General features: G+C 39.9%; 5 protein-coding genes across 24 annotated transcripts; 2 read left to right on the forward strand and 3 right to left on the reverse strand.

Annotated features, from left to right (window-relative positions):
* Positions 1-1,142: 1,142 nt before the first annotated feature.
* HRC (histidine rich calcium binding protein) lies at positions 1,143-9,581 on the forward strand. Its single transcript, XM_058180589.1, has 6 exons — positions 1,143-2,453; positions 3,458-3,552; positions 5,607-5,675; positions 5,788-5,839; positions 6,319-6,355; positions 6,659-9,581. Exons 1-6 carry the CDS (start codon positions 1,343-1,345, stop codon positions 6,693-6,695), a joined length of 1,401 nt encoding a protein of 466 aa, XP_058036572.1. The 5' UTR covers positions 1,143-1,342; the 3' UTR covers positions 6,696-9,581.
* A 201-nt stretch (positions 9,582-9,782) lies between these two features.
* Positions 9,783-106,244, reverse strand: PPFIA3 (PTPRF interacting protein alpha 3). 18 transcript variants are annotated; one of them, XM_058180573.1, is made up of 34 exons: positions 106,106-106,244; positions 105,955-106,003; positions 102,948-103,004; positions 95,731-95,799; positions 94,450-94,549; positions 74,860-75,163; positions 63,642-63,743; positions 62,047-62,211; positions 51,835-51,909; positions 50,830-50,910; positions 47,095-47,313; positions 45,885-46,031; positions 45,497-45,631; positions 45,236-45,319; positions 44,163-44,294; positions 41,762-41,824; positions 41,469-41,548; positions 40,857-41,001; positions 36,722-36,927; positions 35,556-35,778; positions 33,783-33,946; positions 31,186-31,331; positions 30,631-30,724; positions 27,730-27,811; positions 26,637-26,837; positions 26,424-26,486; positions 25,286-25,312; positions 21,876-22,051; positions 20,784-20,881; positions 20,440-20,615; positions 19,574-19,642; positions 19,314-19,485; positions 17,684-17,758; positions 9,783-12,664 (listed from the first exon to the last, which is right to left on the reverse strand). In XM_058180573.1, the coding sequence occupies exons 6-33, from the start codon at positions 75,094-75,096 to the stop codon at positions 17,700-17,702; spliced, it is 3,621 nt and encodes a 1,206-aa protein (XP_058036556.1). In that variant the 5' UTR covers positions 75,097-75,163; positions 94,450-94,549; positions 95,731-95,799; positions 102,948-103,004; positions 105,955-106,003; positions 106,106-106,244; the 3' UTR covers positions 9,783-12,664; positions 17,684-17,699. The 18 variants fall into 18 exon arrangements, 17 of the variants coding, with proteins under 17 accessions (XP_058036556.1, XP_058036555.1, XP_058036558.1 ...); XM_058180572.1 differs by having other exon boundaries at positions 106,099-106,238; XM_058180575.1 differs by lacking the exon at positions 102,948-103,004.
* Positions 94,842-117,611, reverse strand: LIN7B (lin-7 homolog B, crumbs cell polarity complex component). The gene is made up of 6 exons (XM_058180606.1): positions 115,331-117,611; positions 114,751-114,869; positions 113,530-113,601; positions 111,361-111,570; positions 109,534-109,697; positions 94,842-107,227 (listed from the first exon to the last, which is right to left on the reverse strand). Exons 1-6 carry the CDS (start codon positions 115,365-115,367, stop codon positions 107,206-107,208), a joined length of 624 nt encoding a protein of 207 aa, XP_058036589.1. The 5' UTR covers positions 115,368-117,611; the 3' UTR covers positions 94,842-107,205.
* Positions 117,612-117,754: 143 nt separating this feature from the next.
* Positions 117,755-130,447, reverse strand: SNRNP70 (small nuclear ribonucleoprotein U1 subunit 70). 3 transcript variants are annotated; one of them, XM_058180590.1, is made up of 10 exons: positions 130,299-130,447; positions 129,219-129,375; positions 129,000-129,062; positions 128,762-128,816; positions 128,540-128,604; positions 127,948-128,010; positions 126,950-127,031; positions 120,819-120,920; positions 119,245-119,332; positions 117,755-118,629 (listed from the first exon to the last, which is right to left on the reverse strand). In XM_058180590.1, the coding sequence occupies exons 2-10, from the start codon at positions 129,363-129,365 to the stop codon at positions 117,984-117,986; spliced, it is 1,311 nt and encodes a 436-aa protein (XP_058036573.1). In that variant the 5' UTR covers positions 129,366-129,375; positions 130,299-130,447; the 3' UTR covers positions 117,755-117,983. The 3 variants fall into 3 exon arrangements, with proteins under 3 accessions (XP_058036573.1, XP_058036574.1, XP_058036575.1); XM_058180591.1 differs by having other exon boundaries at positions 130,275-130,427; XM_058180592.1 differs by having other exon boundaries at positions 130,265-130,409.
* An 8,970-nt stretch (positions 130,448-139,417) lies between these two features.
* KCNA7 (potassium voltage-gated channel subfamily A member 7) lies at positions 139,418-194,924 on the forward strand. Its single transcript, XM_058180588.1, has 2 exons — positions 139,418-140,451; positions 189,386-194,924. The coding sequence occupies exons 1-2, from the start codon at positions 139,876-139,878 to the stop codon at positions 190,274-190,276; spliced, it is 1,467 nt and encodes a 488-aa protein (XP_058036571.1). The 5' UTR covers positions 139,418-139,875; the 3' UTR covers positions 190,277-194,924.
* Positions 194,925-279,103: the final 84,179 nt, after the last annotated feature.

The following is a 279,103-nucleotide window of genomic DNA, read 5'->3' on the forward strand; positions in this document are numbered from 1 at the left end:
GTTGCTTTTTGAAAAAGCATCTTTGGGATAATGTGGGAGCAATGTTCCAAAGACATCTGAAGAGTAGCAGATTGTGGAAAAGAGCAGACCGTTCATCAGGTCCTGTTGCATGAATTTTGGTTTGTGTTGATATTTAGGTATAGCATCTACACCTGAGTAGTTTCCCCCCATGCCTAAGCCTAAAAGACATTACATTTAAATCTCTCCTAGAGTCTGGTGGTGTTCAAGAGTCTGATTGGCTCGACATAACCTGTTATGGATCCTTCTTCCAGTGTCATACAGAGAACAGAACACCAGGATCAGTAGGAGTGTGGTAGAGCAGCACAGGTATTTATAGATCTCAGCCGGCACTTTGGATTCAGTTTCAGCTCCCAGGACCCATCAGCACATTCCTGAGACTGCTGAGAATGTGTGTCCCTTCCAGGTCACTCTCTCCCTCTTTAAATACCCTGGACCATCTCTTTAACTTCTGACCACATAATTCCCTTCAACCTCACCCTCCAAATCTTTTTACGCCATACTCAAGTCTTTTCCTTATTCATGAACTTCACTATTTTGATACTCACAAATGGGCCTTTCAGTCTGTCCAGCATTGCATTTCATCCAACACCAGTGAGTCAAAGAAGGAAATGTTGACAATGTATTTATATTGTTTTATTTTAGTGCAAGCTTAACTAAAATTGTCATGTTCCAGCATTTCAATGAAAATAATTACACATATACACAATAGCAGTTACAACAAGCTACTTGTTATTTCTATTCTTTTATCATCTTCTCCAGTCCAATTTTTAGACTGTTTGGTTTAATGAAATCCCACTATGGGCTCTAAATCCACAAGGTCCTTTTCTCCTTTCAAGGACAGATTCCCTTCTTCTAATCCCAGACAATCAAAGAAACCAGGATTCTGCTAGATTACACACTTCTCAGACTGATACCCACCTAGGAGCTGTAGCTCATATTTCTCATTGCATTAAAACTGGCTTCTACTTTGTGGGACTAATGTGCAGTTGCTCTGAACAGCTAATAATAGCATGGCGGTATGGCAAAGAGTTTAGTTCCCTAATGTTGCTTCCCAACTCATTCCAGCCCAGTGTTGTCATATAAGGGCATGGCAGGAAGCCCATGGCTTGATTTTCTCATCTATCCCAGAGGCTGGGCCAGGCAACCATTGGCTGTGAGCTGAAGGGCTAATCTAGGCCAGCTGCAAACGTCACTCAAATAAGCCATAACTGGAAACAGTATTCTACCCCTGAATTCTCCTTGTGCACTGTCTGCTTTTCCTGATTGCCTGTCTTCGGGATCTCCACTAAGAATTCTGGGTGCAAGCAGCAGGGCTCTTACCATGGCTTCTTGGAAAGTCTGTATGCTTGGCCTTCTTCTGGTCCTCCTCTGTTCATTCCAGCTTCCTAGAACACAGGGTCAACAACACCATCACCACAGCGATGTAGAATACCATGGAAATGAACATCATCATCCCAAAGAGCATCACCATGATGCACACCATTTTCAACATACAGAAGATGATGGTGATGATGGTGGCCATGCTCACCATCATGCTGCTCAGGATAAGGATGCTGGACATTACCAAGGAAATCATCATTCTCAACATGAAGATGATGACAATGAAGAAGAACATCATCATTATCATAGTGCTGATCATCACATTGACCATCACCACCATGATGATAGTAATGATGATGATGATGATGATGACATCCATGACAAGCATCATCAAGATGAACATCGTGGAAATCATCACCAAGATGATGATGATGATGACCATTACCATGAAGACCACCATCGCCACAGTGACAAAGAGAGGCACCATCATGGAGACCATCAGCATCAAGAAGACGACGATGATGATGAAGATGATGATGAACACCATCATCAAAGGCATGATGATGATGATGGTGATAATGATGATAAAGATGATGATGACAGTCAATCACATTATGACCATCATGACCACCACCAACACCATAAAGATGATGGCAGTGATGACAATAATGATAATGAACACGAACACCACCATCATAGACATCATGGAGATCATGGCGATGATGATGATGATGATGATGATGACGATGATGACAATGATGTTCGTCATCATCAACAGCATCACCAAAAGCATGCTGACGATGACGATAAGCATCACCATCATGAAGAAGAAGAAGAAGAAGAAGAAGAAGAAGAAGAAGAAGAAGAAGAAGAAGAAGAAGAAGAAGAAGAAAACAATGATAGTAGTGAAGATGAGGATGATGAATATACAGCTCACAAATCGCATCAACGAAGTAGCCATCATCACCATCGAAAATATGATGATAAAGAAGAAGAGTCTGATGAAGGAGACTCTAAGGAGAAAGATGAGAATAGGCATGAACGACACAGACAAAAGCATCACAAACATGAGGCCCATGAAAAAGCCAAAAAGCACCATAGAGAGGAAGAAGGTGAGAAATGTGTGAATATTGTGGGGAGGTATATGATTGATGGGGGAAATCTTGTCCAACCTGCTCTCAAACCATCATAGAAAAAGAAATTTAATATCTACATCTGGAAAACCGCTGGTTGGGGGAAAATGTGTTGGGAAAAGCAGATATAATGAGGAGAGCCAGCAATACATGCTTCAGTTCCCATCATAGCCTCCTTTCTCAGAGAATCTGAAAATTTTGTTCTAATCAATCCAGTCTCCAAGACCTTATTCCAGCTTTTCCCCACTTGTCAGCCCAAGTATATAGGACTACAGCACCCATAACAGAATTATAGAATAACAAAGTTGGAAGAGACCTTGGAGGTCTTCTAGTCCAACCCACTGCTTAAGCAGGATGCCCTGTATCATTCCAGACAAATGGCTGTCTAGTGTCTTTTTAAAAGTCTACAGTGATGGAACACACCAATTTCAGAAGGCAACTGGTTAACTGTTCTCACTGTTAGGAAATTTCTCCTTAATTCCAAGTTGCTTCTCTCCTTGATTAAGTTTCCATCTATTGTTTCTTGTCTTGTCTTCTGGTGCTTTGGAAGAAAAATTGACCCCCCTCTTCTTTGTGGCAGTCCCTCAAATATTGGAACACTGCTATCACATTTATAATTGCTATAATTGTAGCAATTGTAGACATGCTTTAATTAAATTATAATTGAATTGAGTTATAGCATGGAATTATAGCACTGCTATAATTCAAAGGTCACACTATTTGTAAATAATAGAAATTAGATCTACTACAGTACTCTGGCAAGGTGAGGTAAATAACCTAATGCTTTTATTCTTGGCTTTCAGCCTCTTTTCAGATCAAATGAAGTTTATACTTCCTTTAGAAAACTCAAAAATCCAACCATCTCCTGTTCAGTCCCTACTCTGTGGATCCCATTTCCTACTCTGTTTATGCTCTCTAGAACTAGCCTACCAAAAAAATAAATAAATCAGAGAACAACCATAATGGTCTCTTTTAATTTAAAGATGAGGATGAGGATGAGGATGAAGAGGAAGAAGAAGAAGGTGAAGACAATGAGTATGAAGCAGGTTCTGTTTGCCACTACTGTGCCTTCTGCAAGGTAATGCAGGAAAATCTTTGCATGAGATTTTGATAGTTTATTATTCCCAGTTAGGAACCTACTACAGGTTGCTGACCTGTAGTGCCCCCACTAATATGGCCCATGGTGAGACCTGGTAAAAGTTCTCATTCAGCAAATTCTGAAGGATCGCTGGTTCTTTATTCTTATTCTAATCCCAAAGTGGTATGGCTTTTCATTCACATTAAACTAATTTGGGAACATTACATAACACACACTTTACAAGGATGCCTTTTGTGCCTCTGTCTTTCCACCAATGCATTGGGGACTGCACTGTGGCATGGATTCTTCACCCCCTTTTTTCTCTTTATTTCTGGTTAGGTCTTTGCTGAAAATCTATTTCATCTGCTTCTTATCAACAAAGAAGGTCTGCTCCTCATCTAAACATTCTGGTTCAGAGACAGTATTTTGGCAGGCAGAGATCAAGTCACACAGGAATGTGGCACGTGTAGCTTGTTCTTCCCTTGCCATATGCACACTGTTTCTGCTTATCTAGTACGCATATATGAAGTAGATGAGCTCAGAATCCTCTGTGAAAAAACAATAAAATAGTCTTATATGTCTGTGTATCTCTGTGTACACCTGCATATACATATTTTCTGATAATTCATCCGGCACAGATTTACTGTCCATATTTCCTAAGATTGTTAAACTGTTGCAACCCTAGCAAATTAGCTTGTTTCTTTTTCCACCCACTTAGCTTCAGATTTATTCTAGAAAGCTACTGAAAATCTTTGGTATATATTGATGCTATTTAAAAGGGTATTAAATAGCATCACCAGGAAAAGAACAGTAAAGAAACTTGAAAAATCCTTTAGTTCAAGATTGTTTTATTCAAATTATGTATTAATTTTTCACTTACATTATTTACTAACAGATTACATGTGAGTAGATGTGTGTATATGTTTATGGATATAAATATATTGATTAGGTAAAGAGATGGAAAGACATGGTAGATGATAGATACAGTAGAGAGATAGAGAGAAAAAGAGCAAGAGAGACAGGCAGAAACCTTGGGCTATATATCGGGCTGGATTTGATGAAGAAAAGATTATTCAGCATGCATATGGCTGAGCATGTCAGCACCTCTTTAAATCAGATGTGAGACCAAGAAAAAAATGCAGCTTCTTTAAGGCATTGCCAACGGGTGCAACTTGATCATTGCAGACCCTTAATATATACCTGCAATTTTGATAGATCTGTTGAATATGGCTTTTAAAGATATTTCTTTTTTTTAGTATACATATGTGCTGAAGCACTAGCATATCTAAATTTATTTTTTGTATGTGTGTATGTACACATGTACAAATATAAAATATTATAATAGTGCCCTGCTCCTCAACAAAGACTTATGTGATTGAAGTTCAAACAGTACATCAGTAACTGCCTATTCTGAGAAAAAACTTTTCTTTATTATAGTTACGTTATTGATTTCCTATGCTTTGGTTTTGTGTTATTTACTGTAAGCTGCTCAGAGTCTTGGCAAATGAAGCAGTACATAAGCTGAAATAATTAATACATCAATACTGCTGCCCTCCTATGCAGCATTATATGCAGGCTGCCACAAAGAAGAGCGGGTCAACCTATTTTCCAAAGCACCAGAAGGCAAGATAATAAGCAATGGATGGAAGTTGAAAAAAACAAAAAAAGCAACCTAGAACTAAGGAGAAATTTCCTGATACTAAGAGCAATCAACCAGTGGAACGGCTTGCCTTCAGAAATCGTGGGTGCTCCAGCATTGGAGACTTTTAAGAAGAGAATGGACAGCCATTTGTCTAAAATGGTATAGATCACCTGCTTGAGCACAGGGTTGGATTAGAAAACCTCCAAGGTCACTTCGAACTCTGTTATTCTGTTATTTTGAGCATTGCTCCACCCATTTTCTTTTCAATTCAACTTTCAGGATGAAGGGATGAAGATTATTTATAATCCTTGCTGGGTTTGGGGTGATTTTTGCAAACATTTCAATACTTCAATATTTCCCCCCAGCTAAGCATCCTACTACCTCTTTTCTTCCTCCCCTTTCTTTTTTTCAGTATTGTGAGGAGTGTGACAAGTGCCCTTGTAAAGATGGGGACAGCAGTGACTACTGTATGAGCTGCCAGGTTGGTATTTCAGTTTCTCTGCCTCCACCGTCTCTTCTCTTTCTTCTTCTGCAAGTCTGGCTTCATGAATATTCAGTAATCTTATCACACTTGTGTTCTTTTCCTCACACAGTATTGTCATTTCTGCTACATTTGTCCTGTGTGTGAGACAGCCTGTGCACCAGGTGAGCAGTAGGTTATTTTTTTCTGTTTATTTAGTGGACAGGATGTCAAATCCAGTCAGGGTATAAAGTAAACCTGAGCTCAAATCTTGACTGGTTCAATTGAGTTGCCATCTTTCAAGTCATTGAGAAGAAACAGGAGGGAGCCCTTCCTACCCCAGACATTTCCATAATTGAATGCACATACTGTATCACACTAAGCCATACATTTTATTTAGTTTAGCATCTTGCATGATTGTAGCCACTGCAGTTTCTAAATGATGGCTAATAGTTGACTGTTATGCAAACTCATTCAGTTGTGGTTTATTCAATGAACTACAGTAAGGTTTGGTGTGATGTATGAACCCAGCCTATGTATGCTTTTTGGAGACAAGAAGATGCAAATTAACTATCATTCTTCTTATCTTCCTGAACTTGTTCTAGAAACATGAACCTCTTATTCTATTGTTCTATAATAGAACCTCTTGTTCTATTTTATGCAGGAAGCATCGTAGATGAATTATCTGGAGCCTTATTTCAGTAAGTGAAAACTTCCTCCTTCCATAGTAGCACAAAGTCCTTTTTCTTTCTTCAGATCTGATTTTGCAGCCTCAGTTTTAGTTGATTTTAAACAACCTTTCCATTTAGAACTTTGGTCAACCTTGAATATGATAACTAATGTTCCAATAACTGAGTGTTGCTCTGATGATTTCTAGAATGAACAGGATGCAAATTTAAGAAATCATTGCTACATTATAATAAAATCCTGTAAAATTATAGTAATAACAATGCAGTGGGAAATTACCACCAACAAGAACAAAATAATCTTCTTTCCTTTTGCAGGACAATCACTACCATATTTGAGCAGCAGGAACACTGAAGCGCCCTCTGCTGGATAAGCCAAAATTAGGGGAGATGATGACACCTTGACTTTTAGAGCCAAACTGTAAACAAGGGCAAATATATGGCTGTTGTTTTCAGCAATGTTTTCCTCTTCCTTATCTTTGCAAAAAGCCTCCTAAGATTGGGGAGGAGGGGCAAAAAGGATTTTCTATCTTTCTTCAGAAGGCAGCAAAGCAGCTTAGAGTTGATATAAAGTTGGCAAAAAAAAGGAGAGATGTAACAAACAATTTACATCACTTCTTTGTTTGCTGCTAAAAATCTTCCTTTTGAAATTGCTTTTGATTAAAATACTGTAATAATAATAAAAAATTTCCTACTGGGATGAAGACTCATAGAACTATTGTCTTGCTGAGCAATTGGGTATTTATTTGGGTAGGGAGGTTATCCTTTGCAAGTCAGGGCATGTTAAGTGAGATCAAACTTTAAACAAGACATTTCACCTTGAGTTAAGGAATACGTATTGTCTATTGTATTTCCTTGGCTATTAAATGTTTGAGAACTTCATCGCACTTGCAGCTTACTTCTGAGCAATAGGTCAACTACTTGTGCTGTAGTTGTTTTCCCTCACTCATGAACTCCAAATTTGTTGGAGTGCAACTTCAATGTCAGCTACAAGAGGAATCAAACCTGCCACCTCTGAAAAGAACCAAATAGAGGAAATCAGTCTTAGTGAATGAGCCAGAATAGGAGATGATTCATGCTAGTGTGAGTTTGCATCAATATTTGTTTCTGAATTGTGATTAGGTTACAATTGTGATTAGGTTACAAATACAAGTCCAACACTTATGAAAGTTGGATCTATTTGAATTAAATCATGTTCAATTTTACAATCTTTACTTAGCCTGTCATTCTGCCCATTGGATCCTCAGTGTCTGATCTGTGATAATTCTTTTGGGATAGGAACACTGGAAGCAGCCTTCATCAAAAATTATAGGACTACCTAACCTGGCTTTCTACTTTTCACAACCATTTTAATATTTTATTTATTATTTACTGGTATTTTACAAGTTTGCTACTTAATAGCAATGATTCTAAGTAGCTTGCCTACAACCCCATCCTACTAATCTCTCCTTTCCCAACTCTTTCTGGTCTATCACTTTGGAAAACTACTATTTTCATGGCTTATTCATAGAATAACAAAAGGCAAAACTGACAACATAAAACTGTAATGGTGTCGTATGATTTCTGCCCTTTGCCGAAGAAACTCTGAATATTTGTAGATTTTATGAAGATACCAAAGAATCTGATATGGACAACTGTTTCCTCATACAGCAGCTTTCATAACCTGGAATTTTTTCCAATATATTGGCACTATGGCACCAGCTAGAGAATCTTTTCTGGAATGCCATCACAGCTAAACTGGTTATAGTACTTTCAGGAACTAGGTTTCTAGTGCTACCACTTTCAAGATATCAGATCCATTTCTTGCATAACTGTAAAAAGAAAAGACAGAAGTTGGAAAAGATGTTGCTATTTAAGCCACCATTAACATTCTGTGCTTCAGGCAAAGTCATGCAGAATAAAAATGCTGACCCAGAAGTAACCTTTTTTTTTTCTCGGCTCAGCCATAGGCTATATACCCTATTCTACAAAAAAAATATTGTTAAAGTATTTTATGTAATCTTCTTAACCAGGTGCTAAGAATTGATTTATTTTACAACCTCCATTATATTCTCATTTTTGCTTATATATTAGCTGGCATCCCTCACTTGACAAATAGTACAAATGATCTGTTGTATCATCTTTCCCCTTCTTGCATCATACTATTTTTCTGCATCTGAGGCCTAGCTATTGCACTGAATCTCAGGAAGTCAAAATTGGATACATTAAACCAAATAGGGAACTCCAGCTGAAGACTGGATCCCATAGACTGAGAGTGAGGATAAATTGCAAACAGAACTTGGCTGAGGATAATTCATGGTTTGTCTCACTTGTTCAGATGTAGATTTTTGAACAAGATCAAAACACAAGAAAAAAGAATTTGGTCAGGGGGTGTAGATAGAACCTATTGCTTCAAGAAGTAAACAGTGTGAACAGAATCTGAAAACAAATGTGCCAGATTGACTCCAAGCTCAAATCTGAACTTCCTTATGCCCTCAGATTAAGAGACTCACCTGCTTTGGTTCAAATAAAAGTAATCTTCTCTCTCCACTCCAATGATGGATGCTCTTCTCCAGACTTTTTAATTTATAGCCTTCACTTTGTCTAGTTTTCATGAACAATAAACTTTAAAACTTGCTTCTAAACTTGCTGCGTGTTTTCTCCATAGCCTTCAATTTGCTGAAGTGGCCTTAAGGGATTTGGTCATCCTAGGATATCAACATTTTAGGGAATTGGGAAAGGGGCATATATTTTTTCCTCATTAAATGGAAGAAACCTTTGGGATGCCATGGAGAATAGGGCAATGCCTTGTTTCTGTGCCTTTTGTTCTTGATTAGTTCTTCTTTGGATCCTCTATATTGCATAAGGAAAAGAAATCCTTTAAAATTCTGTTAAGAATGGCACCTTTTTAGTGAGTGTTGACCACTAAATGTGTTTTAAAATAAATTTGCTTCCAATGTGGGTTTCTGAAGTTAGTACACTAAGTTGACATTGGATGAGGACTTCTATAGTTAGGCAAATCCTGACAACCATTGGATGGCAGCAAAAGATACTGCACACTCTTCATTTTGGAGCCTATATCTATAATAGATCATTCTGCGGATGGTACCAAGTTATCAGAATACACAATGTGGGCCCTAATACAGATCTATGATCTGATGGGACCAGATGTGGAGGTGCTAATAGGAAATAGGAATAGGCCCATCCTTATTATATATTTATAGAAAGAAAGTTGTAGAGTTGTAGAGACCATGAGGGGAGTTGTTTATGAGGAGGAAGGGGCTTAAACATATTGGTGTCCAGTGATAATATAACCGTTTGTGTTTTCTTGGACATTTTTCCCCACCCCCCACCCCTCTAATATAAGAGGAAAGTAGCTGTCACTGAAGAGGTGAAGAAAGCAATGGGTTGAGTCTTGGACATCAAGAGAGGCTGGCAAAATCCAAAGCCTTTGGATGAAAGGCTTTTGACCTCTAGATTGTTTAAGAATTGCTTAGTCTAGAAAGACTCAATTCCACATTCTGGGTGCTTGTGAGCTTACTTACTCACTGTTCAATGGGTTTCAATTCTAATAGACTTTGGATTTAATGAACAAGGCCTTCTGAATGGGAGATGTGGCACTGAAGCACCAGCTGAGGCAGGGAAGGAAAAGTCCTAGGAAAATCAGGTGAGCAGACAGAATGCATTGAGGCATTGGTGGTGGAAGGTAGGAGAAGAGATGGAAAAATAAAACTATGGGAGTATTAAAAGTGGAAGGGACAATTGGGGATGGGAGCTCTTGAAATATACCATGTGGAGAGTTGCTGACAGGAAAGAGATGGGCAACACACTCTCTTTTATTGCTACAATATTCCTGTAAGTTTGTTTGGGTTGAAATGGCAAGTAGCCCAACTCACCAGTGAACTCCATTGCCAAGTGGGAACCTGATCCTTGGTGCTCCCAGTTCTTTTGTATCAATATTGAGACTACATCAGAGAAAGCACCATATTATCAGTAGAGTGGTGGCATGCCAGGTAGAAAGGGTAATGCTAGCAAGATAAAACAAGATTCTAAAGACCAGAGCAGGATGTGGTTCTGGTGCCCTCCCCTTCAAAGATCAAGAAATAAGGGACAAGAAGTATGTTACCAAATAAAAGTGGACGAAAGAAAAAGACCTAAGATTTATATTCTGGCACTACTATGTAATGCAGCCTGCATTTCTGGATCTGTGGTAGCTGCTCCACATTATTAGTTTCCTGCATCTACAATAAAATAAATATATGTATCTATAAGCCTTATTCTTCCCATTGCTATGTTAACTTTTAAATGCTGGTTGTATTGAAAGTAGTTTACAGTATTGCAGTGCCATAGGCAAGGCTCTGGGTGCAGGATCTGAAAACAAGCAGTGCTGGGCTGAGCAAGAGAGCATTGTAATCTCGCTCCAACCTCTCGTTCTGTTAGAAGAATGGTAGGCTCTTAAAAGCTAGAATACAGTAGAAGCAAAGAATGTCAGGAACTGCCTCACAGAACGCAGACAGAAATCCTTTTGTCAATTCTGTACCTTGCTCATAAAAAAAAAATCTGCAGATCCTAGAAAACGTTTTCAAACTTTTTTTCTTTTTTCTTTAAAAACATTTCTTAGCTCACTCCCCTCGTAACCCTCCCTCTCTGTCTTCCCTGGAAGCAAACGGGAACGAAGGGGACCAGAAGAAGATAGCTCCTCCAGTACCTCAGCTTCCTGCTTACCCCTCACAATCTCCCTGACAGATTTGATTTCCAAGATTGTATTTTTTTTTCCTCCCCTACCCATTTTTTTCATGCAAAACTACCCCTTTGCTTTGCCCCTCACACCCACACATTCTCCCTGGAAGGAACAACTGAAATAAAAATGTAAAATAAAGGTGAAAATATATAAACATCAAATAAAAATTATTGGCGTGCAGGGCAGAGGGGTAGCAGGACACATTATTAAATTAACAGAGAACCTGTAATGGCGGTCGAAAAAGAAATTCAATTTACACGAGATTCCACAGCACAGATATACACAGAAAATACAACTCTTATATTACAATAGTCTTGGAGGAAGGGAGATCTGTGTGCCATATCAATAGAGTCCAGAGTTCTATCTCCAGTGACCATCACAGGCTGAGGTCTACTCTTTCCAGTTTGAGCATCTCGGACTTGAATTCCCCACTCTCTGCTCTCATAAAAAAAAAAAAAAAACCAAGAAGAAAAAAGAAAAATAAATCTGATGCTCCATCACACCAGATGGACCACTATCTACTGGGACTGCTTCATGCCAGCACCAAGAGAGTTTGGGTGATAACTTCTAGTCCTCTTTCCTCCTCCTTCCTCCTCAGGCGTTCTCTCATCTGGAGGAACAGGGAGCTGCAAAAGCAAGGGGAAAAGAAGAGAAAGAGGGAACTCTTTTTATTTGTTGACTTCTGGCGAGAAGCAGCTGCTTCTGGACAGAAGAAACTTTATATTCAGGCATCCATAATTTGAAGTTTGGTGTATCAGGCCTAGGGGCAACTTGCTCTTTGGGGTGGGTGTGAGCAGAGGGAGGTACACTGGCTTTGTTCCTCCTGGCTTCAATGCTCTCCCCTTGTTGAGAAGAGGGATGAGAAAAGGCGGGGCGGGGGGGGGGGGAGGGAAGAACTGGCCTTTGAACAACCACCTCTTTTTTTGTCATCAGGAGGTGAAACGGGACCCCTTCATAGCAGCAATGCAAAGAAAAGGAAAGGAAAAGTGCTGGCGGAACATTTAGCACCTATGGCAGGGCAGGGAAGGGGAACTGGCCAAGATGGGCTGCTTGGTCCAATATGTGGCACATGGCAACAGGAAATAGAGGCATCCCCTCACTTTTCCTCCCTCTGCTCCACCAGAAAGATCTGGTGGCACAGCAGCGGGATAGGATGCGTGGGCAGCCACATTTTCTCATTCACATTCTTAGGTCCCTGCCCGGAACAAACAACAACAATAAATAGAGGCCGAGGTGGAAGGCCATTTCCCTCTGCCGCTATGGGAAAGGAACCCCTCCTTGGCTTCAGTCCCTTGAGTTCATCATTGACCATCGGCCACTGCTGCTACTAGGATGAGGGCAGTGGGGAGGAATATGGTTGGTTGGTTGGTTGGTTGGTTGGTTGTTTAGTTGATTGGTTGGTCTGTCCAGCATCTCCCACAAGCATCCATATTTTTCTTGGCAACAGTGGCAGCAGCGGCGATGGTGCTAGCAGCAGCAGCAGCAGCAGCAGCAGCTCTTCATACCCTCATGTGAGCACATGATGGAGAAGGAGAGGCAGCGGCGGCGGCAGCAGAGGGTCTTCCTGCCCAAGGCAGGGAGGTCAGACATAACTGGGACAGCAGCTTGCAAGAAAAAGAGAAAGAAGAGTAAGAAAAAATGCATTTCAGGCCACCTTTAACAGTTCTGAAAAGATGTTTCTTTTATTTTTAATCCTAATTTCCCCCATACATGTGACTCCATACCAGTGTTTCTCAACCTCAACTATTTTAAGCTGTGTGATCTTCAACTCCAAGAATTCCCTAGCCATAATGTTAGGGAACGAGTCTAAGGGTAAGCCAAAGAGAATCCTGGGACGTCCTGAGTTATGGTTGCATCAGCATTACTCAGTGCCAAACTTATATTAGTCTTCTTTCTATATTAGATTTTAGTTGGGAAAACAAAAGCAAAAAATAAAACTAAATCCTACCCCATCCTCTGATTCATTTTGCAGAAAACTTTCTTCTCCTTTTATTTTCCTATTTATACTAGGGCATAACATAGCTAGCTGAGTTGCATTGTTAAATTAATACATACGGGATGCTTAGCCTGGCTACTAAATTAATTCATTTTCTGGGCTTTCACTCGGAATCATCAACTAACCAACTGTGTTGGATTCATAGAATGGTGTAAGCCACAGAGAAACACACTAACCAATGTTAGCAAGCTGTGCAATTGTATCTATGAAGTATTTAATTGATTTGGGGGACCTACTGTGTGAACATAGATGGTGAGTTACATGCTCATATCCTGTATTTGAATGTTGCTTTCAAAAAAAGAAAACCACATTTGGACAATACCATTATGGGAACCAATCAAAATACTATGAAAAAGTTTGTAAGTTTTCAGTTCCTTAAGCAAAAAGTTACAAAAATATAGGATAGGGGAAAACCAAAAGGTCCAAAAAGCTAACCAATTTTTTTCCAGCCTTGAGGCCTACAGTTAGCAGCCATGCTTTGGATAGAAGCTGTATGCAACTGATAGCAAGAGGTATTACTGACGTTAAAGTACCCCTATCCTTAGGGATACAGTAAGTATAATGGTTGCTACCTGCAACTGTGAAAACAGAGGCAGTAAGTGCCTATTCTGCCTATTGCTATAGATGAAATTCACAGGCTCCTGGCCTAGCGGAAAACAGAAATAAAGGAACATTAGCAATATTTGTCAAGAAAGACAAAAAATATTTTGGGATTGTTTGCTCTATGATAAAAAAAAATTATTCATTTTTAATCTGCAGCTTTTATCATCTAGAATTGTATGCTTGTTTGTTATCATCATTATAAATGGTGTTGAGAGACAGATAAATTGATTTGTTTAAAGAAAAAAATCTACATTTATTGATGTAGATTTTTGATGGCTACTTATGGACTTTCCCCCCATAAAAATAAAAATCTGTGATTCATAATTGATGATTAGATAGAATATATTATAGAAAGAAGAGTAATATGATGTAATTTAGAGAGGTTAAAATATATTTATACTTATAAATGCTGTGAAGAATATCAGAAGAAATTTTGTTGTATTATTTTTCTTTCTTTTCTATTTTTCATTTTTTTTCTTTGTACTTTTTGCTTCTTTAATGTTTTTCTTTTTTCCTTATTTTACATTAGTTTGTTAGCTTTATCTTCTTGTTTAAAAGTTTTAATAAAGATTATATACAACAAATAGTGGTGAGAAGGCAATGCAATCTACTCTTCTCAATAGCAACAATGACTCTCAGTGCCAAGATTCAAAATCAACAATGGCAAATTGCTACCCAGCAGCTAAAGCTGAACCATCCCATAACTCATAACTGCCGTACAATATTGACTATACTACCATTCTCTTACTCATGACTGGCAGAGACTGGAAGGTGGCAATGAAAACCTGAAGACTGAGAAGCAAATAACTTACAAAATTATTAGAAAAGTAAATGAAAAAAAAAAGATTATTTCTATTTGTTGATTCCTCACTGAAAAGGTCTCTGTTACCCAACAGCAATAGTATTAGCATGGGGCAGTACCTAATTAACTTTGGTAGAGCTTTAAAAAACTAAGAAGTCAGACCTGATTAATAATTGGATGGCAGGACTTCCGGTTGACGTCACGGCGGGGCCGGCTGGAAAATAGCGGAGCTGTGCCGGGCTCCATGAAATGCAGCCGGCAACTGCTTGCCGGGAGACCCTACGGGGTCAAGCTGCCCTGGAGGGGTGGTGAAAAAAGGAGAGGTGCTTTGTTGATCACAAGGAAACCGCAATTTCCTCATTGATCCAAAGAAAGCTCTCCCGAATGGCAGCAGGGACGGCCATTTTGGTCTGTCACAAGCTGGGACAACCAGGACACTAAGATCTTGTGCTGGAGCGGTGCGTGGACAGAGCACTGAAACTGGGTAAGATAACTTCCAACTTTTACCCAAAAGATTTAACCCAAGTTAAAAATTATAAAAAATAATCTCCAAATAGTAAGAAAGTGGTGATTGGATTTATGGAGAAGGATTAAAGACTAAAAATCAAAGAGAAAGACTAAAGAGTAAATACTCAGATGCAAAGAAATATTTAAGGGATGTTTTAAACCATAGAAAGCCTGGAAAAAGTCAAATAATGTTGTGAAAAGTGATTATTGAGAGAAATTGCTTTTCTAAACTCTATCTTTAACCCCCCGGAATGGGTGACAGTCAGCTGTTTTGACTTTTATACTCTGTTGAATGCTGGAATTTGGAGCAGGGGAGCCATCTATTGGGGAAGAAGATTACTGCAACGTAGGAAATTTGAATGAAAGTGATGAAAGGAAGAAAATAAACAACACCTGGAAGACTATTTGACCTTGACTTTATCTTAGCAGGCAATTTGGAGGTTTGGAGATTTATATACTGAACTGCTTGAAGATTTTTAAAACAAACTTAACTATAAATACCAAAACCTTATTGAACTGTTCATTGAAAGGTGGATTTGAAAGATTTGAGGCAACCTGGTGGGCCAAGCTGGATTTGATTCACTAACATTATTTGATAAATCATCCTATGAGGATGATTGGGAAAATAGTAACACAAATATAGATATATAATAGAATTTATTATAACCACAAATATACTAAAGTTAGGAGGTGGAAGACTGTGATTAGGCATATTTAAATATATTATTTAAATGTATTATTATGATGAACAGTGTGCAAAAAATATAATGGAATCTTTAACTTTTAAGGATTACAAATTCAGGGGAATTAGAGATATAATCCCAGGACCGATTAAATTTTATTAATAATTGGTTTTATTTGTGTTTATAGAAACTGAGATATTGGAAATATGGTGGAACTTGAGTAATACTTGAAATATTAAAATATTGGTGACTTAACAGGGGTCAACAAACACATTGCATGGAGAAATGTAATTGATGTTTAAATATATTTTTGAGAAAGTGATAAAGTATCATAAAGAGAGAATAGTACTGTTTAAAGATAAAGAGGTGAATATGGAAGAACCCCCACAAGTTGGGGGAAAAATAAGTACAAAATGGGAAAATAGTATTATACATATTGATACACTATCTGGACGCCTGGGCTTCACTACAAAACTATGTGCTTAGGTTTGATAAATTATAGCCTGAAACTTAATATAGAATATGTAACTCCATAGCATCAGTGTGTTAATATACTGAAACTGGCAGTTGGAACAGTGGGGGAGTGGGAGCAAAATGTCCCAGCCCGCAGCATCCATCAGTATTCATCTGGCTAGCATCCTGTCAGTGTGTGAGAGAGTTGAGGGGTGTTTGGAAACTCACATAGTATTTGCTGTGTGAGCAAGGAGACAGGAAGGAGGCTGGGCTTGGCTTAGCTCAACTGTTCTGTAGTAAAGCTGCTTGCTGCTGTGAAAGTAAAAATGAAAGTGAAACTCCTCTCCTCTGCTTGTGTTTTGCATTTGGAACAGATTTCTTTTGAGGTGGGGAGGGGGAGTAGAATTCCTTAGCATCAGAGTGCGGAACAGTTTTCTTTTCAGGTGGGGAGGGGGAATAGAACTCCTTAGCATCAGAAGGCTGTTTGGAAAGTGAAACAGTATTTGCTGTGTGAGCAAGGAGGAGACAGGAAGGAGCCTGGCCGTGGCTTAGTTCAAGTGTTCTGTATTAAAGCTGGTTCCTGCTGTGAAAGTAAAACTAAAAGTGAAACTCCTCTGCTTGAGTTTTGCATTTGGAACAGATTTCTTTTCAAGTGGAGAAGGGGAGTAGAACTTCTTAGCATCAGAGTGTGTTTTTAATAATATAGGAAATGCTCTGATGGTCATTTTGAAAAATCCTTTCTTAGTGAGCACCTAGAAGCCAAGAGGAACATATGTGGCAAATTTCAAGTTTGTAGGCTTTATAGTTCTGGAGATTTCATGATTAATGCGTGAGTGGTTTTGGCTTTTTTATATATAGATAAAAGAATATATTACAATTATAATGAGCATATTAAGGTTAGAAGTTGGAAGATAAAAACTATATATATGTAATTGTATTATTACTGTTAGCACTGTGTAAAAAATCTATTGACCCAGTCATTACACTGTCCACAAAATATGTTGGTTATTAAAGGAAAACTGCAAATAAAATATTAATAATAATAATAACAACAACAACAACAATAATAAATGCATGGCAGGAAATCAGGAAATCCTAGAGATATAGATTAGATCAGATTAAAAATCCCAGAACACAGCAACAATAAACATGATCATATTGATGTCAAGAAAGCAACACAGATATCTTCATGTAGTCATCAAAAGTGGGCTAGATCCAATGGATTATTGCCTAACTTAAATGTGGATTGTTCCCAGTATAAACAAACAAGTTTTTCTTCATTTTGAGGGTGTGTTCTTTATTTGAAAAAAATGATTCATAACAGAATCCCAATAACAATGATACATATTAGGTTCTGTTTATTGTATTTTCTCACTGAGAAACATTCTACCGAAACCTTTTTGGCTAGATTCCTTCTAGGTTGTTTTATTTATATGTTGTTCAACTGTTTTGTTTTTAAATAAAACAGAAAGATCAGAATTCAAACTATGCTAATCCATCCTTTGGACATAGTCACACGATATGGATGTATTTTGCATTGTATGTAGGGTGTCCTATGTCCTATTAAGCAGTAGCCTACCTCCTCCATCTTGGCATTAACAGGAATACGTTCTCACTGACATACTGTCTGTCCGTTGGCTACCTAATGAGTTCCCTGAGGAGAAAAAAAAGGAGAGGAAGAATATTCATAAATATATCCACCACAGCTTTAAAAAATACTTCTTGACCAAAGGTGTCCTGAACTTTTAATGCCTTGGCCCATGTGTGGGCCAAAGGAACAGCCTACATGTTTTTTCTTCCTAACCCATAGATAACATGCACCCTCACACCTTGTGGTCCTCAGCCTGGACATTATTGTTGACAAGTGTCATCCTTTTCATTGTTCTGTATTAGGAAATACACAAATATTGAAATATAAGGACTAACGCTGCTTTTTAAACATTGGCTCCTTTCTGTAAATGTAAGAGAAAAAAGCAGCTCCACTCATTTGGTATCATTGTTCAAGCAACTGGGATTGGTAGACTCTCCAGGAAGATGAACTGCTTCTTTCAACAACTAAAAAGTTGTTCACTTTATCATAACTGTTTTATGCTACAAGAGTCTCACAATAGTTCTTGTCAAAGACAGTGGTCTTGACAGTATAATGCAGTACAGATAACAAATGCCTTTTTCACAAGGATATGCAACAAAATTGAAGAATCTGCAGACTTTTGTTACTGAATGAGAATTCCCAGCATCCGTCACCAATGGCTACACTAATGAAGGCTGTTGTGTGTGGTAGTACATAGAATCACAAATTTCCCATCCCCCAGATTAATTTGCTATGATAATGAGAAAGAAATATGTATAGCTGAACTTTTTTTCCTGATCACGAGAATTCTTTATGCATAGTAATTGAAGGATACATCAACTCCCACGATAGAGGAATGGATGGAAAATGTGATGGAGCTAGAAGAGGTGACAAAATTGAGTGTTTTAATAAGAGAAAAGAATATATTCAGTTTGTTTCTATCAGGAAACTGGTTCTGGACTTGGTGGTTGAGACAGAAAAAAATAAAATCTTCACTTTGGATTTTGCTGATTAAACTGTTGTTATAGAAAAGGCTTTCTTGTTAAGTTAAAAATTTGAGACTATTCTTTTCCTTTCCTTATCTTCTCATTCTTCATTTTCCTATTAATTTTATTTTCATTTGTATTTTATAATCTCAATTAAAAAGGAATAAGTTCCAGAAAAAGAGAACATTCTATTCTTTATTAACTTGGGGAAAGGGGGGGGGGAATAACATGCTTTCCTGACAGCAGGAAGCTTCTAATTTTATGTTTTATTCTTTTATTTTTTTTTATAAGCAGCTTCACCAGATGGCAGCACTTAACTGTCATTGTCTGGATTTGAAAGCTAAGCAGGGGCCAGGCCAGTTCAATATTTGGAGGGATGACTTCCAGAGAATTCCAGAACTGTAAACTAGATTGAAAAGTTGAAAAATTCCTGGGAGAAAAAGGAAACAAACTATTTCTATATAATTATTAGGAAAATCATATAAATGTGACCACTAAGCTTGACATTAAGGAGATTTTATTCTTGTATTGGATAAAGAATATTTTGATAAATAAATGGAAGTTAAAGAAATATGATTCCCACACCCAACCCCCCATTGTGTGCTCCGGTTCAGAACGCAGGCCTAGATAGCCTAAGAGTTGTGCCTATATACCCTCTGGCTGCATCTTACGAAGTTGCACCCCGGGTGAGGTAATGGAGGCCACGGAGGCTGTGCGGAAATTGGCCGGCAACATCTCAGCTGAGTCAGGGCTGACACCACGGAGGTCTTTCTCCCGGAACATCTTCCGCCAAGATGGGGAACGACTGAAGGTCTTGGCACTATCCTAGAGATAAAGGTGCAACAATATGGGCGAACAGCAAAGCGTGAGGATGTCTCTCAAGGTTAGAGACTCTGGTGAAAGGAGAACTCACCTCATCCAGTCGCCGGTCTGTTCCCATGGTGATGAGGTTCCCAAATTCTTTTTCTAAAATTTGCCGGGCCTAGGAGTTTTTTTAAAAAAGTAGATTATTTTAGTCTTCTTTTCAATTCCTTTGTTGTTTCGATTCCTTTGTTGTAAAGCACAGTGTTCCCTCCAGCCCTCCACCTTTTTCCTTTCTCCAAAAATATTAAGGAATGGAGAAAAAGGGCCTTGGAGTGCAATTGCTAGGACAGTGTGATGCGGTTTAGAACTATGCATTGGCAACATAGTGACCATGGTTCCCAGGCAATTCCAATTAAATAAAAATCAAAGCAATTGAATAATGAACAAAAATTGGAAATGTGTACATGATCTCGGGGTGAAATCCAGCAGTTTCTGATGGGATCTGGAGAACCAGTAGAAGAAATTTTGAGTAGTTTGGAGAACTGGCAAATGCCACCGCTGGCTGGCCCCAGAGTGGGGTGGAGATTTTGCAGTATCCTTCCCCTGGAATTGGGTGGGAATGGAGATTTTGCAGTATCCTTCCCCTGCCACACCCACCAAGCCACGCCCACAGAACTGGTAGTAAAAAAATTTGAATTTCACCATTGCATGCTCCCCCAACTGACCAATTCACAAACATCTCATAAGATGTCAATCAAGAATTCAGAAAGAAAAAATTAGGGGATTTTGAGTTTATGACTGAGATCATAGAGGCCTACTTCTCATACTAAAAGCATTAAAACCTAGAATATTATTGCTACACTGAAAAAGGTTCTAGATTCCCTTCTTCTCACGGAAGCATTAGGCACAGTCATGACTGCTTGATTCTCTTCCCACCCCCCTCCGCTATCCAGCTTCCCTATGCTTACTCCTGACCTGTGTGTTTTGGGTTGGGATCTGCAGCAGCAGGGCCAAGTCGTTGCAATCAAAGGTGTCGTCCAGGGCCAGAAGGGCTCCGTGCACCCCGCTTTCAACTAAGTTGTTGGCAAACTCTTTCAGCCCAATCATTTGCACCCAGCACATGACACGCTCGTTGGACCACACCATCACGTCTAGAAAAGGATGGGGAGGGGAAGGGAAAAGACAAGCTTAGCACCAAATTCATTCCTATGATCCACCCAGTAATTTCATTGCCATCCCTTATATACTTTCCCCAATTCAGATTTATAGATGCTGCTCAATGGCAACCTTTGCTCTTGTCTTTTCTCATCTATATCTACCTTTGTTTTGGTTCTGACTCTCCTCTCGTCTTCTTTCCAGTTCCTTTCGGTCATAGTTAAGACGTTTCAGGCACATGATTCCATAATGAAGGCTCACCCTTGGAAGATATATCATAAGTTACACCAGAGAAATGGCAAATAGCTCACTCTGGATCATTTACTAAGTTCACAAGGGCTGGTGGAGTTGCAGCAGTAGTAGTAATTAATGTTGGGTAGCTTGATCATGGAGTTGGATTTCCCATTCAATTTCCTAAAAAGAGGCATCGACTTGTTGGGGGAAGGGAGTCAAATGATGAAACGTGTGTTGCAACATTGCGACGCAAACTCTACCCCTTCTGTACATGCACTGTGATATTGCACACATGTATATAAGAGGTGGAGCTTGCATTGCAATGCCACTCTGCACATTTTGATGAGAACTCCACATTCAGCAGACACTTCTTTGAGCACCTGGTAGAAATCGAAATGCTCTCCCTCAGTTCCAGCATTGATTGGAAGTGTAGCAGACTTTGGGACAAAATTCAGGCCTCCACTGAACAGAAAGACCACAAAATAGAGCAAGTTGACATACCGTATTCTGAAGCAATCAATTATATATATATATATATATAATATTTCTATCTAAAGAATGTTCCTGGTAAGATCTTTATTTCTACTGTACATTTCTTAACTGCACCATTGAAAATGATGTTGCTAAAAAAAAACAGGATTGCAGCAGCTGCCCAACAGAATGATGATGATGGATCCAAGTTAAGTAACCGAGGGTGTCCTGGTAAATTTTCAGTTCCCATGTTGTTCGTACCAAGCTTTTCCTTGAAGATTTCAGTTCTAAGTGTTCCTTTATATGGCTAAGAAGAGCAGGTGATATTCAAGGCAACTTCTCCCAGCCTTAATCTTAATATCCACATAAAACTGCAATTCCAGAATCTTTTGTAAGTGGATGAACATTAATACATGTTATATTTGGTTGAAATTACAGACTTTGCACACACATATATGGATGCATGACTCACAAACACAGTGCTGTAAGTTATGTCAGTAACATGAATCTATTCCTTCACATGGAAGGCCCAAACTATTTGCTTTTCTCACCTATGGAAACTGTCCACCATCTTGAGCTGGCCCCGTAGTTCCTTCTTGTTGAGGTGATCCAACATCCGGGCATCAACTAGAGACTCCATGAAGTAACTGCGGTACTGAGGCAAGCCCAGGCTGGGCAGCCAATCATTTCCCACCCACTCATGGTTCATATCTCCATATGCCAGAATCTGAAAAAGCAGATAAGAGACACTCTGAAGGACGATGTTTGCATAATTACCTAATCACCAAATTAGCCTATTTTTTGGGGATTCACAAGGTATAAACCACCAAGGAACAGGCTAAAGTGTACAATAACCAAGTTTAGTGTGCTATTTAAATACATCTGACCTGGTAAAACATTCTGGGTTAACAAAACATCTGAGTGATAAAATGTGTGATCTCTTTCCTTCCATATACTGAAGATCTGTACTGTAGTTTTTTCTATTTTCTTGCTCTTGCAATAGTTGAGCATCTCCTATAAATCCATATCCTTTAATTTGCAATGTTTGCTTCAGATAATTTCAGTAACTAATCTGATATTAGCGAAATAGCTTTCTGCGAACTTGGGGCAAGTCAATGTCTCATAGGACTGTTATGAGAATAAAATGGAAAAGACTTTGGAGTTGGTGTATGTTTATGGCTCTCTTCCTTTACAGTGTGAACTTGCCTGTGTTTTCTGTCTTGCTGTAGACATTTTCACATTAAGGCAGCCTTTTCTAGATTCTTTCTCCCTGCCAATTCTTTCTCCCTGTTATGAGAATTAAGGAATATAACTGGGAAGACTGTTTTCTCTTATTAGAAGTTGTCCATCATAAAATCTTTTCTTGATGGCATTCCAAATGCAATATACCTTCCAAAAACAAGTTTTTTTCTTGTTGTTTTTGTATTCCAGATGCTGAGTTAAAATTATTCCATTTCATCAACATAACAATTTAGCTGTTGGCTGTTGCCTGATAAATGCTTCTTTTAAAATATACTTGGGGAATTGGAGGATTATTTTTAAATTCGGTACCCTTTACTGTGGATATAAGAAATCCTAAAATGTTGCTGCTGTCTGCAATCCAGATGGTATTGATGCAAATGGACTGTAGATCTGACTCAGCGGCAGGCTTCAGATACTGTGCTCTATCAAATGTTGCTCAGTTTTGTGCCATGTGAACCTAGTCATTGGGGCTTGGAAACTATCCTAGTTTATTACATTGAGAAAATTCAGGAATTGTTGTTTATCTAACAAATCACAGTTAAAATTATGTTTTATTATTTATTTATTTATTTATTTATTTATTTATTTATTTATTTATTTATTTATTTATTTTATTAAATTTTTATACCGCCCTTCTCCCGAAGGACTCAGGGCGATGTACAGCCAGAATAAAAACAAAATATATACAATTTAAAACAACATTTAAAAAGAGCAAATTTTAAAGGCTGATTATTAAAATTTAGATTTAAAAATTTAAAAATATTAAGAATACCCAATTTATTATGTAAAATCCCAACAGAGTCACAGAACAGTAGCATAAAAAATGTTGTGTGCTTTGCTAACAGGAATTTTAAATAAAAGCAGAAAAAAGCAGCTTATTTGAGAGAACAAGTTTCCAGTCAGGATCCAGTATTGAATAATTATCTAATCTGGGATATGATATGAAACTCTTTTTCATGAAGCTCTAACATTTATTCTTAGTCTGAAATCTTACTCTGGGAAGCAGTTGCCTCTAGATGGGGTCACAAGCTGCGAAGCAGTGGTGGGTTTCAAATTTTTTTTACTACCGGTTCTGTGGGTGTGGCTTGGTGGGCGTGACAGGGGAAGGATACTGTAAAATCCCCATTTCCTCCTGATAAGCTGGGACTCAGGAGGCAGAGAATAGATGGGGGCAGAGCCAGTCAGTTCTCCAAACTACTCAAAATTTCCGCTACTGGTTCTGCAGAACTGGTCAGAACCTGCTGAAACCCACCTCTACTGTGAAGGCTATAATAACAGAAGACCAGTGAATCCAACCCTTTACTCAGAAGAGGAATACAAACTAAAAGCATCAAAAAGAGCATCAATCAGCCTGCATATATCTATCCAGTGAAGAGAAATCATCACATCCCTAAATAATCGGTTTCTATGGTTGAACTGCTTTTCTTGCTAGGATCTTTTCCTTACATTCAGACAGATCCCCTCCTTCTAATTTAAAACCACTATTCTATATCTTTACACAACAGAGAATAGATCTTAGCCATCTTCTATGTAGCAGTCCTTTAGCTACTTGAAGGATGTTATTATATTTCTCTAATCTCTCTTAGCAAGATTTAATTTCCAGTTTTTTTATTGCTTATCTTCCCTTCCCTTCTCTGAATCAGTTATAGTTTCTTCAAAACCTTCTTAAATTATAGGTATTCAAAACTTAAGGTATAGCCAGTGAATAATATTTTTTTCCAACCAGCACATGAGAGGTTTCAAGACATCCTTTTTCTCTTCACTTATTTATAGAACAAGAAAACTTCTTCTAGTTAATTTATGCAGCTGTCCTCAGACAAAAGATTCTTCCTCACCTAATCACAGCTGGCCATGAGAAGATAGAGAAGCAGGGGATAGATAACCATAATAAGTGGAAAACAGGACAAAAAAAAGGGAGGGAATCAAAAAGATTCATATAATTGTTTTTCTCATCCAACATTGCCACAATCTCTGATTACTGTAATGAAATATCAGATGCGCCCGGGGGGAAATCCAGCAGGTTCTGACAGGTTTTGGACAACTGGTAGTGGAAATCTTAAGTAGTTTGGAGAACTGGTAGCGGAAATTTTGAGTAGTTCGGAGAACCAGCAAATACTACCTCTGGCTGGCCCCAGAGTGGGGTGGAAATGGAGATTTTGCAATATCCTTCCCACAGGAGTTGGAAGGGAATGGGAATTTTGCAATATCCTTCCTCCTGGAGTGGGGTGAGAATGGAGATTTTGCAATATCCTTCTCCTAGAGTGAGAAGGGAATGGGGATTTTGCAGTATCCTTCCCCTGCCATGCCCACAAAGCCACACCACGCCCATCAAGCCACGCCCACAGAACCGGTAGTAAAAAAAATGGATATCACCACTGGATGTGCCTGAGTAAATAATTCTATTTAAATATTTATATAGCATTTCTTCAAATAACCAACACAACAAATACACCTATTAGAGCTAAAAGAATTCTACTGAATTTAAGTTATGAATTTCAGCACTGATTTAAGACCAATTTGTAAGAAGCATGTTTTTGATACATTTATTTTCCCTTCACTTTTATTCGTTTAGCTACATATAACATTTTGATTATATTATCCATTCACTTAATGAAGTACAAGTGCTTTTAGCATAAGCCCTGCTCTCCATCATAAAAGGAAATAAATACATAGAAACACACGCAAATTAAGAGAGTCAGCATGTGAATCCCGCCCATACCTGCTCCCAGCTGATTTCCTTTGTCTCCTGTATAGTGATTAAATAGAAAGCAAGAAGGAAAGTAGAAAGGAATCATTAAGGCAATCTTGAGATGTACTTTTTTTCACAAACACACATTATAGTAGCTAAAAGCTAATGTAAATGTCTCCATTGTGGTAGGGAATTTAATTGGTCTTAAATATATCTACACATGCAATTAAAAGAGATGGGTGAGGGGTATGGATCCCATTACATTAACCAATGAACCCAACTATTGTCATGCAAAAAAAAATTAGAGTCTTAAGAAAAAAACTAGCATCACAGGGAAAGAATTGGGCTACACTGTTTTTTCCTACTCTCTTCCAATAAAAAGGTCTCCTACAATGTGAACCAGTATAATCATCTCCATTGATTCATTTTGCTGCATCTGGAGATCCAGTCTCCAAACAGAAGCATTTGCAGAGTCCCCAAGGAAATTAGGATTAAAGGAGCCAATCACATGAGCTCAAGAAAAGAGTGACTACTCTACTCTATTCTATAAATTATTTATGTTGCCATTCTTGTTTTCAGGTAATAGACCAAGCGCATCACTTCAAATGGTTTTACTCAATGATAGGTTGTTTGTTTTTAAATTTGGCAACCGTGCAGATCCCACAGTCCCACTGCAGTTTTTAAGGAATTCCCATGGGGACACAGAATGATAGATTAGCTCAGTGTTTCTCAACCTTAGCAACTTTAAAATATGTGAACTTCAATTCCCAGAATTCCCCAGCCAGCATGAAATTGAAGTTCACAGATCTTAAAGTTGCTGAGATTGAAAAACATTGGATTAGTTCAAGATAGGGCACTAGTCAGAAAAGGCTGGCCTACATTGAATTAATGTTTATTACTAGTCCTTCCAAATATAAAAGGAAACTTGAATGCTTTCACCATGCATTGTCCCTAAGCATGGATTTCTGCCAAATCAATAATAGGAAGGAAACTATAAACTTTGATAGGAAAACTACTGACAAGATGCACACAAAGATAGTGCCATCTAATCTTCTAATCATGCATACATATAGAATCACACAGAGGAATCTGCAATATAAGATCCTGGAAACAGCCACAACATGGAGCCCAAGGGGAAAGGGACAGGACTCATAGCAATAACACTTACTGGCTTTGTTGTGGCTGTGAGAGATTCCATCTCTTCATGTGTCATCCACACATTTCCAGTAGACTAGCAAGAATAGTAAAAGGGGGGAAAAAAGAGGAGAGGAAGGAAGCAGTTGTGAATCTTAACATGTAGAGAAAGCAGAAAGCTGTCAGATTCCCTGCTAGTCAAGAGAAGGCCCAACAAAGGGCAGTGTATAAAGAGCCCATCACTTACTGTACGTGAAGTAGCAGGAGCTGAGGGACTGGTCAAGGAAACCATCTCCTGAATGGCAAGACGCAACTTAAGCCGGTGCAAAGGATTACTGATGCCAATTTCTCGCTGGATTTCTGTGTCAGACAGGTTGGCCATAATGGCACCACTCTTGACGTTGGCACGGCAAGCAGCCACATACCAGGCTGGCATGCCCACCCACAGCTGCCAGAGTAAATGGGAAGAGAAGTTAAGTAAATAAGGAAATCAATCCCTAACCCATGGGTCTCATTTGGCCCTAGTGGAATTTCAGTGCAATTGTTGGTTCTTGGATGAGTAAATGTTGCCCTTTAATCCATTGTTAACAGGTGGGATTTAATGTTCACTGCCTCTGCTGGGGTGGGAAGAAGTTCACAGTTCCATGTTCCATGCAATTTTTAATCATGATGAGATAATGCATGTAATAAAAAAACAATCTTTTTCTCTGAAACTCATGGCTGCTTCAAAAAGTATTTGAAAAAAACTGCAGCAGAAAAAAACCCTCTACTCTATTAAAGCAGCCATTAACATTTTTAGGCTCATGTGGAAGCATGAAAAAATACAGACTGCTTTGATGGATAGAAAGAAGAGGAAGGCAGAATTGAATTTCAATCCAGTCCAATTCTATGCGAGCTTTTCTCCCTTGTTACTTTACAAACAATGGGAAGATTCTATGTTGACACAAGGTGCAGTTTTAGATTTTTTGCAATAAAAATTGCTGATTCACGCATGATGTTAAAACAAATTCTAAAGGAATTTTTTTTAATGGAAAGCACAACTGGTCCTATATGGCTTGTGCCAGGGGACACAGCTAAACCAATCTGAGATGCATCATTGAACATGTCATATAAACTAGCGGGTTCTAATGGCCTCCCTGCTATTAAACCACAGCTAAAAATCAAGATTTGACTTGGCTTTGAATTCTTGGCTTATTTTGAATAATGAGATCAGGGAACCTCATTTATATATTATGCTACACAAAAGGAGTTTCTGTAATTTGCTCATGGTACAGAGTTAGTGTGACTGTGATGCAAGTAACCATCTTCCCAGAACCTGACTTTTCAGCCATGCAGTTTACCTCCAGCCATGAGACAACAGTAGGTCCATCCCAGGCAGCAAAAGGCAACCCTTGTCGACAAGCTTCTTCCAACAGCTCATGCCTGGGCACAGGAAACACAGAAACAGAGAGAATTGGAGGAGGGGAGGAAGAAATAACTTCTGAAAATGCCAAGATTGTTTTTCCTTTTGATCCTCAAATTTCCTATGCTTTTTCTGACAAAAAGACATATAACTCGAGGATTCAGAGGACAGTAAATCCCAGGATGGAATGAAGAAACTAAAGGAATCAGACCTTCCTACAGAACAGTGATCTGGAGATCCCTAATGATCTCTTACACAACTTGGATGCAACTCAATGTAAGATGTGGAAACAACACACAAAACTAAATTTCAGCAAATCCAGCAGGAAAGCTTGGAGCCTATTAAGGAAACTGAGTGGAACTAGAGAACCTGCAACACAAATACCCAGTGTAATGCCTCAAGTCATATCTCTCTCCAAAGCAGCAAAGGTGAAAGGACACTCCACTCTCATCAAGAAAGCACTTTCAGCTTTTCTGCGGTTGGACCGAACACATTCTAAGTGACTCTTGTCCATTCTCTATAAAAGAAATTGAAACTGCCATTGATAGCCTGAAACATAGTAAACCACCAGGCTTTGATGGCATTTATCCAGAATTCCTAATAATATCAGGAGGCGCATATGGAATTGGATTGATAAATGCCTTTCAGATGTAGTTTTCAAGCCTGCCAGCTGAGTTAAAAAAAACCAAAATAATATCACACGAGAAACCACAAGAAAGAGTTGTAAGCTACCGCCCAATTGTTCTTTTGAGCTTCTGTTACAAACTCCTGGAAAAACTAAACAGGATAGTCCTAAAACAGATGAACATCTGCCCATGGAACAAGCTGGTTTCCAACAAAACCAGAGCTGTGTGGATCACAGCTGGTGCTAAGGTGCTAAGTCTAACAAGCTATATTGAAGCAGGACTTCATTGAGGCCTAAAAACCATACCACTTTGAAGAACTAATTGTGTGGCATATGTATAATATATGCCTGTATAATGGGTTATTATACTAAGTGTGCCATATTATGCCTTGGAAAAGTCTCTATAAACTAATTAATAACATCTGAGTGATAGGTTCTTTCAGATAATAATGGGGGGAAATGTAAGTAAGGTAAGATTAAGCAATAGTCTCCCACAAGGCTCTGTAATGGTACCTATACTGTTTAATTTATATATATCAAATATGCCGGTGACAAGGGGAACACAAATTTGGATATGCTGATTATTTGCCTATTGCAGTACAAGAAAAACACACGGAGCTGGTAGATAGCCTCCTGTCCAAAGATCTTAAGATTTTGGGAAAATTATTCACTGACTGGAGACTTACTCCTAGCACAGCAAAACAGTAACTATCTGCTTCCTCCTTAACAAATTAGCATATAAAGCCCGAAAATCTACTTAGACAGCAGCATATTCCCCTGTAACTGATATCCAAAGACTCTTGGAATAACATTGAACCAGATACTCTCCTTTAATATACATCTGGAGAAGGGGTGTCATCACGTGACATATTGGAACCTCTCCCCCCTTTGCTAAACCATGTGGGGGCAGGGCCAGCACATGACGCATCTGGCAAAAATCAATACTAGGAATAATATACTTCAGAAATTATGAAGAACTAAATGGGGAGCTTCAGCTGCCACTCTCAGGTCATTATTCCTACGGCTGGTCTACTCCACGGCAGAATACTGTGCCCCTTTATGGTTTAACAGCTGCCACACTAGTAAGTTGGACGCCAGACTCAAAGACACCATGAGGATTAGAAGTGCATGTATTAAAACCTTCTAACTTGCTGCCTTCCTGTTCTGAGCCATATAGCACTGCCGGCTTTACAAGGCAAGATGCACTTGTGAGAGAATACAGAAAAATTATTAACAACTCACTCCTACTGGTACGTGCTGATCTTCCTCATTTATCAGCAGGAAGACTCAAATCCAGGAAGCCCCACTGGCACTTCTACAACATTTACTCAACCACTTTAACACTGATTGTCCCAAAGATGCTTTTTTGAGAAGCAACTGGACTTTCTGGTTTTTCTTTGAAGATGTTTTGCTTCTCATCCAAGAAGCTTCTTCAGCTCTGAAGAAGCTTCTTGGGATGAGAAATGAAATGTCTTCAAAGAAAAACCAGAAAGTCCAGTTGCCTCTCAAAAGCATCTTTGGGACAACCATGGCCTGGATGACCAAGAATCTCCATAGACATTTAACACTGATTCCCAATAGAAAGCTAAATGGGTTCCTGAAAGTCTGAACACAGGAAGACATATAAATGACTCCACAAAAAAGCTGCCAAGCTTTGAAACTACCATGCCAGCAATGGACAATCCTGAATAGGATTTGCACTTCACACGGCATCTGCCAGGATCCGTTATATAAATGGAGCATAGTATCCTCCCCTCAGTGTGATTGCGGGGTCCCACGTCAAACTATATATCACATTGTGAACAAGCTATAAGCTGAGAGCATATACTGGTCCTATATCTGATTTTTTTCATATAAATAATGTTGCACTTTAATGGTTAAATGGCCTAGACATTGGTATTTGAATATAGATATTTTTAACATTTATATTTTATTGTGATTTATTAATCTGGATGAAATGTTAATATATATTGCAAGTCCATGTATGATATGCCATATGCTAAATAAATAGGTGCCTGCATGTCAACCAGTTTAACGTTCAACATTATAATTCTACATGTAGTTATTCCCATTTTGCAAAGGCAAGTGTGGGGCTGCTCAAAGGGCAGTCCTGCTTCCTCCGAGTGCCATCCAGTGACTGCACAAGCCAAGCTAGTTTTGCAGGTGAAAATCTATGGAATCTCTATCGGCCTTCCTCTTCATCCCCATTCTTACTTCTTTTTGTTCCTACGATCCTTATCCACAGGTCCTGAGAGTTTGGAAAGGCCCAGGGGGTCTGCAGGTGACATCTCATCAGATGGTGTCCCAGCTGTTAAGAAAGATGGGCAGTTAAACAGGGAGAGATAGAAACACACGATGGCCGCCATTGGCTGTCTGAACTTTCAAGAGAGAATACCTACACAGCTACTTCTCCATGTGGTGAAAATCACAGACTGGAGATAGCAGAGACTAATCTTTGGGCAGCAGCCATGTTGCTCATTCCAGCGCAACCAAAAGTTAAAGGGAGCGAGGTCGGGGATCTCAAGAAAGGCAAGAGGCTGTTTTTCCCCCCCTAATTGTTACAGAGTGTTTTTGACAAGAGACAGAAAAACCAAATTATGAGTAGTCTTTCTGAATTTGATGTGCTCCAGATGTGCTGGATTATAATTCCAAACAGAGGCCTTGGTCGCAAGGATATAGATATAGAATTACATTTACAGGGAAGGAGTGGGGTTTGTTTTAGTGGGAGAAAAAAAGATCAAACTGAGTCTGTGGGTGGGGAAAGCATACCAAGTGAGGGGGACTCACGGCCCAACTGCCCCAGCCTCCCTTTCTCTTTCTTGCCGAAGAGACGCCCAATGGAAGATTTGATGCTTTTCTTCTTGGTGGATTTGTGTAGGGAATCCTGACTGCTATTCGTGCCATCTGTCCCCAGACTGTGACAAAGGAAAGAATCAGAGTTAGAAATACTATATGGATGGTATATGAAAAAGGATAGCAATAAATTGTCTCAATATTAAAACTGTCTCCTGGCTTGGGTTGGTATAACATACTATTCTAAGACAAAATAGATAGGTTAGTGTGCTTGGAGACTCAACTAAGATCTAAGCATATAAGATGACACCATAACCATGTTTATTTATTTGGCCATAGTATGGTATATAAACTAAAGTCTGCACATAAGTGTATTGAGTGACCTCAGACCTCAAAAGTTCTGCTTTGTCATTGTACCCCACAATTTTTTACAGAAAACTGCACTTTATAGTCTCTTTTTCTCTAACAACTAATTCTTTCTTCAAAACGGATCTCTTCCTGAAGCTCTCAGCACAATTTCAGCCATACCACATTGTCAGAAGCAGCTGGCTGGTATCTAGTATTAGAATTTAGGGAGGTCTTTAGTAGGTCAGCCAAGGATTTCCAATACCAAACCTTTAGAAAAATAAAAACAATTTGTTTTGAAAGCCCCGAATTAGGCAGCTGAAACCAAGAAAAATAGATACATAGTAATTCATGTATGAATGTATGTTCAGTCATTCCTTCCTTCATTTAATGTATAGTTTTATAGGTTCAATTCAAAGGTTCTGCACAGAATTCAGTGACATATAAGTAGGCAGTGGAAAAACCAGAAATAGATTTTCATGTGGGATGTTGTCTGCCTGGCTACCTATTTTGTGGGAAGCCTGCTTGTTGTGCTTGCTTTATGAGAAGAGCTTTTCCTGGTTTAGGATAAGATGCCTGGAAGAACTAAGAATCAAACTGGCTAGAAATAGTGATCTACCAAGCCAACAAGCCCTATCCATAAGATGCCAGGAGGAACAAACCTGCCGGAAACAGCTGAGCTGCAGCAGCAATGACGATTGACTAGGTGCTGGTGGAGTAGGGGAACAACTGTTTGTCTGAGGTCCTGGGGTTTGAGACCCCTGAGGAAGCCCAGCTGATCAAGCCCAGCTGATGAGCCACCAAAAAATGCCAAGGAATATCAGAGCCATCAGAAGTAGCTCAGTAGTGGTGGTGGCAATCAGCTGGACGGCAGCCTAGCAGGGAAACAACTTGAGAGTCTGAGGCCCAAGATTAGCTGTGGAACAAACTGAGTTATCGATCTGTCCAATTCATTGGACAGATGAGCAGTGGCTATGGAGTTCAGTAAGCAAGGAGCAAAGCTGATGGTGAATAGCCTGCGAGAGAAACAGGTGAGGGTCAGCTCGAAGAGCAGTAAAGTGGCCAGTCTAATATACAGCTATGAGCAACTGGGGCCCAAGGAATAACTAGGCAGCCAGACATAGAAACCGCTTCACTGCTGCAAGCGCTTTGGAAAGCAGCTGAACAAATGACTTTGGGCCAGTATCAGACTACAGAAGTCCAGTTGGTGGATGGACCCATACGAGCCTCCATTAAGGACTGGTACCGAAGCTCTCCTACAGATCGGTCCAGAATGCAGATTCCATGCCCCTGGCGGGAAGTAGAGCGGTCCAGGAGGCCCCTCCAGTGTATTAATGGTGGGTCTTCCTCTCAAGGGAGAGGGACAAGAGTCGGTGTTGCTGCACGTGTGGTTAGTTGTATGCATTGTCACTCTTTTCCTGAGTGAGAGTCAGAAAAAGAGGGTAGTGAGTCTGGTGCCGCTCCCACTGGCCAGTGGGAATGTCCAGAGAGGAGGATACAGTTTGATGAGGGGGATTAATGGTTGGGTCTCCATTGGGCTGAGAGTGAGAACTGAAGCATTATGAAACCCATCACTGTCCCCAGGTTGACTCTGAGTGTTTGCATTTATATGTAGCCAGCCAGGCAGGGAAACTGGAAGACTAGAGATGGGGCGAACAGAAGAGCATATAGTCATGGGACTGGTTCGTGCCCTGAAAGTCCTTTCCCCACCTTTTAATTAATTTCTAACATTCCTTGCCTCTTTTAAATTTTATATACTGTTTCATACTTCTAATATTTTATCATACACTGACCTCTGTGAGGGAGATGGGCAGTTCTTAACTATGATAAATTTAAAATATAAATAAATGACTATAAGCTTGATTCTAACCTAACATTATCCCTGTTCATTGTAAGTCTGCTATTCCACAACACTATATTTTTATGTATTTATTTGTATTTTGCCTTTATTATTTTTAGAAACAACTCATGGTGGGGAACACATCCACTACACTTTTATTTTGGTTGAACTTTGCAATTCTAATAAAGCAACAGTTTTGAGCCTAGAAGTTGGAATTTGAAATTTTGTTTTAATATAATTAAGCCCAAATAGGTACAACTGAAAATTTCTGGCCTGTTTGTTCCTTTCTGCCACATCTTTAAAACATAAAATGCCAGCCCCTGCACTGAATGCTCTACCTAAGTTCTCCCATTCCTCACCAGGCGGCCCACTAGGGTTTTGCAATTACCTGGTTCTCAGGTCCCTGCCATCTTCCAGTGCTCCAGCCTGTAGAGCTAATGCTTGAGTCATACGTTCAAGACGCATTGTACGGGGGGTTGCGGGTGTTGGGGGTTCGCATAATGCTAAGGCCTTCTCCTCAGAGCTTCGCATCTCTTCCTTGGCAACATGATTCTGCCGGGAGGAGAAAATGGTACAAAAACAATCCATTTGTCACTGTTGCCAGATGGGGAGGAAGGTGCTGCTCTCTGGGAGCTTCTCAAGTTGCATAGGAGTGAAGGTCACAAACCCTTGGGGCTAAAATTGTGCAATATGGTGTCCCATTTTAAAAGCTCTTTGTAAATTGTGGCAATACTGCAGATGGTTTTGATTCCTTGTTTAACAACCTCAACAAGAATTTGAGAGTATTGCTCTAAAATTGGCTGCTGCTGAAGTTTATGAGAAAATCGGGATTTACAGCCAGAAAACCAGAAAATTAATTCTGCAATTAGATCATTTTATAGATTGAGCATGTGTTGAGGGGAACCTTATCCCTTCTTTCTACGTCCTCCACAAAACCCTTATTAATTTAAAAAGCATAACTTTAGCCAACCCTGGGCTACGTTCAATCTAAAAGTAATTTAGTTAACTAACTGTTCATAAATTAGATATCTCTTTTATATACCTCTCTTTGATGTCCTTCAGATTATTGTAATAACAGTAACAATGACAATAAGTTCTAAACACACATGCACCACAAGTAATTGAACAATTAAAAAAAATTTTTGTTTTAAACAAATGACATTTGCCCACAAGAGAAGAAGGCTGAACAAAGCAAGCCAAAGGCCTATCTAACTCCTACTGTTTCTAATAATGGCCACTTTAGATGTCAGGTAAACTTTTATTATTGCCTTCAAAACCAATATCTGTACCCTAAATAATGGCATGGGGAAAGATATCTGTATTCTTGAAGAACTGGGTCTGCACTGTATAATCCCAAATGGACAATTTGTCAATTGGAGACCACATGCAGATCTTGAAAACAAAATATGTGTATTCTGGGAATAGAGAGTATCCTGGCCAGTTTTCTAGTGGAGAGTGGATGAACAAGATAAAAGAAGCTACCAGAACTAAACCAGTATTTTCTTTTACTATTGATAGCAATAGCACTTAGATTTATATGCCGCTTCACAGAGCTTTTACAGCCCTCTCTAAGCGGTTTAAAGAATCAGCATATTGCCCCCAACAATTTGGGTCCTCATATTACCCACCTCAGAAGGATAGAAGGCTGAGTCAAGCTTGAGCCTGGTGAGATTTGAACTGCCAAATTGCAGGCAGCCAGCAGTCAGCAGAAGTAGCCTGCAGTACTGCACTCTAACCACTGTGCCACTGTGGCTTACCGTGATAAAGATATTGGCTCCATCAGAAGATAATCAACCAACTGCTGGGGAATAGATCACTACCTTCTTGCTCCTATATATATGCAGTAGGTTGGGAAGAGGAAGAGGGATATGAAGTCGGTAAAATATTTGATATGTGAGCGAAAGGAAGGATGTACTTCCCTTATAGCCCCCTCCTCCCTTTTTCTGCATAACAACAACCCTGTGAGACTGAGAAATAGTGACTTGGGATTCCACAGCTGAAGATGGAACCTGGGCTTTTACAGTCCTAGTTGAATCTCTTAACCACTGCAGTGCACTCTTTGGTGATTAACATCAATGTTTCTGCAATGAAACAACTGCATGTAGTTGTATGAATACAACTACATGCAGCCATTTCCTGCCCAGATCCATTTACAATGTACCATTTTTTCTCCATCACGAGCAGGACTGTGGGGTGCCAAGCGAGGTGTAGAATGGCCACTGCTGGGGGGAGAAGGGCTGGCAAGAGTTGAACTGGTGACAGAGGGAGGAATGGAAGTGCCTGAACGGTAGCGCCCCAAGGATCCATCCAGACTGGCACTGGTCACTCGGCTCTCAATCTCCTCTGCTCGCTGTTCGGTGGATTCTTTCTCCTCTTGGATCAGTCTTTATTGCCAGCAAAGAAAAAATATGATAAGTTGTGGATGATCAGCGTAATGTGTTTTACCTTCTCTTCTATAAATTATACATGCAGCATAATCTGCAAGCATGAAATTAAATGGAATTACTGTGCTTTGTTTAGTCCATAATCCACTGGTTATTTGCCCTTGTGATGTAGAGCAATATATAAAATAATTGTAAATAATAATTGTAAATAATACCCTGTTTCCCACAAAATAAGACATCTCCTGATATTGGGCTTTTGAGCGCACGGCAATAAAGCCAAGCGCTTATTTCAGGGTTCAAAAAAATATAAGACATGGTCTTATTTTCAGGGAAACAAGCATTTGTAATAACATAAGATATCTTAAAATTGCTAAAGTTGAGAAACATTTCCATATCCTATATATATAAGGGATATTACTTTTGATATTCCTCTAGCACAGGTCTGCCAAACTCCAGGCCTGTGGGCCAGATGCATCATGTGCTGGTCACGTCCACACCCAGTTTAGTGAAGGGGGAAAAACTCCTGATATGTCACGTGACGCCGCCATGACAACGTGAGTTTGACATCCCTGCTCTAGCACAATCAATACATGGCTAGATGGAAAGAGACCCTCCCTTTGGTTGCAATGTAGGGTGCTGGCTATCACATCACCTAAAGAAAATGGATCATTTAAAAGCAAAAAAAAATAAATGGTCTGTTCAGGGACTAAATCAGAAGTCTCTTGATATCTTTCTCCTATATAGATTTCCTACACTGGATTTTGGGACATGTGCTGAAAACACAGGGCATTGTATTTAGGGAAAGCCTTAAAACTGTGAATAGTTTCAAGAGAAAACGAAGGCACAAAAACATCTGGGTCAAGCAAGCAGGAGTGTAGAGAGTTATAATTCAGGAAAAAAGTTGCACATGCATGCTGCTCTATGTCTGGCCAGGACAACTCACTTGATCTCTTTGTTAATGGCTTCCAGCTGCTCTTGTAGCATGATGGCCAAGGTCTGTACATCAGCCTGTCCGCTGGGGGACAGCAGATCAGCTGAGCTAAAGAGAGGATCGCGTTCATCCTCATCTGAACCATCCAGCCCACCCTCAAAGGAGCCTCCAGCTGCCTGCTGAGCCCTCTCCCACTCCTGAATTGCGGGGGAAAAGGCCTGTCAAGAAAGAAAAGCAGATAGTAAGAGAAAGTCTAATCCCACCTTTCTTGGTTAATTAATAGAAAGCAGGAATCACAAAAGGATACCCACAAGACCCAGGATGCTCATTGAATCTTAAGATCACCAGGAAGTCTCCCATCCTACCCAAAATTAAAAACCATAGTTCATGATTACATGAAATTGTACAATTCCACTCTAAACTGCTTTTAGAACATGATCTTGAACCATAACTTGCTTTATGTTATTCCATCTTCTGTAGTACAGCAATACAGAGGAATGATTTTGACTTTACTTATGACACATTTTCATGGACTTGAAAAATGCTATCCCTGCATACCATCTTTTCTCATTCCCTTATTTCTCTATAAGGCTTCTCTGAATCTTTCTCAAAAATTGGTGACCAGAACTGCATGCGGTATTTGAGACTGGATTTGACTGTGGCAGATTGCAATAACAATATTAGTGCCTTTGATTTAAAATGTAAACTTTATTAATGCAGTCTAAAATTGTGTTTACCTTTTTTTGGCAGTAAAGTCACAGTGCTGACTCACATTCAACTTGTGATCACTTATAACTCTAAGAAGGTCTTCACTTGTACATGTCATTCCTATTTCTATCTCTTGTGCTTTTAGTTGCTTTCCCCCCAAAGGATAGAACTTACATTTGTCTCTCTCCTCTCCTTTGCTCTCCCCTCCCCTCCCCACTCCCTTTTATTTTATTTTTCAGCCCACCTTTCTAACATACAAAGACAATTTTGAATTCAGCTTCTATTTTCTAACCTATACCCAGGGGTGAAATGCTCCTGGATTGGACCAGATCATGCAATCCAGTAGCGATCGTGGCCGGTAGTTCGGGGATCCGGTAGCGATGAGAGAGCGAAGCTCCACCCACCCATCCAGGTGTCATTACTTCCTGGTTTTAACGCGTGCACTTCCAAACCGGTAAGGAAGGTAAGTAGATTTCATCCCTGCCTATACCATATTTTACACTCTTTTGTATCATCTGCCAATTACGATGCATGATTCTAGTACAAGACCTTATGAAATTTAGCAACATCACATGAGCTTAGACACCTCAGAAGGACAGATATCCGGTGCTTAAAAAGGTTGACAATACCTACTATACAGATATGAAAAATACTGATAAAGGCTACCCAGCTTCAGTATGCCCATAAGACAGTGGCCCACAACTTTTTGGGCACCAGGAACCAGTTCTATGGCGACAGGTTTTCCCACAGAACAGGGAGGACATAGTTTCGCATGCTGCCTATATCTGACAGATAGGGCTTTGCTTATTTGTGCAGCCCAGTTTCTGGCATGCCGCAGTCTGGTGCCAGTTCACGAACTGGGGGTTGAAGACCCCTGCCATAAGAGACATGATTACTCTCTTCCCAATTGCCAGTACTGTTTTGCTACCCATTTCTCTAAAGCGACATCAGAAGATACTTACCAGGTGTATGTCCAGTGGCAGATGGAATACAAAAAAAAAAAAAAGCAACAGAAACAAAATAACAATGAGTACATAATGGGAAATGGAAAGCAAAAGATTACAATTATTGCTATGCTCTGTGCACATTGTCCTATAAAAGCAACATCTACATAGAGAAGATTTGGTACTATCTTCTCTAGCTGTGCTACCCATTCAATGAAATCAATATCATTTCCTCTGGAATCTATGGCTACTTCTAAACAACAGAGCCTATCACTGAATCATGGAAAGAAAGCTCAGAATTCCGTAACATTCTTTCTTCATTTCCCTGTTTTAACAGCTTTAATTATTCCTTTTTCAGTTTAATACTTTTCCCTACATCATCAGTGCCCCATAAATCAGCTGTTATTGGCAATTAGGTATCCTCTACTTAGACAAGCAACATGAAACCCCAAATCAATATTCTACAGATATATGAAGGGCTTGATATTCTACAGGAAAATATAAAATGTTTGTATAATTATGGATTATAGGAGATTGGATACACATATATATTTCAATTTAATTACACTCCATATGAAAAAAAAATATTTAATTGCAGGGTATGATATACGATACAGCAATACAACTAATATCCCCAAACTGTAGACACAGTTTGATTGATTCCTAGCTGGAAAGAGCACCTGGGAACCCCCAAATACATTTTTACCTCCACAATGGAACAAAAGCTATATTCAGTGTTCCAAAAGTATAAGGAATTCTTATGTGTCTAAAATGTAGAAAAGACATGCAGATTCCTGAGATGCCTCCAATAAGAGCACTTTCTTATTCTTCATCCAGCATCTTCCCATATTCTATTGCAGTGAGTGTACTCGACCTAGACATTAGTTGTACAAATCTCTATGAAATCAATGACAAAATAATTACCTCTCAAGGCCTACTGATTTCATTGGGCAATAAATGCAACTGACAGAATAAATATAAGAGAGGAGGGTTGAAGCAGATTTAATTCCCAGCCTTGCTGAACCATTCCTTTCATCATTTCAATGCTTTTCAGATGTTACTGGGGGCCTATAGGGGTTTTATTGCAACACATCTAAAGGAGATATCTGTTATAGAGTCATGAACTGGCAGAAGGCAATGGGGAGCATTCGCTAAAAAAGTTGAATTGATAAAAATTCAGAATGAGTGTGGCAAAGAATTTTAGGGAAGAGAGTTGTTGAAATATTCTAGAAGGAACTGCAATAAAAGATTTTCTCTGAATTCAGATTCAGTTCTCTGTTCTCGGATTTTGCTGTAGTGTGAGCCATAATTCTCAGCTGTCCTTTTCCAGATTAACAGCAAGGTGATGATCTGGTAAATCTAGAACCTTACACACTGTAAGCCGCCCTGAGTCTTCGGAGAAGGGCGGGATATAAATGTAAATTTAAAAAAAAAACCTTAAATATTTCATTTGCAATTTATGTATTTTCAAGGATGGCATAGAAACATCCTTTGCAAAGCACCTTTAGGTTACAGGCCAAATAATATGTCTTTTCTCAGCTCCCACTTTGAATGGATAATGAAGATCAGAATAAACCATGGCCAAGTCTTATAGAAGACAATTACTTCATTTGCAATGGTGGCAAATATCTGTAGCTTGGGTGTAGGATAAGGGTGAAGGTTCATTCTCTGAGCTTGTGGGTTGGTTTCTGAATGTTTCGTTACAAGGCTAGATAGGCTCCCTTAAACTCTGCTGAAGATGTTACCTAGCCTGATAATGAAACGTTCAGAAGCCAACCCACAAATTACTTCATTTTATTAGGAACTTTGATATGGGATCTAATAAGCCTAGCTTCTACTAGCTTCAGTGTACAGAATAGCTAACATCCATACTTAGACAAAGCATGAGACAAAGTTCATTTGACAGTAGAAATAAGCTTTTTTAGTGAAAATGTTGACTTACAACAGTTCATTTAGTGACCATTCAAAGTTACAACAGCACGGGAAAAAGTGACTTATGACCGTTTTACACACAACCGTTGCATCAGCCACATGGTCACGTGATCAGAATTCAGACACTTGGCAACAGACTCATATTTATGATGGTTGCTGTGTCCTGGATCGTATGATCGCCTTTTGTAACCTTTTGACAAATGAAGTTAATAGGGAAGCCAGATTCACTTAACAACCATGTTACTAACTTAACAATTGCAGTGATTTACTTAACAACTATGGGAGAAAAGTCATAAAATGGGGCAAAATTCACTTAACTGACTCACTTAGCAACAGAAATTTGGGCTCAACTATGGTCGTAAGCTGAGGACTTCCTACATTAAGTTAACCAGATATGTTGGAATAACTACTCTCAAAATTTCCAGCAAATGCAGTGGCTGGAAATTTATGTAACAAACATATAACATCTCACTAATACCATTTCACAAATTCCCTGATGATCCCTTTAATTTTGGTTCAATTTTTTTCATAAACTTATCAATTTGTCAGCAGACAATCCATACCTTGGTAGCCTCATCCTTGACAGTCCAGCGCCCCTTCTTTGAACGTCTTGCCACACCAGCACTGCTGTAATGGTCCACGTGGGCCCCTACCGGCAGCGTGGGTGCTTGGAAGTAACGCAACTCCAGCACGCTACCTGGCAGAGACCTCCGTGGAACAGGGAAAAAGAACTGTGAGCAAGAATAATCAAGGAGGAAGAAGAAAAGATCTGTTCCATTCAAGTTCTAGAGTTCCCCTTTTAATCAAACCTTCAGCCCTTTTTCTATAAATGGTTCCACCAACAAAGACTATTCCCATCCTTCAAGAAGTCTGAAATGTTGTAATCATGGCACAGAAGGTCATCAAACTATGGGTATGAGAGGAAGTGTAAAGGAGTAAGCCAAACATATTGTAAAAGGCATATTTTAGATATAGAACACTTTTTCTAACTTTAGCTAATAATAATAATACTATAATAATTGGCTGGATTTGCAACACTAAAGGTTAGTTTAGAATGGGCTGAGAATTAACGGTTCAGCATGTTGTGGGAACCCAGCAATTATCTAGCAGGGTTTGAGAACTTGGATATTGAGAATGAGCACTGCTTGATTTCTGAAAGCATGAAGCCTCCTTACCGAGAATAAGTAGAGACTGGGCGTCCACGTAACTGGTCTATCTCCATTTGCATCCTCTCAATCTCAGCCAATAGTTGCTCCTGTAGGACATGGTCAAAGGAGGAGATCAGTTCTGGAAAGTAACCTAGCTGACCTTCCATCATATCTTTTAAATAACTTCGAATTTTCCTCATTGTTAACCCAACCCCATGCCCCTTAAATTCAACATGTTTCTCTCCAATTTTGCACTTAGAGATTCCCAACATACATACACACACACACAAAGTTCAATTCTCAGTTGCCATTTGCCTCACCTTGTTTGCCAGTAGCTCATCCTGTACTTTCTTCATGTTGGCAATTTCCTCACTTAGCGTATTCTTAAGGGGGATAAAATGAGAGAAAGAATTTAATCAGAGTAAACACATAGTAAATTTTTTACGTGCAACTCAACATACCTTCCTCTCTACAGATGCAATATATTTCTCTATTCGTCAAGAAGGAACCAACTTGTGTTAGTGCAGGCTATGAAATGAAGGACGATTTCAGATTTTTTCTACCGGTATTTGATCTTTTGCTTTATGACCTTTTCTGCCTCTTCTTCTGTCACAAACACCCACCCACAAATCAAAACTCACCTAAGATTAGAATTCTCAACTGACAATCAATGGTCTCTAAGCAGCCTCAGTTGCTGGTTCTCAAACAGACTCCTGGGGTCCCTTTCATTCAAGAACTTGGATGATCAGTTTCTTTAGCAGCTAGAAAAATGGCTATCATCTTTATGACTAAACAAAACAAAAACCATCCATAATGGCCGTTATGAGATTTTGTTTTTAACAACAGTTACGATGCTTTTACCATAATACCTAAGATCCAAAACATCCAGTACATTTTATTTTAGAAAAATAAAGATTGTGGTTACTATTTTGTGTTTCAGGGTATGATATATTCAGGATATGATAAGTTGAAAAAGCTCTTCGCAAACTGAAACCATCTTTATCTATTGGGCCTGATGGACTATGTGCATACTTCTTAAAAAAACTTTCCACTAATATAGCAGAACCCCTAAGCATAATCTTTGATAAAGCTTTCACGACTGGTTCCCTTCCCAACCTTTGGTCTCTAGCCACAGTCATCCCTATCTTCAGAAAAGGAGATCCCACCCTAGTTGAAAATTACAGACTAATCTCTCTATGCTGCGTCACTTGCAAAGTAATGGAATCTACCACCAACCAATCCATTACCTCCACCTAGAAACAAACAACCTACTCTCTAATAAACAATTTGGTTTCAGAAAAAAATTATTATGTAACTTACAACTTCTCCACTGCAAAAACATATGGACTACTAATCTTGATCAAGGCAAAGCAACTGATGCAATCTACATGGACTTCTGCAAAGCTTTTGACTCAGTAGTACATGATGAACTTCTCCTAAAACTAAAATCCTACGGCATTTCAGGACCTCGTCACAATTGGATAACTGTTTTCCTGTCAAACAGACAACAAGTGGTCAAAATTGGCAATGCTCTATCAAATCCTGTTCCTGTCAAAAGTGGCGTTCCTCAAGGCAGCGTTCTTGGACCAACGCTCTTCATACTATACATAAATGATCTCTGTGACCATATCTCAAGTTATTGTGTTCTCTTTGCTGACGATGTCAAACTATTTAACACCACCAACAATACTACTACCCTTCAAAAAGACCTTGACTTTGTATCCGATTGGTCTAAAACTTGGCAACTCCAAATCTCAACCAGCAAATGCTCAGTCTTACATATTGGAAAAAAGAACCCAAACACTAAGTACAAGCTTGATGGACATTACCTTACTGATGACCCCCACCCTGTAAAAGACCTTGGAGTTTTCATATCAAATGATCTAAGTGCCAAAGCCCATTGCAACTACATAGCAAAAAAGGCTCTAAGAGTTGTAAACCTAATTTTGCGTAGCTTCTTTTCCAAAAACTCTACACTGCTAACCAGAGCATACAAAACATTTGCCAGACCTATTCTTGAATACAGCTCACCTGTCTGAACCCATACCACATCTCTGACATTAATACAATTGAACAAGTCCAGAAATATTTTACAAGAAGAGTTCTCCACTCCTCTGAAAACAACAAAATACCTTATACCACCAGACTTGAAATCCTGGGATTAGAAAACTTAGATCTCCACCGACTCTGACACGACCTGTGTTTAACACACAGAATCATCTATTGCAATGTCCTTCCTGTTAAAGACTACTTCAGCTTCAATCGCAATAATACAATAGCAAACAATAGATTCAAACTTAATGTCAACCGCTTCAATCTTGATTGCAGAAAATATGACTTTTGTAACAGAGTTGTTAACGCTTGGAACACACTACCTGACTCTATGATCTCTTCTCAAACTCCCAAAAGCTTTAACCAAGAACTGTCTACTGTTGACTTCACCCCATTCCTAAGAGGACTATAAGGGGCGTGCATAAGTACACAAAAGTGCCTACCGTTCCTGTCCTATTGTTTCCTTTCATTATATATACGCTTATATGTTGTATAGTTGTTTCATGCTTATGCTTATGTATACTGTTGTGACAAAATAAAATAAAATAAAATAAAATATTCCTGACTTCTAGCAGTTCCTTCAGTTGGATTCTCACTCAGCTGATTTACAGATACAGGACAGCTGATTTGCACATCACAAATCTAATTCATGCCTACAAAAACATGTACCTTCTCCTCCAGTGCCCCCATTCTTTCTTTCAGATGCAACTGGAGACGTTCATTGGATTCAGATAGTAGCTTATCAACTGTTTCTGAGAGGCGCTTGTTATGTTCATCATTCATTTTCTCCCTTTGGCGTGCCTATTTTTCCAAGAGAGAGAACAAAAGTAAAATGATTGTCTGGAAGTCATTCCTCCATTCTATCTTTTGTCTATAATCAATGATTCCAAATTCATAACACCTGGGATCCCTTTTTTCCATATACATTTCAGTTATGCTCCCCGTGCACATGAAATAGAGGATTGGAAGCTGTCTTGCACCAAGAAAAACCATTTGTCCATCTAGCACAGGGGTAGTCAGCCCTTTTATACCTACCGCCCACTTTTGTATCTCTGTTAGTACTAAAATTTTCTAACCACCCACTGGTTCCATTGTAATGGTGATTTATAAAGTGAATCATCGCCTGCGCATGCCTCTTGTGCATTGTGGATTGGGTTTGGGGCGGCGCCAGCTACTAGCTCTGCTTGTCTATTACAGCTGGGTGGTGTGGGGGGAGATGCGCGAGCTATTCTGGGACGAGGCTCTTTTGTTTGCGGTTGCACTATAGCGCCATTTAGTTTCATTTATGTAATGTGAACTAAACTTATGTGCGGGTGATACAAATAGTATATTTTCAGAAATTTAAATTGTCACAGGGAATTTTATGAAAACCTAATGAAAATGTTTTTAAATAATGCTATGAAAACTTTTTAAAAATTCATTTAAAAAATTTTTTTTTAAAAGGAAAGTGCTTCAGTATTGGACAAAACCCCTACCGCCCACCATGAAAGCTGGAACGCCTACTAGTGGGCAGTAGGGACCAGACTGACTACCACTGATCTAGCATATTATTGTCAATACTGACTGGAAACAGTTCTCCAGGATTTGTAGAAATCTCCATTGTTTTCAGTCAGACATGGGATTAAATTGGAACATTTTTCATGCAAGGCATCTGCATCTGCACAGAATCATAGCTCATCAGCAACGGTCTGGTGCTTCTAGAACCCAACTAATTCCACCCAGTTTTTTACTCATGCCCTCACCCGCTGGAGCTCCTGATTCTTCTCTTCTAGTTGGGCTTCAAGTTGACGCAAACGCTCTTCAAAATTGCCATGCCTCTCCTCTGCCTAGATAAAGAAGTGAATGAGAGAATTAAGCCATATTTTGTTTCTCTTAGAACTCAAAACCCTCCCACTTCTCTAATTTCCACTTGTCCTCCAACACCAGCAATCAGTCTTTCATTGCCCATTCCCTCCTTACATTTCTTGATGGCATATTCAATTTCTTCCTGTTTTGCACAGTACCTTGTTAAGGGCAGCTACTCGCTGCGCCAACTGGGCCTCTATCTCCGGTAAAGTCTCAGCCTTCTGAAGAGTCTGCTGAAGTTTTTGCTTGGCATCTTCCAGCCAGTCTTGTAGCTGCCTATTTTTTTCTTCACTCTACACAGATAAATAAATACTTTTAAAGGGCTGTCAAGAAACAAAACCCTGCAAGGTGAATCATCATATAAGTAACTGAGTATTACCAACTAGCAGTATGCATGGAGAATCAGGGAGGAAAATGGGCAACTACCAACTTATCTGCAGGATATGCAGAATATGCACATTAAGGTTAACTAGACATTAACAGGGAGATACTGGAGCCAATAATAGTAATAAATAGAATGACCAAAAGGCAAAAGTAGGAACTCACTTGTCTGTAGAGGGATTCCTTACTGGCCAACTCATTTTCCAGTTTGTCATTAACATCATGAAGGGATGTTGCCTCCCGCTGAGCACTTAAGTAACGTTTTTCTAATGTGGTAATTCGTTCCTCCATGTCTTCTCGTTGAGCTAATGCCTGTTACCCATACCACACGAGAGAAGGAAAGGATAAGAGCCTTGGTGGCGCAATGGTTAAAATGCAGCATTGCAGGCTAATTCTGCTGACTGCTGATTGCCAGCATTTCAGCAGTTTGATTCTCATCAGCTCAAGGTTGACTCAGTCTTCCATTCTTCTGAGGTTGGTAAAATGAGGACCATATGGGGCCAATATGCTGATCCAAAACCTGTAACTCCATGCTATTAAAATTTGGTGAATTTTATAAAATGTTTTATGATATAAAAATTATCATAAAGTATTTTGTGATATAATCCAAAATGTCATAAAGCATTTCCTGTAGTCCACTGCTAATGTTTGACTGTGCTATATAGTTCAATATGGGCTATTTCAAGGTGAATATATTTCTGAATTTTAAATAATTTTTCCAGTGCATTAGAGATCTGCTATTGTTGAAGGCATTGAGGAGTCTCTGAAATAATGGCACAGTGGGTCATGGGTTCTATGAGTTTTTGGACATGAATTGGAGTTCATCTTCAGGGAACTTCTCTCCACTATGAGTCCAAAAGCTCAGAAGACAAAACTTCTGGTCCTGGTGACTGACCCAGATTGGATCCTGCAACATTATCCTAGGACACAGATATTCGCCTTCATTCATGGGGTGTCTTGTATTTTACGTATGGATGTCACTTAGCTTCATATATAGCCTTACATTATTGGCTACTATAACACCAATCCCTTCTGAAAAACTCCTGATTACTATATTGGCCTCCTCCATTTTCACAACCAGTTACTGCTGTAGGAATCCACCAGTTGAGTAAGATTTTTTTCTGAAAAACTGTCTCCGAATTATTCCCATCTTCTGAATTTCATAAACTGAGACATTTGAGTATTTATTTATTGCAGTCCTGTCTATCCTAGTGCCCTCTTGATAGGTTTAGATTGCAATTCCCAAAAGTCTTTGATCTTGTTAATTGGGAAGATGCACTTTCAGCATACCCAGAAGAGGTCAGATTAAACACTTGATCTAGATAAGAGATAACCTGCCATAAAGTACAATGGAATACCAATTATTGCCTTTTACCTCCTTGAGATCTCTTTGTAGCTTGGCATTAATTTCTTCAGACTTAATAAGATCTCGTTGGGCTGTGGCTAACTCTTCCTCCAGTTCTGCCATCTGCCGACAGAGCATGGTAAGTCTTTCTTTCAATTGGGATAGTTCTCCTCTCTGGCGCTCCAAAACCTCTTCTAGCTCAGATTCCCGACCCCCACGTCCCAAATCAAGAGCCCCAGATCCATTGGCCTAAAGAATGAAGTAAGTAAAAAGAGATTCATGTATTATAAATTAATCCTGCTTGATATGAACATTAGGTTTCCCTCCTTCCCCGACTCTTCATGTTCACTGCATAAGTGAGGCCTATAAATTACGTATAAGAATCATGCTCCGTATGCAAAAAAATAATAAATCCTAGCTTAAATGAGTGACATTTCTTGGGAGGCAGAGGAAATTTTTTAAAAAAATCTCATTTATATGATTAGATTGGTGTCGGCAGAAACAACACTGCCACATTATCTACACACAGTCTGACTCACATGTTAAACTCACATTTTATAATCTCCTTTTGACTTTCCCACATGAAGCACACTAAAAACTAAGATGCCTTAAAGCTAAGGGTAATCCTCAAGGTCTTTTTGCAATTCCTGGAGCCCTCATGATTCACTATTAGTGAAACATAATGTTAGGAGGAAGCAAAGCTGCATAAAGAACAAGAAGGAACTTAAATAGAAAAATGTCCAGAGCAATTAGGGACATTCAAAAAACAGAATACCTCACAATTGCTATATAAGAAGCTTTCATAACCCAATAAAAATAAAAAAATGTCTCCATACAATGAATATGTATGCTTGATCTAACCAACTTTTTTTTTTTCGGGCAAAATTTTTTATTTTCCATAATAATTCCCACAATTTGACCAGTGTACAATACAATCACTTATCCAACAATCGATCCTATACTCAAATTATGCTCAATCAGGCCTGCTCGACCGCCACTCCCTCCCTTAATCCTTTCTACCCTTCTCATCCTTCTTCTACTTTCCCCACCATCCTTCTCCTCGCTTTCCTACTTCCCCTCCTCTTTCCCACTTCTCACTACCATCCTTTCTAACCTCTATCTTCCTCCTTCTTCTCCTCCTATCCTTTCTTCTCCTCCTTCTTTCCTACCTACCTACCTGCCTACCTACTTTCTTCCTTCTTTACTCCTCTTTCCTTACCCTTTCCTTCGGGAGTGGTTACCGAGCAGTCCCGACTTTACACCATTCCAACTTGTTTAATTCTACCATTATTCCTGTACAATGGCAATCAATCAATTTATAATCTTCCCTTCCCCCATTTCCCCTCCTCCCCACCCGAGACTTCCCAGAACAGAATACAGGGTATTGTAACTAACAAACATAATCTAAAATATAACATAAAACATATTCCATTTCACACCATCACACTATCAATTCCCTTCTTTCTTAAACTCTAATATATAGCAATTCCTAACTTCACTCAAAAACTAATCGATATTTTTTAATCTGATACTTATTTTGAATATAATCGATCCACTTTCTCCATTCCAAAATATATTTTTGTGGCACGTCAATTACCCCAATACCTGATTGAAACTGTCTATCTAGACCCATTCCAGTCCGGCTTTCGCCCCGGATACAGTACGGAGACAGCTTTGGTCACGTTGGTGGATGATCTCTGGAGGGCCAGGGATAGGGGTTATTCCTCTGCCCTGGTCCTATTAGACCTCTCAGCAGCTTTTGATACCGTCAATCACGGTATCCTGCTGCACCGGTTGGAGAGTTTGGGAGTGGGAGGCACCGTTTATCGGTGGTTCTCCTCCTATCTCTCCGACCGGTTGCAGACGGTGTTGACAGGGGGGCAGAGATCGGCCCCGAGGCGCCTCACTTGTGGGGTGCCGCAGGGGTCGATTCTCTCGCCTTTCCTGTTCAACATCTATATGAAGCCATTGGGTGAGATCATCAGTGGTTTGGGGTGAGGTACCAACTGTACACTGATGACATGCAGCTGTACTTTTCCACCCCAGGCCACCCCAACGAAGCTGTCAATGTACTGTACCGGTGTCTGGAAGCCGTATGGGTCTGGATGGGGAGAAACAGGCTCAAGCTGAATCCCTCCAAGACGGAATGGCTGTGGATGCTGGCACCCCGGTACAGTCAGCTGCAATTGCGGCTGGCTGTTGGGGGCAAGTCATTGGCCCCGATGGAAAGGGTGCGCAACTTGGGTGTTCTCCTGGATGGACGGTTGTCTTTTGAAGAACATTTGACGACCGTATCCAGGAGAGCTTTTTATCAGGTTTCCCTGATTCGCCAGTTGCGCCCATTCCTTGACCGGGATGCCTTATGCATGGTCACTCATGCTCTGGTTATCTCTCGCTTGGATTACTGCAATGCTCTCTACATGGGGCTCCCCTTGAAGAGCACCCGGAGGCTCCAATTGGTTCAGAATGCAGCTGCGCGGGTGATAGAGGGAGCCTCTCGTGGCTCCCATGTGACACCACTCCTGCGCAGACTGCACTGGCTACCTGTGATCTTCCAGGTACACTTCAAGGTGTTGATTACTATCTTTAAAGCGCTCCATGGCTTACGGCTGGGTTACTTACGGGACCGCCTACTGCCACCGATTGCCTCTCACCGACCTGTGCGCTCCCACAGAGAGGGACTCCTTAGGGTGCCGTCCGCCAGACAATGTCAACTGGTGGCCCCCAGAAGTAGGGCCTTCTCTGTGGGGGCTCCCACACTATGGAATGAACTTCCCCCAGGACTTCGCCGACTTCTGGATCTTTGAACCTTCCTCCGCGAGCTGAAGACATATTTGTTCATCCGCGCAGGTCTGGCATAGGGTTATAGCTTTTATTGGTTTTAATTGATTGGGTTTTAATCTTTTAATGATTTTTAATATGGGCTAAATTGAATTAGTTTTTTAAATTGTATTTTTATTCTGTATTTATTTTCTTTGGTGTTTTATCTGGCTGTAAACCGCCCTGAGTCCTTCGGGAGAAGGGCGGTATAAAAATTTGATTAATAAATAAAAATAAATAAATAAATAAATTTTGCTTGTGTACAGTCTTTCAAGTAGGCAGAAATTTTTGCCATTTCTGCTAAATTTGATACTTTTAATATATGAGTTTTATAATTCCAAGATGTTATTTTTTTATGTAAAAACATAAAAATTTTCTTGTTCTTGATTTGGTGCATAAACTCCTATTAAAAGTATTTTTCTCCCCTCCAATAAAAGTTCAATAGCAATATATCTTCCTTAATTATCCGCCTCAATTAATGTTGCAGATAAATTACTCTTTATATAAACAACTAGTCCATTCTTCTTTTCTGTAGCAGATGCAACAAAATGTATTCCCAATTTTGAATTTATCAAATATTTCTGGTCTAATGTTCTAATATGTGTTTCTTGTAAACATACAATATCATTTTTAAATTGCTTCAAATAATGAAATATCTTTCTTCTCTTTTGTGGTGAGTTTAATCCATTAACATTCCAAGATAAAAGTCTAATTGCCATTATCAGCGATCGGAAACTTTTGAAGCACCAGCCGCAAATCATATCTTTCTTTCTAACCAACTTTTTAAAGTACCTCTCTATACTTTAACAGAATAACAGTTGGGAAGGAACCTTGGAGATCTTCTAGTCCAACCCTCTGCTCAGGCAGGAAGCCCTAAACCATTTCACCATTCTTTCTACTCTCCTTTTCTTCTTTCCCTCAAATTTGCCTTCCAGATCCACTTACACATAATTGGGCATCTCCTTCTTTGCTGGAATCATCTAGGCCAGATCGGCGTCGGGCAAGCTGCTCTCGAAGGGAAAGAGACTGCAGATTGGAAAGAAGTAATGACATTTTTAAAAGTGAGATCTGTAAAATGATATACAATTAATTTTAATGAATAAGAAATAGATGACAACCAGGACAGCCATTTCAGCAGCATGAAGATTCTTTTAGTATGGAGAATATATTGCCAACATTACATACCGATTACTACCCATATGTTCCAGCATAAAATGTTATGTCCACACTGATTCATTATCATGAATTTTCATCTATATTCTCTGACTGCATTCATCCATAGGACCCATGATATAACTATCAGGCTTTGTAATGCTACCATAACCCAATACCCTATGAAATCTTCCTGAAAGTTGCAGTATAACTAATTTAAAATAATTTCCAGAGATGGTCTACAAGAATATCAAGTTCAATATAGTAGTGGAAATCAAAAGCCCCTGAGAGATCAAGCAGAATCAGTGAAGTTGCATTCCTTCTGTCTTTTTTCTGTAAAGGAATACTATACATTTACCTATATATCTCAAAACTGAAGAACTGAACTGAAAAAGGCCAAGACAATTAGTGTCCTCCAAAAATATCTGCAGCTGCACAAATTCCAATCTCTCAAGCATCTTGCTCAAAAAGGCTATTTGTGACTAAACAGTTGTTACCTAAAATATGAATACTCAAAGAAGGTGGATTCTTCTGGAATGGGCAGATGATTGCCTCCAACAGTCCCACTCTATCACACAAAAATGCATTCACTCGTCCCTTCAGTACTTCCAAATAAGCCAAGATAAGCAATGATCAAGAGCTCACGTAGAAGGCTAAACAATGATACATCTTGTCCTTGTTCCCAAATCATTGATATTCAAAGACTCCCCAGATTACATTTGTATGACAAAGTATTTCTGGAGTACTGTTTAGGCGCCATTAATATCCCTGAAGATAGAAGCAAGACCTCTTTCTTACCTCTTGATTAGACATTTCCAGCTCCTCCTCTAATACTGCAACACGCTCTAATGCCACTCGCAGCCGTTCTCGAACCTGCCATGAATCAGAGATAGTTACAATTAATGAAGTAATACAGGAATAGCTGAACTTCCAGGTGAGAAAATGATGAACTAGATGTCTGAAACACTAGAGATACCACTGTGGTAACAACTTATGGACTGGCTCAATCCAACAGAACCTCTCCAAACAAGGAAAGGACAAGAAATTACCCTCTTGAGTTCCACATAGCTGCTTTCACAAGATCACAGAGAGCATTCATCCTGCAGGTCTGAGCACTGAGAAACAAGGAAAGCCATTAAACTCTGGTGCAGCTTTTTTAAGGATACTGGGTTTGTCTAGCCTCACTTTTAGATTTACAATGATTTCATAGTTAAAAGAGTTTGAAAAGCTATATGGTGAACATAACCTAACCTAAATATACTTCATCCCCAAAAAGAAGAAGAATCAATGAACAGTTTAAACAGTTTAGAATATAACAAATAAATAAAAAAGTTAAATAAAAATGTAATCTAAGGAAGTTTTAGCAATAGCACTTAGACTTGTATACCGCTTCACAGTGCTTTACAGTCCTCTCTAAGTGGTTTAGAGAGTCAGCATATTGCTCCCAACAATCTGGGTCCTCATTTTACCAATCTCGGAAGGATGGAAGGCTGAGTCAATCTTGAGCCTGGTGAGATTCGAACTGCCAAATTGCAAGCAGGCAGCCGGCAACAGAAGTAGTCTGCAGTACTGCACTCTAACCACTGCACCATCACAGCTCAGTTTAAATGAATTAAGGGACTACATAAAATTGGAATCCAGATAGTCCTCAACTTATGATTACAACTGAAGCCAAAATTTATGTTTCTATGTAAGACAGTTGTTAAGTGAATTTTACCTCATTTGATGACTTTTTTTGCCACAGTTGTTAATCACTGCGGTTGTTAAATTAGTAATATGATTGTTAAGTGAATCTTGGTTCCCAAATGACTTGTTTATCAGAAGTTCACAAAAGGTGATCACATGAGTCCAGGATACTGAAACCTTCATAACTATGAGTTAGTTACCAAGTGTACCAATTCTGATCATATGACCATGGGAATGCTGCAATAATCGTGTGAAAAATGTTCATTACTTTTTTCAGTGATATTGTAACTGAATGGTCACTAAATGAATGATTGTAAGTTGAGGACTATCTGTATTAGGACTTTTGCTAATTTTTTTAAAAAAACTGAGTTTACAAAAAATATTTGTGTGTGAACATGAGTTGTTTAATCTATTAGGAAAGAGATCATTGGCGGAAAGTTGAAAGTAGGATCAAAGAAGCATGAGGCTTTATGAATACAGAAATGGGCACTAGTGAGGACTAAAATTCCAAGCAGGAAAAAGAAAAAATGAAATTTATAAAATGACAATGACACTTGAGACATTTCAAGTGATCTTTGAAGAACTGCAAAAGAAACTAAATGACAGCAATATTTTCTGCATTTGTAAATGTGATTTTTGAAGAAGATTCTAAAGAAAAGTAAAGAAAGAGAACTAGATCGAAGAATTTATAGACAGATAGGATGAAGAGGTGAAACAAATTCTGTCTGATGTAGACATATTGGAAAATTTTTAAAAAAGGAATACAAAACAGAAGATAATCAGAGTGGAATTAAAAATTATAAAGAAAAATTTGAAAAATGACCTGTGCGAGGACATTGCTGGATATTAAAAAAGGTTTATAAAGCCTTGAAGAGGAAGAAAAGCTTGAATGGAGATTTAATCCCACAATAGCAACTTGATGAATTAAAGATTAACATTGTCAGAACAGAATATAAAGTTGACTTGATCAAAGCTAAAATGAGAATTATTTCTATAAAACTCTGGAAACCCCATCCTGGGTTTAGAAAATTTAGAACTCCGCCACCTTCGACAGGACCTGTGTTTAACTCATAGAATCATCTATTGCAATGTTCTTCCTGTTGAAAACTTCTTCAGCTTCAGTCACAACAATACAAGAGCAAACAATAGATTTACACTTAATGTTAACCGCTTCAATCTTGATTGCAGAAAATATGACTTCTGTAACAGAGTTGTTAATGCTTGGAACACATTACCTGACTCTGTGGTCTCTTCTCAAAATCCCAAAATCTTTAACCAAAAACTATCTACTGTTGACCTCACCCCATTCCTAAGAGATCTATAAGAGGCTTGCATAAGAGCACAAACGTGCCTACCGTTCCCGGTCCTATTGTTTCTCTTCATTATATACAATTAGTACAATTATTACATACTTATGCTCATATATATGCTTATATATTATATAGTTATTTCATGTTAATGCTTATATATACTGTTATGTCAAAAATAAATTTAAAAAAGGACTTCTGGTGGCTTCGCTTCGTTAATGGCGGTCTATTTCAGACCACCAGTTCTGTGTGATTCTGTAAAGCTCAGACAGCATTAATCTGCTGTCAAGCGGCTTGAAAATCTCTCCCTCAGGCAAAGAGGGAGAGGTGAGCATTCGGGCTGAAGTAGAGCCCCCAGGAAAGCCCTAGGAAGATTTCTGATGGTTTGATGGGAATGCTCCTTCTATAGCTCGAAAAAAGCTCCGGAATCCGGAACGCTTCTGCGAAATGGCGGAACAAAACGCAGCGCCCATCTCCGTGACTGAAATGGATTAGTGAAGGACTGCTAACACGGACAGAGCTGAAACAGGAGCATTGGCATTTGATTGTAAGAAGATTTTAACTCCCTGACAGAATATATTCGTAGTCAAGATTGGAGATGATGAAAGTAAATGGTATTTTGTGTATTGAAAGTAAATGGCGTTTTGTGTATTGGAAGTGAAAGCTAAGGAAATGCTTATTACAATAGCTGGCGTGGAACCTTTAAGAAGAATATAACAAGATATTTTTTTAAATGGAATTTAAAAAAATTCCGGTATGGCTCCGCTTCGTGGAGAGCAGCTATGATTTAGCTGCTAACTCCCTAGTCAGTAGAGCTGTCAGGACATCGTAAATCTGGGTCCGACAGCTTGGAATTCTCTCCTTCGGGCAAAGAAGGAAAGATGAGCATTCAGGTTTGAAGTAGAGAAACCCTAATAAGCTTCAAAGGCTTACGGGAAGTTCTCCTTCCATAGCCTGATAAGCTCCTGGCTGGGCGAGGCTTCTGCCTTTATGGCGGACAAACGAAGCGTCCAATTTCCACGGCTGGAGTTGATTTATGATGGACTGTAACGTGGACGGAGCAGAAACTGGAGTTTTAACACTTGTTTGTAAGAAGACTGCAAGCCCCTGAGGATATATTTGCTGCGAAGATAGGAGAGAAGAAAGCAAATGGCAGTTTTGTGGAATGTGTGTAAAAACGAAAGTTAAAGAAATGCTTACTAACAGCTAGTGTCGAAATAGAAGATATATAGGAATGATTAAATGGAAGAAACAAGAATCTTATGATTTATATTTTTTCTTCTTCTTTGGGATTATAATGATTTAGAAGAAAATTTTTTTGAATTTTTCTTTTTGAATTTTTTTTTCTTCTTCTTGATCCATTATCAAGCTATTTCTTATTTTTTTTTAAAATGGCTTTTAAGCAAATAGCGCCAAAAGTCATTAAAAACTTTGAAATTTCTTCAGCTCAGATTCAAAAATTAAAAGAAGAAATTAAAAAGGAATTAAGAAATTCTTTACAGGGGTTTTTGGAGAGTCATTTTTTAGGAATAGATCAAAAATTTGATGAAATAGAGAAAGAGATGTTGGATTTTAAGGAAGTGGTGGAAGAGCAGAAGAGGGAAATGAAAATGGTAAAGGATGCAATTGCGCAAATATTAAGCTCTTGTATTCAGATGGAGGATGATCTGGCAGAAATTAATAAAGCTAATTTAGAAATGCAAAAGAAAATAGAGGAAATTCAAAAAAATCAAAACAATTGGAATTTAGATAATAAGATGGAAGATATACAGGCAAAGGTAGATAGGGCAGATGAAGAAAGAGTAATATTACAATATAGATTAATGGAATATGCTATAAGGGTGAGGGGTTTGAAGCAAAATAGGAAGGAAAATTTAAAAGAGATTTTTATGCAAGCCTTTGCTCAGATAAAGGATGTGGAGCCGGAAGATTTTGAGATTAATATTGAAAGAATTAATCGTGTTAATTCCTGGTGGGCAAGACAAAATAGAGTACCGAGGGATGTGGTTATTTATTTTACATCTAAAAAGGTTAGATATGAAATTTTGCAAGCCTTTTATAAAAATAAATTTCAAATATTGGGGCAAGATATAAAAATGATGAAGGAAATTCCTCCTAAAATGTTAAGAAAGAGAAGAGAATTTGCTTTCTTAGTAGATGAGTGTAAGAAACATCAGATATATTTTAGATGGGAAGTTCCAATGGGTTTGTCAGTGAATTTTAGAGGTAGAAAGTACTTTCTTAATTCAGTTATGAAAGCGAGACATTTTTATATTAATGTTTTAAAGAGTGGGAATCCTTTGTTGTTAGATGCTAAGTTAATTGGTTTGGAAATGATGGAAAATAGAATGGGAGAGGGGAGGAATGTTTAAGATGTGAATATGATGATTATGGTTAATTTTTGGAATTGATTTGTTTAGGATATAAATTATAGGATTTTTGTTATTTGCTATTCGTATGGTATAAATCTATGGGATGATATTCAATTGTGAAGGATGGAAAGTGAAATTTATGAATTTAGATAATGTGGATGTAATGATTTTAATTACTGTTATATTGTGGATGAATACTATATTTGAGAGATTTTATTTGAAATGATATTTGATTGGTGGAGTAGTATTGGAAGATTGGATATTAAATCTTATGACAATTGAAGAAATATATAAGTGATGAAAATTTGAATTTGAGAAGCTGGATTGTAAACTAAGAAATGGACTTATGAAATTTGAAGGAATATACAAGTGGCTGAAAAAAAAATTGAACTTTAGAAGATGGACTAATTTTTAAAATGGACTGTAAGAAGAACGGACATTAAATGTTATGGCAATTGAAGAAATATATTAAGTGATAAAAATTTGAGTTTGAGAAGATGGACAGTAATTTGAGAAATGGACTTATGAAATTTGAAGGAATATACAAGTGGAAAAAAAATTGAATTTGAGAAGATGGATTAATTTTAAAATTGGACTGTAAGAAGAAATAATATGTGAAGTTGGTATTGCTTCTCTTCATTTCCTTTTTTATTATTATTCTTTCCTATCTTTTTATTTTTATTGTAAGGGGATCTAAAGTTCTAAATTTTTAAAGGTGGGAGGTTATGTATATTTTGTATACGTTAGTTTGTGATTGTTGGTCATAATACCCGGTATTTGCTCTGGGAAGTCTGGGGGAAGGGGAGGAGGGGAAGGGAAATGATACATGGATTGATTATTAATGTACAGTAATTTTTGAAGATATCAAATTAAAAAATTTTAAATGATATTGGGGATGCTCGACTGCCATTTCAGGAAGAAAAAGAGAGAGGAGTAGAAGGAGGGAAGAAAGTAGGTAGGAATGAGTAGAGAAGGAGGAGGGGAATAAGAAGGTTAGATAGGGTGGAAGAAGGGAGGAGTGGAGAAGGAGGAGAGGAAGTAGTAAAGTGAAGGAGATGAGGATGGATGGGAAAGTAGTAGAGGGTAGAGAGGGTGGTTGTGAAGAAAGGAAGTGGCAATCGAGCAGGCCTGAATCAGTAATAAATAAAAATTAATGATTAATGATGGATTGAATTTTTCTTTTTTTCTTCTTTTTCTTTTTTCTTCTTCTTCTTGATATTACTTTAAAAATGGCTTTCAAGCAAAGAGAATTAACCACTTCTAAAATACTGGAAATTTCTTCAGTTCAGATAAATTAAAAGAGTTCAGTTCAGGAAATTAAAAGAAGATATCAAAGAAGGTTTAAGGAATTTTTTACAGGAGCTTATGGAGGCTTATCTTTCAGAAATAGATCAAAAATTTAATGAAATGGAGAAAGAAATACTGGATTTTAAAGATATGGTGGAAGAGCAGAGGAGGGAGATGAAAAAATTAAAGGAATCAATTACCCCATTATTGCTATCTAGTATTCAGACAAGGAAAGACTGGAAGAACTTAACCAAATTAATTTAGATTTGCAAAGGAAAATAGATGAAGTTCAAATTAATTTGAATTTAGAAAATAAAATAGATGATATTCAGGTTAAGGTAGATAGGGTAGATGAAGAAAGGGTTATATTACAATATAAATTAATGGAATATGCTATAAGGGTGAGGGGATTAAAAGAATGTAGGGAGGAAAATTTGAAAGAGATTTTTACTCAGGCCTTTGCTCAGATAGATGGAGTGGAACCAGAAGATTTTGAAGTTAATATTGAAAAAAATTATCGTGTTAATTCTTGGTTGGCAAGGCAGAAGTGTTTACTGAGAGATGTGGTTATTTATTTTACAAATAAGAAAATTAGGTATGGAATTTTTCAAGCATTTTATAAAAATAAATTTCAAATATTAGGACAAGATATAATAATGATGAAGGAAATTCCTCCTAAAATGTTAAGAAAGAGAAAAGAATTTGCCTTTTTAGTGGATGAGCTTAAGAAACATCAGATATATTTTAGATGGGAGGTTCCAGCTGGCTTAACAGTGAATTATAAAGGAAGAAAGTATTTTCTCAATACAGTTTTTAAAGCACGAGATTTCTACACTAATGTATTAAAGATTGGGAATCCTTTATCGATAGATGTTAAGTTGATTGGTGAATAGATGGTGGAAAATGTGTAAGATAGAAGATAGGGGAGGGAGAATGTTTAATATATGATTATGGTTAATTTTTGTAAATGATTTATTTTGGATATAAATGTGTAATTTTAGGGGTACTATTTGATATATTTGAAGTATAAAGGAATAGGAAGATGGAATATTGTTTAATTTTGGAGGATAGATAGTAAATTTAGGAATTTGGATTAAATATTATATTTGAGAGATGGATGTAATGTTGTTATATGGTTAATTAGAATGTAATTGTTATAACTGATATATTTTGGATAAGTTATAGGTGTAATTTTAATAATGTTATTTGATATAAGCAAGGTAAAGTGAAGATTTTAATTATTACAATTGATATATTGTGGAGATAATATAGGATTAGCAATAATATTTGTAATATTATTTGATGTATGTAAATGATATCAAAGATATGAAAAGATGGATTATTGTTTACCTTTGGAGGTTGGAAAGTAAAATTTAAGAAATTAAGTTGGAAATATGAACTATTCTTGAGAGACTGCTTAAGGAAGAAAGACATTACAGAAGAATCCTTGGTGAATATTGGAAGATAGAACGTTGTTTTGGTATTGATTGATGAAGGTTGGATATTAAAAATTATGTACTTTATTGAAGAACAAACACCAACTCAATCGGAAATTTCTGAGAACTCTAGGAGTGGAATGGTCTGATATATAATGGATTGGAAGAAATGTATTTTCTTTGTTTCTGGAAGGGGAGTTGAGGTTTTAAGGAGTGACTATGGATTATGATTTGTGTTATATTTTAATTTTTGACTGTTAGTTTTATACCCTGTATTCTGTTCTGGGAAGTCCCGGGGGCTGGGGGGAGGGAGGGGAAGGGAGGGGGAGGGGGGATAAGGGTAGAAAATGGATTGATGGTTAATGTACAGAGACGATTGAAGATGTATAATTAATGTAAGATCGGAGCTGCCTGGCTACATTTCAGAATATGGGAGGGAAGGAAGTAAAAGAGAGAAGGAGGGAGGAAGGGAGAAGAAAGGAGTAGGGAGGAAGGAGGAGAGGATGTAGATAAGAGAAGGGGAGGATGGTTGTGGAAAGTAGAAGAAAAAACTACAAAAAAGTAGAAGAAAAAACACTACAAAAAACAGATTAGAAACACAAGTTAAAATAGGGAAGAAAATGGTAAGTGAACACCTGTCTACCCTAGACGAATTCAAATCACCAGGACCGGATGGATTACACCCCAAGGTTCTGAAGGAACTGGCAGACGTGATCTCAGAACCACTGAACTATATCTTTCAAAGATCCTGGAGCACAGGGGAGCTGCCAGAGGACTGGAAAAGAGCTGATGTAGTTCCCATCTTCAAAAAAGGAAAAAAAACAGATCCAGGAAACTACAGACCTATCAGTCTGACCTCAATACCGGGGAAGATTCTGGAAAAGATAATCAAGCAACGAATCACCAAACACCTAGAAGCAAACAAAGTAATAACCAAAAGCCAACATGGGTTTGTCAAAAACAGATCATGCCAGACTAATCTTATCGCATTCTTTGACAAAATGACAAAATTAGTAGACCAGAGGAATGCTGTCGATATAATTTACTTGGACTTCAGTAAAGCATTTGATAAAGTAGACCATAACCTACTACTAGATAAAGTAGAAAAATGTGGGTTAGACAGCACCACCACCAGATGGATTCGTAACTGGCTGACCAACGGCACTCAACGTGTAGTCCTCAACGGAACTACATCCACATGGACGGAAGTATGCAGTGGAGTACCCCAAGGCTCTGTTTTAGGCCCAGTACTCTTCAACATCTTCATCAATGACTTGGACGAGGGGATAGATGGGGAACTCATCAAATTTGCAGATGACACCAAGCTGGCAGGAATAGCCAACACTCCAGAAGATAGGCTCAAATTACAGAAAGATCTTGACAGACTTGAACATTGGGCGCTATCTAACAAAATGAAATTCAACAGTGAAAAAGTAAGGTTCTACATTTAGGCCAAAAACAAAATGCACCAGTACCGTATATGTGGTACGTTGCCGAATAGTACTACCTGTGAGAGGGATCTTGGAGTCCTAGTGGATAACCATTTAGATATCAGCCAGCAGTGTGCACGAGCTGTTTAAAAAGCCAACACAGTTCTGGGCTGCATAAACAGAGGATAGAATCAAGATCACGTGAAGTGTTAGTACCACTTTATAATGCCTTGGTAAGGCCACACTTGGAATATTGCATCCAGTTTTGGTCGCCACGATGTAAAAAGATGTTGAGACTCTAGAAAGAGTGCAGAGAAGAGCAACAAAGATGATTAGGGGACTGGAGGATAAAACATATGAAGAACGGTTGCAGGAACTGGGTATGTCTAGTTTAACAAAAAGAAGGACTAGGGGAGACATGATAGCTGTGTTCCAATATCTCAGGGGCTGCCACAAAGAAGAGGGAGTCGGGCTGTTCTCCAAAGCACCTGAGGGTAGAACAAGAAGCAATGGGTGGAAACTGATCAAAGAAAGAAGCAACTTAGAACTAAGGAGAAATTTCCTGACAGTTAGAACAATTAATAAGTGGAACGACTTGCCTTCAGAAGTTGTGAATGCTCCAACACTGGAAATTTTTAAGAAAATGTTGGATAACCATCTGATTGAGATGGTGTAGGGTTTCCTGCCTGGGCAGGGGGTTGGACTAGAAGGCCTCCAAGGTCCCTTCCAACTCTGATGTTATGTTATGTTATGTTAAGAAGGTAGAGAAGGGAAGAGAGTTAAAGGATGGGGGTGGTGACTGGGCAGGTCCGATTAATTGTATATGATGGTACACTAAATATGTTATTGGATATGAATGTTAAAATAAAACTTTTTTATAAAAAAAATAAATTTTAAAAAAACATTTGGATATAAACTATAATAATTTTTAGATTTGTGAATGGGTAAGGTAGGACTTGGGAAGAAGTGAATTATGTATGTAACCTCATAGGAGGTGGAGAAATATTAATTTGATTGTACTTGTTGCAAGGAAGACAGGAAATCACTTCTTTCCATATTTTTTCTATCTCTTTTCTTTCCTCTGCTGGTTTTTTTGTCTTTTTCTTTCACATTTTGAATTTACATTTCTTTCTACTCCTTTCTTTCTGATTTCAGTTGGTATTATCCTTCAGTACTGTAAAACTTTTTAATAAGCATTTTTTAAAAAAAGAAAGAAAGGAATAGTTATGCCTTTGTGTCCTATGCTTGATTGTCTCTGCCTTGTGCCTTGTGCCTCTGGTTGATTCTTCAGCCAATTCAGTTTTGCATCTTGAGAACAATTCAGAATAATTAATCCTGTATGTGCTGCTTCAAATTTTGAGGGCTTCTACATGAATTTTAGCCAGCAACACTCTAGCTGATGATGAAGGAAATGTTCAGGACAGTACAGGTAAAGCTCCCTGTCTCCAAAAGCCAGGCACTCCCAGTTCCCCCCTGTCAATATTTTTTTCACCTTCTCATCCAGAGCTTTGTGATGTTCAAAGAGTGACTTGAGAGCTTTCAGCACCTCCACCTCACTGGAGACTCCTGCTGGGGACTGAGCTTGACGTTTCACTACAGTCATACGAAGGGAACGCTCATGTCGTGATACCAGGCATTCTAGATGTTCCAGCAGCAGCTAAGGAGAAGCAGACAGATGAAGAAGATGAAAGACTGAGGAAGATACAACTCTGTCACAGTGGATTCAGAGTCAGAGTCAGAGTAGGGAACCCACAACAAGCAGTCAGCTCCAGAGCCAGCTCTCGAAGTGCTGACAGAGAGAAGCAGCCAGCTCCACTTCCACCAGTCAGATTGCTGTTTGAGAAGGCAAAGGAGGTGGGCCAACCTCAGCAGACAAACTGTCATTGCACTCTGATGATAAAGATACAGAATTACTGCCCCCACCCAAAAAAGACCTTGGCAGGCTGCAAAGAGGTATGCTGCAAAACTGCTTGCACAGAAAGAGTTTCAGCCCTACTCAGATTGCTTCTACTACTGTAAAAGCACAAGTTTTCCATTGACAACTACTACCCATTTAAGTCCCACTCTGTGCACCTTGACTCATGAACCTCCCAATCCTGACATTGAACCTGGCCAGCTGACAAATCTGCTACAAGCTCTGACCTCAGATTCCACTTGTTCTCCTGCGTGCCGCATTCATTTAGATCTCTTGAAAGTTTTTAATTTGGAACTCTTGGGGAGAATTTGTCTCTATAGTGCAAGCACATGTTTGCAAGCCTCATTTAGTAAAGAACAAAACTACCCCTTCATGTATTTGTGTCCTGGGATAGGACAGTCACTGGAAGGATAGCAAATGCCAAAATTATCAGAGTTGCAGGACTCTGCACAAAAGTTCATTTGTTTTGCAGTCTTCCCTCTTTTCAAATATCCATTTCCATAAGTAGATAAATTAAGGCCAAGATGGTGGCATTTTCAAACAGTAAGAACAGAAAGGCAGTTTTATTTTCAGATACTGATGGAAGCTCCACTGGGAGAAAAAGCAGCTTTTGGAAGCAGAAGGAGCTAAGTTCTACTCTGATGGGAGATTAGGAATGGGCAGCAAACAAGAAGACAATTTCTTAATGAAAATTAAAGAAACAGACAAATTTAATGAACAACTAATAAGTAAAATAAATAATAGACATTAATAATCACAAAATCTCCTTTTCCCTGTACAAACTTCTGCATCAAAATTATTTTTGTGTAGCATTTTACCAGTGCATATACACAGTTATATATAATGAAATAACATAATGAGAAAGGAAAATTGACTGTGTACAAGGATTTAGTCCAGTTATTTAGAGTGGTGTTTAGGATTGTATACTGTATGTTTGTATCAATAATATTCCAAAGTAATCTTATAAAAAACATGGAATATTTCAACAATCCATTTTGAGGAAAAGTGTTTTATATCAATAAATATATTAGTTATATGAAAGTAGTAGTAAGTAGTGAATTTAGGGAAAGCTATCATTTAATATTACCAATTAATATACTAAAATCTGGAAAATTCTAGAATTCAAAATAAAATTGGAAAAAACAGCATTTTGTATTCTTTCTAGATCTTACCCGTGTGTTGTTCCGTTCTGCCTTTAGTTCTGAGATCTCCTCCTCACGCTCTGACAGTTGTTCCCTACATAAATTCAACTCCTTAGTAAGTGCTGCAAATTCCTAGTAGAAAAAACAGAGTGATGGTAAAGAGAAGCATTGAAAGGGAGATAGAGACTCTCATCTCATGCATTGATTGTACATGTTATAGTATATTGATCTCCTTGAATAAATCTCTGGAACACTGAGAAAATATCCATTTTTATTTTTCTGGCCTGTTCTATAATACAATTTGCTGGCAGCTTTTGGAATTCTCTTGAGTCATACTCTGGAAGTGCACACAGCTCTGGAACTCGGTTTAAGCAATTTGTCCTTGATTATAAACTTACGGTTTAACTAGGACATGCAAATAGGACCAGTGAGTAAGTCAAAGTTTTGAAGTGAGTACAAAGTATAAAAAAGCAAAATGTTCCATAAAGATGTATAGGAATCTAATGATCACATTCACAGGTAGTACTCAATTTACAATCAGAACTGAGACCAGAATTTCAATTGCTAAGTAAGACATTGTTAATTGAATTGTGCCTGATTTTACTTTTTTTTGCTGGCCATGGTTGTTCAATGAATCACTGCAGTTATTAAACAAGTCATGTGGTTATTAAGTAAATCTGGCTTCTTTCATTGACTTTGCTTGTCAGAAGTCATCTGAGGTCAGAAATTGTGATCATGTGATCCTCTGATGCTGCAAAAGTCAAAAATTCAGGTTGGTTGCCAAGTGCCTGAATTTTGATCACCTGATTATGAGGATGCTTCAAAAATTGTAAGTATGAAGATCAGTTGTAAAGTCGCTTTTTGCAGTGATGATGTACTGTAACTTTGAATAGTTACTAAACGAATGATTGTAATTGAAGGATTACCTATATAGCAGTCTAAGGAAAGTGGGATGTACATCCAACATTAGATGGTTGAACAGAATGAACAAAGGTGTTTGTTTTGTTTTGAAATCCTGGGTTCTATACAAAATGATGCTTAACAATATCCTGCATACCAACAGTTGAGTTTTCTAACTGAATTTTCATTTGGGTCAGTACTTCCTTTCATTTGGGTCAGTACTTCCTTCACAGCCACTAGATGGCAACAGACAGGCATACGGACCAAGTTTGCTAATTTATGGAAAGGTTCATGCTTTGATTACAGAAGATAGGCTACTCCTTCTAAAGCAGTGAGGTCAACTTTTAAAGATCTACCCCAATCTAGTACAGTATACATAGAAAAAGTGGGATGGATAACGTTGGAAAAATTATTGGCAAGATTCACACACCCAAGTAAGCAATCATTTCTTTTAAACAATATTTTGTTTATTGTACCATGCGCTATCTCATACATGGTGTTATAATAAAACTATGTTTAGCTAACTGCAGTAGCTGAGTTCAAAGATATGCCCAACCATTTTTCATGGGTTTAAGCATAGTGTGAATCCATCTATTAAATCAATCCAGGCAAAAAAATGAGAGAAAAGTCAGACTGGAGTATCAAAATGTATGTTTTCTTCATCAAGTATTATTGTAGCAAACCAAAATTTTGCCTTCTTTATTTTCATATAAAGTAAAACTACTATGTTCACAGCATAATGACTGATACCCGTATTATACATATTTTTTCCAAGCAAAGCCAAAATGTAAGTAGTGTTTAGTTCTGGAAAGACAGATTCGAGACAGCAATAGTGAGAGAAAAGATTAAGTAGAGTTACCCTTAAGTCACTGCTTAGTCTTTTTAAAAGTCAGATCTAATCATGGTCTTCTGCTTGATCTGTTCTGGGCTATTGTGTAATGATAGAAAATAGAATGCTGTCTTTAGTTTCTTTCCCTTCTCAACTAGAAATAATAGCTGTAGTTCAGTATATTTGGAGGGCACCGGGTTGCAGAAGCTAGTTATTTCAAATAAATGTATTATAGCCTTTAGAAGTTTCAGTAGAATGGAAGAACCATCAGACCAAATGTTAAGTCTATTTCCCAAAGACAAGCATGCTGGCATTGTAGTCAGGTTGTTAAATATAACAGGGTCATCTTTACGCATTACTGAAGAAAAGAAGTATTTGTTCAAATACAGAACACACAATGCATTTTCTTTGGACATATTCTCCCAAATGTTTCTATTAACTTTTTGGTAATTACTTGCTTGCAGTGCTAAGATTTGATTGTTCATACTGGTGTACTTTAAAACAGAATTTCTGTCCCCTTCATGAAGAGTCCAATTTCTCTCCTGCCCCTTATGCCTTTGGATACATTTGACAAATGTCATTTACAGAGTATTTGTATACTGATGTACTCATTTTCACATCTTTTCTTCATAGAGATCACCTGCTCTTTTACAAAGCATAACTTACAACTCTTTTTCTTTCTTTTTTTTCTTTCCTTCCTTCCTTCCTTTTCTTTCTTTTCTTTTTCTTTCCTTCCTTCTTTTTTCCTTCCTCTCTCTTTTTCTTTTTCTCTCTTTCCCTTTTCTTTCTTTCTTTTCTTTTCCTTCTTTCCTCATTCCTTTCTGCCCGCCTACAAGTAGTCCTTAACTTACAATCATTCATTTATTGACCATTTAAAGTTACAGCTGCTTTGAAAAAAGTGACTTACAACTAGCTCTCATACTTACCACCTCAAGGCATTCCTACAATCACACGATCAAAATTTGGATGTTTGGCAATCAGCATGTATTTGCAACAGTTGCATCCCAGGGTCATGTGATCACCATTTGCGGATTTTCCCAGCCAACTTCCAAAAAGCAGAGTCATGGGGGGAATTTGGATTACCTCAGGGGTGAAAAGCTACTGGTTCGGGGCGGTTTGCCTGAACTGGTATTGAAAATGCTACTGGTTTACCCGAAGCAGTAGTAAAAGAATGCTTTAAAAAGTAAAAAAAAAAAAAGTTCCGACAACAGCGCTGCACAGCTGATCTTTACCCTTTTTTAGCATTTTTTTTACTACTGGTTTGGGCGAATAGGTAGTAAAAAAATCCTTTTAAAAAGTAAAAAAAAAAAAATGTTCCAACGATCAACTGTGACAGTATTTTTGTGTAAAGTGTGATAATTGGTTTTTGAGCTCTCTGTGACTCTGTGAGGTTCCTGCTTGTTGTAGAGGCCATTTTGTGTGAAGTCCAGCTGCTTTTGCATTGTGTGTGAGTCAGAAGTATAGCTTTTGTGTTATTTTTGTGTAAAGTGTGATAGTTGGTTTTCCCAGTCACATGACCAAGCCACGCCCACCCAGTCACATGACCATCCAGTCACAGGACCACCAAGCCATGCCCACAGAACTGGTAGGGGAAATTTTTGAATTTCACCACTGGATTAGCTTAATGACCATGATTCACTTAGCAACTACAATGATTCATTTAACAGCTGTGACAAGAAAGTCTATAAAATCAGGTGCAACTCGCTTAGCATCCACCTTGCTTAGTAACAGAAATTCTGGTCTCAATTTTGGTCACAACTCAAAGACTGCCTATACCGTTTAGCCATATAGACCTCCTCTGGGGCTTCTGGCAGTAGCTTAAATCTTTGCACTAATGTTCAGTGTTGTTCTTCAGAAACTTCTCTTTTGAAGTAAAGTAAATATTACTAAGAAGTTCCTCAGAGTTGGTAAAAAAAAATCAAGATGAAGCTGCAATTGCATGAATTAAGCTCCACTCTGTTGATCATGGAGCTGCTATCTTGACTTTACTTTTAATCCTTTCTTGCAGATACCCCTATTAGACTCTCACATCTTTAATACATTGCTGTTAATATCACAAAGTAATTTAACAATGCTGACTCTCTACACCAGCTAAACCTATTGGGTCTAAATCACTGGTTGTTCCTTCTTTTGTTCAGCTATGAATTTACAGTATATTAATCTGTTTCATATAAAGATAGCCAGAATTCACTTGTTAGGTAATTCAAATATCACTCTGATTTTTTTGATTTCAAAAACCCTTGTTTTTAAACTATGGATGGAATAAAAAAAGAAAGTTCAAACAAGATGTTTTGTAATTTGTTCCATACTGATTTATATACAATTCATATATTGAACAATTCTAGCTTTGTATCCCTTCTTATCGTGGCTTGCCTGTTTACCCCTCACATATTAATTGATTCTGCATTGTCTGTGACATTTAATGTTTATTATGGCTGAATTTCACTCATGTTATTACCAATCCATTTCTCCACTGCAAAGAGATTATTTTGCATTATTTTTTTATTTCCTTTCCCTATTTAGTTTGACATGCATGATTTAGCATCACACAGAACCTTTCATGTGGAAGGTTGTGAAGAGAGTGGTAAGAAAAAAAGTGCAGTTAACCTGCTACTATTAATATTAACTTATTTCTTTTTGTATAAATGATTGACATCATCTAGTTTACTGTTTTTATTGTTTTAGTCAACAGGGATATCTATATCAATTTATATAGAGATATGTGTATTGTATATATTAGAATTACTTTAAGCCAATTTAATATTATTTAAATGCAACACAACATAAATTTAAATAAAATGCATGAAATTTACTCCGTTTTTTTATTATAACCTTACTGAATCTGACAATTCTTTAACCACTTTGATAACTTTTGAAAATATATTGATTCAAAAACTGATTAAATATTAAAACTATTTTATTTTTACTATATAAAAAATGTACTATATAAAAATTAAACTCTCCATTTGTACTGAAGGCAACAGCCAAGGACAATTACAATGAAATGCTTTGCTTTATTTTTTTATTTGTAAAAAACTGCTATCCAAACAAGTCAAATCCAGCAAACATGAGGACCATAGTATAGTGTGCTTTAAATTATGCTTTTGATAATTATTCCAATGTTTTAAAAGTTCAGAAATAGGAATTTTAAAACCTACAGCCAGATTTTCTTCTTTACATTATTATTTTTTCTTAGCAAAAGCTTCCAAAGTCTCTTCCATATCCGGAATGTTTGGATTTAATTTGGAGCAAGGCATGTGGTGGTGAGGAGAAACTGAGGAGTGAAGGGGGGTGTGTGCTCAGCCTGACATTCTCAAAATTCCAGTCAAGCCACTCATTTCCAATTTAGATGTTGGGGACCACATGTCAAAATGGTAGCTTTGTAGATTTTCAGAACTCTTATGGCTAATAGTCAAATACATCACTATAACTATGTTATTATAATGTATGTTGATAATAGTAAGCAGTCAAGTGTCATCCAGATGTTTTAGATGCTAATTCTCACAATTCCTTTAACTGATTGAGGACAGCTAAGATGCTATACCAAACAGCCTATTCTTATGCTACAATTCCAGAAAAAATTGCATATGTATTCTAAACTAATAATGATTTCATAACTTCCCTTATCATCTTTTTATTCTCAATTGCACAAGAAATAAACAAGGAATATAAAACAGCAAAATATTGTTTCTTATGCAAAAGAATACACATGGTAATATATACTCACTTATACAGGATCTTAACAAAGTCTTATTTTTTAAAACTATGTTTTCCTCTTTTATATTATTAAAAAATGGCAGTAGTCCTACAGCAGGGAATAGTGACTGGACAATTAATAAATGCAATGTTGTAGCAATAAATATCTGGTTACCTCTTAAAAATATATTTTTGAAAAGAAATGTGAATAGTCACATTAAATTGGTTAAGCTCACATTTGCATTTGCATCTGCATCATATATATAAATATTAAATGTGCAATATATTTAGAGAATAATTGTTTGAATAATAATTTGTGTCCAAATTATGAATTTACATTTTCTAAACTCCTAGTCTTGAGAATAAAATGTAAGAGCAAAAGGACCTCAGAACTACCACTGGCATGGCTTTAATTGTATCCCCTATCATATTTCTTTGCACATCACATGACATGCAGAACTCTCCTCAAAAATGATATAGAACTAAAGGGGGCAGGGCAGAAGAATGCAAAATGCAATAGATCAGAGTTGCTGAGAATCACGCAACATTCAAGTTTAATAAATTAAATTATCCAGAGTATTTGTATTTCCACTTTTCAAATCCTATCAGACCAATCCATTTAATCTGCATACATTTTTATTTTCAGTATTATGTAAATAAAAGTTATTATCAATGCCAATCCATTATTGTTGACCTCATGGGGTAAACCAGATAGGAGTCAGACAAGATAATTCTACTTTATTGTAAAGCAAGAATGAAAGTATATCTCTATCCCCGACTTTTCTGAGCCTCTTGCCCCACTATCCAGTTACAGGCTGTGCTGTCTCTGATCTGACCTTTTTCCTTTTAAGTCTCTTGATCCAGTTTCCCACATATCATCAAAATTTACAGGTAGTGCTTGACTTACAACACAGTTGGGACCAGAATTTCGTTGCTAAGCAATGTGATTGTAAACTGCGTAATCACATGACAGTACTGCTTACCTATGGCAAATTAGGTATTTCCTGTTGCCAGTGTAATCCCAAAACCCACAGGACATTAAGCAGCAAGAAGCAGGAATCCCAAGTAAATAGGAGAACATGGAGGGGTGAGGGAGGCCTAGACTGGGCCGTACAGGGTGCCATGGTATAGTGGAAGCCCAGGAAAGCTGGAGAAAGTATATGCTGGGGTTCAGGGGCTTCTTGGCATGTTCTGGCTTTGGGGGTTACAAGCTTTTTGCAACTCCAAAGTCACAGTGCACCACAAAGGCCCTTTGCGCTATGAGGAAAGGCTAGAGTTGCAGCACACCAGGAAAGCCTTTTGCACCACATGAAACCCAGTTCAAGCCTGGCCCAGCAGTGTGGCACAAAAGTCACTGAGTCCTAGGAAGCAGGCCCAGCCCAGTCTCAGCCACAGTGGCCCTTATTTCCATGCAGTCTGAGACCCCTGCTCTCCTGCATTCTTCTGCTCCAGCTCATTTTCATCATTTTTGTGCTCCTGCTGCTGCTGAGGCAAGCCCACCACAGTCGTTCATGAGGTAACTGGCTGTCACGTGAGGCCATCTTTCCATGATCTTGCAAGGAAACTGTGTTGTGTGATCTTGGGAAAACAGCTTGTGTGGCCAGAAGCAGGAGCAGGCCTGGTATCTTTGGTCAGCAGCAAAGGCAAGAAGTTGAAGGTCAGGAGCACAGAGATGTGGGATGGGTGGAGGACATAGGCAGATGAGGAGAATTGAGGCGCCTCTGTGGTTGTAACTACAGGCCGGTTGTAAACACCTGAATTTTGATCACATAGCTTCAGTTACTTACTGGTTGTAAGTTCCTTCATTCAGTGCCATTGTAACTTCCGTCACTGAATAAGCGGTTGTTAAGTTGAGGATTACCTATTTGTCAAGAGATGGGAAGTCTTCAGACTCCCATAACTGTTAATTTAAAGTTCTATCATTCTCCATCTCCACTTGTATGTGGATAGATATTGGTATTTATATCCAGAAGATATAAATCCCCCATGAATTATAGTAATCAGAGATACTCCTAATTCACTATAAGCCAATTAAAAATATATTTTGAAAAGAAATGTGAATAGTCACATTAAATTGGTTAAGCTCACATTTGCATTTGCATCTGCATCATATATATAAATATTAAATGTGCAATATATTTAGAGAATAATTGTTTGAATAATAATTTGTGTCCAAATTATGAATTTACATTTTCTAAACTCCTAGTCTTGAGAATAAAATGTAAGAGCAAAAGGACCTCAGAACTACCACTGGCATGGCTTTAATTGTATCCCCTATCATATTTCTTTGCACATCACATGACATGCAGAACTCTCCTCAAAAATGATATAGAACTAAAGGGGGCAGGGCAGAAGAATGCAAAATGCAATAGATCAGAGTTGCTGAGAATCACGCAACATTCAAGTTTAATAAATTAAATTATCCAGAGTATTTGTATTTCCACTTTTCAAATCCTATCAGACCAATCCATTTAATCTGCATACATTTTTATTTTCAGTATTATGTAAATAAAAGTTATTATCAATGCCAATCCATTATTGTTGACCTCATGGGGTAAACCAGATAGGAGTCAGACAAGATAATTCTACTTTATTGTAAAGCAAGAATGAAAGTATATCTCTATCCCCGACTTTTCTGAGCCTCTTGCCCCACTATCCAGTTACAGGCTGTGCTGTCTCTGATCTGACCTTTTTCCTTTTAAGTCTCTTGATCCAGTTTCCCACATATCATCAAAATTTACAGGTAGTGCTTGACTTACAACACAGTTGGGACCAGAATTTCGTTGCTAAGCAATGTGATTGTAAACTGCGTAATCACATGACAGTACTGCTTACCTATGGCAAATTAGGTATTTCCTGTTGCCAGTGTAATCCCAAAACCCACAGGACATTAAGCAGCAAGCAGGAATCCCAAGTAAATAGGAGAACATGGAGGGGTGAGGGAGGCCTAGACTGGGCCGTACAGGGTGCCATGGTATAGTGGAAGCCCAGGAAAGCTGGAGAAAGTATATGCTGGGGTTCAGGGGCTTCTTGGCATGTTCTGGCTTTGGGGGTTACAAGCTTTTTGCAACTCCAAAGTCACAGTGCACCACAAAGGCCCTTTGCGCTATGAGGAAAGGCTAGAGTTGCAGCACACCAGGAAAGCCTTTTGCACCACATGAAACCCAGTTCAAGCCTGGCCCAGCAGTGTGGCACAAAAGTCACTGAGTCCTAGGAAGCAGGCCCAGCCCAGTCTCAGCCACAGTGGCCCTTATTTCCATGCAGTCTGAGACCCCTGCTCTCCTGCATTCTTCTGCTCCAGCTCATTTTCATCATTTTTGTGCTCCTGCTGCTGCTGAGGCAAGCCCACCACAGTCGTTCATGAGGTAACTGGCTGTCACGTGAGGCCATCTTTCCATGATCTTGCAAGGAAACTGTGTTGTGTGATCTTGGGAAAACAGCTTGTGTGGCCAGAAGCAGGAGCAGGCCTGGTATCTTTGGTCAGCAGCAAAGGCAAGAAGTTGAAGGTCAGGGAGCACAGAGATGTGGGATGGGTGGAGGACATAGGCAGATGAGGAGAATTGAAGCGCTTCTGTGGTTGTAACTACAGGCCGGTTGTAAACACCTGAATTTTGATCACATAGCTTCAGTTACTTACTGGTTGTAAGTTCCTTCATTCAGTGCCATTGTAACTTCCGTCACTGAATAAGCGGTTGTTAAGTTGAGGATTACCTATTTGTCAAGAGATGGGAAGTCTTCAGACTCCCATAACTGTTAATTTAAAGTTCTATCATTCTCCATCTCCACTTGTATGTGGATAGATATTGGTATTTATATCCAGAAGATATAAATCCCCCATGAATTATAGTAATCAGAGATACTCCTAATTCACTATAAGCCAATTAAAAATATATAATGCATATGTGGGGAACTACTTTCTGTCAGAAATGTGCCAGTTTTCTTTGCTGTTGGTTTCAAGTAGATAAGTAGACTTACCAGATATCAGAGGTTGGTGTCACATACTATAAACAACCAGTTTACCAAGAACCGAAAATGTGAGCATGTGCGGCATCGAAAAAACGGAGATTATATAGGAAGTAACAGCACCAGGGCAGGTGGCCGGCCTAGCCGCCGGTCGAAACTACCAGTTCACCCGAACCGACAGCAGCCCTGAGCCCACCACTGCCAGGTATTGAGCAAAAGGAGAACATATCCTATTTTTTGTCCTGAGGTCTTTTGTCCCACATCCACAGCATTAAAATCAATTGTCAAGCTCTTTGAGTTTCTTTAGGGGTGGTTTTCTTCTGAAAAGGATTCTACAGTAGTCGTTCAAATTTTTTTATACTATGGCTCTGTAAATTGTCTATTTGTTTCCATCATACATCGATAGACTTGACAGCCTAGATTTATATTACTTATTTCCTGTTTCCAGCAATTGGCTTCAATCCAGCCCTTTCAAATCTACGATCACTATAGTCTGTAGATCACATGACTTACCATACATTTCTATGATGAAATTTTGAAAGTGCATCATTGTCAATTCTATATTAATATAGAATCAGTAATATAGAGTGATCTTGAAAATAAAGATTTGTTGGAAAATTGTGGCTGAAAAACTAGTCTTTTTGATACTGGAAAAAGTAATATCCTATACAGGAACATTTTTTTGCAGTATTTCATGGTAATTTTTGCTTCTAAAGAAACTAAAGAAATTAGTGTCTCCTCATCTTACCCCCAACCCCACCTTTAACCTCTTGTCCAATTGTCTTTTCCTTTGCATGTTCAAGTATCTGGCACCCTAGTTTCAAAGCATAATATCACAGTACTCTTATTTTGTGAAGCATTTTCTGAATTTTACTGCTTTGAAACTGCTGGCTGTTACATTTCCTTTGTTTCCTTCTAAAATAATTTCATGTATTAGAGTTCTGTCTAATTGCTAGGAATTGCAATGTAGGTCCTTAATAGGAAAAGAAGATATCAAAAGAAAAGAAGATATGAAAAAGAAGTTATCAATACAGTACATGCATTGTTTTAAAAGAAAAAAAGCTGTTGCATAGTTTATTTGCACAATCCAATATGTGCCCATATGTGGCATAAGACAGGATACCCAAAGAGATATTTTCAAAAATTAATTATTCTTAAATTTACTCTAAACAAAAGCACAATATGAATATAGAGTATATTGAGCCCAAAGAAAACAGATTTGTACTTTTCAACTGATTCATTTCTCTGCCTCAAATGAAAAGTTCTGGCCTCTAATTGCACTTCTGATTATCTAATTTTTCCAAACATTGAACCATATTTTGGAGGGAGTTGCCACTGAGTAATTGCCCAGAGCAATTCTATCTTCCTCCAAAGACTTCTGAGCCAATGCAGTAAACTGCCATCATCGCCTTCTCTTAGGAATGTGCAAAATACAGGGTTCTATTTCTCCTCCCCTCTCCCTTTCATCACCAAGCAGGTTTGTTTCTCCTCTTGAAGGCCATTATGATCCACTAGCCAATAAGAAAGACAGGAAGGGCAAACATCATTGCCATTGTTTTTATGACTATACTAATGGTACATTATTATTATACAGAATTTTCTATCAGTCACTCTAGGAGCCTTATCCAGTAAAATGCAGGGTGAAATATTTCAAATTAATAACTGAATGAATTACTTAATGCAAGTACCAAATTATGTTTTGCCAAAGCTATAAAAGAACCTCAGAAACTCTATAAATTCAGCCCACCCACTGGATGCCAGTTTTTCCAGTCAGCAAAGATTTTAAGACCCCCACTACTCAGTTCTCCCAAGAGAGCCTTGTAACCTTCCAACTTTTATTCTCACATCCCCATTCCTGACCTGTGGGAGGGCAATGTTGAGCTGACGCTGAAGTGACTCCTTCTCATGACCCAATTCACGCAGGCGGAGTTGGGAGGTAGCCAAACTTTCCTGGGTGTCACGCAAAGTCTCCAGTAGCCGTTCTCGTTCATTCAACATGTTGACCATGAGTTGCTCGAAATTGGCATCATCGGCCCCATAGGCCGAGCCACGGCGGTTGTCCTCATTAATGGTTGGCATCACTTCGCACATCATCATGCCAAGTAAAGTGGGGAGGGATGCCCTGAGGGCTCCTCTAGAAGGAACAGAAGAGTACCTCTAGATTCTGAAAAAAGAAAATAAAAAATATCAAATATCACTTGGGAAAATGAAAATCTGTAGGAAAAGAGTCAAACCAGAATGTTGATTTCAGATAGCCACTGATGGAATAATAGTTTAAGATAAAAATATTTACTTTGCACAATGATAGTCTCAAGTTTAATTGCAGGCTATTTGATTAACAAGACTGACAGAATAGAAACTAATAGAAGAAGCCATTCCTTAAAACCATGGGCTATTATTGCCATTTTGGACAATAACATTGACCAAGTTGAGCTGTAAGAACTGTAAGTGGACTTCTCCAAATGGAATAACCTACAATTTCCAGCATTCTTCATTATTGGTCAAGCTAATGAGAACCGCTGGAAGTTGAAACTGAACAAAGTAAACAAGCCATATGATTTCCTCCCTGGTTTACACCAAGAACTTCTCAGCACCTCTTGAATGGAAGATTCAATGATTTTCCCAAATAATTCACTGTTAACATGAGAATTGTTTTGGATTTCCTGACAATATGATAATAAAGTCAGATGGATCTTTCTGTCCAATCTGTATTTAGAGGAAACGTCTTAAATTCAGATAATTTAGCTGATGTAGGAAGTAGGTTCCTAAAGCAGTAAGTAGACACTCAGAGGATATTTTAGGGACTAGGAAGAAGGGTTAAGGACCCTAAAAAAAGGAAGGCTTGAAGCCTGTTACCAAAACCCACTATATCTTCAAGCATTTGACGTGGCAAGATAAATTGAACTCAGACAGCTATAAATTCAAGTTTAGAAGTACGGCTTGGGGGGCGGGAGATGGAAAAGCAGCTTACAGCCACAGGGTCTGGAATCAGCAGACAAGACAACACACATATTTCTGCTAATTTATTACAAATGGGAATAATGGGATCAGGGATGTTACTACAGTCAGTGCTGCACTTTTGTCACCACTTCCCAAGTGAAAATATCAGTTCCTCTTCAACACTGAGCTGCTAATGGAGAAGAAGAATGGAAAGTTAAGAGAGCTTGAAATAATTGACTTCGTGGATGGAGAGAGGCAGAAAATCAGGTGGCAGGCATGAAGTTCAGCCGGTTCGGGAACTAGAGATGTCAGAAACCAGTCCAGCCTCATCCCCGCCTTGATTTCTAACCCTATTTCAAGGCAAGTCAATCTCTAGACTCATCTTTCTGTCCTGTGCAGATGGCTTTGAACAGCAATTCTTATCACTACTAACTATTGGCTATAATACCTAGGAGAAGATTGGTTTTGTAATCTAAAATAGATGGAGGCAATTGATTGGAGAAGTGTCCTAGAGCCAATACAGTCTCAATTCTGCGTGCCACAAATTAGCCAATTTCTAGGAGTTATACAGCCACTCCTTCACTTCTAGGAGTATAGCCTAGTAGCCATATATCTCTAAATTCATATCTTAGTTCAGCAAAGTAAGGTTATAACAAACACTCCCTCCCTGTCTATTAAAACTGGTGGATTGCTTAGCATTCATATAGGTCTTTTTAATATTCAAAACATGATGTATGTTTTATAATAATAATAATTGTGCTTTTCTATAGGATAAAAGTTTAGAAAGCCAAATAAGATGGTCAAGGAACTGAATTTTTTTGTTTGGCATCCTATAGAGTTGTAAATTTTGTACTGAGTAATAAATATTGTGCAAGATGCCTACTTATTATCCATCAAACTGGTTTTATCCTGTACTTAATCTTAAATTTATTCAAATATACTAGTTTCTGCAAAACATTGCAACAAGCACTCCACATTATTATTTGGATTGGAGGACTGATACCTTTTAGTTAATAAGAATCAGAAATATGTCTTCTTTTTTATAAAATTCAGCTGGATTTTTAAGAGGATTGCTATTATTTGCTGATTTACGTGCTACATAATTTAATCTCATTTGGTTTTTTCTATTGAGTTTTTACCATTTTACATATTACTATTTATTTATTTAAAATATTTACTCCCTATAAGATTTCTAGGCTTTGTATATTTAATACTAAAAAATTAAAATGGAACACCTATTACAAATAGAACAGCAATAAAAAATAATTCAATTATGCCATCATAAGCTCTCAAATGCTAAGGTGAATAAAAATGTTAATGTAACCCTGAAATTTTAAAATTATTTCAGCTATTGTAGAAAGTAAAGGTATAAATGGCTGTGTTCATACAACTCATAGAACCATAAACTCACTGATCACACTTTAATCAACCATGTGCAGCAAATTCAACCCATCTAGTTAATTTATGACTCAATGTACCATGTAAATTCAAACTTATCAAAATCTGATAAATCGTGCACAAGTTAATTGTGGGTAGTGTCTATTGTGGGAACACACCTATAAGTAAATAGTAGAAACAAGGAATGTGGAAAAAGGAATGACTGAAAATTACAAGGATTTCCATGTGGTCTCTAGTGCAATATTTTCATTACAGACGGAATAGACACGTAAGAGGGTATAGGGAAGTTTCCAGAAACAGTGTAGTACTGTGGCATATTGTTTATTCAAAGGTTTGTACAATTTAATCCTGTGCCAATTATTTGGGTAGAAAGCTGTCATTCCTGTTCTCTATGTTAGTACCAGGCACATAGATCAAATATGCCCAGAAGGTAGAACAGGATTTACTAGTAGGTATTTGGATGATATATAGTAGATCAGCAAAGTTTTTGACTTATCAGCAGTTTAACAAAAGCAAGTAAAATAGAAAATTAAACATCATACACTAAAATCTGCAAAGTGTACTTTTATGCTAATCCTATATTACTGAAGATACTAAAAGAACTACTTACTTATTTTTGGAATTCTACTAAAGATTTGTGTTCAAATCCTCCGGTCTATATAATTTAGATGTAGTTTCTATTCACACACAAAAGTAGTAAAATAGAATACAAGTAGTCCTTGACTTACAGCTATAATTAAGCATGGAATTATGGTCATAAATTGTGGCAGTCGTTAAGCAGGTCACCATATGACTATCTGATTTTAACCATTTTTGTGGTTGTTATTAAGCAAACACTGAAATAGTTAAACAAATCTATTTTATTCAATAGGAGTTTTTTACTGGAAACTGGAAACAATGAAAAACAGCAAAAAGCAGCAAAAATCATGATTATGTGTTGGCCTATATATGAGCCAATTGCCATGCACTCAAAATACAATCAGGTGACTATGATTGTAGGGGGGCAAGTATACGGCCATCAGAATTTCAGAACTACCTTTTTGGGACCCATTATAACTTTGAATTGTTACTACGTGACTAGTTGTTAAGGAAGGACTACTTGTAAATCTCACTATGCCTTCTATTTTCCTCCTGCAATCTAATTTTTAGTCAGTCTTTAATCAATGGATTTTTATAGTAAAATGTCCAAGCCAAAAAGGAGTAATTAAAGCATAAAATACATCTACTTCTGATTATAATGAATTATACCAACAAATAATCCAACACAATTTTCAAACACACACATGCGCGCCCCTGATGCCCTCCAAAAGTTGATTGCCCATTTTGGGGATTGAAATCTAACTCCTCTGGAAGAAAGTAGGTTGAGGTAGAGTGTTAAGGCAATTGTCTTATTACGTGTCATAAACTTTAATATTCTTACTTTCCTTTACCACAGTCCCTTACAACATAGGAAGTGGGTTCAGAATGAGCTTGCACGTAATAATTAAACCAAAGAAACTTCACTTATTGGGCAGGTCAGAAATATTATTAACAAATAATAGCTATCTTTTCCAAACCCAATATTTGCAGTCATACAACATGCTTAGTACTGTATGTGAACTCAGTCAAGATAAGGGGAGGGATGAAGGGGCTAACTCTCATCTGTCACATCTTCCTAAATCATTTCCTCTGCCCCACAATAAATTCCTTTATTTCTGCCCTTTATCTTCTCTTCAAGAAGAGTGATGCTTATATCCCACAAAAGGAAGGACATAAAAGAGAACGAACTATTCAATTACTAACAACTTCTAAATGCAATCTAAAAAGAATTGGTATAATTTAAATAAACATACAGCATCTTGACACCATGGAGAGAGAAAGTCAGTTGAGGAAAGTATCCAAGTGCTAGTAATGGCAGCTTCAAGGCTTTTATTTTCGTACAAATCCTTCCATGTACAACCAGGTTGGGACCAACAATCCTTGAAAAAGATCTTCTGTGAATTAAGACGCATGGCCTCTTGTTATCAGTATCCTCCTTTTCCTTTTATTTATGTGATCATTAGCACTCTCGATAGGGAATCTAATTCATTGTAAGCATGGCACTTCTAAAAAATAGCTATCTCTGTTGATGCTGAATTGAGTCTTTGTCTTACAATACCTCCCATTTTGTCAGTTCACACATTTTCTCCAGCATCATTACTATGATATTCCTGCTTCTTTACCTTCTGCCAAGCTAACCTCTATGTCTGGAACAGCCTCCATATTCAGGCCCTTCCCAAAATCTGTGTCTTCCACAAAACATACCTGAACTAATGCAGAAACTACGCCTTCATATCTTTTCCTTTTGTTTTGTTTGCTTCATGAAAAGCTTTTGATTCAAATATTACTTCAACTGGACCAGCTAGGTAATTTCAGGCCAAGCCCCACAGCCTTAGCTAGTCAGAAAGACATGAGTGCGCTGCATAACAGGATATATTTTTGTGATCTTTTTTGCAAAGACACGAGAGTATGCATGCACATAAATGCTGACCCCAAGCACAATATTTTTCTAGAATAATGGAGACAAAAATATTAAGCAGCTGTTTCCAGAGTGAATAAAGTAGATCCAGGCTGGATTCACTGAAAAGGTTAAACACTTATCCTTGTAGGTAGTACATGATAAAGCAGAATGGGGAGTCAGATAGCTAATGGGGACAGGGGCTCTGGGAAATAAGAGAAGGACACAGCTGTAAATATAAAGCTTTATACGTATACACAGAGCTGTAGATATAAACTATAGTGCAATAAACAGAGCAAGGATGACTCTGAGGAATAGCAGGTTCATTTATTCCTCCCACCTTCAGTCACAGAATGGATGGGGTCACATAGCACACTAAAACCAGGTTAACAAAACACCTGTTATGTGTTTTATAAGCTTTCAGTCTCCAAATACTATGGCTAAATGGATGGCCTGGTTCCCACAGCATGCTGAATCATAAACTATGCTATTCAATGTTAGCTTAGATTAGTATATTGTGCAAAGCAGCTTTAAGGTTTTAAGTGGACCCAAAAAAAAGCTCCATATAAAATTAAAGAATAATACAGTGCAATACAATAAATAGTATGGAACTTAGCAGATCCCACTGCCCCTCCATCAGCCTCTTTTCAATATATCTTTCTTCAACACACAATAATCTAAAATTTAATACTCACACGCACCATATATTGCAAGCAAGGTATGCATAATCAACCCTTCGTTGATCTAAAGACCCTTTCTATAAATCACTGTTGCTCAGAAATCTACTTCAGGTGAGAGAAAGGTAATCTGCCTATCTCCAAAGCCACAACTTCTCTCCAGCTGGCCAAGAGTTATAAGATTTAGCTCCTGATATTATTCCTGGCCAATCAAACAAATTTCAGTAGTTATTAGGGATCTAACCTTCTTTTGGTGCGATGCATGTTGCTGGAAATATTTGGTTTCCTTGAAATAACAAGATTCTATTTTATGATCTTCCAAACCTGCCTGAAAAAAAAATACAGGCAGAACTCAGAAGGGAATGCATTTGTTTTAGTAAAGGATACTTCAGCTATTCAAGGCCAGTTCCTACTATAAATCATAACTACTGAAGCTGAGCTCAGAGGAAACCAAAAACAAACCCCATCAAAAGAAAAGCGGAAAGCAGTACAAATCAAAAGTGAGTCTCATTGGGCTGTACTTTACCACAAGCCAAGGAAAGAGCTCACCAAAGTTGGGCATACTGAAACTTTACAGTAGCTTGTTGCATACCAATGCTCATTGCATACCATCCCCCTTCTGCTCCCCCAACATTAAGAACCCATGAAGCAGCTATAACAATCTACAAATAAGACACATCAGTTGCGTACTTCAAACAATCAAGCAGGTGAAACCACATCTCCCATTAGGGACATTATTTATTTGGCATACAAGAACCAAGGATAGATAGATAGATAACCACAATATCAAGATCGATATGTGTGTGGGTGTATAATAGAGTAAAACAGAGTAATAAGAGAGGCAGCTTTGTCTAGTGGTTAAATCTCCAGGTTATAACCAAGAGATTGAGATCTAATTCCGCTTTAGACATGAAAGCCAACCAGGTGAGAAAGTCAGTCCAACTCACCTGACAGGATGGCTGTTGTGGGGAAAATAGGAGAAAGAGGTATTAGGAATGTTCACTGCTTTGAGTTATTTATAAAAATAATAAAGGTGGGGTTTAAAAAAATCTAAAAATAGCAGCTTTCAATAGAAGAGAATATTAGTGGCTCAGGGTTGAATTGTGACTCCTTGCTGCTCTCTGAGCTCAGTTGGCAAGCTCATAGAGGACCAAGGACTCCACAATAGGAATGTATGCACAAAACTGTGGCAATTGCAACCAATGGGGAAGACCAGGCAAGATGATTCACATAGTCTCCCTTCTTCAGACTTGCAGACAAGTATAAGCAAAAGAGGATTACAAAAGCTCTAAAAGCCAAATCATTATCAATAGTAAATGTATGCTAGTATGTCAATACATTAAAAAAGTTAGAATTATACTTGAAATATGAAAGGGAATATTCAGGTAATCTCTCATTTTTATTCCAAAACCAACAAATTTTTAATCCTCATGACTTTATAAGAAAGTGAAGATTCAAGAAATAGAGAATATGACTTATCTAATAAAATAATTCTTGCACAGCATTCATTTACTCAGTAATAGCATCTTCTTGTTTGTCAACCCACCCTGGCAAAATCTAGAGACTTTTTCCTATTGAATTATAAGGGGGGAAAGCAGTAAAATCAACCTAAACCATGGTAATCTAATATAAAAGCAAAACGATATGAGTTTATTGGGAGGGAAAAACTTCGATATATTTCAAATTTAATATGCAATTTCATTATAGTCACATTTAGCCTATAAAGGCACTGCTAGGGTTGGGACAGGAATAGAGGTACTCCAATGTTGTGCAATAATGCCAAGTTCCATTTGCTTCCATCAGAACATCTTTGCTGTCACAGTATAGATTGGATTCATAGCCATATGTGGCAGAATAAAGATAACACCTGTAAAACCCAGGAACAGTCTTCATATTTATTTGTGAGTTTGGTGAAGCATGTCTTGGAGCATGTCAACGAAGTCATGGTCACTGCAGAGGTGTAAAAACAGAAGAATCCAGGTGGGTCCAGCCAATAGTTCAATATTGTGTGCCACCCAAGGGCTAAGCTAGTACACTGGAGAAGATCAGAAGTAGGACCACAAAGCAATCTTCTTCCATGATTCCATGGTCTCCAACAGCTAATTCTCTAGTGCCTTAAGAAGTGGTATAACAGTCTTGAAGATTACTGGTTGTGTTAACCTTCTCCATGAAATTGTCAAGTCTCCTTTAAAAGCCATAACCATAGGTGATGACAATGAACTTCATAGTTTAACTACACTTATGGTAAAGAAGTAAAACATGAAAAACTATTTTATGTAGTTAATTTATTTTATGTAGTATATTTATTATGTGAGAATCTATCCATTGCTGTAATTCTAGACAAATGCAAGAAACGTTTTGATTTCATGACCAATTGTTCAGAACCAAATATCATTCAATTACATGTACCTCGACATATTAATAAGATGCATGTCACACCTAATATGGACATACATCTGTAAATATGTATACTCCAGGACAAATATGCATAGGAAAGAGCTTTGAACTCCTAATACTGATTGTATTTTTAAAATACTTTCCAATACCTCTGCTCATACATGCTATAACAGAGGTCTACCCCTACTATATCATCTCCAACATTTTGGTAAATGGATATGTACATTTTACTGTTTGCAAGTATGTAAAGGAATAATTCTTCTGTTCGGAGATGCACATTCAAACAGTTATGCAATATTATTGTTTTATTGTACAACACTGGTCACTGTTGTATGTAAGTTTGAATCTGTGTCAGTATGTGTGCATTCTGCCCACAAAATAGAAAAATGCCCTCCCTGCAACTATAATTCACATAAACATTTCTATGGGAAGAGCTAAAAAACTTCCCTAGAAATATTTATTATCAATAATTTGTATGAACACAGTTGCCAAAAAGAAGTGGTGCATGAAGTATGCTTATGAGTCTGTCTGCAAGTGTCTAAACTACATGGTATCTTCATTTAGGTCTTATGGGTTTATCAGCAATAACTATGGAAGGCTGTCAAATCTTTGCCTGAAAAATAGGAAGCAGACAGCAAATCCATCAACTCCTCCAATAGGCATGCAATGAGGAGGCACTCCAACTTTTAACTTCATATAAATAATTTTAGGCTTTGGACAAGAGATTGTAATCTATTGGCTGCTACTAGATATTTTGAGTTTTAATACAGACCCCATAATATTTTGTGCTATCAAAGCATCATACATATTCTTTTTTTCTATATATTATGGTACAATAGCCTGATATATAGCAAGAGGGAGTCTTAGCAGAAGCAGCTGATCCAACAAACACATTGTATGGCTTGTGGATGCTCTTCCAGGCAGACATCTGGGAAATGGGAATGACATCTGAAGAGAATTCAATGCAGATGTTTGAGAGATGAAAACTTAAATACGCAAAATGAATGAACGAACGAATGAATGAATAACCAAAATATTGATCTGATACAGTACATATGGAGAGCCAAAAGAAGAGAAAAATGAACTAGTAGGTGGATGTTGAGCTGGAAGCAGAGGCCTTTTTAAAGAAGAAATTAGATACAAGTATGGATGTGGAATCAAAAGTTGAATTATGTTCACACACCATAGGTAAAGGATTCCCTTGCACATACGTGCTAGTCATTCCCAACTCTAGGGGGCAGTGCTCCGTTTCAAAGCCAAAGAGCCAGCACTGTCCGAAGACGTCTCCATAGTCATGTGGCCAGCATGACTAAATGCCAAAGGTGCATGGAGCACTGTTACCTTCCCACCAAAGGTGGTTCATATTTTTCTACCTGCATTTGTTGCTTGCTTTTGAACCGCTAGGTTGGCAGAAGCTGGGACAAGTAACAGGAGGTCACCCCGTTACACGGCACTAGGGATTCGAACCGCTGAACTGCCGACCTTTTGATTGACAAGCCCAGCGTCTTAGCCATTAAGCACCGCATCCCAATAATCATACATCACACATATAATTGTGTGATGTACATGGTTTATTATATAAGTAATTATTGACTTATATAACACACACCAAGCAACACAGCAAATCATAAAACATGGCTTACAAATTACAATGTTTGCATTCATCCAACAGACTAAGGTCAATCAAGCAAATCACATAATTGCTTAATGTGGTGTACATATCCTGCCATGGGGTAGAAGGCAGGAGTATCTAGGGCTACATGTCTTGAATGGATGTAATCTTGGGGAACAAATAGTGTTGGTAATTGTGGAGTCCTTGAAAAAAGTTGCTGAAATATACAGGAATAATGGAGTAAGACCATCATGAAAATCTGGGATGTGCTCCTTGGACTTGGAGATTATATGTGTAAGAAGGTGTAAGCTGAAATAGACTGCACAGAGGCTGCTAATACATAAATGTGGGTGTTGCACTTGAAGCCAAATGGAGGTAGGAAAGTAAGGAGATGTTGACTAGAGTGGGAGACAAAGTATAAGTAGTGGATAAGTATGAGGCTGAAACTTGGGTATACCTTTCAGTCTGGGAGGCTTTGGAGGCCCAGATAAGATGACATCAGAAAAGGGGAGTGCTATTGGGGAATGCAGTTGCGGGGTAGAAATCAAAAGTTCTCTATGGGGGGAGGTAAGAGCTTAGGGGTTGACAGCTGAGCAGAACACAGGCAAGGATGGTGAGAAGATAGGGAACAGTTACTGAAAAAGTCTTTTTTTTCTTATGAATTGGAGAATACTTTACAGGTAGATCTAAGGGGATGTGGAAAGTGAGAGGCCTCTGTGAAAGACAGAGGACTTTTGCTGAGCTAATGACATGAGGCAAATTGGTGGGATGTATGGCACTTTGGGTGGTGATTAAAAGGGCTGCCAGTGGCAGAAGCCCCCTCCCATAGAGGGTCTCATGGAACTGACCTGGTTGGGCCCCTGAGTCCAAGCTGGTCAGCATCTGTTTTAGGAACAAGGGGGCCTGGGTAGACAGAGAGGTAAAGAGGAAAATGAGGCTGGGTTAGGTGCTAGGGTTTTAGAAGCTTCCAGGAAAAAAGACGTTGGGAGCTGTTTGGGAGGGGGGGCACCCAGAAAAGGATAGGAGGGGGTAACAGACAACGTGGCTGGGGGAGGGCAGGTTAAGCAAAAGAGAATAAACAAAAAGCAATCTCATGGGAACGGGCTCAGAAGCCTTGGTGGTCGATTGGACAGAAAAATGGAGATGCCCAGAGCCTGCTGGAGAATCCGGATGGCTGAGGGTGGGGGGAAGGCAGACTATGGATGCTATGGCTTAAGGGATCTCCTCTGTATATTGGGGGTCTTTCTGAGGCTCAGTGCTGAGTGCGTGGGAAAGACGCAGGTGCTCTAGGTGCAAAGCAAGACGGGTGAGAGTGAAGCGGCGCGGGTGGAGAGCAATGGAAGCCGTCGGGAGCCCGGGGATGCGGAAACCAGTGAGACATTGAGGCAAACGAGCTAAGGGAGGGGGAGGGAAGCAGAGATGCGGAGCCGGACGATTTCGGATAGCTCTGCTGCGAAAGGGAGAGGTTTCAGCGGCAGCCACGGAACAGCCAGTACTAGAAGAGGTGAGGCATCGAAAGAAAGGGCAGAGAGGACGGAAGCAGCGGGGAGCAGAGCAGGTTTCCAGGGTGGAGATGGGAGCTTCCAAGCCCGGTTCTTACCTGCCTTTGCAGCAGGCGGGGGAGGCGGCGCTGCTTCTGCTGGTGATGGTGCTGATTCAAGAGGGATGCAGGAGACAGGCAGGGGGAAGGGGGCTGATGCCTAGCCCCCTCTCCCGGCTTTCAGGGATGGATCCCGTCCCCCCGGGAGAATCTACTCCCCAGCTCCGGCATCCCTCCCTCCCGGCCGGCCGGTCGGCCACCGCCTGGCGCCCCCCTCTAGCCCGCCCAAGCAGATCCAGAGAGCAAAAGGAGGAGACGATCCCGCCCCTTTGCCCAATGCAAAACTACGGTGCCCCTGCCCCTTTAAGAAAATCCTGACTGACGAGTGCTCTGCCCAACGAGCTAACCGCATACTTCGGGGGAGACCCTGAGTTACGGCCCACTCGTGGAGATGGGAGGGGAAGCCATACTCCGAGTGGCAAGGAAGCCAAACCAATGGATGGAGGAGCTAGTGGGCGGGAGGGGAACACGAGAAACCAATTAGGGAAGCCTGAGGGCGGGGCTGACTTTTAGGATGATGTCATTCAGTGGTTCTTCAGGAAAAAAAAGGGGGGGGGGAGAGGAGGAGAAGAAAAATCAGATGCATCGCAGGTAAAACCGGTGAGGGAAGTAACAAAAAAAGCAAGCAGTCTTTGGGTCCTGGTCCAAACAAATATCCCAGTGCTTGTTAACTAATCGAAGGGAACCCGGTCGTGGGATAAAACAGAAAGATACGTCGACAAGTGTACAAAATGCACCAAATACTTCCATTGGCATAAAAAAATATAATTCAGGAAGGGTCTGGCTACTTGCATTACCTGGAAGAACACCTGAACCTGCGAAAATGCAGCAGTTTGGAGAAAGCATCAAGCACATTACTTTATCCTGAAGATGCACAACTCCACCCCAAAAAGAGGATCGTTTCATGCATGTATTATGAAGAGGGAAGCAGCAATCGAGGAAATGCACCAGTCCATGCGACATCAAGAGAAATTAATCAAGCCGCCCACTATGAAAGAAAATGATGCATCAGTCTGTTTAACCGAGTGGAAGTCCTATACATATACCTCAGAAAAGAAGAAGATTTTCTGAGAAAAGCATGGATGGGTGGATTGAGAGAAGGAACTAGCTCAGGAAACATATTTCTTCATCTTCTGGAAGATGAAATTCATGCAGGAAAATATAGCAATCTTCTCAAGAACAAAACATGAACCTATTGCCCTGGAAGGGAAGGTGTTCTTTGCTGGCACTGTGGATGAAATGTGCTAGCTTAGGGAAACCAGCCCAGAAATGGAAATATGTCAAGAGATGCTGTAGGGGAAAGTGCAAAAATCAATGCATGAAGCCAAAGAACTGCAAATCAATGCAACACAGAAGACAATCCAGGGATGGAGAGGCAGCACATGCATCATTAAAGTCCTTTCCAGATGGTGAGGTGGAGGGGAATAACACATTTTATTTTTGGTGCTATATAAATGCTAGCGCTGAATCAACAGCAGTAGAGCACACTACGTTCTCCTCACATAAATGCTCTGGAAGACCAGAGAGGTTAATTTTCCTGACATTTTCTTTAAAAATGGGACAAATGTGCACTTTCTTCCTTCATTAAACATTTTTAAAGAGACAGTACAAAACAGGCAACAAATGACAGGACAATACTGCAAAAGGACAGGTGTATTATGTTTAATTTTGTTTTTAAAAGGTTTGGTATGTACTCAGCCTTTTAAATGTAATTGTTTAGTTAAAATTCAGTGGTGCATGGCTACAAGCCAATTAGATACAGTACTTATGCAGCCACAGACCTTGGTGGCATTAGAAGACGGCATGAGAATGCAGTAGTGGGTTTAAGGGTTGGTGCTACATGGTTTCCCTTTAAAGGAAATGCAATTTAGAGGAGAGATGATTAAATAAGGACTTACACTTTTAATAGAGTCTGCAAAAATCCCAAGATAATAATCAACAAGGTTGTAACTATCCAAGCTATGTTAACACATGCAAGCAAAAACAGTATGATAAACAAAGCATGCCAGCAAACCTCAATAAATATAAATTTACAAACAAACATATTAAATAGCAGAATTCAAAAAGATAATTCCATCTAGGAAGATAAACTTGGGAAAGAACAGAAAACTTCATTTACAATCTATGGCCAAAGAGAGTGACATAGCAACAAAATAGAATACACCTTTCCCTAAAATTTCAATTACAGGTGCAGAAAAACCAACAAAACATATACGTTAATGCCATATATTTGCAAGTGGTCATAAAAATTATCTGCAGCCCCCTACTTTTACAATCAACAACAGCAAAATATTCTAAGGACTACACCTTGGATTCATGCATTTATAAAATTCCCAGAGGGCTAAGGAGATTGGCAGTGCATAAATTGTCAGGGTTCCAAGTAACACCCCCAATGAAAGAAGACTCCGAGGCTAGAAGTTCCATTTTATTAGAGATGTCATATTGGCACATCTGGGAAAACCTGAATCTGAAAGCTTCCAGGTTTTCCCCATCCAAAAGAAAGTCCAAATCCTGCCCCAGCACCCATATGTCCATCACATGGTCCAATCAATGCACTGTCCCAACTGGAAATACCTCCCAGTCACACCACTCGAGGTGCAGGACGGGATGTCCTTGACTCTTAGAGAAAAGAATGTTATTATGGCGAGATATCTCCCCAACTACATACACACAGCACTAAATGTGGCAGCCCGGAAGATCCAAAATAAAAGATGGCTTCCAGGACTTACATAAATGTTGAAAGCTATTCTTTAGAATCGATCTACTGCAATCTGGCTCCACTCTTCTATTATTATAAGATAAGATAATTTTGTAAACAATTGGGTAACAATGCATATATTTCTCAAACATATATTGGCTGTTTTCATAATAAAGCAGCATTCCAGAGGAAGTTGATTTCCTCTCTGATGGGATTGTGTCCACCGTAAAGTGTTCATCAATCAAACTAGAATTCCCTCTAGAGACCTCTTGCAGCTTCTTGACTTCTCTTTTAACTTTTGTCCCCCATAGTTTTTCTGCCTTTTCCCTCATCTATAAAAGGGAGGAAGGAGAATTTTGGATGGAAATGCAGTTTTTCTTCTACTGCACACTTGACAGGGAAAAAGATTATCACCTTGACCTAGTCCATCATAGTGGCTGAAAACAGACAAGCTCTTATAAGAAGTTTGCCAGGAGGGGAGAGAGGGCCTCATTTTTTTTAGAATGTGTATAAATTAAGCTAAAGTGTACTGCCTCTTTAAAAGGGAGTCTAATTAATTAATAGCACATTGCTGATAACATAAGCACGTTTCCAAAACTGAACCAAGCCAAGTAGGAGGGGCTTTTGGACATCCAGATAGAGTTAATTCTGGAAGATTGTACATCCTATATGTTGTGTGTCAGAACAAATTGTCTTCCTCCTTGTTAGTGGGAAGTAAGCAACAACGCACTGGCTTGCAAGATAGATGGTAGTGCTTGAAATAAATAAAGTTTTGATTGTGTTTGTGGCATAATGGCCAGAATGGGCTTAAAGTGCATATAGTAGCTGTACACCCGAGGATTCATCCCATGTCCCATCAATTAAAGCACAAGGATGCCACTGAAGCTATTTTATAAATAGATGTCTACATGATACCACTTTTGTCTTATCCCAGCCAATGAAGAGGCAGCCTTCAGTGTTTGAATACTCTTATTACTTTCTCCCAACCCAAGTTTTGCTGGATGAATGTTCATTGTAGGGGATGCTGATGATGTGGTTCTGGATGTAGGATCTGCTCAGCTTTATTGACCATCTTAGCCTGCTTCAGGCAGGCCTGTTTTCACCTTTTATTAAAAAAATTGATTAAACTTCAAAAACATTGCAACTGATTTTCTTTTAGAAAAACACAACTAAATATAACAACTGCTGTTTTATGTTACTATTCTATGAGAGAACTGTATAAGTTAAAAAAGAAATCTAACCTATCACTGAAAAGCTATATAATAAAAAGAGGAATGTTAAAAAATCTTATATTAAACTAGGAAACAAAATATAACAAGTACTACAGACAGAGAGACACAGACACAAACATTTCTATGTTCTGTTGTCCATGGCCAGCAGTGCTGTATGCTCATAGTATTTATCAAATATTTTTTTCTGCACAATCCTGGGTCCAAATGATTGCTTATCAGCCATGCTGCTTTATTTTTTAAGGGTATATCTCTATAACACTTTTCTAGACAAGCACCAGATTCATGTTTAGCAATGGTGCAAATAATCAGCGCTCATGGAACATTTCCATAGCAATGACCTGTTACTTAGGGCAACTTGAAAGGTGATAAAATCCTTCAACTGAGGCTCATCCCCTTAAACCATCCTGTGTTAAAAGTTGCAAGGACATCATAAGTGGCAAACCTTATTGAGGCATTATATTTTATGGGACATTTTTCTTTTATGTCAAATCTTGAAAAACCCTCAAAGAAAAAATAAGCCTGGTCTGCTTTTCCAGTGAAAGATAATTGGAATATGTTATTATAGAAATAATGTAGATTATTGTTAATTTTAGACTAAGAGATGGTCTTTTTACGTATATCTGTACTGAAGAAAGTTGGAACCCATTCTTTTTTTAATGCAATATTTCTTTTCTTTCTCTTATTACACTTCTATCTTGTTTTCTGATTGACTTTGCTTTCTTTTCAAGTCTCTTTTTTTTCTTGTTTATATTTTACTCTGCATGTTTTTGAAATTTAAGAACATTTTTAAAAAAATACATTGGCAGTGAAGGAAGCTGTGGATTGGATAAAAAGCATAAAAGATAAAGATCTTGTGTAAGAAAAAACATGAGAAAGAGATAAAAGTAAATAGAGATCTACTCTATTCAGAGAGAAGAAAACAATTGCAATATAATCAAAGAGATCAAGAAGAAAAATTAAGCAGGACAGAAAAAATGCAGAGCAATATTGATAGAAATAATATTTACTTTGGAAATAGATAAAGGAGCAAAGACAAAGAACCTCCAGAAGAGTGAATGGGATTAAAAATGAAAGGAATGAAATGGTTTGGAATGAGGGTATATGTTGAATAGTGCAAATAAATAACATCATAAACCAATGCTATGCTATGCTATGTATGTTATACTCTGTATGCTATGCTACATATTGGTGTTCCAGAAAAGGTTATGAAAAAGTAATAAGTGCTGTGAAGAAGTTGAAAAATGAAAAGGCTGCCTATGTAGCTGGTATGACTGGAAGAATACTATAAAATTGATGTCATGTGCCTACAAAATGAACAGTCATGTGCCTAATATTGGAAGAATATTGCTATTGTTTCTGTGTATAAGGAGAAAGATAGCAAGAATGAATGCAAAAACTATGGTACTAGAAAAGGGAAATAGTTTGGTAAACATATTTGGAAAAGTGTTTAGCAGAATTCTGGCTTAAAGTATACATGAGATAACTATGGGCAAAGTTTGAGAAGTGCCAGACAAGAACTGCAATACATTTTTTTCTCTTTAACAAATATGTTAATATGAGAAAGTCATGTGTGTATGTGTGTGTATTTATGTGTGTATACAGAGAGGGAAAATATGTTTTCTTTAAATAATTAAATATAATTTAATATGGATTCAATAATTTAATATATAATATGGGTTTGATGAGGAAAGTTGAGCAAACAATTACAAATTATGCATATATGGCAAAAAGAATCTATGGAATAATTATATTAATTTGCACATCTTGATTTCCTAAAGGCAGATGAATATATGCAGACATTTTAAGACACACAAATACTTGCAGAAAGGTAATGAGTAGTTTGTAGTATGTTACTTTCAGAAAAGGGTTGTAAAACAGTGTGCTTCTGCTCATTTTTTTACCCAAGGATGGCAGTTGAGCATGAGCAGGATGCAAAATGACTAGTATGGAAGAAATGTATTGAGCTGATTTGGTAATATAGAGAGAAAGAATTATTCAACTGCAAAAAATATATGTATACAAATGAAAAGTGAATGGGTCAAGAGTGTGGTTGGGTAGAATTGATAACATCCTCAAGAAAACAAAGATGAAAAATTTAAGGAAGAAAGACAATGTATGAAGCCATGCATAAATGTGAAAGAAGCAAGAGTGATTTGCAAGGATAGAAAATAAAAAAGAGATAGTGGTTTTTTAAAATATTTGTCTTTAATTTCTTTAAATTGCTATTTCTTTTCTGTGCTCTACATAACATTGCTTGCTGAAATGTGAATAGCATCATGAGTATGTATGTACGTATAAATAATTACTTTATACTCTCACTATATTCCATTCTTCATACAGACTCTGAGCTGCTGGGAGTGTCTTAATTAAAGAAGGAACATTATAACCATCATCTGCAACTTGAGCTATAGAGTTGAGCTGTAAAATCCTGTCATCTTGAGATAAATTGTCTGAATCTGTGGAAAGTGAAACCTATAAAGTATTATAATCATAGATAAAGGAAAGCTGCAAGAGATAGACCATTCTCCTTGCACAGTCTGTTTCTAGGCAGTAAAGGAAATGGCATAAGCAATTGTCTTTAAGACCCATGGACTACAGCTCCCAAATTCCTCAGCCAGCATGGGGTTTTTAGTGCCCCAATTGTTTCTACAGCACAGAGGACTTGTCTACTTTTTTGTTTTGCTTTCTTGATTTGAAAGAATGACTGTTCCATTTTTAGTCCTCTATGCTTTATTGCTGAGAATGTAATGAAAAGAGGAGAGCGATGACACTTTATGGCTATATTTATGTATTGGACTATGCTAAAATAGGCCTTGGTGGATAGTGTTTGATTCAGCTGGTTACAGGAACTCAACTGTTGTCTTAGTATCATCTAAGCAATTGGTTTAGCCTTCCGGCAAAAATGATTCACCTCTTCCCAAGCAAATAGCCTTCTATGTGGGGAATAAAGAGAAGGGAAAGAAGTCATCAGGAGAAGAAAGAGAAAGAAGGGGTGTCAAAGAGAGAAAAGTTGGCCATAACTTGTCTGAGGTCTGACTTAGGCTGCTTTCTTCAGATCTGCTTTTTTATGGCCTACAGTTTAATCCCCAAAAAATGACTAAATTTTGCCATCAGCAAAATGGAACAACCCCCACCCCCCCAATCCTTAGTCTAAACCAATTTTTATTCATTGGCAAACAAAATGCTGCTGTGAAGGAGGCAGTTCTTCCCAGTACTACCTACCCTGTTTTTTTCCCCCACGGAGGTAATTTTTGAGGAAAACCTCTGTTGCACATGGTTGATACTCATGTAATTTTCCAGGAAAAATCACAAGTGAAACATAAGAAATGTCTCTTCAAATGCATAGCCTGTTTGCAATTCAATGCGCATTTAAATATTCTCCCTGCATTATCGCTTTACGCTTTGCATGCTGAAGCAATAATATACTTTATTTGATCTCCGGTCTCTCCAGTTTGAATGTGTCAGAACAGGAAGGGCCAGTCCAAAGAGATAGGTTGACTTGCCAAGCTGCTTCCTCCAATTGAAAAAATGGCTGCTTGTCCTGCCTTCATTGACTTTATCAGTCTTTCTGTCTCAATCCTCAGTATGGAAAAATATTCTGCATCTTAGATTTGTTCATATGTACCAAGTAGGAAACATTAGAATGGTCTTATAATGGATAAAGCCATTGGTCCATTGGCAGTAAAGGATTATTCTAGCCTTGCCTAGAGACATCAGAAATGACATCTGAATCTTTCTGCACGGAGAGATACAATTTCTTTATCTGATCATTCCTGCATCTCACTGAGGATGATCAGAAGACTGGAAATTCAGTCCATTAAAATAAAACTAAAGGGATTGAGAAGAAAAATTGGGGAGGAGGCATAGATCTGAAAGGATGTTACAAACTTCTCTGTCTCTCTTCTTACAGAATGAGGGACGTATAATAATGGATTTAAGATAGAAGAAGGCAGGTTTCAATTTAATTGGGGGGTGGGAGGAATTCTAGTAGGAAAAACAGCTCAATAATGGAGCCAATTTTCTAGAGGTTCAAATGGACAGAGGCTGGACAGTCAATTGTATGGAATGCCATGGTTGGCAGCTTGGAGCAAGAGGCAGCATTGGACAGTCTTATTAGCCCCTTCCAGTTTCAGGCTTGTTATTTTTCCAAGAGATGTCGTGCTGGATTCTATTTCTGTATATATCTGAATATTTTTTTAATGTCCTTTTTATTCCACACCCAGTCTCCATAGTAGCAGTAGGTTAATTTTAGATAGTGCACACAACAATCATTCTATAATGTCAAAATCACTTTCCTGGATTATTGTTTCTTGTGATGATGGGGAAGATGGGAATTTTTCAAATCTTCACTCAAGAACCTTAGGGTAGAACTTTAAAAAAAGGACAAATAAGCATATCAATCTGAAAGCCAATTGCGTACATTTGGTCCAGGGTAAGTAATTAGACAGTGATGTTCCATTCTTCATCTGAGCTAACTATTTGTGGTGGTGATAGTTTTGTTTGCAAAGACTCTTGCCAATCTGTAGAGGAGCAAGAAAACAGTAGCAACATAGAGAGAACAATTTAGAAATTAGCCCTTCTTTCATCTGCAATATAATTGGATTACATTATTACTTTGCTTTTCTTAAAGATTGTTTTTGACTTGTTCAATAAAAATGATAAATACAAATAAGGAATTGTGACTAGATATTGGTTACCAAGGAGAATGACAGACTGATGGAATGGAACTTTGTGTTTTTATGTTTGCTTGTGCATTTTTAATAATTTTCTGCTGTGGTTTACCAAAGGGAAACAAACATATAGGCTCACAAATTTGTATTTGTTCTAATATTCTGCAGTATTTATTTTGACTGTTTGATTGAATTAAGAATGTAGAAGTGTCATAACAATCAAACCTAAATTATATTAAAACAAAAAAGAAAGATAAAACAGATTTGTACAAGATGAAGGAGGTAAGAATTATACAAACTTCAGTAAGATGTCTTTAATATTAATCTTAGGATAAATACAGAATATTAAAAAGTGGAGGAGGAATTTTCTAGTCTTGTTTATTAGCAAATTCATTTGATGCAAAAATTTTGAAACATTTTGGAATATTTCTTCTGAGATTTACCACCTGGACTCAGTTGCTATTTAACAGTTAAACTACCAATAGGCTCTTATTCTGTCTCTTGGTTGTTTATGTCTAACATTCCTTCCATTATTCTCACAGCTTCTCCACAATCTCTCTCACACAAAAATAGGAGTATGAACTGACATATAAATGAGTAGTGATTAAGCAAAGATGATGCCAAGTCAGCTCAAATTTTCATTGCCATTAAAATGCTTAAAGGTAGAGTTGACAGCAACTATTTTGAGGAGGAGCACAAGAGAACCTCACTGCCAGCTGAGCAGGGTGTGTCTTAGTACCAAAAGGCTAGTTTATGAGGTACCAGGAAATTGTGGGTGTCACACAGGGAATGCTAAAAGAAAGGGAAACAATAAAAAGGAAAAGAGTTATAGAGTAAGATCTAATCGATCAAAAATGATGTGGGCTACTTAAACCAGAATCTCTGAGGAAGTAATTGGATGGAAGATGAGGCATTTCCACTCTTTCATCTTGAAGTTACCTGGGAAGTTTAATGTGAACATCATCAGTGAGATAAAGAAAATGCATCATTGTATTTGGAAGCAGTGTGGATATGCAAAGGGGTAGACTTACTTTAATTTCTCAATTATGATATATAGTTTTAATTGACTTTTTAGAATGTTGATCCCAAAGTGTTAAAGCCTGTAAAAGTTAAAAACAAAGACATCTGCTCAGAGTTGAACAGATCATATAACGAACTATATTCCATACAAATTTTGTTGACAAAGCATAAGATAAAAGGATTATAATATCTAAACCAAATAACAGTTTTGTTGCATGGGAAAAAGAATAATAGGATGTGCCAATTTCAAATACTTTACTCAGCTATGAACTAAATCTGCCTCTGGTGAATTCAGTTCCTTTCAGAGTTTTCTACTCCCAATGGTATCCCATTTATGCTGTCTCATCAATACCCAAAATAGTTCTTAGCAAAAAAAACCCCACAATTAGATGGGACTTCAAAATATCTTCAGGATTTCACATACTTTTAGAAGAATTTCAGAACTGAACTCTAAATTTCAGATCTTGGGAAAATTGCATTCTGAAAGGTAATGAAGACCCTTTAAAGTTCAACTGTCTCATTTTCACCTTTTTCAATGTGCCATCACTTCAATAAATCTTACCACAGCCTTTCACCTTTAAATTTAATTTAAGCTCAGATGAAGAGTATATAAATTGGCAACTCCTTGCTCTTGTGTCTTCTGAAATTAGATTTCATATTTCTTAAATATTTATTTGGAAGACTTATTCCTGGATTTTTGCCCTGGTCGGACAGATTGGTTTATTCTGAGCCTCAATTTGTTTTACTCATCCCAATTATGACTGAAGAAAGTATTGATCCTGGAAATATTATTTGTACTATTTATAACATTATTTTTATATTATGTTGAACTTTATGGAGATTCATAATCACACACACACACACACACAGAGAGACAGAGGAAATTTCTTCTTAGTTCTAGGTTGGTCCTCTCCTTGATTACTTTCCATCCATTACTTCTTATTTTGCTTCTGGTGCTCTGGTGCTACATTGACCCTCTCTTCTTTGTGGCAGCCCCTCAGATATGGAAACACTGCTATCATGTCAACCCAGCCTTTCTTTTCATTAGACACTTACCCAATTCCTTCAATTCCTTCATGTTTTAGCCTCCAGCCCTTAATCATCTTTGTTGCTTTTCTCTGTATCTTTCCAGTCTCAACATCTTTTTTATATTGTGGCAACCGTGGTCTTACCAAGCCATTATAAAGTGGTAGTAACATTTCATGTGATCTTGAGTCTATCCCTCTGTTAATGTAGCCTAGGATTGCATTGGCTTTTTTGGCAACTGCTGCACACTGCTGGCACATATTTAAGTGACTGTCTACTAGGACTCCAATAAATATCTCTCAGTTACTGCTATTAAGTTTCATCTAATTTGTACCTGCACACTTGATTTTTCTTGCCTAATTGTAAAACCTTATTTTTCTCTATACTCAATTACATTTTATTAGATAGCACCCAGGTTCAAGTCTGTTGAGATCCATCTGGATCTTGAACCTATCTTCTGAGGTGTTAGTTATTCTTACCAGGTTGGTATTCTGCAAATTTGATGAGTTCCCCTTCTATTCTCAAACGATCTATTCTATTTCCTATATAAAACATTTTATTCTATATAAATTCTATATATAGAATAAGTATTCTGCTCTGTTCTTTTTATTCTATTCTATTTGTATCTAATAGACGATATTTGACATATTGTATTTCTGGTATAAATAAAGATTAATTTATTCCTGACTAAAACAGGAATGGGCTGCCTTTGTATTTGGAAGAAAGACCACCAGATAATTGGTGGATTTAGTCCAATCAAAAAAACAACATGTTGAGAAACAAATCATGTCATGTAGTTGAGAAAACTACATGTCCCTATCCACGAAGTCACCAGTATTTGAGCTATACTCAAAGAATATTTTAATATATTTTTCTTCTTTCATGTAAAAAAAAAATCCCAGATCATCAGGTGGTAGTCTAACTTTTTATGGGTTTATCACAGTTTTTGCAAGTACATTTACTCCTCAACTTATAGCCATTCATTTAATGACTGTTCAAAGTTACAATGGCACTGAAAAAGTTGCCTATAATTGTCATAGCATCCTTATGGTCACATCATCAAAATTGGCCATGAGTCATTTAACAATCACCTTGCTTAACAACAACAATTCTAGTCCAATATGGTTGTAAGTCAAGGATTACCTGGATCTAATCCTCTAAAAATCAGAATTCAATGTAGCATAGAATTTTACATGATTGTAATGTTTATCCTTATTAATGAAAATCTTTGGGATTGATAACGGCTGTTTTATCAGTTTAATAAACAGATAAATCCCCATCCACACTATCCCTGCCAAACCCAATTTTGAATTTGAATATCAAAGCCTATTGTAAGACACCCATGAGATTCCTTCATTCTGATTCATACAAAACTTATTTTTTTAAAAAGCTACTGTGGTACAAATAAATCTATAAAAAGGCAGCATGCTAAAGCTGCGATACAGAGGAGCAGAAACTCAACTGAGCCCAGCCAAAATTCAAAAGCTTTTCTATAAGATCCCCATGAATGAAGATCTGCATGGCTCCTCCCTTCTCGCCATTCCTACTAATGAAGAAGTCTATAAAGAGCAACCCAACTGGTTCAACCAACTTGGGAAGGACAGAAGAGCTGAGTCATGCAGCTGCTGGGCAGGGAGCAGTCTTCATTCTGGTTTGGATTTTTTTCCTCTGATGCGAGATTTCAATATCTAGGTGGCAAACCCAGGGCAGAGCAGAATTTGACTTCTGCTGCCTTCTTTGGTCTAGGAAGTAAGTGACATTTAGAATATGAATGAAAGCAAGGGGTGTGGTACTGGACATCCAAATGCCTAAGTTGTCATTTTCAAGTGATGCAGCTTCCACCAAACCAGCTCAGACTTGTTGTATTGCCATGATCTTTCTTGGTGTGGGAGTGGTGCAGATGAAAGCAGGAAAATTTACAGAATGCGGGAGGGGAGGGTGTTTCAGTTTAACAGCCTATTCAGAACCTGAAGTCTATCAAACCAAATGATCAATGGTCTTTTTGATTCTTCCTGCCATACTGCACTACATCCTAAGCTGCTGGAGGTCTCCCATACTGCATCCATCTGTTTCTTAAGCCAACTTCAGAAATTCCTGTGCAGATTGCAATGAGTTGGCAGTGGGGTTGGGCTGGTGCCCAATCTGGTCTAAAGCCACCACAAGACCTGACTGGTCATTCCCCTGCTTCTTTCCCATTCCCTCTCTGCAGGGAAGTCAATCCTATCTTGTTTGGTCCTGTATGAAGAAGCTACCAAAGTCTGTTGTTTTCTTTTTAGGGATTTATTTCCTCCTTGCAAGCTCCATGCCCTTCTTTTGCTTTTCCAGATCTTCACAAACACTTCTTTACACTTCTTTCCCACATATTTTGTTGGACTCTATAACAAACTCTTTTTTTCTTTTTTCCCCCCTTATGATAACATGGTACTATTGCTATGATAACTAAAGTAGTAGGAACAGGTTGTTCTTTCACTTTGGTAGGTCCATGGAAAATGTGTAACAAGGAAGAACTAATAGGTCAGCTTAATAAAAATAGAGTAGAAATATTCCCAAGTTAAAACTTAAGAGATATTAACAAATATAAAATAAAGGCAATGAGAAAACAAGGGAAGGAGGCTTCGCTAAACCTGAACAGAAATGGAACCAATGCTTACAGGAAGAACTAAGGACTGAGTGGAGCTCGAGCTTCCAGGGCTCAGGATAGGACTTAATGGGTCATTGTTATAGCAATTATAAGATATTATTCCAAACAAAACAAAAAAGAAACTGTTGCCTAGAAGAGAAAATATAGCCAGATTGCCCAGCCAAAAGAAGGAAGGAAGCAGGCCAGACTATGGAGATAATCAGAACTATGTTGTTATTCTAGAATTGAACAAAGCTCATGATAAAAGGTATGCGGAAGGACTTAAGATAGCCCAGGTTGGAAAACAGCTGTTTCCATTATCAGATCTGGAAAATACAGGAGCAGAATGCATTTGCAATGAGCTGGGAGTGAGAAGAAGACAGTACAGGTAGTCCTCAACTAAGGACCATAACTGAGCCCAAAATTTATGTTGCTAAGTGAGAAAATTGTTAAGTGAATTTTGCCCCATTTTAGAACTTTTCTTGCCACATTTGTTAAGTGAATCATTGCAGTTGTTAAATTAGTAACATGGTTGCTAAGTGAATCTGGTTTGTCCATTGACCTTGCTTGTCAGAAGGTTGCAAAAGGGGATCAATGACCCCAGGACACTGCAACCATCATAAATGTGAGTCAGCTGTCAAGCATCCAAATATAAATCACGTGATCATGGGGATGCTGCAATGGTCATAAGTGTGAAAAATAGTCATGAGTCACTTTTTTCAATGCCACTGTAACTTCGAATGGTCACGAAGCAAACAATCCTAAATTGAGGATTACCTGTATGTTTCTGCACTCAAGAGCTGATAAGTTACCCATACTGACAATGGGACAAGGAGAAAATGTGGAATGGCCTTTAAAGATCAGTAGGTAAATTGAGAGAGGAGGGCTATTAAAGCCAAATATCTCAGTTTTCTGAGAGCTTGAGCTTTTCTGCAGAAAATCTTAAATAAAATTTAAGTCCCATTATACAACCAAAAATATGGTTGGCTATGTTGGTTGGAGGTGATACTAGAGCTCATTCAACATTTCTATAGAGCATGGAATAGGGAGTTCTGGGAGTTAGTCAACATATATCTGGAGGGTACCAGTTTGGAGAAGATGGTCATTATAGAGATGCTTGCAAGCATTTTTGCAACCAAACCCAGGTGACCCACAAAGCTAGGCTAAACTGGAATTCTAAGGACACAGCCATTGCCTTAATGTGTTGGTGAATCAAATTATAAGTTAAACCATAGTACTATCCATGTATGTGGGCTTACCATGGTATGCGAACAATTTTGTTTTATTACTTCAAAATTAAATTTAGCTTTAGTATATATTGTGAGCCAATCTTTGTGAAATATGCAATTGGCAGTTCTTCTAGAGGCACAGAGATAGGAGTTCTGATCAGTGTGCAGTTTAGGAGAGCTCATTGCCAAATTATTTTCCACTGATATTTTGCCTTTTAGGAGTACCTGCTAACCTCTGCTTCTGCTGTTTGTGCCATGATCATAAATCAACTAGACAGGCGTAAGCCTCTGGTTTTCTCTCTCCCATCCAAAAGAAAAGCAGCCTATTATTGTTGCTTCTGAAATTTCTTATTGCTCAAGAAAATGAGAAGCACACAACATGAACATCACTTGGAGGATTAATGCCTATAAAAAGGGGCCTTTAAGAATGGCACCTTCTCTGTGGTAGCTACTTGAGCCCTTAATCCTTTCAGACTTGGATGAAAATAAATTGTTTCTTCTCCTGATTTGGAGGATTGCTTCTGTTTTGTTAGATGCTTTTATCTTAATTTTTAAAGTAGCCTCAGTTACTTGTTTAACTGATTTTATCATCTGGGCATATTTATAGGATTTTCTTTTGTTCTCATTATTGTTTCGTGCTTAATGTTCTTTTGAAGGGATAATTTAAAAAAAAATATTAACAGATATAGCGTATATAAGTAGTAAAAAAATACACAGTTATTTTTCTCTTATGTTACAATTCATTGTGTTTTTTAAAATCCTACCTCCAGCAGTTTGAGCTGTGTTCATGATGAAATGGCATATTTGGATTCTATCTTGCCTTTCTCTGAGAATTCAACATGGTATACCTGGGGGTGGGGGTGGGGCTTCCTCTCATTTTATTTCGTCAGGAATCCTATGAAGTGGGCTAGGTTGGGATGGCTCTGTGAAGAGGGTTAGACCAAAGTCACTCAGGTGAATTCAGAGGAATAAGTCAGAACTCAAACTGGGGATCTCAGTTTAACATCTTAACCATTATGTTAACTACCGGTATGTAGGCATGTATGCACCTACACAATCACAAGTCAGTGTGAGCCAAACATTTATATTGATGTAAATATATCACTATCTAATAGGAGGCCCATTTAATGGCTTTAAAATTTGAGACAGTTTTTCCCAAACAGCAACCCAGACTGTTTTGTTCTTGAAAAACAATTACTGATCCCTAGGAAAAAAGAGTTATTAAAACTGTCTGACTACATTGCTGCAGCCATGATCTCGCCAGAGCTCTAAATGGTTGGAAAAGAGGGTATGTTTCCTTTGAAATTTACAACCAAAGCACTCATGATCAGGCAAGCCATGCCTTAAAAACTTACTTTAACATGGGCAAAGGGCTATCTGACATTTTCCAATTGATCATATTTGTTGTTTTTGGTGGGGGGAAAAGGCACTGAAAAAATCCCCAGCTATGTAATGTCTTAACATATCCAGATTTAGAAGCAATTCTGTGAATACAGGATGCATTTACGCAATGCTAATTTTATTATATATTTTTTCTCAGTTAACTCAAGGGCTTGAATTCATAATATAAAGGAAAGGTAGCTGGCCTATCCATCCCAGATGATTGATAATGGGCAGAGAATACAGAAGCCTATGAAATTCAAACATTATGGAGCCAAACAGGAGGGTGGATTTCCCTTTTAGGTGAGTTTTCATAACAGTCCCCATTTTTGTGTTTTTTGTGTTTTCCCCTTTAAAGTTAAGGTAAAGGCGAGAGCCCCAACCAACAGCCAGTGGGCTAAAATCAAATGGATTTCAACAGCAAGATGAGGTCAGGGAAACTTGTTGCAATATACAGTTTTAGGGAGTGAGATCTGGACTAGGTAGACGTGTTCCGTAAATGTGTATTTGAGTGATAGCCTCACTGAGAGAGCAGTTATTGTTCTTGAGCTGAAGGTGTCTGAAATCAGCCTATTCAAAAAAGGAACATTCAGTCCTTCTCCTTTCTTTTCACTTTCTCCTAAATCACTAAGCTTACTATACATAACAATGATTTTAAATTCTTAATGAACCTTTGGTAATCACAGTTAGAACACACATCTCCCTGACACATCAAGCCACTGGTAGAAAGGAGTTGCCACTTACTTTCTTCCTGGCAAATACGTGGTATATAGATTTATCTGGAGTAAAGTAAGTGGGAATCAACAGGAACATAAGCCACTGCTATCAGATCGCTATGTGCAGTTCATTACAAAACTCTCAGAGTAATACAACTAGTAAAATAAGTCACCTATTTCTAGCCTTACTTCTAGGAACATCACCATATGTCAGACCTATGCCATACTCCCATAGAAATAGAATTTCGTTTTCTTACATTTTATTTTCATTTTTTCCCTTCACTTGCCCTCCTGTTGTAGAAGAATTGACCAGCCTGTAATGTAACACAAGAGTACAATGTACTTCTATGTAAACAACAATAATTTTACCTTGCTTTGACCAGACAAGCCCCTGGACATAAATTGCTTCTCAAGCATTGGTACATATATTTGTATTATAATTCTCTAGTTGGCATGCCAACACTTGCCTCCACAATATTTTCAACATGAGGAGAAAAGATGCCAGAAATATTGCTATACTCCATTTCAAGCCAGATCTCTTAAATACTGTGCTTCATTTACTAATGTATTTACATACACATCTTTAATTTGTTGCAATTTCACAAAGATCTCTGACACCTCTTCACTCCAAGAATGACGAAAACTACCTAGTTCAGTATCAGGTGATCCTTAGAGTCAGGTAGTAGAGTGTCCCAGCCAAATAATTTCCTGGTCCTTTTTTTATTTAATGTACAGTATGTATGTCAGGGACAACGACAATAAGGTGGTTACTTGTAAGCAGTTCTATGGTGAGGTTGTTGACAAGTATCAGTGTCAACAACAGTGTGAAGAAGAGCTCTTCCCAAATAGGACAGCACGAAGGAAGATTTAAAGACAAGCCATATAATGATATAATAAATACAAGCATATCAACCCCCATAGACAGATGGAGATCTTGAAAGAAAGTATCTCTAAAGTGCCTCTTTGCATTCCGAATCCTTCTTACCGATGCTTATTATACTAACATAGGGCAGGCTATAATAATTAAACATCAGCCGTAGCCTAATTCTGGATGAGGTTTTAAATAATCAAGTGCTCATGAAACCTTGTCAGGGCTAAACTAATTAAGTGCATCTTTGGATAAAACAAGGATTTAAAAAGCACAAATAGCATCAACTGGTAGACAGATAATTAGCAAGAACAGAGTGTTAGTGCCTCCCCACTCTCTACCCACCCCCCAAAAAGAGCTAAAGCTATTATTTGATTGGAGGGTGAGGAAGCACACTCTTGGTATTCCCAATTTTAGTAGTGGAGGTTTCATTAGGATAGCCCCTGAGAGGAAAGAGTTAAATAATGAGGTACACAGTACTAATGTCCAGGAGTCCTCTACATTTCCTGGCACTTAATTGCCTACCAAAGATACAATATGATAACAAGTATTTCTACAAGTTCAAAACTTTTAAATATCAAGCTTTCTAGTGATGGCTTAAGTTCTTAGCCAACACACTGAAAACTATGCCTACTTCTTCTGATCATGCTGCTGCATATGAACCATATCCTCAACAGGGCAGGGAAGAACAGCACAACTAACACCAGCATGAGGAAACCAATGCATGCAGAGTTAAGGATCTAAAGGATTTCTATCAGAAATGAAGCCCCCCTCCCCCCGCATCAATTTATTTTTGGTGATGTCAGTCCTTCCATCATACACTGTTTTGAAATTCCAAAATTAGATCCAACAACATTTTTTTCCTCACAGGGCTTTTGAAGAATGCAAGCAGATTTATTGGAATATAGTTTCAACTTCCCCCAGAGTTTTATAATTTATTTTTTAGAAGCAGAATTCCTCTAGAATTAAATATAAGCTTAGGTCTGAACTTATCTCTATCCTAGAATGCTGTAACAAAGTCACAAGGGCACCATGGAATATTTTAATTTTTAAGGAAAACACAGTGATATTTGACATCTGTCAGACAGCATGCAAACTATTAATTTAAGATAGTCCAGTTTTGGCCTCCGAGCATTATGAAAAAATACAAAGCCACAAAGGATGCCATAAACTAAGAAAGTTTGGAGACCTCTGTTCTATGTTGCATTTTGAGTTAAAAAGCTGCCAAGCCATGTATTGGGCGAGGACTCTTTTAGTTATTTTCCCTGTTGAGAAGAAATGGGCTTATCTTGGACAAAAGAGAAGAAAAATGCACTGCTAAAAGTCTGTAAATACACAATCAAGGTTTGGAGCAAAATAAGTAGGTGCTGTTATGGCAGCAGTACAGGTATGCCTCAACTTACAACCATAATTGGGACCAGATTTTCTGTTAGTAAGCAAAGATTAGATTGTTAAGTGACTCGGACCCAATTTTATGACCTTTTTTCCCATGGTGGTGAAGCAAATCATTGCAGGTGTTGGGTGAAATCATGTGACTGTTAAGCAAATCTGCTCCCCCTCCTTTGTCTTTGTTTATTGGAAGCTGACTGGGAAGGTCACAAATGGTGATCACATGAACCTGGGAATTGCAACCATTGTAAATTCATGCCGGTTGCCAAGCATCCAAATTTTGATCACCTGAATTCTAAAAATGCTGCAACAGTCATAATACAAGGGCCAATCATAAGCCACTTTTTCAGTACAGCTGTAACTTCGAACTGTCGATAAACAAATGGTTTACGTTGAGGACTACCTGTACTGGGCCCAAGGATCGCATAAGTGGAGCTGAAGACCACACCTGTCACATGCTCCTCCATGAAAATCAGAGTGAATCAGAAGTCTTGGTCATGCCAGTACACCTACTCTGCCTCAGCCCTTCCCTACTGCATTCCATGACCATTTAAAGGCTTTGAATCTTGATCAATTTCTTGCCAATTTCCAGCAATGGCTATCTCAGCCTAAAATTCTTTGGATATGTTGGTATACCTGCTTGACCTGGGTGAGTTAAAGATCTAGCAGTTGCATTTACACATGCAGCTTGATTAGTGTTTTAGCTCTTGCTTAGTTTTTCATGGCTTAATTTATTGGCTTGGTGTTCGATAGCACAAGCAGAGACAGTGGATTAATACAAGAGCTGGATTGTGTGTGTTGTAGAATGCAGTCTAGCTTGCTGAATAAAACTAGAAGGGTGGTTTTTGGCTCATCACTGTAGTAATATCCCCCTCTGCTGGTAGACAGATAAAAACCACAGAATTCCCTCCTACACTTGCTCCATGCTTTGCTGCTCTGCCATGGAAAAGGAAGAGGGGCAGAAAACCTCCAGAGCTCAACCTGATAGAAAAGCTCTCTGCAAGCACCTTGTTCATGCTGCTGGTGAGAAGAATGTTCCTTTCCTTTGGCCACCAACTGGGGAGGTAGAAAGGAGGGGGTCAAAGGAAGAAAATAAACTGGAGGCATTGAAAAGGGGGGTTACATAAAGGGATAAAAAAATAAGAAGTTACCACTTACATCTTGCTTGTAGAAATTTGCTTCCAATAAATACCAGATTAGAATAACATTTTGGCCAGGGAAGTCTGGGAGTTGACATCCACACATCTTCAAGCTGCCCAAGGATGAGAAACCCTGCTGGAAACAGCTGATAAAAGAAACATACTATAGATTCTATTCTGATGTCACTGGAGGAGTGGGAACTTCTCTTCTCTTTCATACCATAATGGAATACACTTCATTTATGCATAGATCTGTAGTATTTTGCATCTCTGAAATACTCTGTAATTCCTTCCTCCATGGAATTTTACTCCACCTCTTTCAGATCCTGGGCAATTGTATTCTTATTTTATAGACCAGGAGACCGAGGAACAATCAAGTGGGCTGAAATTGATGTTTCCTATATTTGTCTCCTGTAAATGCTGTATCATGTTCTAACGTGGACTAAAGAAAATTGTTTTAACTGTATCATCTTAATAACATCAGATTATCGTCTCCCTCCCAAGTTGTTGCTATTGTTACTATCAGCCTCTCCCAATCAGTGCACCAAACATACAACATGTTTGTTATTTTTTCCTCACAATAACCTTGTCATGGAAGCGAGACTGAAAGAACAATATGGACACCTAAGGATGTTATGAATACAGAATATGTCTAATGCTTTATCTAGAATTACGTCTCATTAGGGCTGCTCATTTAACATAAAAATCTTTCCTATACCAAAAGTGCAGCAATGGTGTTGGGAACTGGGGGGAAATTGGATAAATGGAGTTTCTTTGCCTATAGTGGTAAAAGCACCTCTAAGGTTTTCTCATGGAACAGTATATTTTTCCCTCATAGCTCTATATATCAGAGGCTTGGATGATACTCTTGGTAGTTTTGTAGCTTTTGTCTGCAGTTTCACAAAGGATAAGGTGTTGCACAAACATACAGAATTGTTTACACCAAACATCTTTTTAAATAAGAGGAATGTAAAGAATAAATACTGTACACTGAAGCCCACCTCCCAACTCAGGGAAGGGGACTAGATAAATATGTCTCCTCTCTACAGATAAAACCATTCCAAAGGATAGGGAGGATGGATCAGGTTCATCAGCTGCCCAATTAATTCTTGTGTAAATTTATCCCCGGGACTCCAAGGATCTGTAGGAATGAAAGAGAAAAAAACCCAAATTTGTGACAGCAACATGGTATGGATTCTATGTATAGTCAAGCAGTAACCAATATTAAGTGCTCCCTATTCAGAGCATATAAATTTGATGGACTGAAACATCTGATCTTCCATATTATTATTATTATTATTATTATTATTATTATTTATTTGATTTTTATACCGCCCTTCTCCCGAAGGACTCAGGGCGGTGTACAGGCAAAATAAAAACAGACAAGACAATATACAGTATAAAATGCAAGATTAAAAAACTTATTATAATTAGCCTAAAAATTTAAAATGTATAGAAAACTAAAACCCCATTTAAAATTAGTAATAAAAATTATAAAATCAATAGAATTTAAAATTTAAGCCAGCCCCGCGCGAATGAAAAGATGTGTCTTCAGTTCGCGGCGAAAGGTCCGAAGGTCAGGTATTTGGCGTAAACCCGGGGAAAGTTCGTTCCAGAGTGTGGGAGCCCCCACAGAGAAGGACCTTCCCCTGGGGGCCGCCAGCCGACATTGCTTGGCGGACGGCACCCTGAGAAGTCCCTCTCTGTGAGAGCGTACGGGTCGGTGGGAGGCATGTGGTAACAGCAGGCGGTCCCGTAAGTATACCTAGTCCAGCCCTTTCAGTTCTGCAGCAATGACAAGGTAATACTTGGAAGTATCAGGCACCGGCTTCAGAAGTCTCTAAGCAAGTAGACATCTGAAATTTACAGCAGAGGCACCGCCGGCCAGTGCTTTGGTGTTTCCAGGGCAGCCCCGTGGGCCAGATCCAAGCATCCCGCAGGCCGGATCTGGCCCCCGGGTCTTGAGTTTGACACCCCTGCTCTATGGTGCTTGGAAGCTGTAAAGGCCTAGATGGGGTATGTGTTATGACTGAACCATGGCAAGATGGTGGCTTTGGGTGCATAGAGCTTCCAGATACAGGTCTTTGGCATCTTTAGTTCTGTACGGGGTTGCAGTACCCCATTCAGATCCAGTTCGCAAGCCCTAAATCAGTTAGGAGTTCTTGAACTTGCAACTTCTGCTTGAAGATCAGGTTTAGAAGAGTCTTTGCACAGCTTTGACCAGTGCACCAACTGTGATCTTTCCTGAATCTGGACTCCATGGTATTGGTCACACAAGCCCTAGTCATCTCTCATCTGGATTAATGCAATAAACTTTACCTCGGGCAACTTTTGAAATGCATTTGGAAGCTTCAACTGACATAAGGTGCAGTATCATAAGCAGTCTTTGGGGCCTGTAGAATGATCCATGTTACATCACTGCTTCACAAGCAGCATGGCTGCCATTTGTTTCCATGTGCAGTTCAAGTTATGGTTATGACCTTTAAAACCTTCCATGGCATAGGTCCAGACTACCTGATGAACTGTCTTGTTCCTCTAAGACAAGCCCACCCTACTCATACTGGCAAAGGAGACCTGTTGAGGATCCCATCAGTCAAGGAACTTCTGCCCCTCCCCACCTCCTATCCTTCCACAAATTTGAACACTTGGCTGTGCGAGTTGGCCTGGGGACCCAATAGGGAAGTAAAATATAGGACGTGGCTGCTGGACTAACTTGCTGACCCTACCTCCCCTCTGCACTTCCTGATCCCCCCCTCTACTCATCTTTTTAATTCCGTATTATTATACTTCCACTATTTTTATTGACTTACTCCTTTGCTATTGTTATTTTTTTTATCATTTTTTCATTTTATTGTTGTAAGCTGCCCATAGTAGGCCTATGGAGATAGGTGGCAAATAGAATGAATGAATGAATGAATGAGCTTTTTTCTTAGATTTCCCAATGAACTTAAAACCGTCTTGAACTGAACTGCTTCACTAAAAGATAACTTACAAATATCACTCTCTTTTGAATATGTTTTAAATATTCACAAAATTAACCATCCACTCCATAGTATTTCTGCCTTAGAAGACATCACAATCTTCTAAGGCAACGGTTCTCAACCCCTGGGCTGTAGACCAATACCAGTCCATGGACTGTTAGGAACCAGGCCACAGAAGCAGCGAGCAAGTGAGGCTTCATCTGTGCATGAACAGGTTGCATGCAAAACTATCCAGCCCAGTTTGTGGAAGACAGTTTTTCTTCCAAAACTGGTCCCTTGGTGCCAGACAGGTTGGGGATTGCTGCTCTAAGGTACAAGCAGAAGCTGGTGTTTTCAGGGATGGGGGAGTTGCATTGGGGAGGGGGATTCCTTAAAGCCACCAACTCCTTCTCTTGCCTCTGAAACAAAAGTGGCAACCTGCTGGGTACCTGTAATTCTCAATACCCATTTCAGAGTTCATTCTTACGAGTAACTGTTGTGTTGCTGCCGGCGCCGTGCTGTCCTCATCTTCTCAAAGCGTGCCTCCATCTCTTCAAGTACTTTGGGTGTGTAGCGCACAACCAATTTCACTGTGCCTTGTGCTGCTTTCAGAAGTTCCACTGCCCGTTCATGTTGCTCACCCTCCACACTCTTCAAGATGGGAGACAAAAGGCAGGGTTATCGGGAGGTGGGGAGGAGGGCTGTTCCTCTTACAATCCTGCCCACAGAAAAAGTCAACTCTTGTCCCACCCTACCCATCACTGATGGGGTTGGTGCCACATTTTCTACCTTAAATTACAAATTTATGCAAGTGGCACTTCAGACAAAAATGCTATGGAGAGGTGAGTGTGGGTATTCAAATTTCCAGGCAATAATACCTCTAAAAAGATCGTTCAAAACATTTTTTTCCATATTTGGCCTGTATTTCTTTGGCAATGAGCATGGTCCTTACCACTGAGCTGGGGTTTATGAGGGAAGGTTCTGCTAAAACTTATAGTAGTGTCCCTTTTTACAAAAATATGTTTTTGGACCCATATTCCAATGAATGCATTCTATTAAGAGTATGCATTATTTTGTTTTGGCTTCATAAAGATTTGCAGTTAATGTATAGCTTCTTCTATAATGGATGCCCTCTGGATATATTGGGACTGTAGTTCAGAGAATTGTGCCAGCTTAGGTTTTAGGAGAATGCCAGTTTAAGGGAGGATAAATCAGAGGATTATCTCAGCTACATATATGCTGTAATGCAGACCGATGTCTTACATAATCAATATGTGGATTTATTTCATGTCATAAATTATTTTCCTCATGCATAAATTGCTATAAACTTTAATAATTGCTAAAAATATTGTAACTTTTAAAAGTTATTTATCCAAAATGGAGGTTCTGCTCATTCAAATGCTCTCAAATCCTTAACTAGCCTACCTATTAAATCCCAAGCCTAGTGTAAACAAAAGATACCTTAGCACTTTTCAGCAATACAAAGCCTCAGCAAATCCCAATACCCACGCCTATTCTGAGCTTTAAGTATTTTTTCCAACATTCTAAGGGTGAAGAGAAGCTGGATCTGGGAGAGTTGCCTTTCTGTTTGCTCAATGAAGCATTATGCCAAAGTATTATGTGAAATTAAAATGGCGGCTTATCATTTTCGACAGTGGCCTGAAGCAATTCTGGAAGAATGGTAGGAAATTAAAATTTCCCTATTCCCAGGCCATCTGATACTAGATAAGACTGGCAAAAGGTACACACCTCTCTGTCAGGCACAAGAACAGAAATGACGCAGAGTGGTATGTTTACTGCTACTTCATCTATTGACAGGAGTTTTGCCAAACTAAGGCACTCGTAGATATTACTAGATAAAACTATGTGAACGTTTAGGGACGATCACCCTTCAGCCTCTTGCTCTACATCAGTATTTCAAGGCTAGCCAATCTTTTCTGTCTTCCCCTCAACTCTGCAACAGATTCTACCCCACTATTCACTGAAAAACATTTTGTGTCTGCCTAACACACTTGTTCCCTATGACTATCATTTAGTATTGTAAGTGTTGTACCTTGATGAAGGTATTTTTTCTTTTATGTACACTGAGAGCATATGCACCAAGACAAATTCCTTGTGTGTCCAATCACACTTGGCCAATAAAAATTCAATTCAATTCAATTCAATTCAATTCAATTCAATTTTATTCTATTCTATTCTATTCTTCGCCATTCATTGGAATCAGGAAGTTGTTAATCAGTGCCCAAAAATACCAGGCAACATCTTTGCCATACAGATACAGAAAGTCCTGTGTCTCCCCTCACACAATACCTACCACACCATTGACAGACAGCAGTTGATCTCCACGCTTCAGCCCACCATGGCGATCAGCAACACCTCCTGGGATGATGCGAGAAATATAGATGGGAGAATTTTGCTCCTTGCCCCCCATGATGTTAAAGCCTAGGCCTTCATCTGTCTTTGGCAGCTCCACCACTCGGGGGTGCGCATGGCCCTCACTAGCTGCAAAGGCTGCCACTGTTGCCTGCATGCACAAAGGACAGACCAGGAGACTCCATGTCAACAATCACAACATACCAAACAGTACAAATTTTAAAGAAATTCTAGTTCTGATACTGTAAACAAATTTTTGGGTAGAAATTGTATTTGATGTTACTTTTATGTCCTGTTATCACAATTTGGCATATAGCTTTGTAGCACGACTGTTAGTGGAAATTGAGCGTCTAATGACAAATATTGTATAGATAATAAATCTAAAACATGGCCATTCCTGTTTCAGACTAGATACCCAGCTCTATTCATTTTTCAGTCTATACTGAAATTACATAGTTTCCTTCAATTCTATATTTCCAATAGCTCCTTTTGTATTTAATCCAAATTAGATGAATTAAATTTGTTCTACATATGTTGGTTTTGGAAATGTGTTTAAAAACAAAAAGGGAGCTTCGATGCTGAAAAGAAAATCAATACCGTGTACCAACTATATGAGTTTCTTCCACACATGCAACATGTGTAAACTTCTAACCTCATTTTCCTCTTCCTCCCAATTCCCTTTGCTTCAAATATAGAAGTATAGTAGGAAGAGTGAAGGTGGCAACTGCAATCACACAATCAAAGCTCTGCCTTCTTTTTAATATGTGTCGCAAGTGCAATACCCTTTAAAAAGCAGTAAGGTTTTAATTGCATGGTTGCTGCCACCATATCTGCTTTATTTTATTTTTCAGGAGAACCAGAAAGGGAGGAGGAGGACCAGAAAGCAAGGAAGAAGAAGAGAAACACAAAGAAAAAAATTGAGAATTTATAAATTACAAGCATTAGGTAACAGTTTACCAAATGTTAGGAAAAAGGCAAAGCGTTCATTTACTGTAACATTAAGAAGTCAATATGATGTATAATCATGTATCAATTTGATATTTTAAGGACTTTTTATTTCTCATCCTGCAGTCATTGCTCAGTCATATCCCTTAATTTTGAACCAAATACTTATTTTAGAATTATTTTTTTATTGATTTTATGTAATGCCTCAGAGAATGTTTTTGGTGGAAGAGCAAGGGAGCCTATAAATAAATGACTATAATGGGGATATTTTGTATCCCTTTTCATTTCAGAAGTTTAAAGAAATGTGCTTTGAGTCCCAAGAATACATATACCCAGTAGGATGAGTTACTACCAATGACCTACTTTATGATACTCAAAGACTATAGGTAGCCATCATTTAATTTTAATTTTAATTTAATTTAATTTTGTTCTCCCAGTGTTTAAAATAAATGTTTCAAAAATTCCTAAACCACTTTTCATTCTAACGAATCCCAGAATATTTGACCAAACAAGAATAAATATTAATTATGCTGAAAAAAATGAAGTAATGATTAGAAAACCAAAAGGGAAAAAATAACAATAATATAAAGCAGGCACAACATTGTTTGCATATCAAATGCTTTAAAACTTGAGAAGATAGCTTACACAAAGATATTAATGCCAGATGTATTTCCTTTTGGAAGGAAATGCAAAATTATGGCATTACCCCTGACCACCCACCCCCACTAGGTGTAGGCACATAGCATATGTCTGAAATCAAATACATCATATCTCAGGTTGTGTTGTAGCTGTGGAGGGTAGACACGTATTACTGACTGCCTCCATATATCTCAAAACACTTTTGTACATTCAAATCCAATTCATTACACAACCCTAGTAGATCCTGAATCCTTAAAAGGAGGTCAATGGATGTGGTATCTGGAGGGCACTGGGTTGCTTACCATTCTGGAAAATTAGAGAATGCAAATCAAAGGTTAATAGGGTGAGAAGAGATATGGATTTGAAGGGGAAAATATGGTTTGGAAAGCACATAGATGTGCTTATGTCACTTGTCGGTAACTTTAAAGAGTTGGGTTTTTTTTTCTAGATTTGCAGAGGGCAAGACACAGATACAGACTTCTACAGTGTTATCAGTAGTAGCACCACAATAAGCTTATTGAATTACCTTAGCAGTAGCATGTGCCCGGATCTCAGCACTTCCCGAGATATCCAAAGTGTCATACAGCTGCTCATAAACCTGTCCAGAAATGCAAGAGAGGATAAGGAGGTTGTTTTCCAATGGCAAGACTCTGCAAAATTCAAGATCCAGGGTAGGTGTCGTTGGTAATAAAAGGAAAATGGAGACTAAAGGAATCAGAAAATCAGAAATAACTATCAGACAGAAAAGGAAGAGATTAAGCTAAATTCTTGGAGAGAATCTGATGCAGAGTAAAAGGTTGAAATGGTGGTAGGGGTGGATTGAAAGGAGAATCCTATCATGATATAAACTGTTTCAACTCCTACCCTCAAAACGACGCTATAGAGTACTGCACACCAGAACAACTAGACCCAAGAACAGTTTTTTCCCAAAGGCCATCACTCTGCTAAACAAATAATTCCATCAACACTGTCAAACTATTTACTAAATCTGCACTACTATTAATCTTCTCATCGTTTCCATCACCAATCTCTTTCCACTAATGACTGTATGACTGTAACTTTGTTGCTGGCAATCCTTATGATTTATATTGATATATTGACCATCAATTGTGTTGTAAATGTTGTACCTTGATGAACGTATCTTTTCTTTTATGTACACTGAGAGCATATGCACCAAGACAAATTCCTTGTGTGTCCAATCACACTTGGCCAATAAAATTCTATTCTATTCTATTCTATTCTATTCTATTCTATTCTATTCTATTCTATTCTATTCTATTCTATTCTATTCTATTCTATGCATTACACCAACAGTGCAATTACCAGAAATTACATGTTAAAAGGTGATGAAGAATTGTAACTGGGTGCTGAGAAAGGAGGAGAGGACCTTCAGAACAAATGCTGTGAGTTTTGTAATGTAGCTGTTTATGCCCAGAGAAATCAGATACATTCTGCCTCTTAACATTGGCCTGGTTCATAAGCAATAAGATGAAGACTAGGTTCCAACAAAATTTCCCAACCATCTTTTAGCCCAGCCTAAGCACAGGGCAGAAACCAGTCAGCATTTATACTAAATGTATTTTGCAAAACTGGCACCATCATCTTTAACTCCGCCTCCCCTACTCCCAAACATCTTTCTAAAGAAGCTCATCCCTAAAGTGGGGGGGGGGAGGTTAAACACAAACAGAAATATGAAAGATAAAAGGAAGGAGGGGCAACTTAAATAGGACAAACTTCTCAGTCTCACCTCCCGTATGGCACAGCAGAATTTGCTCTGTAGCACCCTCTGAAGGGCTTGCAATTTCTGGGGGGGCACCTCCCCACTGCGTTGCAGCCTCTCCAGCAGTTCGACCGCTCGAGCCACATCTACAAAAATAAAATAATAATAATAAAATTAACAGAGAACCGGGAGTCCTAGAGGGCATTTGGGACCGAACTGAAGGCGAGTGGAGGAAGAGTGTAATCTAGCCACAGCTTCTGGCTTCGCCGTTCCGGGGCGCTGCTTCTCTACCTCCTACAGAAAGGGGAGAGACGGGGGCCCTGGCCAGAAAGAAAATCCAGCAGCACTTCCCACCATATTCTAGCAGGAAGCACCGCATGTCCTCACCTTCCCGTCCCTGCTCCTCTGGCGCCGAACCCACGGTGACTCTTATGTCACCAGCCCTCCCCAGAAGTCTGCAGATACTCCGTCCTCTCTCTCGCCAATCGGGGCTGTTAAGATTCCACATCCCCTCCCTCACTCGAGGCTGCCCTACCATTTCTCTCCGGTTCACCAGCCACATTCGACGCGAACCTCCGTTCCGAGGCAAAGCTATCTCCATCCTTACCTCTCTCCAGCCCTAGAGGCTCCGCCAACGCTGCCATCTTCACGTCCAAGAACCCCACCGCCGCCTCGCACGTCAAAGCGGAAGGGTGGGAAGTGCGTGTAGGATTTTGCAAACCGGCACGCAGCCCTGCCTCCGGGCTACTGATGCGCGTGTCTGCCTGGACACGTGTTTTGAGGACCCTGCTTTCCGGGCGCTACCGAGGTCGGGAGCCTCTTCTATTGCCCAGAAAAAGAAAGGCGGTACGAAGTCCGATAGCTGGAAGTTCAACGCTCATAGATGCTAAACCTACGCCTCCTCCATAATTTGGCTTAGAGCCGACAGTGCATAAACAGCAGGTGCCTGATTTTCCCTTAAACGTAAAATGGATTCTCGTCGAACGTGCCTGGAATCGCTGGATGAATCTTTCCATAAGCAAAATATACCCATCGTGCCTGCCTTCCCCACTACATCAAAGCAGCCAAGGATTTTTATTTCGCAGGCATAGCAGCTAGTTAACCTCATTTCTGTACTCAGGAAGAATTTGCAAGACTTTCTAGTATAAATCGGTCTCTTGTACAAATTTGTATTTTAATTCAGACATCTAAAGGCCTTTAGTTATACTGGAAGCTTATTTCCAACAACTCTTGCTACCTAAATGAATATGGGAAGAACCTGCTGTGACTTGTAAGCAAATATTTTCATTGCTTGTGATTTAATTATGCAACAGTACACTGTTTTGCAAAACTATCTCAGTAAAGAACAGCACTTGGCCAAGCTTATTTGACAGGGAAGCAGCTCAATTAGAAATGGAAAGGGACTATCATATAAAACAAGCATATACACTGATTTAAGTAAGGAATGGCAAACCACTTCTTGTAGTCATACCAGAAATACTGAATATATATTCCCAATTCACCAGGAGTCATGCTCCATTTGAAGAAGACTTTTGTCATTAATAGAACATTACTATCATGTAGCAAAGACTATAGTTTAATAATGTAAAATGCCTTTGCATATCATACAAAAGTATGCATAGGCAAACAAATCAAATGATTCCTGTGGTGTGGTGATGGAGGTTACAGAATTGGATTCAATTCTCCAAGAAGTCGATAACTTTAATCCAGTAAATTTGTTTAAAAATCTAACCCAACTATGAAAAAAGTTCAGGTGCAAACAACAAAGATCTTCTCATCAGTTCCTGCATAAATTTCTCTTAACATACTGTTCTGTTCTCATTTTTTCCCTTTCAGGCCCAAATATAATTGCTGTATTTTGTTTGCTATATTTGCTTGAAAAGAACTTGCCCATTTAAATCACATTGGGATGACTGTTTTGTGAAATAAGCATGGACTCCTTTTCAGTGTTGGGTGTTATATAAGTGGAAGCAGAGAAGCTGAGGGCTTAGAAGCATCTCAGTTGAGCATCACACTCTACTCTTGCCTTCAATTTAAAAAAAATATTTTGCTTGTGATTTTCTATTGAAGTAATTCAATCCTGGCAATTTTGTACCAACTAAAACCTACATTTTAGTTTTTAACTACCAATATAGGTTCATGGGAAGTTGTGAATTTCATGGGAGCCAAGATATCCAAAATACATTGCCAAAAAACTAAGTGTTCTTGCTCACATAGTCCCCAGGAGTCAAGATTGACTCAAAGGCATTTTATATTCAATATTTATTGAATATTCAATTTTATATTTTTAGTGCAGTTTTGTTCCCTGAGGAATCTTTTACTTCATAATTAAAAAACAAGCTTCTAGGCTTTGACTTCAACCATGTGACTGAAAATACAGATTCAACGCAAAATCTTACATGCCAAAAAGCATAGTGAACCATGCCCAGTAACTGAAAATAAGTATTTAGTATCCTAATTACTTGTGCATCCCTTTCCTAAGTATATAGATTGAGCAAGAATTGATAAAATAATCTGTAAAAATGCACTTAAATTGTGAGGTGCAACCTTCCAACTGTATTGCTGACCTTGAAATTATTCTCTCTTCTGTCTCTGTATAAAGTAATTTCAACTAAATATTCCCTTTAGTGTCATTTCCCACATCGGTCAAATGTAGGTAAACCTGGCTGATCTCAGTGCATCTTGTTGAAGTTTGCTAAAACAGCAAAGTCATTCTCTATTAATAAGAAAACAAAGACTTTAATTCTATTTATAGCACTTGGTCCTTTTGCTCCCAGCTAGTAATGGCACACAATTGAACTTTTTCATTACCCTTTGATGCTTTTCTACTTGCTGCTTCCTGCTCCAGCCTCCCTCTCTCTCAAAGCACCACAAGGAAAACCCTGGATCGTTGATTATCAATGTTTTTAGTAGCAGCTTGTGGCATGTAACTAAATATCTCTAACAGATCTTCCACTTACTAGCGATCAGGAATCAGCAAAGCACCTCTGCTGTTGTCCCAGTATCATATACGTTGCACATGAAGAAGAAAACCTTTTAACACTTTATTCTTGTTTAAACAAAAATATCCAAATACACAAGGGATTGGTGGAAAGTTACATGTTAAGAAGAAATGGAATGGGACAAACAGACCTGAAACACTTACCCTTCTAAACAAAACCAGTTAAATTCAATTACCTCAACTGGTTGACAGGGCCTCATTGGCTAGCAGCCTGGGAAGCAGAGCCTCACCTGGCTGGACAAGGAAGAGTCTCCATTCATCACTCCAGCGGGGGCTCCATTATGTATCCATTTTCAGTAGATAAGTAGCCATCAGCTGATTGTATGGATTCTTGGTCCAGAAACATATCCTGACTGGTTTCCTCCAATGCTCCTCCCATCCCATTGTCCTGTCCCCTCTCCTCCCGTTTTTCTCCACCCCGCTCAGCTCTCTCACGCTTGTGCTCACGATCACGGTCTCTATCTCGATCCCTATCACGACGGCGCTCTCTATCACGATCCCTGTCTCTATCTTTGTCACGATGACCACGCCGACGGTCCCTCTCTCTCTCCCTATCTCTATCCCTCTCTCTCCCTTTCTCTTCCCCTTCAGGCTTCGCCTCTACCCCATCTACACCTATCTCGCCAAGAGCAGCCTCATCAGGCTGGGCCTCTCCCACTTCTGGCACTTCCTCCTTCTTTTCTCTGTCCCGGTCCCGATCTCGCTTGCGATCTCTAGAACGACTTCGACGTTTGCGTTCACGGTCTTTATCCTTGCTCCGCTCCCGGCTGCGTTTCCGCTCCTCTTTCTCTCGGCTCCGTGTTCGCCTCCTGCGTTCCCGGGATCTGCTGCGACGGCGTTCCCGCTCCTTGTCCCGGTCTCGGCTGCGGTCTCGGCGATCACGTTCACGTTCACGGTCCCTATCCCTGAGAGAACCAAGGTAAAATAAGCATCAGGCAAGTATAATGAAAAAGCTATCAGGCTGAGCACACAATATCAGCAATAGAATCTAGTTTCTTCATTAAGAAAAAGTAAACCTAAAAAATATTATTTATGCAATCTGTAAATGATGTATTTTTTAACCAAATAAAAGACTTTCTGCTTCAATAAAGAATCTTCAGATTTTAAGTATGAGATAATTCCTTCTCACTATCAGCTTTATGGACCCTCTTAACGTGCAGCTGGAATTACATAACATTTCGAAAAAGAGCACTGTTATTCAGTTTTTTTATCTTGCCTTTATTATTTTTATAAATAACTCCAGGCAGTGAACATACCTAATACCTTCCTTCTATTTTCCCCAAACAACCTTAAGATATGGCTTGACTGAGAGAGTGTGACTGGCCCAGTCATCCAGCCAGCTTTCATGCCTATGGTGGCATTAGAATGCAATTTTCCTGTTTTCTAACCTGGTACCTTAACCACCAAACAGATTGGTTTTTTCTTCTGTTGCTTTCACAAGTAAACACAGTTAACACTCTTAAGATCAGAAATGATGGCAGAAACACCATTCTATTTTATTCCAATACATTCTGGCTTACCGTTCATCATACCGAGAAGTATCATCTCGACCTGAATGTCTTATATTTACGTCAGCACCTCCCCGTCGAGTACCACCGAGACCGCCACCTACATATGAAAAGAAAATATGAGTTGTTTCCAGTTGTATTCTCTCTTTGGAAGCTGACCTCATTAAAATTTGATAGAATTAGTAGAAAATATATTCTCATGCAGGAGTCCTTACTCAGTTTAGTTTAATTTAGACATTTTGTAAAAACAGCCTTATCATAAATTCATATTTAACCTACTCAAAGCATCTGAATTTTATATACAATAAAATAATTCATTTGGGAAGCAGAAGAAAAAGTTAAGAAAAGGGAATCCTGTTTAATTTAGAAGACTCAAGAGGAAAATATTTTATTAATAATGGTTAACATTTAATTGGGTGAAATGCTCCCGGTTTGGACCGGCTCACCTGATCCGGTAGCGATGGTGGCTGCTGGTTCGGAGAACCGGTGGCAAAAATCCCTGGCCCTGCCCCCCCATCTCTGCTGAGCCACACCATCAACAGCCCAAAAGGAGCAGTTTCAGCACGGAGACAGAATCAGTTGCTAGCTAATCTATTTCTTCAGTGAGCAGCTAATCTGCCTGCTTTGATGGCTGAGGAACTCTGGGAATTGAAGTCCACAAACCTTAAAGTTACTAAGGTTGGAGACCCCGATCTAAAAAATATAAATAAAATAAAATATAAATAATAAAATATTTGTGCAGTTTTCTGAGATTTGGTGTTTTTCTGTAGTGTTTCACTAACTACACAAACACACAAAATCTCACAAAGCTGTGTGTGTGTGTGTGTGTGTGTGTGTGTGTGTGTAGTGTGAAAGTTGGTTTTTGAGCTTTTTGTGGCTGTGTGAGGTTCCTGTTTGTTGCAAGGGCCATTTTGGGAGAAGTGCAGCTGCTTTTACATTGTGTGTGAGTCAGTTGTGTTGTGTTGTGTTGTGTGTGTGTAAAGTGTGAAAGATGGTTTTTGGTACCACTTATTGTTTTGTATACTTTGTTTATTATTTTTATTATTTATTGTTATTGGCCATGCCCACCGTCATCTGACTAATAAGCCACGGCCACCAATTAAGCCATGCCCACGGAACCGATAGGAAATTTTTTTAGATTTCATCCCTGCATTTAATGCTAAGCCATAATAAAGTTTGGTTTTGCTTAGTATGAAGTGCCAGCCCATTCAGAGTATTACAATTTATTCAACAAAGCATAGTCCAAATTATGGCTTAATGTTGTCTGAATGCATCACAAAGTACTTTAATATAGCTTAACAAAAGCCTATTTAGACTACATCATGTACTTGGGTTGAATCTGCTGATAAAGCTATTCAAATTTTCTTTTTAGAAAAAAAATACTTATTTCCTTGCCCTGCATTGTACTGAACTTTATTTACCATTTTTGAGACTTGCTTCACTTTTAGTAAATATGAACAATTTAATGTGGGAGGTTGAACTACACATAGTACTCCAGTACATTATTTAGAATTTAAAAAAAAGATGGCATTTGGAACCAATTAGGCTGCATATGTCTTTTATGTAATGATTTTCCACATGCTTACCAAGTCTACGTGGGCGCCATCCCTTCACCGTCCGTCCTCTCTCTACATCCACCAGCACTCGCCTGCCATCAATTTTTTTCCCATCGGCGTGCTTGTATGCCGCTGCAATAGATTAGGAGGAATATCCAGGGGAAAGGGAAGGGCAAATGGAATTGCCATTATCTACAATGCACATAAACAAGCCCACCCTCCCCCAAAACTAATCATATGAAAAGGATTTGGAGAGGCAGCTCCTATGGCTCCAGATTCCTTGGATAAGGGATTGCTCCACACCTGCTTTGGGAAATTTTGCCTAAAGTTTCTAGGAGGACTCCTAAATAAAGTGCTTGCTGGGAACAAAATCTACATTACTGCAGAATAATGGAAGCAGAGAGCATATCTCAAGAGTAAACTGGCCACAACAGCTATAAATCCTTCAGATTGTGGAGCAAGCCCAGTTCCATCCCATAATGCAACCCCTCACCCCAGACTCTACTGCTGCAAAAAAAGGAAATGTTATTGAGCAGTCAAGACATTCACATTACATTTATCATTTGCCCAGAGGAAAAAAGTCTGGGTAAAAACAATTCCTTCATTCAATCCTTCCAGCTCACTTTAGGGTGGGCCAGGATCTACTGTTCTTTTAATAGTATCCCCAACCAGCCAGTCCCAAAAAACCTAGGCCAAATCATTCACTCAAAGTGAGAGCTTCTGTGGTTAAACTAAACAATAGCTTAAGAAAAAGGGAAGTGAAAAGGGAAATAGATTTTTCTTCTGTTACAGAGGTAGTGGAAGGTTTGACTGGGGAAAAAATATGCACCAAAGAATTAAAGTAAGAATCCTCTACAGGAACTGGCTGGTACCCTCCCTTAAGAGATCCAACCCACTTTATCCTTCTATACCACCCTTGTCACTATCACCCAGTTGCAAATCTCTAGGTTATTTTTTAGGGAAGGGAAATATTCTGAAGCAACTTGCTAAAGGAAGGGTAGGGCGAGTACAGCTAATATGTAATAAGGAAATAAAAGCATTTACCTGGAGAAACTACTTACAAAACCATTGCAACTTTTAACTCCTCAAACTCACTGCATCGGGCTGCTAGCGCTGGGGCCCGAGGCGCAGCTCCCCCCTTCCCGGGCGCCCCCGGCTGGGGCGGAATTTTGGGTTTGCATTTTAGCTGCTGAGCCGACCTTCCCTGCCTTACCTGTCTCAGCAGCAGAAGTCGGACACTCAGATCCCCACCCCTGCCAGCCCCTGCCCAATTCCCCCATTCTCAATCCATTTCCCCAAACTAGATAAAATCTTTTAAGAGCTTAGGCACATTTCATCCTTTAGGGGTCCTCACAAACCTTGGGAGTCTCACATCTACAGCTCCAAACCAACAGAAGCCATTTATATGTGGCAATAATTGTAAGTACAACAGAAGCCACACAATTAGGTGCTAGATAAAGTTAAATATCCAACCTAGACATTTCAGAAATATTTCCTTTTAAGGAAAAAAAATAGCTTTCAACTTCAGATGATTAAGAAAATGTACCAATAATGTTTGGCTACCAAACTACTTGTAGCCTTGAACCATAATGATTCTTTAACTTTTTTTTGGTGGGGAATATTTATTAAAATGTAATGGCTTAATTAAAATGTCTGAGACTAGAAAGAAAACAGTGTTTGTACAAAATTGCAAGGGAAATATTTGTGATTGGGTTTAAAAACTCACAAATTTTTAAAAGTAATAGGGTTTGCAAAGTTATACACATACTGAAGGAAAATGAACTCATGGGACATATAAATGAAATACAAAGAATTTTTCTCCTCTGAAGTGTTCACATAGAAATAATGCAGAAATGCTTTTTCCCATTTCCTCTTGGGGGATGGCAATTCTCAAAGAAATGGATTCTAGCTTAACAGTCAGAAAAAATATTACTTCAGAAAAATGTTGAAAAACTAATAGTTTTGGGCAAAAGCCTTTATGAAAATAAATACTAACTCTAACATCTTACCCCTGAGAACATTTTCACCTTGTCTAGTGTACTCAGACAAGCTTTGATGAGAAATCCATTTTCCAACAATCTGCCATCCTCCCTCCACCATTAAAAAAAAGGGAATTTTGAAATATGGAACTTGACTGAATTATCATCACCAAACTGTTTCCCATAATTAAGAAGTCATTCTCCATTTTGAAGACACTCATCAGGCTGAGAATCAGTCAGTCAAGTTTGATGTTGGACACGATGACACACCATCTTCTGTTACAAAGTTAAATTCATGGCTCCTCTCCAGATAAGGTAGCCAATAGACCAGAATCACTAATTCACCACCATTTTATTGTAGAAAGGAGACGAAGCTGGGCCTTTTCCAATGAAGAGGTCAGTCCGAGGCAAGAAGAACTGCAGCATGCTTACCTGAAACCACCCTCTGTACTGAATCTTACCTTCTAGAACATTTTACACAAAAACCTCCTCTGATTTTTTTCAGAGCTTCAAAGACTTCTGATGGGATATGAACAATACTAAGTGGAATGAAGGGGGCAACTAATGGGGAACTATTCTCTGATTTACATATAATTAGGTCTGAAAAGTTATTTTCAAAGCCCTTACATTCTACTAATGGCAGTAAATTTATAATTCTAAGCTTCTGAATACCAAATTGGAACCTCAAATTATTGCCTTATTTGAGAGGTCAGCCACCTGACTTCCAAAAGATGAGATGGAACATTCACTTTTAACACAGAAATCTCATCCTCAAAAGAGAAATTCTTGTAACTCTTCCAATTTCCATATGCTTATATGTAAGCATCAAGGGGGGAAAATAACAAGGGAAGAGACATTTGATTTCCACTTCTTTCATGTGTTTTGTTGGAAGGCATATTTTATGAAAACAAATAAATATGCAAGAAGTAGAAGATCTTTTTAGGGAGATTGTTACATGACAATTCACATATTTTTCAGAATTATCACAACTGGTTATCTGGTCTGAATAAGGAAAACTATAGATTGAAAGGTTCCATGAGGACTTAATTTTTAGATAGCCCCTCAATGGACCAACGTAAACTGATCACACCATATGATTTACAGCTCAATATTGAAATCATAAATAGTTTGGGTGTGCATGTGTGCCTGTGGGGAACTCAAGGATAAAACTTTTAATTTTTTCCTGAATTCAGGGGCCAGCAACTAATTTTTATAAAGTTGGGACTTTTTATCTTAACAACTCAATAGTATCTTAATACAAAACTAAGATGAAAAATGTTTGTCAGTCTTTAGAGTTCACCATTTTGTCTTGTCTTTGCTTTGGTCAGTCTTTCCAAATAGTTCCCAACAATAGGTACTAGCATAATTCCCAAAGAGAATACTCTGGGAATGATAAGAATTGTAACCTTATATATCCAGAAGACTTAAGGCTGGGAAAGGCATTTCTAGATACAGTTTTGATTTGGAAAAGTTAAGCTGATAATGGCCGCATTTAATTCCTATATTTTAAAATCCCAATTCCAGTGACTGAATATATCTAACAGAAGATACCCTTACAACTACAAATTCAGGGAGGCCAAATAAATCTTGAATGTTAGCCATGAGCTTTCATAACATTCCTAGCTGTAGCCTCCTTCATGCAGAATGGAAAGCTTGGAATGCTATACAATTAAAAGAGCTAAGCTAAAGAAGCCAGACAGAAAAAAAGATACAAGAAAAAACAGCAAGAAATGTGTGTTGTGTCTGAAATGCCCTCTCTACCATTATCCAGGAACCCAGCAACAGTGGTATAGTTGCCTGCTTTCGTGTGGAAACCCTTATTTAAGGGAACAATGAGTTAGAATCTCTGTTGAGGCAGACATCCCAACCATGTCCCGCTTAAAGGTTCATTATGGCCTTGACAAGCCATTCCAGGGGGTAGCAAAAGAAATTCCACTTACTTAGCTTTGTGCCCCAAGTTAGACTAAAAGTACAATTGCCCATTAATTTACTAACTAAAAGCATAACTCAAATATCCTTAGTATTGTTTTAAATCAACTGAAAGTTCAGGACTCATGCAAAAATATGACTCCCTCCTAAGAAACACATATTAGCTGATCTGTGTATTTTACAACTTTTTTAATTTATCTATCCCAAGTTTAACCATAAAATAGGCTGTACCTATAATAAAATATCTGCATAGAGAGGTAATGAATTTTCTAAATAGAGAATTCAAAGGCTAAAACATGCAACTAGACTTTCTAATACCTCGTATGCAAATAATCTAGCAACTGAAAAGAATGTTTTCATTATTTAAGAACATGTTCACTCAAGCTAGCTTTCATACAGTATACAAATAAACACTCATAGATGACTGCCAACTTCCATTTAAATTCATCTCTGCCCTTCAAACCCAGCTATATTAGTCATTCCTCCCAGGTAATTAGTGTTTCTATGAGAATAGTAAAATTAAAAGCAAGATGCACAAACTCCATAGTTTGCCTTGTTTTTTAAATGACAGCATTAAAGATTTTTATTTTGTGCAAATAGACAACAAAATATTTATCTTAACCAAGAACGCACTATAGAAATTGTGCAAATGCTGCTATTTCTTTCTATGAAGATACTCTCTCAGTGACTTTTAATGACCAGGTAATTAATAATGCTAAATTACAATGCTACTGTCACATATTCTATGTGCTTTGGAGTAATTAGCAACGTTTTAGTTTTGTCTGTGTTTTTCCAAGGAACACAAACTCAAGTCAGATAGGAACTCTTGTTTATTTTGTGGACCTTACATTACAACTTTGGATGGCATGGCAAACTACGGATTTACCTAGTTTAACATGGACACAATCCAACAGAATTTGTGATTAAGAAGAAATATTTATTTTGGATTAGGCAATATGAAATATATCTGTTACTCTACCAGTTTCACATGTCACTAAAAAAATAAAGTATTTTGATTCCTTTGAAACAGATTCTGCCTATTTCTCTCCTCAATCCATATTCCATAGATTATAAAATGACACATGTGTGACTTAAGGAGGGAGGATTCACTCAGGATATATGAGTTATGCTAGAAATGGCTGGCCCTGCTGTTCCCTCCCTCCCCTTTTAATCCAGGCTGAACAATGTTTAACTAACATTAGACCATGAGGAACCCATTTCTTTTTCTCTTTCTATTCAGCAAGAGAGTTGTACAAAAACCAAAAGAGAAATAGATTCCTTCCTTCCCTCCACCCCCATCTCAACCATATTATCTAGCATCTGCCTTTGACCTGGCTTGTGTATAGAAGTGTGTTGGGTACTGAGGTTCTTACCAATTATACAAACCCTTATACCAACCATACAATGAGATGTTGTAAAGGGGAAGCATAAGGATCAGCTGCAAGCCAGCAGTGGCAATAGCCATCAGAAAGGTGGCTGCAGTGACAATAAGAACACAGAATTAATACAACCCGCTCACAACAGCCTCTCAACAAAAGCATCTTTTCAAAACACAACTTCAGGTCAAAGTTACACTTGCTTCAGAAGAAGAACTTCTTCATAGCATTCATTCTCCCTCTTTAAAAATTAAAAAAAAAACATAAAAGAATGGGCAACAGTTCAGAACGCAGGGGCAACTTTTCCTGGGACTATAATGCAAGCAGTAACTATAGACTGCCCCAGAAGATGTTGACATGACTAGTTGCCCACCCTTATCCATCCCAAATACGTAGGAATTTAGAAGATAAGGAGAGGAACTGTTGCCTGTTACTTTAGCACACATATTAAATTTGCGGCACCCCAGCTACGTTAATTTGATTTTTCCAAAACTAGATAATGAAAGGGATGCTCCCAAGAGAAATAGCTTACCTACAACAAGAGAGATCTAATACAGTATCATCCAAGAATTATGAAATCTGTTGAGGAGGGGATAAAAACTTCCTTCCTTCCTTCCTTCCTTTTAGATTACTTTGTTGATCTGTTCATAAAGATCCCTTGAAATACTATCTGAATGACATTAACGGAACTTGGGTGCTCGCCAAACCAAACTAGGCTCCCCCACTTTGTACTTACCTGTTGGGGGAAACCCAGGCCCTCAAATAACTTAAGGGCTTAAAATAGTTAACAATGTTTAAAAAAACACATGCTTTTATAATAATTTAATTTAAAATATGCATATAGAAAAGGTTTAAATCATCCCATAAAAGGACTTACAGTGCATGTCACGTTCATGTTCGTATTCAATGAAGGCGTAGCCACGTGGCTTGCCGGAATGCTTATTGTATACCATGTAGATCTAGAAAAGAATAATTAAGCAGACATATAAACTCAATGAAGACCATATGACAGCAGTCTTTCTTTCAACATGACCTTGTATTTAAGGTCAATTTTCAAGTGGTTCACTGAAAATTTTACCAATTTTACCAATATTTTTACTTCTTATACATCTATTATTTACATTTTGACAGTTTTGCAGAGTTCTGCAACAGCAAAGTGCTACAAAATGTTTTTAAGGGTCTGAAGATATTAAAAGAGGCAAACTGATTATTTTAAATGTCTTGTGTGTTTGTTTGTGTGTGAGTGGGTGTGTGTACACACAACTTACACCCAATTTTGCTTCTCAGCCATGCAAATATTTAAAAAAAACCCACTCATTGAACCTGAAGATTTACATCCCTGTCTGACACCTTCTATTAATTTCCATTTAAGTTCCAAAAAAATACCACTTTGAAGAATCCCATTCACTTCAGAGATTACCAGGGAATGCTGGAAAAAAGAACAGCATTCCCTTTTATGCTATTCTTGTTTTTGTTGTTGTTGTTATTATTTATCTGGATATTTCCACATGGAAGATTCCTTATGATAGATGGTTGCTTCCCTTTCCTGAGTTTTGCTTATGTTGTCTGAAACTTCAGCTGGTATTGCCTTTTGCAAATTTTAGATTTTTGAGACAAGGACCCAAAAACTATACTGTATCCCTTTACTTTACGTTTCTTCTGAAATTCCTTTATATTTTTATATGAAAACTGCCATATGAAAAGAAAACAATTTTTTTCTTTTTAGCGAGCAAAAACAGGAATGTTCGATAGTAAACAGGAATATTATCTTAACCTAGACTATGAGCACAAAAGATGCTCAAAACATAGGACACTCCCCTCTTTTTTTCATTGTGAAGGTATATGTCTTCTGGAGGACTGATCTAAATTACTCACTCTTTTGATGGGCCCATAGACTTCAAACTCCCGCCTCAATTTGGACTCTGTTGTATCGTAATTCTGGAAAATAAGTAGGAAGGGCAGATATAAAATTTATGGAAAACCAAAGATACCTCTCTAGGGTTATTAAAGAAGCTAACTAATTCATCTGGTATCTCAACAGCTCTTGTGAACAACACTGTCGGTTTATACAATAAGCTGAATGTATGGCAAACCTCAGCATTATATTTTCTACCAACTGGAATAGAAAAAAGCCCCTCGTCACCCCAGAAATTACTTCCCCCACCATTGCTACCAATTTTTTTCTTGGAAAGTTGACAAATTTGGGAATGGAATTGGGGAAATAGTAAGACTAAACCTATCCTGTCCTTGACCAATCTCAGTTGCATTCGTTTCCAAATAGTTACAAAACAACTGACCTTCCCCTATTTCCTGACAAGCTATCAGCTGGATTGCATGGCACTGTAATCTATTAATTGCAATCGAGTAATGATATTTGGAGCTCCGAAGATCACCAAGAGTGCAAGCAGCAAATTGTTTATATGTATTTTAATCCAAGCACTGATAGAAGGAAAAAGAAATAACTTACAACTCTGGCCACAAAAAGGGTCTTGAAGGCATCTCCTTGAGCATTGGGATCGTTATGAGGATCCCCTAAATGAAAAAATAATGAATCAAATTAGAGGAGAAATGAGAAAAATATACTTCTATTTTCACAAGTGCCAGCCTCATCTTAAAGGGACTATTAGCTTTAAGTTAATAATAAAAAGTATGTATCCCTTTCAATAACTTTCTACTGTGTCTCACTTACACATCTTTAATTCACTTTCAACCTCCTGCTGTCGACGTTCAATCTTCTCTCGCCTCTGCAATGAAAGGACCAAGAAAACATATGGAATGCTTATCTTGTTTTTCAGTCTATTCTCAAGAAGGATAACTGAACCCTTCAGGGTTTAACTGTTCAACATCCTTCTACTTAATTGTGTTTTCGGAACTTGGATCAGAGCAAATATTGATATACCTCACATTTAACTATGTGCTGTACATACCTTCCGTTCCATCCGTTCCTCCCGTGTCTCTGCACGAGTTGGTGGGGGAGCATCACGTGGGTCCTAAAAGAGAAGCACTTCTGTAACTCTGAATATTTAATTAAAACACAAGATGCTGCAGAAGTAATTGCTACAGCAGTCATTCTGACCCCACAAGCATTAGCAATATTCAAATAACAAGAAGCCAAAGATAGTCAAGACCAATATTACTGGACTTACCTCAAACTCTCGGATGTAGGGAGCAATACCACTGTATGGCTGATTATGATGTTTCTCATGGGGCAATTTCTCTAAAGGAGGCAGATAGGGTATAGGATCACGGGGTGCAAATAGTGCTAACAAATTTGGGGGCAGGAACTGCGTCATCTTGAAACACCTGTCATGTAAAAAGAAAAAAAAATCATGAAGTTTGAAAAAAGAATGACAACAACTAATCTATGGATCAAGCCAAAAAAACTCTCTGATTTTATATATATGCCTGCAACAGGGTAAAAACAGTCAACTTAATTGACATATTTTGTGGGATATCTCCAGTTTGAACTTTGCTGCTACTCACACAGTAGATACTGTAGTATCCTTAAAGTTCTATTTTTCGAAATGGCAAGTGGAAAATAGTTTTTCTTCAGTACTCCATCAAATGTACTATTTGAGATGAAAAAAATCCCAGAAGGATGGTGCAAATCAGACTGCCCTCTAGAGTGCAACTGGACAGCTGTTAAGCTGTGTAGTGTCCTTCTACTGTACCTACTCTCTTCCTACAGCAGGAATTAGTACAAACCACTACACCACCTCAGTATTCAAGCTCTGCTTCCACCTCATGGGCCAATTCGTCTCTGCTGAACACCCCTTTCTCGCTAGCGACCGACCCGCAGCGGTAACCGGGGGGGGGGGGTGTCAAACGCACGACATCTGCCGTTGCAAGAAGACAACGTGCGCGAGGAGCTTTGGAACCCAAGCAGCGCGCGTGCGGCTGCCGCCGTTGTTATCCCAGCAGCCCCTTGGACCCCTCACTTGCTCTAACGTGCGCGCGCAAAGACTTCGCCCCCCCTCCCCTTTTAACCCACAACCTCAAGCTCGTCTCACTCCCTCCTGCTCTCTTCGGTAGCAGGCCTTCCCCCTCTCCCCAGGAGATGCTGCGCAAAATCACTGCGCTCAGATCTCTCGCTATCAGCAACAACACCACCCCCTCTAGCTTTATTCCCAAGCAACCCCTCATCTCCATTCCGTAAGATTGAGGCAGAAAACGGCCTTGTCCCGATTCTCACGAAACAATACTTTAGACGCGCTTCCTGGACGCACGTTGGGTCTCACTAGCCGTCGCGACCCTCGATGATCTACGTCCGCTGTTCGGCACCTCCCGCCGCCTCAGGCTGGGCCTACTGGGCGCACAACCTGCGCATGCTTGGATCGATGCCCCATCACCACCCTTGAATCCTTACGCGTCGGTTCTTGATTCGTTGTCGCCACCTGATCAATCCGCGCAAGGGAGGTGAGAAAGAAAGTAGTCTTTCCAAGTACACTATATTGGTCTATAGATGTAAGCGTGTACGTCAGCCAGTGGTGGTAAAGGATTGATCCGAGCTGTCAGAATTGGGCACTGATTCAGTAATGGTAATGGGAAATCCTGTGCGGCTTTCCCGAGATTTGATTTTTAGTTTGCAACCAAATCAATAAAACCTATTTTAATTGATTATTATTATTGAGGCTTTTACAAAAAAAGTTACGCTGGTCCAAGAAGAAAGCTAAATTGCTAAATTACCTTATTAACAGTGCTAGCTAAAATACTATAGGAGTATGAATCTGCATTAGTATTTCTGTAATAAATGATCAAGGAATGGAAAGCCTCCTCTGACCCGGTGTTCTCCCATAGTATTGGATCCCGGATATCCAGCCAGCTACGGAAGGTTCAAGGTTCAAGTCTAAAGGCTTGCCAGTTTTTGTAATGATCTGTTTACGAACATGTATATCTAGTTTGCTTATTCTTTGTTCCCTTGTGGCAGAATCTGGAACAGCATAACTCCTGACTTCTCTAATTTTGTGTGAATTAACTTGTGATTTAGGTAACTGAATTAAGTGACTTATTCAGGGAGAGCTCAGTTATGGTTATAGTTAGTTGCACTGGTTGCCTTTGCCCAAGGAAGAAACAGAATCAATTTCACCTTGAATGACAGGATTTGAGGGAGCACTGAGGGGGACAAATATTTGCCACTTTCCCATTAGATTACTGTAGTATGAGGAAGCATACTGTAGTAGTTTGTGTCAAGACAGTATATATACAATATAGCAAAATGTTTTTCAATCTCCCTCTTGCTTATAGAAAGTGGGGTGAAGAGAAAAAAAATGCCGCATGTAGAAGTATCTCTTTAGTAAAACCAAATTTGTTATTTTAGAATGCAATACTAGTAACACAGGTAGTCCTCAACTTACAACCATTCATTTAGTGACCATTCGAAGTTACAGTGGCACAAAAAAGAGTTTTATGACCAGTTTTAACACAACTGCAGCAGCATCCCCATGGTCAAGTGATCAAAATTCAGGTGCATGGGGCCGGTTTAGCTCTGCCTGGTAAGGCCTGTTATTAAGAACACAAAGCCTGCAATTACTGCAGGTTCGAGCCCGGCCCAAGGTTGACTCAGCCTTCCATCCTTTATAAGGTAGGTAAAATGAGGACCCAGATTGTTGGGGGGGCAATAAGTTGACTTTGTAAATATATACAAATAGAATGAGACTATTGCCCTATGCATTGTAAGCCGCCCTGAGTCTTCGGAGAAGGGCGGGGTATAAATGTAAACAAAAAAAAAAAAAAAAAAAAAACTGTCTTGCATTTAGGACAGTCGCATTGTCCCTAGGTCATGTGATCACCATTTGTAACCTTAGCAGCTGGTTTCTGACAAGGAAAGTCAATGGGGAAAGTCAGGTTTGCTTAAAACACCAGAATTTTACTTAACAATTGCAGTGATTTGCTTAACTGTGGTAAAAAGAGGTCATAAAATGGGGCCAACCTCACCTAACAACTGCCTTGCTTAGCAACAGAAATTCTGGGCTCAATTGTAGTCGTAAATCAAGGACTATCTATGTGATGTGCTTTCACATACCATTTTTATAAGCGGGGAATAGTTGTCATTGAAAAATTCTCCCAAATATTCAGAACTCTGTGTAAATGCTGTGTTCTGTAAAGAAATGGATATAAAAGATCAACTCTGTAAATATGTCAATTATACATTCTGTTTAGAGAAAAAATATCCAAGGAGGTATGGAAGAGAATGCAACAAGTGAAATAGATATCACCATGAAAACAACTACAGACTGAATAATCTTCAGTTATCCATTCAGGTTTGTATTATGACAATATCTCACTCCATTAATAGAATTTTATAGTGAGTCATTTGGAGTTATATTTATAAACTTGCTATATAATAACAAGAATAACACTTCTCGTTATTATTGCAAAAATAAAAAGAAGAAAAGAGGAAAGGCTGCACACAGCTTTTTTAGAATACCAGTTAGAAAAATAAAATCTCTTTCAAGTCAAAACTCCTTTTGATTTCATGGATACACCTGGTTTGCCATTTTTTGTATTTTTTTTCAGTTTCTCAATCAAGCCTGTTGACATGATACTACTTGTTGATATCTTAGCTTACAGAAGCTTTATTAACTGCATAAAACAATATTTATTTTTTATATATCACATTTAGAATGTTGATCTGAAAGGCTTCTCTGCCATCTCTTTGAAACATTGTCCTCAGAGGTGAGATAGGCTCTCACTCTCCTGGCCTTCAAGAATATCTGAAGACTTGGCTTTGTTGACATATTTGGGACCCACAGAGCAGCATACAACTATGGGACTGGTTAGCACATTGAATTCTTTCCCTTGTATTTTTAATTGTAATTTTTCTATTCTTAATTGCCTCCAAATATATGTGTAGCTTTTATGTTTTTACTTGTATAGTGCCCAGAGTCGCTCTGTGCGCAAGATCGACAATTTCTAAATGTGACGTATAAACAAAACCATATATCAATATGATATAAGGGTTTTTTTCTAAGTGAATTGCCTGGCAATAGGTGGCACTATTGGTCAACTAGCAGGAAAAGATTTGTTTGGGAAGATGTGTGTGAGGGACAATCACACTTGCTTTTCAGATTCTAATGAGGATATGAAAAATCTGCTTTCTTGGCAAAATTATAAAAATAATATTGAGATACTATTTATCTCTTAAAAACCCCTTATACAAAATAAATACTGTCTTGGGTCATACCAAGCAAAAATACTTCATAAATTGCCAAGTCAGAACACAATCCTCTAATAATTAAATGTGCCATTTTAACATGGAATGTTAAGAATTGAAAGTATGCATGAGTCACAATTGTGAGCCCAATAACACACTGAGATTTTATATGAATAGGAATCTAATCTAGTCTGTGCTGACCAATTGGCCCCCATCTTCACCCATATTTTCAATAAATCACTAGAGATGTGCTATGTTCCTTCTTGCTTCAAACGCTCTACCATCATCCCAGTGCCGAAGAAGCCCACCATCAAGGAACTAAATGACTACAGACCAGTTGCTCTAACATCTGTAGTCATGAAAACCTTTGAAAGGCTAGTGCTTTCCTACCTGAAAACCATCACGAATCCGCTTTTAGACCCCTTGCAATTTGCATACCGAGCAAATAGATCAACAGATGATGCTGTTAATATGGCTCTGCACTACATCCTACAACATCTTGAGTCTCCAAAGACCTATGCAAGGGTCCTTTTTGTAGACTTTAGTTCAGCATTCAATACCATCATTCCAGACATTCTTCTAACTAAGCTAAACCAGCTACAGGTACGGAACAGACTTGTAAGTGGATCACAAGCTTCCTAACAAACAGGAAGCAGCAGGTGAAGCTAAGCAAGATCACATCAAATACCTGTACAATTAGCACAGGGCCCCCAAGGCTGTGTGCTCTCCCCACTTCTCTTCTCTCTGTATACCAATGACTGCATCTCCAATGATCCATTTGTTAAGCTACTGAAGTTCGCAGATGACACAACAGTGATTGGTCTCATTCGAGACAATGACGAATCCACATATAGACGAGAGGTCGAACGACTAGCCTTGTGGTGCAACCAAAACAATCTGGAACTGAACACACTCAAAACCGTAGAAATGGTGGTAGACTTTAGGAAAAACCCTTCCATACTTCCACCTCTCACAATACTTGACAACACAGTATCAACAGTAGAAACCTTCAAATTTCTGGGTTCTATCATATCGCAAGATCTCAAATGGACAGCTAACATCAAAACATCATTAAAAAGGACAACAAAGAATGTTCTTTCTGCCAACTCAGTAAGCTCAAACTGCCCAAGGAGCTGCTGATCCAATTCTACAGAGGAATTATTGAGTCTGTCATTTGCACCTCTATAACTGTCTGGTTCGGTTCTGCAACCCAACAAGAAAAACATAGACTTCAGAGGATAATTAGAACTGCAGAAAAAATAATTGCTACCAACCTGCCTTCCATTGAGGACCTGTATACTGCACGAATCAAGAAGAGGGCCGTGAAAATATTTGCAGATCCCTCGCATCCTGGACATAAACTGTTTCAACTCCTACCCTCAAAACGACGCTATAGAGCACTGCACACCAGAACAACTAGACACAAGAACAGTTTTTTCCCGAAGGCCATCACTCTGCTAAACAAATAATTCCCTCAACACTGTCAGACTATTTACTGAATCTGCACTACTATTAATCGTTTCATAGTTCCCATCACCAATCTCTTTCCACTTATGACTGTATGACTATAACTTGTTGCTGGCAATCCTTATGATTTATATTGATATATTGATCATCAATTGTGTTGTAAATGTTGTACCTTGATGAACGTATCTTTTCTTTTATGTACACTGAGAGCATATGCACCAAGACAAATTCCTTGTGTGTCCAATCACACTTGGCCAATAAAATTCTATTCTATTCTATTCTATTCTATTATGCAAGAGCATAATTTAAAGAAACTTGGAAATGGGCATGAACTACAATATAGGTTTCAAAGTTAATATGATTTAACAAACCAAAATATTTCCCAAGTTGCACAAAGAAGCAACACCAGCAGATAAACCTTCCTTTCATTATAGTAGGTAGTCAGAAAGCATAGATAGGATCCAGTGTGTGTACAAATGTTCCTCATTTGAAATCGTGAATAATGCAAATTATACTTTACAGTTCCCGCAAATCAGTGGTGGGTTGCTACTGGTTTGAACAAACCGGTAGTGGTGGTGGGTGGACGGAGCCTCCCAGACGCTTCTGCACATGCACAGAAGCGTCCCTTGGGCACAAACCGGTAGCAACGGGATTTGGAACTCACCCCTGCCTCAAATGTAGGTTATTCTGAAACCAACGGAGAGCAAGGGCAGAATTATTTTAAAAAATAGTTGCAATAAACACAAGCAAAAGCTTGTTGATGTTTTTAATAAAATATTTTTACCTTGCAGAAAATCCAGGAATGAGACTTCCAGGTAAGGTAAAAGAATTTTTTTTTGATATGATGACTTGGAATAATGGACATGTAATTAGGCACTGGAAATATCCAGATAATTTTTTAAATGGCAAGAATGAGAGTTTCTATCTCTGCTATTATTTAGAGATCATCCAGATTTTGCAGTGTAAATACGACAGCCTAGTTTCTGGTATAGTCATCCAAAGGTACTAAGCTTAAGGCTGATATAGAACCTTGCAAAGCTATGTAATGACACACTAAATAGTATCCTGATTGTAATCCTGTAGTAAAAATTAAAAAAAATTTCTGTAAAAAGAGAAAAGAACATTAAATGTAGAAAAAGATTTAAAAATTTAGGGTCAAATTTCATGCAAGGCCTGTTATATCCAAATAACATTGTATTTTACAAATCAGCATCAGCTGATAAAAATATTCGTAGCCACCAGATACTAAACAGGAAATGCACTGGAGATTAGGTCTACGATATTCCCATTTTTGTTGTTCTATGGTCTTTCCGAATATTCAGAAATATTTTTTCATTAAATTGTCACATTGGAAGCAAAAAGTTGGAAAGGGCCCAGGAGTCTAAAGAGGAGAGGGTTTTCCCCATTCAGAGGAAATTCTCCTTAGTAAATTGATATCTAATTAACTATAAACATTTCTGAATATAATTCCATAACTGAAGGATACCTATTGTGACTCAAGCTTCCAGCAATTTCTCTGTCTCAAGCAGAAGAAAAACAGCAAAGATATTTCCCTAACTTACTTTCTCTTGGAGAAAAAGGGATTTTTCTTTTCCTTTTAAAAACAGGTAGAAATTATTGGATGAAAAGATGGAAAATTTAGGAGTTAATATTTTTGCTCAGCCTCAGGTTAAGATGGAATTTGCGGGAAGCAGGATTTTTCAGATAACAAAATTGGTAAACACCTCTGATTCAAAGGCTGTCTGTTCTTTAGTAAAATAGAAAAAATAGCAAAGAGCAATGCTAAGCTTAATGTCTTTTTTGTGCCTGCTAATTAATACTATATTGTTTTCGATATTTACAGTATTTGTGCATGCTGACTAAATGGTTAGGTTTTTTTCTGGAACTTGGCACTTATTTTACATCAGAGCTAATTTTATATTAGAAGGAGCTTCATCATTTTGGGGTCTAGCAGCCGCTGTAAGAAAAAGGTCAAGGGGGTGGTAACAGCATGTTCAAGGTCCTATCCGTTTTCTACATCTGCATATAAAGGGACTGTGTTAATCACACTGCTACAATCACCATGTTGACTTTTTCTATCTTTTCTGACAACGTTGTTGTAACTTGCCCTGAACCTTACCTTATCCTTTGTAATATTCTTATAAGATGTTGATTTGAACTGATATATACTGAATTCTTACTTTTACCATCAAATATTTTCTTACAACTATTACTACTAAATATTTAAAATAAAATAAAAATTATGAAAAAGTAATTTGACATTTTCTCTTTTCCTGATTGCACGGGTTTCATGTCTTTATCATCTGCCTTATTTACCAGTACTGTTAAGGTTGTGAAAATCCTATTCTTTCACATTAAGAGGGGAAACATCAGGTAAAGGCATTTCCTTGGAAGTCTGCAACTTTAAACACTCAGAGCCATTTGGACCTGTTTCCCACAGAAAAGAAAATACCAGGAACCACAAAATCTGGGTGAGCATGGCTAACTCAACATCACTCCCACCCAATCACATGACACCCCTCCAGCCATGCCTACCCAGGTTTTGTGGATCCTGATGTTTTCTATAGGAAATGGGTCTCTCCCTCCCTCTCTCTCTCTCTTCCTCCCTCCCTCCCATTTCTGTTTTTCTCTCTCCCTTTTCTTCTCCTTTCTTTCTTTTCCTCTTTCTTCCTTTTTCTCCCCCTTATCTCTCATTTATTTCCCTTTTCCCTCTCTCTCATTCTCTCCCTCCAGCTCGCTCTCATTTCTCTCCCCTCTTTCTCAATTGTTTCTTTCTCTTTTTCCTCTCTCTCACTCTTTCCTTCCATCATTTTCTCGTTTCTCTTTCTCTTTTCTCCCTTTTCTCTCATTTCTCTTTCCCTCCCTCTTATTTCTTTTTCGTTTTCCTCTTCTCCCCCTCTTTCTTTCTTTTCTTTCTCTTCCCTTCTCTCTCTCATTTGTTTCCCTCTCTTTTCCCTCTCTCATTCTTTCCCTCCAGCTCTCTAATTTCTCTCTCCCTCTCCCTCTCTTCCCCTTCTCTCTCTCTCTCTCTCTCTCTCATTTGTTTCTCTCTTTACTGTCTCTCATTCTCTCCCTCCATCATTTTCTCATTTCTCTCTCTCTTTCTTCTGGGCTAGAACAAAGAATCTTGAATCCCAGTCACATAAAGGATAGAAGGCATGAGATTAGCAAAAGGAGCTAAATCTTTTTTAAAAATACAAAATACTTTACATGGAGATATAGATGTTCACATAGATCAAATCAAGAAGATGATCTGATTCATAATCTGGTTCCATAAACTTTCCTTTCAATTCAAATATTCCATATCTTTTGGAGGGTGGGAGGCTTTCTTTTTAATATAATAGAATATTTTAGAATGAGGGAAAAAAACACTTGAAGTATATATCAGGTTGCTACATTTTAATGATAAAATAATGTAAAATTATATTGGATAATGTGAACAAATGTGAACAGACTCCAGGTATGTTTTTATAGTCAAACAAATTTGAGAGAAAAAAGGAGATGTTGGAAGTTTGGGGCCAACTTTGCAATAAGCTAAATGGAAAGTTGCAATTATAAAGCTAGCAAAGAAAGACAATGATCAAAGGAACCAAAGAGAACATCCTAAAAGAAAAGCAAGAGAAATGTGTTTTTGATCACATCTTAAAGCAGGTCAAAGAGGAGACCAGTTAAATATCTAAAGGCAGCAAAAACAATTATGTGCACGGTTGTTACATGTCCTGCAGGGGAAATCCTTTATCTAAAAGCATGTTCAAGAACAAGCCTCTATTTCAGGAAATGATTTCTTGAAGAGATACTCTGTCAAAATCCAATTTAAAATTAGAGAACCATAAAAAAGGAAAGTAAATACCTTACATTCAAGTCAGTACTTGAACAGCAGGCTGAACAATAGATGACTATATCAGTACTGTGAAATATATTTTTGCTTATTTTGTATTTATTTTTCCTAAATTTTCTCATGTAGGTAAAACAGCATACTGTACTGTATTACCTTAGTTATACAGCCTGTGTATAAGGCATACTTAAAATGGGGGGAGGTGAGAACACAACAGAATCGGGATTTTGTAGGATGTTTAGTATTTGAAGAAAGGGAAACCCAAAAGAAAAGGAATGACAATGAAGACAGATAAGAAGGAACAAATATAAGTTTAAATAATACATGGAATCTTGTTAAGCAATACAGTGGGTGGGAGGAACACTTTGTATGTTTGTGTTGCCTCTGATCTCTCAAGACTTGAAACCCCAACTCAGAAAGGACTTGATATTTTCTGGAAAGGATAGAGCCTAAATTTGCTTTAGTTTGTCATCTTTTCAACTTCTAATTTATGACTCAGTGCCATTTGAGTCCAGATTTAATCTTTACTTACTCTCGTATGTTACTCATGAGACCCCAGCCTCCTTTGAAAGATTGGGATGTCCAGGCTCTAGCACTACTTCTCTTTATAGAGGAACACAAACGTTCTCACTGGCAGTCTTCTGTATTCTCCTGAAGGTGTCCTGCCCACCTTTTTCTCTGCCCTGGGCATTCTGCCTGCCCCTATGTCATTCTCAGTTATTTTTAGTTCTTCCCTCTTTTGATCAGAGTGCTGTTGGGATTGCTTTTAGGCATGGAGTTGGAGGCGGTGCTGGGATTTTGGCAAGGGGGCTAAGAGTCTGTAACGTCCTGGGGCAATCTGATATGCCTAGGTCTAGGGAAAGTGTTTACAGGCAGAAACCTTGACGCTGGCACTGGAAGACAGGGGTGTTCTCAGAAAGGGGACATAGAGAAGGACAGTTGGGGAGGGGGAATCTAAGTTGTGGCTGTAACCCCTTTGGAAATATAAAAGCAATTTTGAGAGTAGTGTCGAGATGATAGAGTGGTTATCCAGGGCTGAAGACAATCAGCTTTAAAAGAAAGGCAGAAAAAGAAAGGAGATGGCATGAATTAAGGAAATAATATAGCAGAAGAAGGAAAAGGAGAGAAGTAAATTAGAAACTAGAGCAGATATGTTTAAAGCAGGGAATGAATGAGTGAAAATAGATGAAGGCAAATTAGGAGAAAAGATGCCAGCTGAGATACAAATAGTGTGAATACAGTATAGAATATCTGAACTGGGAGTTCTCTGGAGAAGGCCTCAGCATTTGGGTGAACTTTGAATCATGACCTCCATCATCTCAGGCTCTCTGTAGCTGCCAGCTCTACCATGGAGAAGCTATTGCCACTGACTGCAGGGGAAAGTGAGCCCATTGTTCACTGTGGGGGACATTCCCACAAGGACTGTTGTGAACGGGTGGTGATAAATGTTTCTGGCCTACGATTTGAGACTCAAGTAAAGACCTTGAGACAGTTCCCCGATACTTTACTGGGTGATCCTCTGCGGCGGTTGCAATATTACGACCCATTGCGTAATGAATACTTCTTTGATCGCAACCGGCCTTCCTTTGACTCTATTCTGTATTATTACCAATCTGGAGGACGGCTTCGAAGGCCAATTAATGTACCTCTTGATGTTTTTTTGGAGGAACTCAAATTCTATCAGCTGGGTGAAGAAGCTCTCACTAAATTTCGTGATGATGAAGGATTCATCAAGGAAGAGGAGCAGCCCATGCCTGAGAGAGAATTCCTCAAACAAGTGTGGCTGCTCTTTGAACATCCAGAGAGCTCTCAGGCTGCCCGCATCATTGCAATCATTTCAGTTATGGTCATTCTTATCTCCATTGTGATTTTTTGTCTGGAGACTTTACCTGAGTTTCGGGATGAGAGCGACATGTCTTTGCCGGTAAGTAATGCAGGCTATATTGATTTTTTTCTATAACTGATTACATTGTTTTCTCTGTTCTCCTTTCTCTGAATGATGATTATTGATATTTCAGAATATACTTTGCTTCAAAATCCCCTTCCCAAATTGGTACCCAGATAGACAAGAGCAGATGTTTTATCAAATGATAATGAGAGTTGTAATCCAATAAATGTAGAATTCTAGCTTTTAGGGCAATTACTCTAATGCCAAATTAGAATTTAAATTGTTTTAGGAATTTCTGATATAATATTATCTTATTGCTCTAAACCTCTATTTCTATCATACAAACAGCAATACTGTTACCAGTATTTTGCCATTCAAGAGTTAGAGTTTATTAATCTGATACCCTTAGTCTTTTAAGAATGTCATATTCCAAATCTGATATTTGCAAAAATCAGATACGAATTTTAAATTGTCACTTCTCTAATTCTTTTAAAAAATAAGTAGCTTAATGATGCAACCATTTCTTTACTTTATTGGCCTTCATCTGAAAACTCAATGCCATCTTGATTCTAATTTATTTAATATCAATTCTCTAACTACAGTGGACCATACTTTTCAATGCAGGAAACTTCATAGTTGATTGTGAATATAATCACCAATGAATGAGTTGAAATAGTCATGCTTCTGTTCTCCACAAGACAACATGTGTCTATTATGTCCTATTATAGGCCATAAAGAATGAGGAGATCTCCAACTATTATGGTCTTGAATAATGTTACTCATCAATGTCCTTTTTACCAACTGCTGTTCCACATGGCTTTCAGAGCCTCCTTATGTTCTACAGTATTGTGTGATGGGGATGGGACTAAAGTTAGGCACCAGGACAGAAAATTATTGAAGTAATAATAATGACAACAGTAACTCTCAGCAAGGTAATATCCCCTCATAAATCAACATTTTTCTTTCAATGCTAATTATTCTGTTTTGATTCTTTCCCCATCTGCCGGTTAGCCTCTGTGATTTTCAGCCCTCTCAAACATGTCCCCCAAACGAAAAGTTGAAATCCTTTGTCCTATTGGACTGACTGATTTTGTTGCTAGTTGACTCAGCAAGAAATATAATTCTAAAAATCTGTATACTGTACTAGGCTTGCAGAACCTTGGAATTCAAAAAAGAACAAAATAAAAGCAAGATAAACAGATTTGTTTGACTTTCAGTGTCAACTTCTAAACCAGCTTTCATTCATGTAATATTCTCCAGATATGTTTAGATTGCAAATCCTAGATTTTAAAAGTTGGGGAAATAACGATTCAGCACCTCTAGATAGTCAATAATGGGATAGATGAAATAGTAACATAAAATTCATGCAGTTTCATTCTTTGCTATAGTGTCAACATATATAGCATCTTTTACATATTCCTTACTCATGTATCTTTTACATTGAGATTGAATGCTCTCTGCTAAAAATATGTTTTTAGTTTGTCTGAGAATGCCTTCACCCACCATGTGCCTTCTGCAGCCAATGTCATTTCATTTGTCTCTATTATCTTTGGAATGCTTCAATCATACTAAACATAATTGTGCCACTGAATATTGAAGAAGTTGGTAAAATTTAGGAAACCGTAGAATAGTCTTTCCAGCCAAGAGCCATTAAATGAGAGTAGATGAAAATGTGCTTGTCATTTCCTTTGAACATGGTTAATAATCAGGAAGTTTGATCCAATGACAACTGAAAAAAAAATCAAAGTTGGAAGAAGAGGATGTAAGGATATAACACATAGGAGATATTGGACCCAATGAGTACCCAAACTCTGATTTCGCCTTTGTCTTTCTATCTGCAACAAAAACTGTCCCCAGAGACTGTATATATCATGGAGTCCCCAATAGATCATCTATCATCAATGTACAAATAGAGCAGCTTGGTTGCATGTGTTGCTTCAAAGTGTGTTGAGCTACTCTCATCATTCCCTGTGCACATTGGGAATATTGAGACTTTGTAGAGCTGGTAAGATAGAAAAAAAGTGAGGTAAAATACTTGTAAGGAAGTACAGGAATAGGAATGAAATAAAATAAAATAAATATATAATTCTTCCTCTTATTACAATGCTTTCTCCAATGATTAATTTACATTGTCTTTTGTCTAATTCCCAACCAGCTCTGAAGTTTAAGTTTTCCTCAAGTGGGAAGGGAACATTTTTCAGTGGAAAATTCAACATATGGAAGAAAAGCCTAAGCTTTCCTTTCACTGAATAATCTCCAGAAATACTCCATCTTGGCTAGTGAAATTTGTAATTCTAACTTCTAGGTTATAAAAGAAGAGGACTCAAGAGGGTTGATTTCTAGATACTTCACTTATTAAACTGCTTCGTTTCGGAGTCTCATACTTTTGGAAATAAGAAACTGGGACACTTAAGAGAGGAATAGTAGTTCAGCCAGGAAAAGTTGTAGCAAAAATTCAGTTGCAAAGTAGAATATTAAACATTCCCTCCTTCTATTTAACGCAGAACGAGTTTGTTATTGTGTCTAGAGAGTGACTGGGCAGATATAAGTTTTTGCTTAACTTGGAGATCATTGGGTGATCTTTGATCACTCAATATCTCTTAGCTCAACTTCTCACATAATTGTTGTAAGGATATAAAAGCTATTCCCCACCTTTGCATATAGGGTGCCTTGAACTTTTTGAGGAAGGGCGTGTATTAAATAGTTTCTTCTTTTTCCTTTCGAAGCAATATAATTTACAAGAAATGGTCATCCTACATGTTTTCAGCTGGATAGTTCCTAATGCAACAAAAACACTATGGGAATATTTTGTTCTTAGAGAGGTACAGGTTGAAGCATTGTTGCACTCACCCACAAAATTCTATGAATAATGCAGGGTGTCTAAATGAGGAATATAGTTATCTGTATGCTGAATATAAATATGGAGATACTACATAAAGTGGGCCTACAACAGGCTGGCTATCTGCATTCAGAAATTTGGCATTCATAGCTTTTCGTTAAGTTTATGTATGTTACCAATGGGTTCCTACCATGTCTATCTTTAAGTTAGTATTACTCAACATTTTTACAAATGATCTTTATAATAAGATTGTTAGGTTGCTTATCAGATTTATAGAGGACACACAAAATTGGAAGATTTGGCAATATATACAAAAACGAAAAATTGTAATCTAATCAAGAGAGATTGGAAGATAGGGCTCAGAGGACAAGATGCCTTTCAGTTAATAGAAATATAAGATACTCCATTTAGGGAGGAAAAATACAGGCTGCACATTCATAGCTTAGAAGCACTACATTGGAGCAGGGACATTCTTCATAAGGATAGATGGAAGAATTTTTTTTTGCCATTTTCCTAACACCACCTATAGACATCTCCAAGGAAAAGCTTGACCTCTTCTTTGGCTTATCTATGTGAATTGGAACTTTCAGGAATTGCAATCTTCATCAGAAGAGAAAGCAATCAGAAGTCTTAATCAGTCTACATTGTAAACACATATCACCATTGTGTCTGTCCTTTCACACACAGTGATTTCTCCCTCCATTTGAAAAAAAAAGAGAATTTCTATTCTTTTCTAGGAACAAATATATTTTCTTTCTTAACTTCCTCTTTATTCCATTTGCAGCAGGTTCTGCACTAGCCAACCTTGGCTGATCTTGAAAAAGTTAAGTAGAGTCAGATCTGGTTATTACTTTAAAATCTATGGCTGTAGATGATACCGGAAAGTTGGGGGGAAATCCTTGAAATAACAAATCCATATTGGTATAAAAATGCATGAGATCTGTCTAGGAGTTGATAGTAACTTGAGCCAGGTCTAGGACAACTTGCCATGGCCAACTTGCTACAGCCAACTTGCCATAGGAATACTCACCATGGGACAATTCAATGCTGTATTAATAGTTTCATTCAGTTACTTTTATTATTAGTGACTATCTTTTCATCAAAATTATTGTAACTCTTGTATTTCTGGATTGACTTTATTTTATTATTTGTCACAGTTCCACTGAAATTAATTTAACTTTTGTACTTGTTGAATTGTCCTACATCAAGTTATCTCGTGGCAAGTTGGCCCATTTTGACTCGAGCCTATCTTTTTTTCTACCCTTTACTATTTCTTATAGAGTCAATAGACATTCCTTTTCATTCTTAAAACACATTTTACAGAACTACTAAATTTTGGAAAATGAAGCGGATGAGTGCAACTTGGAGGATGGGGGGAGGCAGGATATTCCAGAGGGCTGGTGCTACACCAGAAAAGGCTCTTCTCTTGGATCCAGTCAGTCAAGCAATTCCAATGAGATCCCAGCAGAGTTCCTTGACTGACAGGATCCTAAGCAGGTCTGCTGGCACGAGTAGAGCACAAGTGGGATGAATTGGTTCATAAAGTGGTCTGGACCTATGCCATGAAGAGATTTAAAGGTCATAACCAATATCTTGAATTGCACCCAGAAGCAAATCTGCAGTCAATGTAACTTGCGAAGCAGTAATATATCATGGGTCATTCTATGGGCCCCTCATGCTGCTGCACCTTGTACCAGTTGAAGCTTCCAAATGCATTTCAAGGATAGCTCCATGGAAAGTGCATTGTGATAATTCAGAAGACAGATGACTAGGGCTTAAGGGACTGAAGACAGGAGTTCTGATCTAAGAAAGCTTACAGTTGGTGCAATAACCAAAGCTCTGCAAAGAACCTCTAAGTTGTGAACTGGGTCTGAAACGGGTACTTCAACTCCATCTAAAGATGTCAGAGATCTGGATCTTGAAGCTCCAGGAATGGAAAGCGGAAAAATTACTGAGGCTTGTGGTATGATATAAGGGAGTGGCCTGGGGCTGGAGCTCTCACTCCCTATCAACTTTGATTGGGAACAGCCTTTGAGAAAGGAGATAGACGAGCACAGAACTCTGCTACTCAGTCCTAAACTCCATAGCAGGCCCCAAAGGGCAGCATGGTTGATGATATTGAAAGCTCCTGAGGTCAAGAAGAGCCCAAGCGGTTGCACTACCGCATTTTCCTAGAGTTTCCCTCGGTACCAGTGTGTTTGTTCCATGGGAGATTTACAAAGAAAAAAGATGTGACCAATGTCTTAGCTGGGGTGAAGAAGGAGGCACTCAAGCTGTGGAAACCTGGACCTGTGCCCATTGTCTTCACTACCAATGCCACTCGTCCAAAATTCTGAAAGCCACAAAGCTTAGCAATAGGAATATGAAGGAGAATAAGACCTATAATTCTGTTCTTTCTTTCATTGTAACTTAATCAGTCCTAATTTATTATGAGGGACACAGTGGCTCAGGGGCTAGGATGTTGAGCTTGTTGATTGAAAGGTTGGCAGTTTGGCAGTTCAAATCCCTAGTGCTGCCTTGTAACGGGGTGAGCTCCCGTTACTTGTCCCAGCTTCTGTCAACCTAGCAGTTTCAAAAGCATGTAAAAATGCAAGTAGAAAAAATAGGGACCACCTTTGGTGGGAAAGTAACAGCGTTCCGTGCGCCTTTGGCATTGAGTCATGCCGGCCACATGACCACAGAGACGTCTTCGGACAGCGCTGGCTCTTCGGCTTTGAAACAGAGATGAGCACCGCCCCCTAGAGTCGGCAACGACTAGCACATATGTGTGAGGAGAACCTTTACCTTTACCTTTAATTTATTATGATAAATATTTTTAAAGTTCTAGTATTTTTCTCAGGTATCAAAATAAGGGTAAATTTTGGGGGAATGGTGGAGGACTCCTTCAACTTCAGTTCTGGCCCACGGCACGGCTGAGGAACTAGTCGTGGCCTGGGAACGGGCCGCGGCTGGGGCTTTAGACCGCGTCGTGCCTTTGCGGCCTCTGACCCGGCATAGATCCCAACCGGCTCCTTGGTTCTCTGAGGAGCTGAGGGGGATGAAACGCCGGAGAAGATGCCTAGAGAGTTCGTGGAGGTCCAGTCGTTCGGAGGCTGATCGGACACTAGTTAGGTCCTATAATAGGACCTACCTTGTGGCACTGAGGGAAGCGAGACGTTGCTACGTCTCGTCCCTCATTGCGTCGGCAGATAACTGCCCGGCCGCCCTGTTTCGGGTGACTCGTTCCCTCCTTCACCAGGAGGAACGAGATGACCCGTTGCAGGGACGTGCTGAGGAGTTTAATGGTTATCTATACGATAAAATTGTTCAGCTTCAGGACGGTCTGGACCAAAATTGCAGGGATCCAGATGGGGCGTCTGAGGGCGGTCTTGGTGACATTGTTTGGGATGAGTTTGACCCTGTGGCTCCCGAGGACATGGACAGGTTGCTGGGTAGGTTGAATGCCACCACGTGTTTACTGGACCCGTGCCCCTCCTGGTTGGTACTGGCCACTCAGGAGGTGACACGAGGCTGGCTCCAGGCGATTACGAATGCTTCTTTGCTGGAGGGAGTCTTTCCGGCTGCCTTGAAAGAGGCGGTGGTGAGGCCCCTCCTCAAGAAGCCTTCCCTGGACCCGGCTGTTTTAGGTAATTATCATCCAGTCTCCAACCTTCGCTTTGCGGCGAAGGTTGTAGAGAGTGTGGTGGCATGTCAGTTTCCCCAGCACTTGGATGAAACTGTCTATCTAGACCCGTTCCAGTCCGGTTTCCGGCCCGGATACAGCACTGAGACGGCTTTGGTCGCATTGGTGGATGATCTCTGGAGGGCCAGGGATAGGGGTTGTTCCTCTGCCCTGGTCCTATTAGACCTCTCAGCGGCTTTTGATACCATCAACCATGGTATCCTGCTGCACCGGTTGGAGGGATTAGGAGTGGGAGGCACCGTTTATCGGTGGTTCTCCTCCTATCTCTCCGATCGGTCGCAGACGGTGTTGACAGGGGGCAGAGGTCGGCCCCGAGGCGCCTCACTTGTGGGGTGCCGCAGGGGTCGATTCTCTCGCCCCTTCTGTTCAACATCTATATGAAGCCGCTGGGTGAGATCATCAGTGGCTTCGGTGTGAGGTACCAGCTGTACACTGATGACACTCAGCTGTACTTTTCCACACCGGGCCACCCCAACGGTTATCAAGTGCTGTCCCGGTGTCTGGAAGCCGACGGGTCTGGATGGGGAGAAACAGGCTCAAGCTCAATCCTCCAAGACAGAGTGGCTGTGGATGCCGGCATCCCGGTACAGTCAGCTGAGTCCGCGGCTGACTGTTGGGGACGAGTCATCGGCCCCGATGGAGAGGGTGCGCAACTTGGGCGTCCTCCTGGATGAACGGCTGTCTTTTGAAGACCATTTGACGGCCGTCTCCAGAAGAGCTTTTTACCAGGTTCGCCTGGTTCGCCAGTTGCGCCCCTTTCTAGACCGGGATGCCCTATGCACGGTCACTCACGCCCTCGTGACGTCTCGTCTGGATTACTGCAATGCTCTCTACATGGGGCTCCCCTTGAAGGGCATCCGGAGGCTTCAGTTAGTTCAGAATGCAGCTGCGCGGGTGATAGAGGGAGCCCCTCGTGGCTCCCGTGTGACACCTCTCCTGCGCAGACTGCACTGGCTACCTGTGGCCTTCCGGGTGCGCTTCAAGGTTTGGTAACTATCTTTAAAGCGCTCCATGGCATAGGGCCGGGCTACTTACGGGACCGCCTTCTGCTACCGAATACCTCCCACCGACCCGTGCGCTCTCACAGAGAGGGACTCCTCAGGGTGCCGTCAGCTAGGCAGTGCCGTTTGGCGACACCCAGGGGAAGGGCCTTCTCTGTGGGGGCTCCCACCCTTTGGAACGAACTCCCCCCAGGACTTCGTCAACTTCCGGACCTCCGAACCTTCCGCCGCGAGCTTAAAACACATCTATTCATCTGCGCAGGACTGGACTAGATTTTAAATTTAGGTTTTAATGGGGTTTTATTATATATACTGTTCTTTTTAATTTATGTGGCTATGTGGAATAAGTTTTTTAATTGTTATTTTATTCTGTATTTATATGTACCTTTTTATTTGCCTGTGAACCGCCTTGAGTCCCTAGGGAGATAGGGCGGTATACAAATACGAAAAATAAATAAATAAAATAAATAAATAAAGTGGATTCCACTTGCATGATATCACAGTAATAAAATGAAATGTTTCACAATTGTAATCACTCTAGATTTAATTCATTGTTTAAAAAAAAACCCTAGTTTTTCACCTTATTCTTCATGTTGCACTATTCTATTAATCAGTTTCTTAAAAGCAGAGCTTTTCCCTTTCACTTCCTACTGTGATGTGTAGGGTAATTTCTATCTGTCTTCATATTTAGGAGTATCTGATGATCATGTCATCAGAGTCATATTTCAAAAAATACAGTTCTACTCTGTGAAGAGGAAAGTGAACAATAAAATGAAGTTCTTGCTCTGTTTGAAAGAAGTAAAATATGAATTCATATTTTCATTCCAAGGAATGTTGAACCAAATTTGTCTAGTAAGAAATAACAGCCTGGCATCTGATGACTTGATTTGGAGTTTACAGTACAGGATAGAGGTGCTAGTGCATCTTTTTGAAGTTTGTGCCCTCCAAATATCATGAGAGTACTGACTAGGAATGATGAAAATTTTAACCTATCAGAAAAAGCTGGTGTAAGGAATTTCCTGGTCAGCACTATCCTGTTTATCCCCACATACTTCCTGAATAGCTTGTACTCAAACCTTGCAGATCTTTATTCATCCAAAATAGCTTATACAGATTCTGTCCAACAAGATTTCTTTGGCGTCGGCTTTCCTGCTGGCAACTGGTGCTAATTATCCGCTAGCTTGGCTGGAGCAAGCAGATGAACAGGATTAATATCTTCCATACTGCAGTGTTCACCAACTGGGGATCCTGATGGCAGCAGAAAAAGAGGGTAACTGATACAATGTTCTTAATTCTAAAGACTAGAAGGACCTTTTGAAAACAACAGGGGAATCCCTCTGGGGCACATTACCATAGAGACCTTCCTATTCCTTTCTATCCTGTGCTCTCTGTCACACATAACATTTCCCCTCCGTCTTCATCATTCCAGTCTCAGTGCAGCCATCCAGCTATGTATGCCCATGAAAGTAGACTTATTCTACTACTACACTCCAACTCATTTTTGTGAAGCCAACTCATTTTTTTCCTATAAAGCATGATCTATTTATAAACTTTGTTGTAAAACCCAGCTTTGAGGTTATAACTTCTTTGCTTTCCCTTTAATGATTAATCCAAAATGATAGCATATTATAATCCTATGCATAATTATGTAAGAATCAGAAATAAATCTAATTTCAACAAGGGCCAATCTCACCTAAATTTGCCATTTAGGAAAAAAACTACTCATTCACATAGTACATTCCCAGGAAATAATTGAGTTTGCAGTTGAATTAATATACATAGAATTATATTGAAGGCAAATTTCTTTTCCATCCTTCCTATTGGAAATTCTAACTCTGGGTTTAACAGAATAACAGAAGGGATCTTGGAGGTTTTCTAGTCCAATCCCCTGTTCAAGCAGGAGACCCTATACCCGTGATGGCGAACCTATGGCACGCATGCAGGAAGTGGCACACAGAGCTATCTCTCCGGGCATGCAAGCCATCGCCTGTTGCTCTTCCGAATTCTGGTGCGCCGGCTAGATGGTCTTCACATGTGCAGGAGTGCCAAAAACTGGAACAGCGGCTGTTCTTCCAGTTTCCAGCACATGTATGGGCACCAGTGGTGGGTTGCTACCAGTTCGCACTGGATTGGGTGAACTGGTAACAGTGGCGGGAGGCTCCGCCTACCCGTCTGGATGCTTCTGTGCATGTGCAGAAGAGCTGTGCATGCATGCACAAGCAAACCAGTAGCAACGGGATTTGGGACCCACCCCTGATGCACACCTGCCACCTGGCCTTCTGGTTTCTGATGTGCATGCGCACCTGGTGGCTACTCTTCTGGTTTACAGCATGTGCATGTGCACCAGTGGTGGGCTGCTACCGGTTCGCACCAGATTGGGAAAACTGGTAGCGGTGGGAGGCTCCGCCCAAGCAAACTGGTAGCAACAGGATTTGGAACCCGCATCTGCCTCCTGGTCTTCCAGTTCTGGCGTGCATGTGCACCTGACAGCTGCTCTTCTGGTTTCTGGCACATGCATGCGCACCAGCCAGCTGGTCTTCACACGTGCATGCATGCCAGAAACTGGAAGACCAGGTGGCTGGTGTGCATGCGTGTGCGCTCACTCCCGTTTCAGCACTCAGTGCTGAAAAGGTTCACCAACACTGCCCTATACCATTTCAGATAAATGGCTGTCCAGTCTCTTTTTAAAAGCTTTGAGTGATAAAGCACCATAACTTCTGATGGCATGATGTTCTACTGGTTTATTGTTCTAACTATCAGAAAATTTCTCCTGGTGCTTTAGAAAATAGATTGACACCCCTCCCTCTTCTTTGTGGCAGCTTCTTAAATGTTGGAATACTGCATCATGTCACCCCTAGTCCTTCTTTTTGTTAGATTACACATACCCAATTCCTGCAAACATTCTTCATATGTTTTAGCCTCTAGTCCTCTGATCATCTTTGTTGCTCTTCTCTGCACTTTTTCCAACATCTTTTTTATATTGTGGCAACCAAAGCTGGATGTAGTATATCTAAGTGTGGTCTTACCAAGGCCTTACAAAGCAGTACTAAGATATCATGTGATCTTGATTTTGTCCCTCTGTTAATGCAGCCTAGAATTGCATTAGCTTTTTTGGCAGCTGCAGCACACTGCTGGTTCATATTTAAGTGATTATCCACTAAGACTCCAAGATACCTCTCACAGTTATTGTTATCACCTAATTTGTACTTTTGACTTTTCTTGTTTTATGTATAAAACCTTACTTTTCTCTAGATTAAATTTCATTTTCTTAGATAGGGCCCAATATTCAAATCTTTTAAGTAGATTGAATATGTCTTCTGGGACATTAGCTATTCTTAACAGCTTGGTGTCATCTGCAAATTTGATGAATTCCCCTTCTATCCCCTTATCTAAACCATTTATGAAGATACTGTATTGAAGAATACTGGGCTTAAAACAGGACCTTGGGGTATTTCACTGCTTCCTTCCCTCATGTAGCTGTAGTTCCATTAAGGAATACACATTGAGTGTAGTTTGTCAGCCATCTACAAATCCATTTGGTGCTGATGCTGTCTAGCCATTTTTCTAGCTTACCAAGTTGACTGTGGTCTACTTTGTCAAATGCCTTACTGAAATCCAAATATACTATATCTACAGTACAGTATTTAGTTGGTATACTAATTTAGGTTTCCAGGATTGCAATGTCCATTTTGATTATGTCAGGCCAATAAGTAACAATAAACTGACAAAAACTGAGTTCAGAACTTAACACTAAACTTAAACTAAACCATAGTGTATTACGACAATGCACATTATGTCTGAACCAGAAACTAAACCATAGTGTATTATACATTGCACAATATGTCTCAACCAAGTGATTTTGTTTCTTCATTGCTCGTTAAATTCTTATGCTATGTCATTTATTAACATCCAATAGAAATGGAGAAACTGAAAGCATCACGGTGATACTGGCTGGAAATAGCAAGCTCTGATGAGCTTTGCAAAAACCCAGCCAGACAAACTGCTGTTGGGAGGGGTGTCTTCGGACTGGAACTGTCTTGTAGGGACAGGGAAGAAAGAGTGGTGCCTTGGAAGACCAAGAGGAACAGGCAAGTTCCTTTAAGGGTCGGAGGCAGCTCTTTTATCCAGCGGTGGGGGCAGTGGCCATTGAAATGACCGCTACAAGCTGGGGCAACCAGACTAAGATTTGCGCTGGATTGAATGGAGTATTGTTACCGGGTGAGCGATTGGCCAACTCACAGGTAAGAAGAGAAATCTTTTGAAAGCTTAAAAGATGTCCCAGTGTGACATAAGCGGCCAATTGGCACTTGGGAATTCAAAATGAAAGAAAGAAAAAAAAAAACCCAAAAAGGAACTTAAAAGATTAAAGCCCCAAAAGGAGAACTTTCTACCTGGATTTAAGATTGGATTTGGAGATTAAAAATCATACAAGAAAAAGAAAACTGAGGGAAAACATTCTTTAACAAAACAAAGATTAATGGAAGAGTAAGTACTTTCTATGTTGATTTAACACTGATACTTTGTTTCCTGGGGATTTGTGGATTGGAGAGGGACATCTGCTGGTGGAAAAAAAGCATTGCAACAATTGTTTTGGCAAATTTTGAGGAGTGTTTGTTTGAACAGCCGGAGCACAACTTCAAGAGAAGTGGAAAAAATAAAGCCTTAAACTGGAATGGTCTAAATGAATATTTGAATTGGACACCATTTGGAAATAAAAAAAGAAAAAAGAGATATTATATGGACTTGAATTTGGACTATACATAAACTAAAATAACAATAAACTTAAAGATTTTTTCTCTTTGAATTGACAACATGAAAAATTGGGAGTATGAGTATGAGGAACTAAGGGAGATGCTTAAGAAGGTACAAGAAGCGTTTAAAGGAAATGAAGCAGAGGACTGGTTAGAATAAAAAAAAGGAAAAAATACAAATGAGAAGCAAGAACATAATGTTGAAAAGAAAATAATTGAAGATAAAGAAATGGATAATTATACTAGGACTGACAGTGAGAAAATAAAATTGGATAGGGAGGAATATTCCTCAAAAAAGAAGAGAAGAAAAGAAAATGGGAAAATATTGAGGGGGAGAATCAAGAGGTAACAATCTTAAAAACTGGAGAAAGGATTCAGGAGGAAAGATACAATAAATATACAAAGAAAAAGAAAAAGAAGGAAATAAGAGAATGGGAGAAAGGGAAAATATCAAGAAATGAAATTCTGAAGAGGTTAAAAGGGGAAGAATAGTGGATAGCAGAAAGGGAATTAAAGCATTAACTTGTTGATTTAAGGGAATGGTATTAGTAGTAGAAAATGTATGTAAGAAGTAAATTAGAAGACGTATACAGATTGCTGTAAAATGGAATAATTAAGATTCAGCACTGAAATGTTAGTAAATGATGTAAGAATGAAACGTAATATATGTAAGAAGCAAAAAAGAAGTATATTGTTTATTGTAAAATGGATCAGCAAATGCAATGTGCAAGATAGAATAGTTTAAATATGAAAATAATTGAAACAGAGATAAAAAATTGAAATGCTAGTAAATGAGAAAAACAATTAATTGATGTGGGAATAAGAAATTAGGAAAGAAGAGGTGGAAGGTTAATTTAGTTGCAGGGTTTTAAAGTAAAAATGGAATAAGTTGAAATACGCTGTTAATAATTAAAAAATGTGATGGGGATTCTGAGAAATATATTCAATAAATGGAGAAAAAATCAGGGTTGCCTGGACACCGTAGCAGAAAATATTGAACTGAAAATGAATACAGGAATAGAGAAAGGAAGACGGAGTAGGGAGCTGGAAGGAAGGGAGAAGAGAGGAAGGAGAGAGAGGAATAGAAGAAAGGGAAAAGGAGAGGAAGAAAGGGAGGGGAAATAAGAGTAGGAGAGAAGATTAGATAGGGAGGAAGAAAGGAGGAGAGGGAAAAAAGGGAAGTAGAGAAGGAGTAGGAGAGGAGGAATGAAGAAAGGAAGGATAAAAGAAGGGAAGAAGGGGAAAGAAGAGAGGGAGAAGGAGGATAGCTGTAAAACAAAAAAGATTAAATGAAAGAAAGGCAACTTCGAACATGTTTAAATCTATCAGGATAAAGCATGAATTATGAAAGTTAAAAAGAGAATATATATGATTAAAATGGAGAAATTAAAATTTGAGGGCGGAAGATGATGTTGTTTATATAATAAGCATAGAAGTATTAAGATAAGATTAAAAATATGGAAAAAGAAATTTTGGCAGATATTGTAATTATGTAAAATGTATTTGGATACATTGAAATGTATAAGATATGATATGGTCAACACTCTGTTCATAAAATATGTGGGGGGGGGGTGAAAGAAAAAAAAATCAATAAAACTTGATTAAAAAAAACATCCAATAGCAATGATAATTATTTTAGCAGTAATGTACTCCTGTACTAATTTAGATTTTCTCTTTTAAATGTATCTCTCTTAATTAACATCTGCTTCAGCTTACATAAACACTAGAGTCTTATTCACTGCTCCTTATTAATGTTTGTATACAGCTGGAATATAATAACCTAATGATATTAAATAATTGATTTGACATGATGTAAGATAGGACACTGTGCTGAAATAATCATAGAAATACTGTAGGAAGTTAGCACCCACCTCTCTCCTAGAAGAATGAAATATTTTAGGAAATATTAAAAAAGCAGAATATATTTCCCTGGATGAGAAATGGAGAAACATGTTTTAAAGATATAAAGGGCATAAAACCATAGCGCGTTCAGCATTTTGGCCCTTTTCTGTTCAGGAACTCAAACTATGTGATCCTGTCCATCATTAAACCATATTTCTGAGCAGTCTTCATGTTTCCAGTGTCTTTTTCCCCACTTGGAACTGAACCCATATGGACTTTTTTTCCAACAAAACATTGCTGGTCTTCATATATTCATATAATAAATGATAAAATTCATACATATTATTCCACACTATGATTTGCTTTGCCATATTTTGAATTAATCAGTTAATTTTCTTCTCATTAAACGCACAATGGTCCAGTTCATACAATATACAGTGCCAAAATTATTGAAGACATTTTTATTCTTAGCTTGTTGAGTAAACTGGGCCATTGTCATTGTCTAGATCTTTATTTCAGTATTAAATATTAAACTAAATATGAGATAAGGGTGATTCAGTTGCATTAGGAATAATATCTAGCATTTTAGTACAGATTATGCTGTAATTCATATTAAGCTTACAATTTAAAAATTGCTGAAAGTTGTTAGTACAATGGAAGGCAAAAGCAGGGCTACTTGACTCTGAACTGAATCTAAATCTGTCTGGAAGATCTACTAAGCTCAGTAGCATTCTCAAGAAAGTGCAACATATTCTATAATATCTTACCCCACATTTTTGCAATATTTATATATACAGTTGGAATTGAGTGCAGTTTTATCATAATAGAGGAAATTGTGGATCATTATGGTTCATTGAGCCCCAGATCCCTTACTGTAGTTACTCATTGATACAGATTTTACGTAATGCAGAAACTTTCTATAGGTAGAAAAAAAATTAAAACAGCTAAACCTTTTGTATGGGACACCAAAAAGATTACTAGATCTTTTCTGTTTTTTTACATAAATATAAGAATGTTGTAAATGTAAGACAGAAAGGGGAAACAGAGTCTTTTAATGACAATGTAGATGAAATGCAGATTATATAAAGAAAAAGCAAGAAACATTTATGAATTATATGAGTGAGTCACTCAATTAAGCTTAATGAGGCACATCTTTACTCTGAGCTATTTCAAATTGTTCACTTTAAATCATCCGACACAGAACTGAATAATGCTCTTCATGTGTTATATACTTAATATTCCATGAAACCCTTCCATGGCCTTTTCATATAGAGGAAGGCCAGGAGTCTCCCACAACAGAGACAATACAGGACTTTAAATATAATCATAATTCATTGATTGTGTTTTATGTAACAGCTCCAAGATGGTATTGAAAAAACAACCACAGTACTGATGGTACAGATAGAGCTCCATAGGGACCAGAATCAAAGCCTTCTCTCTCCAAATGTAATACAGTATAAGATTTCCATTTGGAGTCAAAGAATGAATTCTTTCCTGTGATAAGGTGCAAATAGGGAACAGACTATATAACTGCTTTTTCCTTCCTAAAATTGCAATTAACCCTTAGATCATTTCCAAAATATTATTTTCCATCTCTTTATAGCACTTCTCCCCTCAGAAACTGAGAAGCAGAAATAATCTGCATACTGTCCTCTCATTTTGTTCTCCCCATCGAGAGAAAACCATCCTCAGCTGGTTGCTTAGAACTTGGGAGCCAAGTTATTTCATGTAATGGCCTGACCGCAGTTGGTGGGGTTAAACTGAGTAATGATTCTTGCTGCATCAAGTTAAATTTTCTCTGCTGTGAAATAAAGTTGCATTAATTGGAAATTGTATGGAGTGCCAAAATTCTCATCCAGCAGGCAGTTGCCTCTGACAGCTGAGTTTATGTGACAAAAAGTAGCAGATACTTACAGTGTGGGCATATCTAATTTTCTGCTTGACTGCAAATCAATTTGACCATAATATCTTTCCTTTGAAAGGAGTGGGTTTGTACTCTGATTCAGGCAGCAAAATGCTGCCTGAATCAGCAAAACAATATTATAGTAGCAAAACAATATTACAACTGTAATTACTGCATTTAATCTAAAACATGCTTGTTGAGCAAATAATAGTGTTCAGCCCAGAGTAATTATTTTAATTCAGTTAATTTTAGCATTGTTAAAAATTGATAACATTTTATTTGTTGTTTTGCTGTTCAAAATGTTTCTAATTGTTTAAAATGTACTTTAAATATGCGATGTGTATGCATATCATATGTAATGTGACAATCAAAAAAATAACTTTCTTCTCAGCTTTTTTTTCTGGTTACTCTCTTGAAACCTTTTTTAAAAAATTTTTGAAATACCTTTCTGAAGGAACATTTCCTATGTTGTAGTTACTAAGCTTCTCTAAACAATAACCATGGAGGTTTGTTGATCATAGTTTACGGATTAGCGCACCTGAAGCATGATAAGAAAAGAAAAGCTGGTGGTAGATCCAGCATCAGATTTAATGGTCTGAGTTTAAGGCAAATGGTAAAACAGGAAGAAGTCCACTATGGCCAGATTTAACCAAAAGCAGGAAATGAACAATTTGATTTTATACTTTTAATTCCTTGTAGCACTTTTTAAAAATTCTTGACTCACAGAAGACCTGCCAGTTTCATCATACATATAGTGAAACAGGCATTATTTCTTCTTTTAGAAGGAACACACACACACAAAACCCAGTGACGCCAGTCTCATTCTCTGCAGTTTGCTTTCCTTTAGCTTCCCCTCCCCAATAATATTCCAGGTATGAATTTGCAAAAAAGAAAGTCTACTCTGTTTTCATGAATTACTTTTAAATTTAACAGATTTTATTTTCCAAAGTTTTTTTACTTAAAACAACCAGCCTTTGGATTTTTATTATCGCATAGACACTTAATGCCTCATCAGTTTTTAATAGCATGAAGCTTGTAATACTGCAAAAATAACAGATTTTTAAAAATGTAGTATTTTATTAAAATGTCACAGCTACTTTCAACTGTAAATTGTATTTTCCCAGAAATTTCTCTTCAGTTGATTGGATCCAATGCGTCTCTCGTTCTCACAGTTCTAAAGCTCTATAGCAGAGATGTCAAACTCAATTTCATTGAGGGCTGCATCAGGGTTGTGTTTGACCTTTGAGGGCTGGATGGCTGTGGCCCGGGTGGCTGTGGTCAAGGTGGGCATGGCCAGTTCGATGTCACTCGTATCGGGGGCAACTGCAGTGGTCCAGTCAGGGATGGGCAGATCCATTGTCTCCAGCAGAGGAAGGCGAGACTAGGGAGAGCTCTGTTTTTGGGCTCCATTTTCGACTGTGATGGCTTCCTGCAGCCCTCTGCCTGTGAAAACGGAGCTCCTGAACTCCATTTTCGCTGACAGAGGCAATGCAGGCCAGTCCTTCGCTGTTTCCAGGGTGGCCCCATGGCTGGATCTGGCCCATGGGCTTTGAGGTTGAGGCCCAATAAATATAAAAAAGCAATGTAGCCTTCCTTTCTTTCTTCACCCCTTATCTCAGTCAATGAGTCTGGGTCGATTACAATTCAGTACGTGTTGAAAGCATCTCATGTTGCTCTGAAGTTCTGGCTAAAAACTGATTGTGCAGAAAAGTGCAGTTGGATGCAAAAGTTTAAGTGCACTGGAAACTCTAAGTTGCCAAGAATCCCTAAGTGAACAGAAGCTAATACAATTTCTATCTTGCAGAAACTTCTTTCTGCAAATTTGAACGGTGACTATGCATAGTTGCTTTCAGATTCATAATAAGTAAACACTGAGTACTGTACACCAGGTACAGAACTTTGGAAGTCACTGCAGTCAATAATTATTATACTTCCTTTGGCAAAAATCTTCCAAACATTTCCTATAGCCAACTTAAAAGTTTTTCTATTCTTGCTTTTGGATTTTCCCCCCTAATCTTTGCAAAATTATTCTATTGCAGATAATTTTTTAAGTTTGGACATGGACAGGTTGCTGGGTAGATTGAATGCCACCACATGTTTACTGGACCCGTGCCCCTCCTGGCTGGTGCTGGCCACTCAGGAGGTGACACGAGGCTGGCTCCAGGGGATTACGAGTGCTTCCTTGTTGGAGGGAGTCTTTCCGGCCGCCTTGAAAGAGGCGGTGGTGAGGCCCCTCCTCAAGAAGCCTTCCTGACCCGCTGTTTTAGGTACTTATCGTCCAGTCTCCAACCTTCGCTTCGCGGCGAAGGTTGTAGAGAGTATGGTGGCATATCAGTTCCCCCTTCACCTGGAGGAAACTGTCTATCTGGACCCGTTCCAGTCCGGCTTCCGGCCCGGTTACAGCACTGAGACGGCTTTGGTCGCGTTGGTGGATGATCTCTGGAGGGCCAGGGATAGGGGTTATTCCTCTGCCCTGGTCCTATTAGACCTCTCAGCGGCTTTTGATACCATCGACCATGGTATCCTGCTGCGCCGGTTGGGGGATTGGGAGTGGAGGCACCGTTTATCGGTGGTTCTCCTCCTATCTCTCCGACCGTCGCAGACGGTGTTGACGGGGGCAGAGGTCACCCCGCGGCGCCTCACTTGTGGGTGCCGCAGGGTCGATTCTCTCGCCTTCTGTTCAACATCTATATGAAGCCGCTGGGTGAGATCATCAGTGGCTTCGTGTGAGGTACCAGCTGTACGCTGATGACACCTAGCTGTACTTTTCCACACCGGCCACCCCAATGAAGCCATCAAGTGCTGTCCCGGTGTCTGGAAGCCGACGGGTCTGGATGGGGAGGAACAGGCTCAAGCTCAATCCTCCAAGACGGAGTGGCTGTGGATGCCGGCATCCCGCACAGTCAGCTGAGTCCGCGGCTGACTGTCGGGAGCGAGTCATTGGCCCCGATGGAGAGGGTGCGCAATTTGGGCGTTCTCCTGGATGAACGGCTGTCTTTTGAAGACCATTTGACGGCCGCTCCAGGAGAGCTTTCCACCAGGTTCGCCTGGTGCGCCAATTGCGCCTTTCTAGACCGGGATGCCTTGTGCACAGTCACTCACGCCCTTGTGACGCCTCGCCTGGACTACTGCAATGCTCTCTACATGGGGCTCCCTTGAGGGGCATCCGAGGCTACAGTTAGTCCAGAATGCAGCTGCGCTGGTGATTGAGGGAGCCTCGTGGCTCCCGAGTGACACCTATCCTGCGCCGGCTGCACTGGCTACCTGTGGCCTTCCGGTGCGCTTCAAGGTGTTGGTGAATGTCTTTAAAGCGCCCATGGCATAGGGCCGGGATACTTACGGACCGCCTGCTGCCACCGAATACCTCTCACCGACCCGCGCCTCACAGAGAGGGCTCCTCAGGGTGCCATCGGCGCGACAGTGTCGCCTGGCGACACCCAGGGAAGGGCCTTCTGTGGGGCTCCGCCTCTGGAACGAACTCCCCAGGACTTCGCCAACTTCCGGACCTCCAACCTTTCGCGAGCTTAAAACCTATTTATTCATCTGCGCTGGACTGAGTTAGTGTTTTAATGGGTTTTAATGGGTTTTTAGTTCCAAATTTTAATTCTGGCCAATTTTAATAAGTTTTTTAATTGTATTTTTAATTTGTATTTATAGTATTGTATTTTTATTTGGCTGTGAACCGCCCTGAGTCCTTCGGGAGAAGGGCGGTATATAAATGTAAATAATAAATAAAATAAATAAATAAATAAAAATAAGTTTGAGACCTCCCATAAGAGTTTTCAAATATATTCAAATCTAAGGGGCGGTCAATAATTTTTATCTTTCCTGCAGTGTCTCATCTTTGATTTGGATATACGTTTTACATTGTTCTCTTGCAGAGAAACATCTTGCCTCTTTTTAGCTGCTTCTTTTTTTACTGCTTATGGAACATTAGCAGTAAATGTTTACTGCTTATGAAACATTCTAGGATATGTTGCTATTTAGCCAAACATTCTTTTTCATCTTCACAAAGTGTCCTGTTTCAGTGGTTGTCTTGGCACTCCAAATCAAGATAGACCTACCGATATTCAGGAACCAATAATGTTGGAAACATGGGAGAAAATCTGGGTTAGAAATGTTAAGTTTACACAAGCACAGAATTTATTTATTTATTTATTTATTTATTTATTTTTATATATAAAAAGTTTTTATTGGTCAAAAAAGATTTATGCAAATACATATCAGGTATGGTAAATTTTCATTTTTCTTATACATGATAAGAATTTTACTCAAAATTTTAAACACATACAACAGCCATATGGCAAGCAGGTGATACGAAGTAGCTAAGTTTCAATCTTACATACACAATAAGGAAGGGTCAAGAATAATCAGAATATCATACGAAAGAGAATAAGGAAAACCAACACAATACCAAATATCTTTGTCACTTCCTAGTTTTGGATCTCAGAACTCTGGGCTCAGCCTGACCCAATTCCAGGGCCGCAACAGCGGCAGCCGCCTCCGCCCCATGGTCTATAACCTCCCTTCTTCAATTCCTGGGTCATCTAAATCCAGGAGGGCTTTGTGTTCCTCCACGAGGCCGCAGCCTCCGCAATTGTACTAATTTTTTCGTAATGCCCTCCCGGAAAATCATCAATCCTCTGGCATCAGCCATCTGAAGCCCACTCCTTCTGGTACAATTTGCTTGATAAAAAGTAATATTTCTTTCTCATTTCACGTACCTGTCTGGGAATCTGCCTCAGAATGGCTATCTCCTGCCCCTATAAGTCAGTGCCCCACTCCTATGTTTTCTAAGAATTTCATCTCTCGCCTCTTTTCACAAATTTGACATGAACCTCTCTAGGAACTGCATGCGTGCGTGCATATTGTGAATTAACTCTATAAACTCGATCCACATCCCAATTCATAAAATCAACACCTCTCCCAAGAAATTCTCCCAACAGTTTAGTCACAACATCTCTCAAGTCTTCTTGGTCCACTTCTTCCAAATTTTGAAACCTAAGGAAATAAGACATTTTATCCATCTGTAGTCCAAGCACAGCATTGCTTGTCGTCTCCCCTCTTTTCTGCACTGCCCGCATCTCACCCTCCAGACCTTCCACTTTCTGCTTATTTTCTGCTGAGACTTGTTGAGTATCCTTTAAATCCTTTTGGATAGTCACAATTTCTGCTCTTATTTCATCCAGTTTCTTGTCCATATTAGATAACTTTTCCAGAATTCTCTCCATTTCTCCAGCAGTTGGTCTCTGACCTTTTGCCATTTAAAAAAAAATTTTCAAAATCCTCAGGCAAGCACAGTATCCTTATAATTTCCTCCGGATCCACCAGGGGGCACTCACATATTTATTTATTTATTTATTTATTTATTTATTATATTTGTATACCGCCCTTCTCCCGAAGGACTCAGGGCGGTTCACAGCCAATAAAAACACAATACATAGAATACAAATTAAAAACTATATAAAAAACTGATTCAATAACGGCCTAAAAATTTAGATACAATTTAAAACCCCATTTAAAACCCCCAATTAAAACCCATAAATTTAAAAAACTAACCCAGTCCTGCGCAGATGAATAAATGCGTTTTAAGCTCGCGACGAAAGGTTCGGAGGTCCGGAAGTTGACGGAGTCCCGGGGGGAGTTCGCTCCAGAGGGCGGAGCCCCCACAGAGAAGGCCCTTCCTGGGCCGCCAGACGACACTGTCGCTACCGACGGCACCCTGAGGAGTCCCTCTGTGAGAGCGCACGGTCGGTGGGAGGTATTCGCAGCAGTAGGCGGTCCCAGAATAGCCCGGCCCTATGCCATGGAGCGCTTTGAAGACGTTTCACCAAAACCTTGAAGCGCACCCGAAGGCCACAGGTAGCCAGTGCAGTCTGCGCAGGATAGGTGTCACGGGAGCCACGAGGGCTCCTCTATCACCCGCGCAGCCGCATTCTGACTAACTGAAGCCTCGGATGCCCCTCAAGGGAGCCCCATGTAGAGAGCATTGCAGTAATCCAGACGAGATGTCACGAGGCGTGAGTGACTGTGCATAAGGCATCCCGGTTCAGAAAGGCGCAACTGGCGCACCAGGCGAACCTGGTGGAAAGCTCTCCTGGAGACGGCGTCAGGTGGTCTTCAAAAGACAGCCGCTCATCCAGGAGAACGCCCAAGTTGCGCACCTTCCATCGGGGCCAATGACTCGCTCCCAACAGTCAGCCGAGGACTCAGCTGACTGTACCGGGATGCCGGCATCCACAGCCACTCCGTCTTGGAGGGATTGAGCTTGAGCCTGTTTCTCCCCATCCAGACCCGTACGGCTTCCAAACACCGGGACAGCACTTCGATAGCTTCATTGGGGTGGCCCGGTGTGGAAAAGTACAGCTGGGTGTCATCAGCGTACAGCTGGTACCTCACACCGAAGCCACTGATGATCTCACCCAGCGGGTTCATATAGATGTTGAACAGAAGGCGAGAGATCGACCCTGCGGCACCCCACAAGTGAGGCGCCGCGGAGTCGACCTCTGCCCCCCCGTCAACACCGTCTGCGACCAGTCGGAGAGATAGGAGGAGAACCACCGATAAACGGTGCCTCTCACTCCCAGTCCCCCCAACCGGCGCAGCAGGATACCATGGTCGATGGTATCAAAAGCTGCTGAGAGGTCTAATAGGACCAGGGCAGAGGAACAACCCCTATCCCTGGCCCTCCAGAGATCATCCACCAACGTGACCAAAGCCGTCTCAGTGCTGTAACCGGGCCGGAAGCCGGACTGGAACGGGTCTAGATAGACAGTTTCCTCCAGGTGGAGGGGAAACTGATATGTCACCATACTCTCTACAACCTTCGCCGCGAAGCGAAGGTTGGAGACCGGACGATAATTACCTAAAATAGCCGGGTCCAGGGAAGGCTTCTTGAGGAGGGGCCTCACCACCGCCTCTTTCAAGGCGGCGGGAAAGACTCCCTCCAACAAGGAAGCACTTGTAATCGCCTGGAGCCAGCCTCGTGTCACCTCCTGAGTGGCCAGCACCAGCCAGGAGGGTCACGGGTCCAGTAAACACATGGTGGCATTCAGTCTACCCAGCAACCTGTCCATGTCCTCGGGAGCCACAGGGTCAAACTCATCCCAGACAATATCACCAAGACCGCCCTCAGACGCCCCGTCCGAATCGCCACAATTTTGGTCCAGACCGTCCCGAAGCTGAACGATTTTATCGTATAGATAACCGTTAAACTCCTCAGCACGTCCCTGCAACGGGTCATCCCGCTCCCCCTGGTGAAGGAGGGAGCGGGTCACCCGAAACAGGGCAGCTGGGCGGTTATCTGCCGGCGCAATGAGGGGGGGGGGGTAGCAACGCCTCGCTTCCCTCAGTGCCACTAGGTAGGTCCTAGTATAGGATCTAACTAGTGTCCGATCAGCCTCTGAGCGGCTGGACCTCCAAGAACTCTCTAGGCGTCTTCTCCGGCGTTTCATCCCCCTCAGCTCCTCGGAGAACCAAGGAGCCGGTTGGGATCTGCGCCGGGTCAGAGGCCGCAGAGGCACGACACGGTCTAAAGCCCCAGCCGCAGCCCGTTCCCAGGCTGCGGCTAGTTCCTCTGCCGTGCCGTGAGCCAGACCCTCAGGAAGTGGCCCAAGCTCCGTCCGGAACCTCTCCGGGTCCATCAGGCGCCTGGGACGGTACCAACGTAATGGTTCCGTCTCCCTGCGGTGTTGGGTAGCGGTCAGAAGGTCTAGGCGAAGGAGCGAGTGATCTGACCATGACAAAGGTTCCGTGACTATATCTCTCAAGTCCAGATCCTTCAACCACCGACCAGAGATAAAAATCAGGTCCAGTGTGCCTCCCCCGATGTGAGTGGGGCCATCCACTACTTGAGTCAGGTCCAGGGCCGTCATGGAAGCCATGAACTCCCGAGCTACTGTCGATGACGAGCCGGCAGATGGCAAGTTAAAGTCCCCCATGACTAAAAGTCTGGGGGTCTCCACTGCCACCCCAGCAAGCACCTCCAGGAGCTCGGGCAGGGCGGCTGTCACGCAGCAAGGAGCCAGGTACGTGACCAGCAAGCCCATCTGACACCTATGACCCCACCTCACAAAGAGGGATTCACACCCGGCAATCTGAGGTACGGTGGTCTCCCTCGGCTCTAGACTCTCTTTAATAACAACCGCCACCCCCCCACCCCTACCCTGGGCCCTCGGCTGATGGAATGCACGGAAACCCGGTGGGCACATCTCGACCAGGGCACGCCTTCAGTGCCCAACCAGGTCTCTGTAACGCCTATAATATCCGCGCACCCCTGAATCAGATCATGTATTAGGGGCCTTATTGGCCACGGACCGTGCGTTGCATAACATCAGACGAAGGCCCAGGCTCTGAGGGTCTTGACCATCCGGGAACGGGAGAAGGAGGGGATCGCGCGATCGCCTGCAGACATCGAGCGCCCCCAGAACGATACGGTCCCCCTTCCGCCATATCTGCCCCTCCCACTTACCGTGCAAATGGAACCACCTCACCAAAAGGAACGCAATCCCCCCATAACCTCCGAACCCATTACAGAACCGCCACGAGCACGCGCAAGGACTGGCTCCCCACCCGGGCTACTCCCAATACCCGCCCTAACCTCCCACCTCCCGACGGGTTCTCTCCCCCCCTACCGAATCCCTCCCTCCCAACCCTTAAAATCCCCATTAAAACTCCCCTTAAAAAATCTCTTAAAACAGCTAATTAAAAAGCCCCTAAGCCTCCTATTTTTAGCATGGAAAATTTTTATAAGATGTTTTATAGATGGCACTTAGATCCCAAAAAATTATCACGTATGTATCCTAATATCCAAGCGAAATGTTGGAGGTGTGATTGTGATGACGCTACATATTTTCATATTTGGTGGACTTGCAAGAAAATTAAGGTCTTTTGGATAAGAATTTGGTGGATTATTCAAAATGTACTGAAGAAGAAGATAAAGTTCCTGCCACAATTTTTTCTTTTGGGAATTATAACGGATTGTACAGGGATTGAGACTAAACTGATTCTGAATTTAATAACAGCAGCAAGACTGTTGATTGGACAATACTGGAAGAAAGAAGAGGTACCTACAATAGAAGAATGGATACTGAAAGTCATTAATTCGGCTGAGATGGCTAAAATCTCAGCTTTTTTAAAAGACAATACGCAGGAAAGATATTTAATTGAATGGAAAAAATGGATTGATTATCTACAAAATAGATATCAGATTAAGAAATATCAGATTGCCTTTGAATAATTAGAAAGTTATTTTATCTAATGGGAGGGGTTGGGAGATGAAAAGCTTTGGATGTGGTTAATTGGATTGAAGGAAAATTTTATTCTATGTTTGGTTTATGTATAACAATACCTTGTGATTGACCCGGAAGCCGGGGAAGGAGGGGAAGGGGGTTTTTTGGGAGGGAGGGGGGAAAAAAGGGGGGAAAATGTATTTGTTTTTTTTAAAAACTCTTTCAATAAAAAAAAAAAAAGATAGACCTACCGTATGCTTAACAGTTGTCAAAATATTCTTTTTTTCAAATGCTTGACCTATTTTTCCCACCTAATTAATCTTATCTGGTGCTCAAGAGTTCAATTTTTGTTTTATCAAAGCAAATCATTCCAAAATATTTCAGGTTTATTAAGATTTTCCTTTTTTGTATTTTAGATCAATGATTTTTGAGATAAAGTTAGAAAAAAATGGTTTCCTTCTGACAGCTCTCCCATGCAGACCTAAACTGTGGATACAGTATCAGCTAAATCCTTCAGCAGACCATTTTCAGTGATTAGTAGGTTCTGTTTTGCAGATCTGGCCAATTTTCAGACAATTCAAATAGAGATATTTCTTGGTTTTCAAACTACTGTTTGTCTTCAAACAAACTAATGAAGAAACTGAGCTGAAAAGACGTTGGATATTTCAACAAAACAAAAATCTAAAATAATGTTCACATCAACCATGAAAGAGAGATAAAAATTAGGAAAGGCCTTTATAGTTCTCAGTCTTAAATATTACTGAAAATCCATTGAAATATCTCATAACACAATCCTTGTATGGAGACCTCGGAATTTTTTTGTTAGAAGATCTCTACAAAGAAGAATGAGGAAAAATCCAAAAGCAAGAATAGAAAGGTAATTTAGCAGATTACAGAAAATATTGCAAAGCTGCTATTTCTGCCAACAGGGGTGTAACAAAGTATTAACTACTTTTCATCCACTATGTTCAAACTTTAAACTATTGTACATAGTGATATGCATTGGAATTTGCATAAGGGTCTTGTGTTTAACTTTTTACCATGTATTAGTGGCGATAGCTTCTGTTCACTCAGGAATTTGTTGAATCATATAGTTTGACCCAAAGTGCCTTTTATTTACAACTTTATCCTGATACACTGGTTGGTATAGACATGTATGTTGGGGTCAAAAGGGAGCTAAGTACAATGATGGTCCAAATGTTCTAATCCTAAACTGTATTTTTGGTATCAGGATCACTATATTGGTCTCATTGCAATATCAGTAAGATGTCATTTTTACCAGAGCTTGACATAGAATATTATATTATTTAAACTTACAGATGGCATGAACCAGGAGTTTAACAGTACAGATGAATAATAGATAGCTGAAATCTAGTATAATTCAGGATGCAGCCCAAACAAATACTCTCTTTTCTTTAACAATTTATATATTTTCACATTACATACATAAGTGCTTAGTGAACAGCGTATTGTCTGGATCAATTTATTTTTTATTTATTTATTTATTTATTATTTAAACTTATATACCGCCCTATCTCCCAAAGGACTCAGGGCGGTTTACAGGCATATAAAAACATCAATATACAAATTAAAATAATCATTAAAAGACTTATTCTAATGCCAATAATTAATAATACCAATTATTAAAAATAGAAATATAAATATTAAAATCAATTTAAAACCCCTCTAAATTTAAAATCTAAGCCAGTCCTGCACAGATGAATAAATGTGTCTTGAGCTCGCGACGGAAGGTTCGAAGATCCGGAAGTTGACGGAGTCCTGGGGGGAGTTCGTTCCAGAGGGCGGGAGCCCCCACAGAGAAGGCCCTTCCCCTGGGCGTCGCCAGACGACACTGCCTAGCTGACGGCACCCTGAGGAGTCCCTCTCTGTGAGAGCGCACGGGTCGGTGAGAGGTATCTGGTCGCAGTAGGCGGTCCCGTAGATAACCCGGCCCTATGCCATGGAGCGCATTAAAGGTGGTCACCAAAACCTTGAAGCGCACCCGGAAGGCCACAGGTAGCCAGTGCAGCCTGTGCAGGATGGGTGTTATGCGGGAGCCACGAGGGGCTCCATCTATCACCCGCACAGCCGCATTCTGGACTAACTGTAGCCTCCGGATGCCCTTCAAGGGAAGCCCCATGTAGAGAGCGTTGCAGTAATCCAGGCGAGACGTCACAAGAGCGTGAGTGACCGTGCATAGGGCCTCCCGGTCCAGAAAGGGGCGCAACTGGCGCACCAGGCGAACCTGGTAGAACGCTCTCCTGGAGACGGCCGTCAAATGATCTTCTAGAGACAGCCGTTCATCCAGGAGGACGCCTAAGTTGCGCACCCTCTCCATCGGGGCCAATGACTCGCCACCGATGGTCAGCCGCGGATTTAGCTGACTGTACCGGGATGCCGGCATCCACAGCCACTCTGTCTTGGAGGGATTGAGCTTGAGCCTGTTTCTCCCCATCTTTCTCCCCAACCTTTGTCATGGTCAGATCACTCTCTTCTTCGCCTGGACTTTCTGACCGCCATTCACCACCGCAGGGAGACGGAGCCGACACGTTGGTTCCGTCCCAGGTGCCTGATGGACCCGGAGGGGTTCCGGACGGAGCTTGGGCCATTTCCTGAGAGTCTGGCTCACGGCTCGGTTGAGGAACTTGTTGCGGCCTGGGAACAGGCCGCGGCGGGGGCCTTAGACCGGGTCGTGCCTTTGCGGCCTCTGACCCGGCGCAGGTCCCAACCGGCTCCTTGGTTCTCCGAGGAGCTGAGAGGGATGAAGCGCCGGAGAAGAGGCCTAGAGAGTTCCTGGAGGTCTAGCCGTTCAGAAGCTGATCGGACACTAGTGAAGTCCTATACTAGGACTTACCTAGTGGCATTGAGGGAAGCGAGGCGTAGCTACGCCTCCTCCCTCATTGCATCGGCAGATAACCGCCAAGCCGCCCTGTTTCGGGTGACCCGCTCCTCCTACACCAGGGGAGCGGGATGATCCGTGCAGGGACGTGCTGAGGAGTTTAACGGTTATCTATACGATAAAATCGTTCAGCCGGGATGGTTTGGACCAAGATTGCGTGATACGGGTGAGACGGCCGAGGTGGTCTTGGTGACATTTTATGGGATGAGTTTGACCCTGTTGCTCCGAGGACATGGACAGGTTGTTGGGGAGGCTGAATGCCACCACATGTTTACTGGACCCGTGCCCCTCCTGGTTGGTGCTGGCCACGCAGGAGGTGACACGAGGCTGGCTCCAGGCGATTACGAGCGCTTCTTTGGTGGAGGTGTCTTTCCGGCCGCCTTGAAAGAGGCGGTGGTGAGGCCCTCCTCAAGAAGCCTTCCTGACCCGCTGTTTTAGGTAATTATCGTCGGTCTCCAACCCGCCGCGGCGAAGGTTGTTGAGAGTATGGTGGCATATCAGTTTCCTTACACCTGGATGAAACTGTCTGTCTAGACCTGCTCCAGTCCGGTTTCCGGCCCGGTTACAGCACGGAGACGGCTTTGGTCGCAGGATGATCTCTGAGGGCCAGGGATAGGGGTTGTTCCTCTGCCCTGGTCCTATTAGACCTCTCAGCGGCTTTCGATACCATCGACCATGGTATCCTGCTGCGCCGGTTGGAGGGATTGGGAGTGGGAGGCACCGTTTATCGGTGGTTCTCCTCCTATCTCTCCGACCGGTCGCAGTCGGTGTTGACAGGGGGGCAGAGGTCGGCCCCGAGGCGCCTCACTTGGGTGCCGCAGGGATCGATCCTCTCGCCCCTTCTGTTCAACATCTACATGAAGCCGCTGGGTGAGATCATCAGTGGGTTCGGTGTGAGGTACCAGCTGTACGCGGATGACACCCAGCTGTACTTTTCCACACCGGACCACCCCAACGAAGCTATCGAAGTGCTGTCCCGGTGCCTGGAGGCCGTACAGGTCTGGATGGGGAGAAACAGGCTCAAGCTCAATCCCTCCAAGACAGAGTGGCTGTGGATGCCGGCATCCCGGTACAGTCAGCTAAATCCGCGGCTGATCATCGGTGGCGAGTCATTGGCCCCAATGGAGAGGGTGCGCAACTTAGGCGTCCTCCTGGATGAACGGCTGTCTCTAGAAGATCATTTGACGGCCGTCTCCAGGAGAGCGTTCTACCAGGTTCGCCTGGTGCGCCAGTTGCGCCCCTTTCTGGACCGGGAGGCCCTATGCACGGTCACTCACGCTCTTGTGACGTCTCGCCTGGATTACTGCAACGCTCTCTACATGGGGCTTCCCTTGAAGGGCATCCGGAGGCTGCAGTTAGTCCAGAATGCGGCTGCGCGGGTGATAGAGGGAGCCCTCGTGGCTCCCGTGATAACACCCATCCTGCGCAGGCTGCACTGGCTACCTGTGGCCTTCCGGTGCGCTTCAAGGTTTTGGTGACCACCTTTAAAGCGCCCATGGCATAGGGCCGGGTTATCTACGGGACCGCCTACTGCGACCAGATACCTCTCACCGACCCGTGCGCTCTCACAGAGAGGACTCCTCAGGGTGCCGTCAGCTAGGCAGTGTCGCTTGGCGACGCCCAGGAAGGGCCTTCTGTGGGGCTCCCACCCTCTGGAACGAACTCCCCCCAGGACTCCGTCAACTTCCTGACCTTCGAACCTTCCGTCGCGAGCTCAAGACACATTTATTCATCTGTGCAGGACTGGCTTAGATTTTAAATTTAGAGGGGTTTTAAATTGATTTTAATATTTATATTTTATATTTATATTTCTATTTTTAATAATTCGGGCGCTAGAATAAGTTTTTTAAGGATTATTTTAATTTGTATATTGATGTTTTATATGCCTGTGAACCGCCCTGAGTCCTTTGGGAGATAGGGCGGTATATAAATTCGAATAATAAATAAATAAATAAATAAATCCAGACCCGTACGGTCTCCAGACACCGGGACAGCACTTCGATAGCTTCGTTGGGGTGGTCCGGTGTGGAAAAGTACAGCTGGGTGTCATCTGCATACAGCTGGTACCTCACACCGAACCCACTGATGATCTCACCCAGCGGCTTCATGTAGATGTTGAACAGAAGGGGCGAGATGATCGATCCCTGCGGCACCCCACAAGTGAGGCGCCTCGGGGCCGACCTCTGCCCCCCTGTCAACACCGACTGCGACCGGTCGGAGAGATAGGAGGAGAACCACCGGTAAACGGTGCCTCCCACTCCCAATCCCTCCAACCGGCGCAGCAGGATACCATGGTCGATGGTATCAAAAGCCGCTGAGAGGTCTAATAGGACCAGAGCAGAGGAACAACCCCTATCCCTGGCCCTCCAGAGACCATCCACCAACGCGACCAAAGCCGTCTCCGTGCTGTAACCGGGCCGGAAACCGGACTGGAACGGGTCTAGATAGACAGTTTCATCCAGGTGCAAGGGAAACTGATATGCCACCATACTCTCTACAACCTTCGCGGCGGGTTGGAGACCGACGATAATTACCTAAAACAGCCGGGTCCAGGGAAGGCTTCTTGAGGAGGGGCCTCACCACCGCCTCTTTCAAGGCGGCCGGAAAGACACCCTCCACCAAGGAAGCGCCAGAATCGCCTGGAGCCAGCCTCGTGTCACCTCCTGCGTGGCCAGCACCAACCAGGAGGGGCACGGGTCCAGTAAACACGTGGTGGCATTCAGCCTCCCTAACAACCTGTCCATGTCCTCGGGAGCGATAGGGTCAAACTCATCCCATAAAATGTCACCAAGACCACCCTCAGCCGTCTCACCCGTATCACCGCAATCTTGGTCCAAACCATCCCGAAGCTGAACGATTTTATCGTATAGATAACCGTTAAACTCCTCAGCACGTCCCTGCAACGGGTCATCCCGCTCCCCCTGGTATAGGAGGGAGCGGGTCACCCGAAACAGGGCGGCTTGGCGGTTATCTGCCGATGCAATGAGGGAGGAGGCGTAGCTACGCCTCGCTTCCCTCAATGCCACTAGGTAAGCCCTAGTATAGGACTTCACTAGTGTCCGATCAGCTTCTGAACGGCTGGACCTCCAGGAACTCTCTAGGTGTCTTCTCCGGCGCTTCATCCCTCTCAGCTCCTTGGAGAACCAAGGAGCCGGTTGGGACCTGCGCCGGGTCAGAGGCCGCAAAGGCACGACACGGTCTAAGGCCCCCGCCGCGGCCCATTCCCAGGCCGCAACAAGTTCCTCAGCCGAGCCGTGAGCCAGACCCTCAGGAAATGGCCCAAGCTCCGTCTGGAACCCCTCCGGGTCCATCAGGCGCCTGGGACGGAACCAACGTATCGGCTCCGTCTCCCTGCGGTGGTGAATGGTGGTCAGAAAGTCCAGACGAAGGAGAGAGTGATCTGACCATGACAAAGGTTCAGTGACTATTTCCTTTAAGTCCAGATCTCTCAACCACTGATCAGAGACAAAAACCAGGTCCAGAGTGCCACCCCCAATGTGAGTAGGGCCATCAACTACTTGGGTCAGGTCCAAGGCCGTCATGGAAGCCATGAACTCCCGAGCTGCCGTCGATGACGAGCCGGACGATGGCAGTTAAAGTCCCCATGACTAAAAGTCTGGGGTCTCAACTGCCACCCGGCCAGCACCTCCAGGAGCTCGGGCAGGGCAGCTGTCACGCAGCAAGGAGCCAGGTACGTGATCAGCAAACCCATCTGGCACCTATGACCCCATCTCACAAAGAGGATTCGCACCCGCAATCTGAGGTACAGTGGTCTCCCTCGGCTCTAGACTCTCTCTAATCACAACCGCCACCCCCACCCCTACCCTGAGCCCTCGGCTGATGGAATGCACGGAAACCCGGCGGGCACATCTCCACAAGGGGCACACCCCCTTCCGTGCCCAGCCAGGTTTCCGTAACGCCTATAAGGTCCGCAGCACCCCCCTGGATAAGGTCATATATTAGGGGGGCCTTATTAACTACGGACCGTGCGTTGCATAACATCAGCCGCAGGCCCAGGCTCTGGGGGTCTTGACCATCCGGGGAACGGGAAAAGGACGAGGGATCGGGGCGCGCGACCGCTTGCAAACATCGGGCACGCGCCCCCCCAGAACGATATGATCCCCCCTTCCGCCATATCTGCCCCTCCCACTTACCGTGGAAATCGGGCCACCCTCACCAACAGGAACGCAATCTCCCCCCCTACATTTATCTACAATAATACTTTTCCCACTCCTAATTTCTACCTCTACTATCCAACCATTTATAAAACAAGACCCATGTCCGAAATACTCTGTATCTTCTTTTTCTTTTCTTTTTAATATTAATCTGTCCATTTCTGCACAATCTAAGTTTTTTAAAATTACCTAAGACACACTTTTTCCTCTCCTAAAAGAGTCTGAAAATTTGGGGGCATCTTATACTCCTAATACAACCCCACCCACCCGCCATCCCCCACCGTTCAGCCTCCGCACGTCCTCTTCCTGGCTGCAGAGATTGCCACCGACAATGGCTTGTGTTTTTGGGCTCCGCACCTCGCATTTTCAGCCTCCAAACAAATTTGGAGACTGAAAAAGCCACTGCTGACTTCTTTTACTGCTTCCACGCTTCGCCTGCTTTAGTCACTGGCACTTCCTCTTACGATTAGCTGTGCTTTTGAAGCTGTTTTTTCAGCCCCAACCTGAGCTAAGCAATCTTTGCCTGCTCTTTTCTAATTGCTGCTCCCTCCAATGATCAGCTGTGCTTTAGAAACTGCTTTTTAGCCCCAACCAGCCCCAACCTCAAAACCTGAAGCTGACCAGGCTAAAGACTAGCCAGATGAATACTTGGTAGGCAGAATTTTTCCCCCCTATTTTCCTCCCCCAAAATTAAGATGCGTCTTATACTCCAAAAAATAGACACCTACATCATCCTCTATAGGTGTTTTCTCATTTTTTCAGTACTGTGCAAATACAATTCTTGTTGCTGTAAAGACATTTTTGGCTTATGTTGTTTTAACATTTTCTCCAACCATGTATGTATTTTTGCCCAATATTTCTTTGTTTTTATACGTCCACCATATATGATAATACATCCCCAGCGTCTGGTTACATCTCCAACATTTGGCGGACATGTTTTTAAACATCTTTGCTAATCTTGCCGGTGGTAAATGCCACCAATAAAACATTTTATATAAATTTTCCTTATATGTAGTTGCCATTGTTAACTTACAATTTATTTCTCAAAGCTTTTGCCATTCATCTAAATCTATAGTATATCCAAAGTTTTTTGCCCATACTAAAATTGTTTCTTTTACCTGTTCATCTTCCATTTTTAAGCTTATTAAAAAGTTGTATATTTTCTTTATTAACTTTTCATCTACCACTAATATTATTTTATCAAATGTTGTTTTCTCTTTATAAAAGAGAATCTTTTATATCTTTCTTGTATCTCGATTGTATTTGCATAGGCGGTCACCGTGATAAGTCAACACCTTGATTCTGCAATTCTTGTTTAATTTTAAATTTGAAGATCATGGTCTTCTAGAAGCAGTAATCTTTTATGTCTAAGTGTTACCCACTTCCTTACCCATGTTACAAATACTCTTGTTGTCTACCTTATTTAGCTGCAAAAACTTTGTACATTATTTAGTTATCCAAATTGCTGATGAATGCAATTTTGATACTGTTTTTCCCAATCAAAGAATTAAAATAAAATCCCTCAAAACTTATCAGATGCCCAGAGAAGCACATATGTTTATTTTCTTTTTATTCTTACTATTTCAGTATAATTTATAAAACCCTTTTAATGATAACTGCATAACAAATAAGAATTTATGAAGAAACCAGATTATCAAAATAATGTATTTAACTGTTGTTATTCCACTGAATAGGAAATATTGATCTATCTTATTATGTAAAGCATTAAATCATTATTTGGAATTAATACATATCCTTGCATTAATCTGGGATAAATGTGGAGAGAACTAATGTTATTATTTGTATTATTACTGAGATAGCACCAAACACATATTTTTAGTATTGTTTACAACCTTAAAATAACAGAGTTCAAAGAAATATAGGAGTTATGCCCAATCATGTCCAGTCTGAAGGCCATTATAATCATGAATGGTCAAATTATATAATGTACTAAGTAAAGGGCATATCTTTAGCAGAATATTCATCCCTCATAATTCTATTTCTTATTCTTGGAAAATGCAGTAAAAACCCAATCTGGGTTAGGCCTATGGTAAATGGAAAATTATCCCCCCCTTCATGCTTTTCTGTTGGGTCCATGTCAACTCACCAAGGCTAACTCGCCACAGCCAACTCATTACAGGCGACTTGCAGCAACTCGCCCTGGCCAATTCACTACAGGGCACTACTCGCTGTGGGACAAGAGTTACACTAATATCAAAGAAAAGGTGGAATAGAATCATCAAACAAAGGGTCTAAAAGGAGAGACAAAATAAAATGTGAATGGCAAAAAATAAAATATTTTTAAAATTATTTTAAATAATTAAATTGAATTGTTGAATTGTCCTGATGTGAGTTGTCCTGTGGCAAGTTGGCCATGGAGAGTTGTTCTGCAGCGAGTTGGCTGTGGCACGTTCACCAGCGAGTTGGCTGTGGTGAGTTGGCCCTTTCCATTTTCTGTTGAAGCGCCATCATTTGCTTTTCAGAGGCTATTTGTATTAAACAACACTTCCAGGGTGTGAAGAAGAATCAAGACCCAGTTGTGAACGTGTAAAAAAAAAATCTAGAGATAAGAGTTAAATTTCTTACTTCCTGCTTACCATAGTACAAAGTTGCTTTACTACAGTAATTGTTTTTGAGGGGACCTATTTTCATCACATTGTCTCCATCTTATCCAAGGTAGCTTTGATCTCTCTTTAGTTTTTCCAGTTTGAAAGTGGGGATTTTCTTCTAATGCAAAACTTTCCATGTAGACAATCTAGAAGACACTGTTGGGGGCAGCTCTCTGCCCAGCCCCTGACAGTTCAGCAAAGACTGCTGTGGAAATGCCTGCCTGATCATTGATCACTGTGCCTCCATGCCATGTTTGATTTTTGGCTTTAATTTTGAGAGAGACCAGATATTCAGTCTTTCCCCACTTCTATGGGCTCTCAGGAGATAGATAGATCTACCAAATAGGGATCCTGCTGCGAGGAGGGTTCTTGGCCACCAAAAACAAGTTATGGGAGAAAATTTATTTCTGGGTGAGGGGGAAGGAAAATAAAAACCAGAAGCACAATACTGCTGAGAATTTTCTGTTGGGGCTTCTATGATTTTTGTGTTTTGAAGGCAGACTTTGTTTTAGGTGGGGCTTGTTGCTAGATATAAATATATCTGTTTCTCTGACAGAACAATTAATCTCCTGGATGATCAATAACTCTAGAAAGGAAGTATAATAATAATAATAACAGCAGCAGCAACAGCAAATTCTGCTTATGCAACAAGAAACGTGAAACAGTGGATGGTTGTGGTTGAAGAGCTATAACAAAGAGTTGTAGCTATTGCAGAGAAAGCGATATGATAACCAAATAATGCAGTTCCAACAAAATGCATAATTTCAAGCGAACTAGGATCATTTCTATAAGACTCTTAAAAGTGGACATGGTGCTACCAACAAGGGAAAAATATAAGAAAGAAAATACCCTGAAATTTTGGAAGAACTTGTTGGGAAAACAGCAAGAAGTACAATGGGACTGTAAAATAGATCAAGCAGGTTGAAATTCACTAGAAGATGATCACATAACAAAAGAAATGTTGCAAAAACAAGCAAAGAGTGGAATACCCCTGGTTTAGATGAGCTGCATGGATTCTGGTTGAAATCAGTAACAAGTTTGGCATAGGACCGGGCTACTTACGGGACCGCCTGCTGCCACTGATAGCCTCCCACCGACCTGTGCGCTCACACAGGGAGGGTCTCCTCAGGGTGCTGTCAGCCAAACAATGTCGGCTGGCGACCCCCAGGGGGAGAGCCTTCTCTGTGGGAGCACCTGCCTATGGAATGAGTTTCCTCTGGGGTTATGATTACTCCCTGACCTCCGGACCTTCCAACGTGAACTCAAGACCTTTCTATTTTACCGCGCAGGGCTGGCCTAATGTATTATGGTTTTAATTGGGTTTTTTATCATTTTTCTATTAATAGTTTTAAATGGGTTAGCCAAATTGAATTAGATTTTTAAAATGTTTTTAACTCTATTTATAACATTGTTTTTACGTTGGCTGTAAACCGCCCTGAGTCCTTTGGGAGAAGGGCAGTACAGAAATCAAATAAATTCAATTCAATTCAATTCAAGTTTGCATGCAAGATTAGCAAACCAAATAAAGCAGGTTCTGGAAACACCAGAAAGTGAAAAATGGCTAACAACTGGAAGAGCCTTTTTGATAGAATAGAATAGAATTCTTTATTGGCCAAGTATGATTGGACACACAAGGAATTTGTCTTGGTGCATACACTTTCGGAGTACATTAAAGAAAAGATACATTTGTTAAGAATCATAAGGTACAATACTTAATGATAGTCATAGGGAAACAGTCAATATAAATCTTAAGGATACCAGCAACAAGGTTACAGTCACACAGTCATAAGTGGGAGGAGATGGGTGATAGGAGCAATGAGAAGATTAATAGTAATGCAGACTTAGACTGATTCAGAAGGATGTAGAAAAGGGAAATAAACCTGAAAATTAAAGGCTAATCACTTGCCTGCCAACAACATACAAATTACTTACAGGCATTATTGCAAAGTGATTAATGGATATCTTGCTACCTGTAGAACAGAAAGCGTACTGCAAAAATTCAAGAAGAACCAAAGACCAACTGATGATAAACTTTGAAGAATTCAAAGAAAAGACAAATTTGTTCATGGTCTGGATTGATTATAAGAAAGCATTTGATTCTGGTCCACACAGCTGGATTGAGAAATGCTTAGACATTTTTGGACTAAGCAGTAAGATCCAGAAATTCCTGAAGACTTCCATGAAACTAATGCAAACTTCTCCTGTGGAGAACTTGATGAAGTTGAAATCAAACGAGGAATCTTCCAAAATGACTTATTGTCATCTCTGTTATTTGTACTTTCAATGGTGCCACTAACAGGCATTTTGAACAGAACAAATTGTGAGTATGAAGTGGCAAAAAAAGGGTTGAAAATTTCCCATTGGCTCTACATGGATGATTTAAAACGGTTTGGAAAAACAAAAGCTGAATTGAGCTCACTGCTGAAAAGCACTGAGGAGTTTAGTAGGCACATTGAGATGCCATTTGGCATTGACAAATGTGCAACAATTGCTGTTAAGGCAGGAAAAATGTTTGAAGATGATGAATTCAAACTTGATAATGAAGAGTTGATAAAAGCAGTAACACCAGAAGAATGGTACAAGTACTTAGGAGTTTTAGATGATCTGTTGCACATCCAAGTCAAGGAAATTACTTCAACAAAATACATAGAGTGAGTCCAGAAAATTTTGAGATCAAAGCTAAATGGAGGAAATATTAGAAAGGTAATTAACACCGGGGCAGTGCTTGTAATACAATGACCATCTGGAATAATTGATTGGACTCAGCTAGAACTTGATAACTTAGATCAAGAAAACTAATGACAATGCATCATAAAACAAGCAAAAGAACCTCTGCTGAAGGAGGTGAACCAGGGAAATATCTTGAAAACAGATTGAAAGCAGAATTTCAAAATGAAACAATTGAGCATTGAATTTCTAACTGAAAAAAGAAGCTATGCACAGTCAATACCTGAAGGACACTGAAGAAAAGGTAGATACAAAGCTAACAAGAAGATGGTTGAGAGAAGCACTGAAGAAAGAAACATATAACATAATATAATAACAGAGTTGGAAAGGACCTTGGAGGTCTTCTAGTCCAACCCTCTGCCCAGGCAGAAAACCCTACACAATTTCAGACAAATGGCTAGCCAACATTTTCTTAAAAATTTCCAGTGTTGGAGCATTCACAACTTCTGCAGGCAAGTTGTTCCACTTATTGACTGAAAGCTGAAAGTTTCATTTTGGCTATCCAAAAACAAGCCCTGCAGACCAATTCCATGAAAACTAAAATTCAACATGTCAGTAACAACAGCAAATGCCATATGCAACAAGAAAGATGAAGCAGTGGATCACCTTATCAGTGGCTGCAGTAAAATCTCATAAACTAATTATTTACAACATCATGATCAAGTTGCCAGAATCGTACATTGGAAGCTTTGCTAGAAGTTTGGGTTCAAATGCAGCAAAAATTACTGGGAACACCAAATTGATAACGTTCTTGAAAATGAACAGATCAAGATCTTGTGGTACTTTGGAATCCAAACAGACAGACATCTGGCCCACAACATGCCTGACATCACTATTGTGGAAAAGAAAAAAGTCTGATTCATTGATATTGCAATGAATGCATGAATTGAAGAGAAACATCTAGAAAAACAAAAACAAAATACTACAATCTGCAAATCGAAGTTGAGCAATTGTGGTTGTACTAATAGTAATAAGAGCCCTTGGACCAATAATAGGGTTTCCTACTTGGGGGGGGGGCGGGTTGGACTAGATGACCTATAAAGTCCCTTCCAACTCTGTAAATCTGTTATCTGTTACCCAAAGGATTGCCTAGATACATGGAAATTTTTAACTTATCAGACCTGAATATTCTGACTTTGCAAAAAACCACCTGACTCAGAACTTCCTATATACTCAGACATTACCTTAACAACTCTTAGGTTCTTGGTTAGAACTTGAAATATTAAGTTTTTACCAATCCCAGACTGTCAGTCAAATTGAAGATAAAATCATCATCATCATCATCATCATCATCATCATCATCATTATTATTATTTACTTTATTCATTTATTATTTACTTTATTCATTAAAAATGAAACTCAGTCAACTGAACATTCAAAAATACATCACAAATAACATTGACTGGTGCTAATGGTTGATATGAGTTGCTGCCAGCGTCCTAGGTATCAACCAAGTACTTTCTTAAGATGTACGATGTTCCAAGTAGCTCAGTTTTTTGCAGTTCTGCTGGTGTTATTACAGGAAACTGCAATTTATTGATGTATCTATTATTATTATTATTATTATTATTATTTTATTTACACAAAATGACAGTATACACAGCAAACGAGATAACTATGCTGGATTTCGTATCACCGATCACTAGTCGAACACTTCCCAAGCGTTTAGGACTGTGTGATGTATCGGCAAATTATGCGAGCAGATCCCAGTAAGGTGGCCTTCTGCAGCTGACCAATGGTGATCTTGTCAGTGCCAATTGCTTTTAAGTGCTTGCCTAGGTCTTTAGGCACACCTCCCAGTGTGCCAAGTACCACTGGAACCACCTGCACTGGTTTATGCCAGAGTGTCTGCAATTCGATTCTCAAATCTTGATATCTGGTGACTTTTTCAAGTTGTTTCTCATCAATTCTGCTGTCATCAGGTATAGCAATGTCGACTATCCACACTTTTTTCTTTTCCACAATCGTGATATCCAGGGTATTGTGTTCCAAAACTTTATCAGTCTGTATTCGGAAATCCCATAGTAGTTTTGCATGCTCATTTTCAATCACTTTTTCAGTTTTATGATCCCACCAGTTCTTTGCTACAGGCAGATGGTAGTTGTGACACAAGTTCCAGTGGACCATCTGAGCGACTGTGTTGGGACGTTGTTTGTAGTCAGTCTGAGCTATTGTCTTACAACAGCTCAGTATGTGATCAATGGTTTCATCCGCTTCTTTGCAGAGTCTACATTTGGGATCATCAGCAGATTTTTCTATTCTGGCTTTGATTACATTTGTTCTAATGGCTTGTTCTTTGGGCACAAGAATTAGGCCTTCTGTTTCTTTCTTCAATGTTCCGTTGGTCAGCCATAACCAGGTCTTTTCCTTATCTACTTTTCCTTGGATCTTTTCAAGGAACTGTCCATGCAGTGGTTTGTTATACCAGCTGCCAACTCGAGTGCATCGCTGTTTTCCTATATTGATACTTGGTTTGCCGTACTTTTAGCAGCTTCCTCTTGTTGACCTCCATCAAAGCTGGTTCAACACTGTCTTTCACATAATCTGCCAGAGCATGTTTCTCTTCTTCGACTGTCTGCTTCACTTGCAAAAGTCCTCTGCCGCCTACCCTTCTGGGCAAATATAGCCTGTCAACGTCACTACGTGAGTGCAGCGCATAGTGTATGTTCATCAGTTTTCTTGTTTTCCTATCCAGGCTGTCTAGCTCTGCCTGTGTCCAGTTTACAATTCCAGCAGTATATCTGATAACGGGTATGGCCCAGCTGTTTATAGCCTTGATGGTGTGACCGCCATTCAGTTTACTTTTTAGAAGTTTCCTGACCCTTTGCGTATATTCTTTGCTGACCACATTTTTCACTTGCCCATGCTTGATATTGTCAGGTGCAATATGCCCAGGTATTTGTAGGCTTCGGGTTGGTTGCACTTGATGGTTTGTCCATTGGGCATTTCAATTCCATCACTTTCTACGATCTTCCCTTTCTTCAGTGCCACTGTGGCGCATTTGTCCAGGCCGAACTCCATGCTGATGTCAGTGCTGAAAACTCGAACTGTATTGGTCAGTGACTGGATTTCAATTTCTGATTTTCCGTATAGCTTCAGATCATCCATGTACAGCAGGTGAGAGATTTTCTGTGAATTTTTAGCAGTTTGATAACCCAGGTTAGTTTTCTGTAAAATTGTTGACAGGGGGATCATAGCAATGATGAACAGCAGAGGTGACAAAGAATCACCCTGGAAAATCCCTCTTCTGATGTTGACCCGTCCATAGTTTTCACTTCCAATAAACACTTCCGTTTTCCAGTGCTTCATCATATTTGCAATGAAATTACCAATGCATATTCTGATAACATCCAGGCACTTGATGATCCAACTGTGTGGTAGTGAATCAAAGGCTTTCTTGTAGTCAATCCAAGTTGTATGCAGATTTGTTTTTCGGCTTTTGCAGTTTTCTAGAATTATTTTGTCAATCAGGAGCTGATCTTTTGTTCCTCTGCTTCCTCGTTTGTTTCCTTTCTGCTCTACTGGCAAGATGTTATTTGCTTCTAGGTAGTCCTGGATCCTATCAGCTATGATACCGGTTAATAATAATAATAATAATAATAATAATAATAATAATAATAATAATAATAACAACAACAACAACAACAACAATAATAATAACAATTATTATTATTGTTGTTGTTGTTGTTATTATTATTATTATTATTATTATTATTATTATTATTATTATTATTATTATTATTATTATTATGCAAACAAGGGTAGTATCAAGGGTAGTAATAGGCACCTTGGGAGCAATCTCAAAACAACTGGAGCACCATTTCAACACCATAGGCATTAACAAATTTGCCATCAGTCAGTTGCAGGTTAGGCTTTACTTGGAACAGTTTCCATCCTGCGACAATATCTGTAACATTGTCCAACATCCCGGTACTTGATAAGGACTTGATTGGTAGACAAAAATGCCAAATCCAATCTGAACATCTGGGTATGTGATGATTAATAATAATAGTAATAATGGTAATCATTAGCATCATCATCACCAGGAACATCCACAGTGATGGTGAGTGGCTTCAAAATGATCGGCAGAACTAGGCCATTGAAGTTCAGCACATGTGTGTGCAATCCATGTGATTTGTGATAAACAGAGATGGGGATTTGATCACCCTCTTGCTCCCTCCGTTTGAAGCCACTGACTGTTACTGCACATGGTCCCACCTCTAAGCTGTCCTTCTCCAGCACGTTCAGCAGAAAAATGAGGGACTGGTTTTCATGATGGTAGGAAATCCAGGAAGGGAGAAGGACAACTGAAAAACCACCCACTGCTAACTTGATGCCACCCCTCATTACATTTCAGTGCCTGGCCTTTTTGCTGAGATGCAGTAATGCTAGGTTGTGGGTCAGCATGAGTTATTTATTTATTTATTTTATTAAATTTTTATAGACAGTTTCCTCCAGGTGCTGGGGGAGCTGCCATGCGACCACACTCTCTACAACTCTCTACAACCTTCGCCACAAAGCGAAGGTTGGAGACTGGACGATAATTTCCCAAAATAGCTGGGTCCAGGGAAGGCTTCTTGAGGAGGGGCCTCACCACCGCCTCTTTCAAGGCGGCGGGGAAAACCCCTTCCACCAAAGAAGCATTTATAATCCCCTGGAGCCAGCCTCGTGTCACTTCCTGAGCAGCCAGCACTAACCAGGAAGAACACGGGTCCAGTAAGCATGTAGTTGCATGTAACCTCCCCAGCAACCTGTCCACGTCCTCAAGAGCCACAGAATCAAACTCATCCCAAATAACATCAGCAAGACGTGTCTCTGTCATCTCAGTTGGATCACCGCAGTCTTGGTCCAAACTATCCCGAAGCTGAACGATTTTATCGTATAGATAACCGTTAAACTCTTCAGCTCGTCCCTGTAAGGGGTCATCCCGTCCCTCTTGATGAAGGAGGGAGCGGGTCACCCGAAACAAGGCGGCTGGGCGGTTATCTGCCGATGCAATGAGGGTGGAAACGTAAGAACGTTTCACCTCCTTCATTGCCACTAGGTAGGTCTTAGTAAAAGACCTCACTAGTGTCCGATCAGCCTTGGAACGGCTGGACCTCCAGGTGCTCTCTAGGCGTCTTCTCCGGCGTTTCATCTCTCTCAGCTCCTCGGAGAACCAGGGAGCCAATTGAGATCTACGCCGGGTCAGAGGCCGCAAAGGCACGACACGGTCCAAAGCCCCAGCCGCGGCCCGTTCCCAGGCCGCAACTAGTTCTTCAGTCGTGCCGTGGGTAAGATCCTCAGGAAACGGCCCAAGCTCCGTCAGGAACCTCTCCGGGTCCATCAGGCGCCTGGGACGGAACCAACGCATTGGTTCCGTCTCCCTGCGGTGGTGGGCGGCGGTCTGAAAGTCTAGGCGAAGAAGAAAATGATCTGACCATGACACCGGTTCCTTCACTATATCTCCTAAAACCAGATCATTAACCCACTGACCAGAGATAAAAATCAGGTCTAGCGCGCCTCCCCCGCTGTGTGTAGGGCCATCAGTTACTTGAATCAGGTCCAAGGCCGTCATGGAGGCCTGGAACTCCTGAACCACCGTTGATGACAAGCCGGCCGATGGCAAGTTGAAATCCCCCAAGACCATAAGTCTGGGAATCTCAACCGCCACGCCAGCAAGCACCTCTAGTAGCTCAGGTAGGGCCGTAGTCACGCAGCAAGGAGCCAGGTACGTGATCAACAGTCCCATCTGATTCCGATGGCCCCACTTCACAAGGAGGGATTCACAACCAGCTATCTGAGGAACAGTGGACTCCCTCGGCTCCAGACTTTCTTTAATCACAACCGCCACCCCCCCACCCCTACCTTGGGCCCTCGGCTGATGAAATGCCCGGAAACCCGGAGGGCACAGTTCAACCAGGGGTACACCCCCTTCCGTGCCCAACCAGGTCTCCGTAATGCCCATAAAGTCCGCGGACTCCCTCTGAATGAGATCACAAATCAGGGGAGCCTTGTTAACCACGGATCGGGCATTGCAAAGCATCAGCCGAAGACCCAAACTCTGAGGGTTTTGACCATCCGGGGAACGAGTGAGGACTGGGGGGCCGGAGCACGTGATCACTTTTATACATCGAACACGTGCTCCAAAAGAACGATACGGCCCCCTGCCTCCGCCATATCTGCCTCTCCCACTTACCGTACAGATGGAAAAACACTCTCTGCTCTGCACAATCCCCTCCCCCCCTGTCTTCGGACCAACTAAAATAATGTCATGAGCGCGCGCTGGGACTGGACATATTCTCGCCGACGGGTTCCCCACCCTCCCCCCCAACCCCTCCAACCCAAACCCATCAGTTCCCACCCTCCCCTTAAAATTTCCATTAAAACTCCCCTTAAAAAACCGATTAAAACAATTAGTTAAAAATCCCCTGAGTCTCCTATTTTTGGCATGCCATCTCTCGGGGTTCCAAAACCCGTCCTCAAGATGGGCCCTCGATAATGTGGGGGGGCCAAACCCGCAAGAGAGGGGAATCTCGCAGGGCAAGAAGGTCAGCCGCATGATAAGAGTCCGGCAAGCAGACCCATCCTGGACCTGTCAAGATGAAAATTGACACACCAGTAATTCCGGGTGAAAGACGAGATATAGTTCTTAGGCGGAGGATGAAAAACCGCCATGATTAAGTCAGAGCACCAACCCCTCATATCCAATCCCGAGGGGTGGTCTATGGACGAAGGGAGGGGGAAAAGGATGAAGTCCTACAATAGTCAAGCTAGGATTGTCCAGGACCATCCTCAGTTCACCCAACTGGGGGCCAAAGATCTTCAGAGGGTCCCCTTGCAGCCAGCCCATGGGCGTCCTCTAAGATGATAAAAAGGCGCCTACATGGCCCGTGGTCGTCCTTCAAGTTGACAAAGAGGGCGAAGCACGCGCCTAATGGGCCGAGCCGCTCCACCGACGAGGCGTCTCTCTCCCAAAGTCCGAGGGGGGGGGGCAAAGGACTCAAAAAGCCCCCACAGACGGCCATAGACGTCCTCTAGGTGATAGGGAGGGCGTCCCCTAGGCCCGTGGACAACCTTCAAGGTGGCAAAGAAGGCGACCATCGGACCTCTTTGTGGCCACTAAGCCAGGCCGCCAGCTGGAGTAGGCCACTCACCCGCCGGGCCTGCTGGGTCATGCCACCGGCCCCGACTACTGGGCCAGTTCGCCGGACCCAGCCGCCCACTAACAGGCTAGGCCATCGCCAGACCGGTCCAGCCAGGCTGCCGCCATTGCCGCCACTGCTGACAGCACCACCACCGCCGGGGGGAGAGAGCTCCAAGGCTCCTCCCGGAGCAATGCCAGGCCAGGCCGCCGCCGCCACCGAGGAACTCGGCTGCCGCCGCCGCCGCTGGAAAAGGCCTGGCTGCCCACACCACCGACACCGCTGTCAAAGGGGAGAGGGCTCTAAGGCCCCTCCCGGAGCAGAGCAGAGCCAGGCCGCCGGTGCTGCCGGCGGAGAACCGACCGCCGCCGCCGCTGGAAAAGGCCGGGCTGCTGCCGCTGCCGCCCATATCACCGCCGGAGGGAGAGCGCTCCGGGACTCCTCCTGAGGGAACCCGGAGCCGCCCCGCCTCAATCCGCCCATCCTCCGACCCATCGTACTGTCCTCTACCCGGGCGGGGGGTCCAAGCTGTCAAAAAGACCCCCCCCCCGACCCGGTCGGGTCCAAAATAGGCCCGTCGCCGCAACAGCTGTTCAGCGGCGCGGCGCCATCTTGGACATGCGCGTATCTTTCAGATGTCAATATCTTTTCCATCAGTGAGGAGAGGGATGCATATTTGTGTGAATGAATCCTCTGCATTATAATCCTAATCCTGCTCAGAGTGTGGCTGATTTTTCCAGCAAAAAAAATTGCCTGTTTTCAGTGGTGACATTTTAAAATAACTGTGCTGAGTTCAACATTTTGTTCACTATGAATTGTTTTTTTTTAAAGGTAGCTAATCTGTTTGAAATTTAGTAAAAAGATTTTTCTCTCTCTCTTCCTTATATTCTTGAATTGTGGAAGTGTTCAATGTCTTGAATTATTTGCAAAAATAATAAAAGTGGGATACAAATAAATAAAAATCAATCATTTGTTTATTTCAAGTTTACTTTGCAGGGTTTTTGTGAATGTACAATAGGAGATGAAAATTAAGAATGCATCCATAGTCCCTTACAACTAAAGCAGATTTAAAAAGAGGGATAAAATAGTTGTACAGTAGTTGCATCTGCAGTTAGTAGATCTATCCCAATATATACTATATAATATGCATTGGAATATCTTTTAAAGAGACATTCTTTAAAAGACACAAATAATCATCCACAAAAAGTAAAAATGTACAGAAACTAATAAATATGAGACTTTTGAAGTACTATGTAAAATATGTGTGTGACATGAAATGTAAGAATATATTGCTGTGTGGAATTTTCTTATTCAGAATGCCAGGCAATTGCACTCTTTTCTAGCATATGTCATTCCATTCCTACATTTTAGATTTTATATTTCCCCCATTTTAACATATGCAGTGCCAATTGGAGCTTTCTGACTTTTGGGGATTCTGATCACCACCAGCCTATGGAAGATTTTGTGCATTTCTGCAAGGCCTGGCATTTTCCTAAGTCTGCTGATACCTTCCTAGATGAATAATGCCAATTTGATTACATAAACATCTAAATAGAAAATAGGGTATAATATGATATGAGCTATAGAGAGCCGACTGAAGGCAATTAATGTAGTTCCTTTGCTAGAGCTAAATGATAGATAGATAGATAGATAGATAGATAGATAGATAGATAGATAGATAGATAGATAGATAGATAGATAGATAGATAGATAGATCGATCTTCCGTGACAGGTCAGTGGATTTGCTTTGAACACCCTGAAGGAGAGATGGAATACTAATGAAACATAAAAGACTGTGTGGAAAATGCAAAGAAGTAAAAATACTTTTCTTTATATGCTGAGTCCAGGAATATGAACATGCAGAGGTGCTGAACAAATATTATCAACATGTTCTAAAAACAATCAGACAGACAGACCCAGTCCTGGGGTTTTTCCAAGTCCATGTTGTTCTTAGAAATTCCAAACAACTAACAGGTACTTCCCTCCTTTGCAGAACAAGCAGGCCCCACTACAGAAGTCAAATTTAGAGAGGCAAGAAATCAGAGCTGACCAGAGGACAGAGATGGGAGAAACATCTGACCTTGACATTCTGCTTTTCTCCAGCCTTTAGGCATACTTTAATTTGATTCCTTCTGCAAATAACTGGACAAACATAGTATCCCATATTCTCTACCATCCATTTCGAAATCTCTCCCCCCCACACCAGTCTGTTGTCTTGAGTTTGGAGCATATCAGTTTTCATATTGTTTTTTCCATCTCACAAGAATATGTAACTTATGTGTATAGAATGAACAATATTATTTAATATTTGTATAGCATTTTACAGGATTCAGAATGTTGCATATGCATGATTTATAAATTTATAAATCTTACATGACTACCCTACCACTCACATAGCAGATGGGAAAGAGACAGGTTCATATAGGACTACTCCTAAAATTAAGGGCAGAACTGTGATTCATCAAATAGGGGATTTCTATTTCACAATTCAGACTTTTTGCCAGTAGATTAATGATATTGTATGCAACAGTGGCCAAGAATCTATTCTGGTAAATGAAAGGTTTTATTATGTCTAACCTACCCGCATCCTTTCACCTTGTTGCCTGAGCCAGAACTTTGAACAGCCATGAAGAGAATACAATATGGCAAACCTCACCTTGCCCTTCTGTCAGAGATGTAAATATTGTGCTATCCTGGTTTCATCTTTAGATGCAAAAACAATGTGGTGGGGTGATGGAAATTGAGGAAATTGTCTGGTATAACTGGATGGGGGAATAGAAAGATTGAAGTGGTGGTGATTTGGTGTTGTTCTGAGTCCTCTTTCTTTAAATGTTGAAGCATATTATATTCCATTTATTTTGAAAATACGATATTGTACACAGGCCCTGTTATATTTGGGTACTCTCTTGTTCATTGTGCAGAATGGAGCTCTGAACATTTCCCTTGATAGAACAATTGGATTGTTTTTTAATTTCTGCAGAAATCATGCCAGATGGCTGTCAAACATCAAATAAAGTTTGGTACATGCTTGAAAGACTTCATTTCAGCCCTCTGTCCTTGATAATAGCAAGATATTTAGGTATGCTGAAATACAGATAGTCCTCTATTTACAACAATTCAATTAGTGATCGTTCAAAGTTATAACGGCACTGAAAAAAGTAACTTACGACCATTTTTCACACCACCATTGTAGCATCCCCATTGTCACATGATCAAAAGTCGGATGCTTGGCAGCTGGCATGTATTTATGATGGTTTCAATGACCCCAGGATCACTTTTGTGACCTTCTGACAAGCAAAGTCAGTGAGGAAACCAGATTCTATTATTATTGTTGTTGTTATTGTTTGTTGTTATTATTTCTATAGTATATGACAGATTCACTTAACCATGTTACTAACTTAACAACTACTGTGTGATTCACTTAACAACTGTGACAAGAAAGGTCATCAAATGGAGCAGAATTGGCTGCTTCTGTCAACTACAGCATCCCCTTGGTCATATAATCAAAATTCAGGTGCTTGGCAACTGAGTCATATTTATGACAGTTGCAGTGTTCTGGGATCACATGATCACTTTTTGAGACCTTCTGACAAGCAGAGTCAATGGGGAAGCCAGATTCACTTAACAACTGTTAATAACAACCATGTTATTAACTTAACAATTGCAATGATTCATTTAACAACTGTGGCAAGAAGAGTCATAAAACTTAACAAATGTCTTATATAACAACATAAATTTTGGGCTCAGTTGTGGTTATTACCTGTACGGTGGAAATATAATTCAAGGGCAGTGTTTATTATAATGTGACAGTTGTGAAGACTTCAATATATGGGCATACAACATATTTGTCTTTGGAAGAATATTGATATTTTCAGGAAGAGTATATGGTGGCCTAGCCATTTCGATTGTAGAGCCTTCTGAGTGTTTTTCCATTGTAATCTCTAGTAATGTTTTTCAGACTTTGCAACTTCAAGATTTCTGGATTTGAATTCCTTGAATTCTGGGAATTGAAGTTCACACATCTTAAATTGCCAGTTTGAAAAAAGCTTGCTTTAATATGCTCACCAATTTAGCCATCTCCTCTAATTGAAATCAATGTTTTGTACTATAAAAACTCAATTAATCTGAAGGAGGTGAAAAATGTCACATTAATCAGATCATTCTGTTTTCCTTTCTTCCTTTCCACAGCTTGTCCACCATCATTTGAATAGCAGTGTGCCGCATACAATGCCACCGAAGTCTCATTCTGAAGATCCTTTCTTCATTGTGGAAACCATTTGTATCTGTTGGTTCTCCTTTGAACTCCTGGTGCGATTCATAGCCTGCCCAAGTAAGCCAGCTTTCTTCAAGAATATCATGAACATGATTGATTTTATAGCAATCATCCCTTACTTTGTTGCCCTTGGTACAGAGTTTGCACGTCAGCGTGGGGTAAGCCAACCTGCCATGTCATTGGCTATCCTCAGAGTCATCCGGTTGGTGAGAGTCTTTAGAATCTTCAAACTCTCCAGACACTCCAAAGGATTACAAATCCTAGGTCAGACGCTTAAAGCCAGCATGAGGGAACTGGGCTTGCTCATCTTCTTCCTGTTCATTGGAGTCATCTTGTTCTCCAGTGCTGTCTATTTTGCAGAAGCTGATCATGATCAGTCAAATTTCTCCAGCATCCCTTCTGCCTTCTGGTGGGCTGTGGTTACCATGACGACTGTGGGATATGGTGACATGTACCCTGAAACTATTGGAGGCAAAATTGTGGGGTCTCTTTGTGCCATTGCTGGAGTACTCACTATCTCGCTTCCAGTACCTGTCATTGTCTCCAACTTCAGCTACTTTTATCACCGAGAAACTGATTGTGAGGATCAAGGTCAATACACCCACATTACAACATGCCCATATACCCCACCACCATCCCCAGAACTTGCTGCCATCCAGAGGAAAGCTCATATCCATGAGAAAGCTCTACATAGAGAGAAACATGGGGACAAAGAACTTATTGTACCCAATTCAGAATTTCTAGATGGTATGGTGCCTACAGGCAATTCAGAATTGCCCAACAAACGTCTTGTGACCCAAGTGTGATCATCTCATCCGCCCAAGCAATTCTTGTTTGCTACATGCCTTTCTTTACTTCATCTCAGCATATTTAACTTGAAAGTTCTGCATAATAAGGCCATGAGCCATAAGTCTGATCTGTTGTTGTGCTTAAAAACTAGTAATGTGTTCAGAGATTAATTTAGAGGGGAGGGTTTGGAACGGGACAAATTACAATGGGCTGCCAAAGGATCAGACTCTATATATTAAGAAAAAAGAATTAAATCACAAAGAGGCAGTTGAACAAACATATTCTGCCATATTGTTCTTTCCTAAGTTGGAGTTGCAATCAGTCATCAAAAAATGATCTTTCTGTTTCTCTTATTTCCTTTTACTCTGTTACCTACCATCCTTATGTGACTCAAAAGGGCACGAAGATGCCTTCCTGAAACCACAGTACTGTGTTCTTAGGTTACATCTGCTGGATCGTTCAATGGAACATACCCAGGACAAGCAGACCCCAAATAGCAAGTGTGGGGATAAATAAGGGAGTGCTATCAGGCAGTCATTTTTGATTCAGGATATTACAGGCAACATTGTCATCATACTAAGAAGGAACTGTAAATACATCTCTAGGAGAAGGCCTGTTGCTGCTCTGCTGCTGCTGCTGCTTCTGCTGCTACTACTACTACTACTACTACTGCTACTGCTACAGGTTTTTCATCAGCCTACTTTCCTAACATAGGACTTCTTTACTTAGATTATACAACAGATAATTTGCATTCATGTTTCTGAGAATTTACTTCGAAAATTGCTCTTGTTTTTTTAAGCAATAGCAAAACTGTAGTAGTTGTATGTGTTTTAGAAACTACTTTATTTATTTCTGAAATTTAATGCAACCTTTTTCTCAGCACATTCTTGTACTTCCATATTCAGTCCCCTACAAAGAAAAGGGATAAGTTAATATAACTATGAAACCAAGAATAAACCCTGTTAACCAGCCCAACTTTTTAAAAAAGCAGGGTAAAGGAGCTTAGATTGAGCAACGGATATTGTGTGGGTGCACTTGTGCATATCTTTGAGACAGCATTGACTCATGTCAACTACTAGGATTAGTCTGTCCAGTTTTTTTGACAAGATTTTTTGAAGTGGTTTTCTATTACCTTCTTCCTGAGGTAGCCCAAAGTCACTCAATTGGCTTTATCTCTAAGGCAGAAATTTCCTGGTTTCTAGCCTGGTGCTTTGACTCTCCTTAGAATACCATTAAAGAGCAGCAACTGATTATTATTTAATCCCTCATTCAGTACTATTGTTTCTTTTACCTAAGGTGCCCCAAAAATGTGAATTGTTCCTTGACAACTCAATTGTCTTTCCTTACAAATATGCACAATCCACTGTACTCTTTCATTGCTTTTTATAGTTATGGGACAAAAACCCTCCTACTTCAATTTAACCACTGTCAAATTAATTCAGGGAGAACACAAGATCTTTTCCACCAAAAGCCAGATAACTGTTAAAAACTGTAGCTTTTAATTCAGGTTAACCTTCTGATACCTATTCTCAAGCAGTTTCTTTTACTTCATATTTTTTAAAATACCAACTTGATCTCTTCCATGTTCACTGGATTACAGCTCCATTCTTTCTGGGTGGAATTTTTAAACCTGTAGACCAATAGTTATAGAGGGCACTAAACTGGGAATGATTGGGTTAAAGGTAAATCCTTGTTTTAGTTATCCCATGAAATATTCATGGGGAATGGAAGTGAGGGTGGTTCTGAAAGTCTTAATAATAAATACCCATCAGCTGGGGGGAAAGTGAAACTGAAAAAGAGAAAGACCTCTCTAACCCCCATTTCCCAGATACTTTTATCTGTCTTAATAATATTTGTATTACACTAGTCTTAAAACAAGAGAAAGCGAAGAGTTTACATTTTTGGTCAAACAACAGCACTTTCTCTTAAATATGTTTGTTTTATCTTAAAGTAGGGCAAAGAGAACTATATAAATAAAAAAAGCTTCTTGAGCTCAAGCTTAAAGGACAGAGTGTGAATAAGTGAATCTGAACAATAGTGTGAGTGAGTACTGAGGCTACAAATATCTCAACAGAAATGGAATACAATAGAAATGGCTGGCAAGTTGATATTGTGGTAAGTTAAAAAAATATGCCCATTTCTTAGATCAGGAATGTAATGACAAAGTAATGCTATGTAGAATATGTTGTTAACAAGTATAGGCAGGGCGAAGAGGTGCAAAGGAAGACAGGATTCATGCATCTTCCTCTTGGAAAGAGAAGGTTCAGCAAATGGAATGGGTCAGCCAAAGTGAACATAACAAGAGCCTGCTGGACCAGACCAACATCTATCTACCCCAGTATCTGTTTTCCAGTAATGGTGCTGTCTGAGTAAGTTGGACTTTGGCTCCCATAAACTTGGGATGTTTGGGAGTTGATGTCCAGTGTTTCAAAAAATACAGCTGACTGAGCAACTGACTGAGGTTTGACTTGGCAGTAAACCAACTCTTTAATATAGTTGTAACATATGAGTGATATAATTGAGTTTTATAAAGAATTCCTGTTTTCTACTAGAACATGAAAGAAATGGGCAGAGCATAAACACTACAGAAATATAATTTTAAACTTAATGACAAGCTGTGTTTAAAACAAGGTTTGTAAATAGTGTTTGTTGCTGAAAAATAAGACAAATAAAACACACTATGGTTAAATTATTTATTTATTTATTTTATTTTATTTATATACCGCCCTTCTCCCGAAGAACTCAGGGCGGTTTACAGCCAAGGTAAAAGCACAACTCAAAAAAGTTAAAAACCATTTAAAAACTACTTAAATTAAAGGCTGAAGGAATATAAGACTATAATAAAACCCCAATAAAAACGTCATTAAGCCAGCCCTGCACGATGAAATAGAAAAGTCTTTAGCTCGCGGCGGAAGGTCCGGAGGTCAGGAAGTTGATGTATCCTCGTTCCAGAGGGCAGGAGCTCCCACAGACAAGTTTCTCTCCCTGGGAGTCGCCAGTCTACATTGTTTGACTGACAGCACCCTGAGGAGACCCTCTCTATGGGAGCGCATGGGTCGATGGGAGGCTATTGGTAGCAGCAGGCAGTCTCGTAAATAACCCAGTCCTATGCCATGGAGCGCTTTAAAGGTGATAACCAACACCTTGAATTGCACCCGGAAAACTACCGGAAGCCAGTGCAGCTCATGCAGGACAGGTGTTACATGGGAGGCTCGGGTTGTTCCCACTATTACCCACGCGGCCGCATTCTGAACCAGTTGGAGCCTCCGGGTGCTCTTCAAGGGGAGCCCCATGTAAAAAGCATTACAGTAGTCCAGGCGGGAATGTACTAAGAGAACCCTGCTTATAAATTTGTCTCTTCTTAAAATAGGACTTTTTATTATAGCTTGCAAAGGAAATTCTACAGATTAAGAAATTAACTTTATTTGTCCTAAATTTCCTGCAAGTTCCCTTCTCTATTTTACCATTGTGTGTGTGAGGGGAGAAGAAACATCTATCTGCCTTCTGTGTATTATGCAAAGGCAAGCTTATTAACAATGAAAGTGAGCGCAAGAAGAAAATAATTACTCTGGTGAGAATTACCACCTTGTCGCTCATAAATGCTCTGTGTGAAGTAATCTTAAAGTTACATGATACAGTATGTAGATCATGTAGCTGTTTAGAAGTATAGTGCCTCTACCAGGAACATAGGTGACAATGATCCCTTTTAACAAGTAGGGTACTTCCTGGGCCAGCTGTAATTTAAACATTTTGAGGAGCATGTAATTTATCTGTATAATTTCAGTAAGTGGTGTAATTTATGACCAAAACAATTGCACTATAGTTGCTAAGAACAGTCACAGTGGCTATATCTATAAATGGTACCATCCATAAATGTATTTGCATTAATTACTCAACTATTGTGGATATAAGATTAGAGTAAAAGTTTAGAAAATATTTGGAAGAAATTAACATATGCAAGCATTCCAAAGCTGGGATCCAGATGGAAGCTGCTACAGCTTTTGTTGGATAATGAGGTAATTATAAATACCTGTTGGACGTGGGTTGAGAAATCTGTTGCCTTTCTGATATTGCTAAAGGGCAACTTCCAGCATTCCCCATGATGAGCCTTGTAAAAAGTCATTAGGGATGCTCCATATTTGCTCTAGACCAGTGGTTCCCAACCTTTTTTTGGCCATGCCCCACCTAAGCATCTCTAAAATCCTGATGTGCCCCCCCCCCACATATAATTCTTATTATTCAGAAAGTGAACTCCTACTCATGCGGAGGACGTCTAAAAGGCCATTAACTTGGTTTAAACAAGATTCCAAAGAACGTGCAATCCATGAAAGAGAAAAATAAAAGAATGAAAAGACAGAAGTACTGAGGAACTTAAAAAATAATAGTATTAAGAGATATGAAAAAACAGCAAATAAAGTTTCAAAACATAATAGAGACCTGAAATGCATAAATATAAAATAATTTTAATGAAAGCTTTTTCTGTAATACTTTGATCATATTAATTACTATATATATATTAAAATAAAAGCACCTAACAAATTCAAAATACAATTTGAGCTCACTCAAGATCATATTTACAATGCAATCCTATGCATGTCTACTCAGAAGTAAGTACCATTGTCTTCAATGGGGCTTACTCCTGGGAAAATGTGGGATTGTAGCTTTAGTTAAATAATAATAATAATAATAATAATAATAATAATAATAATAATAATAATAATAATAATAATAATAATAATATCAGAGTTGGAAGGGACCTTGGAGGTCTTCTAGTCCAACCCCTGCCCAGGCAGGAAACCCTACACCATTTCAGACAAATGGTCATCCAACATTTTCTTAAACATTTCCAGTGTTGGAGCATTTACAACAGGGGTGTCCAAACTTGGTCCCTTTAAGACTTGTGGACTTCAACTCCCAGAGTCCCTCAGCCAGCAAAGCTTGTGGACTTCAACTCCCAGAGTCCCTCAGCCAGCAAAGCTGGCTGAGGAACTCTGGGAGTTGAAGTCCACAAGTCTTAAAGGGACCAAGTTTGGACACCCCTGATTTACAACTTCTGCAGGCAAGTTGTTCCACTAATTAATTGTTCTAACTGTCAGGAAATTTCTCCTTAGTTCTAAGTTGCATATCTCCTTGACCAGTTTCCACCCATTGCTTCTTGTTCTACCCTCAGGTGCTTTGGAGAATAGTTTGACTCCCTCTTCTTTGTGGCAACCCCTGAGATATTGGAACACTGCTATCATGTCTCCCCAGTCCTTCTTTTCATTAAACTAGGCATACCGAGTTCTTGCAACCGTTCTTCATATGTTTTAGCCTCCAGTCCCTAATCATCTTTGTTGCTCTTCTCTGCTCTTTCTAGAGTCTCAACATCTTTCTAGAGTTTCAACACTCTTTCTAGAGTCTCAACATCTTTTTTACATCGTGGCGACCAAAAGTGAATGCAGTATTCCAAGTGTGGCCTTACCAAGGCATTATAAAGTGGCACTAACACTTCACGTGATCTTGATTCTATCCCTCTGTTTATACAGCCCAGAACTGTGTTGGCTTTTTTGGCAGCTGCTGCACACTGCTGGCTCATATCTAAATGGTTGTCCACTAGGACTCCAAGATCCCTCTCAGTTACTACTGTGCAAGGTACCACATAGTTAGTGAGATCCTTGTGCTTGATGCCTGCTGCAGAGAGATTTTATCTTAGGGTCCAAATTAGTCAGTGTCATTCTCAAGTCCCTCATTCAATGATATCCAGTCTATTTCTTTTCGACTGCAAATCATTTACAGCAGGGGTCTCCAACCTTGGCAACTTAAAGCCTGGTGGACTTCTGGGAGTTTTTATTTTTATTTTATTTATTTGTCACAACAGTATATATAAGCAAAAGCATGAAATAACTATACGATATATAAGCATATATATAAAAGCATACGTATGTAATAACTATACGAAATTGGATACAATCAAAAGGAACTTTAGGACAGGAACGGTAGGCACGCTGGTTGAAGTCCTCGAGGCTTAAAGTTACCAAGGTTGGAGACCCCTGATTTACAGCACTAAATATGAAGATGGGAATGGTAACAGCAGTTTTCTTGCAAAATAGGTTTCTATCTCATCACAAAGCCATGCCATAATAAGAAATAACTATTAAAAGAAAATGGTGCAGAAAGAGGGAAATTAAAAAAAAAACATTCTTAGCTTAATTTATGAATAATAAGATTGTCATGAATGAAAGGGGGGTTGTAATCTATGATCCCCCTACTCGCCCGCTCAGTGGGGAAATGCTTTGGTAGTTCAGTAGGTGGAGCTGAATCACACAGGCCTAGCAAGGCCTACACATGCGTGGCCCAGTCCCAGATTGTTTTGAAAGGAAAAGTCTTGTAAAACACGGCCTGGGAAAACACAGGTTAAAAATAACTGTAAATCTAACAATTTCTAATTTAAACTTGGGTCCTGGTTCTGTATCCTCACTGCTGGGCTTCCCCCAGCAGCCATCCACCTGTCCCCCCCCACCCACAGAGCAGCTCTCCCCGCAACCACCCAGCAGCAAAGCCCACAGGAAAGAGAGAGAGACTGCCAGTCCCATGAGCCTTAACTTTTGATTGGCTGGCAGTTGCTCCCTCTTCCTCCCCCCAGTTGGGATATCCTTTTCAGACCACGTCCTAGGAAATGCACTTTAACAAAGACAACGATAGGTAAATGAAACACAGCTGTTTCATCACAAATATATAAGAACATTTAGCAGGCTTTCAAAAATTCAGTTAATAGCTCATTTTCGAATTGCCTCCATTAAAATCAAATTGCCCCCCTGTGGGGCATGGGCCCCACATTGGGAACCACTGTGCTAGACTGATAAACTTTACATTCATCAGTATAACATGGAAGTGTTCCCCCCCCTTTTTTTTTTGGCACAGTACCGTCAATGTTGAAGTCTCCACAATTTTTCCAGCAAATAATAATTATGCATTGATGGAAAAAGGATATTGGACTAGTTTTTGCTAACCTTCTCTTCCATAGTACTTTGAATCAAATGTTAATGGTAAAGTAAATGCTTCATTGTCTATAGTTTCTTTGGTTTCTTTGGTTAAAATGAATTGGCAGGTTCACTAGTATCACTGTCAAATGTTATCATGCATTATATATGTCCTATTAAAACTACATTGCAGGTGGGCACCCGGATCTTTCAGGCAGGTCTCAGCTCAATTGCTTTGCGTGCAGCTAAAACACCTGATTGAAAGCCTGCAGCACTGCAGTCATCAGCATGTGGAAGAAGAGGTGGCTTGAACAAAATTGCAGGTACTTGTGCTGCCCTCTTTTCCTCCTTAGCCATTTTAAGATGAGTGAACTTCAACTACCAGAATACTCCAGCCAACAATGCTACTCTGGGAATTGAAGTCCATACATCTTAAATTGGCTAAAGTTGGGAAATGCTGGCCTAGGCAGAGCTGCCAGTAAAGCTGCAACTTTAATGAGGGGATAGGGGAGGAACTCATTAAATCTGCAGACAATACCAAGCTGGCAGGAGTAACCAACACTCCAGAAGATAGGCTCAAGATACAGAAGGATCTCGGCAGACTTGAACACTGGGCTCTATCTAATAAAATAAAATTCGATGGTGAGAAAAATAAGTGTCTATATTAAGTTTAGAAAAATAAAATGCATGGATATAGAATAATGATCCCTGGTTCAATACACAAAAGAGGTCCTAGAGTTCTGGTGGACAATCACTTATATATGAGCTAGCAGTGTGCTGCAGCTGCCAAAAAAGCCATTGCAGCCATAGGCTGTATTAACAGAGGGACAGAATCAAAATCATGTGAAGTGTTAGTACCACTTTATAATGTCTTGGTAAGACTACACTTGGGAATATTGCATCTGGTTTTGGTTGCCATGATATAAAAAAGATGTTGAGACTCTAGAAAGAATGCAGAGAAAAGGGGACTGGAAGCTAAAATATATGAAGAACGGTTGCAGGAATTGGGTATGCCTAGTTTAATGAAAAGAAGGACTAGGGGAGACATGATAGCAGTGTTCCAATATCTCAGGGGTTGCCACAAAGAAGAGGGAGTCGGGCTGTTCTCCAAAGCACCTGAGGGTAGAACAAGAAAAGAAGGAAATAGGGGTGCCATGATAGCAGTGTTTCAATATCTAAAGGGCTGCCACAAAAGACAAGGAGATCAACCTATTCTCCAAAGCCATCTGAAGGCAGAACAAGAATTAATGGATGAAAACTAATGACAGAAGCAATCTAGAAATAAGGAGAAATTTCCTGATAGAACAATTAATCATTGAAAATCTTGCCTCCAGAAGTTGTAGATGCTCCAACACTGGAGGTTTTTAAGAAAAGATTGGACAACCATGTGTCTGAAATGGTATAGGTTTCCTGCTAGAGCAGAGGGTTGGATTAGAAGACCTCCAAGGTTCCTTTTAACTGTTATTTCGTTACAGGTGGGGGAAGGAGGCATAGGGGGCCTATGTTTTGCAACTCTGCAACCACCAGCAATTAGATAAGCAGCCAAATGAAAGAAACTCTTTTTTTTTTCCAGAAGGAATGGATGGTCCAAAAGAGAAGGAAAGTATAGAAGCCCAGCAAGACAAAGCATAATGTAAAAAATGGTAAAATATATTCTACATGCTGGCCATTGTAGATGCATACGAGTAATAGTGTAGAGCATAGTTTACAAGTAGTTCTGGATTAACAACTATTTGTTTAGCAACTGTTCAAATTAAATGAAAAAGTTACCTATGACCGATACACATACTTGCAACCATCATAGCATCCTACAGATACAGAGTCAAAAACCAGGCGCCTGGCAACTGGCATATATTTATAACAGTTGCAGCATCTCAGCGTCATGTGATCACCACCAGCTTCCGACAAGAAAAATCAACAAGGGACACTGATTTTTTTTAATGACCATGTGATTGATTCACTTAATAACTGCAGTTAATCATTTAAAAACTGGCAAAAAGCTTATATAATTGGGAATAACTCACTTAAGTTATCTTAATAACGGAAATTCTGGTTCTAATTGTGGTCATAAGTTGAGGACTACCTATATAGGCAATTTTAATAAAGTAATGGGGATGCAATGCCTCAGCAGTTACAGTCGCTGAGCTTATCACTTGGAAAGCTGACAGGTCATTTTTGAGACCTTAGCGCCGCACAACGTGGTGAGCTCCCATTCCTTGCCCCAGTTCTTGCCCACCTAGCAGTTTGAAAGCATGCAAATGCAAATAGATAAATAGGTATCACTTCTGTGAGAAGGTAACAGCATTCCATGCACCTCAGTATATAATCATGTTGGCCACAGGATCATGGAAATTGTCTTCAGACAAACTGGCTCCCTCGGCTAAGAAACAAAGATGACCATCATCCCTGAGATTCAGAAACAACTGGACAGGAAAATCTTTACTTTTAATAGATAAAAACAATAGACTATAATATATTGAATTGTAATAGTATAATAATTTTAATAATATTTAGCAATAATAACATAGAGATTGCCATAGGAAATACTATAGGAAGCACTCAAATATTATCTTTATATACTTATTTTTAACCAAAGAAACCACCTGTGTAGGATCTAGGGCTTATGTGTGTTTTGAGTCTGGCTCAATCCAACTGAGCATGGTTTAGAAAGTGTCAAAAACAATTTGACTTAGCAGAAACCAACTTTCCTAATTCTCAGATCTAAGAGGCGCATATAGCTGAAGCTGCTTCTGTAGTGAGTGCTTATTTTACTAAATAAGGCTGACATTTTTTTAAGTTTATAAGTAATAACTGCAGAACAATCAGAAATTCAGACAATGCTTTTCCCAGCACTGAGAAAAAGCAAAAAAAAAAAAAAACTTTAAAAAAAGCACTCCCTGCCATAAAAATTATTCTAATAAATCTACTCAATCCCCATCCCCAGCAGAGCTGTTATATAATTTTTTGAAAGTCTGAGAATTAGCTGCTTAAGTTATGGGTTCTTCAAAGTTGAACATAATAAATTTTAACTATGACAGATAAGCTACATCCTGTTGTACTCACTGGTTCTAGTAGGGATGTGTTAAATATTATTATCTGAAATATTTTAACTGGGCCCAGAGCGATTTGTTTCAAGTAAGTATAGGCAGGATGACGGTATCTGAATGCTATCTGGCCAGGTATATATTAGTAAGGAAAAAAGTAAAGGACATAGTTATAAAGATTGATTGTGGAACTGTTGTTAACTTTAAATAAGTTATTACTACCATGCAGCTGTTCCACTATATTGTTAACTACCCTAAAATATTTCTAATAGGAGCTTATGTGTTTTTGAAATCTGGCCATCCACATCTTCGACCTACAGAAAACAAGAGGAAAGGGCCAGATATTTCACTAATTTAAATTCTGACCCATCTCTTATTTCAGTAATAAATAGGATACTTAAATCATTATTTGTCCCAATAGTTCTTTTCTTGCATTAGTCACTTAACCAGATGTTCATCAGTAATTCTTTTAGCTTCTAATGAGACTTCAACTTTTCAAGGTTTTAATTACAAATAGTTCTGATCTCTTGCCAGCAGAAGTAATCCAGCAAAGTTCCTTATCTTCAGATATTTAGGCAAGAGTCTCTTAAGCATTGTCATTTTAGGATATAGTTGGTTAAATGACATTTTTCTATATAGCTAGCAGCTGCTTTTTTAGAAAATGGATAAATTGCCCTCTCTTTTTCATATCTAGCTTAGTCTTTTTCTTCCTTCCATTTTGTAGATGAAAATTAAAATTCCATTAATGAGTAGAAACAGGAACTCTTGTATAAATTCCTCTAAAAAAATGAAAATTTGCTAAATGAGAAAAGAGGATTACATATATATTTTTTGTACAAACATAATCATCAATATCAGCGATTAATTTAATTTTTTTCGTCAAAACTGGCTTCTAGGCCATAACCTTATCTGAAGAGAAGATTTACATGTTCAATGAGATCCAACCAGATATCTCTGAATCATGCAGCAATGTTTTTGAATTGAATTCTGGATGTTCAGAAACAGATTGTTACAGAACTTTGCCATTTACTATAAAGGATCGTATGCTGTTATGAAGATATGCTTCTTTTATCAATCTACAATAAATTTCAAGTAAATGGTTACTTACTGAAAAAATAGAAGGTGAATGCAAAATGTCTTCTCTAATATAATGACCAAGTATTTATTTGCTTGATTTATATTGTGGGTTGTTTTTGTTTTGTTTTGTTTTGCACAGAGCATATAGAACACTCCATCTTTTCAACATGAAACCAATTGGGCTAAAAGTGAGTGACTGTCCCAAAATCACCCAGTGAGCTTTTGTGGCAGACTGTGGACCTGAATCTTGGGTTCCCAAGTGCTGTTTCAACAGTCTAACTGCTGTTCTCATCCAGTCTTTCTCTTATTACTTTAGGGTTAGGCTATGGTGTGCTTAATCTTAATTTCCAGCAGTTGGCTTGAAATGGTAAATTAAGCCAAAACAAACTGTATTTTAGTGCAAATGTGTATCTGATTTGGAGGGTGGAGCAAATAACAAGGCCTTTGATTAGTTCAGGAGCAACCTAGAATGAACCTCTTTCAGTCAAACTCAACAACTCCCTTTTCTTTTCTCAAGATATAAACTGTCTTGGAGGTTGAGTCATCTGCTCTGCTCTGCTGAGGTAGTGAAGTTTAAATATAAGCTGTTAGAACAGCTTGAATTCCAGACAGGCTTGAGCCAGAAAAAAAATGACCCTACACCACTATGACTGAGAAGTAAAATGTTAAGAGAAGTTAGCTGTAGGTGTTAAAAGCACTGTATGGGTAGCATGAACAGATAGCTAATGAGAGCATCTCCATTGAAAACAATTTTTCTGGATGGACTATTGATGAAAAGTTATCCTGGATTAAGACCTTCTTAATTTGACTAACAAAGCTAATCCTGTCTTTAGGCAAAATCAGGCATCTGCCTCACCTTACAGATTTTTAATATCACGAGGCAACTATGCATTGTATTGTTTAAAATGTTGCCGATTTATTACAGAGAAAGAGGTTTATCCAGTGGTGAGATTCAAGTAATTTAACATCCAGTTCTCTGTCCTATTGATTTCTTCAACAACCAGTGTGCCAAACTGTTCAGAAAGTTAACAACCGGTTCTCCCGAAGTGGTGCAAACTGGCTGAATCCCACCACTGGGTTTATCAAAATGCAAAATAATTCAATCTTTGGGCTGAGATTAGTTGAAGATGGCTTTAGGACACAAATGGCCTTGTTATAATTTTAAATTCAGATATGTATGGTAAGTATGTAGTATTAAAGCACTACTGGAAGAGATTGAACCTGAATTAAGGTGTGTACATACAAAAAAGTAACATTGTTATCATGACTTCATTGTACTTAGGATGTTAATCTTTTCACAATTTACCATGTCTATAAAATCAAAATGCTTAAGAAGTGTGAGAAAGAAGAAAAATCAGGAATTATTAGAAAGAAGGTTTTCTTCTTTTCTATAAATCTATCTCTGCCCACTCTGTCTCCCATGGCTCTATCTTTGCTTTTTCTTCAGCCCTCCGACATACAGAAATTGAGGGGGAAAATGCCTGCCAGATTTCAGCCTCTCAAGAAGATGTTAAAAGGATGAGTCCCCCTTTAGTTGTTTCAGCAAAAATGCTGCTTTTCACCAAGTACTATTTTAGAGCAAGTGTAGACAATCCAGCTTCTTCACAGGATCCAATTTGCTTACTGGAACTCCATCAGAGGTGAGTTTCAGCAGGTTCTGACTAGTTCTGGAGAACTGGTAGTGGAAATTTTGAATAGTTCAGAGAACCGGTAGTAAAAGTTCTGACTGGCCTCGCCCTCATCTATTCTCTGCCTCCCAATTCCCAGCTGATTAAGAGGAAATGGGGATTTTTGCAGTAACCTTCTCCTGGAGTGGGGTGGGAATGGAGATTTTATAGTATCCTTACCTTGGAGTAGGGTGGGAATGGAGATTTTACAGTATCCTTACCCTGGAGTGGGATGGGAATGGAAATTTTACAGTATCCTTCCCCTGCCACACCCACCAAGCGACACCCACAGAACCGGTAGTAAAAAAATTTGAAACCCACCACTGAACTCCACCATCTGGTTATTGGAGATTAGAGTAAAACACTGGAGGATGTGTGATCAATTATTTATTGCACCTCATAAACTATATATCCCTTATACATATTTCCATCAGAATTATTATAAAACAAAAGTCCTATAAAATCGCCAATATAGTTGCTTCAAGATTTCAAATGAACAAATTCATACTTAGGAATAACACCAGTGGTGGGATTCAAATAATTTAACAACTGGTTCTCTGCCCTAATTATTTTTCCAACAACCAGTTCACCAAATTGCTCAGAAAGTTAACAACCGGTTCTCCCGAAGTGGTGTGAACTGGCTGAATCCCACCACTGGATAACACCGAGACCCCAGGCCACACTAAGTAGTTTTACTTGCTATTATTAAACTCTTGAGATTTAATAGATTACATAGAATAGAATAGATGATTTCTAACCTATTGCATATCCACTAGATTCCAGAGTCCAATCAATTTTCTGATTCCAGGGACTACTGAAAGTTATTTAATATGAGATAAATAATCAAATCAGAATTGGAAGCTACTTCAAAAGTAATCAAGTTCAAACTTCAGCTTAATGCAGGTTCTATTGGTGCACTTCGAGGACCTCCAGTTGTAAAGTGGTATGTTATGAGACAATTTTCACTGGTTGACAGGTCTTTGATTGATACAGGAATTGTTTATTGTTCTCACATTCTACCTAATATGAAATGATACCTTTGAAGTAATGATCAGCCTCACCATCTTTTTATATTGCTACTGCCCAATGTCTGCTTGCTTTAGCTAAGCAGCTGGGATGACCTTCACACTTTCAGTGACCCTATTAGGAATATATATTCTAAGTATACATTCCTGATGTTGTTTGCTCATCCCTCCTAAGAATACCCCTCCCATCTAACCCACAGTGAGGCAACATAGCAGGATTGGAAGGGGTTGACAGCTGTTATCCTCAAGAAATTCTTCCTAATATTTAAAGAAAAATAATGGTTTAAATCAAGTTTTTTATTAAAAATTTGGGTAAATATGCTGAAATTCTGCACTACAACTACAGATTGTAAGGTTAGCATATTTGAGCTACGAAAATCCAGATAAATATTAGATAGCTGTGAAGAGATATCCATAATTTTATCACTTTGCTCCCATCTTGTAGTCATCGTGATAATACATACCAGATAGGGTAGCTCTATCCTAATACACTATATACTAGAGGCGAAGGACTCATCTATAAGTCCTAATCACAGCACAACTATGATACCTCACTAACTTTTTTAAGAGACATCCTCATGATGTCACCTTCTCCATCTCATCCCCAGACTACTTCAGTGGGAAGCAGAAGTCATATTTCGTTGTTTACCGATTAAAATGGTGCTTCCCCTCTTCTTCTGACACACGCCTTGTTGTATAAACCATCTACAATGGCTTGTTGATAGAGATGGGGAGGACATAGGCAGGAGAGACATCTGCCCAACTCTGTTGGCTGCTTAAACCTGCTAAAGGCATTCCCCTTCCCCACATCTACAGGTATTTTGTTCAGATGGTGAGAAAGTTCATATACTTGGTTTCTGCATCCTCTTTCCTCTTTCTGGTTTTTAATAGAAACATTGATCATCTGGGGAATTAGAACACTGCCACAACAATCAGTATATTCTTTAAAACTCCACAATCAGTTTTACTCTGGAGAAATTATTCTATTTTTAAATATGGATTTATTAATTTCCTGGTAGCTCATATTTCATATTTAAATAGACAGCTGGTTCTCCAAAAGGAGTATATGTACAGAATATTTCCTGGTCCTGCCAGTAATGAGGTCATTCCTTAAGATAGTTTTACTTCTGTGCCAGTTTTCACATTTTAAATGTTACAGATTTTTAACAATGGTCTACCAGTTTCTTGAGAGATTGCCATGATGATATGAATATGTGAAAAACTGAAAAAGAAAAATACATGTTTGTAGGTGGTAGGAAATGCTAGGGGGCAGCTTGAGGACGTAATCTTGCACAGCTCATAAATGTTCTGCCTCCACTGGAGAGATTGGAAATATCAGTCCTGCGGGAACTGGGCGGGCCTATATGAATATTTCCTTTTAGTTCTCTAGAGTTAATGTCTCACGGGGTTTCTGAGAGGAGCAGGTGAGAGTGGGATCATGCTTATACAGCTTGCTTGTTACTAAGTGGGCTGAGGTTGCTTTCCTTCTGGGACTGTGGTTTAAAGCACCACTGATATAGGTCAGTGTTAAAAGTAAGTAAGTAAAAATAAGTAATCAATAAGGCATACCAGCAGTGCAGGATGAAGCTGGAGGAAGCACCCAAACCCTTAATCTTACCTTGCACACCAATATGAAGAGTAATTGATGGTTGCTTTTCCCATTTTAGGAAGTGATGCTAGGTAAAAAGAAGGAGAATACTCCATGAATTGCTGTCCTGAAATGTCCCACATTGTTTCTTGTAAGGGTAGCAGTATTGCCAGACCACATTCTCAAGGTATGATAAAGTGATGGTATGTTGACATATTTTTCTGCCAACTGAAGGACACGAGGAATGTATGTTAACGCTGCTACAGGGAAGAGCCCAACATAGGTCTTTAGTAATGGATGGACTGGAGATAGGTGGCTTCACAAGAGAGAGGTCACTGTAGGCAGCAAAGAAAGTTCAAGATGTTACCTGACCCCATGCCATGCCTTGTGCTAACTTTGGGTTTAGGGAATCACATGTGGTTCCCTGTCAGCTGAGGCCAAACTTGTTCCTCCAACATAAACAAGCTGCATCTTTTGGTAGCTAAGAATAGATCTGTCCTGAAACACAAGACAAGGCTAAGGAGAGAAATGGGGGTTACCTTCTTCTTGGCTTAGACATGGGAAAAGCCCAAAGTGGAATTGAATGCCAACTGGAGGTAGCAATTTCTGATGACTCAAAAAAAGAAAGCCCTTATAATATTCTGTTTTTTAAAGAGGCTCTGTATAATTTTATACTATATAGGAAAGCTGAACCTTTTGGCTAAGTAGGACATCATGTAATGCTTCTTACACAAGCACAGGATTCCTCCTCTTTCTCCCACCTCCCCTCTCTATTTCAGTAACCCTAAGCCCATGAGGCTGTGTGTTAGAAAGGCAAGATTTAAGCCTTAGTGAAATGTTGTAATTCCTATTGTGTGCAGTAGGGGGCAATGTCTACAAATGGAATGAAAATATACCTTGTAGAGTTAATTTATTTTTTGGCAAATTAATGAACATCATTTATTCCAAATGCACAAAAAAGTGCTGTCTAGAAGTGAGAAATATGACACTGTGTCCCCTACATATCTTGTTAAATCCATTATTTCTTGTCAATCAAGAAATCTGGAGAAACTATGAAATCTATTATTAAATCTATTATAAAATCTATTCTCAACCTGTATCACTGCCAAAGACCACTGCAGAGTTTTCCTACTTGAAATCAATAGAATCATCAAACTATATGTACCACAAATCAACACCAAAATAAAAAAAAAATTACCCATATCAATAAAAAAACTTCAATCCAAAAAAAAATCCCTCTGGAGAAAAAACAAAAAGGGCCATGTAGCAAAATTCAAAAACCGCTACAGAAATATTTGCAACCAAATAAAAACTGAATGCACCATTTACCATACAAAGCAAGAAGAAGACCTGTATACAAATTCCAATCGTGCTTTTTATAATTTTGTGAACAATAAACTTAAAGAATCAAGATCCATCCCACCACTAAAAGAATTTAACGGCAAAGAATGTAACGATGAAACAGTTAGAGCAAACCTCTTTAACACATTCTTTGGGTCAGTCTTCGTTAACAGTGATGGCACATATCCGACATTCCCCAATCGTACCAGCAATGATTACAACAACTTAACACATATAGACTTCACAGAAGATAATGTTGAAAAAGCTCTTCGCAAACTGAAACCATCTTTATCTATTGGGCCTGATGGACTATGTGCATACTTCTTAAAAAAACTTTCAATTAATATAGCAGAATCCCTAAGCATAATCTTTTATAAAGCTTTCACAACTGGTTCCCTTCCCAAATTTTGGTCTCTAGCCACAGTCATCCCTATCTTCAAAAAAGGAGATCCCAGCCTAGTTGAAAACTATAGACCAATCTCTCTATGCTGCGTCACTTATAAAATAATGGAATCTATCATCAACCAATCCATTACCCTCCACCTTGAAACAAACAACTTACTCTCTAATAAACAATTTGGTTTCAGGAAAAAATTATCATGTAACTTACAACTTTTCCACTGCAAAAACATATGGACTACAAATCTTGATCAAGGCAAAGCAATAGATGCAATCTACATAGACTTCTGCAAAGCTTTTGACTCAGTAGTACACGAAAAACTTCTCTTAAAACTAAAATCCTATGGCATTTCAGGACCTCTTCACAATTGAATAACTGCTTTCCTATCAAACACACAATAAGTGGTCAAAATTGGCAATGCTCTATCAAATCCTGTTCCTGTCAAAAGTGGCGTTCCTCAAGGCAGCGTTCTCGGACCAACACTCTTCATACTATACATAAATGATCTCTGTGACCATATCTCAAGTTATTGTGTTCTCTTTGCTGACGATGTTCAACTATTTAATACCACCAACAATACTAATACCCTTCAAAAAGACCTTGACTTTGATCCGATTGGTCTAAAACTTGGCAACTCCAAATCTCAACCAGCAAATGCTCAGTCTTACGTATTGGAAAAAAGAACCCAAACACTAAGTACAAGCTTGATGGACATTACCTTACTGATGACCCCCACCCTGTAAAAGACCTTGGAGTTTTCATATCAAATGATCTAAGTGCCAAAGCCCACTGCAACTACATAGCAAAAAAGGCTCTAAGAGTTGTAAACCTAATTTTGCGTAGCTTCTTTTCCAAAAACACGACACTACTAACCAGAGCACACAAAACATTTGCAAGACCCATTCTTGAATACAGCTCACTGCCTGCCTGCCTGCCTGCCTGCCTGCCTGCCTGCCTGCCTGCCTGCCTGCCTGCCTGCCTGGAACCCATACCACATCTCTGACATTAATACAATTGAATGAGTCCAGAAATATTTTACAAAAAGAGTTGTAAACAACAAAATACCTTATACCTCCAGACTTGAAATCCTGGGATTAGAAAACTTAGAACTCCACCGACTCCAACATGACCTGTGTTTAACACAGAGAATCATCTATTGCAATGTTCTTCCTGTTAAAGACTACTTCAGCTTCAATCGCAATAATACAAGAGCAAACAATAGATTCAAATTTAATGTTAACCGCTTCAATCTTGATCGCAGAAAATATGACTTTTGTAACAGAGTTGTTAATGCTTGGAACGCACTACCTGACTCTGTGGTCTCTTCTCAAACTCCCAAAAGCTTTAACCAAAAACTGTCTACCATTGACCTCACCCCATTCCTAAGAGGACTATAAGGGGTGTGCATAAGTGCACAAAAGTGCCTACCGTTCCTGTCCTATTGTTTTCTTTCATTATATGTGCTTGTATATAATGTTGTGACAAAATAAATATATAAATAAACTATGTCAGGATGCTTTTCATAGAATATAGCTCGGCCTTCAATACCATTTTGCCGAGCATCCTTATCGAAAAGCTGACTGACTTGGATTTTTCCTCTTCCATCTGCGACTGGGTCAAAGACTTTCTGAAGGACCGGCCACAAACAGTGAGGGTTGGGATATCCACCCCGCTGAAGCTTAGCACTGGCTCCCCACAGGGCTGTGTGCTCAATCCCTACCTGTATTCACTGTACACATATGATTGTGTATCGTCTAACCCATCCATTGTGATCATTAAGTTCACAGATGACAAGACCATACTAGGTCTTACTACAGGTGGAGATGAAACAGCGTACAGGGGGGAGGTTCAAAAACTATCCACATGGTGCTTAAAAAACAACCTGCATCTGAACATCAGCAAGACCAAGGAGATTGTGTTGGACTTCCAGAGGGAGGGGAACCTGCCACACTTTACATTGAGGTGGGCTGTGTATAGAGAGTTTCCTCCTTTAAATTCCTGGGAGTCCATTTCAGCAAAGACCTTACCTGGAAAAACAACACGATCCAGGTGGCCAGGAAGGCCTAACAGAGACTCCATTTTCTTAGAATCATGTGTAAAAACAGAGTGGAACAACAACTGATGACCTCCTTTAACTGGTCCACAATAGAAAGTGTCCTTACTTATTGCATCATGGTATAGCATGCCAGTTGGACAGCCGTGGATAGAAAAACATTACAGAAGGTGGTGAGCACAGCACAAAACATTGTGGGCTGTCCCGATACCACTAAATGAGATCACTAGGGCTCGCTGCCTTAGAAGAGTGAGGAAAATTCTCAGGGTCGGTCACCACTTATTTATCCTCCTACCATCAGGAAGGAGATATAGAAGCATAGCCAGCCGCACAAACCGATTGAAGAACAGTTTTTATTCATGGGCTGTCAAACTCCTGAATACAAAATAACATAACTACATAGTACAGTGGACTTGCAGGACTAGCATAACATGTAACATGTTCACACTGATGCAATAGGACTGTTTTATTAATATGATTACTGGGTTAGGGATTTTCTGTCTTCATTTTGAGTTGTATCATGTTGGGGGGGTGCACTGAGGGAGCTCAACCAATCTCATTGTACATATGTTGTGCACTGACAATGAAGATTTGAACTGAATTGAAATCAAGGCCAATCATTTCACCAAATTCCTTTGTATAGCTGCTACAAACTCAGGTCCTACAGACCCAGTTCTGATGCAGTTACTAGATTTAGCTACTAATTTCCTAGAATACCCCTCTAGCCTAGCATTCTGAGATAATGTGAGAAGTGAAAAAAGAGAGGAAACTATCATCACAGGCCCATAAACGTACAACCAGAAGTACCATTAACTGTGCAATTGGATTTAGTCCTTTCTTGCATCTAGTCATTTCTGTCCAGTAGGGTCACTGTTTCCAAAGTGTGGAATTTCCCAGATTAAGAAGATGTGTTCAGCTCAGCTCCATTTGTGCTCCATTCCTTCTCCCAGAAGCAATCACTTTTATTTCAGCAACATTTATAACATGTTGGTGAGTTTGAATTATTAAACTTAAGGTAAAGGAGAGTTCTGGTTTTAATATTTAAAATTTTTACACTTTATTTGCATTTTCTATCTTTGAGAGCCATCTACTGACCAGAAAAATGAGACGTGCATAAATAAATAAACCCTCTCTCCTTCCCCTCCATGCTGCTTTTATTTTTCTGTGCTTTTAAGAGTAAGAGCAATTTAATAGATGAAGTTACTTCATTACCACCTAATTTTAGTGAAGAGTCATGTTATACAGAAAGAAAACAGGTGGGGACCGATGCTATTTCCACCTTTTAGTATTCATCCTAGATCAGTCTTCTAAGATGAACCTGCTTTATTGCAGAATATCTCTGTTTTGATCTTTCAAAGAACCTTGATGTAGCTTTGTGGAATTCATACCCAGTTTTCAATTCTTCCATTTGAGTGCTTTGTGGAACTAGTTTCTGTCTCACCCCACCCCACCCCCTTACTCTGCCTTCAACATGCACATTTGGTTTTACACATGGTTCTATTAATCCTTTTCTCCTGGACATATTCATGATGGAATAGAAAATTTGCCAACTTTGCAAATCCCCTTGGGGCCCAAAAAGGGAGAGGATGAGGCCAACTGCAAGATCTTATCACTGCTTCTATTGTGTGGTTAATCCTGGCATTGTCAGTCAACCTCAGATGCACCCCTGCCAGGTGGCAGAGGGAAAGTGTATGTTGATATAGGGATTCTGCCATTATTATCCTTCTAGGTTGTTATTTCCCCACTGGCAGGAGGAATGCTTGTGCCTCTGAAAATTGCAAAGAGGGGAAAGCTTCTGCCAGGTGTAGCTTCTCATGTTGTCATCAGTTTGTTGGAGAAAAAGAAAGTATAGAGGGCATAAAGGAACACACACTTTTATGGTTCACTAAGACTCTTTAAAACGAACTCATTGGAAAAGACACTGATGTTGGGAAAGACTAAGGCGTCACTGAAGAGTGGGCATGAGTTTGGGCAGGCTCTGGGCGACATTGGATGACAGAAGTGCCTGGAGTGCTGTGGTCCATGGAGTCGGGGGTAGGGATGCAGACGCAATTTAGCGACTGAACAACAACAAGATTTTTTAGTAGGCTGGTTAAAATATTCTACCAGGTTTGAAAGTTATTTTCTTCTTTGTAATTCTTAAACCAGTCTTAATAAATACAATGCCTATTGTCACATTTTATTTTACTCTTTTGAAGGTCTAATATCGGAACAAGCAATATCAGTGGAATGGATTGATAAAATAATAGTATTTGTTGCATGTTTGCATGGATTCCCCACATCTCTTATTTTCTTTTCTTTTATGGTTATGTTATACTGTGAATTACCAAAGATAGGTATCTGTTGTCTTGAATTATGTAAGCATGAAGCATAGTCATGAGGAAAAGCCAAACATTGAAACATTCTCTATTACTACAGTGTTAGGTCAGGGAAATTTCCAGTGTGCTTTCAGATTCCTTATTAAGGATCTTGGTGGTTTGGAGAGATTCAAGAAATGTCTTATGCAATCAACACAATTCTATATATTTCATTCAAAAGTTACATTCACTATAAAGGCATAATGGAAATAGTGGATATATAATTGCACCTAATTTTGCCGTATTAATCTGCTACACATGACAAAAAACCTGTGATACCCTACTTTTTTTTTTTATTGGAAAAGTTTTACAAAGCTTTCCCCCCCTTTCCCCCCTCCCCCCTCCCCCTCCTCCCTCCCTTCACAAACCCCCCTCCCCCCCCCGACTTCCCGGAACAAACACAAGGTATAGTTAAAAATAAAACAAACATGCTAAAAAATTTTCCCTCCTAACTCAATTATACTCCTACAATTCTCATCAATTCCTAACCTCCCCCAAAACAATCAAAAATAATACATCCTAATCATTCAAAGGCAATCTGATAACTCTTAGTCTGATATCTGCTTTGAATATAGTCAATCCATTTTTTTCATTTGTTTAAATATCTTTCTTGCGTATTGTCTTTCAAAAAGGCTGAGATTTTTGCCATCTCAGCCAAATTGGCAACTTTCAATATCCATTCTCCTATTGTAGGTACTTCTTTTTTCTTCCAGTACTGTCCTATCAGTAATCTTGCCGCTGTTATTAGATTTAAGATCAGTTTGTCTCAATTATTGTACAATTACCCTACTTTTTCATTCATCTCGGGAGCAATAGTTTTAAAATATTTTACAAGAAGAGTTCTCCGATCCTCTGCAAACAACAAAATACCTTATACCACCAGACTTGAAATCCTGGGATTAGAAAATTTAGAACTCCACTGACTCCGACAAGACCTTTGTTAACACACAGAATCATCTATTGCAATGTTCTTCCTGTTAAAGACTACTTCAGCTTCAATCGCAATAATACAAGAGCAAACAATAGATTCAAACTTAATGTTAACCGCTTCAATCTTGATTGCAAAAAATATGACTTTTGTAACAGAGTTGTTAATGCTTGGAATACACTACCTGACTCTGTGGTCTCTTCTCAAACCCCCAAAAGCTCTAACCAAAAACGGTCTACCATTGACCTCACCCCATTCCTAAGAGGACTATAAGGGGCATGCATAAGTGCACAAAAGTGCCTACCGTTCCTGTCCTATTGTTTCCTTTCAATATATGTGCTTGTATATAATGTTGTGACAAAAATAAATAAATAAATATAAAATAGGCAGCAATTTGATCTCACTGCCGAATTGCATAGAAAGGGATCAAGGGTGGGTTTCGGCAGGTTCTGACCAGTTCTGAGGAACCAGTAGTGGAAATTTTGAGTTGATCAGAGAACCGGTAGTAAAAATTCTGACTGGCCCCGCCCACATCTATTCTCTGCCTCCAAAGTCCCAGCTGATGGGGAAGAAATGGGGATTTTACAGTAACCTTCCCCTGGATTGGGGAGGGAATGGAGATTTTACAGTATCTTTCCCATGCCACGCCCACCAAGCCATACCACACCCACCAAGCCACACCCACAGAACCGGTAGTAAAAAAAATTTGAAACCCACCACTGGAAGGGATGTGTTGGTCTTGGTAGGATGGAGTAGGAAGAGGTACTGCATTTAGTACTCTTGTTTTTCTCTCATCATCAGGTACTAGTAGCAACAGGCACACTGAGAGAAGGTGGAACAAGACAGAAGAAAACCTCTAGAGTAAGGAGGAGCCAGGATCATACTCTCTATCATAGGGTAGCATAGACTCCAGCCTCATATTTCATTCTTAACACTGAATTTTAGAACAATACAGCAGCAATATCAGAGGGAGATTCAGGAATAGGGAGCAAAAATGGTACAAAGGAAGCCCTGGGTTGTTATCCACCTTTGTCTAAAGATTAAACCCGTTATTGGCTGGGTTCACGTATTTCACAAAAAGACCATATACTGTATTTTTCAGAGTATAAAAGACACCTTTTTCTCCCAAAAAAGAGGATGAAAATCTGGGTACATTTTATACTCCAAATGTAGCCCCGCCCAGCCTCTCACACCGAGATTTCAGAGCAGGGGTGAAATGCTCCCGGTTTGGACCGGATCGCCTGATCCGGTAGCGATGGCGGCTGGTTCGGAGAATCGGTAGCAAAAATCCCTGGCCCCACCCCCTGCCCCTGCTGAGCCGCCCAATTATCAGAGGGTTTTGATTTTTTTTTTACTTTTAAAAGCATTTTTTCTTCAGCCGAAAGTAAAAGTAAAAACAGTAAAAAGTACTTTAAAAGTGAAAAAAAAAAGCCTTTGATGATCGCACAACTCGGCTGGGATCATCAGAACCCTTTAAAAGTTTTTTTTAACAACCTCTTCCGCTGAAGGGGTTGTAAAAACAAAAGGTTTTAAAAGGCTCCTCTGGCGATCCCAGCTGCCTGATCACCAGAACTTTTAAAAAACATGTTTTCTACAAGCTCTTCGGCTGAAGAGGTTGTTAAAACAATTCTTTTAAGAGGTTCTGGTGATGAGGCAACTTCAGCTGGGATCGTCAGAGGAGCCTTTAAAAATCTTTTTTTCCTCTGGTGATCCCAGCTGAGTTGCCTGATCATCACAGCCTTTTCAAATCCTTTTTTTATAACCTCTTACAACAGCCCCCTCCCATGCCCACCCAATCACCCTGTCCCCACTTACCTAATTGCTGCTTTTTTGGGCTCACTAAGCTTTGCTTTGCTTCGGCTGCTGCAATCAGTTGCATCAGCTAGCAACTAAATCTGCCTGCCTGCAATCCATCTCCTCAGTGAGCAACTCAATCTGCCTGCCTCCAATTGGGTAAATAAATGGGAGAGGGACAAGCTTTAAAAAATAGTTAATTGGGGTTTTTTAAGGAGTTTTGTTTTTTAGACAATAATTTAAAGATAAGGAAGTTTTAAATTTAGCTGCTTTTATTTAAAACAGGGGTCTCCAACCTTAGTAACTTTAAGGCTTTTGGACTTCAACTCCCAGAGTTCCTCTGCCAACTTTGCTGGCTGAGGAACTCTGGGAGTTGAAGTCCACAAACCTTAAAGTTACTAAGGTTGGAGATCCCGATCTAAAAAATATAAATAAAATAAGATAATAAAATAAAATATTTGTGCAGCTTTCTGAGATTTGGTGTGTTTCTGTAGTGTTTCACTCTAACTACACAAACAACCAAAATCTCAAAGCTGTATGTGGCCTTTTTTTTTTTTTTTTAATTGAAAGAGTTTTAAAAAACAAAAACATTTTCCCCCCTTTTTTCCCCCTCCCTCCCAAAAAAAAAACAAAAAACCCTTCCCCCCTCCCTCCCCATAAACCAAACATAGAATAAAATTTTCCCTTCCCAATCCAAATAACCACATCCAAAGCTTTTCATCTCCCAACCCCCTCCCCATTACATAAAATAACTTTCTAATTATTCAAAGGCAATCTGATATTTCTTAATCTGATATCTGTTTTGTAGATAATCAATCCATTTTTTCCATTCAATTAAATATCTTTCCTGCGTATTGTCTTTTAAAAACGCTGAGATTTTAGCCATCTCAGCCAAATTAATAACTTTCAATATCCATTCTTCTATTGTAGGTATCTCTTCTTTCTTCCAGTATTGTCCAATCAACAGTCTTGCTGCTGTTATTAAATTCAGAATCAATTTAGTCTCAATCCCTGTACAATCCGTTATAATTCCCAAAAGGAAAAATTGTGGCAGGAACTTTATCTTCTTCTTCAGTACATTTTGAATAATCCACCAAATTCTTATCCAAAAGACCTTAATTTTCTTGCAAGTCCACCAAATATGAAAATATGTAGCATCATCACAATCACACCTCCAACATTTCGCTTGGATATTAGGATACATACATGATAATTTTTTGGGATCTAAATGCCATCTATAAAACATCATATAAAAATTTTCCCTTAAATACTGTGCCTGTGTAAACTTAACATTTCTAACCCAAATTTTCTCCCATGTTTCCAACATTATTGGTTCCTGAATATTCTGTGCCCATTTTATCATACAATCCTTTACCAAATCCTTTTCCGAATCTATTTCAAGCAACACATTATACAATCTCTTTATATGCTCCTGGGTCTGATTTCTAATTTGCTTTATTAAATTTTCCTCCCTTTGCATTATACCAATTTTTTGATCTTCTTTCCATCTAGCACTTATTTGCCCATATTGAAACCAAGTATAATTCCTCCCTTCTTCATTTAATACATGTAATGATTTTAATTGCAATCTACCTCCTTCAGCATACAAAAGTTCTTTATATGTAATCATTTCCTGTTTCTGTTCTATATTTATATTCTCTATTGCATGTCTAGGGCTCATATAGGAATCTTGTAATCTAATTTATAGGAATATTTTTCCAGACCAAAAGAGCACTTCTCAACACATGATTCTTAAAAGCCCTATCCACTTTTTTCATAAAATAAGTACGCATGCCATCCATATAACAAGTCATAACCTTCTATATTCAAAATTCTTTCCTCTGTTAAGTTAAACCAGTCACTTATTACTGAAAGGGTTACTGCTTCATAATATAGTTTAAAGTTAGGCATTCTTAAACCACCTCTTTCCCGTGAGTTCTGTATTATTTTCATTTTAACCTCGCCTTTTTACCCTGCCATATAAATTTATTAATCCCAATCTGCCAATCTTCCAAATTTTTATCCTTTTTAATTATTGGTATCATCTGGAACAGAAACAAAATCTAGGTAACACATTCATTTTAATAGCCACAATCCTTCCCAATAGGGATAACTGCAATTTCTTCCAGCCACTCATATCATTCTGAACTTTTGCCATAGCAAGTCATAATTATTCTTATAAAGTTTCTTGTTCGATGAGCTAATATAGACCCTAAATATTTAACCTTTTTACTACCTCAAATCCTGTCATTTCCTCTAGTTTTTGTTTCTGTTGTATAGACATATTTTTAATTATCACTTTTGTTTTATTCTGATTTATTTTAAATCCTGATACCTTTCCATATTTATCAATTACTTCCAACAAAATCTACTTGAATTTATAGGATTCGTTAACGTAACCACTACATCATCTGCAAAAGCTCTAACTTTATACTCATATTGTCTAATCTTAATTCTCTATTTTCATTAATTTCGTATTTTATCTAATAATGGTTCCAGAGTCAAAACAAACAATAATGGTGATAAGGGACATCCCTGTCTCGTTCCTTTCGCAATCTTAATAAATTCTGTCAAACTACCATTTACTATAATCTGTGCTGTTTGCTCTCCATAAATCGCTTTAATTATTCTAATAAAACAGTCTCCAAATTGCATTTTCTCTATTAATTTAAATAAAAATCCCAATGCAATCGATCAAAGGCTTTCTCTGCATCCAAAAAATAAGTGCTGCTGAAGTATTCTTCTTTCCAAATATTCCAATATATTAATAATCTGTCTAACATTATTCCTCATCTGCCTCCCTTTTATAAAACCAGATTGATCAGTATGAATTCTTTGTTGTAAAACTAACATTAATCTATTTGCTATTATTTTTACAAAATCTTATAATCATTATTTAAAAGTGAAATCGGCCTGTAGTTACCAGGTTTAGAGCATTCTTGCTCCTCTTCGGTATCAGTGAAATAAAAGATGTTTTCCATGACGGGGTATTCCCACCCTAATTGTATCTGATTAAATAATTCTTTAAGTGGGCCTAATATTTCATCCTGTGTTTTTTTATAATAAGTTGCTGTAAGACCATCTGTACCAGGGGTTTTCCCCATTTTTAATTGTTTAATTGCCTCCACTATTTCTCCAGTAGCTATGGGCCGATTCAGCTCCTCCCTCTGTTCTAATGTTAGAATATTAACCTTATAATCTTTCAAATAATCATAAATGTCCCTATTCAATATTTTGTCTTTTGCATATAGTGCAGTATAAAATTCTGAAAATGCCTTTTTAATTTTATCCTGTTGGTATATCTCTTTACCTTTATATTCTATTTTTTGTATGACACGTGCTTTCTGTTTCTTCCTTAAATTATATGCCAACCATCTCCCAGGTTTATTTGCATTACAAAAGGTATTATGTTTAGCATATTGTATATTCATTGCCACCTGGTCTGCCATTAACATATTAAATTGACTCTGTAATATTTTTATAGCCTCTTTAAGTTTATGATCTTGTGGGTTTTGAATTAATAACTGTTGCTTCCTTTGAATTTCTTCTTCCAAATACCTACGCTGCCTTTGTTTATTATTTCTTTGCCTATTGTCCAAGTAAATCAATATCCCTCTAATAAACGCTTTGCTCACCTCCCACACAGTTCCTATAGGTGTCCCTTTGTACATATTAAAATCAAAAAATTCTTTTAACTGTTTCTTACAATAAGTTACATTATCCTCATATCTAAACAGATTTTCATTCAACCTCCATGTTCTACCACCTTTTTCCCCTTGTAATAATTCCATCCATACTGGGCTATGGTCAGTTAAACACCTCGGAAATATCTTCGTTTTCTTCACCCTAGAAAGCAAGTCATTAGAAATTAAAATAAAATCAATACGTGAAAAGATTGATGCCTATCAGAAAAAAGTAAAATCTCTCTCATCTGGATTCCGTAACCTCCATATATCTCTAAACTCAAAGTCTTCCATCATTTCAAAAAGGATTTTGGTAATTTTGCATGTATAGGTATCTTCTTGGAGGAGGTTCTCTTATCCTTCTTGTATCAATTACTCCATTCCAGTCTCCTAATAAAATAAACGAACTATAATCCCAGAGGGTCAACCTCTCATGTAACATTTTGTAAAACTTTTCTTGTTGCTGATTAGGTGCATAAATACCTATCAACAAAGTCTTTTGCATCTATCACCAGTTCAATAGCAATAAATCTTCCTTGAATAACTGCCACAATTAGCTTAGCTGGTATATCCTTCCTGATATATACAACAATTCCATGCTTCTTTTCCAAAGCTGATGCAACAAAATGGTTACCCAATTTTGAGTTAATTAAATATTTTTGGTCTGATAATTTTATATGTGTCTCTTGGAAACAAATCACATCATTTTTAATTGTTTCAAGTAGTGAAATATTTTCCTTCTTTTCTGAGCTGAATTCAAGCCATTAACATTCCATGACAAGATTCTATTTGCCATTACTGGCCTCCTGAAGCTTTGAAGCAGACAACGAAGCTCCTCCTCCGGTATCTTCCGTCTAGCTCCTCCCACAGCTTCCATACTGGGATCCTGACTTTTACTTTGAGACTGTTGCTCTTCTTTACGCTTAAGGGCTCCTCTTGTCACCCTTTGCTCTTGTGGTTCCTCTAATACTGGCAGCAATAAAGGCTCTTGGATCACCACGCCTTCTTGAGTCTCTTGAAGTTTTTCTATCACTTCTATTTCGACTTTCAAAACTGTAGAAAGAAAATCCTTTGCCTTTAAAACAGTGTCAATTCTATATCTCCTTCCTTGATAGAATAGTGTCAGTCCAACTGGCACCTCCCATCTGAATTGAATCTGATGTTTTTTAAGTTCTTGTGTAAAAAAAGCAAATTCCTTCCTGTCTCTTAACATCTTTGAAGGAATCTCTTTCAACACCTTCAACTCCTGTTCTCCAATTTTTAAAGTTGTCTGATATGAAACTTGCAGAATCTGATTTCTCATAGTCCTTTTCACAAAATAAACCACAATGTCCCGAGGAAGCTTTCTCTGTCTTGCAATCCAGGAATTAACTCTATATATTTTATCAATTTGGTAAGCTACCTCTTGGGGTTCCACTTCAATAAATTCAGCCAATGCTTCTGATATAATTTTTCTTAAGTCTTCCACGCTCTTCTTGCATACCACGAATTCTAAGAGCTCCTTCCATAAGTTTATATTGTAATATCACAACCTGATCTTCATTTTGATCCACTTTTTTCTGAACACCTTTCATTTTGTCTTCTAAATGCTTATTTGACTGAGAGATCTGTTGCATTTCCACTTCCAATCCTTCAATTTTTTTACTCAGTCCTTGAACTGCCATAAGAATATCTTCTCTTATTTTTGCATTAAAATTCTCCATCATCTCTTTTTGCCTATCTTCAGAAAGTTTTAATTGTTCTTTCCATATTTCCTCAAGACTTGGTTCAGATCCCCTTCTTCCAGAAGGCTTTAAAGGTTTAGCTGCCATTCTGTCTTCAAAAGAATCAGGAATTCAAAGTTAATAACTCTCCTTCCTCCTTTCAGTATAAAAACTCCGTTTGTAACAATCCACAAATAACGCTGCTTCATCGTACTAAAAATTTTACTTTCACTTTCAGACGCCATTTTAAAAGTCAATTAATCAAAGACAAAGAAAGGTTTCAAGTTTCAAAAAGGGAGTCGGTACTTGCCGTGCTGATTCTGCATCAAAGATCGAACGCTTGTGAAATTCCCGTCTGCTTAGAATATCAATCAATTTAATAAGTCCTCTAGAGCAGAAGCGACATTCCCTCTCCTTTTTCCTGATAAAAACAGGAGCGTGCTGAAGTTGGAGGGAGTGGAATTCGGTGGGGTCATAAATCCAGGAAAATTTGCTCTTGAGAGCAAACCCCCTGTCAGACCTGCCACTTTCCCACAACTCTGATAACCTCTTTCACCCAGAGGTTATGCTAAGCTCAGTGAACAGTGATTTATTTTCTGTTTCACTGACTTTGACAATCTTCTAACACGGAGTGCTCTGTTAGAGCACCCAGCAGGAGGGTGACGTCACTGGAGCCTCGCTGTATGTGGCCTTTTGTGTGTGTATGTGTGTGTGTATGTGTGAGTCAGTTGTGTTGTGTTGTGTGTGTGTAAAGTGTGAAAGATGGTTTTTGAGCTTTTTGTGGCTGTGTGAAGTTCCTGCTTGTTGCAGGGGCCATTTTGGGTGAAGTGCAGATGCTTTTACATTGTGTGTGAGTCAGTTGTGTTGTGTGTGTGTAAAGTGTGAATCTGGTTTTTGGTACCTCTTACTGTTTTGTATACTTTGTTTATTATTTTTATTATTTATTGTTATTGGCCATGTCCACCCAGTCATCTGACCACCAAGACACACCCACCAATTAAGTCCCGCCCACAAAACCGGTAGGGAAAATTTTTAATTTCACTCGTTTCAGAGGCTGAAAAAAGCCTCTGAAAGAAGCTTCAGAAAAAAAGCCTCAGAAACTCAGTTTCAGGGGGAAAAAAATCTCCACACAGAGCTTCAGAGGCTTTTTTCTGAAGCTCTATTTTGGAGGCTTTCAGAGATAGAAAAAAAAGTTTTTTCTGAAAAAGTTACAGAAGTTTCAGAGGCAGAAAAAAAAGCAAGGCACAGAGCTCACAACCAACAAACCTGTTGCTAAAATTCACCTCTGGGAACAGCTGATTGGGGGTATTCCAGGAGGCCGATCCACCCGCCAATCAGCTTTTTCTTACTGTCCTCCCCAAAAATTAAATATTCCGAAAAATACGGTAATGATCTGAAGATAATCTCTTATGGCTCAGCATTATGTGTGAACCCAATTATTCTGTGAAAGAGTTTGGTTGCCACTTTATGAGAAGGTGCTCGCACCCACCAGCTACATCTAGCCAATAAAAGATATTTTGCATATATAGTATCTAACAATTCTGCATTCAGGTAGTCCTCAAATTATGACTGTAATGGAGTCTACCCGTCATGGTCATCACTTGTGATGGTCATAAAACATAAATTTCATGCTTTTTTGTAGCAGTTATTAAGTGGATCACTGCAGTTGTTAAGTGTACCAGTGGATCACTATTTCATATTTTTGCGAAAACTTGAAAGTAAATGGTAGTTTTTAGCAAAACTGTCATGAAACTGTCATAGTCTTATGATCACAGAATACCGTAAACAAGTGTAACTACTGCCTGGTTGACAGGTGCCTGAAGTGAAGTCACAGGAGGTAACTGTCATAACTTTGAATCTGGGTCATAAGTACCATCCAGGTAGATCTATTAGAAATTTGAATGGTTGCTAAGCAACATCCAGGCAGTCAATTAGATTATACTAAATGATCTGAACTCTGTCTATATAAGAGGGATCTTTTTCATTGATCTTGCACTATATGTTTGTTAGCAGCCCACAATTTACAATACAAGGCTTACAGTAGGGAAAATATCTGTTCTCTGAGATGCTCGTGGACATTAACTGTAAACATGTTCTATGTCTTCTTTCTATTGTTTCTAGAACAGGAGGAACCAATCTGTATCCATTTGCTTACCAGAGACATTTAACATTTTCCGGCCCTGTTAGCTGCCTTGAGTTATTTATCAAAATAATAAAGGTGCTAAATAAATACATACATACATACATACATACATACATACATACATACACACACACACACACACACACACACACACACACACACACACACACACTACCACATCCCAAGCCTTTGGACAATGTGCATCATGAGTAATATGCCCATACAGTATACCCATATTGGCAACTCTCCTTAGTTGCATGCTCCAGATGTGTTAGACTACAACTCCCACTATAGCATAGCTATCATACCTGTAGATTATGATCCAACAAAATTGGTGGCAATGATTTGAAAAAAAAAAAAGGCCAAGAGGATCATATGAGGCAAACTTCTGGTATAGCAGTGATAAGGGGCACTAAACAAGTCTAAACAAGTCATTCATTTTGTAGTGCAAAGTAGGTGTATTCCAGGGGTGAAATCTAAAAATTTTCCCTACCAGTTCTGTGGGCGTGGCTTAATTGGTGGGTGTGGTTTGGTGGCCAGATGACTGGGTGGGCGTGGCCAATAATAAAAAATAAAAATAATAAACAAAGTATACAAAACAATAAGAGGTACCAAAAACCAACTTTCACACTTTACACACACACAACACAACAGACTCACGCACAGTGTAAAAGCAGCTGCATCTAACCCAAAATGGCCCCTGCAACAAGCAGGAATCTCACTCAGCCACAAAAAACTCAAAAACCAACTTTCACACTTTACACACACACACAAAACACAACACAACACAACTGACTCACACACACACACACAATGCCACATACAGCTTTGTGAGATTTTGTGTGTTTGTGTAGTTAGAGTGAAACACTACAGAAACACAGAAATCTCTTTAAAAATAGAGGCACCGATCTACTAATTGCCTTTTTTTGGGAGCGCACCAGTCTACCTTCTTTAAAAGTAGAGGCATCGGTCTACTAGCCATCTACAGCGCTGATCACCTGTAGTGCGGCCCTTTGAAGCGCAGCGGCAGTTATTTAAGGCCATTTGCAGCTACATTATATCACCACCGAGAGCTTCAGGGACAGAGAAGAACAGCGAGGCAGAGGGGGGGCAGGATTTTTGCTACTGGTTCTCCAACTACCCACCCCCATCTCTACCGGATCGCGCGATCTGGTCTGAACCGAGAGCATTTCACCCCTGGTGTTTTCATGTAATCCTATCCCATTGTTTACATAATTAACCATGGTTTGCATAATTACTTTAATTTTGCAATTCACATAATACACTGGTCTAAAAATACTGAATGCATTAGTAGTATCTTCTAGTTTAGTGTTTTTTGCTAGCTCAGTTATATTTCCAGGATCCCTGTTTCTTTCTTATTAGGGACATTCAACACATTTAGTTGTGCCTTTAAAATCTGTTTTATACTGTAACATGAAATGTTGCATACTCTCCACATTAGATGCAGGAAGTAGGCAATGAAACAGTTAAAGAAATTAGTATTCAGTTCTTATAGGATCCTGTAGCTGTTTTTGTACAATAGCCTGAATCATAAGCTAGACAATCGCTTTTTTAATAAGTTGTGCAAACCGAGCTCATGTGGTAAATTTATTGTCAGATGAACCCAGAAACTTGGAACGAGAAAACCACAGTTAAATTAACCGTGGATAAGCATGTAATGTAAACAACAATGACAACAGTTCACTCAAGCATGTATGGACCAGATGCTTCAAAGAAACTTGAGATGCTTTATTTTTCTGAAGAAATCCATTTCCAAAACTAAACCAAGATGGCATTAAAATAATAAAAAATAATATTTTAAAATTGAAATCACTGTCATTTTTAATATATGGAACAAAGAATTGGAATATCCAGTAATCAAACATTAGGGATTGCAAGTTCTACAAAACATTAAATTGGTTTATTTGACATAAGAAATGGATTCATCAAAATATTATATTTTGACTTTATTGGATACCCCACAGAATGTACTTGAAAGGAAGGACATCAGATTTTTTTCTGCAGAAGAGCTTGTTAATTCATATGATTTTTGGAACATAATTAAACACACACACACACACACACACATTTTGGAACATAATTGTGTGTTTGTGTGGTGTGTGTGTGTGTGTGTGTGTGTATGTATGTGTATATATATATATATATATATATATATATATATATATATATATATATATATATATATATATATATATATGTATGTCTTTGGTTGTTCGGGTTTTCTCCCATGTAAAATTGGAAGTGTCTTGGCAACGTTTCGACGAAGTCTCATTCGTCATCTTCAGGCTTCAGCTTCGTGCTTCTGGGAGCAATGTGTGATCGCAGCTGTTTCTTCCTTTTAACTGCTAGTGGGGGTTTGAACTGATTGGGTGGGAGCTTGGCTGTGCTCTGATTGGATGGGGGTTTTTCTGTGCTCTGATTGGCTGGGGGTGTGTCCTGTGTTGGTGGGGGGTTGGTTGTACTCAGTCTAGTCTGTGCTGCAGGGGGATTTGAGCTGGTGACCTGCATAGCTGTTGTTTGGCTTTGTGGTCGTGCTACATCTTCATAGTGGGTGTCAGTCTGCTGCATGAATGGATTGGAGGGTTTGAAATGGCTAATGTTGCAGCTGCGGTCTGGCTTCTGGTCCTTGGTCGTGCTTTATGATCAGTGTGGGTTTGGGTCTGCTTTCTGGGTGGATGCGGTGGTGACATCCTGTGTGGACCTTGTGAGTGTGGGTCTGGTGTCATTCCTCGTGTTAGGGACTCGTTTGTCAATAAGGGCGGGTTTCCAAATGGCTGGTAGGCGGGAGGTGTCATCTCGTTTGTTCATGCTGTGTGGGCGTATTTCTATCTCAATGGCTTCTCTGGTTATTCTGTTGTTAAAGTGTTCAGTTTTGGCGATAGTTCTGGTCTTTTTAAAGTCAATATCATGTCCTGTGACTTTAAAGTGTTGGACCAGGGAAGAAGTTGGTTCCTCTTTTTTGAATGAGTTCTTGTGTTCTTCAATGCGTGCACTTATTCTTCTGTTGGTTTGTCCAATGTATGTGGTGGGGCAGGCGGTGCATGGGATTTCATATACTCCTTGATTTTCTAACTCAATTTTGTCTTTGGGGTTTCTTAGGATGGTGGATATTTTTCTGTTTGTGCAGAATGCTGTCTTGATGTTGTGTTTGTGGAGGATGTTGCTGATTCTGTCTGTGGTGCCTTTTATATATGGGAGGAGGGCTGTGGGATTCTGCCACCGATGCCTTGTGTGGCAGGAATACTGCATAAAAGTTCAAAAGCCCCAAGAAAGCTTGGAGTTCCGCCTTATTTCGACGGGAGGGTGCATCTACAATTGCTTTTGTTTTCTCAGCTGATGGATGAATTCCAGATCCGTCAATGAGGAATCCTAGAAATTCCACCTGGGGCACCGCGACATGGCATTTTGTTCTTTTGACCTTAAGCCCCGCCCGTTGGAACCGACTCAGCACCTGTCGAAGTCTCTCCATCAGTTCTGACGTGCTGGTAGCGGAGACCAGCACGTCGTCGAAATATGGGACGACCCCGGGGATTCCCTGGAGCATCCGTTCCATCAGGCTTTGGAAAAGCCCCGGGGCCACGCTGACACCGAACTGGAGGCGGCGACATCGGAAGGCCCCAAGTGTGTAACAATTGTTTGAGCCTCCGCTGTCTTACGTCTACAGGCGGCTGCTGGTATGCCTGAGCCAAATCTAGTTTTGCAAACACTGATCCCTTGCCCAGGGAGTGCAGAAAGTGCTGCACTACTGGGACTGGGTAGGTATGAGGTTGTACTGCCTGGTTGAGGGTCTCCCGGTAATCCACGTATATGCGGATAGATCCATCAGGTTTAATAGGAGTCACAATTGGCGTCTCCCAAGGGGCATGGTCCATTGGTTCAAGAATGCCCTGGGAGATGAGTTTGTCCAGCTCAGCATCAACTCGTGGTTTTAGGGCAAACGGTATCCGGCGAGGCTTTAATCTGCGTGGTGGAAACTGAGAATCCAGGCTGAACAATACTGGAATGCCCTTGTAGCAGCCCAGTTTTCCATCAAAAACAGTGGGGAATTCGTTTATCAGAATATCCAATTCAGAAGACCTAACAGAATTTATACCTTGGACCGGTAACCCAGAGCGTCCAACCAATTTAACCCTAATAAACTAGGCAAGGGGCCATCCACAATGACTAAAGACAATTGGCCATATAAATTTTTAAATTGTAGCCTAAATTTTCCACTACCCACAATAGGAATTGTTTTTCCTTGATAATCCCTCAAATTTAGATTACAAACGATTATTAATCGTTTCTTTGAAATACTTGGTACAAGGTGTTTTAAAGTGCTCCAAGAAACGATAGATGTGGCAGAACCCGTGTCCACCTCCATTAGACATGGTCTCCCCTCTATGTTGACTGTGAGTCTAATTTTTTGTTTTGGGGACTGTTCAGTGTGATGTCCCACCATATTCACTACTGAGGGGCCTCTGAAATTATCCCATCTGCTACCCTGTGAGTTCAATTTCCTCCCTTGCTGCCATCTCTTAGTAATGTGGGGCTCTTGGGTCACCCTCTGTGGCTGCGCTGACCGGCAGACCCGGGCGATGTGACCCCGGCAGCCACAACGGTGGCACACAGCATCCTTGAACCTGCAAACGGTACTAAGGTGATTTCCTCCACACCCTCTCCAGTCTATCTGCGCAGGCTTATTATGTGGATTCGGCTGTATTGATTCCTTCAGCTGATTTACGTCTCCATCATCATCATCATCATCATCATCTATAACCCCCATTTCATTAAAGTGGATGGCCTCTCCAGGGGGAGGGGGGAAAGAACTTAGAACACTACATGACTACCCCACCTAGCCACGCCCACAGAAAAAGGTAGGATTTTTTTTGAATTTCTACCTATCTACTTATTTTCTACCCAGGCCTGGCTTAATCTATCGAAGGCCTCCCCCTCATGCTGCCCCGCCCTCCCTTTACCAGTTGCACGCATCACCTCATTTCCCCTCTTTCAGCAGCGCCAGTCCTAGCCCCGCTTCCTCTCCCACCACTGCCTCTTTCTTTGGGCTGCTTACCTTCTTCCCGCAGCAGCTGGTCCGGAGTCTAGAAGGCAAGCTGACTTCCAGTAAATTTTTGGTAGTTTTGAGAGCCGCAGGCAGCTGGCCATAGGCTACTGAAAACTATCGGAGGTCACTGAAAAAGCTACTGCTGTCGCCACTCTGTTCTTCGCGCTGGCTGCACACGCACATTCCTTTTGCCTGCTGCATCGTGCTCGGACTGATGCAGCAGGCAATGGGATGCGTCAGTCCGAGCATGATGCAGCAGGCAAGTGGATCCAATGGCAGCAGCTTTTTCAACAACTTCTGGTAGTTTTCAGTGGCTTTTTCTTTTTCAATGCAACTGCAAGAAGCCTCCCAGCCACTGCCTCTTTGCCAGCCGCTTCCCAGCAGTCGTGCAGGCAGGCGGGCCAAGCAAGCGGCGACTAGGCAACTGGTTCGGAGGTGTGGCCATCCAGCAGTTGCTACCAGTTCGGTGACCCAGGCTAAATTACCACTACAGATTCACCTGAACTGGTAGAAACTGGTAGAAACCCACCACTGGTGTATAGGTATACACACACACATACTACACACACAATTATGTTCCAAAAATATAGACATTTGCAAATTTTGGTTATATTATGTAGGTAAAATAGCTAAGAGAATTGTTTTGAGAAATTGGAAAAGCACTATTATTTCAAATAGTAAAGACTGGATTCAAGGTATGTGAATGTATATATTTTAAAAAATGTAATTTATCCATTTTAAAACTTATACTCATATTTTGCCTTTGCATTTTTTGCCTTTGCATTTTTTGTAGTTTGTTGGAATTTCTTTTATATGTTTGGATATTTTTTTTAAAAAAAATTAAAAAACAAAAAAGTAACGACAGCATGACCTTGATATATTGAGTGATTAACAAACCTACTCTTTCATCTTCTATTAATTCTGTTTAGCCTTCCTGAAAGTAGTGGCAATAATGGTAGTCCCCGCAAAAAACATTAAGCGATTCTGCCATTTATAGTTCCCAGAGCATCCTACACTGATGGCGTTGGCCATTGTGGGAAATTTTAATGAGATCGATTCCAGGATTGATTTTAATTTTAATTCCAATTCTATAAACATAAGAGCAAGGTATGGTCAGTAACTTAGTGTTAGATTAAGAAAGAAATAATCACACTGTAGGTAGATATTTACTTTTAATTATCACTTCCATTACTAAATTCATATAGTATGCTAAGCCACAATGAGTCACTTGTTTGTGATATTAACCTTTCCAGTGATGTTTCCTAAATAATGATTGTGGCACAAATATATGATGATGATGATGGTGATGAAGATAATGATGATTATTGTATTTTTGTCTTTGGAATAATAGAAGAGCTTTGCTCCAAGAATTTATTTATTTTATTTTATTTATTTATTTTATTTATTTATAATCCAATTTCTATACTGCCCTTCTCCTGAAGGACTCAGGGCGGTTTACAGCCATATTAAAAACACAAAAGTACACATAATATAAATAACAAATTTAAAACACATTTAAAATGAATATTTAATTGACTAATTTACTAAAACGGTCAAAACCAACATAAAACCCTTTAAAATTTAAAGACGATAATTAAAATGCATTTAGGCTAGTCCCGCAAAATTAAATAATAAAGTTTTCAATTCTCGCATGAAGGTTCGGAGGTCGGGGAGTTGGCGTAACCCCGGAGGTAACTCATTCCAAAGAGCCGGCGCTGCCACAGAGAAGGCTCTCCCTCTGGGGGCCGCCAACCGACATTGTTTGGTCGACGGCACCCTGAGCAGGCCCACTCTGTGGGAGCACACAGGTCGTTGGGAGGCTATCGGTGGCAGAAGGCGGTCTCGTAGATACCCCGGTCCTAAGCCATGTGGCTGGAACCACTAAATTAAATTAAATTAAATATACATATATATTCAATTAAACTTAAATATAACTACTATCCAATCATGTTTTTAATTATTTTAATTATTTTCTCCATATTAAAAGTTTCTCATGAAAAGTTAATTATTAACAATTTCTTTGGGGAGCCTTCCTAGGGTTTTTAGTGTATTCAAGCATCTTGGGGTCTTAAGCTATTTATTTATTTAACTTATATCCTGTTTTTATTAATGTATTTTTAAAATAATCCAAGGTGGCAAACATCCAACACACCTGCCTCCTCCACCTTGTGAGGTAGATGGGGCTGAGAGAGTGAGTGAGTGGTCCAAAGCCATCCAGATGGCTTTTCGTGTCTAAGGCAGAACTAGAACTTATAGTGTCCTGCTTTCTAGCATGGTGACTTAGCCACTAGAGCAAACTGGTTTATGATTTCATATATTGCATGAGTCCCCAGTTTCGCAATATGTGAAACTATAAACCATGGGCATTCCATGACTTTGTACATGCTATGAACACAGCTGTTGCCTTGTCTGTACTTTTCAAGAATAGAAACCAGGTGCAGCCACTACACCTTCTATTCCATACCTCTGCTGATTGTCATAAGGTAATACTCAAAGCAGTAAAAAACTAAACTACGTATTCATTTATATACCATATCTGCATAGCTCTTTCATTTATCACTCACAAGTAATTAAGCAATTAAAATAACATCAGTGAAAAGAACAATTAATTTAAAACTTCAACTAGCAATTACAAGGGCATGGAAAAACAGATTAAGGCAAATTCCATTGCGTTGAAAAGGCGTTGAAAAAATAAAGTAGGAAAAGCTGAGCAAAATAAATATTTCTGCCGGCATGATCACAAGAACAAAGGAAAACTCCCTGTAAGGAGCCACCATTGAAAACTGCCTGGAGTTCTTGGATGATGTTTTAACTGTGAACATGAAGCAAGGAGAGCTGAACAGAACTTGATGTCTAGAAGGAGCTCAGGATTTATGCCAATATAAACTTTAAAATTAACCTCAGCAACTTTAAGATGGGTGAACTCCAACTCCTGGCTGGGGAATTCTGGGAGTTAAAGTCTACACACCTTAAAGTTTGTTTAAAGTTCTTTAGATTGAGAAATATTGCCTTAGGAAAGGGGAGAAATACATGGAAGAAGGAATATGTGGTCATAATTTCATCTTACTGGAAGTCTCAAGAGATATCTTCAATTACAGATTTGTAACCTAGTTTTTCCTGGGCCCAAGAAACTTTAGGTCACAGAGCTAGAGACAGAAGTGTTCAGAAATGAACCATGATGGTTCACATCAAGAAACATATATTCTAATACTACTAGAGAAGGGCATGGCAATTGTACTTATATGAATGATTTGTTCTACCTCATGGGTTTGTTCAAGGACCATGCATAATATCCTTCAACTGTTTTCATTTAAGATCTGAAAACTGAGATGATCCACAGTCAGAATCCAAAATTCCCCTTATTATATGAGACTAAGAACTTTTGAATTCCACAGGAGGCTTTTTCATGTTGGTAGCAAGACAATTCTGCACAGTTCAAAAGCTTGCAGGCATTATCTATTTAATTCAACTGGTTCAGCATAAAGAATTATCTGACTTTCTAGTATGCTATTTCTTACTAAAACAATACACCTGGGATATATTTAATCTTCATATGCCACAAATTTGCAAGCCGCAGGCAAAGAAGCAACAGCAGAAACAGAAGCATGCTGAGGGTTAGAAGTAGTCCTCAAACATAGTATTTTAATTTTCTCTGACAAAAACCCCCCCTGTACTCCAAAACCTACAGCCATTGACCCCAAGCACTCAGACCCAAGCTTTATGATCTGTTGTAATCAGGTAAATTGCAATGAAATATGCAATGAATATGGGATGGCAATTCCCCCCCCCCAAAAAAAAGAACCATCTGCCCAGCATCTGGGGAAAATAAGGTTGACTTGAACTATAATGGAGGACACATCTGGCCAAGATAGACTGGGGGGAAAAAATTCTTCTCTTGAGTACCAAAATTATTCTTCACTCATAGTGGATACTCATAGAGTGGGTGTTGTTATTGTAGTCTTTCTCAGTATGGTGCCATTCCTGATGGAAGAATTCTAATGGCTTCTCCCAACAACACATACACACATACCTTGTTTCCCATTCTCTCTTCTGTTGTCCACAGCTGATCTCCATATTTCATTTATTTTAATATATTTGAGTTAAACTGGTTGCCATCAGTGGTGGGTGCTACCGGTTCGCACCTGTTCAGGAGAACCAGTAGTAAAAATATGTAGTCGCTCGCAGAACCAGTAGTAATGGCTGACTGCCCATGCCCCCGAACCAGTCACCCAGTTGCCGTTCGCTCATCCCAGCCACCACATTCATCGCCACCATGTTCTTCACGGATGCGCATCCCATTGCCTTGCAAGTCCAATGGGATGCGCATGCTCAAAGAACATGGCAGCGACAGCAGCAGCTTTTTCTGCTGGTACTTTTTGGTGGCTTGGGGAGAAAGCGGCTTCTTTGCCAGCTGCTTTCCAGCAGCGGCAGCTGGCTGAGGGCCACCGAAAACTCTGGTCAGCTTGCCTTCCCGACTCTGGATCAGCCACCGAGGAAGATAAGCAGCTGAACAAAGAGGCGGTGGTGAGTGAGGAAGGTAGGCAAGCAGGCCTGGTCACGGGACCGCTGGGAAGGGAGCGTGGAAGGCAGGCAAGCATGCCGGGGCCGCCCAGCCGTCGGGAAGCCAGCTAGCAGCCTATTCCCTTCCCTGCAACCCTTCCATGTTTGCCTGCCTTCCACAAGGCCTTCCTGGCGATCCCTCTGAGGTCAGGGAGGGCGGCCCTGGGCGGATTCCCCAGGGCCGCTGCACATGTGCACCCCATGTGAAGGGAGGCAGACACCATGCCTCTGAGAAAAAAGGGGCTGGAGATCGACTTTTGGAGCGTCGAGAAGCCAAGAACAAAAGTAGAGTTCTGGGACACCTCACCACCAATGCCGATGCCTGTTGTGGCAAAAGCCATGCAGGAAAACTTGGGAATTCCAGGATGCTCTGCCGCTGATGCCACTGCTGCCTGCCATGGTAAAAGCCACACAGGAAACTCCGCGGGAGTTCTGGGACACCCCGCCGCTGCTGTCTGCTGCATCAAAAGCCGCGCAGGAAAACTCTGGGTGTTCCGGGACACCCCACCATTGCCTGCCGCTGCCTGAAGTTCCTGTTTCAGCTGCTGTCGCTGCCGTTGCCTGAAGCTCCCATTTTGGCCCCTGCCTGCTGCCGACTGAAGCTCCCGTATCTGCTCCCGCCACCATCTGCCACAACCTGAAACTCCCATTTTGGGTGCCACCGCCACTACTAAGCGCTTTCTCTCGGGCCTCCCGGTCTCACTCTCCTAGACTTTGAAGGAGGGAGGGAGGGAGGGGAGAGAGAGAAAGAAAAGAAAGGAAGAAAAAGAGACAAAGAAAATGAGAGAAAGAGAAAAAAAGAAAGAGGGAGGGAGAGACAAGGAAGGAAGGAAGGAAGGAAGGAAGGAAGGAAGGAAGGAAGGAAGGAAGGAAGGAAGGAAGGAAGTGTGAGAGAGAAAAGAAACAATGAAAGAAAAAGAGAAAGAAAAAGAAAGAAAGAAAAAGAAAGGGAGAGACAGAAAGAAAGAGACAAAGAAAGAAAGAAAGAGACAAAGGGAGAAGGAAGGGAAAGAGAGAGAAAAGAAAGAAAAGAATGAAAGAAAAGAGACAAAGAAAGAAAGAAAGAAAGAAAGGGAGAGACAGAAAGAAAGAGACAAAGAAAGAAAGAAAGAGACAAAGGAGAAGGAAGGAAAGAGAGAGAAAGAAAAGAATGAAAGAAAAGAGAAAGAGAAAGAGAAAGAAAGAGGAAGGGAGAGACAAAAAGAGACAAAGAAAAGAATGAGAAAGGAAGGGGGGAGAAAGAGAGAGAGAGAGAGAGAGAGAGAGAAAGAAGAGGAAGGAAGGATTACAAACCTGGCACTAGATACTTTAAAACAGGACAGCATTAACAAATTAGAAATCAAACCCAGGGGCATATAAAGAGATTGTATAATGTTTTGATAGAAATAGATTCTGAAAGAGATTTAATAAAGGATTGTATGATAAAATGGGCACAGAATATTCAAGAACCAATAATGTTGGAAACATGGGAAAAAATTTGGGTTAGAAATGTTAAATTTACGCAAGCGCAGAATTTAAGGGAAAATTTTTATAAGATGTTTTATAGATGGCATTTAGATCCTAAGAAATTATCATGTATGTATCCAGATATGCAAGCGAAATGTTGGAGATGTAATTGTGATGATGCTACATATTTTCATGTATGGTGGACTTGTAAGAAAATTAAGTCTTTCTGGATAAGAATTTGGTGGATTATGCAGAATGTTCTGAAGAAGAAGATAAAGTTCCTACCACAATTTTTCCTTTTGGGAATAACAACGGACTGTACAGTGATTGAGACTAAATTGATTTTGAACTTAATAACAGCAGCAAGACTGTTGATTGGACAATATTGGAAGAAAAAAGAATTACCCACAATAGAAGAATGGATATTGAAAGTTTCCAATTTGGCTGAGATGGCTAAAATCTCAGCCTTCTTGAAAGACAGTACTCAAGAAAAATATCTAAACGAATGGAAGAATTGGATTGATTGTATTCAAAATAGATATCAGATTAAGAAATTTCAGATTGCCTTTGAATGAAGGATGTTGTTTTTGATTTTAATGGATGAAGTCAGGTTATGTGAGAGAGAAGGATTAATAATTGTGTTAGATTTTAAAAATTTAATGTATGACTGTTTGTTGTTTGCTCCGGGAAGTCGGGGCGGGGGGAGTTGGAGGGAGGGGGGAAGGAGGGGGAGGGGGAGGGGAGGCTATCTAGTCCAACCCCTGGCTCTAGCAGGAAACCTTACATCATCTGGATTATTTTGGTGCCTCTAACAGAGAGGAAAATTGCCAGAAAGGAGAAGGAGTTTACTAGGATAAGGCTGCCATGCAGAGGAAGGCAGAGATAGTCCTTGACTTAAGACCAGAATTGAGTCCAACATTTTGGTTGCTAAGCAAGAGCGTTGTTAAGTGAGTTTCACCACATTTTACTCATCCATGATCTCTCCTGGCTCTAACAGTCATGTGCAAGTTAGGGAAGAACATCTGAAGGTGTGTGTAATGTTCTAAATGTATAGTTAAATGTGTGGCAGAAAGTGGACTTTGGGTGTGTTTTTCCAAATATAGTAAGTGAGGTTGAATGTTATAGTTTTAGAAGAGGGTGTGTGTGTGTGTGTGTGTGTGTGTGTGTGTGTGTGTGTATGCATACACATACAGTATATATAGTAGATAATGTATCTTTTTGTGTGCCTATACACACTATACTATATAATGTGTATGTACACATATGGTATATATATATATATAGGATTAAATAGTATATTTTGGATATTCAGTAGTAAATAAATAGACAGGAAAATTGTATCTCGTTAAGACCTTTGAGGCAAGGAGAGGCCACGCACCCTAATTCTAACCTTTGACATGAGTGACATCAGGTTGGCCACAACCACCCGGTCACATGATCACTCAGCTATGCCCACCTAGTCACACGACCAACAAGCCACGCCCACAGAACCGGTAGTAAAAAAAATTGAAACCCACCCCTGGTTGCCATATACTCTTAAATGCATTCTTCCATCGTATTAGAGAATGATTGATAATTTCTAAGATCAAGCTTCCAGTGTGAGTCATGGCAGACTGAAGACGCCGCACCAAGTGAGTAGAGATGAGGGCTGCTGTGAAAAACAAAAGACCAGAGACTAGACTGGTCTTCCAGATCTCTGGGTAGGAGGTGAGATGGAGAGATTGTCCAAAGCAGGAGTCTCTAACCTTGGTAACTTTAAGCCTGGTGGACTTCAACTCCCAGAATGCCCCAGCCAGCAAAGCTGGCTGGGGCATTCTGGGAGTTGAAGTCCACCAGGCTTAAAGTTACCAAGGTTAGAGACCCCTGGTCCAAAGTATTCTGAATGGCAGCTCTTGTGAGGATACCATAGAATAACAGCCACCCAAAGATTGAGCTCCATGAGCCAATGGATATATTCTTTATGCTCAGCAGCAGCAGTGTTTCATAAAGACATTAAGCCAAATTCACTTTCTAATCGCATTCAGAAATAGTTAGTTTGACTACTTTATGAATAGTAGACATCTTCAAAATAACAAACTTAATTTGATGCACATGGTGAATATTACTTTCCTTAGATTTAAGAAATTTTAAACAAATTTAAAAATTTAAATATACAATTGACGAAAAACACACCAAAAAAGGGTTTTGATGTAAGAAAGTTTTAAACCAATTGGAAGTTCAGAAAGATTTCGAATATTTTTTGTATTTGCAGTAAGATTTGAAAAATAAATTATAATTAAATAAAAAGCTTGTGGAACTGAATGACTGAAATGGAACTAAAAGCATATTAGGAATCGAAGCTTGATGAAAAGGGAATGTTGGCTTACCTGAACGTCCCTTCTTAGAGAGGGGAAAACGGCCGTCAGGAATGGGTAATCTCTTCTCGTTGCTGATTGGACCGAGTCTTTTAAATTGTAGTTTGTGGTCCCCGCCTCCTCCTATTTCCCTCCAGCTTTTTCGGCGAGGATTCAACTGTAGGCCGGCATGTCTTGCTGAAATGATAGAGAATTAGTGCCCTCCCGCCCCTGACCCCCGAATAGACAGCCTTGGGTGGGGCTGACGGCCGTTTTCCCCTCTCTAAGAAGGGACGTTCAGGTAAGCCAACGTTCCCTTCTCTCAGTCGGGGAAAACGGCCGTCAGGAATGGGATATACCAAAGCCCCCATGTCTTACCGGGAGGGTTGAAGGCGGCTTGTCATTGTTGGGAAAACACAGTCTGCAGAACCCGTCTGCCAAACGCAGCGTCAGCCGAGGCGTAGGAGTCCACCCGATAGTGTCGAATGAACGAAGAAGGGTTGGACCACGTCGCCGTTCTGCAGATCTCCTCGATGGAGGCTTGGGCTCCCCAAGCGGCCGAAGAGGCTGCACTTCTGGTAGAGTGTGCTGTAATCTTTCGAGGAACCGGTAAAGATTGGCTCTCATAAGCTGTGGCAATTGCGGCCCTAATCCATCTGGCCAGAACCGACTTGGTCACCTTCTGACCCAGAGACATAGGTTGGAACGACACAAATAGGGCCTCTGTTTTACGGAAGGATGATGTCCTCTCAATGTATATTTTCAATGCTCTCCGCACGTCCAGAGTGTGCCACACTCTCTCTAAGTGGACTCTGGGAGTTGGGCAGAAATTAGGCAGAACGACTTCCTGTGTCCTATGGAATTGGCTGTTAACCTTCGGGAGGAAGGTAGGGTCTAGACGTAGCACCACTCTGTCGTTGAAGAACGTGCAGAGGTCCCTCCCAATTGATAAAGCCTATAATTCCGAAATTCTACGGGCTGAGGTGATGGCTATCAGAAAAGCCACCTTCAGTGACAGAACACGGAGAGAGGAGTCTCTAAGAGGTTCAAACGGAGCCTTAGTAAGAGCATTGAGCACAGCATTTAATCGCCACGATGGAAAGCGGTGAACAACGGGCAGGTTGACGTTGTTAGCCCCCCGGAAGAATTGTTGAATGAGAGGCTCCTTGGAAAGGGATATAAGTGAACCACATCTCAAGACTGATGAAATTGCCGCTACTTGTCTCTTGAGTGTATTGGTCGCCAATCCTGAATCGAGACCTCGCTGCAGAAAGGCTAAAATGTCTAAGACAGAAGCTGAGGAAGCCACTATACCTTGAGGTGCGCACCACCTTTCAAATGTGCGCCACGTGGCCTCGTAAATCCGTTTGGTAGAGTCTCTGCGGGAGGCTAGCATGGTGGGAATGACCTGACCTGGAACTTTTGCCCTAATCAAGACGCTCCGCTCAATCTCCACACGGCTAGGCGTAGCCATTGCGGTTCGGGATGTCGAACCGGTCCCTGGAAGAGAGACACTTGGCTGTCCGGGATCCTCCACGGTTCCCGAACTGACAGAGTCAATAGGTCCGCAAACCAGGGTCTCCTGGGCCAGAATGGGGCGACCAGAATCAATTCCGACTTCTCCAAGAGAAGCTTGCGGATTACTCTGGGAATCAGAGGGATTGGTGGGAAAGCGTAGAGAAGGCCCGGAGGCCAGCTGCTGTGGAGGGCGTCCACTGCCTCCGCTCCCCGAGATGGGAATCTCGAAAAAAACCGAGGCACCTGATTGTTGGTCTCTGAGGAGAATAAGTCCACCTGAGGAAGTCCGAAGCGGGAACACAGCTCGTGGAAATTCGCTGGAGACAAGGTCCATTCCGACTGGTCGATAGTTTGGCGGCTGAGGGAGTCTGCTGTACAGTTGTCCGTCCCCGCAATATGTTCTGCCTTCAAAGAGCGCAGGTGGGATTCGGCCCAATGACCGAGGGAAAGGGTTTTCGTCATCAACGAGCGGGAGTGCGTGCCCCCCCACCTGTTTACGTGCGCCTTCGCCGTCACGTTGTCCGTGAGGATAAGGACATTTCTGTCCCGGATAAGATCCTCGAAGGCTAGAAGAGCCAGACGGATGGCACGCAACTCTAGAAAGTTGATGCCGTGATGGACTTCTGAGGGGGACCACTTGCCTTGGGCCAGGTGTTGATTCAAATGTGCCTCCCAGCCCGAGAGACTGGCATCTGTGGTGATCACGTCCCTCACTGGTTCCCTGAAGACCGAACCTCTGGCCAGCACCTCTGGAATCCACCAAGCCAAAGAGTCGGCCACCTCCCGTGGAAGACTCACCCGTCGCTTGGAAGAACTGCACCATTTCCTCTGATGTGGCAAGAGGAACCACTGAAGTGGCCGACTGTGGAGGCGAGACCATGGAATAATATCGTATGACGACACCATTTTTCCAAGGAGTTGGGAGAGTTGTTCCAAGGGGACCGACCGTGAAACTCTAGAGACGCTAGCTAACTCGGCTAAACTAACCTGACGTTCGGGCGACAGAAATACCATCGAACTTAGTGAATCAATCTGTGCGCCCAAGTGTACTATGGAGGTGGAGGGGGTAAGATGGCTCTTCTCCCAGTTAATCGAGAACCCGTGTGATTGTAGTGCTTCAATGGTCAAAGAGATATCTCTGTTGGCCGCATTTAGGTCAGTTGACAGGATGAGAATGTCATCTAGGTAGGCCTGGAGCCTAACCGGAAACCTTCGGATGTGGGCCATGAGCTTTAGTAAAGACCCTAGGGGCCGAGGACAACCCGAAGGGTAAGGCCCGATATTGATAGTGAGATCCCTTGAAGCAGAAACGCAAGTATTTACGGTGATCTCGTCTAATGGGGATATGTAAGTAGGCTTCTGTTAAATCAATAGAGGCCATGTAATCTCCCTGTCTAATGCACTCCAATATGGAACGTAACGAGTGCATTTTAAAACGGTGGTACACAATGTATTTGTTAAGGGCCTTGAGGTCTAGAATAGCCCTCCAGCCCCCCGACGGCTTGCTTACGACAAAGAGCCTGGAATAGAAGCCCTGTTTGAGTTGATCGATAGGAACCAATTGTATAGCTCGAATAGCCAAAAGGTGATGGACCGCAGACTCCACCAGAGAAGCACTAGAGCTGCGGAAGGAAACAGGACAAGAAACGAAAACCGTCGGGGGGGTGGAAAGGAATTCTAGGGCCAAGCCGTGTCTAATGGTATCTCTAACCCAACGGTCTGAAGTGGAAACCTCCCATTGGGCAGCAAAATGAGCCAGCCGGCCTCCAATGGGGAGATCTGCTGCGGGACTACTTGAAGCGATTGTACTGTTTGCCCCGCCCCCCTCGGAATGGCTTACGGGCCGAAAATTTGGCCCCTGTTCTGACCTGGTCGGCCCGTTGGGCGTTTCCTCTGTACGACGGAAATCTTCGTCGAAACCCCGACCCTCCGGATTCCTGGCCACGAAAGGAAGTGGCAGACGAAGCTGGTGGGGTCGAGGAGCGAAAATAAGGCTGATGCCGAAGTTCCCCCCGCCGGGATAGAGAGGGCAAAATCTTCTTCTTGTCCTTGGTCTCTACTAGGATCGGGTCTAGCGATGCGCCGAATAAGTGTGTGCCCGCATAGGGGGAGGAGGCCAGGCGCCATTTATTTCTGGTGTCTGCTCGCCAGTGACGGAGCCATAAAAGTCTGCGGGATGTGACTGTAGACCCGATAGCTTTGGCCGAGAAACGGGCCGCGTTCAGCGTCGAATCAGCGGAGAACTCTAAGGCTGCAATGACCTTGTTAAGGTCCTGATGAGCCCTTACGTCTGAGGATGGTAAACGGCCCTGAAGCTGCTTGAGCCACATGATAGAGGCTCTATTGAAAAATGAGGATGCCATGGAGGACCTGACTGACCAGGCTGAAGCCTGATGGGATTTGACCAAAGACTGGTCAGCCCTTTTATCCTCCGGACGAAGAGCCTCATTCTCTGGACCAGTAACGTGAGAGGTTGCTGTTAGTGCCACTACTGGTGCATCCACGGTGGGGACTTGCAGGATATTTTCGAGATCTGCTGCGCAGTTATAAAACTTTTTGTCTGTGGCATTGGGATTGGAACCCGAACCCGAACCCGGACTCGACCACTGACGCTGGACCACGTCAACGAACATCTTGAGTGCGGGGATCGTCTCGGCAGCCACAGTGGGTTCCACAAACAGGTTAGATGAAGTGCTAGGTAGGGTTGGGGGATTAGCTGGGGAACCCGCAACCCCGCCTAAACCTGTGGTAGCTAGGGCTTTGAACAGGAGTGAGCGAAACAAGTGGGGCTTAAAGAGTCCCACGAATGAAGGCTGGTCCGGCCCCAGACCCTCGTCCTCTGATAAGGCCTCTCCAGTATCCTCTTCTTCCTCGGATACCGAGGCCTGGCTGACCTCTTCAGGTGATTTTTCTCGTTGAGGATTGAACATGGCAGGAGCCAAATTAGAGGACTCTCTCTTTTTATCTACCCTACCGGATTTGGAAGAAGAAGAGGGCGTAGATTGCCGTTGAAGGGATTGAGCTAACTCCTGACGTATGGCCTGTTGTATCATCAGACTAAAGGAGTCAGGCAGCTGAAAAACTGGCATCTGGGGCAATCTGGTATCAGGTTGGACCAGGGGCACCCCCATTCCTTGTGCCACCCCCATTCCTTGTGACATACTAGCTGGCTGAGCCGGCAGGGAACCTGGAGAGATCTGAAGTTCCATCTCTGAAAGGGTGCGGAATAATGGGGTAGTTGCAGTCTGAGCTGAAGGTAAGGGGGAAAACCTGTCTGGAGACCAGGATTCAGACACTTGCATAGGCTGGGAGAGAAAATCTGGGCCTAGTGGGTCAGGGAGGGCCCCAGCGTTTTGATTTCCCCCTTGCTTTGGTGAAGGGGATCGGTGAGCCCTCTTAGAGGCCTTGGAGAAGACCCTTTCCAGAGCCCTATGGTGTCTCTCCTCAGCTCGGGCCCCTTTCTTAGTTTTGGCCCTGGCAATTTTACGCCCCCTGACAGGAGAGACTTGAGGGGCTGTAGAGGGACCCTCCCCTGGGTCATCCAGAATCGCATCCTCCTGAATGGAAGCTGGCAAGGCAGGCTGGGAATCACAGGCGTCCGCCATTTTGCAAAGGAACCTTTCCCGCCAATTTACAGCCGCTTGGGCCTACTCACGTTCCTTTGAGGCCTGCCGCTTCTGCTGTAGACGTCCAGCGGCAACGTCGACGCTCTCCTCTCGCTCTGTCTCTCTTTCTCTCTCTCTCTCTCTCTCTCTCTTTCTCTTTGACCGCGGTCTTCTGCGGCCGCCGCCCACTTGCTAGCCCGACAGCCTAAAAGGCCGTCCACTGACCTCCCCCGTCTACCTGCAGCCTTGATTGAAGCGGAAGGAAAAAAAAAAGTAAAAATGGCGGCCCCGAACTCGCTGGAGAAAACTACTGGGGCAAGGCTGGGTGTTTTGCTCGCCCCGCGGCTTCTGGCGCTTGAGCCCTTGCCGCGGGCGTGAGCGCGACGGGGAAGCTGAAAGAGAGAGAGATCGAAGAGTGCCGGCTAAATGGAGCGCTTCTGGGACGAAGCCCGTGAGCCGCTCCTGTGCCTTCCGAATCCTCCGGCAACTCTTCGCGCCGCGGGGACGAACCCGTGAGCGCTGTCGTTGTGATGGCTAGCTGGCGAAATCGCCTGGGCGGCCCAGTGGGCTCGGGAGCAGATCCCTGCTCACTGCTCTCCACCAGTCAAAATTAAACTAGAGTAAAAAAAAATAACAAAAAATAAAAATAAAAGTCAAAAAAACCTTAAAGGGAAAATTTACAGAACTCGCTAAGAGAAAAATTTCAAATAAACCACTAAACTAACCACAAACTAGGTCCCTCAAACTAGAAAACCAGTCTGAGGTAATTAATAACGCTCCGGTCCTTAGCAAAACCGAGTCGAAAAAGCTGGAGGGAAATAGGAGGAGGCGGGGACCACAAACTACAATTTAAAAGACTCGGTCCAATCAGCAACGAGAAGAGATTACCCATTCCTGACGGCCGTTTTCCCCGACTGAGAGAATTGGAAATGGACACTAGAGGGAACTAAAGGCCAGGCAGTAAAGAGTTAAAGTGGCTAAATCAACTATCACTTTTTCTTATCTTAGATTTTTGAAACATGGTCTGAAATATTATTAACGTGTCAGATGTCTTAGGAAAAAAATTGCGGTGGATAAATTTTTGAAAGATGATGTGAAAAACTTAGCTGACATAGACATTGTAGAGCTTAAAGGCATGGAAGGCAACAAAATTGAGATTACCAAAACAGGGACACAAAAGACAAATCAAAAAAAGGATCCAGACACGCAACAGAAGCAAGAAGAAATTTTGGATGACACCAGATACCTCTTTATGGAATTTACAAAATAGGATGGTGAAAGCTTTGAAGATCTCTTCTAAATGCAAAGAATGATGAATGGGATACCATGGAAATTTTTTAAAGGTCAAGATTAGGCAGAGCAAAGAGAAGGAATATAAAGTTGCAGTATTTGTTTGATACCTCTGGTAACTCCTCAAAGACTTCTTGCTGAACTAAGTTTGAAAAAATAATTTCTGGATTGCATATAGATAGAAAAGACTATGAAGATAATTTTTTATTTGTAACTTTAAAAAGAAGTGAAAAATTATGATATGTTTGGTGTAATGAAGTTGGAAGCCAATTCACTATTGTCTTTGTTGTTCTTTTCTCTTCAATTTTTTTCCTTTCTTTTTTTTTTGCATTCTGAACTTTTCTTTTTATTTTTCTTCCACTTTACCTTGTATAAGTTTTAACTATATTTATTAATCAAAAATATTAAATACTAGTAACAAAGCAAAAATGAAAGATAATGGGAATTATAGCCTAATACCTCTAAAGAGTTAGTTTGATGTCATGCAGTGTTTCTCCACTTTGGTAGTTTGAAGATGTATGGACTTCAATTCCTAGAAGTAAGGAAAAAATGTGCAGAGCTCGAATTAACATTAAGACCACTCAGTATCTTAGAAAGGTATTGCAGCTAGCCAGGATTTCTGTCCTGGTTTATTTATTCTTGCAGCCAATGCAAGAATAATCCTCGGGTATCCCAGAGAATGCTATAAAGCAGTATGGGGAGGTATATAAGTGCTATTACAATTGCTATCCTTCACTAAATATCAGCTAGTTTCTGGACTTTTCACTCCCACCCCCTTTGCTTCTATCATATGATAGGTATTAAATAATTCGGCAGTAAGAGGTAAAATCAGGTCAACCTGAAATCCATACCTGCTGGAGGGCAGACAGCTTGAAATGAGAGATGCTTCTTCCATTCCCTTCTACCAAACCATCAACAGATAGGATGAAGGTTATCAACAGGCCACAGAGCTACCAAGCCAAGTATCGAGGAAACAGGATTGGAGTCTGTGTGCTGTAATATGTTTTGTGCAAAGCTGTAAATTATTCAACCTTACTTCTCCTTAATTTTTTCACAGTCGGTATACTAATTCTAACTTCTTCCTACATTGTTCACCTTGAGTATCAAAAATGCAGGATTCAGAAGAATTCAGCCAGACATTCATGGTACTCAGGCTACAGAAAGATCAAAATATGGGATAAATTAAATCTATCCACAGGGTAAGTGCTGTACGGAACCTGTGGTTCCACTTAGATAGAAAAACAAGAACTATTTGTACTACAGTAAACATGTGATATTAAAAAATAATTTCTCCCCCAAGTTGAGCTAGACTCTTGATAGTTATAAAGACACATCCTTGTTTCCTGGGCAAGAGTGCATTACTATACATTATTTTCTTCTTTGATCTTTTTTTACTTCTTATTCTTGTTGACAGCCTTAGACTTATCTAGGGACAGCTCAACAATACTATGTTTCCACAATGTTTTAATCTTTACCTAACTCTGCAAGTTAATAAGCAGGCTTATTAATATCACACAACTCAAGTGACTAAGTACTGAATTAAGTCCACTGATTTCAGCGGGCTTTTCCTCAATGTGACTGTGGATCCAACTTGTTTCCAACTAAAGCCATTAAGTTCCAAATCTAAACTATCTAGCCACTGAAGTCATAAAATGCATTACATGTGTACTTGTACTGTACTGAGTGTGGGTTTTAGGGGATCGCCCACAGTCAGGATCCAGCAATTCTGGGATTGTTTCCTATTCCATCCTGCCATTCTCACTTCCTATCCTTTAGCCGACCCCACCATACTTCTGGGTTTGGAAAAAGATGGTTTGCATTATTTAGCAAGAGTGCCATTATCCCCTTGTTTCACCAGCAACCTTTCATACTAACCTTAAAGAACAGAGGCCCTCACAAATCATGAGGCTTATTTAGCTTCCTACCTCAAGGCCCATCAGGCTGGGGCCCTGATCTTTCACCTTTCCTTTAGGGCATAGGAACAAAAGAAAATACTGTTAAATCAGAACCGGTGCAATGATCAATTTCCCTGTAGAAACAAGGTGGATAAATTGTAAACTGCTAGTCTTTATTCAGATGAACAAAGGTGAAAGTGTCTCTCTAGGCAAAGGTCACTCTCTAATAAATACAGAATATCCTATTTCCAAGCTCTTCATATGCTTTGCATACTACTTCTTTGTTCTCCACAAGGATAATTTTTGTTTTGTGAAACAATGTAAGGATATCCTAAAATAAATCGGATGTTGACTTACCTGAACATCCCTTTTCAGTGCGCTATAGGATAATCCAAGTGTGGGTCATCTCTCATCTATTTGCCACAGACTGAGTGTAGATGTTTTCTTTTTTTCCTTTGACCACACTTCCTCTGCTCCGCTGAGCTTCAGTTGTTTCATGAAGGCGCAGTCATCAAGTGTGTCCAACGGAAGTAGACAAAACCAACCCTGGGACCTAAAGCAGGAAGCCTAGAGAGCGGGTTGGATTATTCTGCAGCGCACCGAAAATGACGTTCAGGTAAGTCAATGTCCATTTTCCAATGTGCTGCTTGGATAATCCAAGTGTGGGATACCCAAGCTCAAGGACACTGGGCAGGAGGTTGATTGATTCCCAGGCCCTGGGTGGAGTGCATACTCTGTAACACCCACTGTCCAAAGGACACCTCAACTGAGGCATTGAAATTTGAAATTTGGCACCCAGCAGGCAAAGGGCACAGAACCGACACCACGGATCTGACGCACCAGACAAATTGAAATGAAAGAGGCCTGACAATGCGCAGGACTGACACCACGGCCCTTTGCACGCCAAAAAACCCCACGGCAGATAAATGAGGGCTGAGGCCAAATGGCTCTGGGCCCAAACTGTAGTTTCTCCATGCTGGGAGCAGTGGCAATTTGACAGGGATCCTGCATGAAAGGCTCGAAAATTGTTCTGGGTTAAAATGGCGCTGGGCCAACACCACAGCTCTTCGCGTGCCTCAGAAACTTGGCTGGGATAAAATAGCACTGGACGGACACCACGGTCCGTTACGCGCCCCAAATAGTGGCTGGAAAGCTTGTCTGGTTAAAATGGTGCTGGGCCAAAACCACAGCCCATCGCACTACAACAAGCGGCCAAAGGGAGTGATAGCTGTAATCTTTACTCTGCGCTGGGCTGCATTGTAATCCCTTGCGCTCTGAGGCTCTGTGAGTGAATAGGGGCAGCCGAAATAAATCCCAGCTCTGAAAGCCAAAGCTGCGGCTTCTGGCTTGCAAATCAGACGCTATAACTCACGGAGAGCAGTCTTCAAAGCCCCAGTTGACAGCGATTCCTTAGAAGAAAGGAAAACCACCATTTGAAGCCCCGCGGCTCAGCTGAGCAGCATTGGAGCAAGAAGCGCCCTAAAACCGCATTCACAGAAGGCAGATGGTAAAATTGTGGATGGTAAAATAATCTGGTGAAATTAGCTAGTTAGAAAGTCCAAGCAGTGGAGCGAAGAAAAGATCAATTCTCTCTTGGCCGACTGAGTTAATAAACTGGAGCTTCAAGAGGGAAGGAGGTGTATATATGCAAATTTTAACTCTAATCAGATGAGATTAAATCCACTGCTTGGACTCTCTAAGCAGTGCACAAGAGAACTGTCTAATTCATAATGTTGTATAAATGGTGGCAATGAGGACCAAGTGGCCATTCTACAAATGTCGCTGACAGAAGCTTGCGTAGCCCAAGCTGCCGTCCTGGCAGTGCTCTGAGTCGAATGGGCTACAATCTGTCCAGGTAAAGGCTTGGCCTTGAGCACATATGCTTTCACAATAACGCCTTCAACCAAAAGTCCACCAGAGGAAGAAACCTTCCTGCCCATCAATGAGGAGTGAAACGAGACAAAAAGAGCTTCTGTCCGTCAGAATTAAGCTGTCCATTTAATGTATCAGCAGAGGGCCCTCCTGACGTCCAAGGTGTGCCATCTGTTGTCACCCAGGCCCAAATAGGTAGTAATAACTGAGTCCATGGAAAAACAAACAAACTTTATTCGAACAGCTGGGAATTGCTTCATTCCCAGCATCATTCAACTCAAAGTAAAACAAATGCCTCTCAACACAAATTCTTCAGTTCTATCACAAACCTTGGTCCAATTAGGCAAACTGCCAAAGGCCCTTCCCAGCAAACATCCAAAAGCCACAAAAACAAAGACGAAGCCGAAGCAGAAGATGGAGCAGAAGACGCAGATACCAACGTTGTTTTCCAGCAAAGCTCAAACACCAGTGCGGGTCTGTTTTAAGCCTTAAGGGAGGGGCCAATCATCTCTTGGTCCTACTCCCGAGTTGTCCTCTCTGCTTGAGCTGCTCTTGCCTTCTGGCAGCTCTTCTCATGCATGCATTAGGAACAGGCTCCTCCTGTTCCTTTGCCTCACTACTATCAGTCTCTGGAGGCTCTGGAGTCCGCACCTCTATTCCTGATGGCCCCGGCCTCACCTCAGTCTCATTGCTGTCTGACTCTGTTGCCAGCTTCGTAGGCTGCTGACGGACCACAACACCATCTTTCTTTCAGTGGATGGTTGGGATCTGGACAGAAATAAGGCAAAATGAGCTCCTGGGCACAGTGAAAGCAGGAGTTGGGCAGAAAGGAGGGATCCAACTGCAGCCACTCTGTTTGAATAGAAAATACAGAGATCCCCTCGTATGAAGAGGGTTGCCAATTCGGATACCCTCTTGACAGATGTGACCTTCAGAGTCAGAAACCAGAGACTGACTATACTCAACAGTTCAAATGGTGAAGATGTGAAGGCCTGAAGGGCTAAGGTAAGGTCCCAAGTGGGATACCGATGAATTACAGGGGGGCATAAATTAATGGGTCTCTAGAGGAAACTGCATACCTGCAGATGTTGAGTGAAGGTACGTGGAGTGCCACAGGTAAGCACCATAGACAAGGCCATTACCTGCTGGCATAATGTGTTGGGGGCCAACCCCTTATCCAGTCCCCCTTGCAGGAAATCTAGCACCTCAGGTACTGATGCTGAAGTTGGGTCGATGTGTGCCTTGGCACACCACAGACAGAATGCCCTCCGGTATTGTAAATCCTATTCATTGATGCACGCCTGGAAGCCTGGATAGTTTGTATCACCTTCCCTGAAAGATTGTCTTTCCTCAGGAGGATTCTCTCAAGTGCCAGACAGTCAACTGGAGCCATTGCAGCTCCGGATGGGGTACAACCCTCTGGCTGAGAAACATCCTGTCCTTGGGAGTCCTCCAGGGTCGGGACATGGAGAGGTTCACCAGGTCAGTGTACCAGCGTACCTTGGCCAATGGGGAGCAACAAGAAGGATTTCTACTCCAATAGCTTCCGAATTACCCTTGGGATGAGCGGGATGGGAGGGAATGTGTAGAGCAGCCCCCAAGGCTATGCGCAGCAGAGGGCATTGTATCCTTCCGCCCCTGGACTTGGAAATCAGGAAAAGAAACTTGGAAGTTGTGTGTTCCCTGGACGGGCAAACAGGTTGAGTATCGGGTGTCTGAACCCAAGTAACAGTTCATGGAAGAGTGTTAGATGAAGACGCCATTCTGATGGGTCCAGTTGCGTTCTGCTCAAGCAATCTGCCTGAAGATTGGATGAACCTGAGATATGCTCGGCTTTGAGAGAGAGTGTGTATCTCTCCACCCAGCTCATCAACCTCTCCACCTTAGCCATGAGGGACTTAGATCGAGTGTCCCCTTCTTGATTTATGTGTGCCATTCATGGCCACATTTTCTGTTAAGATTAACACATGGTGACCTGTCACAGTGATCCAAAAATGGCGGAGGGCCAGGTGGACTGCCCTCAGCTCTAGCCAATTGATGCTGTTTTTCTGATCTATTGGGGACCATTGTCTCTGAGCCACTTGAGAGAGAAGATGAATACCCCAGCCAAAAAGGCTCGCATCCGATGTTAGTGTGTTGTACTGGAGTTCCTGGAACACACAATCCTTCTGAATTGCCAGAGATGTCCACCACTGAATGGATAAACAGACATTTGAAGGTACACATACCTTGGCCCTGGAGTTGCTGTGATCTGTCTTCTGGAACAGTAGCAAGAACCACTGGAGCGTCTGAGCATGCCATTGTGCCCAGGGTACAATTGTAATATTTATTTATTTATTTGTCACAATAGTATATGTAAGTGTAAGCATGAAATAACTATAATAACCAAGTAACTGGGACAGAAGTCTCAAGGGTACTGACCTTTGGACAGTAATTAGAGTCACTAAGCCTTTGATGCTGTATTGTCGGTCCTGAGACAGGTAAATCTGACCTCTGATTGAGTCGATCACCCACCCTAGGTAGAGTATGCGAGTGGTGAGTCGCAGATGACTCTTTTGCAAGTTCAGAGAAAACCCGTGTTGTTGGAGCATCTGTATTACTGTCTGTAAGTCCTTTATGGCTTGCGACTAGGAGGATGACTGAATTAAGATATCGTTCAGGTAACACTGTATGCATACAGGGACCAATCAGATAGCTGCCGCTACCGCCGCTAACAATTTGGTAAATGTCCTGAGGGCCAATGACAGGCTGAACAGCATGGTCTGATATTGAAAATGTCAATTGGTGTACGTGAAGCGCAGGTAACTGTGATGTGATGGATGGACTGGAATGTGGAGGTAGGCCTCCTTGATGTCCACTGATGTCAAGATATTGCTGTCCCTTATGCATCTCAAGATGGCTCTGAGGGATTGCATTTTGAATCATCTGTACAGGATGAAATTGTTGAGTTGTTTGAGATTCAATATCCCTCTCCAGCCCCCAGAACTCTTGGGCACCAGAAATAAAATTGAATAAAACCCGGTCTGTTCTTGATCTTGATCTTGATCTTGATCTGTTCAGATGTTGGATTTCAGATTCCATTAAATGTCTTTTCACTGGAAGATGGGAAACTGGGCATTGGATGAAACGGTTGGGAGGGCTGGATTGGAATTCCAAGGTGAGGCCAAGCCTTACCATTCGGAGAACCCAAGCATTGGTTGTGATTAATTCCCATTGACGGTGAAAATGATGTAGATGACCGCCAATGGGAAAAGTAGGCAGGGAGTCACTTGCAATGCCTGAAAGGCCTGCTGCTGGCCCCACGAAACGGTCGCTTTGCCAGGGGTTGGTGTCTACCACAATCCCGAAATGCAGGCCTGTCTGTTGAACCCTTGGCCATAGGGCTGCTGGAAATAGGACCCGCTGGGTCCGGAGTCAGGCCGAAAGGGCTGCTTCTGTGATTAAGATGAATATCTACGATCAGGTCTTCTATAAGTGGAAGGTAGTACCTTCCTGTTCTCAATAAGCAATGGGTTGAGTGCTTCCCAAAAAAGACTAGATCCTTTGTATGGGGCAGAAGTGAGCCTCCACTTTGATTTCATATCCACCTTTCAATGATGAAGCCATAGAAGACAGCAAGAGGTCATGGCTAACGCAAAGGCCCGAGAAACAAATTTCACTGCATCCAAAGATGCGTTGGCCGAATATTCAGTAGCTGCCACCAATTTATTAATGTCTTGGTGAAGTCTTGTATCATCTGTTGGTAACCGCTCCTGTAATTGGGGAAACCATATCAGGGATGCACAGTTGAAAAAGGAAGCCAAAGCATGGCCCAAGCAGCCATCTGCTGAGTTTTCTGGAAGGAAACTTCTGCTTTCCTATCCTCCATCTTTGATACTTCCACTATGTCACTGGAGAGTAAAGTGGAAGATGTTACGCTAACCACTGGAATGTCCACAATGGGAATCTGAAGAAGGTCAGGAGCCACACAGTAAAGCTTTTTGTCATAACTGCTAGGCACAGCCAAGGAACCAGGCTGACTCCACTGTCTCTGAATCACTTCAGCAAAAAGCTTTGGAAAAGAATAAACACCCTGTTCGGGTGTTGGCACCATGAACAGCTCCTCATGTGGATTTTGGGGCCCCTGGGGTTGACTTCCAGGCTCTCAGCAATCCCCATATTAGTCGTCACTTTGGCTTTATGAAGCAATGACTTGAAGATGGAAGGAGGAAAGAGGTTGATGAATGCTGGTCTATCTGGTAACATCCCCTCATCATCCAAGAACTCTAGATCTCTCTGATCCTCCTTCCCTAACCAGGAGTCTGCACTATGGATAGAATCCTGCTGAGAGGGGGGACCTGGCATTGGAGCCAAATGAGCTGGGATCTGGGGCTGTAAGTTGGTCGATTGGAAGGGAAAGTGACCTCCTTGATTGAGCCCTGTTGAAATAGCCTTTGTGATTGCCTCAGTATTCACAGACTGAAAGTCCAGGGACAGACATGTATCCTGCCCTTCTCCTGAGCGGAGCCTCACTGCTATCGGGGTGAATGTCACATCCGGGGCCAAAGGTCTAGTTGGGGATGCAACTTGCAACCCCAGCGGTGTGAAACCTGGTAATGGAAACGGATCCTCCTGGGGCCCCCCAAAGGGATAGTGTTACTGCTCACCAGCACCACCCTGTGACCCACTGTAACTATTCCACTACCGGTTGAGGTAGGGAAACTGATTTCTCAGATCCAGATAATGCTGCTTCGGTGGGAGAAGCAATCTGGGACACTTTATTCTGGGCCTTTTGTTGAGCTTTAGAAAATTGCCTTTCCAAGGCCTTTGTCATCTTTGTCACAAGGCGAAGATCTTGTTGAGAGCAGAGGTGTTGAAGGCCTACTTTTGCCTACAGTATTCCTGGTGGTTGATTTAGAACTTTTATTACTAGGATTTTGTGCCTTACAGGCTCTAAGGGGGCTAATAGGTTGCTCGATGTTGGAGGACAAGTCAGGATCCACCATGATGCAACTTGTCCCAGGAATACTGACTAATCTCAGAAATGGATCCTGAACTCAAAGGTTGCAGGGAGTGAACCGCTGGTAACCCCAAAGTCAAATTTGTCAAACAACTAAACGTCGGTCTGAGTCTCAAGCAGCAATTTATAGCCCAGCGCTGTCGCCGCACTTCTTGACTGGATCAGTCTCTCAGCTGTTGAGACGTGGCCTTCCTAATAGCAATTTGGCGCAAGAGCAAAAACACTGCTCTCCCAGCACCCACACGCCAGTCAGTTAGGAGTTTTTAAAGTGCAGGAGTGGAACCCAACTCCCCCAGCGTCAGTTTGCTATGCTGCCCCCAAATTCGGCGTGAGATCTAAATTATTCTTCTTATGCCACCATGCCTCATCCGATAGAAACCCTGATAATGGAATGAGAGTGGAACCAGGCTCTCTCAGTGCCCTCATGATAGATTACTTACAATTGACAGGAAAGTGGAACCCACTCTCCTAACACCTCCATGGACAAACGAAGCCAGGAAACAGGAGCAAGAGCTAATCACTCTTCTAGCGCTGTGAAGCGTCAAAACTCCTTGGAGTTTGCCATGATGCACTGGGCAGTGACTCTGGAGCCACCCAATGAAAAGGGAGCTGTGGAAGCAGTGGCGGTTGTGCAGGTGGACTGGAAAAAACGCTCACATGCCGGTGGCAATCAAGCGATTATTCTCACTGTCCGGAGGTGCCCTGGAAGGGACAGAACTCCGGTCGCTGCCTGCTGCTGTCCTGGGCAGTGGCAGTTGGCCTGGAGCCCCAGAGATGACTAATCCACCATCGGCCGCAGAAGAGGCAGGATGCAGCTGAAAGCTGCCCTCTCAGAAAATCTCTTCTATAAAACAATTTCTTCAGCCCCACAGTTCGAAAAAAAGAAGAAGTAATCCAAGCTGGAATCAATCTACTACTATCTAACTGCCAGAGCAGTGCTACACACGTCTCTCTAGCTAGACTGAGTGAAACAACTGAAGCTCAGCCGAGCAGAGGAGGCATAGTCAAACGAAAAAAAGAAAAAATCTATACTCAGTCTCTGGCAAATAGATGAGAGATGACCTACACTTGGATTATCCAAGCAGCCCATTGGAAAAACTATCTGTTCTTGAATGGTAGTACTGTATATGTCTCTGCCTTAGAACATACTTCTCAACATGCAGCTGGTTTTCATAATCGGGATGGGAATTTCAACTCAAATTCTTTCCCCACAAAATAAATCCAATTCTTTACAGCCTTTCTTAATTTCACACACTAATTTAGGAAAAAACTTTTTCTCTACTATTGCCAATAAACAATTGAGAATTAGGAATTTTGGCAATCTATTGCTTTTTATGCTGCTGAGATATTTGCTTCTTATATCATGCCTTTCTTCCAAAACACTTCCTAACAATTCCTTATTCAATTTCCCCCAATAACCACCATACTAGACTGGTATTCTACTACTACCATCACTATACTCGTGTTGAGAGCACCGAAGTGCTTCTAAGTTAAAATGATTGAATGATTGAGATCATTGTTGCCCAGGGGACGTCCAGTTGAAGGCTCCTTTCAGATTTTAAGTTGCCCACCGAAGTGGTACCCATTTATCTACTCAAAATTGCCCATTTTCAAACTGCTGGGTTGACAGGAGTGGATCATATGACAGGATTTCATTCCATCCCGCAGCAGCAAGTGGGTCTCAAATGCAAACCTGCCAGTTGTCAGCCCAGCATCCTAACCTTGTGAACCACCGTGCTCTGCACTACATTGGTTTTAGGATTAGACAAGATGTCTATGTTACTGACTCTTTTTTATTTTTGTTCTCAAAACTGCCAAAACGTTAAAGGTTAAAATTAAGTAACCTTCAGAGGAGACATTTTCTGAGTTTTTAAAAACAAATATCATGAAAATATCTACTATTCTCTTCCAATCTGATATGTGTTTACAATTCTCCAAATAAACAGTGGGTCTCAAAACTTCAGCCCTGCTGCCCCATCCAATGATAGCGCTGTGTAACAGCCATAAAGAATGGGCCAGTTGCTGCTCCATGGACTCTAGATTTATTAAGGTAGCCCTTGAATTATGACCATTTTTTCAATGACTTTTTGGTTATGATGGCACTGAACAAAGGGACCGATGACAAGTCCTCAAAGTTCCAGTTGTATGTCAGATGTCTAATGAACAACATTTAATTATTTGACAACTAGCTACTGTAACACTTAAGGTTGCAGCATCCTGCAATCATGTGATTGCTGTTGGTGACTCCCAAGCAACGTCAGTGTGGAAGCTGGCAGGGAAGATCATAAGTCAATATTTCCCCCATTCTTCAGTCATATATACTATACACACATGCATCATACCCTCCTTCCTTGGGCCTCCCTACGCTTGCACACACACATGCCTATACCAGCATCCTCTTTTCCCAGTCTCCCTATGCATGTATGCCCCCCCACGTCTTCTTTCTCTGGCCACCCTGAGGTCACAACACACTACAGCAGCACCCCCAATTTGTGCGTGGGCTGGGCTGGGCTTCCCAGGGCATCTCCCTGCCCCTTGCAGTACTCCTCAGCTGAGACTCCTTTTGCTTCCAACCTAACAATCTATACGTCTTCAAATTATGACAACAACCAGAACTGCCTAGATTGCCTTGGCTAAGCAATGTAGTGAAATTTATTGCTAAGTGATGCAATGCACTTTATGACCAGATCACACAGCAGCAGCAATCCTGCTCCCAATTTCCATTGTAACTCAAAGACTAGATGTATATATGATCACTTTTGAATTGCTAAAATTGTCCAAATATTACACAATAAAAGACAAGCATCGGTGCTGTTTTAAGGATTGTTTTTAATCCCTGCAATGCAACTCCTTAAAATGCATCAAGGGTGCAGTCTTGGAAATAATTACACCACTCAATAAGAAAAGTTACTCACTCTGAATATGGCAGCATGGTTGCTTGTTTACTGATATGTTTCATCCCTCCTTTCTCCTAGAGGTATTTATAGATGAGATTTTTATTGTGCAATAACTCTGCCTCACTTTCTACAAAGACCTTATTGCACAATAAATTTTACATGGGATCTAGGCATCATTGCTTTCCATTTGTAAACATTTCTTACTTTCCTACTTCTATTTTCTTTTCAAGTATATGGGAAAAAAATGAGAAGAACAATCCAGATTAGCTTCACAGTATCTTTCTCTAAAAGCATTCCAAGATTTACAATTACAATATTCTCATAATCTTGTCCAATTATTTGTTTCATCCCAAGAGTTTAGGCATAGAAGAAAGAAATGCCAAATGGTTTTAATACTAATTTATTTCCAGTTGTTTAGGTATATGCTCAACTCATGCTTCTGATAGTAAAATTTAAAAAAGAAAGAATTATATTGTGGAATGTATTATTCATTCATTTTTTCATAAAACATGAGAGCCATTAAATATCCAAATGAACATTGAAATGGACTAAAAGTAAGATGCTTGATGCTTGATTATTTGCAACAGAGATGAAGGTCTGAAGGCTTTATCTGTCTGGTCCCATTAATTTTTCAGTTACTAGCTCATTTTCAACTTTAATAAAAATCCAAATCGTTATTTCCTGTTATATTGTGGCTGATTATATACTGACTTGTAGCATAAATTGTAAAATAGGCAGTCAAGCTTACCTCCTTGTGATTTTATGGACATGTTTATATTCTTCAAAAGGAAGTGATTTACTTCTGTCTTTGGATGAAGCCATGGAAAATTCAGTGGGTAAAAGAATTACCGGTAATTGTTTAGAATGTGGCTAAATGGCAGAGGGAGTGCACTTAACAAAGAAGAGAGAAAATAGAATATATTGTGCAGCACCAGAAGATTTTCATGAAGATGGGAGCTTCTCAGGTAAAACACATGCAGTGAAGACTTTGCATTGGTTCCAATGCTTCATACATTTGTTAGGATTTTATAGGTAGATCATATTAAATGTACATGACCCAAACTCATGTTTCTTGCCTACGATCACTATTTACTTACTATCACTTACTTCTAATTTACTTAATTTCCTTCCTTCCTTCCTCCCTCCCTCCCTCCCTCTCTCCTTGCATCTCTGCATCCGTTCTTCTATCCTTTTAAAAGGGCAGGAAGAAACTTCAAAGCACTCAGAAACATATCCTTCAAGCACATCCATTCCCTGCATCAATTTTATTAATTTAGAAAATGCTTTTTAAAAGAGTAAAATGAACAATAAAAGAATAGCTCATATGGCTGTGCATTGGTGGATTAGGGCACTAATATTTACCAAATGTGGGCAACTACCCCCCCTCCCATTTTCCTATCCCTCCCACTTCTGCAATGCTCTTGATTGGCTCATTCATCTCCCTCCTGCCGCATCCTTCAAATGAGTCCTTTAAAAGCTTATAATTAGACACATTATTACACATTCTTTACCCCAAATGGTGCCTTTCTGTTTGTTCTTAGGACAAAGGAGGGGATATTCAGCTCAATAATGGAATTCTTAGTTATTTACAGTGGATTAATGACCAAGAATAGATTCAAAAGTATCAAACTCAGAGCTAGACTGTCTAGGTGAGAGTAGAACTAATGGAGAAGGTATGTTTCTATGAGTACATTCATTAATCCTTGCAGTTGTTTTACAGCAGAAGCAATAAGAGACTTGTATATGGAATTGGGGAGGCAAGAATGGATGTTTTAACCAAGAGTTGGAAAACTGGCAGCCTCCTTGGTGTTGCTGAACTACAAAGTTCCTAGCCAGCATATCAAATGATGAGGAATGCTTGGGGTTGTATTTAAACATCATTGAAAATGACACGATTTCCCCACCTCTGTTAGGATATCTTGAAATTCTTTTGTTAATATTTTTATCATTATTCCAAAAACCAAAGTCATGCAGGAAGTTCTCAGTTGATATCAGGAAATCCTATTATAATTTTGACTGATTATGTGCCATCAACCATATAGATAGATTTTCTCTATGACGATTTATCCCTAATCTGTTCTTTCAAATCTGCCAATGGTGCCTCATTGATACCGCAACTGAGTCCAACCACCTTGCTGCTGGTCATTCTCTTCTTCTCTTTCTCTCCACCTTTCTTAGAATTGTAGCCTTTTTAAGAGACTGGGTTTAAGATATGGCCTTCAGCGGTATCAGGCTAAAAGCCTTTCATGCTGGAAAAGCAGACTCCACCAGTCAAAGCTGGGAGCAGGCTGACAGTTCAGTTCTAGTAGAGATGGTAATTGATTTAGTAGATTTGAAGAGTTCGATGGTAATCTAGAAAAAAGTTGAAGCTATCCAATAATGGGTCAGCTAACCAAACCATGTCTGTCTTTGACCAAGACTGAGTCAAAATCTGGGGACTGTTGGCAGAAGATGTGTCCTCGCAGCTTTGACAGACTCAGTCTTATTGGCTGACAGACGAGGACAACCCATTTCTGGATGCTGCCTCCACTATGATGGAGAATGGGTCTTTGCATAAGGTTTCTGAAGAATGATAATTTGACCTTGGTTGCTTTTGTCTCAAATAACAAATCTGGCTGTCTACGGTATTCTCAGAAGACTTCTTCGACTCCAAAGTTAAACCTTTTACAACTAGGCAGGAAAAATCAAAGCACAAGTATAGATTAAGCGAAACCTGGCTCAAAAACAGTAAATTTGAGAGGGAGTTCTTGTGAACCATCAGTTAACCAGCCATGTGGCAAAATGGCAAAATGGCAGGCAAAAAAGCTAATACAATCCTTGGTTGAATAAAGACTGATTGGAATATTTTTGAAGATACCTCTGCAGACCTGGATGATACTGTAACATCATATGTCAGCTTCTGTGAAGACCTATGTGTACCGACAAGGAACTTGCGAATATACAATAACAACAAACCTTGGTTCACACCTAAACTTAAGCAGCTACGACATTCCAAAGAGGAAGCCTACAGAAAAGGTGATAAAATGCTGTACAATCAGGCCAGAAATGCACTAACAAGGGAGATCAGAGCAGCAAAAAGAAGCTACTCTGAAAAGCTAAAAAATCAGTTCTGAACAAATGAACCAGCAAATATGTGGAAAACTCTTAAAAATATCACCGGCTACGGCAAACCTCCTTCCCAGGCTGAAGGAAATTGACAACTGGCAGATGACCTGAATGTGTTTTACTGCAGGTTTGAAAGGAAACTACAGCCACCTATCTCCACAACCCACATCTCAGACACACCAACAACAGCCAAGCCTCCTACAACTGACCCCATCCCACTGGGTTCACAACCCCTAGTGATCATAGAAAAGGAAGTGCAAGACCTATTTCACAGACAAAAGCCAGGAAAAGCTAACTGAAATGGCTACCAAACCACCTAAGACTGGGGGCAGAAGGGGTTCTGAACTAGCTTTAGAAGATCTGATTAAAGAGCAAGGGAAAGTGTTTGAAGAAAGGTTTAAGGAGATTATGGATAATAATGAGAAAATAAGAGAAGAAATAAAAGAGAATAATAAAAAAATAAGAGAAGATATTTTGATGGCTTTTCAAGGTTTGGCAAAAAGATTGGAGGTGGTGGAGGAGGAGGTGCAAGAAATTGTTCAGTCAAATCAACAAATAGAAAATAGAATGGGAGGAATGCAAATCAAATTGGATAAAAATGAAGATCAAGTGGTGGTGATGCAGTATAGAATGATGGAAGGAGCTCTGAGAATTAGGGGCTTGAATGAGGAGAAAGGGGAAGATTTAAAAAAAATTTTATCAGAAGCTCTGGCTGAATTTATTGAACTTGATCCACAAGAGGTTGCTTATCAAATTGACAAAATTTATAGAGTTAATTCGTGGATTGCTAGGCAAAAGAAACTTCCTAGAGACATCGTGGTTTATTTTTTGAAAAGAACAGTGAGGAATCAAATTTTGCAAGTTGCTTTTCAGAAAAACTTGAAAATAGGGGAACAGGAGTTGAAGGTTTTGAAAGAGATCCCTCCCAAGATGTTAAGGGATAGAAAAGACTTTACATTTTTTACACAAGAACTTAAGAAATACCAGATTCAATTTAGATGGGAGGTTCCAGTTGGCTTGACAGTGTATTATCAGGAAGAAGATATCGTATTGACACAGTGCTTAAGGCCAAAGATTTTCTTTCTACAGTGCTGAAATTTGAAATAGAAATAATAGAAAAAGAATTCAAGAGACTCAAATGGGTGTGGAAGCTGAGGTGATTCCAGTGATGTTACCATCAGAGGAACAACCACAAGAACAAAGACTGACGAGGGAGCCCTTAGCGTAAAGAAAAGGAGCAACAAACTCAAAGTAAAGTTCAGGACTCTGCTACAGAAGCGGTGGGAGGAGCACGGCCGAAGATACGGGAGGACGATCTTCAGTTGATTGCCCAAAGGCTTCAGCAGCCCAGTAATGGCAAATAAAATCTTGACTTGGAATGTCAATGGTTTGAACTCAGCTCAGAAGAGAAGAAAAATATTTCATTATTTGAAACAATTTAAAAATGATGTTATTTGCTTACAAGAAACGCATATTAAATTATCAGATCAAAAGTACCTAATAAACTCAAAGTTAGGTAAACATTTTGTTGCTTCAGCTTTGGAGAAAAAACATGGCATAGTGGTTTATTTGAGAAAAGATATACCAGCCAAGTTAATAGAGGCAGATATTTATGGAAGATATATTGCTATTGAACTTACAATAGAAACAAAAAGGACTCTCTTGCTTGGTATATATGCACCCAACCAGCAACAAGAAAAATTTTATAGAATGTTATATGATAAGTTGACTCTATGGGATTATAAATCGTGTATTATATTGGGAGATTGGAATGGAGTAATAGATACACGAAAGGACAAGAGAACTTCTTCCAAGAAGATACCTGCACATGCAAAGCTGCCTAAATCCTTTTTTGATATGATAGAAGATTTTGAGTTAAGAGATGTATGGAGACTGGAATTTGGAGGAAAGAGACTATACTTTTTTCTCTGATAGGCATCAATCCTTCTCACGTATTGATTTTATTTTAATTTCTAATGATTTGCTTTTTAGGGTGAAGAAAACTAAGATATTTCCAAGATGTTTGTCTGATCATAGTCCTGTTTGGATGGAATTGCAATATGGAAAAGAGGGTAGAAGAACTTGGAGATTAAATGAAAATTTGTTTAGATATCAGGATAATGTAAATCAATGTAAAAAGCAGATGAAAGAATTTTTTGATTATAATTTGAATAATGAAACATCGATAGAAATGGTTTGGGACTGCAGTAAAGCTTTTATGAGAGGTGTATTAATATATCTTAATAATAGACAGAGAAATAAGCAACAAAGACAGCGTAGGTATTTAGAAGAGGAAATTTATAAGAAACAACAATTATTAATACATAACCCACATGATCAAAAACTTAAAGATGCAATAAAGTTACTACAGAATCAATTTAATATGATAATGGCTGATCAGGTGGCAACAAATATACAATATGCCAAACATAATACTTTTGTAACGCAAATAGACCTGGTAGGTGGTTAGCATACACTTTAAGGAAAAGACAAAACAACGTACTATAGAAAAATAGAATACAAAGGTAAAGAGATATCAACAGGATAAAATTAAAAAGCTTTTTAGAATATTATACAAATTTATATCTTAAAGATAATATATTGAATAGGGATATTGATAATTATTTGAAGGAATATAAGGTTAAAAATTTAACTTTAGAACAAACGGATGAATTGAATCGGCCTATAACCTCGGAAGAAATTATTTTGGTAATTAAACAATTAAAATGGGAAAACTCCTGGTACGGATGGGCTTACAGTTAGTTATTATAGGAATTTACAGGATGAGATGTTAGGTCCACTTAAGGAATTATTTAATCAGATACAACTAGGAGGGGAATTCCCCTCATGGAGAACCTCTTTTATTTCATTGATACCAAAAGAGGAACAGGATTGTTCTAAACCTGGGAATTATAGGCCAATCTCACTTTTAAATAATGATTATAAGATTTTTGTTAAAATAATAGCTAATAGATTAATGTTGATTCTGCAGCGAAGAATTCATAATGATCAATCTGGATTTATAAAAGGGAGACAGATGAGGAATAATGTTAGGCAGATTGTTAATTTACTGGAGTACTTAGAAAAGAAAAATTTTATTCCAGCGGCATTTATTTTTCTCGATGCAGAGAAAGCTTTTGATCGATTGCATTGGGATTTTTTATTTAAATTAATAGAAAAGATGCAATTTGGAGATGGTTTCTTAAGAATAATTAGGGCAATTTATGGAGAGCAAACAGCACAGATTATAATCAATGGTAGCTTAACAGAACCTTTTAAGATTGCGAAAGGAACAAGACAGGGATGTCCTTTATCACCATTATTGTTTATTTTAACTCTAGAACCATTATTGGATAAAATACGAAGTAAAGGAGATAGAGGAATTAGAGTTAGACAGTATGAATATAAGTTAAGAGCTTTTGCAGATGATTTGGTGATTACTTTAACAAACCCTATAAATTCTAGTAAATCTTTGTTGGAAATAATTGATCAATATGGGAATGTCTCAGGGTTTAAGGTAAATCAGAAAAGACAAAAGTGATAATAAAAATATGGCCAGACAACAGAAAGAAAAACTAGAGGAAGTAACAGGATTTGAAATTGTAAAGAAGGTTAAGTACTTAGGGGTTTATATTACGTCATCAAATGTGAAATTGTATAAGAATAACTATGAGGTTTTATGGCAAAAAGTTCAGAAGGAGTTGATTGTTTGGAATAAATTGCAATTATCTTTGCTGGGGAGAATTGCTGCTATTAAAATGAATGTTTTACCTAGATTTTTATTCCTCTTTCAGATGATACCAATAATTAAGAAAGATAAGAATCTTGAGGAATGGCAGAAGGGAATTAACAAATTTATATGGGAAGGTAAAAAAGCTAGGGTTAAAATGAAAATAATTCAAGATTCTCGGAAAGGGAGGTTTAAAATGCCTAATTTTAAATTATATTATGAAGCAGCTGCTCTCTCTGCAATAAGTGATTGGTTTAATTTAACAGAGGACAGAATTTTGAATATAGAAGGTTATGATTTGTTATATGGATGGCATGCATATTTAATTTATGACAAAAAAGTGGATAAGGCCTTTAAAAATCATGTGCTAAGAAATGCCCTTCTGCGTGTTTGGAAAAAATACTCTTATAAACTAAATTATAAGGTTCCTATATGGGCATGTCCTAGACATACAGTAGAAAATATAAACATAGAACAGAATCAGGAAATGATTACATATAAAGATCTTTTGTATACTGAAAGAGGTAATTTGCAGTTAAAATCTCTGCAAGTATTAAGAGAGGAAGGGAAAAATTATACTTGGTTTCAATATGAGCAATTATGTGCTAGATGGAAGGGAGATCAGAAAATTGGTATAGAGCAGAACGAGGGAAATTTGGTAAAGCAAATTAGAAATCAGTCTCAGGAGCATATAAAGAGATTGTATAATGTGTTACTTGAAATAGATTCTGAAAGGGACTTGGTAAAGGACTGTATGATAAAGTGGGCACAAAATTTTCAGGAGCCAATATTATTGGAAACGTGGGAAAAAATTTGGGTTAGAAATGTTAAATTCACGAGGCACAGAATCTGAGGAAAATTTTATAAAATGTTTTATAGATGGCATCTAGATCCTAAAATTTATCGTGTATGTATCCAGAAATGCAAGCAAAATGTTGGAGATGTAATTGTGATGACGCTACATATTTTCACATTTGGTGGACTTGTAAGGACATAAAGGCCTTTTGGATAAAAATTTGGTGGATTTTACAAAATGTTCTGAAAAGAAGATAAAGTTCCTGCCGCAATTTTTCTTGTTGGGAATTATTACGGATTGTACAGTAATTGAGACTAAATTGATTTTAAATCTAATAACTGCAGCAAGATTACTAATAGGACAATATTGGAAGAAAAAAGAAGTACCAACAATACAAGAATGGATATTGAAAGTTGCCAATTTGGCTGAGATGGCGAAGATATCAGCCTTTTTGAAAGACAATACGCAAGAAAGATACTTAAAGGAATGGGAAAAATGGATTGACTATATTCAACGTAGATATCAGACTAAGAGTTATCAGACTGTTTTTGAATGATTATGATGTATTATGTTTGATTGCTTTGGGGGGAAGTTAGGAATTGATGTTTGTAGGGGTATAATTAAGTTGGGACGAAAATTTTTTAGCATATGTTTGTTTTACTTTTAACTATACCTTGTGCTTGTTCCGGGAAGTCGGGGGGGGGAGGGGGGTTGCGAAGGGAGGGGGGAGGAGGGGGGGAAAGGGGGAAAAAAAAATTTGTAAAACTTTTTGAATAAAAAAAAAAAAAAGCCAGGAAAAGCTCCAGGCCCAGACAAGATAACTCCTTCTTGCTTAAAAGTCTGTGCTGACCAACTGGCCCCCATCTTCACCCATATCTTCAATAAATCACTAGAGATGTGCTATGTTCCTTCTTGCTTCAAACGCTCTTCTATCATCCCAGTGCCGAAGAAGCCCACATCAAGGAACTGAATGACTACAGACCAGTTGGTCTAACATTTGTAATCATGAAAACCTTTGAAAGGCTAGTGCTGTCCCACTTGAAAACCATCACGGATCCATTGTTAGACCCCTTAAGACTACATCCTACAACATCTTGAATCTCCAAAGACCTATGCAAAGGTCCTCTTTGTAGACTTTAGTTCAGCATTCAACACCATCATTCCAGACACTCTTCTAACTAGCTACAGACCTGAACAGACTTGTAAGTGGATCAAAAGCTTCCTAACAGGAAGCAGCAGGTGAAGCTAAGCAGAATCACAATAGATACCTGTACAATTAGCACAGGGGCCCCTCAAGCTGTGTGCTCTCCCCACTTCTCTGCTCTCTGTATACCAATGACTGCATTTCTAACGATCCATCTATTAAACTACTGAAGTTTGCAGATGACACAACAGTGATCGGTCTCATTTGAGACAATGATGAATCCGCATACAGATGGGAGGTTGAACAATTAGCCTCATGGTGCTACCGGAACAATCTGGAACTGAACACACTCGAAACAGTAGAAATGGTGTTAGACTTTAGGAGAAACCCTTCCATACTTCACCTCTCACAATACTAGACAACACAGTATCAACAGTAAAAACCTTCACATTTCTAGGTTCTACCATTTCACAAGATCTAAAATGGACAGCTAACATCAAAAACGTCATCAAAAAGGGACAATAAAGAATGTTCTTTCTGCGCCAACTCAGAAAGCTCAGACTGCCCAAGGAGCTGCTCATCTAGTTCTACAAAGGAATTATTGAGTCTGTAATTTGCACCTCTATAACTGTCTGATTTGATTCTGCAACCCAACAAGAAAGACACAGACTTCAGAGGATAATTAGAACTGCAGAAAAAATAATTGCTACCAACCTGTCTTCCAGTGAGGACCTGTATACTGCACGAATCAAGAAGAGGGCTGTGAAAATATTTACAGATCCCTCACATCCAGGACATAAACTGTTTCAACTCCTACCCTCAAAACAATGCTATAGAGCACTGCACACCAGAACTAGACACAAGAACATTTTTTTCCCGAAGGCCATCACTCTGCTAAAAAGTAATTCCCTCAATACTGTCAAACTATTTACTAAATCTGCACTACTATTAATCTTCTCATTGTTCCCATCACCCATTGTCGTGTCCCACTCCTCCTCTGACGGCCGGGTCGGGGAAGTCCGTATCAAGCGTGCCTCTGCAGCTTTGCCAAAGTTCTGTCAGAGTTCTTAGGGCAGGCAGGAGATCAGGATGTGACTTCAGCAATCCAATTTAGACTTTGCCTGACTCAAAGAATGCCAGAAAGCAGATTCTTTATATAGGCCATGGGTGTGGCTCCATGACTCAGCACTTATCCAGACCTGCCCTTCCCTTCCTTTTGCTGATGTCACCTCTCCACTCTCCGGAAGCGTGGGTCCCTCCAGCCTCCAGCTGCCGGTAATTCCAGCTCGTGACTGGCTTCACACTCCCCAGGCTCACATGCTGTTGGGGAGGGGCCCAGCTGCTCCGTTTGTCTGGGCATGGTGCCAGGACTGGGGGCTGGAGGCATATCAGGCCATTTGTCTGCACTATCAGCGTCCAGCAGGAGATGAGAGGGGCCCGGCTGCGGAGAGGGGGGCGAGCGAGGCACAACACCCATCTCCTTCCACTTATGACTGTAACTTTGTTGCTTGTATCCTTATGATTTATACTGTAATTTACTGTTTCCTGATTGCTTAATTGTAGCCTATGACTATCATTAAGTGTTGTAAGTGTTGTACCTTGATGAACGTATCTTTTCTTTTATGTACACTGAGAGCATATGCACCAAGACAAATTTCTTGTGTGTCCAATCACACTTGGCCAATAAAAATTCTATTCTATTCTATTCAAAGGCATAGGATCAAAATCACGTAAAATATTAGTACCACTTCATATTAGTAAACCTGGGGACAAAAACATATGAGGAATGGTTGCAGGAATTGGGTATGATAATCCAGAGAAACAAAGCATTAGGGATGACATGATAGCAGTATTCCAGTGTTTGAGAAATTATCACAAAGAGGATAGGGATCAACTTATTTTCAAAAGCACCAGAAGGCCAGACAAAAAACAAGGGATGGAAGCTAATCAAGGAGGGAAGCAACCTGGAATTAAGGAGAAACTTTCTATCAGTGAGGACAATTAATGGGTGGAATAGCTTGTTTTCAGAAGTTGTGGGTACTTCATCACTGGAGTTTTTTAAGAAAAGACTGGACAGCCAACTATCTGAAATGATATGGGGTCTCCTGTTTCCACAGGGGATTGGACTAGAAGACTTCTATGGCAGTGGTAGGGTTGAGGGAGGTTGTGAAGAAAGGAAGTGGCAGTCGGGCAGGCCCGAATCAGCAATAAATAAAAATTAATGATTAATGATGGATAACAGATTGTACATAAATATGTTGTTGGAAACGGTTCTCTGAACTACTCAAAATTTCCACTACCAGTTCTCCAGAACTGGTCAGAACCTGCTGAAACCCACTTCTGCTCCATGGTCCTTTCCAGCTGATTGATTGATTGACGTTCAAAGGCATCAATACTCTTCCTATCCTGCTTCCTTAAAGTCCAACTTTCTTTTCCATAGAGTATCACAAGGAATCTCTGGCATGCACAATACTGATCTTTGTAGTCACAGACACATCATGGTATTTGAATTTCTTGTCCAGTGTTTTCCTAACTGCTCTACTGACTGAAAGACTGTGGCTTATTTCTTGAATTTTAGAACTTTGAAGTCCTTTCATCTTTACTAGATTCCTTCTTCTCACTATTATAAATTCAGTATTCTGATCTTATCCTGTTACTAATCAATAGTAGCCATTGAATGGCTTATATATCTCAGTTGGTCATTCAGCTAAAATAAGAAAGAATAGAAGTGAGAGGGTTTTTTAGTGGTCACCACCTGGCATTGGGTTTGCGTATAGACAATGGTTGGCATTCATTGTGCCAACTCTCCAGACATTGGAGGCCTTGATAGAAATCCAACTTCCAACAAAGTTAAATATAAAGATCTGGGACAGACTTGTATAAAATACAGCAATATTTTGTTTTAATAACTAAGCTGGCATCGAATGATCTATTGTTGATTTCTCATTTTAGTTTGGTAGCCAGTGGAAGCACGTTGGTTGGGTTTTGTTCCCAATGGCAAAATAAAAAATGCTAGAAAATCTTTCTTCTACATGTCTGATTTATTTTGGCATTAGAATGTTTTGGCAAACTCAGTATTCAAACTTAATCTTGTGGAGCAGGCCTTATCTTAATCCATGTATTAAATGTGCCAATCCTTTGAATAGCATAGAGCAATCATTTTTTCCTAACCTAAACTGCCAGAATGTCATGTGTAAATTTTATTGCTATTTGATATGTAAAGGTAGTCCTTGACTTAATGACTGATCATTTAACAATCAAAGTTACAATGGACCTCCACAGAACTATTTATGACCCAGTTTCAAAGTTCTGATAATGGCCCCCTTGAAATCATATGATAGGTGACAAATGCTTGGCAAATAGACTGCACTTATGATTGTCTGCAGCATCCCATGGCAATTTACAATGGGTTGGGTTTTTTGCCAGAAACCAACATTTATTTTCAATTTCCCAGCAAAAAAGATACCCATTGGGTTTAAAGGGTTTGCTTAATGACACATCATTCACTTAATGATCCCCACAAAATAAATCATAAAATTGGGCATGGTCATACTGTGACATATAACGGCAGTCAATGCCAGGTTCAATTATGAATGTAAGTCAAGGACTACCTAAAAAACTAGAAATAGTTCTACTAGATATGCTGAAAACTAGACAGAAGCTCTAACTCTTTATTGCTCCAGGGAGCCTTGGGATTTTTTACAAGTCAGATCAGGTAACTGTAATGAATGGAATCAGTCAATTATGGCAGTTCTCTAAGGGGAGATGTCTATATCCTAGAAGGGAGTGGGAGAAATGCATTCGTTTTTCATCAGCATTCTCAAAATATTATTCCTTGCCTTTCTCTCTTTCAGTGACAAGGACAATAGATTTAGTCAACCACATTACATAATGGCAAAATATTATACTGATATAGCAAAAGTGAATTATGCGTATAAACCTTAATGAGGAAGAACTCCAAGTGACTCCAAGACCTTCCAACCTATAGACATCCAGTTACTGACACTTAGTGTATCTGATCCTAACAAGCTACTTAATATTAGATCAGGTAAATCAGATAAAGCATTCCATTTTACCTCTCTAATGTTTGCAGAAAGTTTATGTACATTTCAGAACATGATACTTAATTTAAAGAAAAAAAACTCCTTTTCCCCTGAACAAAGACCATATCCCAAGACATAGAACAACGTACAGTTTTTGTAACTTGCCGTTTTGATAGCATTAACTGTTTCAAATGAATTTTTAGTTTTAGGCTTAATTTGACAGAATCCCATCAAGATCTTATAGAAACCTAAACTTCCACAAGAAAAACCGTGCATGCCATCTACTGAAAAAAGTATTCAAACATGTGGTATCTAAATGCAAAAAACTGTGCCTCCTAAGAGACTGCAATATGCATACACACACACACACACACACACACACCACACACACACACACACACACATACATACATACACACATATATATATATATATATATATATATATATATATATATATATATATATATATATATATATGAGAGTTAGCAGCTAATGAATCCCCAGGAAATGGCTAGCTAAAAATGATGCCCTCTGGCTTTATATTCATTATCAAAGTTATTTTCTTCGATACACTGTATTCTTTTTTGTGTCAAAAAGTTTACACAAGACATCTAAAATGCTACCAGCTGCAGCCTGTTTGTATCATCCCATAGACATCATCTTTTGTGTCAGACTTCAGGAAACTCTCTTTAAGATCTAATCTTACTTTAAGCAAGGATTCCTTTTTGATGACCTATTTCCAGCAGTTTTTTTTTTTATCATGATTATTCTGCCAAAAAGGAATTGGAGTACCTCAAAAGTCCACAATAGGTCTTTTCTAAGAGCAGATTAGTTCCATTAGTACTCAAATGGGATGGGGGTTTCTGGAATTTTTCTATTGTTAGTTTTTAATATTGTATCCAATCCAGAGTCATTGTGTGTGAGCTGGGTAGCCATATAAATCTATTTACTGAAAAGTAAATAGATGATACAACCATGATCATTAGGATATTAAGAGAACACCTACCTGAAAAAAATGGATTTCCTTTCACCAGTATAGAATAGAATAGAATAGAATAGAATAGAATAGAATTTTATTGGCCAAGTGTGATTGGACACACAAGGAATTTGTCTTGGTGCATATGCTCTCAGTGTACATAAAAGAAAAGATACGTTCATCAAGGTACAACATTTACAACACAATTGATGGTCAATATATCAATATAAATCATAAGGATTACCAGCAACAAGTTATAGTCATACAGTCATAAGTGGAAAGAGATTGGTGATGGGAACTATGAAACGATTAATAGTAGTGCAGATTCAGTAAATAGTCTGACAGTGTTGAGGGAATTATTTGTTTAGCAGAGTGATGGCCTTCGGGAAAAAACTGTTCTTGTGTCTAGTTGTTCTGGTATGCAGTGCTCTATAGCATCGTTTTGAGGGTAGGAGTTGAAACAGTTTATGTCCAGGATGCGAAGGATCTGCAAATATTTTCGCGGCCCTCTTCTTGATTCGTGCAGTATACAGGTCCTCAATGGAAGGCAGGTTGGTAGCAATTATTTTTTCTGCAGTTCTAATTATCCTCTGAAGTCTGTATTTTTCTTGTTGGGTTGCAGAACCGAACCAGACAGTTATAGAGGTGCAAATGACAGACTCAATAATTCCTCTGTAGAATTGGATCAGCAGCTCCTTGGGCAGTTTGAGCTTACTGAGTTGGCGCAGAAAGAACATTCTTTGTTGTCCTTTTTTAATGATGTTTTTGATGTTAGCTGTCCATTTGAGATCTTGCGATATGATAGAACCCAGAAATTTGAAGGTTTCTACTGTTGATACTGTGTTGTCAAGTATTGTGAGAGGTGGAAATATGGAAGGGTTTTTCCTAAAGTCTACCACCATTTCTACGGTTTTGAGTGTGTTCAGTTCCAGATTGTTTTGGTTGCACTACAAGGCTAGTCGTTCGACCTCTCGTCTATATACGGATTCGTCATTGTCTCGAATGAGACCAATCACTTTTGTATTGTTATTACCTCATTATTTATTTAATTGGACTAATTATTTCAGTTGACATTGTTTGGGCACTTAATTACTCAAAGTTAAAAGGAAAGGAAAGACAGAGAGATGAAGCAAGGGAAGGCATAATGAGGAGATCTGAGACTCCATTAACACAGCCCATCTCTAACTATAACACGTGGACTAGATGATCAGTAAAATACTTTTCAACACCATAATTCCATGAATATCTCTGTCTGTCTGTCTGTCTGTCTGTCTATCATCTATTATCTATCTATCTATCATCTATCTCTCTCCCTCCATCTCATCTCATTTAAATTTTATCCTGCCATAATCTAACAGACTCTTGGTGGAGTACTGACATTTTAAAACAATAAAATTGAAATATAGCAATACAAAGACCATACAACTATAAAACGTACAATTTTAGAGAAATGTCATAATCCAAACAGCCTCTGGAAGATCTCAATCTTCAATATCTTCTGAAAAGTGCCGAAGCAGAGGCAGATGTAACCTCAGATGAGAAGCCATGACAAAGGATCAGCCTCTTCTCCACTGAAAAACAACATTTCCTGGGGTCAGTTCCCAGGAACCTTCTTGAAAGTTGGGAACAAGCTTCTCTTGGCCGTGATTGTAATGGTTGAATTAACTTTTTAGGTTTAGGACCAGATTACTTAAAGTTCCATCTCTTCCCAATTGTTTCTACCCATCATACCTGATCTATCAGAAAAGGCATGATCCAGGTACCGTTAGCTAAAAAGTCTCAGTTGGCAGGGCCCAAGGCACCCCTTTCTGCCATGGCACAAGCCCTTGGATCATCATGTGATTAGATTGGCCTCATCCCTGTTGTCCTTTTGTAAGGTCTTGAAAACTTGGCTTTGTGCCTGGGACCCTAGGTATGGGATAGACCTATTTAATGGCTCTATGGATGGTTGGTATAATGGCCAGCTGCTATGTGTTCAAGCATAAAATGCTTTATAGGCTAACAATAGCAGTTTGATCCTCACCTAGAAGCTAGTAGGTACCAATATATGGCTGGTAATACAGATGTCATATACTGTAACACATCATGAGCATCCAGGCCACTGAATCTTATACCAATTGAAATTTCCTGATGGAAGTCCTTTATGTAATCACATTACAAAAAAGGATGGTTTTAGATCTGAAATTTTAGTTTTCAAGTTTTAATTTTTTAAAACAAAGCCAATAAAGGGTATGTCTTTCTGGTCTTTATTTTTAAGGAATTAACAATATCTAAACACTGTTAAATACTGTAATTGTTAATTGCTATTTTAATATTTTTAAAATGCAATCAGAAAACATTTAAGTCTTAATTTCAAAACTGATTAAATATGAAGTCAGTAAGTCTTCTTTTTCTTCCTAGCATTATTCCTGCGCTATGGCAGGGTTCACTTGTCAGCATATCTGTTTCCATTTGGCTCGATCCAGGGGATTTTCAGGGATGATACCCATGTATTTCATCTTATCCTTGATGGGATCCATCCACATTTCTTGGGTCTTCCATGGGGTTGCCAGCCATCAGGGTCCAGATCAGGGGTGAAATACAAAATTTTTCCCTACTGGTTCCGTGGGCATGGCTTGGTGGTCATGTGACTGGGTGGGTGTGGCTTGGTGGTTATGCAACTGGGTGAGTGGGAGTGGCCAATTCAATGTTGCTCCAACCCAGTCACATGAGACACCCCCCCCAGCCACATCTGTCCAGGTTTTGTGGCTCCTGGTGTTTTCTGTGGGAAATGGATCATTTTTATTTTTATTTTTATTTACATTTATACCCCGCCCTTCTCCGAAGACTCAGGGCGGCTTACACTATGTTAAGCAATAGTCTTTATCCTATTTGTATATTATATACAAAGTCAACTTATTGCCCCCAACAATCTGGGTCCTCATTTTACCTACCTTATAAAGGATGGAAGGCTGAGTCAACCTTGGGCCTGGTGGGACTTGAACCTGCAATAATTGCAGGCAGCTGTTGTTAATAACAGACTGTTTAGCAGTCTGCGCCACTCAAGGACCTTTGACGAGTGGGTTGGCTAACTTGATTGGTCTCACCTTTAGGAAATTTTTCCTTAGTCCAACTCACAATAAAATAGCACTGTTCCAATATTTAGAATAGAATAGAATAACAGAGTTGGAAAAGACCTTGGAGGTCTTCTAGCCCAACCCCCTGCTTAGGCAGGAAACCCTATACCACTTCAGATAAATGATTATCCTATTTCTTCTTAAAAACTTCCAATGTTGGAGCATTTATAACTTCTGAAGGCAAGTTAATTAATTGTTCTGTCAGGGCTTCTACGAAAATGAGGGAGTCAATCTATTTTCTAAAGCAGCAAAAGACACAACAAGAAACAATGGATTGAAACTAACCAAAGACAGAAGCAATTTAGGACTAAGGAGAAATTTCCTAAGGGTGAGACCAATCAATCAATGGAATAGCTTGCCTTCAGAAGTTGTGGGTGCTCCATCACTAGAGGCTTTCAAAAAGAGTGAGAGAAGTACATCCCAAAAGGACAGTGCCAGGAACCACTAAAACAATGCAGAAAACTTGAAACAGCCATTCCCCTTTTTAAAAAAAGTCAATCCCAAAGCAAAAACAGCAGCTGAGAGGGAAAGTAAGAGCAGCTGCTCAGGCTAATTGAAAACCTGGGCATGCTGCCAAAAGCCATTAACCCTTCAAACTCTATTATTCTATGTTCTCTATGTTCTAAATTGGCTGCTTCACAGCAGAAGCAATACAACTGGCTGGACCACACATGCATTAAATTCACGGGCTGTATGATCAAGCTGCATCATTGTCCCCTCCTATATCTTTTCCCTCAGATAGAAACAAGAAGTAGCCAACACTGCAGCAGCTATAAAAGGTCTTGGAAAACTCCAGGGAGTATCAGCTGATCACAGAAGTGTTATTTAATATTCTTTATAATGAAAACTTTTGTAATCTTAACCTTCTTCCTGAAGGGAAGAGGTTAATCTCATCCCTAGATGGGTGGTTGATGGGTTTCCCTGTCCTAATCCTGTCAAGTTTATTGACTCGATTCAGCGTGTATTGGCTGCATTCCAGCTGCAACTGTTAAGTGGAGCTATTAACTGAAGGGAGAGAGAGAGAAACAAAAACCTCTCTTGCATTTTATTTTTAAGTGGTTCTCGAACCTGCCTAAGTGGTTCGGGAGAACCGGTGAGAACCGGCTGAATTTCAGCTGTGGTCCAGATGCATAAGTGTCCTCGTCACCTTATCACATATATGTCAATACAACCTAAATCTTCCTTCCCACAGTTTTTCTATGATTGGCATGACTCCCATTCAACATCAGAGGTTGTTCATGGCATGGTCGAATTGTATTAATCTAAGACACCATCAGAACATACACATTTCCATCACGTGTACAGCCTGCTGATGCTTTGCTGTTGCTGGCCAGAATTCCAATTCATAGAGGGCAACTGGGCGCACTACTTTCTATAAATCTTTTATTTGAGGCATAAGCGCATCTGACAATCATACAGGACTCCAGGCACCTGGTACTACTTCATTCAGATGGTGTTAACATGAGGACAGGCATCCAAAGCGCTATTGCCATTGCTGCATATGAGGGAACCAAGGTACTTGAATTGCTCTACTTTCCTCAGGTTTTCTCCTCAACTGCTGATTGTTCCATCGGTTTGGGGACTGCATTCCATAAAGCAAATAGCAAGAATTTGTCAATATATATATTTTATATATATATATATATATATATATATATATATATATATATATATATATATATATATATATATATATATATATATATATATATATATATATATATATATATATATATATATATATATATATATATATATATATTTATCAAAAATATATATTTTTGGAAAAAGAAATGAGTTGCCCTAAGAATGATCCATTTCTGCAAAAACTGTTCTGTTGTTCCTTTTTAAAAGTCATTTTTAATGGTTTAAGAACAAAAATGAAAAAAGATGTGGCAAAATAGAAGAGAACAAGTATTTGATGGTCAGCATGTAGATTTTCGGGCAAATGGAGTTAAAAAAGCAATTTATTTATTTATTTATTTATTATTTATATTTTTATACAGCCCTTCTCCGAAGACTCAGGGCGGTGTACAGCAGATAAAACAACAATAATCCAAATTTTTTTAAAAAATACAGTACCAAATTTAAAAATCTAATTTAAACGCCGTATGTTAAAAATAGTTAAATAAGAAAATTTCAGAAAGATAAAAACCCCTGTTAAAAGCCCACTAAAAACCCACAATATTTAAAATCAATCAGGCCAGCCCTGCTTGGTGAAAAAAGAAGGTCTTGAGCTCGCGCTTAAAGGTCCGAAAATCAGGGAGAAGACGGAGTCCCACCAGCAGCTCGTTCCACAGGGGCGGGGCCCCCACAGAGAACGCTCTTCCCCTGGGGGCCGCCAGCCGACATTGGTTGGCCGATGGCACCCTAAGGAGGCCCTCCCTGTGGGAGCGCACTGGACGCACCGGACGATGGGAGGTAACTGGCGGCAGCAGGCGGTCCTGTAGATATCCCGGTCCCATGGCATGGAGCGCTTTAAAGGTGATGACCAACACCTTGAAGCGCACCCGGAAGATCACCGGCAACCAGTGCAGCCTGCGCAGGAGAGGTGTTACATGGGAGCTACACGGTGCTCCCTCAATCCCCCGCACGGCCGCATTCTGTACCAGTTGGAGCCTCAGGGTGCTCTTCAAGGGGAGCCCCATATAGAGAGCATTGCAGTAATCCAGACGGGAAGTGACGAGGGCATGAGTGACTGTGCATAACGAGTCCCGGTCCAGGAAAGGGCGCAATTGGCGAATCAGGCGAACTTGATAAAAAGCTCCCCTGGCGACAGCCGTCAGATGGTCTTCTAAAGACAGCCGTGCGTCCAGGAGAACACCTAAATTGCGCACCAATTCCCTGGGGGCTAATGATTCGCCCCCCACAGTCAGCAATGGGGTAAGCTGACTGTGCCGGGACGCTGGCATCCACAGCCACTCAGTCTTGGATGGGTTGAGTCGGAGTCTGTTCGTCCCCATCCAGACCCGAACGGCCTCAAGACACCGAGTCATCACATCGAGGGCTTCGTTGGGGTGGTTCAGGGTGGAAATGTACAATGTGATTCCACATTAAAATATTCGTAATAGAAGAATCCAAAGGTCTTCTACTTCTATTCTGCACCTATTAGGGTTTCTATGTTCAAGGGAGTTCCATGGAAAAATGCTTTATGGTAGATCCCAACCTACATCATCTTCACTGACACTAAAGGGCATCTATGGTGCTAAAGGTTTGTGATAAGCTGTTGTTTGAATTGTGTATGCTGAAGTGTGATGAAGAAACTGGTCAATAGATTCTCTCTGCTTTTAGCTCAAGGTTGGATTTGACGGATTCCAACTCTTCTTTCTCTCTATGAATCCATCTCATTATAATGAGAAGAAAACATATGAAAAGCAATTTCTGCCTCGCTTTTGGCTGTTAGACTGCTCCTTTCACACAAAATGCTTTGTGTCATGTCTAGGATTTTTTGTTCATGTATTGCTGCTTCAAAAGAAAACATCAGGTATGTCCTCTCCAAAGGCTTTTAACCCGCCTTTAATCAGCTTTTGTTTCCATCTGGAATTAAACCACTTCTTCTGAAAAATGAAGGGGAAGCAAGGAATATGTCTCCCTTTAGTATTTTCCTGGGTAACTAGAGACACTCATTTTTGTTAATTGCTGTTGTCTCTGTCCCTCTTTGAGGCAGACAAGACTCTATTCATGGTAAGAAAAGCCAGGGAGAGACAGATCTCAGATCTGTACTGCACGGCCCATGTTTGATGTGAGGTGCTGAAAAGAGGCAGCTGGCTTTGTTGTCATAAAAAAAAGGAGCGGGGGAGACTAATGCCACCAGTACTCTGACAGAGCTCAGAAAAAGAATGCTGAGAAAATTTTGCTTCCCCCAAAGTGAGAATAGATTGGACTCATGGAGGTAGTATCAAAACTAAATCCAAATCCAGCATTTCTAAAAATCTCCAACACAGATATGTTTAGGGAGGACATAATTGTTCTGTTATTACATTGTCCACAAAAAATGTTGGTTGTTAAAGAAAAATTGCAAGTAAACTTATTTTTTTTTAAAAAAAATTGTTCTGAGGCAGGAGAGATAGCTCTATGTCCTTTGAGAAAAAAGGAAATAAATTATAAAGATAAAGAAGACACCCAATTTCCGTGAGATTTGTCTTCATTGATTTATATGCATAATGTATATTTACAAATAATTAAGGGAAAGTCTCCCTCAAGTCAGGCAGAGCTTTTGCAAAGTACATAGACATAGCCAGCTTGTTTTCTTGGCAACAATATGGAAGTGATATTTGTTACAATTGATTGAAGTAGAGATACAAGATATCTCACCATAGACTGAAAATCTGGGTTCGTGTCTGGGTTTAATGCTTGTCCAGTTTGCTACTCAGACGCTATTCTCCTGATGGTTTTCTTAAAGAACCTTTTCCTCCTGTCTTAGACTTTGTTATGTTTAAACTGAGTTTAGATAAAATAGCCTTTCCAGAAGATAAAGAATGGATTGTCTCTTGATAGCTGTTCAAGTAGCGGACCTACTTGGGTCTCTAAGTATGATTTATTATCCAATATTCTAGAGATTTGTTTCTTCATCGTATTTTTATTGCTGGCATTTAAAAATAAAAGTAAAAATAAAGCCTCCTCTAAGTCAGGCTGAACCCCTATGCTACATTCATGCTATGTTCATGCAGTTTTCTATGCAACGTATAGAAGGAATTTGTGAGCTCCTTGGTGCTCCTTGGTGCTCTCTGAGCTTGGTTGTTTTCTTGCAGATGTTTCATCACCAAACTAGACAGGGGTGGGATTCAGCCGATTCAGGTGAACCGGATGTTCATTTTAATCTGGTTCTCCGAACCGGTTGTTCCAAGGACTGACTGACCCCATCCACCCCACCCTGCCCCTCCCAGGAGTCTCCATGTGGCCTGTTTTGGATGCAAGATAAGTGCAGGGCCCGCACAGAGGCTCTGGGAGGGTGAAAAATGGTCCTACTGGAAGTACCGGAAATGGACCCATTTCTGGCCTCCAGAGGGCCTCTGGTGCCCAGGGGAGGCCATTTTCGCTTCCTGGAGGCTCAAGGAAAGCCTCCAGAGCCTCCGGGGGGGCTGTGGTGCAGGAGGCCAAGTAGGTCACATCTCCATGGCCACACCCATCCAGCAACTGGACAGTGAACCATTAATTTTTTCAGTTCCACCCCTGAAACTAGATGACATCATTAGTGCTAGAGGGAAATTGTTACTGGGTTAACTATTTGGAATGTTGTCTCAGAGATGCTTTTCCAAAAGGCAATTGGACTTCCTTGATTTTTTTCTTTGAAAATGTTTCGCTTCTCATCTAAGAAGCTTCTTCAGTTCAGTAAATTTGGGATGTTTTTTCAACTTCTTGGTCTAGTTATGAGCCTTGATCAAATACTAAACAAAGTGAACAAGATACTGCTACCAATTGAACCATCTGGCAGTCAGGAGAGCTCACTTATCTTCCATGGTTTACAACTTTATTAGTACTCTTAGAATCTTAGGGAGAACATAGCTAGATGGCCAACATCCTGATAACCAGCAAAGGGCTAGTAGTTCTGTTTGCTTGTTTGGGGCTGACTTTTTATATATCCTTTTATATGGTCGTCTATTTTGCAGTCCATATATGGTAACCGTTCCTGTCCTATTGTTCTCTTTATTATATCTAATTAATATAGCTATGCATATCCTTTACACACACACACACACACACACACACACACACACACACACACACACACATATATATATATATTTGTTTTCTGAGGTTTTCGCGGGTGTTTGTATATAGGTCTTTGGTTATTCGGGTTTTCTCCCGCGTAAAATTGGAAGTGTCTTGGCGACGTTTCGACGAAGTCTCATTCGTCATCTTCAGGCTTCAGCTTCGTGCTTCTGGGAGCAATGTGTGATTGCAGCTGTTTCTTCCTTTTTAACTGCTAGTGAGGGTTTGAACTGATTGGGTGGGAGCTTGGCTGTGCTCTGATTGGATGGGGTTTTTTTGTGCTCTGATTGGATGGGGGTGTGTCCTGTTTGGGTGGGGGCTTGGTTGTGCTCAGATTAATCTGAGTTGCAGGGGGATTTGAGCTGGTGAGTTGCATTGCTGTTGTTTGGCTTCGTGTTTGTGGTCGTGCTACATCTCCATAGTGGATGTCTGTCTGCTGTATGTATGGATTGGAGGGGTTTGAAATGGCTAATGTTGCAGCTGCGGTCTGGCTTCTGGTCCTTGGTCGTGTTTCCTGATCAGTGTGGGTTTGGGTCTGCTTTCTGGGTGGATGTGTGGTGGTGACATCCTGTGTGGACCTCGTGAGTGTGGGTCTCGTGTTAGGGACTCGTTTGTCATCAAACATCAAACGAGGTCCACACAGGATGTCACCACCACACATCCAGTTGCCTGGCCAGGTGGGCATGACATAGGAAAAAAGAAAAAGGTTCGGTAAAAAGTGGGCTTTGCTCAGGGATGAAACTGGAAAACCAATTTGGCTAAATAAAGGTACTTAAAAGAAAAGGGAAATATATAAATAGCAACATTGGGGTTTTTGTTTGTTAGTTTGTTTCTCTTCTCTTTCTCACATGCAACCATGTGATATATTTGTTAAGATTTATGCCTTCCCTAATTTAACTGAGATTTATGGTGGGAATGAGCAGTGTGTCTGTAAGCCTGAAAGTTCTGGTTTCCTCTCTTTTTCCTCCTTGTTTTTGTATTTGTGTGTATGTCTAAGTCTTTGTGTGTCCTTGAGGTAATTGGAACTGTTAAATGTCTCTGATCCCTAGAGATAAGGATTTTAAATTGTTAGAAAATAATTAAAAGCATAGTAAAGAAAGAAAAAGCCTTCATTCTGTTTTGTCTGGCCAGCAGAACAGAGTAAAAATAACTTTTTTTCCTTTCCTCTCTGTACATTTAAGAAAAGCCCAAGTTTAAGAGGGGATGTTTTAAGTTCACTTACAGGAAAAGTTTCATCCTTACATTTACTGGGTGTTTAAATGATTTCATCTGTCCATCCTTTTCCTGAAGCATGTGAATCTAGTTTTTCTTCCTTCCTCATATGTGATGTCTCCATTTTGTTATAATTGTTTTACCTGTTTAATAACTATAGAACTTATATTTATTTTATTTATTTATTTATTTAATTTATTTTGTCACACAGTATATATAAGCATAAGCATGAAATAGCTACACAATATATAAATATATATATAAGTATGAGTATGTAATAACTATATTAATTGGATATAACGAAAGGAAACAATAGGACAGGAACAATAGGCACGCTTGTGCTCTTATGCACGCCCCTTACAGACCTCTTAGGAATGGGGTAAGGTCAGTAGTAGACAGTTTTTGGTTATTTTTATATCCCATATTATTATATTATTATATTATATTTTTTATATTTTATATTTATATAATATAATATTTATTTATTATATATTATATAAATATAATATTATACACACACACACACACACATACATATATATATATATTTGTTTTCTGAAATACAATACAATAAATAAATACAATATATATGTAGGTCTTTGGTTATTCGGGTTTTCTCCCGCGTAAAATTGGAAGTGTCTTGGTGACGTTTCGATGAAGTCTCATTCGTTCAAACGTCGCCAAGACACTTCCAATTTTACGCAGGAGAAAACCCGAATAACCAAAGACCTACATACAAACACCCGCGAAAACCTCAGAAAACAAATATATATAATATTTATATAATATAAATATATATTGTTATATATATTTATATATGTTATATTTTATATTTGGTTATTTTTATATATTTTTATATATCAGTTTTTTTATATTCCCCCCAACTCTGCCTGCAAGCTATCTACCCCACCACCACTCCACCCACTCCATCTCTAATCCTCTTACAATGCCTTTCCTGGGAGGATCACCCACAAAGGGGGAAGAGGTCTTGTTCTCATTTCTTTCAGCCCTGCACAGATGACTCTGCAACCTGTGAAAGATGCTGCCTCCAGAGGAGACCTTCCATTCATTTGAGCCAGAGAATTGGGTTTGGTCCAGGTCAAGCCATCCACAAAGAAGTCATCATAGCAACCAGAGTCAAGCAGACCTTCCCAAGCCTGATTGACCACCCTTATCACCAAGCCAAGCCTAATGCCACCCAGCAGACATGAAAGAAAGGACCCTGTAAATGGACAAGTAAAAGACTAAAAGGCTAATTTCAATCCCTAGAAGACAGCTAGAAAGACTATGGGGGGAGGTTGGAAATTCATGGTAAAATTTTCTTTCTTGCCTTATTTATGTTGGATTCAGTTAAATGGACTCTGGGGGATTGTATTTGGGAGTGGTTGCCACAGCAAGTTCTGAACACCTTGGACTTTTGTCTGGTGGGAGGGAAATTTGTCCAGCATGTTTGTATTGCCTTATTGTAAAAGTAACTGCATACACACATCCTGTTCTGTCTCCTTCCCTACTTCAGACCATGAGCTGGCCTTCAGCCAGTGGATTCACAGCTCTTATCAGTCCTGGCAGAGAAATCACAGCTTCCTGCCAAAGTTCAAACAAATGACTCACGTAGCAAGACTTTCAGCTTTTTTTGAAACGGTTCAGCTAAACTTTTGCTTCCTGTGGAGTGAGAGTAGTCCCAAAGCTACTTATATATCCTGTGGAGCCCCACCCTTCCTTTTGATGACGCCGCCTCTCTAATCTTCTGAAGTGCGGGTCAAGCC

This window comes from Ahaetulla prasina, chromosome 4, assembly GCF_028640845.1.
Source record: "Ahaetulla prasina isolate Xishuangbanna chromosome 4, ASM2864084v1, whole genome shotgun sequence".
Taxonomy (NCBI): Eukaryota; Metazoa; Chordata; class Lepidosauria; order Squamata; family Colubridae; genus Ahaetulla; species Ahaetulla prasina.

Excerpts from the sequence above, each read along its gene's own strand:
- SNRNP70 (XM_058180590.1), bottom strand. The coding sequence starts at position 129,365 with ATGACGCAGTTCCTGCCCCCAAATTTGTTAGCACTATTTGCACCCCGT. Across the intron at positions 129,063-129,218 it reads CCTACATCCGAGAGTTTGAG|GACCCACGTGATGCTCCCCC; the intron begins GTAAGTCCAGTA and ends CTTCTCTTTTAG. Across the intron at positions 127,032-127,947 it reads TCTATGGGCCCATCAAAAGA|ATCTACATGGTATACAATAA; the intron begins GTGAGTAATTTA and ends ATTCTTTTCTAG.
- KCNA7 (XM_058180588.1), top strand. The coding sequence starts at position 139,876 with ATGGAGAAGCTATTGCCACTGACTGCAGGGGAAAGTGAGCCCATTGTT. Across the intron at positions 140,452-189,385 it reads AGAGCGACATGTCTTTGCCG|CTTGTCCACCATCATTTGAA; the intron begins GTAAGTAATGCA and ends TCCTTTCCACAG.
- LIN7B (XM_058180606.1), bottom strand. The coding sequence starts at position 115,367 with ATGGCAGCGTTGGCGGAGCCTCTAGGGCTGGAGAGAG. Across the intron at positions 114,870-115,330 it reads GCCTCTAGGGCTGGAGAGAG|ATGTGGCTCGAGCGGTCGAA; the intron begins GTAAGGATGGAG and ends TTATTTTTGTAG. Across the intron at positions 109,698-111,360 it reads TGCTGTCTGTCAATGGTGTG|AGTGTGGAGGGTGAGCAACA; the intron begins GTAGGTATTGTG and ends CCCATCTTGAAG.
- HRC (XM_058180589.1), top strand. The coding sequence starts at position 1,343 with ATGGCTTCTTGGAAAGTCTGTATGCTTGGCCTTCTTCTGGTCCTCCTC. Across the intron at positions 2,454-3,457 it reads GCACCATAGAGAGGAAGAAG|ATGAGGATGAGGATGAGGAT; the intron begins GTGAGAAATGTG and ends TTTAATTTAAAG. Across the intron at positions 6,356-6,658 it reads TTATCTGGAGCCTTATTTCA|GACAATCACTACCATATTTG; the intron begins GTAAGTGAAAAC and ends TTCCTTTTGCAG.
- PPFIA3 (XM_058180575.1), bottom strand. The coding sequence starts at position 75,096 with ATGATGATGTGCGAAGTGATGCCAACCATTAATGAGGACAACCGCCGT. Across the intron at positions 41,549-41,761 it reads ATGAGCTACTGGCAAACAAG|GAGCAACTATTGGCTGAGAT; the intron begins GTGAGGCAAATG and ends CATGTCCTACAG. Across the intron at positions 26,487-26,636 it reads CTCCTGCTACTTCACGTACA|TCTACTGGAAATGTGTGGAT; the intron begins GTAAGTGATGGG and ends TATTCTTGCTAG.